Source organism: Tetrao urogallus (assembly GCF_951394365.1).
Source record: "Tetrao urogallus genome assembly, chromosome: 3".
Taxonomy (NCBI): domain Eukaryota; kingdom Metazoa; phylum Chordata; class Aves; order Galliformes; family Phasianidae; genus Tetrao; species Tetrao urogallus.
In genome coordinates, this window is record NC_136815.1 from 3,766,874 (window position 1) to 4,004,861 (window position 237,988).

Consider the following 237,988-nt stretch of genomic DNA (forward strand, 5'->3'; position numbering starts at 1 on the left):
CCCTGAAGAAAAGGACCTGCGGTGAACGCGAGCCACCAGTGCCCTTGTCACAAAGGAGGCTAACAGTATTATTGGTTGCACTGGGCAATACAGAATCACAGGATGATTAAGGTTGGAAAAGACCACAAAGATCGTCTAGTCCAACCTTCAACCACCAAGCCCACTGACCAAGTCCCTCAGTACCACGTCTACTCTTTTCTTGAAAATCTGCAGGGGTGGTAACTCCACACGTTCCCTGGAAAATCTGTTCCAATGCATTACCACTGTTTCACAAAGTAAATTCTTCCTTATATCAAACCTGCAGGTCAAAAGAGCTGATCCTGCTCCTTGGCTCAGCAGTGGTGAGGTTGAAACTGGAGTGCTGTATCCAGTTCTGGCCCCCCAGTACAAGAGAGACCTGGAGATGCTGGAGGAAATCCAACGTAGAGTCACCAAGATGACGAAGGGTCTGGAGAATCTTTGTTATGAGGAAAGGCCAAGAGAGCTGAGACTATTCAGCCTGGAGAAGGAGGGGCTCAGGGAAATCTCATCAATGTACATAAATACCTGAAGGGAGGGCACAAAGGGGATGGAATTGGTGTCTTGTCAGTGCTGGGGCAAGGAGGCAATGGGCACAAAATGAAGCTCAGGAGGTTCCCTCTGAATGTCAGGAAGCATTTCTGTGCTGTGCCAGTGATGGAGCAGGTTACCCAGAGAGGTTGTGGAGTCTCCTCCTTGGAGATCTTAGAATTGGAATCCATGATCTTTATGGGTCCCTTCCAACTTGGGATATTCTATGATTCTGTGATCTTCAAACTCACCCGGACGTGGCCCTGGGCACTCTGCCGTGGGTGTCCCTGCTTGAGAAGGGGTTGGACCAGATGATCCCAGAGGGCCCTTCCATCATCTTTGACTTCATGATCCTGTGAAAAAACAAGCTTTGGTCTATGCTGATGCATACTGATGGCCAGCCTGTGTGAGAACGGACAAGAAATACTGAACCACTGAGCAGAAAAATCATCTTTGCCTACAAGGACAGCATCCCCAGTGCCTCGATTTGATTGTGAGAGGCCCCAAACAGGTGGCAGCCAAGAGGGGCAAGCACAGGGCCACTTCTCTTTTTACAAAGAGGAACATAAAATGCAGTTGCTTAAGCTGGTTGGGGGCCGTCTGGTACTGTTAAATTTTTTAATAACCTTCTCGGCTGGAGCCAGTGCTCCTTTTGATGTGGTGCTGGTTTCATTAGTGCTCATTCAAGGTGAATACCTGATTAGCTATGGGGAGCAGAATGGTTTTTTCTTTCCCTTTTTCTTCTGATTTCTCATAATACTCAATACAAACAAAAGGCACCTGTGTCCTTAACGTGTTAGAAACACAGTGAGCAATGTCAGACCGTAATGAAGTGAGTTTGAGTATGTTTGGCGGTTCAAATGATCTAATTCACACAGCCTCAGCCGAGCTTTTTAAGCTAGCTATTTCCATGCTGCACATTGTGTTGTTTTCAGTCGTTTGCGTCTCTCCTGAACCTCAGGTAGCAGCAGGATGGCTGCTCACAAGAATCTCATCACCCTGCAAAGCAACTGCTCCTCTGCACAACAGCCACGAGGGATGTGTGAGCACACGAGGTCTGGCCACGGGTCTGATTTCTGCACCTGTATAAATACAGCAGAGCTATGCAGATGGATGAGTGTCAGCAAGATTACAAGATTAAGCTCCCCCCACCCCCGTTGGTTTTTTGTTTTTTTTTTCATTTTCTGCTGAAATACACCTATTGACTCACTTGTATTTCATCCTTCTGAAATGCTGGGTATATCCTAAATGTATCTCTTCCTTCCCTGGGAAAGCGCAGTCATGAATAGCATAGGTTATTCAGGATTATACGGGAGATCAATAGCAGGGCTGCAATTTGAGAGGAATAAAAAAGAAAACTTTGCCTGAGAAAGAAAGAAAGAAATTCACCTGTCTGCTTACAAAATTCTTCAGGTTTCTCTTTTTGCCTTCTTCCCTGATTTTGAAGGCAGAAGACATGGTAATAACCAGACAGAAGGCTTCCCAGAGATGCTACGAGTTGCTGACTGAATTTCAGGTCAGTTTAGACATTGTTCCCACTCCTTTCCAGAACCCATCAATGTGTTACTCTGGGATAACTTCAATTATTAGTGCAAAGGGCAAACAGAGCAGATGGAACTTCTAAATCTGTGGGACATTTTTGGTGGGCCTCAACTCAAGTCTTGCTTTCCCTTCCCAACACCAAAAGCTCAGCCCAGTTTCCAATGTTTTCTAAGCACAAGCATGCAAATGTGATGTTGCAGTTCAGCAAGCAAAGTTAAAAGCTCACTACCACACTGCTCTCCATCTACCCTGGCTATTTGGTCATGTTTGACACTGAAACTGTCTCCTCAAAGGTAAATCTTATTTGCCTCAATCAGCTTATTAAGTCATTTACCTCATGCTTTGTGACATTCCCCCTCTTTAGCAGTATGGGATTTTAATCAAAACTGTCCTCTCGCATCATGGTGGAATCAAGGTGCTGATCAGCTCAAGAAATCCTCTCATACAAAGCCAGCTTTCATCCTTTGCTATTCTGCTTCAGCACTGGGAAATTACCCCCTTTGAACACAATATATTCATTACCACACTGAGCCTCCTCTGCCTCCATTAAAACAGGGTCTCAGCCACATGTTCCTAAGATACTGTCATCATCTTCCAATGCACAGACCGATCTGTCAGGATGAAATCTGAAATGTTGTTATCTCATGTTGGATGTAATATCTTCTGTGCTAGAAAATGATCACACATCATTTGAGAAACTTCAAAGAGATTTATTTCTGGTTATATGAGACTCCCAGCATATATCTTTATGATTGAAATCTCCCATTACTTGGTATTTCTTTCCATATATTACAGATAAAAGCTCAAGGAGCAACTCACCTCTTAATGTGAGCCCGTGCTCTTTAATCCCCTTTACAGCTCATACAACTTGCCCCACATTAAACCCCTAGCTTTGTTAGTTAAAGCTCTAATATCATTACATTGAACAACAAAGCAGTTCAAAGGCTTCCTCCGTATTGTCTCACCCATCCATTTCTCTTGGGCACACACTGCTCTTCATACACATCTTGTTGTCAGCAGTTTTAATGTTCCAGTTAATGTTCCAGTCATAGAATCATAGAATCACAGAATCTTTAGAGTTGGAAGAGACCATTAAAGGTCATCTAGTCTAACTCACCTGCAGTGAACAGGGACATCTACACAGAAGTGAGCCTCCAGTTTTAACAACTATACCAAACTTTAGCTAACAAGTTAAATAGGATAAAGGTGGAGAGCTGCAGGGGACTCTACGGCATCCTCAGAAGATGCTCCAAGCCAGCACTGTGCTCTTCCAGCCTGAAAGGCCAATAGTACCCTGGGCTGCATCAAAAGAGGGGTGGCCAGCAGAGAGAGGGAGGGGATTGTCCCACTTTGCTGTGCCTTTGTCAGTTTCCATGTGGAGTACTGCATCCAGGCCTGGGGCCCCCAGTACAGAAAGGATGTGGAGCTGTTGGAGTGGGTCCAGTTTAGGGCCACAAGGAGACTCAGAGATCTGGAACACCTCCCTATGAAGGCAGGCTGAGGAAGTCGGGCTTGTTTAGCTTGGAGAAAAGGCGGCTCCCAGGAGATCTAAGTGCATCCTTCCAATACTTGAAAGGTGCTTACAAGTAGGAGGGGGACCAACTTTTTACATGGTCTGATAGTGATAGGACAAATGGGAATGGCTTTAAACTAAAAGAGACATTTTGCTTAGTGGTTAGGAATTGTACTGAGAGAGTGGTGAGGCACAGGGTACCCAGAGAAACTGCAGATGCCCCATCCCTGGAGGCATTCAAGGATGGGGCCTGGGCAACCCCTCATGGCAGGGGGTTGGAACTGGATGGGCTTTAAGGTCCCGTCCAACCAAAGCCATTCTATGATTTTATGAACTTCACAGCATACTGCTGTGGGAAGGAGATTCAGCTTTGTTTGGACCTGAGCAGGAAGGGATGTTTATAGGTTGTGTCTTTTAAAGTACACCATGACTGAGTCAGAGGGTGTGTTTACATTTGGCCATTGGGTCCTTTTAACATCAGCACAAATCCCAAAGAATAAATCACTGCTGTGAGAAAATAAGGTGAAGTCACATTGTACTGATTTGACATGTTTTAGCAGTGGACAGATAATGAGTAATGATAATGAGGTAAGTCATAAAGCCGAGCACTGGCAGACTCAAGGGATTTAGATGGAGAGACGCGTGTGACAGCACAAAACACCCTCCTGATGGCAGCCTTTTGGTCCAGGCACATGTAATCAGGGCAGAGAGGAGGTGCAGCAGTCATTACTTCAGAAGTAGGAGGCAACCATTCCTGACATTATCAAAACTTGCTCAAAATCTCCAAAAACTGTAAGAAGAAAATGGGATGGATTCAAGCCAACATTGCACAATGTAATGGGAATCCTCTCCCTAATGGAATCATAGAATCATAGCATCATAGAACGGCTTGGGAGCCCAAGGATCATCAAGTTCCAACCCCCCTGCCACAGGCAGCACCACCAGTCAGTGGGTGGGACGAATGGGAACCTTTCCTTCTTGGCACTGCAAAATCTCCCCCTGTTGGCCCAGGAAGATTAAAATCTCCCAGCCAACATTTAGCCCAGACCAAAAGAAAATAAATTATTTCATATCAAGCCATAAAAATCAGCACAATCAGTGCTCTGGGAGGGAAACAGAACTGTCTCCAACCATCACAACGTGGTGTTATTCTAGAGTAGACGGTTCCAGGACATTTTGGACCGTGGTGATCGTTACTGACCAGTTCCACAAAGCGAACCTCGGTGCAAACAGGAAGAATACCTCCATTTTCTCCTAACCAGCTGCTAAGAACCTGAGCCCAACTCTAAATTTGTCTCTGCTCAGCAAAGAGGCTTGCAGATGTGTGACATCCAAATGAATGGGAAGCAAGGGTGGGTAAGAGGATTTGAGCTGAGATGTTTAAACAAGCTGTCTCAATGTTTCCACCAGGAGGGGTTTGTGCCCTGTTTAAAATGATTTTCTTTCATTCTGTTAGCTTCATTCTGTACGTTTTTTTACACCCCTGATATGGTGGAGTCCTGCCAAAACTGGACGTTAAAATGCCAAGAAGAAGGAGAGGCTCTGCTGGAGCCTTTCTGAGTCAATAGGAGCCAGGAAGCAGGGGAAGCCACAGGCACTTCTGTTCAAGCACAAGTTCCAGCCCTGTACTGCAGGCTCCGGAAGCTGGATTTTAGCTAATCATCTGAACTAACCCCTAATGATCTGCTGTGGCTTGCAGGCAGGTGCATTTTTGGGGGGATACTAATTGCCCTGGAGAAAACTCAGAGAGCTCCACAGCCCAGAATCCCCAGAAAGCCTGAATCCTGATGTGAAGCGCTAGCACTCGGTATTAATTCTGCACAGAAGACCTTTTTTTGTTTGGTTTTAACATGAATACCGTCCTTGGCATCCTATAAGACACACCACATTCCTGTGGGGAATAAAAGGAGGCTTGTTGGAGCTGTGACTGGTCTCTTGTCAGGCACACAAGATCCGATTCACTCTGGTATTTCTACTCGTCCCACTCTGGTTGGACATGCACACTCCCACCATCACCCTTCTCCTTTAGCTGTGTGAGAGCTCACATCGTTGTCTCTTGCTTTGGCTGCCATAATGCAGAGAAAGGGGCAGTCTTAGAGACCAGCATGTTGCTCAGCCCCAAGGTGGAGGCAGTGTATCTCAAGGGACTTTTACATTTCATATAATCAGAGAATCATGGAATTGCTCAGGTTGGAGGGGACCTTAAAGCTCATCCAACCCCTCTGCCACTGGCAGAGCTGCCACCCCCCAGATCAGCCTCCATTCAATCTGGCCCTGAACGCCTCCAGGGATGCTTACAGTTTGATATAGTAGGGTTTGCTCACAAGAAGCTTTCTCTCTCTGGGTTGCCACCCCAACGGGTAATAGCCAAATTAATTTCAACTATAGGTGTCTACATCTGGGCTTGTTTCATATTATTTCCTTTAAAGCAGTGGAGAAGAGCAGGTACCTGAAGGATGCAGTTCAGCTCATCTTAATTTTGGTGAAGTGCCCCCAGGATGCCTCTTCGCCCCATAAATGAGAAGAGGAATCTAGATGGTCAGTTCCCATTGAAGGGACTCACTTTAAGGTTACATATAAGGAAAAATAGAGACCTCCTGCCCTCCAATCATCCTTGCTGAGCTGGGAAAGAAACAGTCTCAGACAAAGAGTATAAAACATTTCCCTTCCCACAGCCTTTTTCTCCCTTGCCATTGAGAAGACAACATTTATATTTGTGTAGTGTTTAGCACGAGGGACCCTCACTTTCGTTTTATCCCTGGGCGCCACTGTGGTAACAAAAATAAACAGCAGAACGTGTGGGGGGGGGAAGGGAGGGGGTTGGGAATGATGCCAGCTAACATTCAAAGCACGGCCCGGTTATTTCCTGATGAATAACAGTGTTTACAGAAGGCCTTTCACCCTGAGGTGCTTCACAAATTACGAACATGCAGCCCCACATCACAGCACGGGCAGAACAGCCAACTTCAAAGCTTTTCAAAGTTTTGGCTGAGAAAATCCCACACGCAGACCGTGGCAGGGAGCAACCCACCTTCCAGATATCAGAAGGCAAGGCAGTTCCAGGAATGAAGCCTGCGTCCAGCTTCAAGGTACATCCACACTGCAAAGTAGGCCATATGCCTTGCTCTGCTCTGGAGAAGACTTGAATGCTCTTTTGGTGTCTCCATTTAAATAACTTCATTCCCTCAATGCCAAAGTTGAAACCACTTGTTTTTCATATTGTGTTTCAACTCGTTTACAAGGCCCATGTGATCGTTCACCTTTATTTTAACCCCATTTCACCTCAATTTCCTTCAGCTATCTATCTATGCCAGCCACAACCAACGATCCTGCAGCCCAAAACAGTGCAAACATGAGAAGGAGAAACAAGGAAGATGAAGGCGAACATTTCAGACATTGCACATCTGTAGAAAAATGACAGCTAAGCAATCCCCCAAAATAAATGATTCGGGACTTTTGGCTGAGAGCATTCCAGGGAAGTTCAGCTGCTGCAATTTATTTCTGTAACTTCTGAAAACCTCAAATGGTGGAAGAGCTTGAAACAGAGCATGGACACAAGGAGCAGGCCTTGAAGGCAGGCCTGGAGGGACTTGCAGCTGTATGACTTCTTTCACTCTAAAAGCAAATGTAGGATCAAAGCAGAATCTTGACATACAAAATCAACATCTTGGACATATCCCATCATCACTGACACCTAGGCATCTTTCTTTCTGTCTTCTAGAAACATAGAAGGGTACAAGTTGGAAAAGACATTCAGATTAATCAAGTCTACCCATCAGCCTGACCTACCAAGCCCCAGCATTAAAACATGTGTGTGGGAGCCACATCCACACATCTCTTAAATCTTCAGGAGTCCAGGTACAGAGAGAATCATAGAATCATAGAATCATAGAATATCCCGAGCTGGAAGAGACACACAAAGATCACAAGTCCAACCCCTGGCTCCACAAAGGACCACCCAAATGCAAATGGTCCTTAATTTAATCCTGATTAAATTACACTTTTACAGAGAAATCCCAGGATTTGGTGTGTCCACAAAGTTGATGCTCCAGAAGAACTGAAGAAGTGTAACTGGAATCCTTTAATTCTCTTTCACCAGTACATACTGGGACTTTCTGCTTTTTCCAGTGCTCATCTGTCCCCTTGAAGATGAAGGTCAATGCTGGCGGTGAGTAGGGAGGTTTTGTAACCAAGATTTTTCCACTCGCATAGGCAGTGCAATGCAGATTCATTCATTAATGTTCATTAGTAGGCTGCCCAGGGATGGTGGAGTCATTGTCCACGGTGGTGTCCAAGAAACATGGAGATGTGGCACTGAGGGACATGGCTAGTGGGCATGGTGGGGATGGGCTGGGGTTGGACTAGATGATCTTATTGGTCTTTGCCAGCCTTAATGATTCTATGATGCCAGGATTCTTGAATCAGCAGTTACATGGTACAATAGAAGGACACCATTACAGTAATCTATGAGAGCTGAATGGAGCTGGAAATAATAAATTGGAGTATTCAAATATCACTGTCCAAAGGAAAATGCAGATTGTGCAAAAAGAAAAGCTGTTCAACAGTGTAATTTATTAGACTGCAAAATAATCACACAAGCAAAATATAGGAAACCCCAAATTAGAGACATTTGAGCATCCAGACAGCAGCCAAATACTTTCTTCCTCCTCTCGACTTCCCCAGTTGGCTCTGCAAGGCCAGCTTTGTTTTCAGAGTGATTAACGATTAGCAGCAGCAACAATTTTTTTTGATCCCTTCTGCAGAACAAAAAATGCAGCTGAGACAGAATTTCTGCCTCGCGCTTCCTGCTCACTGTAGGTCTGAACTCTCTGAGCAGCAAAGGCAGCCTACAGGTGGTCACAGCACTAAAATTACCAGGAGAATATCTGCTAATAACTGACCCACCCAGTCATCCTTTCATTACTGATGTTCCTTTTCTTTTATTTATATTAATGAACTCCACCCCAAGCAGCTTGCTCCACGGTAAGGATTCAGACAATCTATTAACAGCCCCTCTTCGGGTGGCTGCCCCCATTGAAATGAGATTTGCATGTCATCAGGCACGCATTCCTGCAATTCAGAGCCTTCCCTAATTGCATTCTCGTGCATATTAACATGAATTAAACCTTGGTTGCAGAGATCTCGCCTTCCTATTTTGTTCTTTTAATGGTTTTTGTTCTGGCTGTTGCTGCTGAATAATCCCCGCTTTGGCAATCAAACCAAACCCAAAAGCATTTTTCAAACAGTAGATAAAGTTTCCAGTGGAACATCATTGCCCTTGTTGAGTTAACCTCCCTGTGCTTCACTGTTTCCTGTTTTTCATTGTCCTTCAAGCTATATACTTATTTATAAGCCTGAAATTGGATTTTATGTACACAGAGAAACATTGAGATTATAAATAACCTTATTCTAATAAGTGTATGGTTATAAATTGATATGAAATACTGAAAAGGTATCATTGGAGTTTATTCTAGAAGATCTCATTATGCATTCTTATGCCAAGAAGTGAGATGGTATCACACCTAGACATTATCTCATTAGCACCCTGTTCATTCCCAAACCTAAATCCGAATTGTTTGATTTTGTCTGCATACATAATTTGTGGGTTGTCTGCCTTTTGTAAAGTCAAGAGATCTGAAGCTATTACAAGTATTTTTATTTCCATTCATCCAAAATTCTAGCATAGTCCACAGGTCCTTCTGTGAGCTCGAGAAGGGTCTTTGAAAAGGCCAGCTCCTTTAGTTGCCCTCTTCACACCCAAAAGAAATGACAACAATGTACTGACCACAAGAAAGTAAGTAAAGCTGTGTGCCATGAGCTCAATCTGCTCCATTCATCACAGGACACATCTGGTAGGAGCATATCATGCAAAGTTCTGCTACAGCTGGAAAAAAATGAGCAAGGCAATCTGACTGCCTCATTCCTTAAACACGTATCACACCGGACACTCTGGGAGAAGAGGATAAACATTAAGGTTTTGTTCCACCCACTTTGCCCTCCAAGCGCTTGAGAAAGCGGAGAGATGCCGTGCTGTGTTGGCTGAGGTTGCCTCCAACACGACGGAAATTCATTTTAAACACCTCCAGCTTACAAAGCCTTTATGGAATTATAAACACGAGAGCCTCTGGTTCCAATGGGGTGGCAGTGGGGAAAACAGACTCTCCTCCAATATGAGAATGTTGGATAACAGCTTTCTGAAGGACTGAAGCACCAGCACTGCTGGCAGCAGGGTTTTACCTTGCTGAGATCACACTCATCCTCCAAAAATGGTACCTTTAACTTATACATATTTATATTATATGATATATATGATATGAATTTATATAATCGTAGTGTTATACCTACCTCCCTAGTGATACCCAAACCAGGAAATTGAATGTTCTTTTGGGTCTCTCCACGCTAGGCTGCAGTTCCTGCTGTGAATATGGGGCAGATATATCCCACAGCTATTTTTTACACCACTGTTTAACACTGATCAGGGAAAGTTTGCTTTAGATTACACACTTGGCTGATGAGGGAATGGATATTAGGCTTCTGTAAGAAATGTGCCTTGTAACAGTACAGCAGGTTGATGGAGTAACTAAAACAATACAAAATCACTGGGAAACACATTAAATGGATTAAGAGTTGGCTAACTTCTGGCCTCAAATACAATTATAAACAGAGAAACTTTCTTTGAGTGGGTGTGTGCTTGGAAAGATCCCGCAGGGATCGGTTCTTGGCTCTACACTAATGCAGTTTATCAGCAGCTAAGGATAAAAAAACACCTTTAAGTCATTACCAACAGATTTTTCAGATGAGCCAAAGGTTGGGAAAATGGCAAAGAGAAGGAGTAGAGGTCAGTGATACAAATGAGTAATTGGTAATCTGGAGGCAAGGAAGTACTGCCAAATCAAGTCACAAGATCAGAGAAAGAAGACAGTATTTTCTTGGTGTGATCGCAGTAGTGGAAAGCCTTGACTAACAAATACTTGCGAGTCAGAGTGAGCAACCAACTGACCACGAACTGATCTGATCTGTAAATGTAGAAGCAGAGGCAATCCAGGGAGAGGAGGAGGATTTTGCTGCCTGAATATCCCTTCTCTCCCCAAACTGCTGCCAACGCATCGTGCCCGGCTTTGGCATCCACAAAACTGCAGGAGGTTGAAAAGCTGGAGGTGATTGGAGAAAGAGACACAAGAATGTACACAAGGAAAAGAAGGATGTCTTCCAGGGAGAAATTAAGAAGTTTACTCTGTTCAGTGAGTCAAAAGAAAGCAAATGGGTGGCTGGATGCTGTTCCAAGTGCCTCTGGGGAGAAATACACTCTCAGAAGTCATCTTGGTACTTTCAAATAGAAATAGAGGGCCATAAAAATGATCCAAGGGATGGAACACCTCTCCTGCAAGGACAGGCAGAGAGAGCTGGGGCTGTTCAGCCTGCAGAAGAGAAGGCTCTGGGGAGGCCTGAGAGCGACCTTTCAGTACCTAAAAGGGGTCTATAAGAAAGAAGGGGACAGACTCTTTAGCAGGGTCTATTGTGATAGAGCAAAAGGAAATGGTTTCAAATTTAAAGAGAGGAGAGTTAAACTGGATAGAAGGAAGAAGCTTTTTACAATAAGGGTAGTGAGGCACTGGCACAGTTGCTCAGAGAGGTGGTGGATGCCCCAACTCTGGAGATATTCAAGGTCAGGCTGGAGGAGGCTCTGAGCACCACGATGTAGCTGTAGGTGTCCCTGTTCATCGCAGGGGGAGTTGGACCAGATGGCCTCTAAGAATCCCTTCCTATTCAAATAATTCCATGATTCTATGAAATATCTCATGCCACCAGACCTGGGACTTCTTAGTTCCCATGCTAGGTGCCTGCTTTGGCCACATCCTACATCCACAGCTGCAAGTTGATCTTTCTCTCACAGAAAAATTCCAGTGCCTGGTGAAAGCAAAAACTGCAGCATACACTGGCATGTCCTTCCCTCTGTTTGAACTGGGGACCAGAGATTGAACACTGCAAAACAACCTGGCTTTGAGCTCAAAAGTGGCCAAAAAATTTAGGTCCAATATCCTCCAGTTCTGTTTTCATTCTGTGGTTTTCATCTTTGTTCTGATCCCAGGCCAAAGACATTTTGCACTGTTTAAGAGATCTGAATCTGGTTGCCCAAACCAGAGACAAGGGTAGCAGGCTCAGGCAAGAAAACTTGCTGTGCCTCTTCCACAAAAACAATGCACTGACCGGTTTGAGCAAGAGAAAATGGAAGGGCTGAGGAGCAGCAGCACTTCAGACTGTAGTGCGTAAGAAAGATGCCCTGTCCCTGGAGGTGTTCAAGGCCAGGCTGGATGGGCAGCCTGGTCTAGCATTAAATGGGGAGGTTGGTGGCCCTGCCTGTGGCGGAGGGTTGGAGATTCATGATCCTTGAGGTCCCTTCCAATCCTAACCATTCTGTGATTCTGTGATTCCATGGAAGATGTTAATAAATAATGGTCTTCTACAGAGCCCATATCTCAGCAGCACTGATTTCCATAGCCCTACCTGCTCCTTTTGGAGACCTTTTATCCTACAGATCCAAGGCCAGTAAGTGAACATGGCAGTTTAAAGAATTATTAAATCATTAAGATTGGAAAAGACCTTTAAGATCATCTAGTTCAACTGCCTACCACCAATACTGCCCACTAAGCCCTGTCCCCAAGTACCACATCTACACGTTTCTTGAACACAAAGGAAGGCCAGCTAGGGGTGGTTAAAATCAGACAGAATCCATCTGGCTGCAGATCCTACTTTCAGTGCAATCCCTCATTTTTCATCTGTTTGTTTTGTGTGTTTGCTTTTTTTTTTTCCTTCAGCTCTTCTGGGAGATGGTTGGAAGTACAAAGAGGGGAAAAATAACCGGTGAATACGTAACAGGAACAACTCGTTCTTGGATTCAGAGCTGTCTGTGGACAATCTGTAAGCCAGTGTTTTAAGTAAAATATGTGACTAATGATCCCTACAAGGAGCATGAAGTAATTAATACCTGGAAGTGATATACAAGGCTGTGGGAAAGTGGGACGAAGGTGTAACAACATGGGAGAACGGCAGTGTTTGAGAAAAGCCTACACCTCTGGAGGTGGCTTCTCATGGGGGAGCAAGCTGTGAAGAAAGTACATGAAGAACACAGACACATTTTAAGTGCCTTTGGCACATCATAAGAATGTGTGAAGGACCATGTTCCCATATTTCATGAGCAGTCACAATGCTAGCTGCTTTTTTTTTTTTTAATTGCAGCAAATTATTGACTTGCTTGAGCTTTTCAAAACTGGTGACACTCATTATACTTAAGAATAATTGCATAAACTAATATTCAAACACACTTGAATAAACATCTATTCTGTGCTAAGTTTTCAACAAACTGTTGCTTTTGCTGGTTGAACCTTGCGTTCACTGTAAAGATGACTTCCCTACGGCACTTCTGAAAGTTAATATGCAAGTGCAACATATAATTTGAGGTCCTTTCAGTTAATTGCCCACACAGCTGAATTCTGCAAAACTGCTCAATTACTAAAAGGCAAAATCGGAGCTGTTTGTTTATTTTCCCTTCAGTGGGAACTCAGCTTTCTGCTAATCAGTGACTGCAACTGAAATGAATTCATCATCACAACGGTAAAACAAGTAGTGCATTCATTTAGCAGCATGTTAAACTGTGCATGCATTTTAGTCCCTTTGCGATGTGGTTGCCATGGCATTTGTGGGTGGTGATGAAGATGACAGGAGATTCTCAACATAAATGCCAAACCACACTGTAATATATGTCGTGCTGACCTGCTATTCATTAGGTGGCTGCTCTTTTATCATAAAGAACGCATTGGTTCAACTTTCCCTTCAGTAAGCGATGTGAAATCTGAACCAGCAGTGGCTACAAGAACATAAACCATATGACCAACTTTAAAGCTTGGGTTTCTGTGTTACTGAGGTTTTCCAAAACTGTACAGGCATTATGGGCAAATGGCAATAAGGTGACAGTCTGCACGGAAAGGTTGGGCTGTGCACCTGACTACAGACTTCATTCTAGCAATTCTGTCTTGTCATAAAGTGTAATGGTTGTTAGGAATGCACATTAATGAAAATATGAAGTTGTAGTTCCCTAAGGGTTCTTAATATGGGGCAGTGAAAGCTGTAGCACAAATGGGTATTCTTTTAGTTCCCATATTCCTTATTTGCAAACAATCTGGAAGCTTGTTTTCCCTAACTTTTTAAAGAATTAAGCGATGAAAAATATCTTTTGGGATCCTTTTCCTTGGGACTATGTCATTTTTGTGCCAAGGGTTGGGGCTTCTTCCACTAAAGGGAAGCCATTCTCCATAGATGTATTCATACATTTTCCATACATGTGTTCTGCACATGTCTTTGCTTGGTCATGGACATATAACTGTTTTGTGAAGCTTCTGCTATTGCTTCAATTAGCTGTGCCTTAAGAAGAACACAGAATCGTAGACTATTTCAAGTTGGAATAAACCCATAAGGATCACTGAGTCCAACTCCTGTCTCCACACAGGACAAACAGAGTTTACTGTTTAGTTGCAGTTGTTCTAACTCTTACACAGCTCTAGGAGAGCCTTGTGAAATAAAACATAATTTTATACAATGAAGAAGGTATGGATTTGTGTTTTCTACTTCAGCAATGCAAGAAACATCCTGGCTGGGACCATCTCACTGGCTGGTGCCCTTTCGCTCTGTGGAAAGATGCCCATCTTCCTGCTGGGCACACATTTCTGTAACTGCTCTGTAATCATACACTCATTAAAGTTGGAAAAGATCTCTAAGATCATATAGTCCAACCATTCACCTATCAGTACTGCCCACTAAACCATGTCCCTGAACTACATCTACCCTTTCCTTCAACACTTCCAGGGACGGTGACACCACCACTTCTCTAGGCAACCTGTTCAAATGTCTCACCATTCTTTCTGAGAATAAATTCTTCCTAATATCCAACCTGAACCTCCCCTGGGGCAACTTGAGGCCATTCCCTCTCATCCTACCACTATCACCTGGGACAAGAGGCCAATCCCCACCTTGCCACAACCTCTCCAGGAGTTGTAGAGAAGCCTCCCCTTCTTCAGATTAAGCAATCCCAGTTCCCTTGGCCACTTCTCATAAGACTTGTCCTTCAGATCCTTCACAGCTTCATTACCCTTCACTGGACACAGTCCAGGGCCTCGATGTCTTTCTTGTACTGAGGGGCCCAAAACTGAACACAGTACTCAGGCTACAGCCTCACCAGGCGACCTGTTGCTGATACAAACCAGGATACCGTTGGCCTTCTTGGCCACCTGGGCACACTGCTGGCTCACATTCACTCGAGCATCGACCAACATCCCCAAATCCTTTTCCTCCACGTAGCTTTCCAGCCATACTGCCCCAAGTCTGTTGTGTTGCCTGGTGTTGTTGTGACCAAAGTGCAGGACCTGGCATTTGGTCTTGTTGAACTTGGAAGTGATTATCAATGGGAATTTAGAGTGTGTTGGCACCAGGCTCTGAAAACTGAGCTTCTGTGATGCTTGTGACAGGCTGTTCTACAGTGAGAAATGTGATGATTAAGATGTTGCCTGCTGATCACATTGGCAAGAAAAATGCTGCCAGGAATAAATTCAGCAGAGGATACAAAGCCAGTTTTTAGGTGCCAAGTGTTGTCTTCTCATCTTCCCTGGACTGATTTTTGCTATACAGGTCCTGACAAAGGTTACACTTGGCTATTTCCGTCAGCCCCCAGCCATATAACGAGCCTGAGCAGGGAATACTGGGGCTATTTACTGGGCACACAAGGGCAGCCAGAGCTTCTCTTGTTCTCTATAGCAATTTCAGCTCATCAGGCATTTTTCATTCAAGAGCATTAACCTACAGTCTAACATTATGCACTATATGCTCTTAAATTTTTATTTAGTTACATGCACTTGAAAGCAAATGGTCTCTTTTTCCCCTGGTATACCCACATAACTCCTCTCAGCTGTAATGGGATTTACATGGGTTTATCAAGTGATAATCAAAGTCTATTCTTCAGCCCTTGCTAACATTTACCATGTAATTTCCTGCTCTCCTAATGCACAGGGAGTATAACTTTGTGCTGCTAAGTGCAATGCAACAGGGAAAAAAAAATTAAGGTCAGAGCTCAGCTTTACCCATGGAAATCTGTTTCTTACACAGCTCTTTTTAAAGTGTTGTGCTAAATCATACAGAATTAAGTGAATCAAAGCTGCAAGTTGATCTTTCTCTCACAGAGAAATTCCAGTGCCTGGTGAAAGCAAAAACTGCAGCATACACTGACACATCTTTCCCTCTGCTTGAAGTGGGGACTGGGTCACTGCAGGGGGGTTGGACCTGATGGTCTTTAAGGGTCCAACTCAAACAATTCTGTGATTCAGTGATTCTATATTGGAGCGGGCAGTAGGCCAGGAGGGACCATGCTGTCTGTTGGAGAGGAATATAAAGAATCAGAGAATCATAGGATGCCCCAAGTTGGAAGAGATCCCCAAAGATCACTGAGTCCAACTCCTGGCTCCACACAGGACCATCCAAAAATCAGACCCTATGTCTGAGAGCACTGTCCAAACGGCTCTCCGGCAAGCTCAGTGCTGTGACCCTTGGGAGGCCCAACCACCCTCTGGTGACAAATCTTTTCCCAGTATCCAATCTGAACCTCCCCTGTTGCTCCTTCATGCCATTCCCTCAGCTCCTATCTCCATTATCAGATAGCAGAACTCAGCGCTGTCGCTCCGTTCGCTACGAGGAGTTGTAGGCCACCGTGAGGCCTCCCTTCAGCCTCTGCTCTGTGCTGAACAAAGCCAGGGACCTCAGCTGCTTCTCACACATCTTGCCTCCCAGACCTTCAGGTGCCTGCAGCCTCCCACCAGGCAGGCATGAAGCAACAAGCCCTTCAAGCACCGCTGTCTCAGCAGTTCAGTGCCCAGAGGAACCCACTGCGAGTGGCTGCGCACGGGGCTCCTCTCAGCACCTGCCTTCAGGGCAGAAAAGTCCACTTCATAACTGATATCACCGAGCCACGGCCAGTTCTGCAGTTTTTCCAAAATAAATCATTTTTTACATCTCTGTTTTGTAATGTTCAGAGGGCCAAATTTTGCACCACATTTTTCTTTGCATGAAACATACACGGAAACACAGAGCCCGAGCACATTTTATACATATTTTCAGTCTCAAATCTCAGTATTGCCCTCCACCACAGCAGAAGAGACTTGTGAAAGAGGAAGCTGAGCAGAAGGAAGTATGGAAAGTCACGCAACTTTACTAACCACTAACACAAAGTCTAGCCACTCGCCCAGCCACCTCCCAGGGAAAATCAGATTAGCTTCCACAGTACCACACAGATTTCAGTTCACTGGAAAAATCGAAAAGGAAAGCCACACGGGGTGGCTGCTTCGGGGTGAATTTGTGCCAGATGATCACCACCAGCTCACAGCAGCTCGAGGGACTGGCGCGTGTTTGCTGGGGTACTGTAACGCAGACAGCTTGCTGGGGAAGCAGTGCGATCTGCTTTTATCCAGCAACTGAAAGAAAGCAGAGGAATGGGTTGGGTTTTTCACATTTGTATTGGAAAACACGCTTGCTCTAAGGGGAATGTCACACAGGCTCAGCTGCAGGCAGATACAGCCGGCGGCATCCCACACACATACCAACACATACACAGGGAGCACACACAGTATGCAAACACCCTGCGAGCCCAAGTAAATACCTCAAAAATCAGTTGTGCTGCAGGGGATAGAAAGTGCCTGCCCACACACAAAATTAAGAAGCTCATTAGTGTTTAAATATTTCCTTGCTGCTTTGGTACTACTGCTGCTTCAGTGAGTAAAAATCTAGCAAGAACTAGGGATGGAATGGGAGAAGAATGGCAATGGTTTTGAGTAGCTAAGATAAACACAAATCATAGAATCGATCCTCATGGAATCAATGAGGTTGGAAAAAAACACGAAGATCAGATAGTCCAACCATCAGCCCATCGTCACCATGCCACTAAACCACCCTCAGTCCCTCAGTGCCACATCTCCACGTTTCTTGATCACCTCCAGGGATGGTGACTCCACCACCTCCCCGGGCAGCCTGTTCCAATACTTCAAGTACTGTGTCCAGTTTTGGGCCCCTCACTGCAAGAAAGATATTGAGGCCCTGGAACGTGTTCAAAGGAGGGCAACAAAGCTGGTGAGGGGCCTGGAACACAGGCCATATGAGGAGAGGCTGAAGGAGCTGGGAATGTTCAGCCTGGAGAAGAGGAGGCTCAGGGGAGACCTCATTGCTCTCTATAACTTCCTGAAGGGAGGTTGTAGTGAGCTGGGGGTCGGCCTCTTCTCTCGTGTCATTAGTGATAGGACCAGAGGGAATGGCTTCAAGCTATGGCAGGGGAGATTCAGGCTGGACATCAGGAAGTATTACTTTTCAGAAAGGGTGGTCAGGCACTGGAATGGACTGCCCAGGGAGGTGGTGGAGTCACCGAGCCTGGGGGTGTTCAAGGAAAGGCTGGATGTTGTGTTGAGGGACATGGTTTAGTGGGAGCTATTGGGAATAGGTGAACAGTTGGACTGGACGATCTTTTAGGTCTTTTCCAACCTTGGTGATTCTATGATTCTATGATTCTATGATTCACAGCTCCTTGTGAGAAGAGTTTTTCCTAATATCCAACCTGAACCTCCCCTGGCACAACTTCAAGCCACTCCCTCTCACCTTATCTCTGTCACCTGATAGAAAAGGCTGACCCTCCACCTCAACACAGCCACCCTTCAGGCACTTACAGAAACTTATAATGTCTCTCTTGAGCTTCTCCTCTCCAGACTAAAAAATCCCACTCCTTCTGCTGATCCCCGTAAGACTTGTGTTCCAGATCCTTCACAGCTTTGTTGCCCTTCTCTGGACACACTCCATGGCCTCATTATCTTTCTTGTAGTGAGAGGCCCAAAACTGAACACAGTATGTGAGGTGCAGCCTCACCGGCGCTGAATACAGAGCAGTGATGACTTTATTCTGACCCAGCAGCAACCTTACTCGGGTCCCTGTACGTGGAAGAGCTACTTGTGGTCTTCAGTAAGAAAGGATAAAGGAAGAGATCAGAGAAAAATAAGGCCATAGGAAAACATGTTTTAACTCTCTGAAGTATGTCATCGGAATTGATGACCTATTTTGATACATCCACCTCAAGGTGCAGTGCGTTTCCTGGGGTTTGTCAGGAACGCTCAGCAATCACCTATAGTTAGAGAAAGATGTGGAGGCTCTATGGAGCTGGCAGTAGCAAGATAAAATGCTGCTCACCTGTTGTCATTTTGCAGTTTACCCATCCCAGACAGAAGTTAAGAGAGGTGACAAAAATTAGGATGTGGAGAAATGGTCTGAACTTGCAGTGAGGGAGGTTTAGATTGGATATCAGGAAGAATTTCTTCATGGAGAGGGTGGGTTGAGCATTGAAATAGGCTGCCCTGAGAAGTGGTGGAGTCCTTGTTCCTAGAGGCCCTCAGGACACGTGGAAATGGCACTAATGCACATGGGTTACTGCTGGAATTTGGTAGGCCATGTTGGTGGTTGGATTTGGTGATTTTTATTTTTTGGTGGTTTTTTCAAATCTGGCTCATCCTATGAATTTATGGTGCTGTGATTCTGTTTTGTTATCTCTTTGAGTGCTACCACTAATACGGTGCCAGGGGAATCAGCAATTCCTGAGATATGTTGCTGCTGTTTTTACTCCTCCCTTGCTGTTACTGTACAACTCAGTGTGATTAGATAGACAGTTGGAACAAGGACAGATTTATACTTATCTCCCCACAGACTGGACTTTTGGATTTGCCTGTTTCTAAAAGTTTCTGAACACAATGGTTTTTATTTTACTTGTAGCCAGAGTTTTGTTGTTGCATCCAATGGCACAGAAGTTTCACTGCAGGTAGCAAAGCCATACATGTCTCTTTCCAGGCCTCCAGGGGTTTAGATAAGAGATGTTTCTGCATCCAGAAACACGTCTAGCATGTCAAAATGGAAAGATCCTTGCATTATACTTTTAAAAAAGGTGGTGGGAGTGCTTCCAGACTGAAATATTCTATTATCAGAATATGCACTCTCCAAGGTAAGAGTCTTGGAAATAGCTTTCCTTAGGACCAAAGCTTTATAAGAACATAGAAGACGGATAGAGAGAAAAAACATCCCCCCTTTAAAGCTTACTAATTGCTGCTTGCATTACAGTTGTGACAGCCTAACATTTTACAGCTCATTTCTCTTAACAGCTGATAAATGGTTTGGTTTTATGTGCTATTCCCTGTCTGGAGAAGTTCACTTGCATCAACAAAATAAGATCAATGTTCCCTGAGCACAGCTGCAGCAAGGCAGCTGGCCGCCATCAGTCCCTATTAAATTCACCTCTACTGCTTTTCTTCTAGCTTTGCCATGGGCTCATTTCGTGATCTTGAGCGTGATGTTTCACCTGTTGAGGTGCCACCTGCCTCACCAGTAGGGGAACAATTCTTACCCTTTGAGCTCTTCACGCAAAGCACACAAGTAAAAGCTGTGCACGAAAAGGCCTTTCTGGAAATTATTCTCATGTTCTTAGCTGTTCTTGCCACATTCTGGACACAAAGGGAAGAACATTTCATATAGACACAGGGAATATTCCTTTAATGGAGTTTATTAGAAATGAACGTGTATTCTTCACTCTGATTAAGAGGAAAAATAAAAACGGGTTTTTTTTCTCCTTTCTGATTTCTCCAATTGATATTTGTGCTTTTGTGTATTTATCCAATAACTTCTAAATGTATTTGAGAGAACTGTACAATGGTTGAGAATCCTGATGGTTTTTTTTAAGCTGCGTGAGCCCCACAGCCCAGTTTCCATTGCATCACCTCAGGCAGCCATATACCAATACAGCTGCAGCAGCACAGAGCTGGACAGAAAAGCAAGGGACAAGAATGCTTTTGACTGCTGTCACTGAAGACTTAGCATCTTAAAACTGAAGTGCAAAGGACTCTATCTTCAGGGAACTGGAAGCCTCGGAAGACTTCAGGATGCTCAGTTGATAGGTCAAAATTTATTATCCCAGGCTCCTTATGCAAGGAATTGCAAAGCAATGATGTGTGTGGTTTATAATTATTATTTTTTTAAATCATAGAATCACTGAGGTTGGAAAAGACCATTAAAATCCTCCAGTCCAACTCATCATCACCATGCCCACTAATCGATGTCCCTAAGGGTGTACAGCCTGTTAGGAGGATGTTGGAGGACTCAGCAGAAGAAAGGGAGATAAATCTACAGAATTCTTTTTACAGTCCTCTATGAGTGTGTTTTTTGGAACAAACAAACCCAAACACTACAACTAGTTTTCATTTCAGAGGGAAGCATCTGAATCCCAAAGACAGCTGGGACTGAACTAATGTTTATGTGCTGTGGGTGCTCAAGGGAGAGGACCCAAAAGCGAACAGGGAACTAAGTAATTTAGGAGGGTGGAGGCACCTTAAAGGGAGAAAGAGGAACTGGCTGCCAAGAAACTACCTTGGGAAAAAAGCAAACACAAACAACTCCATGGACATGGACAAATGTAGGGTGGAGACTGAAAGGTTTCTAATTCATGGCTAGCTCGCTATACACCCTAGGACTGGAAAATTAACTGTTTTGCGGTTGAATTCTACCAGTTCAGGGTCAAGGCATCTCATGGTGGTGCACTGATGACTCACGAGCTTCTTTCAGGCACAGGATCCTCTGGCCATGCTCTTTGCAGGATGGTCCTAATCTATGTGCTGCAATACTTTGCTCAGGATAGGTCATCAGGCCTAAATATTTCCTTTTATAGAAATAATAGTGAATATTAAATGATAGTTAATAATAACAATTAATATTTCTAAGCAAATTTACTAAAAGCATGAGATAAAGGGCTTATTCCCTAATTAGGGTAAATAGGGACAGTTCTGCTTACTTTTGTGGCCACTCTATAACAACGAAGGATTTGATTCAGGTCAAATTATTTGCTGAAAGAGGACTTGATCTTCTTTTGGGCCAGGAGTATCATTAGCTCCCTCCTTAGTCTGTTCTTCCAAAATACTTACTGATGAAAACGAGAGGAAAAAGGATGAATCATTGCAAAGCTGCAAATATTTGGCTGGTTTAGCAGTAGTAAAAGCCACTCTCCTGTAGTAATCCCTTCCTCTGTGGGCTCACTTCAGCTTATTTTAGCTCATGAATGAATGTATCAAGTATGACCCTTGAAATTCAAGAAACAAATACTTTCACTAGAACGAAATGCAAAATAATGAAGGAATTTTGGTCTATGTGCCTAAAAATAAACACGACCAAGCCTGTATTTCAGGGCATCAAATATTCCACAGGTGACTTTCCAGTAATTCTGGCATTTGACACTACAGCTGCAGCATAAGAAACACAACAGAAGCCTAATGAACTCTAAAACAGTCCCTATTTATTGTGGTAAATAGTCTAGTACTTGTACTATTTTGACTGAGAGAACATTGTTTGATATGGTAGCTTAAAATAACACCACTACAGCTATTGAATGTGTTCTTTTCAATTTTGCTTCCTGAGGCTGACTTCTCAGGCAGAGATTGACTGCAGGGATGCAGGGATCACATTTATCTGCACAACAACTGGGGCTGTGAACTTTCTCCTAATTTCTGCTAGATGTGAAGAGAACACCCTCCAACTCTTCAGTAGCTCTAGAGGAAAGAAGCTCTCTCCACTGCAAAGAAATTGCAGATAAAATCAAAATTCTCTTGCCAAAATTTAGGTTTTATGGAGCCTCGTAAGACAGCAGCTCTGTGCGCAAAACACTGAAACTCAGCTTCTTTGTAATAGAAGATATTTAGGGGAAGGTATAGAATTGCTTTGAAGCTTTCCAACTCAGAAAGAGACTACTGATAGTAAGACTGAACAAATATATTTCAGATCAAAACAGCTATAATCTTATAATTACTAACTGATTTTAAAAAGATATTTTTCAAAAGATATTTTGAAGCCTTGTAAAAGAAGAATTTACACCACGATCCAGTAGTGCTTAGAAGTCATGAGCATGTTGTACTGCTTTATGGTTAAAAAAGCTGCAATCTGTCTCCAGCAAAAAACTCCTTTGGAATGAATTTAAAGACTCCACTCGGTTCCAGCTATATAGTCTTGCTAAGTAAAACTCTGCATGGCTTGGCAAACTGAAAATGGAACTGGAAGCTGGATACTCTGAAGGGACCTTCAGTAAGTGATTTTTTTTTCCCCATCTATAAATATTAGATTAGAATAATTTTCTATAGCATAGACAAGCATTTTGCAGAGATTCAGGGTTGGTCTAGAGGCCACCGAAGTCAACAAGAGATTTTCTGCTGATCTCTGGAATTGCCTCCCAGCAGGGAAGCTCCAGGCACTGCACAGTTAGTGCACGGTGAGCCCGTGTTCACCCTGCATCTGCAGCAGCCAATGCCTCACTTTAGCTACCAGCAGCACAGACACAGGGGGTGTGACAACAAACGGACTGCCTTTGTGTCCTTCGTGGTGCCACGTCTTCGGAAGACTCTGCCTATGGATTTTGGAGTGGATCCTAAAACATGGATATTCATCTCTTACTTCAGCTTCTAAAATGTTAGCAGGTACTCTAAGCAGCCAACAGGGTCGGTAAAGATCTCATTGCTAAGCTCAGAGCGTGATCCAGGTGACTACAGATGTATAATTCAGGACAAGATGCTGAGCACTCTCATCTGCTTCAGTGTGACTTGTTTGAATGAAGAAACCTCCGTTATAGATGCTTCGCTCAGATTAGCTCTGGCTCATCTTTTGGCAAGGCATTTTGGAACTGCTGCAGCCTGCAAAGCTCCCAACGAATATGGAGAGAAGGGAAATGTGGAAGGCACAAACCCATGCAAACACTAGCTGTGGTGTCCCTGTTCATTGCAGGGGAGTTAAGCTAAATGGCCCTCAGAGCTCCATTCCAACTCCAGGGATCCTATGACTCTATGAAACACATCCCCAGCATATGCCATGAACGTGTGATGTGGCGCTAATGCTGAAGCTCACAGCCTCCTAAGCCTTCCTCTGAGAAGCTCAGTACCTGGGCTACATAACTGCTTTTTCACATCATCCTACAGCTAATGCAGAAATGTTAGGAATCTATTGATTGTACAACCATACACCCTCAAACCTTCTAAATTCAAGCCTTCTCTAAAACGTAGAATTGTTTTGAGAAATCACATTGTGTTCTGGCAATTGGTGTAATCTGGTCATTAACGAAGACAACTGCTGTTAAAAATACTAGAAGCTTCTGGAATTCTCACATTATCAAGATTAAGTGAGACTGTTGCTCTTCTCTGCAAATACTTTCATTGGTACCTGGCTAGGAGCAATGACCTCCATTTCTATTCTTGACATCAACACCTGCGAGTTTCTGTTGTCAAAGTGCTCAGCTTCTCCCATTACAGCAAAGGGGAACCAATAAGTAACTGTGAAGACAATTTGCTTTTTAAGCATGAAATCGCTCAAATTCCTTTACAGGCTTTGTTTTTACTACATTCTGGTCACATTCTTCTGGTTTAAATCAGAGTAAAAGAGCAGAGGAGTAACCAATAACAGGAACTTGAAAAATCTCTACCCCTGCTTGGTAAATAAACAGAGCAGCTCAGTTTGTAACTAGCTCAACATCAACAAATACAGGAAAAGGCTGATGCAGGAGCTGATCTAGCAACAACAGAACAGTAAGGAAATATTTGCCTCTCCCTTAAGCACAACTCCAAACTTTCCCTTCAACTGTAGAAGTTTTTCCTTAAGCTACAGGTAACAGTTGGGGACATAACAATCGTATGAAGACAAAGAGCCATTGAGCACACTTGGTCTTCAGTGCTCAGACAGCTTCACAACACAACACCCAGTATCTTCCATAGCTCTAGAATTACTATGCATGTTACAGATTAGAACTGTGGGCTTCAGAACACTAAATGACATAAAGCCCCCCAGGATGCTCATAGCAGAAAAAAGGCCTAACTCCACACTGCTTCTTCTAACCTGTAAACTCGCTGAGGGTTAAATATCCTGTATAGTTACAATGCTCGTAAGTGTTACAAAGCTAACAGCAAAGCACAAAATATATGTTTCTAAATAAATACTAAGGAATAATCCCCAGCTGATTTACAAAGCTCCTTTCCTTGCTGCAGCCAACTTCCTAGAGAGGCAGGCATCCACAGCAAAGAAATGTTTGACTCCTTGAGACAGTCATTATTTGGTACATTCACTGCTCCTTTGTCTCTTGCTGTTTCTGAAGCAGCTTTTACTCAGTGCAGTAATTCTGTGACAAAGCCAGATAGTCATACTTGTTAACTGTTTCAATAAAAAGTAAAACTGTTATACTCTTATTTGGAGGGAGAGCAATATTTTCAAGAACAAATTTGTATTTAAAGCTGAATTATTAATATAATATTAATATATATATAAACATCTTAATATAATATTTATCTTAATGTTATATAAATATTAAGACAGGGATCTCCTAGAAGGAGTCTAGCAAAGGGCCAAAAAAAGGAGAGGAGAGGAGAGGAGAGGAGAGGAGAGGAGAGGAGAGGAGAGGAGAGGAGAGGAGAGGAGAGGAGAGGAGAGGAGAGGAGAGGAGAGGAGAGGAGAGGAGAGGAGAGGAGAGGAGAGGAGAGGAGAGGAGAGGAGAGGAGAGGAGAGGAGAGGAGAGGAGAGGAGAGGAGAGGAGAGGAGAGGAGAGGAGAGGAGAGGAGAGGAGAGGAGGATAGTAGTAGGTTTAGTTCAGCTAGAAGGGACCTACATAGCAAGAAGCCACTCCTGTGTGTGCCTTAATCAACCCATTTAGTCCTCCAAAGAAAAGCACGTTGATTTAAGTCCAACCACAAACCTTCTCTCTTCCTTTTTTGGTGCAATACTTTTCCCACAAAGTAAATAAACTTAAGTGTGGTAGTGTGGTTGATAGATACTAAAGAGCAGCTTTGAAAGGGGCAAAGTTGTTGAGCCTGTGCTGAGAAAACTGGTAGGTAGAACTAAGGGCTTAACATGGCAAAAAGGATAATACAAAAAAATCTCTCTTTTTATGCTGTGAAACATGCCAGTGAACATGGTTAACATAGAAGGGACACAGAATGGGATATTCAGGAGTTGCACAACTATAGAATCCTAGAATCCTTAGAGTTGGAAGGGGCTGTTAAAGGTCATCTAGTCCAACTCTCCTGCAATGAACAGAGACACATACAGCTCAGTCAGGTTGCCCAGGGCCTGATCCAACTTTGCCTTGAAAGTCTCCACGGACGGGGCATCCACCACATCTCTGGGAAACCTGTTCCAGTGCCTCACCACCCTCACTGTAAAAGACTTTTTCTTATATCCAACCTAAATCTCCCTCTTTAAGCTTGAAGCCATTTCCCCTTGTTCTGTCACCACAGGCCCTGCTAAGGAGTCTGTCCCTTCTTTCCTGTAGCTCCCCATCATACACTGAAAGGCTGCTATCAGGTCATTTCTGAGCCTTCTCCTCTCCAGGCTGAACAGCCCCAGTTCTTTCAGCCTGTAAAATCCTGCAAAGAAAGTATTTTCCAAAGCACCACTGTCTTCTGACCATATCTGGTAAGATATTTAACCCTATATTTGATACATTCAAAGTCTCATGTCAAAAAATTTGTATGGGAGCACCTACCGTTTCTCTTCAGAATCCTAAGTGATAACAAATAATCAATCTGTAATTAGGCAACTGAAGAGCGTGGATCTGAACTCAAGAAAATTACAGTCTTCTTTTATTCTATTTGTATTCCATCCTTCAGAGAAGTAATGGATGAAGATTTTAGAGGTACGACAGAAACCTTCTACCTAGATATGCTTCTTCAGGCTGACTTAAAGTTATGAGGTCATTCATTCAGTGGTTCCCAAGCAATGACTTCATTTAGACAGCAGGGACTCCCTGTGCAGCCATCATAGAATAAATTCAGGTCGTAAATACAGGTCAGCAATGTCTTGACAGCAACTTAAAGTAACTGTTTTTTAACAGGAGGAAAATGTAATGCAGGAGGATTGTCTCTGAAACAGAATACAGGATTGGAAGAATTTCTCCATCCTAGAACCAAATGCTAGAATGTGTTCCTTTCTGTGTATCCCACTCTGTAACACAGCTATCAAAGTTAAAGACAGTCCAACAGAACAACTTCTGCCTCTATCCACCAGTCTTTGGTGGAAGTGCAGAGAAAGAAAAATTTTCATGGTCACAGCTTATGTGAAGATGGAGAGAACCCTAAAACTCAGGGAAAAGGCATACAGAACAAGTACCAGTCCTGTATTCCACTCCTAAAATCCAAACCAACGTAGCATCAAAGTCTTCATGATGCTGGGACAGATTCCATGATGACTGGCCATACTGTCTCCACTCCATCCACCTAGAACTAGAAGAAGCTGACAGCAAAGTTGTAGAAACCATAACCGAATAAACAGAGGTTGGAAAATAAGCAATTACAAGAATCAATATTCACATTAATTGAAAACAACTTGCTGAAAATGAGACTGGCCAGCAGTGATCACCTATATCCACAGAAAAAAACACTGTGTATTTGCATCTGTTTTGAAATAAACCTACAGAAAATCATTCTCAGATATCTGATACTTCACTTAAGCAGCAGAAAGGATTGTGGCAAGATTTTTTACCATTTCCCAGGGTCACCAACCACGAGACCAGGCTGCCCAGAGCCACATCCAGCCTGGCCTTGAATGCCTCCAGGGATGGGGCGTCAAGTTAAAATCCCTGTTCATTGCAGGGCAGTTGGACTAGAGAAGCTTCAATGGTTCCTTCCAACTCAAACAATTCTATGATTCTATGATAAAATATTCCTCAATAGCTATCTTCCCTGCTAGCTGGACAAATGTCCCATGGGCCCAGTGTCACCCTGGAGAGCAGGAGGATCATATCTATACATTCACATCCGACTGCTATATGTGTGTGGAAATTTGCATTAAGTACAAGAACCTCTTTGATCAAAACACCGCATACATTTTACACATCAAGGGGCTCTACAGGAAAAGTGTAAGCTTACTAAAGCAGCTGAAGGGATTTGGGGAGGGATTTGACAGAGAACAGAGTGACGACAGTGCTGTCACAGTTTCTGTAAAATGCTGACTTGCTCTGAATAACAACAAAGAACCAGAAATACATAATGACTCAATAAGAAAAAAATAAGCTTTTTCGATACCAGTTTGACTAACTGAAAGTGTAAATGTTGCAGGTTGGCTCAGAAATGGAAAGCTGTATCTTCACTGGGAAAGCCACCAAGAACACTCCTAGAAAGTATGATAGCCCAACCCTGGCTAACTAAGCCAATGTTAGTCTTGTTTCGTGGGCTCTTTCCTTTCTTTCCAGAAAGCAAAGCCACCAATGAGGACAAACGTTTTGATTTTCTAGAAAGCTAAACAAACTCACTGATCTCTTACTTCTACCTTGTCACTATGCTGAAAGGCCAGGTGGGGTGGCTCATGTTGCCACCAGAAAACAAAGTGGCTTTTCTCCACAAAGAAAGTATGCTGGGTGGCCTCCCTTGCTGATGTGTCTGCTTTTAGACAGTAATACCAAGAAAATTAAAAAATAAAATGTTTCTGGGTTTTTTTGTTTGTTTGTTTGCTACCCATTGGGAAATCTAGTAGATTATTACTGTGCTTCTAATTAAGACATTAACATTTGCTTTGGAGGTTTTAGTTAATAACAGCAAGTCATCAAATGGGTCCCCCAGCCACTAATTAGTTTTTTCCGTACAAAATTTTCCTGACTCTGCACGGTTTTGCTGATTTCCCGTGGAACTTTCCTTCAGAATTTCTTTGTATCTCTTCTCTCCTCTCCTCTCCTCTCCTCTCCTCTCCTCTCCTCTCCTCTCCTCTCCTCTCCTCTCCTCTCCTCTCCTCTCCTCTCCTCTCCTCTCCTCTCCTCTCCTCTCCTCTCCTCTCCTCTCCTCTCCTCTCCTCTCCTCTCCTCTCCTCTCCTCTCCTCTCCTCTCCTCTCCTCTCCTCTCCTCTCCTCTCCTCTCCTCTCCTCTCCTCTCCTCTCCTCTCCTCTCCTCTCCTCTTCTCTTCTCTTCATAAATCATAAAGATTTCCATTTGGTGCCTTTCCATTTATCCTCTGCTCTAGAGGCTGTACAAAAATGCTAATATAACAGGCTTTTTTTTTTTTAAACTCAGAATATGAAGATGTGCATTTTAACATAATTAATATTTTGTTGCCTTACACTGTAGAGACCTGTATGTTCAAACCATGAGGCTGCACGTACCATTGTGCCCCTAATTCCTGCAATGTTCATCTTTCACCTGTGAGAAATGATTCACTGTTAAGTGTAGGCCCTGACCATAGAATCAATCACAGAATCACAGAATGGCCAGGGTTGGAAGGAGCCTCAAGGAACATGAAGCTTCAACTCTTCCACTGCATGCAGGGCCACCAACCTCCCCATTTAATACCAGACCAGGCTGCCCAGGGCCCCATCCAACCTGGCCTTGAACACCTCCAGAGATGGGGTATTCACAACCTCTCTGTGCAGCCTGTTCCAGCACCTCACCACTCTCAATCTGTAAAGAACTTCCCCCTGACATCCAACCTAAATCTCCCCTCCCTCAACTTAAAACCATTTCCCCCTGTCCTGCATTTACCAACCCTTTCAAAGAGTTGATTCCCCTCCTGTTTGTAGGCTCCCTTTAGGTACTGAAAGGCTGCAATGAGGTCACCCTGCAGCCTTCTTTTCTCCATGCTGAACAAGCCCAGCTCCCTCAGCCTGTCTTTGTAGAGGAGGTACTCAGTCCCCTGATCATCTTTGTGGCTCCTCCCCCTGGATCCTCTTTAACAGCTCTCTGTCTTTCTTGTACTGGGGGCCCCAGACCTGGACACAGTACTGCAGATGGGGCCTCACAAGAACAGAGTAGAGAGGGACAATCACCTCCCTGTCCCTGCTGGCCACCCCTCAACTGATGGAGCCCAGAACCTGATCCCTCGAGCTATTCCATGCTGTTGTCACTATTTTTGAAAATGAAAAATCCCACATGAAGAAAAAAATTGCAGCACTGGATTTGCAGCATATTGTACCTCTAGTAAGATGGGCATTCTTGTATTACCTATAGCTACCTTATAAAATAGGTATCTACTACCTACTTTTCATTCAGCAGAGTACTGTGTAGACTCCCTGTGATGTTGTTGAAGACTTTTTAATGTACACTTGACTCAGATGATTTTAAAAAGCACTTTTTCCTCTTACGATGAAGAATGTTACTGTGTATTTTATGAAATATTTAACGTCTTGCCATTTTCTCCTTTTTTTTTTCTAAGTCCCCCTGCATTTCAATGTCACAGCTTGAAGTAGTCCTGCAGTTCAGAACTACCTGTCTCTTGTATGCCTGATCACTTCAGTTGTTTTAATGAATATTTACCATCCTGCAGAAAAGCCTGACTGCAGCTGTGCTCCCAAAACACCGGAAAGAACTGGGTCTTTTTAAAGCTATTACTCCATCATTCAATAAAAGGAAAGACAATACATGGCAAACTATAATGAAAGCTTCCTACCTTTTTGTTTATACCAATGCAGCACAGGTTTAATAACTGCTGTAAATTGAATGAGATAATGGTGTATGCTAGACAAATAACATTAGTATTCAACAGAATGCCTTACCTCGATATTATTTGTTCAATAATGACTTAAAAAGGGATAGCCTCATTTCCAGCTACCATAACTTCTGTGGAGACAGAGCTAGGAAGAAAACTATTTTACTTTTCTGTAAAAGAAGTCAAGAATTAAACAAGAGTCTTAGAAAACCGGGGTGCCAGTCACATCTCATAAAAGGTTACCTCTGTAAAGATTTCGACTAATTACTCAGGCTTTCCAGTAGTCAATTGAGAAAAATAGATACAGAGAGCAATTTATTGTTTTTTTGGTAGGTACAACTGATGAACTTCTGCAGTGCCTGCCTTTCTCAATGGCAGAGAGTTTGAATGAGAAACTGGAATTAAGAGGGGGAAAAACAGAGCAGAGATCTCAGACTGCTGATACTTTATGGTCCATACAGGAACAGTGACTATCATTGTACTTGTGTTCATGAATCTTTGCCTTAAGTTTTTAGTCTGGACAACTACATAACCTGTCATCAGATACACATTTGAACACAGCTCCCCTCTCCCAGTTGAGAGTTTCAATCATCAGCTTTTATGAAACTTCCTCTACGTTTGACCAACAACTGCATTCTGTAATGTGAACAAGATTTCCCAGCAAGTGTTTTATCAAAGTAAGTGTGCCTGCTGAGGGCTTCTGCTCTCATAAGTTTTTTGCTGGTAAAAAAGGCAACAAGAAACCAGCACAAAAAAAAAAAAAATAATCTCAACAGCACTTGAAACTAAGACTTTTCAGGAAATGGTAGAAAACATCAATTTGATGTATTATTTCAGGCTTGCCTTCATCTTATTTAAACCAATGGGAAAACTCCCAAAGACTTCAGAGAGCATACTTCTTTTCCATGTGAAAAAGTATAACTATCAAAAGATTCAGCAGAAACAGAAGGATTAGGCTCTCTGTTCTAAAATTGCTCTGGCTTTACTCTGTCTCCTCTGTAAATCAGCCACATATCTCTTAGTAGCTTTGTTGTCTGCAAAACTGGGAGAAGTGGTACACTGATGCTTCCCAGAGAATCTGCAGGAGAGAAAGTAAAGTCATCATAAAGCTTTAAGTCAATATTTATCAGAGCAAGTAGATTTAGAAAGTTATCTAAACAAGAGTATTTATTAAATGTGTGTTTATCAAAAGAATAGGACATACTATGTTTCATACAAAGTAGTTACCGGTACTGTCTTACCTAAGGACACAGCTCTGAAGAGGGAGCTGAATGCTTTCAGGCCTGTCCACTCTGTAAATGAGTGAATTGGGCAACTCAAATACTGTCTCAGCTTTCCACAACGTCTTCTTCACATCTTCCTAATTTTGTTCAGAGGCTGGAGCACTTTGACATCTTTGAGAAAGGCTGAGACAAGGAGAAACAATGAGTGTGTGGGTTCAAATGCTTGGAGAAGTCATTTAGCGTAATTCCCTATCACCATATCATAAAAATGCATAAAGCCCCATTTTCTGTTTCCAGTATTACATCTCCCCTCCCTTCCCTTCATATTACACAGAAAACAGTCCTGTTTTTACTCATGTATTTCCTCCCATTTTTCTCTATCCCAGTCCTCAAGAGTATTCTATTTTTGCCTGTGTGTTACTGTGAACATCCTCCTTATTGAAAGCCTCCCAACATTCTGTCATCAGTAATTTTAATTAGCACTTTTCTACCTTTTCTGGCAGGAGCATCAATAGTGATCCTCAGACCAATAATTATAAAATAACTGAAATCGTTCTTCCTTCCTTCCTCTATTTCTGCACAGCGATCCAGCTTCAGTTGGAAGAGTATATTTGCTGTCTGGTCTAGCCTGCAAGTCTGCTGAGGAAGGAGCTCCCTGGAGCCTGACAGAGACCATGTACAAACCTTCTGGGCTAAGGAAGTCAATGAGTCACCCATTTTATTTTTATTTTTAGTTTTTTTAGCAACTATTCTAATAGCCCAGTTCTTTTACATAAGGTAGACAGCAATGCTAAACCCATGATTACACCTGTGATAGAAGTGAGGATCTGGGATCTGCTCAAGCCAGGGCTGCCCAGGACAAAGAGAAATGCAAAAATGGAACTCAAATGCACTAAAGGCAGGAGCGGAGAAATAGGGACTTTTAAAATGACTGCTTCAGACTTCAAATGTTAAATACACTCAGTGACTGATAAGCATGAGAACAAGTAGTCATGTGTAAGTATTTTCTTAAAAGAGAATACACCCAGTCTTGAAATAAGAGAACAGTCAAGACAAGTGCCACCATGGAAAAGAAGTGAGGCCAGGGACCCCAGAGCAAGCTTGTCTGAAGCTACTTTCACATTTCCCTGCAACTGGTATGCTTATTTGCAATCATAAAATCATTTAGATTGGAAAATACTTCAAGATCATCATGTCAACCATTAATTAATTAACACTACCAGGGAGGTTCAGGTTGGATATCAGCAAAAGGTTCTTCACCAAGAGGGTGGTCAGACACTGGAACAGCTCTCCAGGGAAGTGGTCACAGCACTGAGTTTACCTGAGTTGAAGTAGCATATGGACAACACACTCAGACATATGGTCTGATTTTTGGGTGGTCCTGTGCAGATTCAGGAGTTGGACTCAATGATCCATGTGGGTTCTTTCCAACTCAGGTTATTCTGTGATTATGTGATCCTTATGGGTCCTTTCCAAATTGGGATATTCTACGTTTCTAACAGTCCACCACTAAACCATGTCCCTCAGTACCACATCTACATGTTTCTTGGACACCTCCAGGGTTGGTGACTCCACCACTACCTGTTCCAGTGCATTATCACTCTTTCTGAGAATAATTTTTTCCTAATAGCTAACCTGAACCTCCCTTGGGGCAACTTAAGGCCATTGCATATTGTCATTATCTTTTCTCAGGTGGCAAGTGATAGGACATACAGAAACTGTCTCACAAAGCTCCCAGAAAGAGTGGCAATGCATTGGAACAGGTTGTGCTGGACTCACCAACACTGGAGGTGCTTTAGAAACACACAGATGTGGCACAGAGTGCCACGGTTAGTGGGCATGGTGGTGACGGGTCAGTGGCTGGACTAGGTGTCTTCGTGGTCTCTGCCAACCTTACTGACTGTATGATACCCCACTGGCTGCAACCTCCTTTCAGTGTAGAGAGCAATGAGGTCTCCAGTGTAAGCAACCCCAATTCCACCAGCTGCTCCTCGGAGGTATTGTCTCCAGCCCCTGCAAAGCTTCTATTGCTATTCTCTTGCAGCGAGACACAGAGAAAACGAGCTCGAGCGTGGAGAGCTGCCTCTGAGACACAGAGAGGAGGACGAGGCGTTAAGCTTCACGAGCTCGCCCCTCTTTCCCTCGGCCCAAAGGGATCGCGCCTCAGGGAAAGGAGCGAGAACGAATCCTGTGAGGGCGAACGGAACCGCGCCCGCTGACAGCACCGGAGGCGGCGGCCGACGGCTCCGCCACCTGAGGCGCCTGCGCAGGCGGGGCGGGTGCTCCCACCTCCTCGGTGCGAGGGGCGGCAGCCTGACCCCCTCCCTCCTCCCCCGCAGCCATGTTAGTGCGGGGAGCGAGGGAGGGAGAGGGCAGCGCGCATCCCATGGTGCAGCGCGCCGGGAGGGCGGGGGAGCGGCCTGGAGTGGCCGGGGCAGGGAAGCTGGGAGGCAGGCAGGGAGGGAAGCGAGCGAGCGAGCAAGCAAGCAAGCAAGCAGGCAGGCAGCAAGCAAGCAAGCAAGCAGGCAGCAAGCAAGCAAGCAGGCAGGCAGGCAGGCAGGCAAGCAAGCTAGCCAGCTAGCCAGCCAGCCTCCTCACTGCGCACAGCCACCGAGAACGGGGCGAGCAGCGCTGCTGCGGGACCACCTCACGGCTTCACCCATCTCCGGGCCGCCGGGGCGGGACGGGGGCGGCTGCTCGCAGCGCGGTGAGTGCGTGAGGAGGGGGCGCCGAGGAGCGGAGCGAGGCGGCCCGACTTACATAACGGGGAGGGGGCGTCCCTGGGGGAGGTTGGGCTGGGGGAAGGGCGGGGCGGGCAGCGGTTTGCCTTCCGTCCCCCCACCGCCTTGGGGGTACGGCTGTGCGTGGGGAGGCTGTGCGCGCACGGAGCCGCGCTGCGAGCGGAGGACTCCGGCTGAGGGTTGGGGGGGTTATGCGGAGAGCCGTGCTGGGAGGCCGCGGTTGAAAGGGAAAGGGGAGCTGCGGGCGTGCTGCATCCCGCCGGCCTCTCCGCCCTGCCGCCCGGCTCCGCGGCTCGGCCGGCTCGGTCCCACCGGATGTGGAGCGGAGCGGAGCGGGACGGTCCGTCGAGTAAACAAAGGGGAAAGGGTAGGGGAGGGGGGGATCCCCGTCTGGTTCGCCCCTTCCTCCTCCCGGGAGGGCCGGGGGACGTGCGGCTGCGGTGAAGCGCTTGAGGCTTCTTTCTTACGCACAATGCCGGTTTTCGCATCCATTCCCCTTCCAAACTTTCCTCCTTTTAGGAGCAGGGCGGGCAGTCTCTGTGATATATTTTCTTTTTTTTTTTTTTTTCTAGCTGGAGGACTGTAGCTCACTGTAGTGCTTCATTGCGAGCCGGCTGGCGGTCGGGCTGATCGAAATGCTCTGAAGGCAGAGTTTACCCTGCAGGCCCCAGCAGCGCCGTTTGACTCGGCGGTGTCAGCCCGCAGCGCCGTGTTTGATGGCAGTAATAGCGGTGCTGTAGCGAAACGTGTCAAACAACAAAAAGTTCGCTTGAAAGGAGAAGCGCTTGGGGATTGCTGCCGAAGTAAACGGGATTTAAATGTGTTAGCTTACAAGTGGTGTTGCTGTTCCCCCTTAAAGATTCAGGTTCTCTTGGTTTTTCAGTATTTTTTTTTGTATTGGAAAAGCCCCGCATTCTTCCCAGCTAATCTGTCGTTAGCATCTCTGATTTTATTAAACCTGACTTAGGTCAAGAGCATGGCTGGGTGGGGGCCAGAAAATTTAGTTACACAGCTATTCAGAACAGCTTGTTATCTTACTGATGTTGTCCATGTCCGAAATACCCCCGCTTCCTTTCTCCACCCATCTCCTTTCTGATTCCCTCTACAATTGGGCTGTTATCCACCACGTTTCTGTGTCGGAACACCTTTGCTCCTCTGGTGTGGTTTGCAGAGTGAGGGCCACAGTCTTCGGGTTTCCTGATATGAGATTTATAGCAGAAGTAAGTATGTATATTTGATAAGTTTAATGGATATGAAATCCTGGGGTATTACTAAGAAGAACAAAAAAAGAAAAGGGAGAAAGCATTTCTTTAGTTGCTGTGGAACATTTTCTCTCTGAGAAATACACTAATACACTCTTGAGTAGCTTTTTTTTTTTTTTTCAGTAGTCAGAAATGAATCTGTCCTCTATTCTGTTTCCTCTATCTGTCCTGTACTATTACATTTTAAATCCAGCATTTGCGGGTTGATGCTGAGCTGGGATTGATGCTTGCGTTGGTTGACCTTTTGTTTTTATAGAAAGGGTAAAATGTACACGTGCAAGGAAGATGGGATGATACTTATTTGTCAGCAGCTCTAAGCTTTATTCAGCTTTAGGTATTAATAAAAGTGTGAAGAGTGTGCAGTTGACATAGCAATCAACTGGTAGTGCTGGCATTGGAGAGCTTCATCCAGAAACGAATATTCTTAGAATAGCACTCTGCTATCTTGAGGGTGTGATTTGCTGAAAGAGCTCTAAAAAAAAAAAAAGTTGTAATTTCTAAAGATCTGATGTGGTGATGCAACTTTGCTTCAAAGCGATTGCACGTTGTTGAAAGGACTTTGTTAAATATAATGGTTTACCACATTATGACTAATACTTGAAAGGGGGAAACGTTGGTTTTGTAAATTCCACCAAACTAGTGTGTGTTTGGGGGGGGGATTAGGAGAATAGAGAAGCACTGGTTCTTTTTGAAGATGAAGTACTGAACCAAGTAGGTCTGATGGTTTAGCAGATTAATTTCTATTTGTAATTGACTATTCTTATTTTTTTGTTCAGTGTTGATCAGTGTTTTCTCCCACTCATTCACTGCGGTGCGCAGTAATCATAGACTCACCAAGGTTGGAAAAGACCTCCAAGATCATTCAGTCCAGCCATCTCCCTGTCGCCAGTGTTTCCCACTGGTAATAATAACGTCCTCATTCCGGACAGCTGTCAGTGAAAATGCAGTTGTGTGACTCTTTACCTCTGTCAGATGTGGTTCCCAGATGCTGTTTTTCCTCTCGTGCAAGTGTAGTTCTAACATTCCAGGTATCACTGCTGAGTACTTTGGACATAGCGACTTAATTTCCTGAAAAGGTTGTGGTTATAGGGCAGTATTTAAATCTGCAATGAACAAGTTCTCACTGTATCATTGCCCTCTTGTTTGGAGTGGCAGCAGAAGTTATTTCAGTCTCATGATTTGCGTATGGTTGACATTTAGGAAGTTGTGATGTCCCATGTGCTATACCACAGTCTTAATACAGATATTTAGATGGTGGTTGATGGGTGATCAGAAGGACCTGCTGAGGAATGTAGTTAATTAGGATCTGAACCTCTGGTTTTGTACTGTGGATTTAATTTTTTTTTCCCTTTTCCTTGTAAGTTTGTGTTCTTTCTACCATGAAAGTTTCCTAAGTTAGTTTACTCTCTGTTCAGCATTTAGTGTTCCTGACTGGGAAGCGTCTTGCTACCAGGCTGTCTTTTGAGTGATTTGCCTCAAAGACGGTGGTTCTATATTTAAAAAATAAGTCGAGTAGCTTGATTTGACTTTCTTCACATGAATGAAAGCAGGCCTGAGAGAAACAGTTTTAATTACTCTGTGGGTTGTGCTGCAGGGTGTTTGAATTGCTGATGCTTGCAAGGTGTGTTCTGAAAGCTCTGTCATGTGTCGTGTCTCTCCAACCAACAGCACGGGGAACCTTATGTGTGGAAGAAACGTTGTCAGAGCTTTGCCAGAGGTGGGATGAGACTTGAAACCTGGTGCTCTTTGGCTTTGCCAGCACTTGAAATGTACAGGTGCACATCACTGATTTTGAGAGCATTTTGTATATCAGGAAGAAACCGGAGAACAGTTTCTGGAATCTGGCTTGCAAAGTTTAGTAGCAATTTCCATCAAGTAAAAATTGGAATGGAAGAGGTAAATAATGAAAGATGAAGGGCCGCAGGCTTTGTTGGAGAACATTTTTCTCTTAGATCAACCTTTAATGTGAGTCCTTCCAAATTGCAGTCAGATGTGCAGCAGTCCACAGCTGAACTGCTAAAAATTGTCCTGTATTGGATTCCCTTTGTTCCCTATGACTTAAAGGTTTGTTTCCCCTCTGATGCTATTCGTTGTTTTACCTGCTCTTCTGTTCCTTTTTTTGTGTGTGGTACAGAAAGGGCATGTGCCAGAAGCTCAAACAGTGTTATGTAGATTCCTGCTTACTGAAGTATTGCTTCTTTATTTTTGCCGGGAAGGGGAACTGAGTAACTCCAACTCCGTTCTGTTTTGCTGCAGGGTTCCAGCGTCATACGGTCAGTTTAGAGCTTAATCCTTAAGATGAATCTTGGCTCTTTCCCTCATTGGAACTGTAATTCAACTCATTTCAAGACCCTGGTCTAATTTCCTTCCTGCTAATCACAGGCACGTAAGCAAACGGTGTGCATCGGTTGTCCTGGAGACAGTGGTAGGAGATCACAGACTCTTCACTGCTTTCACTCCGGGTGTGCTGATGAAACAGTAAACTTAAAGACATTTGGACAGTGTATACGTGAGCACCTTCAAAGTGAGACCCTTCTCATTGCTGTCACCGATTGCATGGTCTGAGTGATAGAGCCAAAGCTGTTGGATACAGTAAGAAGGAGGTCAGAGGGCTCTACCGACTGCTTGCTGCTTCCTGCTGCCGCTTGGGTTTCTTTTCATTGTTTGCCTTCACATGAAAATGTGCAATTCCTGCTTTTGTTTTAATTTGTTTTGGGGGAGGGGAGAGGGAGCACACCATTCCAAGCTATTAAATGTCTTTGGAAGGCAGATATGGTTTTTCTTTCAGTCCTGTTAAAGTTCCTGGGAAGGATTAGAAACGGCAGATGTTTGTTATTTTTCTTTTCCTTTTCTTTTTTGACTATAGGAAGGAGGAGCTCCTGCTCTTTCCTGTTTCCTCGCTTCTAGGGTAGCAAGTAATTGGATTGCTAGGAAGTAGCAGAAGGCTGATTTAGCAGAAGCTCTAAAATGTGCTAACTTGATATGTTTCTTACATTTGAGTGCACCTCTTTATCCAGGGGCCCAGCATTTTCCCTGACCTTTTCTTAGTGCTGCAAAGTGCTTTCTGATGTAAGCAGTAGGAGTCATCTGCATTTAGTACTTATTTCTTAAAGATGCTTCAGTAAATAGGTTCAGGATCAGTGCTAACAAAAGAAGGAAGCACTGATGGTGCTAATAACAGACTTGTTACACATCCCAGTGATTGAGTTATGCCCAGCAGTGGGGGTTGTTGCCGTCAATGCCAGTTTCAAGCCATGGGTTCTATGATTGGTGTGAATGCTGAGACAAGAGTGTTCACAATGCCCTGTGGCACTGGGAGCCTGAAATTCTGTAAGCAACATTAAAAGGTAACTTCTTACTGGTTTTAAGAGTACTTTGTAAATTACTCTTTTTGTGAAATGCAGAGTTCAAGAATATAATCTGCTGCCACTCGTATTTTTACAAATATATGTTCTTGATGTCATTCTTTTGACTGAGTGGTTGTAATCTTTCTGTCTTTTGTGGTTTTCTTCAGAATACTGCCTACTGTTTCTCTAGCAAAGATTGGTGCATAAAGGAGAAAAATTCAGTTAGTGTTAAGTGAAGTACAGCTCCTTTTCTCTTTCTGTCCAACTAACCAGGCTGTTTCCCACTTTTATTACTTCTATTTCTCAATGCTTTTCTTTAGGCAGAAATTCCTGTTGCTTGGGGCTGAGTGCTCTTGTGATTTGTTCACTGCATTATTTTCCCTTGGATTTTAGCTGTCTCCTTCATCCTGTTTCCTGTTCTTCCTTGGTTTTGTTCTTCCTTGCTCTTCATAGTGGAAGCTGTTTCAAGGTGAGGATATTTCTTCATAACAGATCTGACAACCTGGGCAGTAGCATACAGGAGAAACGTATGCCACAGGTACCTTCAGAGTTGCTTGAACTTACTATTGATAAAGAGTTAACTGTAATACTTTCATTTTGTATGAGTCCTTATCTCCCTTTCTTCACACCTCCCCCAGTGATTCCAGAACTGACTGAGGGATTGTTGTATTTCTGTTGTGAGTTCCAGTACTGCAGCTTTTGCTAACTGCTGGTGCAGAGAGATAGCAAACACTGATACAACCGCAGCGCTGGAAGTCAGGAGGCAAGAATTATACATAAGCCACAGAAAAGGTAGAAATAATTTTTTTCTATCTGATGCTGGTTAAGCTGATTTCATTGCTGTGCTCAGACTTTGCCTGCCAGCGAATAAATGCTTGGTAGTTCTGAAGAGCTCGCTGTAAGAGGAGCGTGAAGGAGCCACGCACAGGGAAGAGCAGAAACCATGATGTTGGGTAAAAGCTGTTCATTTAAGGTGCTGCTTGGAAGGAGCCTTGACATGGCTATCTCAATTAATTCATGTTTGTGAGTGAACCTTACACAGTGGTTGGCTTAGAACTGCACTTGCATTTACTGAGTAAGATGCACTCGCATTTAACTCAGCTAGTAGGAACAAAAGCAGCTTGATAATATGTGTGTGGGGAAAAAAAAGCTGCAGGTCAGAGGGTTTTAATTTCTCATTTCTGTATTTGTAGAGTATGTATTATACGAGACAGTTCTAAAAAGTGATGAAATGAAACAGTAGTTTTCTATCACCATTCTTCATCTGGGAAACTTGCACACTGCTGACATGTGAGTTTCTGTTGCTGGCAGTGAAGTTTTTGCAGATGTTACAAACCAATTTCTTTTCTTCTGTTAACAGCACAGTTACGGGAGTGCTGTTGATAAATGCAGAAGCAACTTTGAATTTTATCAGTTCTCATTTTCTATTTCAGACTGAAGCCCTTTATGCCAGAAGTTTCTAGATCCTGGATGGTTTATTAACTATCTTGTTTTAGTTTCCAAAAATCAGAAAGCTGTTTTTCTGCCATTTTTTGGTGCTTCTCGTCTCTGCAGCCCCTATTCCTGCTCAGTTTAGTGCATTTTCAATGTTGTTTGCTCAAACATGCACTTCAAAGATGCTTTTCAAAGTCTACAAAAGCTGAGTAAGTTTGGATGTGCGTGGTGTTGGTTGCTTATGGCTCAGTGTGTGGTTAACCTTGTGATGTTGCAAAGAAATCTACCTCTTATGTGGTGTATTGTTTGGTGGCCCTGCTAGGCAGGGGGGTTGGAACTACATGATCCTTGAGGTCCCTTCCAACCCGGGTGATTCTGTGATTCTGTGTATTGGGGATAAACACTTGGAAACATTACAGTTGGAAAATACTGCTGAGGCCATCAAGTCCAGCCATCAACCCATCACCACCTTGCTGAGTACTGCTAGGATTCAGCTAGAATGCTGTCCTCATTTGTGGCACCATCCATCCAGAAAAGGTTTTTCTCTCTTGGGATGCTTTCAAGAATGATCAGATACCTGAAGTGTACGATGCGTGAGAACTGAACAAGTTACAGTGCTCATGTTTTATCTACTTATAATCTTATTCGTATGTGTTAGGCTACTTATGAGAAGGGAGAAGATAAGGGCTTGGGAGGGCCAAAATGAGATTGCTTACTTAAGTAGGAGGGCTTGAAGTATTGAGTTACTTCTAATGTGAAGAGTAATTGAGTGTTGAAATAGATTGGGAGTGGTTCTCATCACTGTCAGTCTTTAAGAACCAGTTAGTTATCTGTCAGAAGGGAGATGCTGTCTGTCCTATTTCAGGAGTGCCACATTCCTTGAATGGCCTCGTGAGTTGTATCTACTGAATTTGGGGATGTTAATAGGTAAAGAACGTGGCTTTTCAGCTTTACACTGATAGTGTGGCTCACAGTCACCCCAGCAGCTCTGAGCAAATCCTGGTACTTTGCAGTTCTGGTGTAAATCTGTTGCAGGCAAAGCATCTTGTGTTTGGTTTGTGGCATGTTGCTTCAGTAACATCTAAAAAGCTCAGGAAGATCCTTGCCATAAGTGAAATTATCATGCTCTTTTATGTTTTATATTACCTGTACATGACTGGAAAACCTGAGCTAAAAAGTGCTTACTGATACTGCAACAACTAGTTCCATTGGCATTTGGTTGTACCTTTATAAATTTCACTACAGAATATGTGCCAGGCCACTAAACTGCATGAGCAAGTCAGTAAAATAGCCTTAGACAATGATACTTCTTGGTATAATGAGTGTATTTCATTGCATATTGATAAAATGAGAGTCTTTATTTCAGAAGAGTAGCGTGGAACTTCTGTGAATTTGTGTTGCACTCTTAGTGCCTAGCTTGTGTTTGGATGTTGCCAGTAGGCTTCCTCTTAATTGTAACTTACATGAGTCTGTTTTAAAGCAAGTCAAAGTATTTCTCAGCATTTTGTAACGGAAGGAGTAAGTAACTGTTGAGATTAGGAAACAGAATTAAGAATTAAGTAGTGAAAAGGTGTATGGAGACAAATCGTGGTGTGGTCTGCATGCCTGTGTACTCAGCACAGCCTCTGCTGGAAACTGGTATTATGGCATGTCCTTCCTTTCAGATGTTCCTTCTGAAAATAAACTGATGGATTGAATAGCATTTTTAAACCTTGAGTTAAAAGTTTTGTGCAGAAGTTGCTTGAATTAGATGACTCTTCATCAACATGGTAATTGAATGTTGATTTCAGATTTATGTATTGTAGAATCATGGAATGGCCTGAGTTGAAAAGGACCACAGTGATCATCTGGTTTCAACCCCCTGCAATGTGCAGGGTGGCCAACCACCAGACCAGGCTGCCCAGAGCCACATCCAGCCTGGCCTTGAATGCCTCCAGGGATGGGGCATCCACAACCTCCTTGGGCAACCTGTTCCAGTGCGTCACCACCCTCTGACTGGAAAAACTTCCTCCTGGAGCCTTCTTTTCTCCAAACTAAACAAGCCCAGTTCCCTCCACCTTTCTTCATAATGTAGTCTTTTGTAGTCTACTTCTGCTTAGCGATGTGTTTGTATGTTGTATGGTTTGGAGGAAAAAAGATAATCCCTTCCAAGGAGTTCAGTAGTGCATTTTTTTAGTGCTGACATACATAAATTGTGCTGAATATATGAAATGGACAGTAGTATATCAAGAAAAAACAATTTCCAGAGGCAAATAATATTCCTTCCATCTTGTATATATGTTTTTTGGTGTAGGTTTAGGATTGATGTTGGTAGGAGAAATGGAGGAGGGAGCACATGGCATTGGTTTCTATTGTGGGAACGTTCTGGCTCTTAATGCTTTGTGAATATTCAATTGAGTTAATTGCTCATATTTCTCTTGTTACAGAAGGAAACAAAAATAACGCAGTCAGTGCTGCTGTAAAACTTAGTCCAAGAGTGGTGCAGAATCGAAGCGCCAAATCTACCTACCTCCATCTGCTCCCCAACGTTTGTCAGCATTCATTTTTTATAAGAAACTGAGTGTTGACTTTCTGCATTTTATTGCCTTGTTGCCTGAAGTTCACTGCACACATGGAAGAAATCCACTTGGTTGTTTATTAAGGAGATTAGATGGCTTCAGAAGGAAGAGGTGTACAGCACAGGAGATTAATCCTAATGGGGATTTAAGGGAAAGTTGAATTGTGTCTTAGGCTACCAAGCCTTCCTTAATTCAGCCTTAGTAAGAGGGGGAAGAGTCGGTTTGTGAGTGGAGGTACTGCTTGCCTCATGCTGTTTCAGTGCTTTTAACAGCTATGTCTTTATGCCTTGCTCTGTTTTCAGAGAAAGGGGATAGGTAATTTGTAGGACAGGAGTGTATATCACTGGCTTCATTTTACAACAGAATCAGCTTTTTTTTTTTCTCCCTTAAAGCAAGCAGAATGCTTCAATTGCTTCATAATCTAAGGAAAAATATAGATCACAGGAGCTTCTGTCCCTAGGAAACTATTACTGGAGTTATGTAATGTATTCAGAAATGCTTTTTTGAAGAAAAATGGGAATTGCATTGATGTTCTTCCTTTCAAGTCTTCGTTACTTCTGTTGAAAAAGGCATTGCGTGGCAGTATTTCCAAGGGGGAATGGGAACCTTGGTCATGCCATAGCAAGCAAAAGGTCGCAGAGTGGAAGCATGGGAAGGTAAAGACTGCAGCAAGTTAGGAAAACAAACATGCATGAAGTACATTTGCTTTAATACCTTGCTATTGAAGCTGATAAAAGCAAAATAAGGCAAGACCTTGTGGCTTGCGGAGTTGAGGTCAATTGTGGGAAGTCATGATGAAAGCAGTGAGTTGTGACCAAGCATCTGAAGCACAGGCAGCATGAAAAGGAGGAAGGGAGGGGGAATGCAGAGACCATATGCATATAACATTAGAGCTTAGTGCATGCTTGTCACCTGAAACATGGTACCTTCTTGAATTGAGCCTGCTTTACAGCAGTTCCAAGTGTTGTTATGGTCAGCGTTGAAGTTTGAAGTTGGTAAATTTCTCTTTATAGCTGATTTTAATGAGTGGTAGTTTTTGAGAACAAGAGACAACAGTAAATTTGGACTCTTTCACTTTGTGGTGGTTTTAATGTGATACGGATGTGAGACAGTAGTGAAGTTTGCCCTTCTTCCCCCACTTACTGGTTAGAACAGTCTGGTTTTGTGTTTTTCTGCAGAACTGGTGGTGGTTAAGCTGAGTGGCTGTGTGGTTGTGCCTTGTTTTGATGCACTTAGCATGTGCATTTGGGTTCAGTGTGTCAGTTTCAAACTCTGTTTTAATGATTAGGTTCTTCTGGTGTCTGAGTCCTTGAGCAATGTTAAGGACGAACTAGTGTTCGTATCCCAACTGTTCCAAAACTTCTCAAGATAGTTGCTACTTCAGCCTTGTATCGGTATGTAGAGTTGGTGGGTGTAGAGTTCAGTGCTGCCCTGACTGTTACGGAACATTCCTTAAAGGCTTTGTGTTGTTTATTCATCCAGAATTGCCATGGAATGGCTTGGGTTGGAAGGGACTTCATTAGGTTCACAAAGGCTCACTTTCTGAGCTTGTCGAGGTCTCTCTGCATGGCATCCCTTTCCTTCAAGGTGTCAGCCACACCACTCAGCATCATCATTGGTGTCATCAGCAAACTTGCTAAGGGTGCAGTCAAGGCTGCCATTGATGAATGTGGTGAAGAGCACCAGTCCCAAGACAGACCCCTGGGGGACACCAGTCATCTCCAGCCTCCATGTGGACACAGTGCTGCTCACCACAACCTTCTGTCTGCAGCCGTGCAACCAATTCCTTATCCCCCTCAAATCCATCTCTCACCAGTTTAGAGTTAAGGATGTGGTGGGGGGACCACATCAAAGGCTTTGCACAAGTCCAGGTAGATAACACTGATTGCCTTCCCATTGTCCACCAAAGTCTTTGCTCCATACCAGACTGGTCAGGCATGACCTTTCTTGGTAAAGCTGTGCTGGCTGTCCCAGATCACCCACTCATCCTTCACGTGCTTTAACGTGTCTTGTAGGAGGATCTGTTTCATGATCGTTAGTAGAGTGTGTTGAGGGCTGTGCTATTTTCTCTTTCGGTGCTGCTCCTGAAAGTGCTGCAGGCAGATCCATTGCTCCTATTGCTCAAAGTGGAGGAGCTGTGTCTGTACATCTGTTTGTAGATCAGGTAGAAGAAGTGTCCTGTTGCTGTCCATCCTGTTTACAAGGGTAGATGGTGATAGGACAAGGGGGAATAGTTTTAAGGTAAGACAGGGGAGGTTTAGGTTAGATATTAGGAGGAAGTTTTTCACTCAGAGGGTGGTGAGGCACTGGAACAGGTTGCCCAAGGAGGCTGTGGGTGCCCCATCCCTGGAGGCATTCAAGGCCAGGCTGGCTGTGGCTCTGGGCAGCCTGGTCTGCTGGTTGGTGACCCTGCACATAGCAGGAGGCTTGAAACAGGATGATCGTTGTGGTCCTTTTCAACCCAGGCTGTTCTATGATTCTGTGAAGAGCATCTAAAAACATATGTATACATGTATAACTAGCAAAAATAATAGCATCACAATTGTGATAGCCGTAACTAATGTTAATCTCTGATAAAGAAAATACTGTGTCCAGAAATTGGTGTTCCTGTTCTTTCCCTGCGCCGGCATTGTTCCTGGAATCTTTTCTCTCCTGTTAGTGGGGGTGTCCTATAACTTTCTGTAGTGCTAAGCAGGCATTTCTACACATGTATAAGGATAAAAATATTGCACGATGGCAGAAGTTGCTCTACTTGGCAGATCAAAGGTAGAAGAGAGTGAATGAAGGTGGGGTTGTTGGCTGTAATGGTCCAGCTTTGGCTTTGTAGGGCTTGAGGTGATTAATCTGTTATCTGGAAATGGTGTTGGGGATCCGAGGGAGAGGGGAGTTTGTGAAGAAGAAATGAATGGAGAGATGAGAAAAGAGCAATGAGGGTAAATGTCCTTCAAGAATGTGATCAATGAGCATTTAGGCACTAAAATACAAGGAAGCTGAGAATGTTCTGTGCCTAAAATATATTTAGTGTTTGTTTTCTTGGATACTTGTCATTGGTTTGTCTTGAAAGGTCTCTGTGTTGAAAATCTCTGACTGGAGGGAGAAGCTGGCAGTCAAAAACCAGTTTCAGGCAGTGTACTTGGAGGTTTAGATCTCCAGGTAAGATGCTCTTATCTTTTAATTAAAGAAGTAGGTAGAATTAGGGGTGATTTAAAGAGGAAAATAAGGCAGTCATAGATAAAAGTGAGTTTAAAAAAAAAAAAAAAAAAAGATAACGCCAGAGGAAATGGAACAATCTCAACTAGTTGGGAAAAGTATAAAAAGGAATAATTTCCACCAAGGAAAAAAAAAAGTGTATTAAACTTAACATTTAAATGTTGTCAGTTTATAGAAAATTTTCCCTTTTTGGAGAACGGTAAAGAAATTTCAAAAGCTATGGAAAGTTCTCTCTTCAAAAGCACAGGGAAATAAATCTGCTGTATTTTGATTTAAAGAAACCACGTTGTAAGATATTTCAACTTTTAAGCAAAATGTATAAATGCACACTATTGTGATGAACCCAAAACATTTTGTATATTAAATCTTCTTTGACCAGTTTAGATATTTTCAGTGCTTATCCCAATCGCAGTGAGGCTAATTGGTGTGTTCTTGCGTAGGGTTGCAGCTGGTCAAAGCTGAATTGAGCACAGAAGACTTGTTATCACCTCTTGTGTCCCAAGGTTAACCAGTAAGCAGTAGGAAGATGCACCACGAAGACAGATCGTGGGGGATATGCTTGGGAATTGCTGTCAGTGTAGGAGGGATGAAATAATCCTGTGTTGGGATCATCTCTGCCTGTCTCATGCTCTTCGCAGTGGTAAAGCAAAGGGCTTTTTATCTGTGTTCTAGAGATGCTCTACAACATCAAATCAGTACAGTGTTTGTGTGCTGAATTTTACACACATGGGTAGTTATATAGAAAATCAGTAGGATAACTGGTGGAAAATCTATTCTGCTTGTAGGTGTTTGCGTTATTGATGTCTGAACAATTAACATAATATTTCTCTGGTATTTGTTTGGAGCATTTTTGTTATGCACGAGGAGCTCCCACAGCTGTAACTTGCTATTGTTTTAACAAATGCTTTAAGGGTACCACTGACGTAATTTCCCTGAGTGTTGGAAGGTCATTTCTATCAGCCTTGGAAGCTAAAAGTAGCTTTTGCCATATCAAAGAAAGTGTTTCTTTAAATAAATCAATAACCGCGTGGATTTCTCAATCTGCCAAGCAGTCTCTTGAGGAATTGCCCTTTTCATAAAGGATGTAAAAGCTTGCCATGATGTCATTCCCATTGTGTTAATCGTTGTGTTCTCACACGTTGTCCCAGATAACGACTGATTCCCTGCAGTATTCTGGGGGAAGCTGTCATTTGCTGCTCAGGCTAATAGAGATGATAGGTCAGCTGGCTGCTGGGACCCTCTCAGCAGATCAGGATGGTTTTTAATGTGGCGAAGTTATGCGTTAGAAACAGAGGAAATCTGAGATGTATTTGATGTACTTTGCTCTCCTGCATGTGGGCATTATGCTGTGATACGCATGCACCAATCTGGCCGTACTTCTTATTCCTATAGGGAAGTTACTAAGTTAACTTTTAACATTGCACAACAGCTGTGTAATGTAAGGTTAAAATTCAGCCTGAGTTGTGCACAACAATCTCTGTGTGCTGCTAATGTATGAATGGTGTAAGGAGAAGGCAGTATGTATTGTGTTCCATTGCTTCACTTACATTCAGACATCTACGTTTTTGCGTCTGTTCGTGTAGAATTTGCAAGTGCTTCAGTTTTCTATTTATTGTAGGATCTGGAATGGCCTGGGTTGAAAAGGACCACAATGATCATCCAGTTCCAACCCCCTGCTATGTGCAGGGTCACCAACCAGCAGACCAGGCTGCCCAGAGCCACAGCCAGCCTGGCCTTGAATGCCCCCAGGGATGGGGCACCCACAGCCTCCTTGGGCAACCTGTTCCAGTGCGTCACCACCCTCTGAGTGAAAAACTTCCTCCTAATATCTAACCTAAACCTCCCCTGTCTTAGTTTAAAACCATTCCCCCTTGTTACAGCATAGGTCAGTACTAAAAGAGAGTTCATTCTGGTGGTTTTTATTCTTACCTGAACAAAACTAAGCTGCTTGGCACAGGTCCTTTTGGTATTGCTGTTTTTTGGCATGAGTTTACCTCGTCAAATTCAGTTCTCATGGAAATCTTCTAGTGGCCTTTGTGTGTGGGAGAAGCAGCTAATGTGAATAAAGGCTGAGAAACAGTTCTGTAAAATGTGATTTCTTTCTGCTTAGTTCTGCCTTCATCACCGGACCCTATGTTCAAAAGGCAAAAAAACTGAAGAACAAACAGGTTGTTTTTTTTTTTGCTCTTTTGCTAGTTTACTCAACTCTGTGTCTTTTCAATTTGGCCAGTTCCTTTAAGGGAGAAACAAACAAATGCAAACCTCTTTTTGGACAGTCTTACATGTGCATTCTGAGCTATATCTGTATGCATTTGTTACACTGACTTGAATGTCCTGTGATGCACATACCCTGAGGAAATAAATGCTTTTCACTGGTTCCTGATATACACACTTGTTTTCTGGTGTTTTTTTGTGTTTTTTTCTGTGGGTTTTTTTTTTTTTTTTTTTTTTTTTTTTTTTTTTTTAGGGGAGCACTCTTTTTAATTCTAGGCTTGGCTGCTGCTAATGTTTTTGATCACTCATCAGGATTTTCAGCATTCTTTGAACTGCTCTTGCCATTCAGTGGAAGCTATATTAAAGGTTCATTTCAGAATCCTTTAAGGCTTCCCTGCCCCTCGAAACCATAAAAGAGAAATTTTTAAATTCGTGCTCACAAGACCTGCAAAACTGACAGCAGCTTGCTTTGAAGTGTCTATTTTCAGTTCATATGTAAGCCCCCTGGCTTCTGCTTCTGCTTTTCTGGGGTCTTTTAGCTGATGTCTTGTAAACTGGCATGTGCCTGTTGTCATTCATTCCATTGGAAGATTCTAATCTTCATATAGTGGATATCAGTTGTTCGTATTTTATTTACTTTGGATATCTGACTACTGTAAGAGAATAATCTAATCTGTTCTGAATGTTCATTTCAGATTCCATGTTTCATCTTACATCAAGCACCTACTGCTGAGAGCTGGAAGGTCTATTTAAGGTAGGTAGTGATATTTTCCCTTCCTTACTGGATTCTGTTCTAAGTAGAACAGCCTGTACTGATGATGTATTTATTTTGTGCACAAGAGGAACTTAAAAGGTGTCTTCTCACCTACCAAAATGACAGAGCTGGAAACTTGCTGACCAGACTGCCATCCTGGTTTTCTGTCTTTCGAGATCTTCTTGTACATGCAGTTTGCCTTAGGCAAGGCTTTTGCTGTAGGGGGGCCTGACCTTAAGCTGCGTGCAAGAGTAGAGAAGTTGGGTAATCACAGCATTCTTTGTATTACGGGACTGATTTTGGTTGTTTTGTGATTCCTTGGGACTTTTCTCTCCCAGAGTGAATGGTTTTGTTTGCTGATGCCCACTTATATTCTGTGTATGGATGTTTGGAATGCACTTGAGTGTACCTAGAAGAACTTGAGGGATCCATTTTTATTTTGTTGTTCTGACTTAGCTTGCTTTCCTCCTACATTGTTAGTGGTGGCTGGTTTGTGAGCATGTGTTACGTGATATTCTTCTCTAGGCATTGGCTTTAAGCTGTAACGGAATGAATCTCTTGCCTCTTCAATAGTACTTCTGCATGTAGCTTGCTGGTATGGAGAAACCTGAAAACTTGTGTATCACCTGCGTTAGGTTAATATTCTCCTTGCCTGGATTGTAGTAAGCTTGGTAACAGCAGATGTGGCTGCTTGTGTTGTGCAAGGACTGGATCCCAGTGGGATTTCAGCCTGTTATGTTGTACTTCAGCTTTGGTGCACTGAAATGAAAAGCTTGATGGGATCTGTCCATATTTTCACCTTCAGGAGTCAACAAAGGATCACTTAATGCCCCATGACTGCCTACATTTGTAGGGCCAGGTGTCCTTTTGGTGTAATGTCTTATTCTATGCATGGTCTGGATGTTGGCCTTAAATTTTCAGTTTTATAGTACTTGCTTCTACTTTCTGATTCATTTATTCCCTTTTTCTGGTTTGGGGTGCTTGTTGAACAAGTAGTAGATGGAAATCCTTGGGGAAAATAAAACTTTCACCACTCCAAGGAATGAATTGAATGCCTTAAAAAATGGTTGTATTTGGTTCTGTCAGCTGAACTGGAGAAATCTGAAGTACTTCTGTTCAAACAACAAGCATAATTACTGCTATTTTTATCAGTTAAGGCCAAAATTTGTTGCCTTACGTGTTACATTGAATTCCATTTCAGATGGAATAACAGAGGTGGTATTTTGGCTTTTTTAACAAGGAATATTGCTGTATGGTAACTAGACAAAGCAAAGGGGAGGAGGGATAGAACAGGGCATCCCTTCTGCAGTTCTTTATATAAAGGCCTACAAATGAAACCTGTGGTTTCAGGTTTTTTACATTTCCTCTTTTAGTTTGACCTTTTAAAAGGAGCAGCTACTGCTGGTGATGTCATAGGCAAAAAGCACACTTGTGTGTTTTGTGAGCTGAGTTTGTTTGGTCTTTGGAATACATAGTTTGTAAAAGGCAGAAGTGAGTCATATCCTGGTAGAAGCACTACAGCGGAGTATTGATGGGTTTGTTAGGTAAATAACTTGCAGTGCCTTCCCAGATAAGACAGTATGGAAAAGCAGCCCTGTGAATAACAAGGTTTTGAAATAAAAGGGGCAAAGTAAAAAGAAACAGCAAAATACATTCAGTGCGAATTGCAGAAACTTCCAATTTGTCAGGTTAATGTTGAAATATGGATTATTTTTTGGCTGGGGATTTGTTAGGAGGAAAAGATTAGTGCTGCTTACTCTGATTGATATTACGTATGCAAATACCAGAATGACAGTTCCAGTGGAAATGGAGGGAAGAAAAAAAAAATATGTGCTGAGTCTCTTGCTGTGCTAAGAGACCATTATTGTAAATTATATATTCAAATTGCCAGGATTTAAGCTCTTATGTGTACTGTGATGGTCTTTTCATTACACAATCACGTGTCTTGTTCCACAAAACCAGAACCTCATTGGGTACCGAAAACATTTCTCTATTCACTGCGCTCTTTGAGCCCTTCTGTGGCAGAATGGATTTTTCCTGTTGCGTTTGCAGATAGTGTCTGCTTTGGCCTCTTACCTTACATTAATATTTGTATCTATAGTGGATAAATTGCAGAATTTAGGATCAAATGATTACATTTCAGACCTCTACTCACACGAGCCATTTTCTTGTTGTAGTAGCACTTAAAACATTTGCATTCGAAGCAAATCTCTCACTAATTTGAATAGCACCTGAAAGTACTTGGCAGTTCTGTATTTAACCCCCGGGGTATCAAGGCATGTGTCCATGAAAGAGAAACGCATGGTTGATTGTGCAGAGCTTAACTAAATCGCTCTGTTAACATCATCCAGCAACCCTGAATGCGTAGATGACACTGATTGCTTCAGTTCATAAAGTATTCTTTGTCTTCTCCCTGATGCTGAGTATTTATATATTAACAGATGCAGAATAAGGTGGGACTGTGAGCAACCATTGAGATTTATGACTATAGGTAATGGCATGGGCATATGTTGGTGAGTAAAGAGGGACACCGTGGGCAGTAGGTGGTGCTTGCACTTCCACCATGAAGCTTTACCCAAAAAAACCCCCCTGTTCTCCTAATTATGTCCCTACTGGTGATATTGAATGCTTTGCAACATCCTGGTTTTATTTTTAATTTAAATGGAATTAAACCAGTATCTGACAAGCAGACTCGCTGTATTAAACACGTTACTTATTCAAAAACTGTCAGATCACTGAATTAGAATTCTTATTTCTTAAAGTAAGAAGTGTTTGCTTCAAGCCAATAGCACTGGTGTGCTTATAGCTCCTCCTGGCTTCTGGAAGTGGGATTTTGTTGGATTTGTATCTGGTTTATTCTTCTGGACTTCCAAGGCATTGGACATTTATTTTTCCACCAAGCTTATGGTAACTTTAAACTCTTCCAGGCAGGCTGGGCTCACAAGTGAGTGAGTTCATGGGCAGTTCAGTGCAGAATGTGCTCTTCTCTCTGGCTGGGTTCCTGCTGTGCTGAATCTGTATTGGCAGATGTCACCACAGCATTCATTATGCACGGTTTTAAAAGCAATGAACTTGAGTTAAACAAATGCAGTCCGTGCCATGTGATGCTTAATGCCTTCCTGAGCTCTCTGTTCTGGCCTTTGCTCAGGATAGCTGTTGTTCATGAGGTTGCCCCCAGAGCAATTGTTTTTTTTTTTTACATAGAAGTAAGTGGGCTGGGAGGAAATAAATTTAAGTACTTTCTCCTTAGTTGTCTCAACCCTCAGTGGAGTTTAATGCAGCCTGTCTGGGTTGTCTGGGAATATGTAAAGGAGGCAGAGTGAAGCAGAGGTTTGTACCTTCCATCTGGAGGTGCTAGGAGGTTTCTGTGCACCAAAATAAATCAGTTGTTTTACTGCTAGCCCTTCTGGTAACTGTAAGTAGGGAAGTATAAAGCAGTAAGTAATGCTTGTGAACCTATAGGTTGTATTCCTTTGCAGTACAGTTTGGATGGATCTGTAGAATTGTATTCTAACCATGTAATGCTGCTGTTAAAATTTCCAGACTGCTTTAATTTGAGAATTGCAGATTTCTGACTTGGCTAAACACCCATTTCAGCTCAGAAAGACTGAGACCTACTCATACAGAAAACGATTCTTCATGTCTTGGGGCAACCAATTTTCTCACCATCCCAGCCCTGCAAGTACGTACCTGTTGGAATCAGGGTACTGACCTACTCAAATCAGGAAGAGTATCTCAAGTGCAGCGTGCCTGCACATGTTTTCCAGAGTGATGACTGGTGCTTAGCTGTTACGGTGATAGGCTCTTATTTGTACTTGTAATAACGTGGGTTGCATCCACCTTCGATGTTTTAAAAGGCAAATTACTTCTGGTTCCTTATGGTTGTTCTGCTCCACCCTCCTGCTGTATTTTTCGCTTCTCTAAAAATAGACATACTGCTCTTACGGCTGCAGAGTTATATTTGCAGTCAAGTTTGCTGTGAGAACACTTCACTTACCTGACTAGTAAGGTGTAATTGGCCTTGGTCATGTTTTGCCTAATGCATTAGAAGCTGCAATGCCTGTTACTTGCTGCAGGAAGTGCACAAGGCTCTGTAACACTGGTCAAGGAAAGCTGCTGAAATTCCGATTTCTTCCCTCAGCACAATGTTATACAAAAAAAACCCCAATGACCATGACAGTGGTGTGCTTTACATTCCAGAATATCTGAGTTTTGGGCACGTAGTAGGTCAGAGAATCACAGAATGGCCTGGATTGAAAAGAACCACAATGATCATCCAGTTTCAACCCCCTGCTATGTGCAGGGTCACCAACCAGCAGACCAGGCTGCCCAGAGCCACAGCCAGCCTGGCCTTGAATGCCCCCAGGGATGGGGCATCCACAGCCTCCTTGGGCAACCTGTGCCAGTGCGTCACCACCCTCTGAGTGAAAAACTTCCTCCTAATATCTAACCTAAACCTCTCCTGTCTCAGTTTAAGACCATTCCCCCTTGTCCTATCTCTATCCATCCTCGTAAAAAAGATCAGCTCAGAATCAGCCTTTGAGTGCATGCTGATGTGTGTTAACTGGATTCTTGTAAACCGAATGCTTGAAGGGGATTTCTGCAGAGCATCAAGAAGACCAAAATTCAAACCATACCGTAGTATTTCCAAGGCTTGAAAATTCCTGTTTTTACTTGTAAACCTTCCTGTTCTCTTTTCTAATGACTTTTGTTACTGGTTTTGTATCTTGAGTTGTACTTGAGCGATAATGAGTGCCCTCATGCTGCAGGCTTCGCCTGCTAAATATAAGGAGGAGAAAATCAGTGGACACAAAACCATACTGACAATCACAAAATCCTGGAATTGTCTTGCCAGTGATTGCATTTTGCATGTGTGTGTTTGGCTACTCCTGCCTTGGTGTAAAACTGGTCGAAAATCATATGATAAAGTTGTACTGGTTGTTCTAATGCTTCTTTCCTTCTCATCTGTCTAGAGGACACAATAACAGATAGGAGTGAACAGCATGTTGAAATAGTTTGAAATCAGCCTAACCTTTATGTCCAGATAACTTGATACGTCCAGATAACTATAGATAACTTGTCTTGCTTATTCTCTCTGTTGTTTGGAACTTTGTTTCGTAATTCTTCCCCATGTATCATCATTCTTTAGCTTCTAGCTGTTTTGAACAGTGCTTTGGGTTTGCTTGCTAATCGTGTAGCTGAGCAGCCTATATTTACAAAAAGCTTTCTTCTGCTTGCTGTGTTTGTGCTGTCAACTACTTCCATTTAAAATGTTCCAACTACACAGTGGAGTTTTGGGCCAGTTTGGAGCAGAAGTGTTGTCCACAACGTTATGGAAATGGTGCTGTGTTTTCACATGCTTGAATTAATTTTGTGAAATCTATTTACAGTGGCAGGAATTGCTTTTTATTCTTTTGTGTGCTGATCAAACATACCGCTGGCTCATGTATAGAATAGGTGACTGTCAGAAGTCATGTGGATTCCTTAGTTTCCTTCTCCCTGGAAGCTGTGAAAGAGAACTTGCTTCTATGACAAGATACAGAGTGGGCAACTCAAATTCCCTAGGTAAGATTCTAAATAAATGCAGCTTGGGCATTGTTTCTTTATTAGGGACTATGAGAGGGCACGAGAAGGCAAGTAACAGTCTGTAACTGTACCTTGATTGCATTAAACTAGATACCCCAGTGGGAAAGAGCACTGTAAAGGGGTTCAGCTAACAAAACTTAGGCTCAGTAGGCACCACTAAATTGCTGCTCTTCAGCGTGTGTGAAAGCTGTACTGCAGCAGCTCACAGCTGTATTGTGAAAGGTGCGATCGCTAACTGAGATTCCTATTTAAAATAAAAAGGTCATTTCTTATTTTAGTATAATAGTATTAGGCATGTGGAAAGGAAAAGGGCACTGAAAAAGCCATGGTTGTCAGCAGGACTCCAGGTTTGGTGTTCTAGATTATATTTGTGTTTATTATGAGCAGGTGCTGGTGTCATCATTTCCCTCTTTCAGGATCAGACCGGTCGGTTTAACTTTCAGGATAGGATGATAAAAGCCTGGCAGAGTCTCAGTAGGTGTCAAGGTCCAAAGAAATTAGAATAGCTGTGGCCATGGGGATTTTTCCTTTCAGCTTACTCTCTTATTCTTTGATCTCTGCAAGATAAATGTCTAAAAGCGATGGTGGGCTTTTTCTGGTCATACTAACACTTCATGTATTTTGACTTCAGTTTCTAGTAGTCTCCTGATGTTGTTTTGTCAATAGCAACATTACTGGGAGTCTGAATGGTATTATATCATAGTTATTTTAAGCAGAACAATTCAAGTTGTACCCATCTGCCTTTAATGTATGCTGACTCTTATAAATCATCTTCATATGAATTAGAGTTGGGCTCTTATTATGGTGAAGAGTGTACCCTACAAACCTCTGCATAGTAACTTTTGTCTTTGGAAAGCATACAGGATCTGAATTTGCACCTCCTTTTTGCATGGTGTTAGAGGCTGGGTGTTAATTATTTACTACGTTAAAAACAGAATTTGAGAAAGGAAGTAAATATGTTGATTCATTGGGGTTAAGGTCTTTCTGAGGAATAATTTCTGCTAAAACAAGTCTTGACCTATATGGCTTATGACCTATATGATAAGAAGCAAATCTCTGTCAAGGACTCATCTGTTTCTAATTGCAACCTGATCCTTGGTTGATGAGAGCAGTATAGTAAATCAGTCTTTTTATCCTATCAGCTGAATACCAATCTGTATACGAGAATAAAATTTGACAGAGAAGCTTTTCATTTTGCAGGTTTGCATGCCTGTGGTTCTGCCAGTCAGAGTGGATTTGTGCCCTTTCATGGCCAGAAGCTCGTATGTGCTCTGCTTTGAACCATTCCCAGTTTTATGTTCTGCTTCTCCAGGCAGCTCGTTCCTGAGCACAGGATCTGTTTGTATCCAGCCCGAGTCCTCGTGCTTCTGGCTCTGTGCTAAGTATTAAACAAATGTGACCCTAAAAGATGATGTTTTTAAACAGAGTGACCAGAGTATTTTTGGGGGAGGCTTGCTTTACTAAGAGGCCTGCTTTCTCCCAGAGGCCTTGTATGTGTATAAGTAGTCAGCGAAGATTTGGATGTCTGGGGGCAGTGGAATGGAAGTGATTTCGGCTTCAGTTCGGAGGTTTCCTGTTAATAAGGTTGGAAGAGAGGCCAAACCAAAGATAACTGGAAGAGTTGCTTAAATTATTTGTAATGTGGAAATGTGTGTGTATATGGTGGGAGAGTTTGTACCAGTTACTGTTCTGCTTCTTTAAGGAAGAGGGCTTGATACTGAATCCAGAGTCTCAGAGACAGAAAAATGACAGAATCCTGATCATAGTACAGGGAATTCATATTTTTGACGTCACTTCTGATAACTGGTGCTTTACCTTGGGAACATAAAATAAACATCACTCTCCTTCTGGAAAGATGAAAGAAGGGCATCACAAAACCAGTAAGGTACATTGCTCAATGTGCTGATGGTATCCATATCCATAGTGATTACAGCAGACAAACCTGCATAGAATGCTGCTGCCATAACTGTGTTCCAGCAACATGAGTAATTTGGATCAGAAGATACTGGTTTTGCTTTTCTAAAACTCCCACTTGAAGGTGTTCTCTGGCAAAGAAAATCTGTGATAGCTACATTCAGTGGAGCACAATAGATTGAAGAAGTAGCTGAAACAGCGCAGATACTGAACTGGAGTTATGTTTTGAGAATCTAATGCTTTGCAAATTTTTTGTCCCCTGATTCTTAGGGGCTGGAGCTTGATGATCCTTGAGTTCCCTTCCAACCCAAGCCATTCTATGATTGGACAGTGGGCAAAGTGAAGAACTGTTAAGGAGGGGAGGGAAAGGTTCAGTGAACTGGAATTCTCATCTGTTATGAAGTACACAACTACATCATCCCTTCTAGTTCCTCACCTGTTTTGTTTTTTTTAAAGAAATTATATTTAATACTTAAACTTGCTTCTGAACTTCTAAAATTGTTAGGAGAAAATTTCTATGTTATTTTGGTGAGTTGAGTGCAGTTAACAAATGTGTTACATCCAGGTGAACTTTTCTTCCCCTTCAAAATAACTTTTCAGGAGGAAATTCGTGGGAATTGAAGGACGCTTCAGAAGGAGTTTACAGAATGGGCCCAAATCTTTGCCTCAGCTCTCATGAAAGTTACAGAAGACTCTGGAATCTGAACAAAAGATTGTTACTTTTGTGTGTAGAACTTAAATTTTTTCTCAGTAAAATGACAGCAGTGGAAGACTTTAGCAAATCTCATTTTGAATCATCTTGGTTTTGATCTCTGCAGCATCCATATTTTATTTATTGCTGGTCTGATGAAGTCATATGCAATCTGTTCTTGAAATCATGGTAATTCTTACCATTACTTCTTATTAAGATTGCCTAAAACGTGTTTTGAAGCGAGGACGTGTTCAGATTTGCCTGAGAGCTCTCAGTGTCCAAGTTAATTTTTTACATTCTTAACTCCTACACTGACTGTAAATTAAGTATTGATTTTACATGTTGGTGTTTCTAAATGAAAAGCATTTCTGAATTATGGATAATTAATCTTAAATTCCATACTTTAATATGCAGTGGTGGTTCAGAAAGCCAGACATCTGCATTACTGCTGTGTGTTTTATATATGTGGTTCCCATGTTAAAGCAACTCTACTGATGTGAGACTAGCTTGTTTGCAGTGCACGTTAGTTGTTGAAAGGCTAGGTGTAAATATGAAGAGGAAAAAAAGGAATAAGAAATAGGTTACTGTTAACCAGCTTTCTAATGTGACAGTACTGTTACTTGCATGGGAAAGACATGGAAGCTCCACACTAACCTTTCATTCTGCCCATTTCATGGGGTTCTGCTTTTCAAAAAACTCAAAAGTCAGACCTCAGTTCTCAGTGGTTTTCTATCACAGATTTAAATATTTAGCTCTTAACCAGTCCACTGTAGGAATGTTCCCAATGTAGATTTGTGCTTAGTTTCCCCTCTCCTCCAATACATGTGAATGAGAAAATTGTCATTTGTCATGTATATTTTAATGAGATTCTATCCCTTAAAAGCAATAGGTTTTGGCTGTTGTATGAGACAACGTGAATGACTTTAATCTTGTATTACTTGTATTTTGATACGTGTCCTTGTTTTGTACCTAATCATAGTTATGATTGCTCACCTTTCATTTGAATCACTTGCTTATCTTTGGAGAGTGTTGGGTGGAGGTCCATCAGGTCTTGGTCATAACACAACATTCTGAAGTCCACCAGGAGCTCTGTGGTGGTGGGTGGCTGGTGAGGTCAGCAGTTGAAAAGAGCCACATGTGGCCTGGATGTTTGTCTGTGACTTGGGCTGATGAAGGTCAACATAACACAGCAAGGTTGTCTGAGCTCTTCAGCAGGTAGAATGGGGTTTTCTGGCCTTAGGGCATCAGATGCAGTGCCTCTACCAACCTGACCAGTGATGAGTAAGGAGACAAGGTGTCCATTAATGATGTATGTAGAAGGAACACAAAACATGGAAACCATTTTGTGGCAGAACCTGTTGTACCTACCTACAGCTGCAGAAGCAACACATTTGCATTTTGAATGGATGTAGTTTTAGGCTTTGAGATGAAGGCTGGGGAGGAAAATAGGTAGTGAAGTCCTGCAGAGTATAAATTTTGGAAGCCTAAATGCAACAGAGATAAAGTTATTAGTTTCTTAGTCTGGCTTGGTGTTTTTGTACTTTGGAAAAGAGATAGGAGAGCTGGAATCTTGTTCTTAGTATTGACTTGAAAAGCCAAACAAGATAATGTTCTTTAAACTTTTCAGAAATAATTTCTGGATGCAGGTCAGATAGATAAAAGGTATTCTTGTATTTATCTTAGTGCTTTGAAAAGAGGGCTCTCAATGAATCACAGTAACTCTCTGCTGCATGCATCGCCTCGAAAAGGCACTTGATATTTTTAGAATAGCTTCTAACTATTTTGTAGACTTTGGATTTTAGACTTGTATGTAATTACTGAGGCTGTTGACAGTGCTTATTGTCTATAAGGTAGGTATGAAGATGCATTTGTTAGAAAAGCCTGTTGGAAAAAGCTGAGGGTTGTTCTTAGTACTTTTCTTATTGTTTTGATATTGTGTTTTCTGAATTTAAGCTTGTAGATTGTGAACGTTCATCATTGGGATAAGACTTTTCTTGTGTAAGAGGATGGACCAGGTGACATCCATCTGTATGCAGAAACTCATTAGGACAAATTGAAACTATACAAAATAAAAAGTCAAGATCTGCACCTCCCCTGACATTGCGTTTCTCCTCTGTTCACCATCATGAATTTTTTTTGAGAATCACTGAATCACCATCACCATTATCCCAAGTTGGAAGGGATCCATATGGAGGATGCAGTCCAATTCTGAGCTCCACATGGTTCATTCTGTGTATATAGAATATATATTTGCATATAAAATACACTGTTAAGTAGCCTAAATAATCAGGCTTATACCGTATACTTGCTCTGTGCTACCTTCTTCCATGTAGGTTTTGAGCATTAACTGGTTCTTAGCAAGTTCAGCACCATGGCAGAAGCTCCAAAACACAGCTGAGTAGAGCTGCTGATTTCAGGCTGGTATCTGGCCCTTAAGTATGCAGGTGTGGGTGATGCCAAATGGGTACTTTTGAAACTTGGAACCAGCTGGAAAACTCTGATATTACTTATAGAATCATAGAAGGATTTGGAGTGGGAGGGATCTCAAAGGCCTGGCTTTGAATGCCCCCAGGAATGGAGCATCCACAGCTTCTCTGGACATCTTGTTCCAGTGCCTCACCATCCTGTGAGTGAAGATTTTTTTTTTTTTTTTTTTCCTTATAACTAATCTAAATCTCCCTTCTTCCAGCTTGAAACTGTTCTCCCTCATTCTATTACTGCATCTCCAAAAGATGGAGAGAGGCTTTTTACTTGTACTGAAGACTGCAGTAAGGTCTCACTGAATCCTTCTCTTCTCCAGACTGAAGAAGTTTTATTAAACTATTCAGAACATTTTCTCTTAATTTTCATCACAGTACAGTTATGATTTAATAATTTTTAGTAGGTAAAATTGTGTTGGAAGCTGTTGTGGTATCCTAGCAAGCACCATGCTGTGCCATTCACTGACATCATGCTTTTTACATTTGAAGGGTTTTTTTTTTTTTTTAGATGTTCCTTTTTTTCCACTATTAAAAAAAATAAAAATAATAATAAAAAAATGAATTGTCTTGACAGCTGTTGGATGCAGTGCTATTAAAAAAAAAGGTAATGGAATGGGACTTAATGGAATGGGAATAGCTAGATGTTGGCACTCTCACCTGAGCCACTCCAGACACATCCACGTGATGTGCTCAGTGGGATAGGGGGAGGAATTAATTGATTTCTGGAGCTGCTGCTTTTAGAACCATTTTCAGAGAAATTCTTAGGACTGCAGGCTTCAAGCAGCACCAGCTCCAGGTGTGGGACTGCTGAATGGAGAATTGGTCCTCTGGGGGAGGTGTCATAAGGTAATTCCTGCCTTCTGACTTGTGTCACTGCTCTGTGGCTCAGATACTGGGAGAAAGGAGGTAGATGGACTGTCCTTAACCTGCATTCGTTCGGCAGCAGGGTTAACAGCCCTGCCATTTAGACAGAATAATGCTTTTGTTCTAAGCTGCCTCTGGTTTGTTCTAGCTTTCAATGTCCTATTATTAAAAACTTCTCTTTTTTTCTTATCTGCTTCAGCAGACCAAGTAGAAATTATTTCAGCTAAAGTTCAGTGACACGTTGTTAGTGTTTGCAGCTTGTAATTGCTTTGTACTATCAAAAATGCTTAATTTAAAGAATGATGAAATATTAACTCTACCTGAGCTGACAGTAGAATAAGGGTGCTCTGTAGTTCTTTAGTTATATCTCTTCTGCACATCAGCAGCAGGTGTATGCATCTGAAGTTCCTGAAATACCATTCTCTTCATGCAGTAACTGGGTGGCTCTCTGCCAGAGCAGTTTAGCATATTTTGGCAAATTCATGTTTGCTCAGAAACTGACTAACTTGAAACAGTTTACACTGAAAATGGGTCTTTTTTTAAATATTACTGGGAAATTAATTAAGGTTAATGATTTGCACCTTAAACCATTTTCTTTCTCGTTTATGTCTGAAGCTTGAACTGTGGTGACTTTCTTGAGAATGATTTTTAAGATAACATCTCCACGGATGTCAGAGAAGGAGGGGTGAGGAGCAGTGATCTTGATGTACTCAGTGTTCCTTCAGTATTTCCTGAATTCTAATTTTTAATAAATACTGCATATGTACCCTCCACTTCTTGTGGACAGGAGGTATCTTACAATGTCTTCTATATAAATTCTATTTCTCATATGCAACGATTTGAAAACTAGATGATGATGCAGTAAACCCCCACTTTTTCTTATGTTGTTGCTGAGGGTAAAAGTGTGTGAAATAGCTGTCAGTTCTGTTCTTCCTAATTGCTGTGACCAAGTTTAATTCTTCATTTTTGCCACTGTGAGATTTGTGGCAGCTGACGGATGAATCTGGGTAAGGAGCAGAGAAATCTGGATAGCTTTCTTGCTGTCTTTTCTGTTCATTTACTGGGCATGGAAGAGAGGAAGAGCTGTTTAGGGAATACTCCTGAAGTAGTTTACTCTTGTTTGGGAGGTGTGCACTTCTGTTGTGGTAGATAGGGAAATTGGAGATGATTTTACCTTCAGTTCTCAGGAGAAAGCTTTCTTCTTCTGTACACTTCTTTGTGGTCTTAAGTTGTTGTCTTTGTACAGAAAACATGGTACACTGTGACCAGCATCTACACAGTTAGTCCAAGTCTCCTTACGTAATTAGGATTTTAGATTGAATGTTTTGAGTACTAGATATATTTTATTCCATAAAAACATTTCTTAGTGAAACCATAGATTATGAAATTGTTTGATAGAAAATGATGGTAGACTTAAAATCAACTTAAAATCAACTTTAAACAGATCTGTAATATTCTTCAGTACTTCAGTAGCTCTCACTAGAAGCTAAGTCAGAATTGTTTAAGGAATACAATGATGTTCAGTGAAGGAAGAAATGCACCCTTTGTGAACAATACTCGATCAGGGTTCCTTCTCCCGTTGATGTCCTTTGGGTTGGCGTGTTAATGATTTGTGAGGAGAAGGGCTTTGGCAGTGCTGAAGGCAGAAGTGTTCACTTTTTGCTGCAGGCAGTACTGTCATGCTGCAGCCTCGGTGCTGGGATGAGGGGAGCTACTTTTTGGAGAACCTGCTCAAGCCTCACCAGCAGAGCTGCATGGTAGGCATCTCCTGCGACTTCCAGCTTTGTTATCGTTTTTTGTGGATCTCCATATGTTCTTCTGTGGCAGCTACCATTTTGCCTTTCACTGTTTTTATGGGTAAGCTAATTAGCTGAAATGAAACCTTTTGATGATTTTTTAGGTAGGATTGTAAGTAAACTCAGCTGAGACAAGCACTTGACAGTCAAACTAGATGATCTTAGAGGTCTTTGCCAACCTTGGTGACTGTATGGCTTGGGTCAAGCTCATTCAGTCCTGATGTATGCATTTATCAACCTGTATGGGTTCCAGTCCTAAACAAGGACAGAGAAAGGACATTGGAGTTGTTTGCTGTCCCTACTCTATCTTCATAATGTCTGGAGTCTGTGTTGTGTAAACTATTTCTATGCAGCTTGACATGAAATATTGCTGTATAGGAGGCTTGTGTAGAAGGCCACCTTGAGTTAGCTGCTGAGGTGGTAATTAAAGTGTTAACTAATAAACCCACAGCTTTTGTAGACCAGATACTGAGTCTACAGAATACAGAGCTCATAGCATAACTGATGTTTATCTACCACCCAAGATGGAATGAGTCTCGAATCTTTCTGCAAGTATTTCTGGTGGTCTTAATCTCTTCTGTGCCAGAGGCAGAGAAATAATGCATTCAATTTTGTCAAATTAAGTTTTTAACCATGCATTTAAACTGATTAAATTGAATAAATTTAAATAGATTGATTAAAGCGGCAGATTAAGGGGAGGAATACTATCTTAAATTGCATTTCAGAACTGATAGCATCTTAATGATGCTAAACCAAAGGTTTCTTTTTTTCAGTGGGCTTGTGGATATGAGAATCCATTCATGGTGTGTGCGACTTGGAATGCTGCTATGTTAGAAATAAACTGCCTTGCTCACTTCACTGGTGCAAGTAATGGCCGCACTTGGAAGTCGCTGCAGACGGAATGGGGAAGGTGCCACATGGTGTGTTCCGTCAGGCCCACTAAGGCTCCTGTTTGATCAAGCTCGTGCTGAGAACAGACGTGTTGGGGGTTTTCCTTTGACACAACAACAGCGTCTTTGGCGAGTCGCTCTCCGACGGCTACATGACAGAACCAATTAGGGGAAAAAAGCCTGTCTCATGTTGTGCACTGAAATTCTGCTGTCTGCAGCCTTGTTCTTTCACCACCCTCTTTTTTTCTCCTTAATCTAGCTTTCGTCAGCCATCCATTGGTTTCTTTGTCCTGCTGTATGTGTATTCCAGCGTTTTTCCTGCATGTAGTTCCTCCCTACCTCGCTTGTCGTCTTTTTTGCTGTCTTAATTTGTCCTCCATTTCTTTTCCATCTTGAAGAACTCTTTAGAAGGTGACAAAGAAGATCTGAAGCCAGGGAAAAGAGCTTTCCCAAACATCTGCTTTGTGCAGGGAGAGAGGAACAAACAGATCACAAATGCAGTTATCAATAAGTATAGCAAAAAAATAATGCTTTTGTGTTTTAAATGAATGCATAGAGTATAGCTCAACCTACTCTTTTCCTGATTTGTTGTGTTTCTGTTGCACCTAAATTCCTATTTAAGATGCATAGATAGATCTGTTTCTTTTTTGCTTAATTATGTATGTTTGAGTATCAGTGGGAAAAATGTTTTGTTTATTCTCATTACCACATTAGCTAGCTTCATCTCTGACAAATAATGTATTTATTCATCTGAGATGGTTCCTGAAGCTTGAAGAGGTTCCTTGTGACCCAGGCTTTGGAGAATTTTCATTATTAATAATAATTAAACAAATAAGTACCTATATATAAAAACACATGTATATATGAATCTTAGAAGGAGGCACGCGTTGTTTGGATGCATAACATGGTGCAGTGAAGTAGTCTGAAGCTTTGCAGTCTGTGTTCGTTGTAAGAAATGCTAAGTACCAAAACAGCAGGATTGTGTTAAAGGAGCCTTCCTTATGGCTGTGTTGCTAAGATTATTGGAAATTTGTCTAGCATGCTGAACATGCTGCCCTCTTTTCTGTTATTTCAGACGTTGTTAGGACGTAGGCATTTATGTATTATTGGAAGAGTAATTTCAGGCTCTTCCAACTGCAAATGCCCAAGCCATATGCTTGTGGAAATGCCCATTCATTGTAAAGAAGTGTTCTGTCTTGCTTTGAGAATAAGCTCTAACTGCAGCCAGAACTTTCTCCATCTGTAGTATCACTATGACACTAAATACGCACCAGCATTCTTGTTAAAATCATTTTCATCTTGTGTATTGGAGCAGGCTTCTGTACAGAACAAAACTTCTGTGGCTGCTGTCAAATTAACTTTGAATATCTTGCAGTAATCCCATTGGCATCAGCAAACCATTTTTTTGCTAGGCACGAGGTAAGTGAGTCTGTTAGTCTTCACATGCATGCAGATACTCACAACATAACAGTCCATTTTAGGTAGGTACCGTATGTGAAGTAGTTGCTTTAATTTTTACTTCTCCTTTCCCTCCTGTTGGTTGCATTGTTTCTTCAGCCTTCTTTCATTTGCTTTGGGTGTTCTTAAAGGAAAACTTTTGTAACAATGGAATCCGTGTGTGGGCCATAACCATGGAAACAGCATGATTTTACAAGGGTGGAACATGCAGGGAAATGACTCTCCCAACTTTCTAAGAATTTAAGTCTTGTTTAAAAACAAAACAACTACTTATAAAATGCTGTTTCAGTACAACTCTGTTTTTCTTAACTAGTTAAACTTAGGAAAGCAAGAAAGCAGGTTTCTCTTGTATTCTTTTCTGGGATTTCTAGCTCTGTTGGAATTGCTTGGGAGGATCCTTCCAGTCCTGATTGTTGTCTGTTCTTTGTGTGTCTTTGATGCTCATTTCTGCACCTGTGAAGTGTTTGTTCCTGTTTCGTATTACGAAGCATCTTCATGCTCAGTGTGCTTAGAGTTCCCGTCGTACTTACAGCACAAAACAGCTATCCTGGCACACAGTAGTCATTTGTATTTTAGCACAGGAGCTATAAAATCCTGTCAGCTTTTGAAGATGTGGGTGATGTGTTGGAACACTGCATGTCACTAGTCCATCATGAGAAATGACAGGGGATCTTTAATGGCAGTAAGCAATGTCAAGACAGATATTTTTTTTTGTTGTATTTTTTTAATAAAACATTCCACTAAAGCTACTGCTTTCAAGAGGCACTCTGTAGTACAAATGAGGAGAGCTCGATGTGGACAGAGAATGTGTTTGCTGTTGTCCCTAAGGCTTGCCTGAGGGCCTGAATTGTTGGGTTCATAAAATGTCAGATTATTTCCAGCAGGATTACATGATCACAGGTCACAGTACTGGAGGTGCTCGTGGTACACCTCAGCTATTGCTTGCATACAGTTCTCCCTCCTTAAATATCTTGAGCAGTTTAAGTTTCCTTGGCTTGTTCAGAGCACAACACATTTTCTTTTGCTCTGAACCATTAAAATACTAAGATCATTCTTATAATGTAGCTAACTTACTATTAAAACAGTGCTTCCTGTAGAAGAGAGATCCCTGGAGGTCATTTATAAAGCTTGTGGGTGTCCAACATCAGCACAGAGGTGTGATAGGGACAGGACCATGAGAGACCCTGCTGGGTGACACCAGTGATCCCACAGCCCAGCACTGTGCCCCAGCAGCAACAGAAGGTGCTGTTTAAATACTGTATGTACATCTGGCTCTGCATCCCTCAGCGTCCACTATTGCATCAGAGATACCAGCTGGTGTCTCCCTGCTGAGCCCTTCTCATCTCTCCCTGTTGACCTGCTGGACTCTGTATCCCCTTAAACTTGCTGATGCTACCTGCCTCTGTACCTCTAGTAGCAGGAGCTTCAGGGAGCTCACTCTGCTCTCATCCCGCTGGAGCTGGTCTCCAGTAGTTTCTTCATGTAACTCCTACTACTCTTACTGTGAACAGTGGTGCTGCATTTATTTATTTAGTTTCTTGTATAGTGAAATCTTTAAGCACTATGTTTTCAGTACCCTTCCTAATGATGGGCAACCTTTCATAGCCTTTTTTTTGTTGTTGTTATTGATGGCTACTGCATTTGGTACTGATTATTTCAGAGAAAACAGCAGTGAGTTGGACTTCCTCCTGCAGTCAGAATTGCAGAAAGTGCAAGTGGTGTGATTGAGGTATTGCTCAGAACATTTTTCCCTAGATGTGTAACGTCACATCTATGTTGAAGTGCATCTGCTAGCTCTTGGTAACTTTTTTTGTGAGGTCCTTTTGCAGTTTCTTCCCACTGGCATGCCATTTGATTTGCCTACACACAAGAGCTTTGTAGTACTTATGGGCTTGAAGACTTGTCATCTGTTCTGTGATGCAAGAAAACAACTCCTGAGAAACCATGTTCCTGCCTTTTAATCCATACCTTTCCTACAGGCAAAAGGGTATTCAGATATTGATTCTGTATTCCCTATAGAATCATTTGAGTTGGAAGGGATCTTTTAAGGCCATCTAGTCTGACTCCCCTGCAGTGAACAGGGACACCTACAGTTAGGTCGTGTAGAGCCAAGTTCAGCCTGACCTTGAATGCTTCTGGGGATGGGGCATCCACCACATCTCTAGGCAGTTTGTGCCAGTGCATCACTACCCTTATTGTAAAATACTTTTTTTTCTTATATCCAGTTTGAATTTCTCCTATTTTCGTCTGAAACCATTTCCTCATGTCCTTTTCCTGCGGACTCTGCTAAAGAGTCTTAGGCACTTTCTTATAGCCCCCTCCTTTAGATACTTTCAGGTCTCCCCAGAGCCTTTTCCAGGCTGAATGGCCCCAACTCTCCCTTCCTCACAAGGGAGGTATTCCATCCTTCAGATCACTCTTGTGCCCCTCCTCTGATGCACTCCAACAGGTCCATGCATCTGTGCTGAGGACTCCACATCTGGATGCAGTACTCCAGGTGAGGCCTCACCACTGCAGAGCAGAGGGGCAGGATCACCTCCCTCACCCTGCTGGCCACACTGCTTTTGACGCACCTCAAGATACAGTTGGCCTTCTGGGCTGTGGGGCACATTGTTGGCTCATGTCCAGCTTCCCATCCACCAGTACCTTCAGGTCCTTTTTGACAGGGCTGAGCTCTTTCAATTCTGCATCTTGTATTGATAGAGAGGGCTGCCATCAGTCAGGTGCAAGGCCTTGCACTTGACCTTGTTAAACCTCATGAGGTTCTCCTGGGCCCCTTTCCAGGCCTGTCCGGGTCGCTGTGGATGGAATTCTTTTCCTAGTATCAACTGAACCACTCGGTTTAATGTCACCTGTGAACTTGCTGAGGGTGTGCTTGTTCCCACTGTGTGGATGTTGTGTAAATGAACCTAAAGTTTTCAGGTGTGTACTCTTCTAATTGAGGCAAAGGAAAAATGCAAGTAGGTTACATGGCATCTTAATGAGAATTTGGATTGTTTTCTGAAGTCAGTAACTAGTGTTTAACAGCTATAAGCCAAGTGATTTAGGTGGAGTGTTTCCTTCAGCAGCAGAGGGGAAATTGTTACTGGAAACTCTTGAAAAGGCTTCTGTAGATGCTGTAAACTAAGGAGACCAAACATTGCTTTTGTTTTTGAATCACAGTGGGTGGGAAGCAGAAGGCAGGTATAAACAGAAGGCTGAGGGCAGCGAGATGAGTGCCACAGTTAATTAGGTACTGCTTTGTCAGTTATGGAAATAAATACAAACTGATTGTGTTCCCGAAGCACAGGACGACTTCACTGACACTTGTGCTGCAACAGTAGAATATTTTGCTCCTGCATATTTAAAGATCACTGCAAGATATGATGGTGATCATACTGTAAATGTATTTAGGACCTGTTTTGTCATGCAAACACATAATTAATTTTGTACTGTATTTGGGATTCAGAGACAACAGCTCGCATTGACATTAATAACTAGTAAAACAGATCTTCTCAAAATGGGAGAACAGAGCAAGCACACTTCTTGAGGGTCTGATAGCGACTCATTCTCGGCTGTTTCCTCATTAACCTTTTCAGAAAGTGTAGATGAAAGCGTTAAATCCTTACTATTGATATTCACAGTTGGAAATGAGGATTTAAAAATAATGAATGTCTGCAGTGCAACCTGGATCTCCTATGAAGTTGGGTTGAAAACGAAAAATGTGTGGGTTTGTACAGTGAATTTGGTAAAGTGACAAAGAATGCTGGCAGGTTTGGTGGATGGGGGATCTGTCCTGTAGTCCTCTCTCTTCCCATTTCACCGACAGTACCAGATACAAATTGATTGTTCATGGTGGATATTCACTGCGTCTAAGGCAAATGCAGTAAGTGTGTCAATAGGGGAAAAAATGAAGCAAGTAAGTGGTATTTTTAGTGCTGTCATGGTTAACTTATGAATACTGCATCAGGCACTGGTGTCTGTAAAGCGCAGAAGCTACTAAAATTAAAAAAAAAAAAAAAAAAAAAAAGGAAAAAAAAAAGAAAAAAGAAAAAAGTGAAATTGAGGTGTATAAGGGCGACCAAAAGTTTAGAGAAATGGCTGTCTGTATTTTAGTGATGTTCACCTAAAATTGCCTTAATGGGAAATGATATAATGAGGGGCTGTTAACATTCAGCTCTGCAGAATGCTAAATTAGAAGGTTAGTTGAGGTTAGAAATAAGGTATGCACTTCTAACAAGGAAGTGAAAATATCTCTCTCTCTCGAGATACATATATAGAGAGAGAGAGGGAGGGGGAGAGGGAGAGAGAAATGAACCAGTGGTAACTGTAGATCTTGCATGGAAATTTCATCATATTATAAATGCTATGTAATGGCTTTTCCTTAGAGAGAATGCTGTCAGAATGAATTAATGGGAGCTCCAAGGTCTTTGCTGGATCGATTGTGGAGAAATTCTTGAGCTTCCCAACAAAAGTTAATTTACAAAGAATAATTTACTAAATTTATTTTAAGGGTGAGTTTTCAGCCTAATTGTTTGCTCCTGGGGGGAAAGGAGAGACAGTTCTATCTCAGCTTCATTAAAGAGTAAGGAGCGTCTATCCTCTCATAGCAGGAAGGTAGCCTCTGAGGCAACTTTGTGCAGGCTTATTCCCACGAAAGCTAAAAAGCTTGTATTCCTAAATGAATTGGCTACTGGTAGATAAATAGGAAAATCACGTCTTCTCATCTTCTCAGAGCTTGTGGTCTGAGGCTCCTTGTGCTGCAAGCCTTTATTCTTTGCTGGAATGAGAGATCAGTTCCTGAACTGAATATCTGAACTGATTTCAAGGGGGCTCTGCTAGGTTGGAGTCGGTTGCTGCTGCAGTAAGGCAGGATGAAATTTCGTGTGGTCAGCTCCTTACCAAAGCTCTGGAAGGAGATCAGTGCTGCAACCTGGGTAAGCAGTGAGCCTCTGTCCTCAGCCACGGAGCCGTGCTCTCATCTTACTGTGAGGTAAGAACACAGAGCTCACAAAATATCCCTGCTTTCAGTGGTTAGATGTTACTCTTGGAATGAAGGATGTGAAGTTGTGGCTCCATTTCCAGGAAAACATTTGAGGAGAGCCTGCAATGCATAAATGCACAGTTTCATAAAAATAGTTTCAATTTTAATGGAAGATGAGTGTCTTGGTGTGCTGGATATCATAGAAAAGGCTGTTTGGATTGCATCTGCAAAGCCTGTATGAGGAGTGCAGTGCCCCAAACCATTGAGTTGGAGTCAGTGATCCTTGTGGGGCCATTCCTGCTGTGAACATGCTGTGATCTCAGTGCATATGGAAGTAATCACAGTATTCCTTCTTTCAGTCAATTCCTTTCTCCTTCTCAGTGGCTTCATGTAGGTAACTCATTTGCTTAGCAAGACTTTTGGGTAATGAACTTGTTCTGTTGTACCTCTTACATTGTTACAGCTTCTTTCCTGTTCTATTTTGGTCATCTGTGTATACTGTGAAGGAAACACTGATTGAAAGTGACCTCTTGAGGCCATCTACGTCATCGTCCTGCTGTCTGACTAGGATTAAAATTAGCTTTACTTGGACTATTTTACCTTTCCTGGCAATGTGCAAAGTTTGTTTGCTCATGTTCCCAGCAGGAGGTGTCCCAAAATGCTGACACTCCTGTGAGCTGTACTGCAGCAGAGGGACTGTCCTGGCAGCCTTGGTGTGTGCGGCTGTGTTGTGTTTTGGGAATGCTGCAGAGACGGCCTTGCACTTTTGGAAGTGCTAAATGTGGCTGTGTGAGCTCTGCTACGCTGAGTGAGAAATGGGGGAAAGCTGGGAGACCAGAGACTAAAAAAGGGTATTTAAAACCACATTGCATTGCAAAGTCTGCAAGTGTGTAAAGCAGTGTGAAATTAATAGCTAGCTAAATGCGTGGTCTCAGTCTACTTCTCAGTGAATGATGTATTTAAGATGTTGCCAGAAGCCACTAATCTGCTTTCAGTGTTAGATGTTGAATGAAAAACCGTATTTGGAGAACAAGCTTAAAAAGTTTCAAGTCAGAGAAGATGAAAATGCACTGGAGAGGTAGGATAGACCCAAAGGTAGGAAGGGTCATGAAGCTAACCTCCGAAATGTGGGGCTCTGTGACTAGTAAAAATACCTGACATAACAAATACTCACTTAATGTTGTGTTAAATGTACAAACAGACACAAAAAACCCTATAGAACTGGTACTTTTGTTTGCATTTGTGATAGTATCTGCTTTTCATTTTATGCTACTATGAGTTAATATTTTTGTAGTAATTGGTGTTTTCCAGAGTTAAGATGCATTAGCCTATAGTGGACTTAATGGTAATACTTAATGGAGATACTTGAAAAATATGATGCAAATACCTTGTTAAGTGCATTTATGCAATTTTCAGTTGACTGATGTGGCCTTCAGGTTTTCAGTTTTTCTCCTACTTGTTTTTAACTCGCATGTGTCAACTAATCTTGGAAAACAGCCTCTTGTACTTGGTTGTATTGGAGGAATGTGCATTTGCAGGAGGCATACTCCTCCCAGAGGTGCATCATCTCTCCAGCTAATGGACTTACGGAGTTATTTTGCAGCATAATGTGGAAGTACTAAATCATTACAGTTGTTGACTTAAATATAGTAACAGTGCTGATCTTGTAGGTTCCTTTGGCTTGGTCCCACTGTGGTCCTTGGGATCGAAGGATATGTTAATGCAGCTTTTAGTTTTTCATAGTATATCAAAATTTTGGTTTTTTTTTTTTTTTTTTTTTTTTTTTTTTTTTTTTTTTTTTTAGAGGAATTTAGAGATTGCTCCCATCACTGTAGAAAAATTAAAATGAAATAAGGTTTGAAATCCAAGCAGTGAATGAAATCCGCAGTTTGATTCTGTCTACAAGGGTGTACAGTGATAGGACAAGGGAGAATGGTCTTAAACTGAGACAGGGGAGGTTTAGGTTAGATATTAGGAGGAAGTTTTTCACTCAGAGGGTGGTGACACACTGGAACAGGTTGCCCAAGGAGGCTGTGGATGCCCCATCCCTGGAGGCATTCAAGGCCAGGCTGGCTGTGGCTCTGGGCAGCCTGGTCTGCTGGTTGGTGACCCTGCAGATAGCAGGGGGTTGGAACTGGATGATCATTGTGGTCCTTTTCAACCCAGGCCATTCTGTGATTCTAGTTTTTCACTCTAGCACCCTAGGGTGGTTCATCCTCTGTAGGGACGAGCAGGAATTCAGTCTGATCTCTTGAAATACATGTGGGAAGACGATCAAATCTATGTGTAGAAGGTTGCAAGGTGCAACACATCTGTGGATGAATTTAATGTTGCAATTTAATGGTAGCTTGAACGTGTCTCCTGCCAGAAGAAAGCTCTGCTCAGTGTACACCAACATGCACTCTATGCAGACGCTTTTGCGCGAGGCAACTTGGGACTTCTCCTTCCAGCACACAACAAAGCTCCTTCCTGTCAGGGTTTCTCCTGTCTGAAGGCATTCCTTACCACATAAGCTAGTTTTGTTCATAAGTAGGCGGCACGTTGAGCATCTTTGAAATGCAGCATGCTGTGTTCTGCCAGAATGTAGCATGTGATGTTTCCTCTGCTCTTTTGGGTGTCCTCTTGCTGTTTTTAGTTTGCACTGTAAGTATTTTAACTTTGGTTCTTTATTTTCTCAGAGAATGAAAGTTGAAGTTGAGAGCAGGGTTAGAATTAAGCCTTGTTATTTCCCCAGTAAGTGTCAGAACAGTGACCACCTGCTCTGATAATCTTACCATTCATCCCAGTTCCTGCATCTGTGGATAAAGTTCAGTTTCTGCATGGCTTTTATACCCAATGCAGGGGTTCATTACTCAGTCCTGTTGTCCCCTTTTAAGCAAGGAACTACGTGGACCCTTTTTCTTAGGCTCTGTTCGGTTATATTATTCATTCTACTGCTTTTTTTGCCCCTATTTGTATTAATTTCAGGTTTCATTAACTCTGATGTTAATCCCCAGTCCTTGACCTCATTAACTTCTAACTTCTGTGGTCTCATTCTGTGTGCATTTCAGCTTCCTTTTTGAAGCCTGATTGGCACCTTCCATCCCAGTTAGGTTCCCATGTACTGAGTTGACAGGTGTATGAAAATCAGGCAGAAGGAATAGAATGGACATGATGATCTGTTGTGTTTACACTCATGTTTATTCTTCTTGAGGGTATAAGTTTTCTGATGTGATCTATTTAGACTCTCAGGCAGTGGTCTTTGTAAAGTCAATTGCTGCTGAAGGCATCCTTGTCACTTATTACAGAAATGTTCAGCAGCTATGTTGTGCCTCTCTGTGATAGAGATCCACCTCTTCTAGCATTGCTTCTTGTGTTCCAAACTTGGTCTTCTCTCTCAAGGGTTAAGCATAAAGATAAAAAACAATAACATCTTTGTATGCAGAGGCTGACAACCCTGACACTTAACTCTGGAACTGTAGAGGTGATAGTGAAATCTCTGCGACTTGAATTTGTATGTTTGCACTGCTGTAATTAATAACTGCCCTCATTAGTGCTGTAATCTTTACCCTTCAGCTAGGTGGGCAAAAACTTAATCTTGATAATAAACAGAGTGAAACAAGTTAAACGGTCTTAATTTACACGTGACATACCTATCAGTTAGCAAATTCCTCAGGTAATGTGCTTTATTAAGCAAATGCAGCCTTGTAGAAAAGCGATTAGGCTAACCTGGTTTTAGAGCTGTTTTTCCTTCTAAATGCATTTCTTTATTGTTACAGAAATTTCAAGACGTTCTTTGCCAGCAGGTAAGTCTGCTTCTTTCCTTTATGCCTTGATCTGACAGCATGCAGAACTTGCTTGCAATATAGTAATGTTTTTATATAACCAGAGCCTGGGTTCTTCCTGGCACTGTTGTGATACTTCATCATGTGGGCACCTGGGGTAATGCTGGGGTCAGAACAAAGCCTGTTGATGTACAGACCTTTTTATATTTAAACGATGGATTTTGACAAGAGGAGGAGGAAACCAATACAAATTGATGCTATTGTAAAATATGAATTATATCACTTGCGTGTTTAAAAGAGCAGAGTGTGTGATAAAGCTGTCAGAAGACAAGTAAGCAGAAATACTGGTGATGAATCAGAGGGACAGCCTGCAAGGAGATGGGAGGTTTATGGCTGGGAGAGTGTGGGTTCTTGATTTGTTTGTAATTTCTGCATTAACAAAGCTGCTCTGGAGTCATCATCACGGTTCACTTGGAGTAAAAGCTGAGCAAGTTTTGCATTGGGTATTATCAAACCTGCTGCCTTTGATGCTTACTCTGCCTTTGTGACTTTCCTTATGGATCCTTTCTTCTGTCTTCTTCCTAAAGTATGTTTCACACCTATCCACAAAGGTGGCTTTGGTTGGATAAGTGAATTTGTGAAATGCAGCTCTTTGCAGTCATCCTGAATCTGCTCTGGAAGTAGTTGGTTCCCATTTGAATCCAGAGGCTCTTTCAGTTAAAAGCTTGACAGCTGATGTGTTGTGCAGTCTTTCCATGGGAGCTTTGTCTTTTCTGGGACAGAATTGTGCTTGCTTGAAGCAGTGAAGAGAACTTTAAATGGGGAACAAGTTGTTTATTTTCAACAGTAAAATTATTTTAGAGTGCTGAGGGTAGTTGTCAAATAGGTGATTACTGGTGGGGTATCTTGGAAGAACAACTGTCTGGTGTTTGGTCAGGCTTGTGGGAAGACAGCAGATCTTATTTTTCAGTTTTCATTTGGGACTTGAAGATTTTGTCTGATACTGTGAGTCTGAGTCACAATGAGATAATTCTTTTCAATTTGTGAAGGGGGGGAGAGGGGGGGATGATGTCCTAATTGTACTTAGCATTGAACACTCATAAAGGGCAAATAACTGCCCAAGATTCTGAAACGATAACTTCATTTCTGCCACAAGATAAGGAGGCTTCATGTAGGCTAGAAAGGCTGTATGCCAGAATTTGACTGTAGCAGGGATTTGACTTATTCAAAGATAAGCAAATTAAGGAAAGTTGTTTTAAAACATGCTTAAAGTATGGTCAGAAGAATAGAGTGTATGGAAGGGAATCCCACAAAGGCCTGACTTGTCCTGTGGCGTTACAATGGCTTCATTAATGGCCGTGATGATGGACTTAGTGTGCTTATTCAATCTACAAGTGACAGCAGTATAAAAAAGGGCTGCGAGCACACTGGATGATGGGATTAAAACTCAACAGAAAGGGGCTGGAGAAATAAGAATGAAAGATGCAGTGTGGTTAAATTAAAGATGAGGTTCTGCATTTAGGTGGAAAGCTTTAATTGATGTTCTGTCATCAGAACTCATTCTTGCTTATTTCAAGTTTTGCAGAACTTTGTCCTGGGTGCCACTTTTAACAGTGGACAATAGATGTCACTAGAAATGCTCCACTTCTTCCTCCTATTTTTTTTTTTTTCCGTGCTCAAACTTTGTATCACAATACATTGGAGGGGTTTGCAGTGTTTGAATACTTTCCAGGAGAACACATGAAATACACTTCATTATAGTGTCATGCTTGAGGTTGTGTTGCATATAAACTCATTGTGGTCAGTGGTGTACCAAAGACATCCAGAAAACTTCCTTTTCACTTTGCTTTTATAGCCATCTTCTTGTAGAAATGACTGTGTGCAGTTGAATGCATTAGTTGATGGGCTACTAATCCAATCATTAAATCACTACTAGGGAGTTACCCTGCATTAAGCTGTATCACTACTTTGAAGTCAGTAGGTAACTTGGATGTTTCACTGCCTGTAAATTGGGTCCCTGGATATGATTGTAGAGTTTCTGGCATGTAAACCAGTAGGGCCTTGGAAGGCAATGTGTTAAAATATCATCATTTAACAGCCAGACAGATCCAAGTGCTCCTGTGTGTATGTGAAGCTATCTTTGAATGTGAGCATGCTCACAGCATGCCTGGTGGAATGAAAGGCCAGTTTTCTGTTGGTAAATGCTTTTAATCTATTAGTGCTGTTGGGATTAAAACCAACTGGATGTTCCTGGATGTTGTTCCCTTCTGAATTTAAAACAGGTGTAGATATTGCTGTTTGTTGCAGGGGAGTTGGACTAGATGACCTTTAAAGGTCCCTTCCAACTCATAGGATTCTATGATTCTACTATTAAAGTGATACAGCAGGCAGTTCTTCAGCCCAGCACTTTGTTCCTGATCCCATAGAGCAAATAAGCATTCATTACTAGAATTGAGAAATAGTGACAACCAAAAATTTGTATTAAAGAACTACCAGATAGCTAGAGAATAGTGAGAAAAATATATATTGTGTTTACAGTCAGAAATATGAAATAGGATCTTGAATAGAGATGTTCTGTCCTGGAAGACCGTCTCCTTCAGAGTTAACTCTTGTGAGTTAAGTGTTGTTCTCCTAGCATGAGGTAATAATTAATAGGAGTGAATGTCCTTTGTTTGTGTATTTCAGATATTCAGTATGTTTGAAGTCCATGTGATGCTTTTGTGTTTTTTTTTTTTAATGTGTGGCATATTTTTAATGTGTGGCATAGTTTGGCTGCGTGTATATGATACCTTTGTTACCTTGAAATATAAAATGGTTTTGGAACTAGTTTTAGTTCCATGTGTTTGTTTAGGGCCAGAAAAGAAAAAAATGAGATGATACATCTTCAACGCTGCTTAGATGTTGCTCAGCCTGAAATAAAAATGCTTCTGCATTTCATCTCTTGTTAGTGTGTTCCTTCCTGCAGAAAGCCTGTTAGTTACCCCTTCAGTTAAACCACATTAATCTCCTGGCACCTTCCAGAGAAACACTGCCTTGAAACAACCTGCTGCTGCCTTTCCTCTTAGCTGCCAGATGTGAGGTGGGTGTTTAATGCTGTGCTGTGCAGCTACATCTTCCTTATCCTACATAGACATCAGCTGTGATAAATCTGAACATAGCAACTTGAAATGCAGTGTTGCTTTTCAGACCATAGGAAGGAAAAAAAAAATGCAAGGCTACTTTGTATGTTAAAAGATGGAAAACTAAACACTGTTTGAGGAAAAGCCAGCTGAAGCTTAGTGGCAAGAACTGACTAATTGACAATATGCAGAACTTCTAAAATGTTCGCATTTGTTACAGGGAGTAATAAATTCTGCAGCAATTATTCACACAGCTGAGAATGAGCTCAGTAACATTAGTGGAGAACTGTTGTCAGTGTCTCTGTTAAAAGGGAGAAAATGAATAATTTTCTCTACCAACTGTGTAGTTGTAGCCTTTTGATTTGTGCTGCAGTTTTATATATAAATCTGAACTGCTATGGATAGTAAGCAGTTCCCTTCAGAACTTCAGGGGAAATCGTTTTAAGTTGAGGGAGGGAAAATTTAGGTTGGATGTCAGGGAGAAGTTCTTTACAGATTGAGAGTGGTGAGGTGCTGGAACAGGCTGCCCAGAGGGGCTGTGGATGCTCCATCCCTGGAGGTGTTCAAGGCCAGCTTGAATGGGGCACTGTGCAGCCTGGTCTGGTATTAAATGGGGAGGTTGGTGGGCCTGCATGTGGCAGGGGTTGGAGCTTCATGATCCTTGAGGTCCCTTCCAACCCTGGCCATTCTGTGATTCTGTAACTCCTGACAGAATGCCTGCGTGTGCTGCCTAGGGAGACAGCAAGGAGACCTGCATTACCTGTTTCCTTAGAGGTAGTTTACCTTTAGATAAACTGTGTTTTTTCTTAAGGGATCTTAAAAAAAACTTACCCAAGATTCTGGTTCTTACCCAGGAGTATTGCATTCACTGAATTCAATACAGCGGTTGTAACTTAAAAGTTAGTTTTTCATATCTGCTGTGTCTTTGGTTGTAATTTATGTTTAGAAGAGGTGCTCATACCAATAAAAGAACACAGAATTAGTAATTTTTAGTTGATAAAATGTTAGCGTTGTTAATTCAGAATAGCAGTCTGTGTGCCTCTCAAAGTTCAGAAGGCATGGGAAGGCTTTTTCTTCTTTTGATGTGACTTTATAGCTTTTTTTTTTTTTTTTTTTTCCACCACCCAGTGCTGTATTGCAAGACTCCTATTCCTGATGGATGAGAATTACTGCTCATAAAGCTTAGTAAGGAAGCTTTCCTTGCTATTGTATGCAAAATCTTCCTGTTTTAAAACTTTATAGGGTACCTTTAACAATCATCTGTGCTTGTAAAATACCATTTCCCTCCCTCATATACCCCTGACACTTGCAAAGCAATACATTTGTCCTTGGTCTGTTGCTGTTAGGTATCTGGCATTTTGTATTAAATGCTCTAGGGAGGTGGGAGAAGGCAGCTAAATATTGAAATTTAAGTGATTGCAGGCCTTCCTAGTGAGACTTTGCCTATTTTGGCTGCTCTTTTGACACCGCCCTCATCCACCCTTCCCTTGCCTCCATCCGTATTTTGTAGCTGGTGTCCACACAATTCAAAAGCGCCAGCATATTTTGGATACAGGGATAACTTTCTTATCAGTGAGTCTGACGTGCAACAGAGTTGAGATGCTGAGGTATACTAAACATGACTGAAATCTATGTAACTTAGCATTTCTGTTTTTGGTTTTTTTTTTTCCCTTTAGAAAATGATCTTGTTGATCTTCTGTTTGTTCTGGCTAGCCTCTGCCTAGAGTTGCTGACCACAAGCCATTGAGTCTGACAGTCTGGACAGTTTTCAGTTCATCTTGCTGCCATTTATTTAGTCAATACTTTCATTTCATCCATAAAGATGTCATGGGAGACAGTGTTGAAAGCCTTTCTGAAGTAAAGATTAACCATGTCTTGTCCACCAGGTTCCTCCTTTCATGGTAGAATTCCATCAAGTTGGTCAGGAGTGATTTCTCATTCGCATGTCTGTGCTGAATGCTTTTGATTGTCTTGTTATTTTTGTATGTTTTGGAAATGATCTGTTGCTATTTGGTTCATCTCCTCAGGGAGGAAGGTAAGGCTGAGCAGCCTTTAGTTACCCAGGTGCTCTTTTTGGAATTCCACTTGAGGTGTTCACTCCTCAAAGAGGATCCCAGCCAGAACCACGTTGGCAGTGCCAGTTGTGCAGCCACTTGTTGACCCACAAGATCCATCTATTGTTCCTCAAGCCATTGCTTTTCTTATCAGTATCAGTACGGACAAAAGGATAAATGCCTCCAGTGTCAGCAAGCTAGAGGCACACTTACAAGTAATTATCATAGCTAAGTTCATGGGTTTATTGTTCCATGCTGAAGACATTTCATCAGCATAATGGTGAGTATTAATTTGATAGTGTTTAAAGGCAACTGCGCCATTTAAACCAGCTTGAAATGCTACCACAGTCTGGTTCGTTCATTTTGAAATTGGGTTAGAGCATAACTGGATTTGTTATGACTCAGAAAATACAGAACTACATAAGCTTAATTATTTTGCAGCAGAGAGAACCTCCTTTTCTTGTAACAGTGTGAGGGGTGTAAGGGAAGATATCTACAGTGACCCATCTGTGAATCTGTTTTTAAAAACAAGAGGATGTGCAGTGCTGATGTGGTGTGTTCTGTAAATGTAACTTAGATGCCTCTGAGCACTGCAGAGTTTCACTGAGTGGTAATAAATTCTAGGTGCAGATACACTGAGGTTTTTGAGTGAAATATTATTTAAGTGCTTACAGAAAGTATTCTTAAACTTTGATATCTGTAGTACTAGCAGCATAAATATGCAGTTTAAGTAGCTCTTTCTTCTCTCTTCCACCTGTGCATGGCTGCCAGACTGTGCTTGAAGGTTCTGTTTGGGTCCTGTCTTGCACTGTAAGTGTTATCTATTCTCAGCCTGACATTTGCAGCCTGGTGTGGGAAAAATAATTATTGCAACGTAATTGTGTCCTTTAAATAGATACCTATGGCACTTGAGATAACTGTTTCAGAAATATGCTTAGGGACTTTAAACTAATGAGAAGACCTCTGTGATTCCAGACCTAATAATGAATCGTGTGCGAACTTGACAGTAATAATAAAAAGGAAGAAAGGAAAATGCTTTATCAGGTGTTCTGTGTATCTATTCTAAATACTACTGTAATTATCAAGCTGTAAGGAATCAAGAGAACTTAGACTGAAGAGCAGTCTCTTTCATTGGAAGGCCACAGCTATTCCTTTGCTCCAGTGATATTCTTGTGTCTTACTTTTGATTGCTTAGAACTGCAGAATAGTCTCCAGTTGAGAAATTTGCCCTTTGCTCATTGTGTGTATATGCGTAGGGAGAGACAGAAGAAAAAGATGAGTTAGAAGGTAAAAGATTCCAGCATAGAGAAGAAATTTCAGTATAGAGTATTGAACTTCTGGGATCGAAGTCTGGAGAACTGATAGTTATGTGGCACTCCCAGCAATTGGTTTTGTGTGTTCTTATGCTCGAAAAGTGATGTGATGCATTTATGACTTGATTAATGGCACAATGACATGGCTGCGTGAAAAAGTAGGGGATAGGAGTTGATGACATGAAAATGGGAAGTCCTTCAACTCCTGTGCTGATGTTCCTGTAAACGTTAACAAGATGGCTTAACTGTCTGATCACTTGAAAAACAAACAGCAAAACAAACCAGCAGCAGCTCAGCACATTTCTGTGTTGCTTCCTGTCTAGCTCCCAAGGTTTTGGGGACACACAATTAGGATTGTTCTTGTGTGCTTCTATGGACTCATCTAGAAGTGGAAAAATTCCAGAAGTCAAGGTATGTGATATGCAAAGGCACGCTCATGAGAGCTATTCAAGTGGCATCCTTAATTTGGATCTAAAGTAGAATTTTGTCTGGACTGCACCAAGCTTACAGAAATGTGACATTTTTCACATTGCTACAGGAGAGACTGATTTTTGGCCTTGGGGAGCAGCTGTATAACAAATGCTGCTGCACTTCTCAGAAGGGAAGGTTCCCCCTTTCTTGTGGAAGAGAAATGGAGCTGGTGCACTGACTGCAATGGGGACCTTTGCTAAGCCTGACCAAGTACAGCTGGACTGGCTTTAAGAAATGCCTGCCTGTGCAGCTGCTCTTTTTTAGGGAGCCTTTTAAAGGTATTTGTTAAGGAGATGGGAATTTAAGAGATTTTAGGATCCTGTCTTACAGGAGGAAAAAACTAAGAGCAAAGCAGGACAGTGAGTCAGTCGGGCATTAGGATATCATCAGTGAGAGACTGATGCTTCTTTGCAACTCAAAACCTTTGGTTGCAGTCACTGAAATTATCTTTTTCTGGATTTAAATGCAGTAAGAAAACAAATTCTGAAAGCTAAGAAACAAACAAAAATTAGTAATTGTGGTACATGAGCAGTGTCCTGCTTATTGCCCATGCTGCATGTAGCCCTTTATAAGACTACTCCATAGAAAGTACAGTTTCTGCTGATTTCTGTAGTTCTTTCAATTTGCAGTTCTTTCAACTAGCAGAAATTAAACACTGGACAGACCTTTCTTAAACTGCTCACCGCGTTGTTCTCCTGTCCAGTTACATTCACATCCCAAATTGTAGCATTCTACTGCTGAAGCAAACTAAATGACTGAGCGGTGACTTCATCAGCCTTGGTAAAACTTTCAGGGTGTTACTAAGTGGAACTGAGCACAACTATCAGTGTGTTTCAGTGGCACCTGAGGTCTGCTTGGACGAGAACGTTGAGGATGCTTGATACACTGTTAAGAATGTTAGTGGTAGTAAGGTGATGGTAGCAGCAAATGCAAAGTCAAGGAAGGGTGAGGATGGCAGTATTACTGAAAAAAGGATTCTGGAAATCAAGTTGGAACTTGAGTGTTGAGTTTATATATAAAATATTAGTTGTTAGAGTGTTTTTTATTCTGCAAGACCTGAGTTGGGAGCGGCCTGGGATTGTCTTCCAAAATACACATCAGCTTGTTTGAAGTAGAACATTGTGGGCAGGAGGAAAAGCATTACATGGCTGAACTTCTCTCAAGTTTTGTTATAAGTTAGGACTGCAATGATCACAAATAAGACTATATGATTATTCTTAGTGTAAAGCTGCATTTCTCTGCTTTGTGAAGTTAACTAATAGTTAGTTGTGCAGGTTTGGTACTGTTCTTTTTGGTTTTGCTCAGCACAAGACTGAAGGAAGGCAGTAGTAATAAAAATACTAGATGTTCTGCCTATGATTTCTTCCTTTCCTTTCCTTTCCTTCCCTTTTTTTTTTTTTTTTTTTTTAATTTTTAAAGGATGAAGAATGCAATTAAGAAAATAACCAAACAATTTCACAATAATTGTGATCGTTTCTGCAAGACATTTCCATGCTGGATGGGGTTATATTATGGGGAATGGGATATCAGTACATTTAGAATGAAAAAACTTTAGAAGCTATTTGACATGTTCCTTAGGTTTTCATATGGGAAGCCAAGCTAATAAATGTGTGTTCTTGTAGCAAACACATTTTCCTCAATGCTTTATTCCTAAAAGAAGTTTGTGTTAAATGCTTAGGCTTCCATTGGAGAGGTAGAATTAGGCTTGGGATGGATATGAGACTTCTTAAATTCTCCAGAAATTAACTGTGGCACAAAGTTGTCTTCCAGATTGTCTTAATTCACCTTATACCTTTCAAAAAGAAATAGGAATCTCAAGTTTCTACTTAGTCTCTGTTTAGATTCATTGCTACAGTATTGTTTGATGTATTTTGCTGCTCAGCAGTGAGCAATAACTTATTCAGGAGGACTTAATGTTGAGAAGTATTGGAACTGTCTTTCCAGAATTAATAGCATTTATCTTGGAATACAGATTTACCTGCTTTCTTGAAATAAATATCTAGAGGCTGGATGTGCCAGGATGTAAACATACATTGTGCTTGCATTTCAGCTCATCTTGCAGAAGTGTTAAAAACTTCATTTAAACTTCCAAGTTTTTATTAGCAGGTCAGCTGCTCGTTGAGTCCGTAGAAGTCTGCATTTGAGTTACTGACATCCTTAAATGCAGAACTAATTAAGGAAGGATTTTAAGTGCAAGTTCAGAGGATGATGATTGACGATGTTTAATGATCTGCCTCTTTCAGAGCTGGAGGAGAAAAGGAGGTCTGTCCTTCTGTGCAAAGACAAAAATGACTAAACTGAAGTCATTTAACCTATTAAGAAGGCAGCTGAATGGCTTAGTCTGCAATGTGAAAATTCTCGTTATGCCTTCATCTCAGGATGCTTGAACTTCTCTACCACTCTGGTTTACTACATTTTAATCCCTGTGTCAACAAGGCAACACAAGGCTTAGTTGCCTTCTGTTTATGCATTCAGTTATTTTTGTCTTATTCCTTTGTTCTCATAAAAAAGAAAACCTGAGTACTGTGCCTTGGTTGAAAGGCATCAAATGGGGTTGTGGAGACTAATGCTGGTTTCTTTGGAAGTGGTTCTTGACAGCTCAGTACTACAGAAGAAATGAGTTCTTGGCCTTGTCAGATGCTGTTACGTGCCAATAGTGTTGTTCCTCTGACATTTGGCAATGTAGGTCATTCAAGTTTCTGTCAGGTTTTTTAATGTTCTGTCTACCATTGCGAGAAACTGGATATTAATTTAATAGTATTCACGTCCTTACATTTTGGCTCCCACAACTACACCCGATGTTCAAGGTAAGGCTGCACTGCACAAAAAGAGAAACAATCAGTGCCTTTACATGGAATTGCACTCAGTATTTCAGTGTTGCATCTGGTTAGCTAAAACAAGTTTTGTTGGGTGGTGAGGTCATGGAAGCCTTCTTAAAACTGAGCAGCATGTCCTTGTGTTTTCTGGGAGCTTTCATACCAGGGTACAGGCACTTTGATAGTTAAACCTCTTTGATAGAACAGGCTGACAAGATGCTGGTTTAATTAGACAGACAAATGAGGCTATTTAAGGTGATGGGTTTTGTACTGTCCTCATGTCACTCAAAACCTTTTTTTTTCAACCTTTGATCCCCATAGCAGAGGAGAGAATGACTACCTGAGGAAGTGGTCCTTGAAGGTTTATTGCCATTTTCACGAGGCAGAGACATAAAAGAAAGTTCCTGTAAAGGGAAGGGCACTTCTTGGTATAACACTGCAAAGGGGTTTGGTTGAAGTAAGAAAGAGTAAAATTTTTTTCTCTCTACTGGGGATTGTCTTAAAAAGTTAAATTCAATATGTTGGTGTATCTCATGAACCAATTTTCAACCCAAATTATGCTTACTGAAGATGGAGTGGGGTGTTTGTGTTTCTGATTTCTTGCTTTTTAAATTCAGGTTAGGCACAGAATTTGCTTGTTTGAGCAGCCTTAATATTTGTATTTACAAAACTCTGAACAGACGTGTAAAAAATATTTTTTAACCATATGTTTCCTTAGACTTGCAGCATGTCAGTATAGGCTTGAGCATTCTGTAACACCGAAACCTTAACGTTGATAGCTATTTACCATAACCTTTATGCCACTCTTCCTTCAATAAGAAATACAAAGCTTATTGTTCAACCAGCTTTTTAAAATATAAATTGAATGGTGTTGCATTTTTTGTCAGCTTGTTGGTTTATATTCAGTTTAACTGCATTTAGCGACTTGAATATCTGAGGGAACAGCTAATGTTATATTTGTGCTTTATGTAACACCGCGAGTCTTTGAAAATTACATGCTTTCTTCTGAGGTGCAGTGATACATAAATTAGACACAACTTGTAAACAGCTGTTTAGAACAATTTTTCTTGCTAAGTTGTTGTTCTAGCTCTGTATTTAGCATACGAAGAAGAAGCTGGAAGGACGGGAGAGACAGCATGTCCAGACTGCCATTTCTGGAAAAGTACTGGGCCTTTTGTGACTGCGTAGCTTTCTTCCTATTGTGTAACTGGTTGTGAAGTAGATCAGAGGAAAGGCAGCTCAGATATGAACAGACACTTAAGACACTTCGTAGTGTCACATTTCTCGTACGGCTTTTCTCATTTACCTTCGAGTTTATGAAGATGGGTTCTAAGGAGCATCTGTAAGGTCAGCTGATCCACTTGTGGGTCCCTTCCTCTGAACAAAACAAATCCATGCAGAGTTGGTTTCCTCTAGACGGCATCAAAGGGTTGAGAACCTCCCCTCAAGATGCTTTCTGTTGTGGTTACTGCATAAACAGTGTATTCTCTCTATAAATAGAGGAAATGTTATCAGTCTGGTGGCCAATCTGGATAGCTTTCTCTCACTCCTGTGCCTCCTTTTCATTCAAGAAATGTGAAGAGAAAGAGTGCAAAAGGATAAGCACGAGGAACCTATCACAGGGCAGAAATATCACACTTCATTTTATCACACTTCATTTTGCCTTAAACGAATGAGCAAGGTATGTTGGGTTGGATCTTTGCACCTCTTACTTTAAGTCCCGATGGAACAGACTCTTGCTGTATGGAAGCACTGGGATTGTGAAGGAACGTCTCAAAAGGTGTCTTGAGAACAGTAGCAGGTGTGTATATTGTTTTGGAAGCAGCCTAGGATCTGAAGAGGCAGAAGATTGGAATTAATGTTCTAAGAAAGGAGTAATTTTAAACCATGGTACTGAGTTTATATTTCCTTACGATAAGATTTTGAAAAAGTAAAATGAAGGAAGTGGAAGGAAGCCTCTCTGGGCAGCCTGTTCCAGCACCTCACCACTCTGTGAAGAACTTCCTCCTGACATCCAACGAAAATCTTCCCTCCCTCAACTTAAAGCCGTTTCCCCTTGTCCAGCTATCCTAATGGTCCTTCTAACAGTTAGCTTAACAGCGTGGCGGGGCACAGCATGTTGTCTCTTGTGTTCCTCAACGTCAGAGGATTCTTTGCGAAGGGGGAAGAGTTGGGAGACTCAGCAGTACTTTTCTCCTTTCCTGTCTGAGTGACCAACTCTGTTTGCTTTCCCCACTCCACTACTGTCAGTAGGTTGAGACTGAAAGTAAAGGTGCCAGGTTCTGTCAGTGTCAGCTGTTCCAAGGCTGTGGAGAGCCAGGCCTCCAATCAAAGCCAGGTGCTGCTGGTCAAGAGGTATTCTAGTAATATTGGATAGAAAAATCCGTGGAAACCAAGGAGGATTTGTGTCTCAAAAAAAAAAAAAAAAAAGTCCAAATAGTCCAAATGCTACTGTAAAATGTTCAGAGCATAGTAAAGTCTACATGTGTTACTTTAAAACCATTCTTTTCATGAATCATGGCCTTACATGTATTTTGTTAATAAAGCTTACCCAGTGGTGGAAGATAACAAAACATTCAATCTTGGATTGATTTATTTTTTTTGCCAGAAAAATGTCAGAGGCAGATCAGAAATGTTTTAAAATCTGGAATAAATTTGTTGGTTTACTGGCATCTTCCTCTGGTCAATTAGCATAACAATGTGAGTCCTCCAGCATCTTCTCTTCCAGGCTATCAGCTGCCCCAGGCTGAAGCTGTGAAGTGTGTCCTCTGTGTGGTAATTGTACTTCTGCCAGAACTTCAAAATGAAGACTTCTCCAAATCCAGAATTTCTTGGTTGGCTGAGTTGGAACCAACCAAGTGGATGGGTCTTAATGATAGTTTGTGCTTTTTTTGTTGTTGTTTCTGGATTGGATCTCTAATGGTTATTTCCCAAGTCCTTGTTATGTGTTTCCTGGAGAAGAATGAAGCCTTTAATCTAGAATATGCAGCTTGTTTTTGTCCATATTGAAGAGTCAAGTTCTGTCAGAGAACTCAGGTTTTGATGCTCTGAAATATCATTTCTTTTTCAGTTTTATCAGCCAGAATACTTATAGTTAAATAAGAAATAGCAACTCTGGTACCAGCATAATGATGTCTTAGCATCTCTGTTGTCTTCAGAGTTCCTTTATTGACCTCAATACATGTTCTCTTTTAAGCCTTTGGCAAAGGGGGTTCAGGAGAAGTCCCTGTACTAGAGAAGGCACAAGCAGGGGAGGGGAATAAGGAGCAATGGGTTGCAAGCACAACGATAGTAAACAGGTAGATTTAGAGACCAGCGAAATGAATGCAGTGAAGGGATGTTTGTTTTCTGCCTTCTAAATCACATAGACGGATCTTTTCACACAGAGGGTGTTTGAACTGAGGATGCACTGGAACAGGTTGCCCAAGGAAGTTGTGGATGCCCCATCCCTGGAGGCATTCACGGCCAGGCTGGATGTGGCTCTGGGCAGCCTGGTCTGGTGGTTGGTGACCCTGCAGATAGCAGGAGGTAGAAACCAGATGATCATAGTTGTCCTTTTCAACCCAGGCCATTCTGTGATTCTGAGACTCTCGGGGCAGTAAATCTCACAAGTGCTGTCAGTTTAGTTCTGTCCTTCTTCCCTTCCCAAGACTGCTTAAACTTGCCAGTCGGTTTGATCAGTATTTGATGGATAGAGATACTAACTGATGTGGAAATAAAATTGTTTTGCTCTTCAGTCTTTCATTCTGTGAGGCTTTGTTATTTTTGCAGTTGGCTTCGCTATGAGACGGGATCAGCTCTTCAGCCAGATTAAAACAAAAATAATGAGGAGGAAAAAATAATAAAGCAAATCACAACCCAACAACCTGAAGGTTTGGGGTTTCCAGTATAATTCAGGATCCCAAATCCATGCATCAGGCTTCTGTCGTACTGAAAACTGTCCGTGTTGCTGATAACTTCTGTGGTAACTACTGATAACTGTCTGTGTAGATAACTTCTGCACCAACAAGGAGAAAAGAAGTAAAGAAAAATATATAGGTATCTTAGCATCAAGGAAGCAGTGCGCTTGTTTTGAGCATTTGTATTCTTAGTGTGAAATATTGGTGAATTTATACAAACAGCATACGCAGATTCTCAGGCTCTGCCATATGTGATGTTCACTTTGCAGTGGGATATTACAACAAGAAAGTGTGTCCTTATGAGAACTGCTGACATCAGTAAGGGGAGCTGCAAGCAGCAGACAATGCCTTCACGTTTTTAGCCCCTTTTTTCTCGTTCTCTGTAAGACACTGTTGTTACGGTCTTGAAGAAACGCAGGCTTCTTCACGTTCTGCACCCTCATGCTCAGACCAAACAAACTCGGTGAAAACGGGAAGCGCCTGCAGCTTTCACTTCTGAGCTGGAGCAAAACAAGGCTGATGTGTTCAAGGTCATGAAGGAAGCTGGTGGCTGAGCTGGATATGGGAAATCAGCTTTCCTGCACCATGGGCTGAAGCTGCGGCCGTCCTCAGTGAGCCTTCCGCAGACACCACTGTAATGAGTTGTGTGGCAGATATTGCTGGGACAAACATAACTCACCCTGTGTTCTTGGAAGCATTTGGCTGTCTGTGTAGCACTCTGGGGCTTTGAAAACTTTCCTGGGGGGAGAAAAGGGGGGCATCCAGGCATGTCTTCAGCCCCAGAGAGAGCTTTGTGTCTGAGCGGTGATGCAGAACATCAGATGGCCTGCTTGTGGCCTGGGGTTTTTCTTTTTGTGTGTGACTGTTTTCTCTTTTAAATATAGAAGAAAGCAGTGCTTTTAAAAAGCAGCAGCTGTATTTATTAAGAGTTTTGACACACACCACTATAGCCCTGCCTTGCCAGAGTATTGAGTGAAGACGTGGCAGCACTATGGGTTAAAAAAAAAAAAAGAAACAACAAAAAACAGTAATTAAATATGTGCTAAAGATTAATTTGTGCTGCTTACAAGTAGGCAGGTAGGTTAAGTTGAAGTCTGTTAGCTTGGGATTAATTCCCTTTTGGTTATAGACCAGGATAAGTCTTGTGCCTTATTGCTGAGGGCTGGGAGGGAGGAAAGATTAACACACGCTGTATGGAGAGGCTGAGCTGTGTGAGTCATGTTCCTGTTGGGTTTAACGTGTGTTTCAGCAGAGCCAGTTCACAGAATCATAGAATAGTCCGAGTTGGAAGGATCCGTAGGGATCATTGAGTTTTGCTGAGGGTAAAAGGGGTATTTTCTTTGTTTTCACATCCACCTGCAGCTGAGATGTTTATAAACATATGCTTGTCTAGTATTTACACTCAGTACTTACGCTGTAAGTAGCTTTGAGGTTTTGTGCTGCGGGTTGAGAGAAAACTTAGTGCAGCGTGGCTGTGTACACTCGCACTGACCTTTGCCTTTCGAGCAGAGGTATATAAAGCAACTCTGACAGGGGGAGTGCTGCTGATTCATCAGTGGCATAGGGTTTGAGAGATTTGGGTGGAGGGGGGGGGGGCTGAGATGTTTCACGTTTTTGGGTAGTTCTTTTTAGGTTTTAATAGCTTTTGCTGCATTCTTTCCAACGCACCCGCCTACGGCCAAGCTTCTTTCAGCTCCGTTTTGTCGCGGTTGTGGAGCAGAGCAGGTGACGCTGTCAGGTCCGCTCCTTGCGAAGTCGGTGCGCTGTGAGGCGCTGCCCAGAACGGCTGCCTCAAGGTCTCCGGACCGGGAAGCGCTCGGAGATTCTCGCAGGGACGCGCCGGAGCCGCTCATTGTTCGCCTCCCATTGTTCCTCCCGGGGCAGTTCCTGCAAAGCAAACGCCGGGGGGGCTTCTGCGAGCCTCAGCGGAACAAAAAGCGGTCGGCGAGCGCAGCTCCAGACATGACCCGGGTCAGGCTTGATTTACGGCTTAGTCGATTTGCGAAGCCGCCGTCAGTTCTGTAAACAGGAGGCTGCCGGCTGCATTGAGCAGAAGGGGGAGATTAGCATATTAATGCGGCGCTCGCTAATCGCCTCCCCCTCTCCTCCCCTCCCCGCCGAAGGAAGGAAGGGACTGGCAGGGCACTGCCTGCTCGGGGCTGGCCGAGGATGGAGGCAGCGCCCGTTCTCCCGGCGGCCGCGGGCGGCTGCGGCCCCGCGCCCGAATTGGCGGCTCCCGGGGACCGCCGGCAGCACCGGCACTGAGAGCTGAGCCGCCGGAGCCGGGCTGCAGCCCTGCGCGCTCGGGTGCATGCTGCTGCTGCCGGGGGGGGCAGGCCGGCAGGCCCCGCAGCCAGCAGGTGCTGTCTGTATGGAGAAGAGCGGCTGCAGCCCATTCCCGATGTGCTGGGCTAAAGGTAAGCGTGATCTGCGTTGTTTTATCTTCCTTTCTCTCTTTAATTTAACGTTTTATCATCTGTGAGCACTCCTCTTTCCCTCTTCGACATTCTTCGCCTGTAAGCATCCCTCTTTCCTTCTTGAATGTTTTATTACCTATGAGTATCCCCCTTCCCTCTTCCGTTCGACGTTCACCTGTGCACTTAGAACAGGAAGCAGTCACCTGGATTTTCTTTCATCTGGAAAAATGTAACGTTTTTCTCTATGCTTTCAAAAATCATTGCACTGGGCTCTGCAGGTTTCCCTTTTGAAGACTAAACCACTTTAATGCTTTAAAGCACTGAATGTGATTCTGCTGTCATGTACCTTTTGGAAGAAGTTTTTAAGTGGCTATTCACAATGGAAGGCACACATCTCTTTGCTCGAGGTTTTAGAACTTGCAACCCACACCAACCCTCCCTTCAGCCTCAACAAGAGACGGTAACTAGCCACAAAGTATGCATTTATTACAATGAGAGGGCTTGGCTTGAAATTGGGGCTTAATAATAATGGGATGGAAACATGTAAGTTTTTCACACGATTGTCTTGCGTTGCAGAACACTAATATTGACACTGTTATAATCCAGAGAATAGTTGTGTGTTGGTGTGGCTGAAAATATCCATATGAAGTAGCAGAGCGGGGATTCAACTTAAAATTTTGTTAGTGGCCAAAGAATCAAATATTTCTTACACAGAGAACAACAGTAGAAGGCTAAGTATTGTTGGTTGCAAGCCTGACTTTCCTCATGTCCACTTTAATTTCAGTGTGCTTTCTTTTTTGGAAGAGAAGCAGGCTGTGGAGTGTTGCATCACTGTGCTCTTGGATCACAGGCAGGGACTGACTTCAGAACTTCAGGGCAGAGGTGGCTGGGCCAGGGAGGACGTGGTGCTGTATGGCAGGTGGACATAGCAGCTCATGAGCTGTCTTGGTGAAAGAACACTGAATGTTCTTAATTCTTAGCTGTCTCCTTACTTGCAGCATCCATGCAGGAGTATTTAGCACTGTCTTTGTTCTGTGTGCTTTCTTCAAGTTACTGAAATGCTCAGGCTAAATTAACCACTCTTTACCACATGTCAGTATATCATGGTAGCACATAAAGGAGAAGTAACAGAAAGAAATCAGCAAGCTTGACCACTGTTCTGGTGATGTATAACAAACTGCAGAATCAGTCAGCTCTGTGTGTGTAACGTAGCAAGAGTAGCTGGAGTGGCTTTATAGCTGAACCAAAGCTCCATAGAAACTTGCCTGCCAGGATTTACCCAGAAGGGGTAACAGCAATACCTGCACCTACGCATTGTAAATTGGTAATGGAAGTATCGGATGGAGTTGGGATTCACATCCTTGGGATACGGTGAGAGTCAGAATGAAGTTTCCTTAGGAAGAGTAACTTCCATAATGTACAAATAGTGAATAAAATACTTTAAAAGAGGGGGAGGTGGCGGGGGGGAAGGGTTGTTGCCATCTGTTGTTCAGGAAGGCTGTTCAGTGTCAGGGATATCAGTTTTCTTCCTCCTGCTCCAGCACTGGAGGATCAGGACAGCAGGGCTAGCTGCTGTTTGCAGAAGATGGCCGCATTGGGCCACTATAAAAGGTATTGATTTTCCCCCCACCCACTGCAACAACTGAAAGGAATGTAAACCAATCCCTCCCTCTTCCCTGGTTGCTTTACGGAGGGTTCTCAGGACATAACTTCTGTGGTGATGTCTTAGCCAGCCGCCTCCTCCCTGAAATGGAGAACAACCGTGTAATCGCTTCTTATTCCTCCTGGGGGGGATAAGGGGGACACGAGCAGTTACATAAGGACAAAGGCACTGCATCTCTAAGTCTGCCAGTTGTGGTGATTTTCTAGAAGAGATGTACCATCCTCCAAAGAAATAGGACAGATGAGAAATGGCTGGTGTTGTATTTGTCACTGAATGGTGGCCGTTCCTTAGTTGATGGATACCCCGTGTACTGTTCACCAGCGTAACCTTAGGGAAATGAAACGGATCTGGCCTACTTTGATAAGGGCTGTGAGATATCTACAGTCAAAGAAAGGTAATATATTAATGAGAGAAACGTTTGGTTTGGATAACGTTATTCTAACCCTTGGGCTAATCTCTTAAAGCTGCAGTTTAACTGCACCAAAAATCGATAAAACTTTAACAACTGTTTTGTAGCGTCTCAAAAATGTGATCTTGATGTATTTTTTATATATAAGATGTCACTTAAATGGTTCCTTTTCTCTTTAGATGTGACAGATGAAGCTTCTGGTGCATTCTGTGTGTGATCTCATAGCAAATATTTTATTGTTTGAAAATGCTTTGAAATATTTCAGCAAGTTTGTGTTCATGCATAGTATGCTTACGCTCTTGTAGGATAAACCTAAAATCTTCCCGCTCTGTGATACTGTGGGCTGACCTAATTGCTGTTAATTCTGTGTGCTCCGTCTGTGGGACTGCACCAAGGACTAAGATAGTGCTTGCTTTCTTGGTAAAACATTTGCGTAGCCTGTGCTGCCAGGTTTTGCCTCCTCTTTATGCTAGCGTCAATGCAAAGTAATGTTTGTGAATTTGATAACTTAGCTTGGATCTGCCTATTTCAGACTTGAGAATATTTTCATTGGCAAGTGAAGAGAAAGTGTGGATTTTGTTTACCGGCACATTTCTTCTCAGGAAGTAAGTCTGTATTGCTTTCCTTCAGTAGTGATAGGATTAAGATGGTTTTGGCTGCTTCTTTCCTCCCACCACCCTTCCCTTGCTAAGTAATTTGAAACTCGAAATCTCTCGTCTTGTGAAATAAATAGGTTCAATCTTGGTCAGACCTTCAGTGAGCGCTGCATTGGTGTCTGGGTCATTGCATTTCCTCCAGGCAAGTACAGAAAATCTCTTATAAGGGATGTTTTCTTTCTGACTTGTAGAGTAGATTAAAATTGCCTTCAATTTTAGCAGTACTTTTTTTTGTGTGCACCAGTAGTAATCTCACCAAAGCTTACAGATATTAAAAGTTGTAGATGATGTGATGGTGCTTTTGCTTCTAGCCTTCCTTCCCAAATTTTGCAAAGCATACCGTTTTTAGTGTGCCAAATAAATGCAAATTGAGCAGCTGAGAGTAATTGGATAGCTCTGCTGTGTGTCTGTAAGTTACCCACTCTAAGGAGGAGGAAGTTTCTTTAATATCTTCCAAGTGAAGAGCTGTTAAATAATTTACAAACAATAAATTGTTGTGATGTGAAATGCATCACACATGAGTAGTCAGGGCAAAGTGACTGCAGTTATTGAACGCTGCCTTTAGACTGGGAGAGGTGCTGCTGTCTTCAGATAACTGCAATTCTGTTCCAAACCTTATGTTGATTTTGTTTGAGAGCCAGCAATGTTGTGAAATTCATTAAATCCAGCAGGAAGGAGTTTTACCCCATTTATTGCAATCTGTTAATGTTGCAATCTTCTAGAAGCGATGAGCAACTCCAAGTTAAATGGTTATTTTCTGGTAAACCTTGTGATTTCAGGGAACGTTCAGAGGGGACCTGCTGGTGATGTTGAATATAAGCCAGGTTTTGATGCATAGGAGACAAGTTCAGTGCTTGTTCTCCCTCATTCCCAACCCTACAGTCTCTACTGTTCTACTAACAGAAAAATAAGTGATGATTTTAGTCTTGCAGACCCTTGGTATTTTAGGTGCTTGGTAATGGCTGGAAAGGAACACAGCAGTAGAAATGGTAGAAGAGTTGCTGGTGCTGGGAAAGTAGGCAGTTGTTTAGGGTAATTAGTCTCTAAAACAAAGAGTTCTCTTTTATTTGAAAAGCACTGTCTATATAATGTAGGCAGATAGTAGCTGTGGTGCATTAAGAGAGAAGACAGTTGGGAAAAGAAGAATTCAGTCTGTCATTTGACAGTCACTTGTTAACTTGGTAGCTGACTGCATCAGCTGATGTGACACGTTAGCCATTTATTTCCAAACCATAGATGTGTCTAAACTTGTTATACTGACTGGCCTTCTACAGTGTGAGAGGTATGTGTTTTGCACTCGTTTAGACACAGAAGTGTAGGTATGAGAATGCTGATGTGTTTCTATTAGTGGGATAGAAGATGGACCTTGAGATACTTTTATGAGAAAGGAAGGCTATTGCTTTGAGCTTCTGGAGAGCATTCAGTGTTACCTGTGTAATGCAGATGTGTGATCTTATCAGTGGTAGCACTTAGGAAAGGAACTGGTGTGGAATTGAATTCTGGGCTGTCTTTGAAAAAGTGACGCTTATGTAAAACAGAATGTTTTCACTGTCCTTTTGAAGTTGCTTCAGATGAAGGCTGAAGAGCAAAGTCTGGAAGGTGGTATTTAAGAGGATGGTACATTGAAATATTCCTCCTTTGCTGAAAGTTCAAATAAGAACTTAATTGCTTTCTTATTGTATTTAAATGTGGGTTTTTATCACGAATCAAGTAGGAAAAAAAAGTACATGTATATAAGCATTGATACACACATACATACAGGTACGTTCACCCCGTTGCTTGTTCATCTATTTAGCCTAGCAGTAGTTTGTTGCTATGTTTAGAAATTAGCTTCCATAGCTAGTAATCTAAAACTAAAAACTAAGGCAGGGAAGGTTTAGGTTAGATATTAGGAGGAAGTTTTTCACTCAGAGGGTGGTGGCGCACTGGCACAGGTTGCCCAAGGAGGCTGTGGATGCCCCATCCCTGGGGGCATTCAAGGCCAGGCTGGCTGTGGCTCTGGGCAGCCTGGTCTGCTGGTTGGTGACCCTGCAGATAGCAGGGGGTTGGAACTGGATGATCATTGTGGTCCTTTTCAACCCAGGCCATTCTGTGATTCTATGATAATTCTTCAGGTCCTCTCCTTTTTTTGTGTTTTTAACAAAAGGAATCCTGTGGACAATAGGACAATATAATGTGATGCACAGCTTTTCTTGGAAGGACTGTTGCAGTAAAATTAGCTTTTCAGACTTGCTTTGCATTTGTAAGAACAGCATCAGCTTATTTATTAAATCCTTCCATTTGCCGAAGCGGGCCTTAAACAGAGTAGGGTGCAAATGAATGCTATCCAAAAAGTTCTGTGAGCTAGCAATAAGTATGTAGTTTCTTTGGACTGATAATTTAAAAATATTGCAGCATTCACAGCAAGATCTCTCAGATCTCTCACAGAATAAGTGAGATCAGCACCACTATCTACTGGTGAATCTGTGTTAAAGATACTGGGACCAATTCCTTCTGCTGGGGAAGGATGGGGATTGCTGAGCATGGGGTTAACTGCTGATGCCCAGCATGGGAAGTGACACTTTCTTCACAGGAAGAGGTTGGATTTTCACATTGGACGTTGTTGAGCAAAGATGTCAGGAAGTTTTCCTGGGCAGAATTCAGTTCTGCTGAGTCACCGTGTTGAAAATCATCTGTAGACAAACTCCCTTTTTTTTTTTTTTTCATGTGATAACTAAGTTTTGTTCCGCTGCCAGGAGAGGGATCGCTTCCTTCTCCCCAGCACCACCTCTGCTTTCCATGACTCTGTTTTGCCAGGAAAAGATTTCTGATCCTTAAAAACTGAGCACAATCCTGTGGTTTGCTTCTTTAGTTTAAATTGCACTCATTCTGTGCATGAAGTATACAAACCTCTTTACTGAGGTATTGCTTTATTGAGGCAATTCCTAAGGAAAATAATAGCTTCTCCATGCTATACGTTTCCTCATTTTGAGTAACCAGAGGATGAAAAGTTTGTGACATTTGGTTTTGCTGTTGTTGGTTCCATCCTACGTGCATGGAACCAAACATTTCTGGGGAACGGCTCACAGCGAAGAGCTGTGGAAAGATGTGCCAGCAAGTGAAAAACACGATGACCTGAAGTGTGGCATTTGGAGACTAAAAGCTAAGTGTTGACTTAAACTTCATATTTTGTCAAAGGAAGTTGAATAGTTGTAGCTTCTCATATGCATCCAGCATTTGCTGTTTCACCTTTTAGCCAAATGTGCCCTTGAAAATATGGCAGTTTCCTTTCGGGATCAGAAGAGATACTGGAACAGTAACTTCTCTAGAAAGTGATGGGTGATTTTTGCTTCTCAGACTTCCAGAAGTCACCTTTATCACCATGTTCCTTATAGCCTGTGATACTGTGTTATCAGACTAATGATCATCACGTGCTTTCTTGTAACTATAAGGATTTGGCTGAAGCCATCCGTATTTAAAACTTCTAATGATTATAGCTTCTTAATGATGCTACGCTGCTAATAGTTGGTCATGGGTTTTTACTGCTGTTTTGTTCTTTAATAGGACTTATAAAGATCATTTTGGCAAACAAAGCTGTTCTTAACAAGTAGCTGCTGGGTGGATGATGGTCTGCAGTCAAGGTAGATCTTTATTTCTAGGCAGGAGGATGGGAGGGAGCTAGATGTATTCCTGAAGCTTCACAGCTGGCTTCTGAAGGTAAGGAGCAATAGGGTTTGCATTCTGCTCAGAGGCCTTCTGCTGTATCATGATTGCAGCTCAGCTGCGGCCTGTTGTCCCTGCTGTTATTAGGAGATATCAATAGGAATATCAATACGAATCGTATTTCTGAAATCTTAGTGTATTTCATTCAAAGGAGGTTTTGTCTCGGCTGTGACATGATGGTTGCTTGAGATAAACTGAAGCAGAGTTGTAACAAAGATGCTTTAGACCGGAGCAACCTTTTCCACTTGATCGCAGCGGCTGATTCGCGTACAACAACTTGTGCTGCCAGTCGACTCAGCGGCAGCTTTTTGTCCATTCAGGTGTTCAATTGCAGCAGACTGGAATAATATGGGCAGAATTAAAAGGCTGGCTTCAAAGGACTGATCTATGATTAAGTATAGCTCTACCTTTGAAATAGAAGCAGGCATCTGCTGTAGATATCCATCCTAGCCCTTTACTAGAAGATGAAGGTGCTGCTCAGATAGCAGCAGACTGAGTGTCCTTCAGCCAGCAGCATTGTGAAGCTGTTCGTGTGTGCTGCTTTTATTCTATGGATGGCAAGGAGAGCAGTGACTTGTATCCTGATGTACATCCTTCAAAGAAAAAAAAACAACAAAAAAAAAAACTGTTAGGGAGTCCAGAGGAAAGCTACGAAGATGGAGAAGAGTCTGGAGCACAAGGTGGATGAGGAGTGGCTGGGGTCCCTTGGTTTGTTCAGAGCAGGCTGAGGGGAGGCCTGATGGCAGCTGCAGCTCCTCACAGGGAGCAGAGGGACAGCACTGAGCTCTGCTCTCCGGCGACAGGACCCCAAAGAATGCATGGAGCTGTGTCAGGGCAGGGGCAGCTGGGGGTCAGGGAAAGGTTCTGCACCAGAGGGTGGTGGGCATGGAACAGCCTGCCCAGGGCAGTGGGCACGGCCCCCAGCTGCTGGTGTTTAGGGAGTGTTTGGACCGTGCTCTCAAATTTATGGTTGGAACAGTGTTGTTCTTTTGTGGAGCCAGGAGTTGGATTGCATGATGCTTGTGGTTCCCTTCTAACCTGGGATGTTCCCTCAGTCTGTGATTCATCCTAGCATGTTAGTAGACTGAAGTCTGTTCTGTAAATCAGCTGTAGGTTTTAGCAAACGGTAGGGTTTTTCATATGTGTTCCTAAATGTTTTCTTAACACTAAGACTTTTATTTTTTTTTTGCATTTGTGGTAATTAGAGAATTCAATGCCTGGAGTTACCTTGAGTAAAGAGAAGAAAGTGCTGCAGCCCCATTCCTGGTTTGTCCTTGAAAGGAAGGGTTGGCACTTTTATACTTCTGCTGCTAAGTTTCTTCAGTCACGTTGGTGATATGTGTATGTAAGTGGATACAAGGCATGATCAGTATCTCGGTGGGAAAATGCTCATTATTTGTTTTTCCTTTTAGTCGTTTTGGGAATTCAGTAGGCTCAATATCAGATAAAAACCAGAACAAATTGTTTCTAGTTTTGGCTGCAGTGAACTTCTTAGTAAAACCATGTGGCCTGCATAGGCTGGTAATGCTGGATGTGATATTTGAAGTGCCAAGTTAGTATATCTTAAACAGTTTTAAGTATCATTTTTTAATCAGTCAAAATTCAAGCGGAATATTGCTCTTATCTGTCATACCTTGCTTCTTTTTGAAGCTGATGTTTGTGAAGTTTTAAGTTTGCTGCATGCTTTCATGGAAATGAATGCATTGCAGTAGGAGCAGCAGCACTTGCTGTGAATGTGGCTGCCTGGTAAGCCACAGTTCCATAGTTAAGCACTTCTGCACATCATTTAGGTTACATCTGTCATATATAAGCAGTTTGGTCAGTGCAGATCACAGTCTGTACCTGCTCCTATTTAAACAATACACAGTGATTGGCTTATGATACTTAGGTCACTTTTAGCTTAAATAAATAAATAAGCTCCAAAAACTGAAGAATGGAATTGTTTTTGTGGATATTGTGTATTTTATTAATTGAAGACAAAGTGAAAATAGTGTTTTGATCACTGTCAACCCATTGTGATTCTTTTTTTAAACGTGGTGGCTGCTTATGGAGTTGCTTGAAATGAATTTGAGGAGTTTCCATTAATCTGTGATTCAACTGTGTGATTTTAGAGTGTTTATTCAGCACAGAAAAACAACACTCGTGTTTGCGTAATTTAGGTTTATCTCCATTTGGTTATTTTATCTTGAATATGAAGATCATGGTCAAGACCAAGCAGAATTAACCAGAGTGGGAGCTTAAGAATCTCAGAAAGGAGTGAAATTCTTTCTATGAGGGAGAAAATCCACAGGGTGATTCTGTTGATGGTTCTGGAACTGCAGCTCTTCACAAATGAATAATACATATCTTTGAAGCTGGTTGTAAGACAGGATTGTACTTAGATACAAAGTTAGGAATAGAGAATATACCATTTTGAGGTATTAAGGATGCTGATATTGAGTATCTCAAGTACTGTCCTCATTTGCTGAGTCGCAGTGGTTTGTGCATCTTGAGCAGAGGGCAGAATGAAGGCAGCTCTCAGGCTTGTACTCACAGCTCTTCTTTCTTTATGATGTTATCAACTGAGTGAAGTTCAGCACAAGCTGCTGGTTGGAGATGTAAAAAACAGGCAGACTTGAGGCACAATGCTGAACCTCAACTCAGTAGTTTTACTTGTGTACTTGCCTGTATTGTGTGCTTAGGGGTTTGTGAAAGGTGTTGGTATGCTGTCATTAATTTTAATGCTGTTTTTAAAAGAATTGATCTGTGATGTCTGAAGCAATCGCTGTTCTCTTGTTCAGTGGTAGGCACTTAGTGGGAGGTTGTGTGCACTGCAATTCCTTGGAAATAAGTTGTGCTTGGAAGCATTCATTTTGGTTGTTGTGGATGATGCCTTGACCTAGGACAGGTCAATTGTCAGGAACCTGAATTTGTCTGTCTGTGATGTACTCGATGGTTCATCCCTGGAATGGCCATATAAACAGGAGCTGGATTGCTTTTTGTAACTTACTGCCATAAAAAATTGTGAAGAGAATATTTTTCCTTCTTTTTTTTATACTTTCCTCACTGTTCATATCCAGTCTGCACCCACGTTAATATTGCTCCAGTTCTGATGGAATTGAAAACGCAGACTCATTCTTCTTCTCCAATGGGAAAAATAAATACCACGTAAGCTGTTCCCCTTCTTTTCCTCCCAAGGACAGCCATCCTACAGTAAGGCAATAAACTTGCTCATAAAACGTGTCCTTTGTGACTGACTGTGCAGTTTTTTACACGTTTCTAGAGCTGGGACCAAGCCCTCTCAGGCATTGGAGGCTTCCTCCCTTCTCATCGGTATGTCTGCTCCAGTGCTTACCACCTGACCATAGGAAGCCATTAAACTTGCTGTTCTGCTGGAAGTGCACAAGCATGCCCACTGCTTCGCAAAATAAGGGCTGAGCTGGACAGGAGTGGATCTCAAGTGCCTCAGGTTGCTGATTTCTGTTCGTTATGACATATGTTTGCTTTGACATCAATGGCACAGTGTCATTTGGCATTGAGTTTTTCTGCGTAGTATTATTTCTGGCTTTGATTACTACTACTTTGCATTTTTTCCTTTTTGCTTTTACTCCTTTTAGGCACGGTGATGCTATTTGTACTATCTGTGTGTGCTGTTTTGGTTAGTGTGTAAGAGGAGAATACAAAAATGTTATAATAACTTGATTAATAAGTTCATAGTTTTCTTTCAAAACAGCATCTTATTCTTAGGAATATTTTCAAAGCAATTTGTTATATCTCTATTAATATTAACTTCTCATAAAAGCACAGAAGCAAAGAATTTAAATCTCTCCTGCAAGATGTGTGCTATGAGAACTGACAAACCTTCTCCAAAAATGTCATATCGTATCATGGGATGGCCTGGGTTGAAAAGGACCACAATGATCATCTAGTTTCAACCCCCTGCTATGTGCAGGGTCACCAACCACCAGACCAGGCTGCCCAGAGTCACATCCAGCCTGGCCTTGAATGCCTCCAGGGATGGGGCATCCACAGCCTCCTTGGGCAACCTGTTCCAGTGTGTCATCACCCCCTGTGTGAAAAACTTCCTCCTAATATCTGACCTAAACCTCCCCTGTCTTAATTTAAAACTATTCCCCCTCATCCTATACTGCCACTTCTTACACCTGATGCAGTGACAGAACACAGCAAGGTAATGTGCAGGTTAGAGATAGCATGCTGCTGCACATTGTGCTTCTCTTAATTAAAATCTCACAGAAGAAAGCTCAAAAAGTATGTCTGTCTCCTGGCAAATGAGGAATAAAATATTTGTTTTTTGTGGTGTTTTTTTTTTTATTCTGGACACTTATCTGGTCTGTAAAAGCATCAACTCTGGTTATTCAAATGACTTTTTAATATCGAGTATTTTGTGGGTAGTGGAAGATGAAAAATTGAAAGCAGGCATGCGAGTGAAGTAGCTATTTCAAAATAATATTGGAAGTTCTCTGCTTTCAGATGCTGTTAAAACAGTGTAACCGATACGTGCAAGATGGGTCTGAGATGTGACTCATGAGATTGACTGAGATTGTGACTCCCATTTATAAGAAAGGTCGTAAGGAGGATCCGGGGAACTACAGGCCTGTCAGCCTGACCTCGGTGCCAGGGAAGGTTATGGAGCAGATCGTCTTGAGGGAGATCATGCAGCATGTGCAGGGTGACCGGGGGATCAGGCCTAGCCAGCATGGGTTCATGAAGGGCAGGTCCTGTTTGACCAACCTGATCTCCTTCTATGATCTAGTGACCCATCTGGTGGATGAAGGAAAGGCTGTTGATGTGGTCTACCTAGACTTCAGCAAAGCCTTTGACACTGTCTCCCACAGCATTCTCCTGCAGAAGCTGGCAGTCAGAGGCTTGGATGGGTACACTCTTGGCTGGGTGAGGAGCTGGCTGGAGGGCCGGGCGCAGAGAGTGGTGGTGAATGGAGTCAAATCCAGCTGGCGACCGGTCGTGAGTGGTGTTCCGCAGGGGTCGGTGCTGGGGCCTGTCCTCTTCAATATCTTTATAGATGACCTCGATGAGGGCATCGAGTGCACCCTCAGTAAATTCGCAGATGACACCAAATTGGCTGGAAGCGTGGATCTGCCTGGGGGTAGCGACGCCCTACAGAGGGATCTGGACAGGCTGGAGAGCTGGGCTGGAGCCAATGGGATGAGTTTCAACAAGGCCAAATGCCGGGTCCTGCACTTCGGCCACAACAACCCCAGGCGACGCTACAGGCTTGGGGCGGTGTGGCTGGAGGACTGCGTAGAGGAAATGGACCTGGGGGTATTGATTGATGCTCGGCTGAACATGAGCCGACAGTGTGCCCAGGTGGCCAAGAAGGCCAATGGCATCCTGGCTTGCATCAGAAACAGTGTTGCAAGCAGGAGCAGAGAGGTGATTGTTCCCCTATATTCAGCACTCGTCAGGCCGCACCTCGAGTACTGTGTCCAGTTTTGGGCCCCTCACTGCAAGAAAGATATTGAGGCCCTGGAGCGTGTTCAGAGAAGGGCAACGAAGCTGGTGAGGGGTCTGGAACACAGGCCATATGAGGAGAGGCTGAAGGAGCTGGGAATGTTCAGCCTGGAGAAGAGGAGGCTCAGGGGAGACCTCATTGCTCTCTATAACTTCCTGAAGGGAGGCTGTAGTGAGCTGGGGGTCGGCCTCTTCTCTCGTGTCATTAGTGATAGGACCAGGGGGAATGGTTTCAAGCTACGGCAGGGGAAATTCAGGCTGGACATGAGGAAGTATTACTTTTCAGAAAGGGTGGTCAGGCACTGGAATGGACTGCCCAGGGAAGTGGTGGAATCACCGACCCTGGGGGTGTTCAAGGAAAGGCTGGATGTTGCGTTGAGGGACATGGTTTAGTAAGAGCTATTGGGAATAGGTGAACGGTTGGACTGGGTGATCTTTTAGGTCTTTTCCAACCTTAGTGATTCTATGATTCTATGATTCTATGAGATGGTTTTAACCTTTAACTTGCCACGTAGCAAATGTGAAGTATGGAGAAGCTGAAGCAGCCCTGGCTTTTTGTGTGTAGGTGCAAGTTGTCTGCATCTCTGAAATCTGTGTCTTGAGTTTCATTTGATTAATTTAAAATAAAAATAAAAATCTTCTCTTGTCTGTTTGAAAAAATAGCATAGAGTGGGGGAAGTGTTTGGTGAGGATAATTTTCCCTGGTTTGAGTTGGCGGGAAGAACTCCTTAAGAGCAGCCCGGCAGAGAAGGGCAGGGGGGTCCTGGTAGATGGAGAAGATGACAGAGAGGTCCTGTAGATAAAAAGGATAACGTGAGCTGGCAGTGTGCACTTGCAGCCTGGTCAGTATCCTGGGCTGCATTAATAGAGGGATGGCAGCAGGGAGAGGAAGGGTTTGTCTGCCTTTGTTCCACCCATGTCAGTTCCCATTGGAATACTGTGTCCAGGGCTGGGACCCCCAGATGTGGAGCCATTTGAGCAGGTCCAGAGGAGGGCCACAAAGATGCTCAGTGGTCTGGAGCAGCCCTCCTGTGGAAAAGGTTGAAGGTAGTCGGGATTGTTTAGTTCAGAGAGGAGCAGGCTGCGGGCAGATCTCATTGCAGCCTTCCAGTACTCAGAGGGAGCTGGGCGCTTGTAAACAGGAGGGAAATCAAACATTTTACGTGGTCTCAAAGTGACAGGACAACAGGGGATCGTTTTAAATTAGAAGGGGTAATCTAGATCAGATGTTGGGGGAAGTTTTTCATTGAGAGGGCTGTGAGGTACTGGCACAGGCTGCCCGGAGAGGCTGTGGATGTCCCATTCCTGCAGATGTTCAAGGCCACATTGGATGGGATACCAGGCGGCCCTATCTTGTGATTGGCAACCTTGCCCATGGTGAGGGGCTGGAACTAGGTCATCTTAGAGGTCCCCTCCAACCCAAACCATTCTATGACTTCTTTGGAATAAATCTTAATAACTCTTAATAATGTCTGAAATGTTTTATTTGTGTAGAAGGGACATTGGCTCTACAGCTGCCAGAGGATTTGTTAAAGCATAACACAAGTTCTGCTGCTTGCTCACTTTGCTTCTTTTCACCTCCTTTTGGTGTCCATCACTCTGTGTACAGCGCTGGGACAGAAGAACCTGGCTGCATTTTAATTGAGTTTTTGCTGAATATCTGTAGCTGGTGCCATGGTAGTTAACTCTCAGATGTTTTGTTGATTTGGGTGTAAATTACAGTTGCTTATCTTTGTCTGCCTTCTATCAGATGCAAACAAACCTTATTTGTCCATGCTGTTACTCAGGAATTCCATCCACTTTTGCCCCTGTATCCAAATTCCTGGACTTAAGAATTTCTTCAGTAAGTTTTATCACCTGATACATTCTGATCCTAGTAGAAAAACTGCTGTGCAGTGTTAGCAAACACTCTTAAGTGTTTCTAGGGGAAATTGCCATTGTTCTGAGTGAAACAGGATAGTTAGCCTGTTTTTTTTTTTTTTTTTTTCTTTTCTTTTCAGACTGTGCCCTCAAGGCCTTTAGCTCATGCACTGATGCAAAGCTAGGAGATGCTTCCATTTTTAACAGTGGAAGTTTGTAGAGCTAAGGAGAGCGTGATGCACTTCAGGGAATGTGTTCAGTATTCCACAAGTTGACTTTCTGTACCTTGATGGGTTTCCTTTGCAGACGTTTTGTAACACCATCAAAACTCCACGTTGCGAAAGATTGAGGTTTTAAATGGCAATTGGCTCAGAAGAACACTGCAGGCTGTTGGGTTTACAAGCATTTCAAAACCAGAAAATAGGAGAAAAATTGCTTCTCTTGCTCTTCACTCAGGAAATGAGAGAGTAATCTTACATTAATTGCTTATCATTAATATATCAAAGGTCTTATGCTTAGTCTGTTGTACAGTTGTTTTACATCTGTTCCAGAAACAAAACACTTGACAATTACAGCTTTGCTGAACTTAATAACTCTATTATCTACAGTTAAGATGGAGCATGAAAGTCCTTTGTAATTTCCATTCTCTTCTATTTAAAATGAAGGGTGGGGAGCAGAGGTGTTGCTCTGGTGAGCTAAAGAACCATTCGTCTTTGGTAGGAAGAAGATGTCTGTGGGGACTGCGTAGGTCAGCAAGACCCCTGTGTGAGGAGGTAGCTCAGGCACCAGGAGGTGAGTGTTATTTCGGCCAGAAGGCTGAATGCTGTAAAAGTTTGGTCTGGACTACACTGGTTGTGTGAGTGGTTTCGATCAGCAGCTCCTCCTCCTTCTTTCCACTCTGACATTTACTGAGCATCCAGTACATGACTGTTAAAGGCTCTTGGTCTTATCCACATATGCTGATTTAGTTGATCAAGTGCACCTGGGTACCGGCTGATAGTTGATAAGTGGCTTGAAGGAGTGGGGAAACTAAGGTTGAAGTTGAACATGATACATGACTGTTAACTGTTGCTATTTTAACCAAATTATTTTCACCCTCTTCATTCTTTATAGCAGAAGAGCTCACTTTCCCTATTGGAGCTCTGCCATTTCTCCCCTCCCCCTGGCTTGCCCTTGTGTTGTAAATCAGTAAATGCAATTTAATGGTTTAGTTGTCAGAAGCTCAGAGTTGTCAGATTTCGACTACAAGTGATTTGTGCAGCTTATGGAAGAAAGCAATGTCACCGAAACCCAACTCTCGCTTCTCTGTCTCCTACTTATTTTCCCCACACTCCACCCAGGTGTAGTCCAGGAAGAGCAATGAGCTGATACACCAGCTGATATGTATGGATATATATGATACACCCATATAATATGAGAAGTCTGTTCTCTTACTATTGGCTGTATGCTTCTGCTGCTGCCTTTGTAGTAGCTCCAGAGCTTTTTAGAGCTCTTTTTGAGCCACTTAACCATATTTACATAGCAAAAATAAACAAAAACAAAAATCCACTAACACGAAACCAGAAAAAAAAAAAAAACAAAAAACCTGAAGAGATTTTATTCTGACTTAGTAAGTAAAAGCAGCTCCAAAAATGTGTAGGTAGCAATAGGAAGCTACAGAAGGAAAGCCAGGGTTGCTCAAGTCAGGCAGAGCGGATGAGGAAAGGCTTGGCAGGGAGGAAAGGGGTAGCAGGCTCTGCAGCTTTGACAGCAGCAAGGACAAATTGGGTATGTTAAATTGGTTCAGCAGCCTTTGGTGACAACTTGTTTTCCTTTGAAAAATGATCTTAAACTTCTGTACAAATATGTATGTGCATGTTCTTTGGAAATAATCATGCATCAGTTTTGTTGTCTGCAGCTTCTTGTAGAGGCAGAGCTGAGAAACCAGACTTGAGTTCTTTTAATGATATTTGAATGTTAAACTATACATGGGAATTTGAACTGTTCTTGACTTATTTGACTTAAAAATAACAGCAACAAAACAACAAATAAACCCTCTAAGGATGAGAATATACAGTGTAGATTTCCTGACACATTCATAGGTGTGCTTTTTTCCCTCAGTTTTTGCATTTTTCTAATTGTTCTGTGCAAGAAAACTCAACTTTTTTTGGTACTTCATTTAATTTTCAGACTTAGTCTCTCTCAAGCCTCAAGATAGGTATCTTGAGCTGGCTTTCGGCTGGACTTTGACAGAGAACCATTCTTCAGCTTCAGTGATAGAAGCAAAAGGTGAAGCTGTGGAATTGAAGAATGTGAAAAATGCATCACGTCACTGGCCCATCTAGCATACTATCTGCTTCTTCCCAAGTCTTCCCTATGAAAATTAGGAGATTAGTTTATTCAAATATCAATGCATTCTTTTATCAGGGGACTCGGGGTTCATTTAATCCATCATCTTACAGATACCACAGATGTTAATCAAGCTCTTCCTCTTCTCTGTCTCCTGGTCTCACAATTTGATGGGTTCCAGCATTTTGAGTTCTCCCTAATGGAACTGCTGCTCTGCCACTGAGCATTTTGGTTGCCTTCGGGTGGGGTTTCTAGGTAGAAAAGAAGATTCATTGTCTTGAACTGCACCTTGAGGTTAAAACAGAATAAACTTCGTGCATGGTTCTCTGCTGGCAAGAAGTTGAGTGATGGTAGGCCTTCAACCCCTGCCTTTAGCAAGGTGTCTCAGAACCTCTTCCACGTTATGAATGTCCCCACTTTCGTTCATTAATGTGTTAAGGATCCTTCATTTAGAATACCTACTGCTTTACTCCTTTGTGGGATCTTTCCTAAAGCAAACTACTGTATCAGATTGCATCGGGATTTTAATGGTGCTCCTCCAGCCTGTGAAATACTGCTGCATAAAGAAGATGAATCCGGCATGGAGAGTGTGTTGTCACAGCAAAACAACACTCATTTTGTATGGAAATGCATCTGTTCTCTTTTGTGGAGGCTTTTCCTCCTATTTTCACTCTAGCCACTGCGGAATGCTTTTACAAGATGCTCAAACCATGTTGAGGGACATGGTTTAGTGAGTACTGTTGGCGATAGGTGAATGGTTGGACTGGATGATCTTGAAGGTCTTTTCCAACCTCGGTGGTTCTGTGGTTCTGTGAAACACATTAAGAGCACAGGTTGCAAATGCTTGAGGACTCCTTGCTTCCTGAAGTTCATGTGCAAAGTTCCTTTGATTACTGGTCTCTAATAACAGATTCTATTTTCAGGGCAAATGCTACTCAGCATCTTAAAAACTTTATTTTTTATTTTTATTATTAAAACATTTTTAAGTGGCCTCCAGTATTAATGTTTCTACATGCTCTGACATGGACTCAAGGTAGACTGGGTTGATAGCTCTGTGTAATACAGGCTTATGGAACTGTTGTAACATCAATTTATTGCCACCAGGTGTTTCTATTCTGTGAGTTCAGATTGTTGGATAAGAATTGCATTTTTTTTTCCCCCCCCAGGGAAGAATAGTGAAACAACAGTGCACCATAAAATAAGCTTCATCTTCTGGGTCATCTTAAGATATGCTCAGATCTGCTCTAAAATGGTGTAACATCTTCTGGTGGAGGTAGTGAAACCTGCTTACTTGTGTGTGTTTGTTTGTGTTTTAGTTTATTTTTTAGTGTTTGCCTTCATTTCTTCGTGTGCCTCGTACCATGAAGACCTTACCAAGCCATTGCCATGTCCTTTGACAGCCTGGATGGACAGGCTTTGGATGTAAGAGTACTGATAGAGCTGTGGTTAGGGCAAACTGAAACCGTTTTTTTCATGGAAGGCTGTATCATATTTTCTTTCCTATGTGGGTGCTACAAAACCTCTTATAGTTTTGATCCAGACTGTCCCTCCTGATGGGGGTGGCGGCGAAGGAAGCGGTGCGTTGGGTTCTCAGAAGGTTCACAAATGGTTTCTTCCACTGGGCAGTATGAAGTAATGAGAAGCATACAGCTGAATAGCTACAGAATCAGTCTTTGCTGTAGAGGATTGAGCCGTTTTTTCTTCTGCAGACCAATATTTTTTGAAGTTTTCCCTCTTTGTGAGGAATTGCCAAAGTCAGTCAACTGATTTAGCAGCCGTGGTGCCCTATTGCACTGCTCTTATTCGTGTGTGTGTGTGTGTGTGTGTGTGTGTGTGTGTGTGTGTGTGAGAGATGCGGAGGAATATCATCTCCAAAAGCTGTAATTGGAAGAATTTTTATGGTCGGCCTACATTAAACTACCATTCAGTCGCTTGAATAAGAATCACTTTGTTCTTCGTTTCTCTGTATGTAACAGAGGCTGTAATTACCGGCTCTGGAAAACACTTGAGCCACAATAGGCTTAAGTCAAACTTTTTACAGGTCATTGGTTTTTGTAATGGGGCCATTGCCATGCAATGGGACAACGTGACTATTGTCATGCACTGTTCCTCCCGAGTACTTAAGTGCCTCTTATCTTCTGGCTTTCATAAAAATAGGGATAACATGAGGGCAACTTAAACTGTTGCAAAGTGAATCAGAAATTAAAAGCCTACGCAGCCGAATGTTGTGTAATAAAGGCTGGGATGCTATAATCATTCAGTATCCAAAAGCTAGGAAGGGCAAGTTTAAAGTCAAATAGTAGCAAAAGCCAAATATTTTTATCTCTGATAATGCATAGCCGAAATACCTTACTGCTGCCCTTAGCTGTTCAGACGTGTCTAGCTCCTAATCTCCTCGAAGCATGCTCTCATTATCACTAATTCTAACTTACACGTTGTGTTTGGTATTCTGGAAAGACAATAAACACTCACTGCTTCTATTTACTACTTGTACAGCTGTTCAGAAGAAATTGTGCTATGTAGGGCCTCCAGTGGGCAGTGTTCAGTAAGTAGTACTTGAAATGGTTAAGTTCAATTGCTTGCATCACTGTCCTGTTCTGATGTTCAGAAGTAGGGTTGTTGCCAACCAGTGGTGCATCTTCACAACAGTTAGAATTCTGTTGTAGCCTTTTTGTAGAAATACAGAATTGTTACTACTCAATTCTGTGCTTTTTCACAGAATCACATAACGGCCAGGGTTGGAAGGGACCTCAAGGATCATGAAGCTCCAACCCCCTGCCACATGCAGGGCCACCAACCTCCCCATTTAATACCAGACCAGGCTGCCCAGGGCCCCATCCAACCTGGCCTTGAACACCTCCAGGGACGGGGCATCCACAGCCTCTCTGGGCAGCCTGTTCCAGCACCTCACCACTCTCAATCTGTAAAGAACTTCTCCCTGACATCCAACCTAAATCTTCCCTCCTTCACCTGAAAACCATTTCCCCTTGTCCTGTTGTTATCTACCCTTTCAAACAGTTGAAGTTTTGAGTTTTTGGGAAAGTTATAATACTGTTATAGTCAGTTATAATACTGTACACCTTGCCAAAGAGATTCAGAAGATCAACAATTGAAGCTATAAGAAAGGATTGGGGTGTATGTGGACTTCAGTGGTACCAGTGGATTACAGTGGACATTTGGAATGATGCTGAAAAATGAAGCAAGTATCTGGCTGGACACCTTGTTCTAATTGAAGACATGGATTTTCTTGTATTCCCAACTCAAATGATATTTCCTCATTATCATCTCCTTTAATATTGCAACTAGGAATTGGTGCTGACTCCAAAAGGAGTTGCTGAGTACTGCTGGTTATACAACAGTGTTGCAAGAAAATTGGGTTAAACCCAGCCTTTGAGGTATGTCAGGACATCCCATGGATTTGGGAAAGGGTGCCATATTGAATATTGCAAGACATCTTACTGAAGCTGGATTACTGCTTAACAGTAGACATAGCTCAGCTCCTTGTCAATATTCTTTAAAATTTTTCTCCATCTTTCTATCCTGAGGTACAGTGGCTCCTGAGTAATAGGCAAATACTTCTGGAGCACTTTTGAAAAGTGATTTAAAGATTCTTGAGACAGCCCTCACTAACAGCAGCTGTGCATGACATCAGCCCTTGTTTCAGCTAGTCTAGGATGGGTATACTTATTAATTGATTTTTTTGCTGAGATGTGCTTGCCTCCCGTTCAGGCTGAAGGATGTCATATTGCTTCATTTCGTACAGTTCTCGTAGCTCACATTTTCTGTGAATTATCTCTTCGTGCTTCCCCTGAACATTTAATCTCCTGAAACATTGATACAATTGAAGTACATTTTCTGCACGTTTGCAGCTTGCGATGCTAATCTTGTTTTTACTGTGGTCTCTATTGTATTTTTCATTTTGACCTTTTGGTGTTTTTCTAAAATACGTGATTGTGTGTTAGGAAAAAGACTCTAAATTTTTACCTTGTACTGAACTAAGACCTTGAGTTTAAGTGTTAAAGGCAGCATTCCAAAGGAAAGAAAATGGTCAGCAGTTGTCAGTTTTGGACTATTCTTCCATTTCATATTGATATAGTGAAATTGTTGATGTGTCAGTTTGGACTAAAACAGATAACAAGAAATCATTACTGAAATGGTTTTAATGTGTCTGGCCAGCCTGCTTCGTATTTTTTTGACCTGGGAGGCTTAAGTGCTTCTGACCACAATTAGTGAACTTGAAAATATATTTATTTATGAGATGGGATCATCAGGAAGCATCCAGAGAGGAGATGTCAAGGGATGTGTGTTCCTGGACATGTAGCTATAGAAAGTGTTAACCAGGGGAGTGAATTTGACTGGAAGGAGAAGAGAATTACAGCTTTTTTTCCTCTTTCTTTTGAACATCAGCATTAACTGAAAGAAAAACAAGAAAAATAAGTTCAACAGGAAATAAACAGGGAGGTTCCAATATGACTTATGGAAATGGCTTAAATATATTGACTGTTTCTGAAGGCAAAATGACTGTTATAGGAAGAAATACTTTTTTCTTTCTCTTTTTATACCCAGTTTGAAATCAGAAAGCTAAAAGTTTCCTCACATTTTTCTTTGTTAAATTCATAGGGATGTGGTTATAGGTATCTACTTGTGCTTTTTATTCTATCCAGTCTTTTGGGAACGTGACTGTGCCCTAACTCTGTGTTATGCAGCTGTGTCATGGGACCCTCGGCAAGTAGAATATGTTGACTGTTTCCTTAGGAGAAATGGGGTTTTGTAAGTATCCCAGTGACAGGGAGTCATCCATCTGTCCCAAACCTTTTGATACATAAATACAAAGAAACTCAACAACAACAAATGATATCAGGAGATGATGTATCAAAAGAATCAGCAGTGTGGAAAACTTGGTGCAGACCCCTGAAAATGCAAGTTTTGTACTGGGAGAAGTACTTAAAATTATGTTTTATTTCCTCAGTTTCTGTGGGAGTGAGATAGACAAGTTAATATTTGCAAGGTGAGCTGCAACAGGATTTAATGCAAACTGGGAAAATGTATAGGGCTTTAAATTCACGGTGTGTTTACTGTGTGATGTGAGAGACATTGCTGATGGGCTTTATTGTTCAAAAAGGCTAATGATCTACCCTGATCTACATAGTACGTACAGAGAGCATAACCTGGGTATTCTGGTAAAATTACAGAGGGATTGCAGTCCCTCCCTGACCTATTATGAAGTGTTTTAAGAACTCAGTATATCCTCTGATAAGTATTTTGAGATCCCAGGCTTGCCCTTCCAAAACGCTTTTCCCATTTTGAGCTTGAAGTTGGCTGTTGTTTCACTTTGTGTTTGGACTTGATGATCTTTAAGGTCTTTTCTGACCTGAGCAATTACATGGTTGTAGTGTGGGAGGAATTATTAATTTAGCCCTCACCAATTTGCTGGGTTTTAAAGGGACCTGGGGAGATGGTTGTAATGGAAATCATTGTTCGTCACTTTGTGTCGTCTCACTGAGCACCATGGAGAGGAGCCTCACTTCATCTTCATTATTCCCTCCCTGTCAGGTATTTATACACATGGATGAGGTCCCCTGGAGCTCTCTTCTAGAAATTGTCATAGATTTGGGTGTCTTCAAGCCTGAGATGGGTTCACCTCAGCAACATTATAAAAACTTCTCTGTAGTTGTAAAGGTTATGATGAAGTCATAGTGTCAGTAACTATAGCTCAGTTCCTTGTCAGACAAACTTGTTGGCATCATGTTGGTGGCCATGTGCCAAGTCTTGTGTTGAGTAACTTATTTTCCATATATTATCCATTTGCTAATAGTGCAGACATTTTTGACGTTGAAAAGGTTGACTCTATCAGACTACTTAACACTTTATTAATGGATTTAAATATTTGTTATGACTTCTTTTGACTGTCTCGTTAGTGGAAGGGATTTCATTTCTCAGTACTCAGAGCTGGTGGTGAAGTATGACTTTGAGCTTTGATTGTTTGTACTGCCAGAAGTCATAATATTGACTTTGTTTCCATTGCAGTCATCAAATGTGGGCAATATGCAGTGGTGGTAAGTTGTCGGCAGGAATTAAGTTGAGCAGTGAGTGAGTTGTGAACAGATTTTTAGAAGTCATTCAGTTAGTGAACGCATAACTTTGTGTTTTTGAGAAAATAAAAACAACTTTATTGTAATTTATTCCGATATCTGTAGTGAAAATTGCTGCCATTTAAAATCGAATTGTAAAAAAAAAAAAAGCACAAGCAAGGTCAGCGGTGCTTCCTTGCTGTGCAGTGTGGTTTTGTTTGTTTTTCAATAATAATAATAATAATAAAGGCTCTTCTGACCTCACTTCAGTGTCTTCCATTTACATTCCTAAATCTCAGCTATTCTGCCAGATGATAGCAGGTTATCAAAATGATAACGCACATTGTGATTTGGGAACAGCTTACAGCATCTTGGCAGAATCACCTAATATCAGCAGGCCAGGATGGCTTTGCTCCACTCTCCTGAAGCATGGAATAAGTTGTTGTAGTACTGGGAAATAATGTTGGTTTTGTTGTGTTGTGTTTTTTTTTTTATTATTGTATGGTGTGTGAACTGGGAGATTGATAGCTTCTCATCTTGGAAGCCCAGAGGGAGAGATAACACTCAGCTCTGCATACAAACAGGTTGACCATTGGGCTTGATGTGCCTCTGCTCCTTTATCATCACAGTACCCAATAAAACTAAGCAGAATAAAGTCAGAACAAAGTAGCTCATTTCTGCTGTATAATAGCCTCCTGCCTGTCTGGTTAATACCAAGAGGACTAAAGCTGATCTGTCTGTTTTGTGATATTACAAACCTGGCTGGAATGTAGAAAAGCTCAAGTAAGCATCCTTGTTTGGTCACCTTAGCTCTCTTTGCATCTTATAATAACCAAGCAGATCTTGTAAAACAGTCGTCAAACTGTCCTTAAGAGAAGTGCAGTTATGTTTTACAAAATTTTGGCCAAGGGCAAAGCTTTACAGTCACATCATAAACTCAAAACCAGGGGCTGGTTTTAATGTTTAAGTTAATAGATCCATAACCAGAGCTATGGCATGTGTTTCTGTAACTTAAGAGCTATCCGAATTTACTGCCTTTTTGTTACCTTGTAAAGAAAGCACTGGGATTTTTAAAAGTTGAAAGTTGTAAAGAACCCAAAGATGATGAAATTTTTAAGGAAAAGTGCTTGTCTGACTTGTAGTACGAAGTTGTTTTACCTTTAAATGCTTCTGTCCTGTGAAATGCTGTGAGTACTGACCATACCCTGTACCTAGGATGGTCCTCAATGCTGGATTCTGGATTTTCTCCTCAAGATGATGCATATTTAGAAATTCCCTCTGTCATAAGTGTTTTTTTTATCCACTGAAATTATGGTAAGAGCACTTCTGTGTATGAAACTGATGTCTTTCATCACTTCTCTGTTTGCAGCTCTCAAGGGATATGGACTGTCCGTAATAAATCTGTGGTTAGACACTCAAAATACTTTTCTGCTTCTCCTTGTAGCTTTTCTCCCTTTTTCTGCCAAAGAAAATCTGTTAAATTTGTCTGTTAACTTGATGACATGCTACACATAAACATTAAAGCAGGTGTTCTTCTTGTTCCCCGTGGCCAAAAAAAAAAAAAGAAATCCTCATGTTGCTTTGGTTTGCAGTGATTTTCTTCTACTGTTTGTTGTGGGTAAGCTTGACATACAACACTCAGTGTTTTTACTAGTGACTTTGGGGTAGTGTAGTAGGTTTTAAAGGAAGCAGAACTTAATAGCAAAAACTTAAAAGTGGCCCAAGTTGAGCAGAAAACTGCTATTTAATTCTTAGTCATTACACTGTTGAGAGCAGTTAGGACTTTGGCCAAGGGAGTTGCCTTTAGGCTGCTCCCCAGTCTCCTCTGTTGGACTTTTACAGCCCAATTTCACATTACAGGAGAGGAGCTTTGCAGAAGGTCATGATGTGTTGGTCTCCGTCTGCCAAGAGGAGGATTGTTAGACCTGCTTCAGCTTTTTTTATGAAAGGCTTTTATGAAAACAGCTTGCCAGCTCCTTCTGTGAGGATAGAGTGACAGAGTGATCATGAAATGATAGACTTCGTGATTCACGGTGGAGCCTGGAGGGGGAATAGTAATACTGCTACCTTGGACTTCAGGAGGGCGGACTTTGAATTGTTCAGGGGACTAATAGGGGGAGTCCCCTGGCATTCAGTCCTAGCAAGCAAAGGGGTCCAAGAGAGCTGGTTGCTCTTCAAAAAGGAAGTCTTAAGGGCGCAGGAGCAGGCAGTCCCCCTGAGCTGCAAAATGAGCCGGCGGGGAAGAAGACCGGCGTGGATGAATAGGGAGCTATTCCTGAGGCTCCGGGAGAAAAAGAGAATCTACCGCCTGTGGAAAGAGGGACAGGCCACTCAAAATGAATACAGGGAAGTTGTTAGGATGTGTAGAGGTGAAATCAGAAAGGCAAAAGCCCAGCTTGAATTTAACCTAGCTGCTGGTGTGAAAAGGAATAAGAAACTCTTTTATAAATACATTAACAGTAAGAGGAGGACAAAGGAGAATATCCACTCTTTGCTGGATGAGGCTGGGAATGTGACCACTGAGGATAAGGAAAAGGCGGAGGTTCTGAATGCCTTCTTTACGTCTGTCTTTAAAAGTCAGACCAGTTATCCTCAGGATACCCCTCTCTCTGACCTGGTAATCTCGGCCGGGGAGCACACTAACCCCCCTGTGATTCTGAAAGAAGCAGTCAGAGACCTACTGCTCCAGCTGGACTGTCACAAGTCGATGGGGCCAGATGAGATACACCCAAGAGTGCTGAGGGAACTGGCGGAGGTGATAGCCGAGCCGCTTTCCATCATCTGTCAGCGCTCCTTGTTGACTGGTGAGGTCCCAGATGACTGGAGGCTTGCCAATGTGACTCCCATTTATAAGAAAGGTCGTAAGGAGGATCCGGGGAACTACAGGCCTGTCAGCCTGACCTCGGTGCCAGGGAAGGTTATGGAGCAGATCGTCTTGAGGGAGATCATGCGGCATGTGCAGGGTGACCGGGGGATCAGGCCTAGCCAGCATGGGTTCATGAAGGGCAGGTCCTGTTTGACCAACCTGATCTCCTTCTATGATCTAGTGACCCATCTGGTGGATGAAGGAAAGGCTGTTGATGTGGTCTACCTAGACTTCAGCAAAGCCTTTGACACTGTCTCCCACAGCATTCTCCTGCAGAAGCTGGCAGTCAGAGGCTTGGATGGGTACACTCTTGGCTGGGTGAGGAGCTGGCTGGAGGGCCGGGCGCAGAGAGTGGTGGTGAATGGAGTCAAATCCAGCTGGCGACCGGTCGTGAGTGGTGTTCCGCAGGGGTCGGTGCTGGGGCCTGTCCTCTTCAATATCTTTATAGATGACCTCGATGAGGGCATCGAGTGCACCCTCAGTAAATTCGCAGATGACACCAAATTGGCTGGAAGCGTGGATCTGCCTGGGGGTAGCGACGCCCTACAGAGGGATCTGGACAGGCTGGAGAGCTGGGCTGGAGCCAATGGGATGAGTTTCAACAAGGCCAAATGCCGGGTCCTGCACTTCGGCCACAACAACCCCAGGCGACGCTACAGGCTTGGGGCGGTGTGGCTGGAGGACTGCGTAGAGGAAATGGACCTGGGGGTATTGATTGATGCTCGGCTGAACATGAGCCGACAGTGTGCCCAGGTGGCCAAGAAGGCCAATGGCATCCTGGCTTGCATCAGAAACAGTGTTGCAAGCAGGAGCAGAGAGGTGATTGTTCCCCTATATTCAGCACTCGTCAGGCCGCACCTCGAGTACTGTGTCCAGTTTTGGGCCCCTCACTGCAAGAAAGATATTGAGGCCCTGGAACGTGTTCAAAGAAGGGCAACGAAGCTGGTGAGGGGTCTGGAACACAGGCCATATGAGGAGAGGCTGAAGGAGCTGGGAATGTTCAGCCTGGAGAAGAGGAGGCTCAGGGGAGACCTTATTGCTCTCTATAACTTCCTGAAGGGAGGTTGTAGTGAGCTAGGGGTCGGCCTCTTCTCTCGTGTCATTAGTGATAGGACCAGGGGGAATGGTTTCAAGCTACGGCAGGGGAAATTCAGGCTGGACATGAGGAAGTATTACTTTTCAGAAAGGGTGGTCAGGCACTGGAATGGACTGCCCAGGGAGGTGGTGGAATCACCGACCCTGGGGGTGTTCAAGGAAAGGCTGGATGTTGCGTTGAGGGACATGGTTTAGTAAGAGCTATTGGGAATAGGTGAACGGTTGGACTGGGTGATCTTTTAGGTCTTTTCCAACCTTAGTGATTCTATGATTCTATGATTCTATGATAAAACAAAAGGTTTTGCTTTCTGATCTGTATTTGTTGGTGTAGAGTGGACAGAAGGAAGGATTTATAAATAAGTATAGGATTAGTTGAGAGCACTTCAGTTTCATCAGTCTGTCCCCAGAGCCAGCAATGAGCAGGTATAGGAATTCCCTCAAGTATCAGGCATGGGAAGTATTTGGGAGAAGTGTCTTCCACTTGTTGGCCTATGCTTACCTTCCCTAAGGGCTTGCATCTGAGGCCTTTGTCTGACCCAGTATTGCCAACTTGAACTTTGTACAGCTCTGGGTGGATGTGATTCCCTCTGATTTACTGAAAAAGTCCTACTGTCATACTGTGCAGGTAGTCTGTTGGTTTCCTCTCACCTTGTGCTGTAGCTCCTTGCCTTGGAGGTGCTCAGGGCCAGGTAGGATGGGGCCCTGGATAGCTTGGTCTGGTATTAGGATATACTCAACAGTGGTAGAGTCTAAAGCAATTTCACTCTCTTCTCCTTCTGACTCTTTCCCAAGCCAACTTTACTACTCGGAGGCATTCACTGTACCATGCCCAAAAGATCAAGCTTGTTGTTCTTTAGCATTTCCACGTTTGATCGACTGCCTCCCTGCTGTGTTCACTGTGCAAGGAAGAGGCGCTGAAATTCTTGGTGCACTTGTGCAGCCCTGACAGCTCAGCTCATTGATCTTTGTTGTTTGCAGCCAGCAGACTGAGATGATTCCTAAGGCTGTATCAAGCAAAGGAAAATGTATTGTTTTCTCTTTTTGTCTCTTGTTCGGTATTGATTTCTCAGATACCATCTGCTCATTGTGGACAAATTCGCAGCAGTAGCCAGGATGCAATTTTTTGCTTCTTTGAGATACAGGTTCATACTGTTGGCTGTGTCTTTTGCCGCTAGATACGAAAATCACTTGGAAACAAAACAAAAAGTCAGTGGCATAGCAGTATGTAGAATAGTAGAATGACTTGGGTTGGAAGGGATCTTAAACCCCACCCAGTTCCAATGCCCTGCCACGGGCAGGGTTGCCACCCACCAGATCAGACTGCCATCAAACCTGGCCTTGAAAGCCTCCAGCGATGGGGCATCTTCAGCTTCTGTGGGCAGCCTGTGCCACATTGTTCTACCACAGTTGCTGGGAGGGCGTTCAGTGGTGATCTTCATGGTGCCTCGTTGAAGGATGAATTTCACTCTGGATGGTCTGAGTTCCACTGCGTCCCAGAATAGCTGAAAATCTGATCTGATTTATAGAAGACTGATCTTCTATGGTCTTAGCATTAAATTGAAGAGGCTGGTGTTGGTGTGCGTTGCCATCATATAGATTCGGATTTGTGTCTTGGGTGTCAGGGTTTCCCAGTGCCAGTCTTTGGGCTTCTGTAAGGCCAACTTTGAGTGAGCGGTCCTGGCAGTGGGAGCTCCTGGTAAAACTGGAAGTCAGCATTTGCTCTTCAAAGGAGGATGACTGGATCAAGATACAGAAAGTGAAGGAAGAAGTCTTGTATAAGATACCGCTTCTGTTATGTGTGCTGTACACATTAGATTGATGTACTCTGTGAGGTTCACCATTTTTTTTGATACTACTCTGAATAGATTTTGTTTTAGTAAACTGTTCTAGTAGGGAGCTCCGAATAAGCAATTAAATGAGCCTTAAAAATTAGTCTTGCAGAATTTGCGGTAAACGTTTTGTCTGAATCAGTCTAAGAATTTGGGCATAATGAAAATTAATTAATTTTCTGTTTCCCTTTTCCAGAATATGACAGATACCTAGCATCTAGCAAAACCATGGCAGCAGCTTACCTTGATCCAAACTTGAATCATACACCAAGTTCAAGTGCAAAGACGCACCTCGGTACTGGGATGGAGCGTTCCCCGGGGGCCATGGAGCGAGTCCTAAAGGTTTTTCACTACTTTGAAACCAGCAGTGAGCCAACGACGTGGGCCAGTATTATCCGGCATGGAGATGCTACTGATGTTCGAGTAAGTCTGGTTTTAGTGTTCTCCTGCCCTCCTTAGGTTAAATGCAAACTTTACCCTCAAAAGGTGAAATCTGGAAACCAGGAAACACAGAAGATTCACTGTTTATTTTGAAAGAATCTTTACCTGTTGTACGCTTTGAGTAATTTTTGGAAAAGGCTTTAAGTGGTACCAACTTTCCTTCGGGGAGAGAGGGGAAGAGCTGTGGAAATTGGTGTATGATAGTTTACTGCCTTCAAGAAACAGAAGAAGTCTTTCCCTTTTGCAGAACAGAAACTTGAAATTTATAGAACTGGTTGTCAGTTTAAATACTACTACTGACTTACGTCATTCAACATTTACCAATTTGTATACCCCAAAATTCTGTGTGGTGATGGGAGGAAATGTAGGAGAGGAGAGGTATCAAATGGCTTTCTCCTTGTTCTTTATTAAAAGAAGTAGGGAGGTCAACTGTTTGAAAGGGTAGATAATAGCAGGACAAGGGGAAATGGTTTTAAGTTGAAGGAGGGAAGATTTAGGTTGGATGTCAGGGGGAAGTTCTTTACTATGAGAGTGGTGAGGTGCTGGAACAGGCTGCCTACAGAGGCTGTGGATGCCCCGTCCCTGGAGGTGTTCAAGGCCAGGTTGGATGGGGCCCTGGGCAGCCTGGTCTAGTATTAAATGGAGAGGTTGGCTGCCCTTCATGCATTGGAGGGTTTGGAACTTGATGATCCTTGAGGTCCTTTCCATCCCAGGCCATTCTGTGATTCTGTGAAAGTAAAAAAAGGTAAACAATTGTTTAATGTATGTAAGGATATGTTGTTTTTTTCTTTTAATTCTTGTTTAAAAAGCATTTCCTTCCACAGTGGGGGAATAAAACATTTTACAGCAAAGCCGTTTCTTCCCACCTGTCTTCCCCTCCTCACCCCAGTAGTCATCTGGTTTTATTTGTACAGTGCAGTCCTTCAGCTAACTTGAACAAAAAAAAAAAGACGACTAAGGATTGTTTCAGTAATTCAGGTATATGTTATCTTAGATACGTGTGTAAGTATACATATGCATGAAAATATTGTGTTTATTTCGGAGAGGGTTAAACAGGTCTGTGTAGAATGTGTGGAATAGTAATCTGACTATGAGACCCTTAGCATTTGCTGCACTCATTCACATTCTGAGGTCTTGTATGAAATGAACTCTGTTCAGCATTTCAAGTACTGTTAAAGCTTAGTTGTTTGCTTGTTTTCAGCTATTGTCCAAGACCAGTCTTGCCTTGTGGTAGGTGGTTTACAGGGTTGGCTTTGTTCTACAGGGTTCTTGCTGTGCAAGCGGGTTGCCACCTGCCCATTCCTTCCAGCATCTGTATTCTCTGTACAGTAATTTAAATCCCAGTAACGAATTTTGAATGCTTTCTCTTCCTTTTCTATTATACTTTCTAGCATCTCTTTGTATAAGAAAGACCTCAGAGCATTCTTAGGTGGAGTAAGTTTTGCTGCAGTGATCACAGACTTGTGAAATTGAGGGATTTTCCTTGGTGATCATCAGAAAATCTGTCTCTTGTCAATTTAATCAGTTCATATCTCTGTATAGGGATAACTTGGTGGCTAGACAAATTAGAGGTACACTGGTAGGAATCACTGTCATCAGTAACATACACTTATTTTACATGAAACAGGGTTTTTTGAGTGCTGCATCATGTCTTAATTGCCTGACTTAAGTATGTTGATTTGATGTGTCCAGTGTGATTGATTTATTTCATGAAGTCTATTGTGGTGTGCCAGAGAGGAAAATTGTATCAATTTTTAACCTTGCAAGTTTCGGCTGTGGATTTGAAAATACCGTATTTGAAATCCAGGTTATCTTTCCAAAGCAATATGTAGAAATAAAAACAGATCACATCTCTGGTTTCTTTGATTAAAAAAATTCCAGCGGTTCTGGGCTTTTAGAATGCAAAATTTATACTCCATGTAAAAAAATCCAGTGTTGAGTTGCATTTGGAAAGCCATATGCTCTTATTTTAAGCAAGAAAGCGTAGTGTTTTTTTTTTTTATTTAAAGAATTAAAAGATAGGTAGCAGTTACCAGAGGCTTGCCTTCATTTTTGATTTTCATGTATGTACATTTCTTTGTATGTTTGTTTCTAAAGTAATTAATATCTTTGTATTGTTCTCCTTTCCCAAGAACAAGAACACTGGGCAAGCGATGACTCACTGTTACTTCCACTCATGTAACAAAGCAGCTGCCTTTTTATTTTGGCAGAGTGAGAAGTCAGTGTGGATATGAGCAGGTACTCATAGCAGTGGCGTAGCACTGATGGATTGCCATGTCCTGACGTTTGTTTTAGAAACAGTGAATGGTTGTTGGAGTACAAGCCTCCATTCCATTGAAATGACTGCTGTTTGACCAAGTTAAGTAATTTAAGGTGAAAGCAGCCTTGATAGGTTTTTTATGCCTTTGTTTTTTCCTTCACCTCTTACAATGGAGATTGACTGCAGTAGAGCTTCCATTTCTTCTGTGGGTTACAAACTGGAAGGAGGCTGATGCTGGGTTTGTCTCTTGGCTCATTTCTATGAACTCTTGGAAGTATTCAGCAGTGAATGCCTTTGAGAAAACTGTGCAACTAAAAGGGAAAGAAAAGGTTTTTTTCAAGATTTCTCCCTGATTGGTGTGGCTGCTGGAATGATGGCCAAGGAACCCTTCCAGCCTTGAAAGGAAGGCAGATTTGGACTGGAATCTCCAGAGCAGCCAATTTCAAGGTATTTCTGCTGATAAAGCAGAGGACTTTGTGTTATGTGCTAACACTGAAGGAAAGTCAGGAAAGAAACTTCCACACTTATTTTTAGTGCTTCCCTAACATAATATCTTCTGTTTCAAGTTAAACTGTATTTGCCTTTGTCAGTGGAAAGGATGTGTTTGGTTAAAGAAGTGAGGAAAAACCCTCTTTCAAAAAACGAACAAACAACGGAGATATTTTACGATTTGTCAAGAGCAGGGTAGAAAACATCTTTGATCACTAAAGGGGAAAACCTTTATAATGAAAAGACTCTCGTTGTTAAGCTCAGATGAACATAATTTAGCTTTCTATAAGAGTCTCAATGTGCCCAGATTAAAGGTACAACTTCCTTGCTATTTTTCTTGAAATATCTTTTAACAGGACAGCAGTATTTACGTGTGGGCTTTGCTCTAAGGAGAACTTGATGACTATAACTGTTGTTTCTGGATGGATTTAGACCCTCAAAGTTAGCTGTTTCCTCTGAAGGATGAGCCCATATTCTCCAATGGATTGAAGAGCAACTTTTCAATTCTTAGAAATGCTTTTTTGGATTTCAGAGAACTGACACGCTCTCTTTCATGTTCTTTTTCCCTTGGTGTTAAACTGAAGACATGCTTCATTTCCAAAAGAAAAGAAGTTCTTTATGGCTGTTCAAACATTGGCCACCTACAGCAAGTGCTTGGCTATATTTGCTGTGCAGAAAAGGAAAGGTTGTTGAACTTGTTATTTCTGTTAATATGTGTTTTCTGTGTGCACATTCACAAAATTGGATTTCCAGGGCATGCTCTGCCCTGTTCACAGCCCCAGCACCGGAATGCAGTGGGGTGGGTGCTGCTGAGACTGGATTTCTTTGGTCTCCAGTGCACCTGGAATGTAAACAATGCCACTGAATTTTGAGCTGCAATTACAGGTAAATTGCCTTTCTGTTTCCAGAAGACGTGGCCGAAGCAGGAAATAAATGCGTTGTTGACATTTAGCAGATTGAGGGATGAGAGGAGTGGATTTTTATTAAGCAAGCCTTTGAAAATCTTGTGCGAACTGGTCTGGACAGAAGGCTTTTTGCTCAACTGCAGTTCTGCTTCATGCTCTGCATTTACACTCAGAGGCATCTGGCTTGCTTCTGGTGTATCTTTTCAACTTCTAGTCCTCCAGTGCTATCCTAGAAAGCATGGGTGCGTGATCGGAAGAGCTATGTGATCCCAGCCAGGTCCCTCACCGGAGATTTTTAGGAGGGCTAAAGCACATTCTCTCAGTACTTCACTAAAGCAGTTAAGTAAGCTGCATTACTGTGCTATTCAGCGTTCCTTACTTTTTTTTTCCTGTTTACCTCTCCCGTTCAATCCATACCCACCATTTTTACCATCCAAAACTATTTGCAGTTTCCATGTCTAAGTCTGTCCTATAGTGACTGTGTTTAATTCATTTTGGCTAGCTGTTCTTGCAGCATTTCTCTTCCTATCAGGTTTGTCTGAAGCCCTTGAAGTTTTGCTGGTGTTTCTGCACTGTGGCTTCTTACTGCTGGTCTTCAGGGTGGCTGCTTTACTTTTGCATGATACTCTAGATATCCTTGGATGAAAGAGATGCACTAAACAATGCTTTAAAAGCTATATAAATATCCCTTTGATATTTTACTGAAAAAATCTGGATCTAGAGGTGGCCTTGAAGTCTACAACAGCTCTTGTTCTAGAATTGAGCTATACAGAGTTGGGTCTGAAGAGACACCAGGAATTTGCAAGTAATCTGAGAGTAAGGAGTATTGAGTTCTGGATGCTAAGCTTCCGGAAAACTAAACATTTAAAGCACTTCAAAAGCACTAAAGTTTATTTACAAAACTGTACCAGCATGCAGTAGGATCGGAAAAGGGCTAATTCAGTCGAGGGGACTAGAAAGCAAGGCTCTACCAGTTCTGTTTTGTGTGATCTTTGTATGGCTTAAGTGTGAGAGATGCTGAAGTGCTTAGATTGCTCTGTTTTCTGAACTGATGATGTCTGTGGACTTGCAGAAAATGCTAGGAACCTGAATAATGTGATTTTGGGCTATTGTTTCAGTACCTACTTGTTCAGTGACAGAATTCCCTTTCACCTGACTTAGTCAGACTCAACTTTGTCATGTGGTGTACACACATCTACTGGATCAGTACTGGAGAGAGTGAGAGGGAGAAAAAAACATTAACATGATTATGAGAGAAAAGGGCTATGGCATTTGGGGTTCAAATGTCAGGCATACATCATCAGAGGACACTCAAACCTGAGTGTTGTGAAGGCATTCTGCACTTCCATAGAACTTCTAAATCTAATTTGCCCTAAACCTTTGCAGTTGACTTCTGTTTGGATCTTGAATCTGTTTGGATCTGTTTGCATATACATATTTATACGTATTTATACATATTCATACACATAAATATACATATTTAAAGTACTTCACTAACATTAACGCTGTGTCCACGTGTAGAAGGTGCTGCTTGAAGACTAGAAGTCTTTTCTAGTGCAGAAGTCTTCCTTCCTTCTAAATAGGGAAATTAGGTTTGTAGTCACAGTGGGAGTGTGTTATTCCAGCTTCAATTTATTCATAGTAGCACTACAGCGTTGTTAATTTACAAGCAAGCAATTCATTTTCACTCATTTGCAGAATCACAGCATAGTATTGATGAACTCTGAGAGAGCCTAGGGCATCATGGAGTGCTGGCATTGGTGGACAGAGGGAATGCAACAGATGTTGTCTGCCTGAATTTGTGCAAGGCCTTTGACATAGTTCCGCACCACGTCCTTATCTCTGAACTGGGGAGATATGAATTTAAAGGCTGTACTGTTAGGTGCAGATAAATAACTGGTTGGATAGTTGAAGCCAAATTGTTGTCAGTGGCTCTGCAATCAGGTGGAGGCTGATCATGAGTGGTGTCCCTTAGCAGTCCATCTTGGAACTCTGCAACAGCTCTATCAGCAGTGAATGCAGCGGCAGTGAGTGCACCCTCAGCAAGTTGCTGATGACACCACACTGAGTGGTCTTAACAGAAGGTTAAGAATGCTATCCAGAGGGACTTTGACACGCTTAAAAAGTGGTCACATGAGAATCTAATGAGGCTTAATGAGGCCATAATGTGAGGTGTTGCTCTTGGGTCAGGGCAACCCAGTTACAAGTACAGACTGTGAGAAGAACTCAGTGAGAGCAGCCCTGTGGGGAATGACTTGGGGGTCCTGATGAATGAGAAGCTGAACATTGAGCCAGCAGTGTGCTCTTTCAGCCCAGAAGGCCAATAGTATGCTGGGCTGCATCAACAGAAGGATGGCCAGCAGGGAACGGGGAGGGGATTGTCTCCCTCTGCTCTGCCCTTGCGAGGCCCCATCTGCAGCACTGTGTCCAGGCCTGGGGTCCTCAGTCCAGAAAGGATGTGGAGCTGTTGGAGCAGGTCCAGAGAAGGGCCAATAAGATGATGAGAAGGCTGGACACCTCTCCTGTGAGGAAAGGTTGAGGGAACTGGGCTTGTTTATCTTAGAGAAGACTCCGGGGAGACCTCACTGTGGCCTTCTAGAGTGGCCTTACAGGGAGGAGGACTGACTTTTTACATGGTCTTATAGTGATAGAAAAAGGGAGAATGGCTTTAAACTAAAAGAGAGGAGATTTAGGTTAGATGTTAGGAATTATTTGTTTTTTCTTGAAAGGTGATGAGGCAGAGTTTGCCCCATCTCTGAAGATATTCAGGGCCAGGTTGGGTGGGATACTGGGCAGATCTAGTGCTTGGCAGCCCTGCCAGTGGCAGGCTGTTGGAATTAGGCGATATTTAAAGTGCCATTCTGCGATTTTGTGTCTTTCAGCCTTTCTCTGGCTAGTCTTGATTTTCAGCAGATTCCTAACTGTACTTTACTTTAAATTCTATTCTTGGATGCTTTTAACTTCTAATTGAGGACAAATATTAATCTATTTTGCAAATTACCTGTTGAGTAACTGAGTTATTTGAACGAATAAGTGAAAATCAGTGCTATCCAGCTTTGTGGTTCTTTATGAGAAGAATATTATATTCTTATATTTATATTCTTTATTTTTAATTTTGTTTTTGCCTCCACTCTTGAGCTAAAGGGAGGGAACAGATGACCTATCACCTGTTACTGATAGAAGATTTCTCTAAGGGCTTCCCATTCTCTTTTGCTCAGCTGTACTGGCCTACTCTGTGTTTGGGATGTAAATGTCGGCTCTGCAAACCTAATTAAAGACAATGTGATTACAGTAAACAGCACCCAGCTTACATATGGTTGTGTGACTTCACTGCAGCTCTGTGTTTGGATGAGTGTGACAACAGATGGGTGAAAACTGGTAGAAATTGATATTCACATGGACACCCAGTTTACACCCGAAGAAAAATGTTATTCTGGTGTAGATGTCCACTGGAGTCCAGCTCTCCTGCCAGGATTTCCAGCTGGGATGGGTTTGAAGCTCTAAGTTTGTCACCAAAGTTGGCAGTGTCATCAAGATGTTCCTTAACTCTTTGGTTTTCACTGAAGAATGCCTCTGAAGAGCTTCCTGAGCTAAGAGGTGGTTGCAGTCTAGTCTGAAGAGGTTTCAGTTTTCTTCGGTGGTGCTGAAGGTTGTTAGGTGTAAAGGAGTTGGACTTAATAATCCTTATGGGTCCCTTTCAACTTGGAGTTTTCAGCAGGGTGTTTTACTGTCTGTGTGCAGTGGTTAAACAGTTAAATGTTTTCTTTAGAAACTTCTGATTAAGCATTCGGCTCTGCTCCTGGGGAAAACACCAAGCGTGCTCGTGGCAAGGCTTCTCGCACTGTGACTGTGCAAGACAGAGGATCTGACACTGGTCCCAAAGTGCAATGGTGGTGTCTGTGTTTGGTACTGTGAGCATCTCCACGTGGCTTGCAAGGCTGTCAGAAGCCCTGGAGGCTGGATGCCTTGTTTGTTACCCCATGGGAGTTAAAGACACTGGCCCAATTATGGCCGTGATGCCAAAGCAACTCTTAGAGATTATTTTTGTACAGTTTTGAAACAGCAGCCAGAGAAAAAAAAGTTGTCATGCTGTTCAGGATCTTACTACACTGTTTGCATGCTGTGGTGTTGCATTGTGAATTTCTGTTGCTGAATGAACAGTGCTGTTGTAGTGGTGGGTTATACTTGTTGCAGCTGTGACTCTGAATGTTCAAAATCCAGATTGCCTGATGTATAAATAATCATAGAATCACAGAACGGCCTGGATTGAAAAGAACCACAATGATCATCCAGTTTCAACCCCCTGCTATGTGCTGGGTCACCAAACAACAACCCGGCTGCCCAGAGCCACATCCAGCCTGGCCTTGAATGCCCCCAGGGATGGGGCATCCGCAGCCTCCTTTGGCAACCTGTTCCAGTGCCTCACCACCTTCTGTGTGAAAAACTTCCTCCTAATATCTGACCTAAACCTCCCCTGTCTCAGTTTAAAACCGTTTCCCCTTGTCCTATCACTATCCACTCTCTTAAACAGTCATTCCCCCTCCTGTTTATATGCTCCCTTCAAGTACTGGAGGACTTGCAGCATTTGGATCTTCTTTTTTCTAAAAGAAGCAACTCAATGTTTGTTTCATGCAAAGCATTGCTCTTTCTTTTCTGGATATACAAAGCAGTTTTTAGATGGTATTTTCAAACACTTCTCCATCTTTGCACTAATACAACTATCTCTTTTTCTTGAGTTGCAATATAGACTTCTGCTAATTTGTTTGCTTGCTGTGATACTAATTGCTGGATCAGAGGGATCATTCTGCCCTCTTGAAATAGATTGTTGGTTGCATTATGTTTGCACTGATTCTGCAGTTGGTCTAGAACTGGTTAATGATGTGAAAGGCATAGAAGCTTGAAAATCTGTCTTGCTTTTGCTGGGAATTAAAGTATGTGGCTGCTGAAGTTCTTTTGAAATCTCAACCTGAAAACTAGAAAGGTTCTTAAATATCCAGCTTGATTCTTTCCTGTGTAGATACTAATCATCTCAGCTGCCCTATGCATTAGCGTTCTTGGTTGTTCATGATCATCAAAAAACACGTATTTTTAATTCCAGAGTCATTTCTTCCCACAGCAGGCGTAACTGTTTTTGTACTGCCATTTTCACTATCGACTTACAGCAAAGAAACATGGGAAGGAATGGATTTCCATTAACAAATGCCTGCATTTTATGTACTCTGTTCTTGCAGTGATCAGTAAGCAGTGAAAATGAATGAATCCCTGTTTTATGTGTGTGTATAGAAAAGCAGGCAATGTGCCCTTCATCTGAGAGCATCCCTGCCAATAGTATGGTTCACAAACTGAGCAGAGCTTGTCCTTTGGGTGAATAATAGGTTAAATTTTCCCCTGTCACTTCTGAGAGCTCTTGGTTTTGTCGTGTGTTTCTCTGGATACAGGCAACTGCTCTGCCTCATTTGCTAACTAACACAAGGAGCTATACATTGAGGCAACAAACCAACTTAGTCAATTTTTGTATCCTGTCATTGATAACTTTAATTGAGCTCTAAAACCACTGCCTGTTCTGGTAAGAGACCTTTACAACTTGCTAGTGAAGGCTACAAGAAACTCACTTGCACAGTATCTCCTAAATTCTTCCTCCTTGATGATACAGTCCTCTGCGAGCCTGTGTCCATCTTCCTGCAAGCATAGGTCCTGTAGAGGCAAGGATTTGGCAGGACATCTGGTTGTGGAAGGAGCTGAAGAGAAGGACACTGCTAAGGATGCTTTTGCTGATGCTTTCAGGGTGTGGTGCTGGGCTTCATGGTCCCGCTTCTAACTCAGATTCTTAACTTACTAAACACAGCTTGTGTCTCCTTCTTATAGGCTTTTTTTTTTTTTTTTTTTTTAACATTCCAGTGTGCCCTCTATTGCTTCTGGGACATTTTTTCAGAAATTGCAGTTTGATATGTGCAAACTCACCAAAAGCATGCTTCCAGTCCTACGTGTACCACCTCCCCCCTCTCTTCAGATTGAGTGCTTCATTAGTTTTCTTTGCAGTCTTTTGCATACTTAATTTGCAGAATCCGAGTCTTAAATTATGTCTTTGGGATATAAACTCATCAATTTGGGGAAGCAGTGTCAAACCACATCTGGCAACATCTGGCTCCTTTAACCTGTGCGTTGATGTTCTCTGAAACGTTGTGCAAGAAGCAACATTTTGTGTATGTGGCTATGAATATATCTATGGATAATGAGCATTTTCAGTAGGATGCATCCAGCTCAGAAGGGAAAGAATGATTTTCTGAGAGAAGCATCTGGCAGCAGTGATAGCTGTGCTCCTGCTGGGCATGGGGCTCAGCCCTGGCAGGACTCTGCTGCCCTGCAGCTTACTCTCTAGCAGGCTGTGAGGCAGCAACTTTGGTCCCCTGCTGACTTTTTAATCTGGGTAAGAGCAGAACAGCCCAGCACAGGGCACTAGAGAGATTGCTAATCCATCATCTACTAACACGTTGTAATTTAATAGTCCCAAATAATTGTCTCTTGCCTCATTTTATATGGGATTTGTTGGAGCTCAAGAAAAAAGGAGTGGGGGACGTCAAGAGGCTGTGATGTGACCTGCTAAATCCTGGCAATTCAGGCACTAAACAGGATGAGCATCTAAGACGTTTTTCCAGCTGTACATTGGGTGATTATTTTTTTTTTAAAGACCTGGTGCTGCTTTTTCATATTTTGCTTTCATCCACAAATCTGTTTTTTTATATTTTGCTTTTTACATTATGTTACTTTACATGAAAGGAATAGTGGCTTAATTGTGGTAAGATTCACAGAAGCCTACATATGTGATGATTTCTGCCAATAAAGCTTCAGAAATTGTAGATGTTTGTCCAAAACAGTAGTTTAAATTGTTTAGTATTCTTAAGTAAGGTGCTGTCTGTTCATTGCTTAGTATAGTTTTGTATAGAGTTTGACATGGTCACATTTTGAAGTCTTACTGCAGAATTAATTTATTTACAAATACATATTGCATTTTATGGCTTTTAAGGAGTGTGTTTCTCTGTTTTAGGGCATAATACAGAAGATCGTGGACTGTCACAAAGTGAAAAATGTGGCCTGCTATGGGTTGCGACTCAGTCATCTGCAGTCTGAGGAGGTTCACTGGCTGCACCTGGACATGGGAGTATCCAATGTGAGAGAGAAATTTGAACTAGCACATCCTCCAGAAGAATGGAAGTAAGACCATAAATCTGTTCGGTGTCAAAATCATGTCATATGAGTCTGTTTGCGTTGTCATGAAAGTTGACTGTAATTTCCTTTATTAAGCAAGATCTTGTAATATAGAAACAAAACAAGACTTGTTGCATCAGAGAGCTGGAAGTGGTGAAGTATGCTTTTTGTTGTTGGAAGGGATTTCCTACAAACTGAGAAAAGCACATACATGTAACCTGGGATTTAGAGGAGGCATAAAGTAGGAGCAGAAATCTGGCACATGTCCTGAAGATCTTCAAAACTTGGGCTATGTTTATTGAACCCTGTCTCAGGTTTTGTCGTCCCTAAGGTTTTAGTACAAGAATCTTGGTGTTATGTCCACCTCCATGGACTGCCCAGGGAGGTGGTGGAGTCACTGACCCTGGGGGTGTTCAAGGAAAGGCTGTATGTTGTGTTGAGGGGCATGGTTTAGTGGGAGCTATTGGGAATAGGTGAACGGTTGGACTGGATGATCTTTTAGGTCTTTTCCAACCTTGGTGATTCTATGATTCTATCTCTGGTGTATGTACACCTCTAAAAATTTTAAAAGATCCTATTGCTTAACTGAAAACAAGAAGATATTGTTACACATTCACTGTATTTATGCAGACTAAACAGGAAAGTTGGAATTTAGAAGGGATGAAATACAGGAAGTAGGTTGGTTTATCCATCTGCAGTTCTGAAATGTTTTAGTTATAAAACTAAGGAATTGAGGCCTGGAGCAATCCGTTATACTAGGATCAATGAAGAATGGAAGCATAACCACATATGTCTGTTTTTTGTACTTTTGTAGCCTAGGTGCATTTGCTGACCTATTTGCATGATACTAGTTAGGTGATACCACTTCTTTCAGCCAACTGTATTCTGTTCAAGGTTGAGTTTTCTTCACCTTATCAGAGCAAGCTGAAAAGAGACAAAGAGCAAAGTGAGGGTGCATGCTCAGGAGAGGATGTAGACTGGAGAGGAAGACAGAAAAGATTCTCCACTTTGCTGGCAGAAAAATGAGAGGAAGTGTTTGCAGAAGGATGCAGTAGTTTACTAGAGAAGAGAGGGAGTTCTGAAATGCCGAGTGTAATGTTGAACTTGTGACAATTCCAAAATGTTGATGAAGTGCTACTATGGATTCAGTGCAGGTGGGTTGTGCCTATTTTTCTCTGTAATGTATTCATAACCACAATTTGTGCTAGTTTGCTCTATTCCTTGAAGGCTATAAGTATTGTCTGCTGCAGAATTATTGTAAATAGTCTATACTTAATTCTTTGCAAATTGAGTTTGCATCATATGCTAGCAGATGTCACAGTTTATAAATTCTCTTTAGTGTCCTGACTTTATAATATCAAATAAATTAGAATTGTTGAAAACATGCATGCCAGAAACGTTAGGAAGTTCTCTTCTACACGTGTTGAGTTTTATTGTTTCTGGGGTGTGCGTCAACCTTTGTCCTTCCTTACAAGAAATTTTGCATTGATAATACTGCAAAATACAGATTTGGAAGTAAGCAATTCCTGAATGAGTTCCATGATAATTGTGCTGTGTATAAGATGTGAATTATTTATGCGGTGGAAATGTGTCACATAGTGCACAAGTGCCAATACCATTTCTTATTACGTGGCACAGCTCACACTGTGCACATCGCAGAACAAAGTTAATCGGTTTGAAAAGCAAAGTTAGATGAATTGTTTTGAAGTTCCTGAATAGGAATTGTATAAAATACTCATGAAAGAGCTGTGATAAGATGTAAATTATTCAGTACCTTTCCAAGGTGTCGTTTTCTGTGTTATCGGATCCATGCAGCTGACATACCTTTTAAACCCGTGGAGATTTGCTGTGTGTATCAAAACATTGCTGTCATATTTGTAATACCATAAAAGAGTGTTTAAGATCAAATGACTGTACTTGTAAAAATATTTAGATGAGTAAAGGGAGAGGCGTCTTGGAATGATTCTTAGATGGAAAGCTTCCTATAGTATTAATAATCCAATAAATGTGTCTTGTGGATTTTTTAATCATCTAAATTAAAAGGGCTTTGTAGTTGATGTTCAGAAATAAGATCTGAAGTGTTCTTTTGGACTTATCCAGATGCTGGAAGCTACACTGATTGTCAGCGGGATGTACGCAGGTTACCAGGGTAAAATGTGTCTCCAGTGTGTGCAGCTTTTGTCTGGTGCTGTCCTGTTTATAGTCCTTTTGGAGGATGGCCTAGTGGCATGGCACAAGGATGCAACTGCCCTGGATGACACAGCTGTAGTTAGAGTCTAGGAGGAGTAAATATTAGTGGACATCAGGGCAACAAAGTCACCCAGATTTCTGTTATTTCAAATTCTTTTTCTCTGGCAAGCAGTTCGCTTGCAGGAGCACACACAGCTTGAGATTTGCCAAAGTACCAATGGATAAAACCATTTATGTGGCAAAAGACAAACAGGAAATCATTGCTTACTGGAAGTCTTTTCCGACCTTCATGTTTACTTTTATGTATAGTATTAACCTCTTTCTTGCTTAAAAAAAAAAAGACAGTTTTGCACAAGGTAGGAACAGTTGAGTCCTGAAAGTAAGTGGTAGGAAGGAGGGAGTCCTGAGTAATGCTATTTTATCTCAAAGAGATGTCCAAGGTTTAGCACTTCAACAATATTGCATAATTTAAGCACAATTTCATGTATTTGCTTTAGAATAACTCTGGTCATCCAAATACAGTTGGAGAGTTTGCTGAATTCCAGTGACACTGCTGCTGTCAGGTTTATCTTACTGCAGCATAAATTAATTCTTTGTTAAGCATTACGTTTTATGAAGTCCTATAGACCCGTGTGTGCAAGATGTTCCAAGATGACAATTGAAATACGAATGAAACCCCAGTGATGTTTTATGTGAAGGTAATAAAGACCGGAGTGCCTTTGATTTATTTGCTTCAGGTTTCCTCTTAGTGTTTATGTCAGCAAGGCATGCATCAGACTCATCTTTTAATGAAGAAATTCCTCTTCACTTGCAGTATTATATTAATGGTTGGATGTTTCGAAGGGCATAAGAGTGAAACAGGAATTAATCTTCCTCTCTGACGTGTATTCTTTATTCCTGTATGGCAGGTTGAACTTGGAACGTCAGGATCTGTGAGTCTTAAATCATTACATCAGCCCTGATTATTTTTGATAAGGCTATGCCTTTACCAACAGTCGCAGCAGCTATCCTGTCCTTTAAAAATGGTATATGCCAAAGCACCATTCCAGTTACTGCCCTTTTTTGGCCCCATATGGGGAAAATTGAGAGATTCATGTAACAAATTTTATTGCTTGGAACAACTGTGTTCTGTATAGGGTAGAGATCTTCCTGTTCTGTGGTTAAGGTGCATAGGTGGAGCTGGTCCTTGTAACTGCATGCCATTCGTACTTTGGCTATAACAGGTGAAAGACACTCTTAAGGAAGCCCCATTGCTTAGCTGTAGTGTGCTACAAATTCTTGTATCAGCACAAGTGCCTCTGCACTGGCACAAAGACCAGAAGACTCGTGGTGTGATTTAATGAGGCAACAAATAACCTCACAGATCTCTTCTCCCCTTTCATGCTTCCAGTTATCCAACCCTCTGCCTTTTCTTCTATGAGCCCTAATGCTTGCTTAATCCTTCAGCAGCCTGATGCAGTTCATTAATCTCACACAAGGCTATTTTCTCCCAACTGTGTCCACCCTATTTGTTCCCATCTTCTCTTTTCTGTTTCCTTTTCTGCTGATGCAAACTGAATCAGATCCTGCTGGAACTAAATTACGTGGTTGGGTTATTTCTTCTGCTGTCCCTGAGGTATGAAGACTTGGATCATCCGTTCTTCTTCAGCTTCTGCCCAGGTAGTGCTTGTTTTTCCAAGAGAAGCTCCTGGAACTACTCAGCAGTGTGTGCTGTGCTTACTTAAAGCGTACAGCTTTTTCACTGTGATGCCCATTGTTCTGAAGGTTGGAGTGGAAGACTGTGTGCATGGAAACTCCTGTACCCCAACACAGATACATAGCAACAACTAGAATTGTAGTCTTCTGAATAGTGTTCTTATCAGACTGAAGGGAGGTAGACATCAATGGCTTGCTCAGCCAGCAGATCCATTTTGTAGGAAGGGACTTCTCTCTTGAGTTGGCCGCATTTCAAAAAGTATGTTTAGAGGATATGGAAAATCAAGCCCAACCTTGAATTGGCCTGTGGAAATTGTCTTCTTCATTCCCATAAGTGTAATCAGAGATTACTTTATAAATAGGTAATGAAGGTCACTGTAGCTGTCCCAGCCAAGCTTCTTACCTTGCCTTATTTTTCTCACAAGATCCTGTTGCAAAAAGCAGTGCTTCTGATGCCTCCTTAGTGAAGCAGACCAAGTTCTGTACAGGAAATACTACTTTTCCCATATTTTCTCATCTCTTTATCAAGATGACAAAGTCAGCATGTGTTTCTTTGAAGATTTGAGATAAGTTCTGTATGCATTTCATGGGGCCTGAACAATCTCTGGTTTTTCCTTGCAAGACAACGGAAAGATAGAAGAGATGGTACAGAGTGACTTAACAGTGTTGACTCAGTTTGTTCTTTATACTTTGGATGATCAAATACAGAGTTCTTATTCATATTTGTGATAATTCAACCCTATCTTCAGACTTCATCATTAGATAAGCTGTCCAAAACATGTGTTCCATCATAATGTTCCCCTTCCAGGCAGTTGGAGGTTCCCTTGATCAAGCACTTGTGGTAGGTGATGCTGGCTTCTTCCAGACATCCAACCAGCCACTCTCTAAACAGGATGGGAAGAAAAGTACCTGTGCCTGTGAGCTTTATCATCTTAAAGACAGTGCCACTGAATGGGTACAGTTTGGATTAAAGTTAAAAGTTGAGGTGAATAAGGAAATACCCCCTATCCGTCGTTGTAAAAGACCAAGGTGACAATCGTGAAATGGAAACACAGACCAGCAATAAAGGGTGATCTTGTGCACCTTCTCAAGACAGATCTCAAAACATGACTCTCATTAAATGTGCTTTTGACTTATTTTTTCATTTATTCCTGGCTTCATCCTCCATGTCTTTTATAACCTGCAGCCTGAAGATTGTTTTACAAATGTTGTTTTCTGTGCCCCTGTTTTGCAGGATCTGTAGGATGTGGCTCCCTGCTGACGCTTCCCCTCGGAGCAGTGAGCTCTGTACAGGGATGTCATGCCAAGGAAGAGGCAGGGAGTCACACCTATGGCTATGGCAGCTCATGTGCTGCTGTCACCTCACAGAGGGCACCCTTCTCATGGGTCTGCACCTAATGGCTTATCTGCTCTGGGTCCTGACGCTTCAGTCCTCAGTGAAGCTTTGGGAAGCATGAGGGTTTTATGTTTGTTTTTATGTGCAGGTCATTTGAAAACGTGTTTATGAAATGTCAGGCCCTCTGTGGTATGGTGCTCTCTGATTTAGTGTTCCGAGTGGTCAAATGCTAGAATTTTTACTTAGTTTTCAGTGTTTGTATTGATTTTATCTGTATTTTGTACATTTGAAGACTGTCTGTGGTTGCAATGAAGTCTGATATTATTTGTCTTACCAGTTTAATTCTCTTCCTTGTTTTTCAGATACGAACTGAGAATTCGATACCTGCCCAAAGGATTTCTAAACCAGTTCACTGAGGACAAACCAACTTTAAATTTTTTCTATCAGCAGGTATATTCAGTTACCAGTTACTTTCTGTTTTACTGCCATCTGTTTGGAAGATCCTTGCTTTGTTTATGTGCATGATGTAGTGTTGCAGAAACAAAAACTTGGTAAAACTTAAAGTTCGCTTGTAAAGTAAAAAAAGGGGAACCCACAGTGGTGCCTTTCTCCCTGAGCAGCGATGGGGGATCTTTTCTGGTAGCTCTGCAGATGTTGTCTCATCTCCGATGAAATTTATCGCTGTCTTTGTGACTTTTTGTGTTTACTGCTTTATTAAAATGCTGAGTTTCTTTATTTCTTTTGCAAGTATAAATAAGCAGGTGATTTTACTGCAACCATGGAATGTTTTTACCAGACATATTTAGCTTAACAGCTTTCTGAGTAAATTTTCTCTTTGAAGTTATGGAAGGAGGAAAACATGATAATCCCAGAGAGATCTGGGGCTCTTCAGCCTGCAGAAGGCTCATGGGGGACCTTACAGCCTTCCAGTACCTGAAGGGGGCCTACAGGAAAGCTGGGGAGGGACTTACTATAAGGGCAGGTCATGACAGGACAAGGAGAAATGGTTTTAAACCGTAAGAGGGTGAATTTAGACTAGATACTGGGGAGAAATTCTTTACTGTGAGTGTGGTGAGACGCTGGAACAGGTTGCCCAGCGAGGTTGTGGATCCTCCCTCCCTGGAAGCATTGAAGGCCAGGCTGAATGGGGCTGTGAGCAACCTTGTCTAGTGGGAGGTGTCCCTGCCTACAGCAGGGAGGAAAAGTTCAGGAGAGCTTCTTGGGTTGCTCCCCTTCTATATCAAGAAACTGTCAGCATAGTTTGACGAAGCTCACCCAGCAGTCACAGCTCAAATCTGAGTGAGAACACATGGTTACATTCTTCTTCTTCTTTTTTTTTTTTTAATTCCTATGGTATTCAAGATTCTAGAAAGGGAAGCAGGTAGGTCTTTTCAGCCCCTTGAGATATACTTTTTTTTCCCCCTTATTTCCTTGTATTTTCCTTTTTTTCGTATATATAAAGATTTGTTTTATTTGCAAACAGTGGCACTACAATCCTGAAGCTTCTTCTCTTGTGTGCCTCACTGTTTCTTTCAGCAAGGAATTGAAAATGCCAGAGCAGTACTTACAGCACTTCTTGACAAAGATGCTCTTATTAAACTTGGAGGTATAAGGTACAAATGTGTGAAGGTAGCAAGAAGGCTTATGAAGGAACTGATATGAAAGAAGACAGCTGATTGTTTCTGATGATGCCCCAAATCCCAGTTTTATTGTACAGTGAATATCAGAGGTTCTGATCTCTTTTCTCTGCATACCTTACAAGTACTTTCTCTTCCCCTCTCTTTTTCACATTATCATGAAGCATTTCTAAATGCAGTTCTTAAAAAGTCACTGCTCTTCTTTATTGGGTCCTGTGAGGTATTTGGGTCTCTGTTGTCATGGAAATCACATGCATAAGTTTCAGAGCTGGTACACTGTCCCTGGCTCTGTTTTGCTCTGTAATTCTCACTTGGCTTCTTGAGTAAATTAGGACAATTACATCTATCTTGTAATATAACCTGACTGGCTTATAAAAAGAAAGCAGGAAAAGATATTTATTTTGAGAAATAATGCTGCAGTGTAAAACAAACCTAGAACAGGGAGGGATATGGAAATAATCTTCCACTTTCTTTGTCTTGTTGTCATTGTGCATTTTAGCCTTTTTTTGCTAACCACAGCTCATCCTTCGCAGTCAGTGTGCAGTCAGGCACAGCATGTTGTGTATAGGCAAGAACAATGAAATGCACTTGTAAATAATATTATAATATAATAAAATTATATGTTAATTTATTAAATTATATTAAAATTAAATTAATAATAAATATGTATGTGCACAGATACTATGAGGTTTCTGCACAGAAATAACTATGTTAGAGATGATGAACATAGGACTCAGTTAAAGAATTTACAACAAGCAAACAAAAGCAGTAACAACTATAGATTCAAATTGGCTTTTTTTGGATGTAAAAGCCAACTACGTTCTCGTGTATTGTTGCACATGAGAAAAAAGGATTTTGAGGGCCGGATGCTGCCCATGACTGAATCTTTGTTTTCGAGATATGTCTGAGGACCAGTTACTGTCCTAATGACATCTAAACACATGTTGTCTGGCTGATTAAAAATGTACATTGTCAAATTAAGGACGTCTTGGGGCAGGAAAAGGGGTGTGATTTGGTCACCTGTGAAATGTCCGTGAATTTCGGAAATGGTGAAACGATTTTCCCGAGTTTTAATTGCAGAGCAGCAGTGTAGTTGGTGAGCTGAAAGTTTAGGTAAGGTTGAATCCCCAAGTGACCTGTCATCTTTCACAGATTTTCAGAAGCACAGAACGTCGGTAAAAAGACTGAAATATTACCTTAGTCACTGTCAGCAGGCATGTTTTATTCATGCAGTTAAACCCAGCCACAGTTACCAGGCTGTTGAACTGAAAATTGGGAAAACTGGCACACATTTATAACTCCACATGCATGACTACTCCCATTTACTTCAGTATGTGCATTGCCCTGTATGAATCTATGCAAACATGTAAATCTCCTTGTTTTTATTATTGTCGTATTTGTACGTATGCTTTTTTTTTCTTATTTGTACTTGTGCTTTTTTTTTTCTTGGTTTTGACCATATGAAGGATGCTGTGACCTTTCTTTGTCTTATTCTTTGTTGGACCAGTCAGGAACCTGAGACCGGAGCAGACTGTAGTTTGCAATCAGTGGCAGTCATTCAGCCAGCTGCAGTGGGCGTAATCACTTCTAATTGGGAGTATAAAAGCAGGGCACTTAATGAGACCTTTTGCAGGAGTGCCTGTGGTCTGCAAGCTGTACAGCAAATGGTTCAAATCAATATGTGGGGGGGAAGCCTTGCAAATTGTTCATAACATCAGAATTACAAAACATGCTAATCCCACGCGGTCATACTAACAGTGATAGCATACAGTTTATCAGTGCATCTGTTTTTCAGGCAGTTCAGCTTTGAGACAGGAAATAGAGAAGAGTGATGCTATGGTCATCTTCTTATTTCCTACCTGAGAGTCCTGTTCAAAAGAGTCGTGCTAGAATTTAACCTTTTTTTGCTGGTCTGTTCAGAAGGTGGCAAAGGTTGTGAAGGTCTGTGGTGGTCTGTTATCTCTTTTTCATGAAGTAGAAGAACGTTTAGTTGGTGATATTGCATTGACTCTATTGTTCCCTTGGGTACTGCTTGCAGTTTCACCTGAATTAGGCAAATGGGGTTGCGCCTAGTGGTGGTTGCACAGCCTGCATACACTTACTGTGTTGCCTTCATATGAAAGTCTTCACTGCAACTTGTGTCCTGTTGTATTAGATACTCCAGTGTGAAACAACTTTAACCTCACCCGACAACCTTTAAACAGTGTGTGCATGAGATGATGAGGAAAGCTATTGTAAATGAATTTTCATCAGTACATAATTTCCTTATTTCATAGAATCACAGAAAGGCCTGGGTTGAAAAGGACCACAATGATCATCCAGTTTCAACCCCCTGCTATGTGCAAGGTCAGCAACCACCAGACCAGGCTGGCCAGAGCCACATCCAGGGATGGGGCATCCACAACCTCCTTGGGCAACCTGTTCCAGTGTGTCCAGTGAAAAACTTCCTCCTAATATCTGACCTAAACCTCCCCTGTCTTCGTTTAAAGCCATTCCCCCTTGTGCTATCACTATCCACCCTTGTAAATAGGTGATCCCCCTCTTGTTCATACACTCCCTTGATATATTGGAAGGCTGCAGTGAGGTCTCCCCGGAGCCTTCTCTTCTCCAAGCCAAACAAGCCCAGTTTGTTCAACCTTCCTTCATAGGAGAGATGCTCCAGCCCTCTCCCCAAAAGAATAAAGATAGCTATATAATTTTTTAAAAACTGATACTCAAGAAGGCTTCAGAATAAACAAAGTATAAAAGGAGAATTAAAAATTGGAATTTTTGTCAGGTAAGGGAAACTGTCATGTTTTTCTTGTACTTCTTGGAGCGTTTTTGGTTTGCTTTAAAAAAAAAAGTGTTGGTGGAATTCACTGCAGGTGTCTTTCTCTCTGTCCCAGTGTGAATGCTGTTGGGAGGTGGAAGTGAAGGGTACAGGCTGAATAGCAGAGTGAGGAATGAAGGCTGGATCTCACATCAAGACAGAGTACAGATTTTTAAAACATTCGTGTAATTAGAATCAGATGTAAGCTACTTGAATTGCCTGCATTTTAGTGTGGGACAAGAGCCTGCACACATTTATCCTTGAATAACACGTTAGCTTATAGTAATTGGAGATGGTTTATTCCTTGATGAAAAGGCAGTAAGCATCTGCATGTGAGTGGGGGGTAAGCAACTTTTGGGCCTCAGCTGTTCTGCTGTTGCTACCCTGTGCCTTGAACAGGATATTTCGGAAGTAACTTTTGGGTTTTTTAGATCACAGAGAAGGAGGAAAGGTCATTTTTATCAATGTAGAATTTTTCTCTGTGCTGCCTCTTTTAACTTTTATACTTCCAGCTCCGGTCCACTTATCTATTAAAGGAGACTTTTGGCTGTGTTTTGATTTTGCCATTTAAATGAGGCAAGGTTTATGTAACACAGGAGGAGGAATTGCAAGCAGAGAGAGAATGAGCTTGAAGTTAGGGCAGATAAATGATGTTCTGGAAGAACTGAGCTGAATTGTCTGTGGAAATCCCGTATTTCCTCACACCAGTTCAGTGCAGGTGTATTTTCATTAGAAATTGTCTCCTTTAAAAAAAAAAAAAAAAAAAAAAAAAAGAAAAAAGTTTTGTGTGCTAAAATGAGACAAAGTTTCTGGTAGGCAGTGAGACTTATTTGTTCTGTTTCTGTGAAGATAACAAATGCATTTCCATACATACAAAAATCACTCCTGTTTTGTGCTAGAGAAATACATCATGCAAATGGAATACCTTTTTTATAATACTGTCCCTGAACATGTAGAAAGTTCTAAGTCAAGGCAAGTACTATAATAATGATTTAAGTTTTATAAGGCTTCGGTGCTTGAGATATAATTTGAAGTACAGGCTGGGAATTAGACTCTTTAACCTAATTAAATAACAGCGTCTCTTAATGCTGTAATAAAAATAGGAGACCTGAAGCAAATGACTTTGGTAGTTAAAGCTTTGAAGAAAATCGAGGACATAGGAGGAAAAGCATGTGTTCTTCCTGGTATTTGCAGCAGCCTGTGAGAAGTAAAATAAAATCCTTCAAGAAGAGTTAATGGTTGACACACAACCCTTAAGCGAAATGGTGCCCTAAAGCAAAATGGTAATAAATGTAAGAATTGCAACTGCTTAAAAAGTGAAAAAATACATCAAACTGAGCATCACCTGTCTGCATTTTACAGCTTCTGAAAGTAATTTAAAGTGAGGTACCCTTTGTAGGGGTCATTTCTTGAAAGGGCTGAGATTCACAGTTCCTTGCAAAGTACTGTTTTTAACTATAAATGTTGATTTACAGCCTCAGAACTGTGCTGATATTCTTGGAGATCTTGCAGCTTGTACAGTTGTGGCACTGCTGCTGCATCTTCCAAACGTTCTGTGTCACACAGTGCTTCCTGCGAGCAGTGCTCTGTGCCAGGAATGTAAAGCACACTGGTGTTCCCAAATACTTCTTCCACAGTCAAACCTGGTCCAAAGGAGAGCAGCTGCTCTGATTTTTAAATTCCCACCTGTCAGCAGAAGTGGTGAAAATAGTGCTTGTGGGCTTTCTTTCAGTCATGTGTGAGTGACTGTTATTTTGCACTTGTGGTCTTGAGCTACTCAGCACAGGTTTTCATGTATTGATGCCTGTGTTGTTCTGATGCATGTGTAACACACGTCAGAGGAGCAAAATGCAAATCACATTGATCTTTGGACTCATTTGATCTGGAAAAGTAAAACCCTGTGTCAGAAGGAGGAGTATAAAATTAGCTGCTAGCGAGGCACGCTTAGTAGGTTGAGCACTATATGGTTCCCAAGTGTATAGTCCTACTTTGTGGAGAATGTAAGAAGCAGCAGTGTACATTGCAGTGACATCTGGAGATCAGCCCACACTGACAGAAGGGATCATTTTTAGCCATTCTGTCCCAAACAATGCCTTGCCAGAAGTTGATTTTTTTCTCCCCATCTCTAATGCCCTTATTATTAACATAGGAGCTTCCAAAATTAGAGATGTCAAAGATCACCTCCAGATAATGTAGAGAATGTGACCTTGGAAGTTGGAGAGGAGGAGCAGCTGAGGGCAGATGGCAAATTAATGTTATCCCAGTACTGAATCTGTGCTTTTAACTCCACAAGAAAAAGCTGAAGCCTTAATTTTCTCCAATGCAGATTCAGTTCCTATAATATATCTAACATTATCAGATGGGTAAATAGGGGCAGAGAGCTACCACATGTTTTCCTCCTGTGCATGTTTTAAATACTACCATTTTGGTCATTAAGGTGGCTCCTAAAAATGCTGACATTATAAGCATGCTTTGAGCTTTTGTGCATACAAAATACTTCGTTCAAAGCAGGAGAGTAATGGATCTTGTAGGATAAATTTTGCGTAAGATTTCTGAAGCGATAGTCTTGTGGGTTGGGACCTTCATGTTGGAAGGCTACAGCTTTTTGGCAGTCTGTTCAACTCTGCAAAACAGGTTGCAGCATTTAGCATAGAATATTTGAGAGGATTATGTCTGGCAGAAAGAGCTGTAAGGTGGATCATGGTGGATTTGCATACAGTACCTGCAGTAAGTAGAAAGCAAAATGCAGTCTGAACATGTGCACAGAGTAATTTTAAATGCGAGGTTGCAGGGAAAACAAATGTGCTTAGGTCGTTGTCTTGGTCACTTAACTACTTGCTTTTCAGAGTGAGGCACTGGGATACCTTGGAATTTCTTTAGGGTTGTGGTGGTGGTGGTGACAGAAGGTGGTGACACGCTGGCACAGGTTGCCCAAGGAGGCTGTGGATGCCCCATCCCTGGAGGCATTCGAGGCCAGGCTGGATGTGGCTCTGGGCAGCCTGGTCTGCTCGTTGCTGACCTTGCACGTAGCAGGGGGTTGAAACCAGATGATCATTGTGGTCCTTTTCAACCCACGCCATTCTGTGATTCTATGACACCTGGACTTTACCTGGTGTAGGGAACCTGCTTTGGCAGGGGGGTTGGACTCGATGATCTATGGAGGTCCCTTCCAACCCCTACAATTCTGTGATTCTGTGATTCTGTGATTCTGTGACTTGAACACCTTCAGATAGGAGAAACGTATCAGGTGCTAGAATACACCTGAGCTGTTTAAATGGAGAACAAATGAGTATTGTAAACAGAGGGGGTGAAGAAGGAAGTTGTATTTGTTAATATAAATGTGACAAACTAACCACAGGCACAGCATTTTTGAATATAAAAGATAAAAACCACCATCTGAAAATCTGTGGATGGAGCACACGGCGTAAGGAGAAAGTGCTGAAGTGTAAACCTTTGTCTTCCATGCCCTGTTGAGCTACTCGAATGGTGATTCTTCTGCAGCTTAGTAAAGGGGGGTACAGAAGGCATTGTCATTTGCTTGTCTAAATTGCTGTGTTGTGGCAGGGTTTCCTTTTGATTTTGTTTTTAACTCTTTGGAGAGTCCTTCACCACTGAAGTGCTGTTTAAATGCAATTCCAAAGCAATTATCGTAAGGAAAAAATAAAAATCAGACCTGTAAGTTGTGTAAGTGGGTCACAGATAGTGAAAGTAAAGCAAGAGAAATAGATTGCTTATTTTTAAAACGTCCTTCTGAAAAATTGGTTGTAATCCTGTGGGAAATTCCTTGGTAACATGAAATGAGATGGGAGAGCCAGCACAGGGGCTAATATTGGTACTGAGACACCATTTGATAGAATTGTTGCTGAAGAATTTCCACAGTGTTTATGTCTGAAAACAAAACTTAATAGAAAGTTTGGTAATTGTGTTTAATATGTACATTTTGGGGTATAAATTTAAACTAAAATATGTTTTTAAGGCAGAATAAGAAGGCTTTTTAAAATCCCTGAACTCATGGAAAGAATTTGGTACTCAGTTCAAAATTGTTTTGCTCTTCTTCTTAATAAAGAAATTTGAATCCCACGTTGTGTTTTTGAGAACTGCAGTGGCAAGATGGCTCATCAGCCCAAGTGAGTGCTTTTCTGAAGTACTGCAGCTGCATTAAAAAAACTTGTGTGCCGAAAAATGAAGCAGATGGCTTCTGAAAGTAGCAGCTGGTATACAAAATACGAAGCCCATGATAGATTTCTTCTTAGATCATGTGTTCTAGCATAGGGCTGTTCTCTGATTTCTTCATCTTCACAAACGTGGGCTTTCCCCTGTCTCCAATTTTTATTTTAAATTGTACCAGCTGGAACCATTCATAGCTAGCCATTGATACAGCTGTCAGAGTGCTTGCTGTTTTTTAGTGAATTTTGAGAAGTTACAAGTTAGGCAATCTGCAATTTGTCCTTTTAAGTAAAAGAAGAAATATTTTAAAGTCTGACATCAGAAGGGAAACTGGTCCAGTGCAACTGGGTTTTGTTTGCGTGCATGTCTTCCTTGTGGAAAAAAACTTACTATTTCATGGTTCACCTCCTTTTCTTATGATTTAACAGTATCTCTGATCTTTTATTGTTTGAAAGACTTGAAACATTACAGATATTTTTGTTCTGGCCGAGCAGTGATGAAAAACATGCGTTGGTGAGAATAAAAGGTAAATACTGGTCAAGAAAGGGTATTAATATGTCAACGTAATATATCGTGGCTTAGATTTTTTTTGGACTGTGACATTCTTTCAACCCAAACTGTTCTATGATTCTTGTATTTAAATGTTAGTTTCCTTTCTAACCTTGTGTTTTCTGAACAAGCAGCATGTGTTCTGTTCCACATGTTGTAAGGCATATGAAAGGCATATGAAAGACACTTTTCCTGTATCTGAAAAGCGCGTTTCTGCTTGGCATTCATAGTTTTCATATACTGCATTGCTTAGTTGCAGTAGTCTGTAGTTGGCATGACAGAGAGATTGATGGCAATGTGAAGCTTAGGCTGCACTTCAGTTCTTACTCATCAGCCCAAGTGGGCAAATACAAGTACAGTTACTTCAGTACTAATATAGAATCATAGAATGGCTTGGGTTGGAAGGGACCTCAAGGATCATGAAGTTCCAACCCCCTGCTGTATGCAGGGCCACCAACCCTCCCCATTTAATACTAGACCAGGCTGCCCAGGGCCCCATCCAACCTGGCCTTGAACATCGGGCCATCCACAGCCTCTCTGGGCAGCCTGTTCCAGCACCTCACCTCTCTCAATCTGTAAAGAACTTCCCCTGACATCCAACCTGAATCTTCCCTCTTTCACCTGAAAACCATTTCCCCTTGTCCTGTTATCTACCCTTTCAAAGAGTTGGTTCCCTGCCTGTTTATAGGCTTCTTTAATATAGTAGTAGTAGTAAGATAGTAGTAGTACTCATAGGTTCCTTATTTATGTGGTGGGTTCCTTTTGTATGGTAGTACTCATCTAGAAGTTTGAGGTGTATTGATGCCAGAGCATCTTGTTTGAGGTAGGTCGTGTAGTTACTATAACTGCAGATAACGAGTGAAAAAAAAGCTGTGTTGCTTTTTCTTGTTTGGCCAGTTGTTTTTTGTTTGCTTGTTTTGTTTTATTTTTAATGGGTTTTTGAATACTAGATTTGACATACATTTATATAAACTGATGCTACGTGACGTTTTTCTGATTTAGCCTTTAGGGGATCTTGTTTTAAACACTGGTCTGGGCTCATCCTCCTCTTCACATACTTTTGAGTCAGTTATAAACAAGAAGAACTTGTCAAGCTCTTCAGATGTGTTGACAGTTAAAGTTTTGTGTCTGCTTATTTATATATTCAGGATTTAGCTCTTCAGAATAAGCCCTTTTTTCTCTTAAACAGATGAAAAAATTTCTCAATTTTCATTATCTGTATTAATAGCAAGAATAATAGTCATAATTGAGCAAACACAGAAGGAAAACCATTCAGTTGTCTTATGACAGCACACTTAATTGCTGTTGCATTATCTCTTACGTCTCTTCCATTTGATATTTGCTCAGGCTTTTTCCTCGATGTTATGCAAGTTATGCTGAAACTTGCAAAATTCATACCTTGATGTGACCTTGATTGGTTCATGCGTTGCTCTAACATAGTAGGCAAAGGAAAGTAAGAAAAGTTCTTATTGGTAATGTGGGAGCAGAAATCGAATCTGCTTTTTTTCTTAAACCTACTGAAATTTAGAGAAGAATGTGTTCAGGCAAGTGTTGAGAAAAAAAAAAAAAGCAATATAAAATTAATTACATCCACTTATTACATTTTCTGTTCATAATAGAACATTGTTCCGTCTAATTAGATCACCAGGTTACGACCACAGGCTTCCTGAAGCTTGTACTGTCTTTGTATACCTGCCAAAGTTGAAAAATAAAACGATCAGGTGGGTGTGCACTACTTTATGTTAATGAAGTGCAGCAATTCATTTTTGTGAGGGGTTGTCGTGACTGATTTTTTTTCTTCCAAACTGTTGTGATCAGGAGGGCTTTCAAATTATTTTAGTCCAGTCGTGGTGCCTGTAGTTGCAAATTTGAACTGGGAAAACATGAGTGGAGTTTTTGAAAGCTCATAAGCCAGATGGCAAGGGGAAGGAAAACTGGAAATATTTGCTTATTTGTTTATGGAATAGTCGTTTCTTGAGCCTAGCAGCATTTTCAAATTTGTTTGTGTGATTCTGAGGATGTTCTTAAGCTCTTCAGTTTAGCAAATGAATTATTTCAGTACTGGAAGCCACTAGGCAGTGAACTGTGAAGATAAAAATTTGATCATGATATACCAGCAGCCTCGAATGAGTGTAGTGTCTGCAAGGGGAAATTTTACATATCAGAACTGAGAAAATGCTTTGCTGCAGGCAGGTACTTTATAAATACCTCAAGGAAAGAGTAGATAACAGCACTGTGAAATTTTCTGGTGTTGCAGAATTATTAAAATGGTTCCAAAGTGGGTGTGTGTTTTATTTAAAAAAAAAATTAAGTGAACTAACCAGTAGGTATTTGGTTTGGACTCATGAAAGGTGGATTAGGTAAGGGGTTTCATGAGCAGGTATTTTAGCTTCTTCAGGGAAGTGATTTGGGCTTTCCATAGAGATTAATGCCTAGACAGGGTGGGAGCAGAAAATGAAAGCTTATATTGGGAGTACAATTCAGGTGCATTAAAACTCTGTATGGATGACATAAAAAGTAATTTGATTGTAGTTCATTTTAACTTCCTTTGTTTCTGGAATGTAAGCATCCATATAGGAACTGAATTCACTCCAAGTCCACATTTTCAGTTTTTCTCCTGGTTTTCATACGTTCCCATACAGACCTGCAAATAGACAGTAACCAGTCTGCTGTGTGCCATCTGAATGGGTACTGCAGAGTTCGAAATGATGCAGTAACACAGGAGCCTGAAAATTGTATTCTTGATTTATCTGTCCTGAGCTCGAGTCTGTCAGTTTTAGTGCAGAGCAAAATTCATATCACTGCAGACGAAGCTCATATGTATCCTTTGGTTTAAATTATTACATTCTGCCATTTACAAGGTGTCTGGATGATACTTCTGACTCGAGGAACAAAACCTTGATAATGGAAGAGAAATACTATCCCATTGCAAACAGGCGCAGTTGTGCAGTATGATGAGAATGAACGTAAATAGATACTACTTAATGATATCCTGGAACATCCTGAGTTGGAAAGGACCAACAGGGATCAACCAGTCCAACTCCTGGCTCCTCACAGGAACAACCCTGTCCCAACCATAAATCTGAGTGCACTGTCCGAACACTCCTTGAACTCAGCAGCTCAGGGCTTCCCCCTGCCCTGTGCAGACTGTTCCATGCCCACACCCTCTGGTGCAGACCCTTTCCCTAACCCCCAGCTGCCCCTGCCCTGACACAGCTCCATGCCGTTCCCTTTGGCCTGGTCGCTGTCACAGAGAGCAGAACTCAGTGCTGCCCCACTGCTCCCTCTAGATCCTCCACCATCTTCATAGCCCTCATGCTTTTAAATGCAAACAGAATCAAAACGTCATAACTTCCTAAAAGGTGCATCTCTCCCTGCTTGTAATTGCAAGATACAGAAAAGAAAAAAAAAAGATACAGATGCAGAAAAGCTCAAATAGGAATCATATGCGTGAGGATGAGATTTTTTTGCTATTTTTTCTTGTGCTTTTTGTTTTTTCTTTTAATGGTAAGCATTATGATGAAAAAAAGTGTCATTAATTCTACATATCTTCTGTATCACTCCTGTGGGAGTACAAAACAACAATTTCATTTCCATATATATGTTAGTATTGCAAACTACGTGATGCTGAAGGATGCTTAGTTAAGTCTTTGACTTCTAATTAATATATTTTGGAGTTGAGTTGGATTAAAAACTTAGTGTTTTGTCAGCATGCTGAGTTGCTGAATGAGTCCCCCATATGAAGGAAGCTTTTTCTGATGGTGCAACTATTGTAATAAGTTGCACTGCTACACAGTTGGTCTCATTTCTTCTTCTGTGTCTTTCCGTAACAAAAATTTTCCTGCACTTCATAACCTGGAAGGACTCATGCATTTATTGCTTTGCTTTGTAGGGTTTGATCCATTTGTTATTTTGCCTGCTAATGCTTTACTGACTGGATGCTGACTGGAGAGGGCTTCCAGCTGCTGAATCTGCTGCTGTGTTTCTGTCTTTTAGTGTAGGAGTTTCATAGCTAAATGAGTTTGAAATGGCTTTTCTTACAGCTTGGAATCACTCAAAAAGCATTTTATAAAGTGTATTTATCTCTTAATTTATAATCTGCTCTTTGTTCTGCAGTTTCTCTGTTGTGTTTTTTTTTTAATGATATTTTAGGACTTTCTTTAGTGAGGCTTTAGCATCTCAATAGTAAGCTTATGCTCTCATAGCATGGTATAAGCTATTATAAAAGTTGTACTGTGGCGGAGTGTTGCTGATGGGAAAAAAGGCTGTTGTGTGAAAGAATTTGCGGAGTTAAGTTCTTCAGCACTGGTTTTGTCCTTTTCTTGTTAATAACTAATGATACCTGTTTTTTTTTTTTGCTGTAGGTGAAAAATGACTATATGTTAGAAATAGCAGATCAAGTGGACCAGGAAATTGCTTTGAAACTAGGTTGCCTTGAAATCAGGTAAGCTGACTGTTATTTATTTATTATTCACCATATTTCTGACAGAATACATACATTAATTTTGTAACTCGTTATAGTTCATGGATTTCTACTCAGTATACCTCAATATCATATTTTTTGCTATAAAGTAGTTTGAACAAAAAATGGGTAGGCTGCATTCTACTCAATTTCTACTGATATTTAAAATCAACTTGCTTTTGTTGGATGTATTCTTCATTTAAATAATCCAAAGATTTGTGGGGTACAATGAAGGGCATTAAAAGAACGATTCATCTGTGGTGTTATTTAGCAAACAGTCCTGGAATTGTGCCTATAAATCTTGCATCTAAAGAATGCTCAAGATAAGTACTGCTACCTTTTCTGTCTGCATTCACTCAATATGCTGGTTTCAAATAATTAAATCTTTGTGATTCTTTTGGGGATTTTTGCTGTTCTCGTCAACTGTACACACGGCTGGAAAATAAAGATAAGTTTATCAGATTAATAGATCCTTGAGAGAGTTCCCATTTCTGCTTCTGAAGTGCACGATTGTTTTTTTGTTGTTGTTTTTTCTTTTGCTAATTTATGGAGAATTTCCTGCCTGATACATTTGCTTTTCGTATGCTGTTGTCTTGCCCAGAGAGATTAGCAATGTAGTAAACTTGATAAGAAATTAATGGGAAATGTGAACTTGTTAGCACAGAATAAAAATGTTCTTTAAACAGTAATTTTCCAAAATAAAATAGAACTTAGGCCTGTGCAATTGTGTGGGCACTGTAGGAAAACCTGATATCCTTGCTGTAAGTTTCGCTGGTAGGCGCAGAGAAAACAAAAGTGCTTGTTGTGACTGCAGATAGCAATGCTGGCAAAAACCAGTGCTTTATTTCAAAACATACCATGAAGATCATAATCCACAGTTATTTTGTCAGTCAAACTTTGCTTTCCAAGGCTCTCAGGGTGGCATGTCATGGTTCTTCAGCACATTTTTGCCTTGCTAAAGTATTGTGAGTAGGTGACTACTAAGACTTCACACTGCAAGTGTTAGTGGCCCACTTTGTCAGTAAAAACAGTGCTCTCAGCCTTCTACTCCTTCTTGATATTTCATATTTTTGAACAACTGTTGTGAATATCTGGCTTGAAACTGTTGGTTCTCACCATTCGCAACTGGGTCAGGCTCTCCTTACTACATGCATAAACGTGAGTGCTATTACAGAGGAGAGCAGGAGAGAGCTACCTACTGAAATAGGTAGCTGTGAGATAGCTGCTGATCAAGAGTTTAGATCACTTCTTTCACTAGCAACTCAATTAAAGTGGGTTGAAGTTCTTCTAATACTGGTATAGTCCCATGCATTTTCCAGTGCATGAAATTATTTTGAGAAATAGAGATCTGTTCGAGGTAGGTTAATAGCACAAGAATATTTATACTTGAATTCGTTCCATAAATGGTTCCTAATGTTGGTCTCCGAAAGATTTGACTGGTTTTAGGCCGGGTCATCCAATAATTGTTCCTTTCAAATATTTTTCATGACTTCAGGAGATCCTACGGAGAGATGAGAGGCAATGCATTAGAAAAGAAATCCAACTATGAAGTGCTAGAGTAAGTATGGTGTTCAAGCGTGTCATTGGAGTTGTTTCTTATTCAGGAATTTTTGATTTCAGGTCCTTAAAAGAAAGTTTCTGTTGTCATTTTTTATTTTGTGGAGATTGTTGAGCTTTTCAAGTGCATTAAATAAGGATGATTAAGCCAACTAAAATATACAAGTAGGAAGAACACTTCCAACTCTGCTGCAGGGAAGTAGAGTCGAAGTTGTTTAAACTTGATCGTGAAGCTGATGATTTTTTCAACTTTGCTAATGTTTATGGGATCATCGAATCTATTTGTAAGGTGTTATTGTTTCTAAATGTTTTTTCTGTACACAGTTGGCATTCTTCAGTTGTGACTAATCTATGGTACAGTTTGAATTAAACTGCTTGTGGTGTCATTCTTTGTTTGCTAAGTATGTGGATTTGAGTTGTGACCTTGCAGTTAAAAGTTCATTTTTTTAATACAGTACAAATTTCTGGACAGCTGAGAAATGTCTGTATATTGAAACCATTTTTGTTAATTGTGTTCTATGGTAGATTGGATTAAGTAAAAATAAATAAAATCCAAATTCCTTAAGAAATGTCAGGCTGTGTAAACTGTTGTTGGAATCTGTGGATTAATCTTTAGAATTCAGCTCTTCCAGATGGAGTATGATAGGGACAGTGTTCCAGTTTAAAAGCCCAACTTTCAACCTTCTGAATGAAGGGTAAAGCTAATTTATTCATTCACAAAAATAACTGAATGTTGTACGCTGTTCCTCTATCTGTGCAGAACTGAGAAGTTCTGCTTTTGTTTGGGTTATTGTTATTTTTCGAAGGATTTCAGTTTTATGCCATAGCTACCAGCAGAAATGTCCTGGGTGAAGAGACCTGTAACAGAATGAGAAGGGCCAAGAAATGAACAAGGTGAACAGTTAGTAAAGGCCAAAAGGTTGTATACAAAGATAGGAAAGCACTGTGACCTGAACAAGTCCTGAGCATGTTGTCCTCCTGGGAGAAAGAGTTTGTGACTTGCTGTGGTTACAGTTTGTATGTATTTCAGTAAGAACTTGGGGGAGGTATATTTAAGTTAATTGGCAGCTCTTGAACCATAGACACTAGTAATGAGATTAAGAACTTCAGAGGCTGTGAGACAAAAGAAACAAAGTTTATAACAGATGATATACAGTATTAATTAAGGATTATAACAATTAAGAGCTCCTGTAGGGCTCAGCGGTGTGGGGCCACTTTCAGGTTAACAATGACTTGTCTCTTGCAATGCACGTGTTTTCAAATAGTAACTCTCCTTCCAGATTTAAACTTAATTATTGCAGTGAAAGACGGAGACAAAAGCATGATGTGTAAAATGTCACAGCTTGATGTCGTGCTGGAGAAAAAGTAAAGGTTGTGTTGTGCACTGCCAGACTTCGTTACTTTTTTGTCTAACAGTTTTGGAAGCAAAATGTGTTTTGTATGGGATTCATACAAATCTCTGTGAGATGAAGCATAAAAGAACCTTAAAGTGTCTGTAGATAATAATTTTAAGCTTGTAAGAGTCTGTGCAAAGTGCCGAAAGTACTTGTTTGGACGTATCACCTTAATTATCCATAAAGATTTTCTTACACTAGTAATATTTATTTCTCAAGTGAGGCTTTTTGTTTCTCTCCCTTTTTTGTTGGTTGTAGCACTGATGAGGCACTTAACCAGCTGAGTGCAATTCTTGCATAGCACTTTTTCACATTTGATCTGATTGCTCCTTGCCTGTCTTTGTCAGATGTCTATTTGATGTATATTCATCTTTGATCTTTTCATGCAAGACCGTGGGGATGGGATGGGAAATGGGAGATAGAATCAAACTAGTCTTTAACAGTTGGGCCTTCATGTGATAAAAGAAGAATTTTTTTCATGATAAACATGAAGCCTGTTAGCATAGAACAGAAATAATTACCAGTACGCAAATGGGAGCTATAGGAAGAAACAGCTGCATCCACAGTTTTGTGAAGAGCATGTTCAAGTCTATTCTGTTAATCTAATATTTTTTTATTCAACTTGGGGGTGAAAAATAGAAATTAAGATATGTCTTGCCTAGATCTGCTTATTGTTATATAGCAAGGAGTATCATCTATCTGTAGTTAGTCTTTTATTAATCCTATTGAAGTTTATGCATGAAGAAAAATAAGTACGTCATGTCCTCAAGTAGAATGGCCAAATACAAAACTGAAAAAACTGTATGGAACAGGATCTCACTACTAATCACCTCTTAATGGCATTTAGAAAACAGATTTGGTCTGGTTTATCCCCATGCGGTGCAGCTGAGGAGGTGAGAGAAAGTTTGTAGGGTTGTGTGTTTAGAAAACAGTTTGTATGTTTGAATTTGTAGTGCTTGTTCTCCTGTTTGTAGACTTGGCATGGAATTTATATGGTTCTTATGTTAAATTCTCCTACAGTAAATAAATTTTCAGCCTAACCTAAATGCTTTATTACAAGTTTTATTATTGTGTTTCATTATGCTCTGCATAAGAAATTCCTCCAAGTTTATTACATACAAATGTGTACAAAAACTACTTTCCTATTCCCTTCACCCACAACAGCAGCAGAATGGCAGCCGTGTGCTGCAGCACCGTCGAGATAAGTAATACCAGAGTGATGGAGGGTGCCTCATTTTGAAAACACCATCTCTCTCTAAAATGCTTAATGTTAAACTAATATATTCCTTGTCAAAATGTCTTTGCATGTTATTTAGATGGTAATAGTGTGTTAGACTTATTTAACTGTGGGATGATAAACGGCAGGTAATTTGCATTTGAGAAGAAATGCATCAAAGGAATTAACATTTATGAAAGTTTTATCGTCTTTCAGCTTACTGTCATGGCACAGACGCCAGCGTTCACTGCTGCACACGAACATTCTGCTCCTCTTGGTTGAGGATGTTTTTAGTATATTTTGTACAATTGAATACTGTTTGTTTTGAGAGAGCTTTAAAAATAACCCTGTTTCATTATTTTGAGCAAGTTCTTTATGTTAACTTTAATTTTGGCTTTCCTCTTGCATGGCTAGGTAGCAGCAGATACACGCTGTATTTCTCAAGCTGGCTAACAGCTTTTCTTGCTTTGCCAGGCATAAAAATTCTCTTTCTGCAAAGTGTTCTATCACGGAAAGCATTCTTACTCATTTGAGAAGCAGCAAAGGGTCTTTGTTTAAAGATATTGTTAGCTCATGATCAAATTTATTCCTTTCTTTTTTTGGGGAAAAAGTTGCCATTTATACCTTTGAGAGACAAAGATGTACATCTTTTCTTTCAGTTTTTCCTTTTCCTCATGCAGATATTCTGCCAATGTCCATACAACCAGTCCTTGCTCATTGCAGCACTCAATACACCTGTCTGCATAATGGTCTCTTTTGGCAGTAATTCCCCAGGCAACTTCCCTGGCTGGTACTGAGACAAATACATGTTAGACATAAGGTAGATGCTGCACACCTAAGCCACGAAAATCCCTCTTTGTAAGTCTGAAGAATTGAGCTTGATGCAGTTTAGTTTATAGAAGCCTAGCTTGCAAAAAGAGCTAGGATCCTGACTTGTGAATGCAAGAAATGAGATCATTTGCAATGAAAAGCTGAGAAATCTAATGCCAGATGTTCGATATGAGGAAAAAGTGACATAGAAATTTAAAAATTTAATTACAGTGCCACATTGGGTAAAACTACTAAGCTAATATCATGAGAGGTCCTCTCCTTTGCATTGTTTCTCCTACTAAATTCACATAGATGTTTATTAGAGTTTTCCATTTTTGTGTCATTCCCTTCTCAGCTGACCAACCTGTAAGAATGCAGTAGGAAAATATTTTCAATATAATTTAAATTATTCAAATGTACAGTCAATGGTTGCTATTCTCAAAGCTTCACTGTGCCAGAGCCAGCATTCTACACCAGGATGTGACATCTGACATCCTTTTGAGTCCAAACTAGAAATTCTGCTCTTTGCTATAGAGTGGCTATGGTTAGCAGATTAATGGTGCTGCACTTGGTACTCTGAGACTGTCAAAGCCTTTACATGAAAGTAATTTACTATATTGCATATGTTAGTTAAAAACGCAAGATACCCTCAAAAACAGTATTCTAATATCTGGCAATTTTTAAAAATTATTATTAAAAATGTGTGCTTTTTTTTTTTTCTTTCAGAAAAGATGTCGGTTTAAGACGATTTTTTCCGAAGAGTTTGCTAGATTCAGTGAAGGTAATTATAGTTCCAATCAACTACATGAAAAGCAAACAAACAGATTCTTAAGAAATTTGAAAATTGCATGATCAGTTTCAATATAGAGCTGTAAGTGCAGTTGTAGTCTTGCTGAAAAAAATGTCAAAGCTGCCTGTCAAATTGGTGGGACATAAATCTCTGTAGTTCAAGTGGAAGCGTGCAACTGGAAGAACCAAGCCAGTGATTACGTGTCCTTGCTGAGCTGATGTGGTTGAAGTGCCCCTCTAACCTTGAAGACAAAAAGCTTAAAACAAGTCTTCAGATCTGCTACCAAATAACTTATTTTTCTTTCTTAAAAGAGAAATGAGGCTTCTGGAGAAGGAGGATGGGGGCATACAAGAAAAAAAGCGTACTTTTAGCATCAGCTTGATGAACCGAATTCTGCCTTTCATGCTCAAGACTGTAGCCAGCTCATTCAAGGAAGATTTCCAGCCATTTCCATTTATGTTAATCCTAGTTGGGACTATAAGCGTTAGTCAGATCTCACTCTCATTGAAGTCCATATGTTCCCAGAGTAAAAAATGCAAATTTTTCCTGGCGTACCCTGAAACAGGGAGGGTTAAGCAGTCTCCAAGTGGTGTTACAGCTGTAGTAGTCTAGATATGGATATCGCAGTAAAATACATCTGCAGTTCATATATGCAAATACAAATCATAAATTGTTGTTTTAGAGCTCGTTTTGGTAAGTAGTGATGGTTTTATAGAGGAGTTACAAATAGAATTTAGCTTCAGATTTATGAAGATTATTCATTGTTATTTAAATGGTAGGATAAACAGCAAAGGTCTGTCATGAATGGATTTTGTTTCAAAAGAATTCTGAAAACCAGAAACTAATGAAGTCAAGTGGATTTAAGTAATCCGTCTGCATTTTAATTTAAGCAATTATCTGGAACCGCTAAAGGGAGAAATTGTGGTGAAAGGCTCCAGACATAAATGACTGAATAAATGCTTCAGAAAATAATATTAGGGAGCCAGAAAACTGACAAAGAAAATTGCTCTTCAGAAATTAAGAAATGAATGGTTGGAAGAAGTAGCAGGAATTGCCATAAGGTGAAGCTGTGCAGAAACTTGTGTAGATGTGAAGAAACGCTGGGTATCTGAAGAGAAAAGCGAGGGATGGAAAAATGAGTCTTGATTTTTAATGAAAATGATATCCCTATTAAAGATAAGTTAGAATTAGTTCAAATAATTAAATGTGTCCTTTAGTTTGTGCAGAAAAGAGGAGTGGTTTTGAACTGGCCGACAAGGGAGGGCTCCTGATGGCCATTAAATATAAAAACAAGTGCTTTTCACTAATAGCGAGGTACAACTTGCAGTGTCTTGCAGTGTTAATGAAATTGGTTGATCTACACATTTAGAAGACGACAGCTGTACAGAGAGTTTCACCCTATGTAGATGAGGACCAAAAAGCTGTGATAATGAGATTTAAAATACTTAACAGTGCAAAGTATTAGAAGACAAACGTGAGTTTAAAAAGGAGGCATTTGATACACTGATATATTGCCTGAGCAGAGTGTAATGATGTTGTGAAAGAAAGCAAGTGCTGACCCCGAGGTGCCAAGGGAGTTCTCTCCACAATGAAAGAGGGAGCTCAGAGCCCTGTATCGCATATATCCTGCTAATAGCACTGGTTATTCATGCTCAAGAAAGAATAAGTCAATCTAAATCAAGCACACAGGAAGTTACTGAGTCAACTGGCCTTCCATTTTCATTGCTTCACTGGAGAGGAATAATAAACTTTCCTTTGTTTACTGTAGTAAATAGTGCCTCTGGGAAGTTCTGACTTCTATGCCGTACTAGCTGCATCTGTGTGGATATATCCTCTGTATGGAGGAAAATACCTACTTACTTTAAACCATCAGTGGGCAGGGGGAATGGATATTAACCAGGTTCTTTTTAGTTTGCAAATTATTTTCCTGTTTCTCTACACTGTGCCTTGAAAAATAGCAGAGAAAAAAAATTGTTCATACGAAATATTTTAATACATTTTAGATGTATTTCTCTTGAAGTCATTTGCAGTTACTTCTCATAAAAATCTCTAATGGAATAAGGTAGATAACATCCACTTTTGGGAATGGTTTTAAGCTCAAGGAGGGAAGGTCTAGATTAGATGTCAGGAGGAAGTTCTTTGCTACGAGAGTGGTGAGGTGCTGGAACAGGCTGCCCAGAGAGGTTGTGGATGCTCCATCCCTGGAGGTGTTCAAGGCCAGGTTGGATGGGGCTCTGGGGATGGCAGCCTGGTCTGGTATTAAATGGGGAGGGAGGTTGGTGGCCCTGCCTGTGGTGGGGGAGTTGGAACTTGAAGATCCTTGAGGTCCCTTCCAACCCAAGCCATTCTATGATTCTGTGATTCCACTACATTGGAAAGGATATTGAGACACATAAGGGTTTATTATGCTGGAGTGCTGACAACTGTGGCTGCAGTGCGTCACAGTCAGACGTCCTGACTGGTAGAAGGTTCTGCTCAACTGACAGATTAATTCAAAGCTGCAACAAAACAGCAGATTTCTTTGTTCATTTTATAACATACAGCTTATGTGTTGAGCTGAGAGTTTTCTCAGCCCGCATAAGTGTCATTCCAAAACTGATCATTGTTTTGTATGGGACTATGCAGGTTTGATTGTTGCTATTACACTCTTTTCTTAGTGCTAGTTTTGAAAAAAAATGGGCTATTTAGAGTTCTGAATGTTCTTTCGTAGTGTTGTAAAACTGAATGCCTAATCTGACTGGAAGTGCTAACACCAAAAGGAAGTTTTTATTTGTGTAGTGCCTGGAGCCATTTTAGGCACCGAAAGAATGAAGAGCTTTAATGCTGTTACAATAGGACAGTCAGATATGTTTTGGTAGAGGAACAACGGTAATTCCTGTCTTAACCTTGACATATTGCACAAATAAACATGGCTTTACCTTTCATTATTCTTATAAGTTGTAAGATGAATTAGAATTATGTATTGTCAGAGGTAATGTTCTTAAAACATCCCATTTAATCACTTTTGACACAGTCCAAGCTTTGGCCAGGAAAAAAAAAAGAAAGCAAAAAAAACCCAAAACCAATAGTTGCGTTTGTTTTTGACATATTGGCACTATGTGATGTGAGCAGTGATGAAATGGAGTAACTTTGCTCTACACTACTTAACCAGCATTCTTATGCTGTTGTGATTAGAACAGATTACTTTTGTTGGCAGTGTCAGGGTGAATTCTGGTGCCTAGAGTCAGGATGTTTTTATTTGGGATTTTTCGCTGTTTGGGGCACGTTAAAGAGATTGCATTTCAGATTCTGCGTTTATTGTGAAGTCAGTAGCAGCTTTCCTCAGGCAAATATTTGGCTTTTCATAAGTCTTAGTTTTGATTTTTACATTTCATTTAAAATATTTAATTTAACTTTTACATAAATTTTCAATTTGCTTTCTTGTAAATCTTAAACTTATGGTGCGTGCAGGCTGGATGTGGCTCTGTGCAGCTTGGTCTGGTGGTTGGTTACCCTGCACGTAGTTGAAACTAGATGATCATTGTGGTCCTTTTCAACCCAAGCCATTCTCTAATTCTACGATCTTACCATACGTTAAGAATCAGTATGTTATGGGTAGTCTGAGATGCTTGTATGCAGAGTTGAAGATAAAGCTACAACTCAGTTATGAGTGGTCGGATGGGGCCCTGGACAGCCTGATTTAGTGCCTTATTTAGTGGTTGCCAACCCCAAGAGGTGTTGGAACTAAATGATCCATGAGGTCCCTTCCAACCCAAGCCATTCTGTGATTGCAAAACAGGAGAATCGGCATAGAAATTTAAGACATAGTAGGAAGATGCAGTCCTGATGGCAGTGTTTTTCTAATGGTAGACAGTTAAGTTGTTGGGAGAAGTACAGAAGATAGAAAAAAATAGTTCCTGCAGAGGTTAGTGTGTTGTCTTATAAGTTTAGTCAAAACTGAAACTCTTTAAATGCACTGCCACTGATCAAGTGTAACAGTTGACTTTTAAACATTTTCATATGCAGGCCAAAACACTACGAAAATTAATCCAACAAACATTTCGACAGTTTGCCAACCTCAACAGAGAAGAAAGTATTTTGAAATTCTTTGAGATCCTCTCTCCAGTGTACAGATTTGACAAGGAATGCTTCAAGTGTGCTCTTGGTGTAAGTAAAGGAACGCTGCAGTCACCAGGATACTGTGGTAGTTCAAAGTTACATCGGTTTTCTTAGTTCTACAGTTAATTGCTTGTTTAGTTCGCCAGATGATGTAGAGAATAGAGTAGATAAATATTAAAAATCTAAATATATGACATATTTATTGATTCTGTGATTTTCTCAGTTCACTGTTAAAAAGCAGCATTTATTAGTCTGATAAAAAATTGTTGGTTTTTCATTTGTGATAGAAAACTGAACAATTATTTACCTCGTTTCCTGAGGAGGTGAGACTTCTTAGCCTCTTCTGCTTGTAAATTTTTCTCTATTGCCTATCCATCTCTACCACTTTCAAGTAAAGTTTGAAAAAGGCCTTTAAGTTTCCAACTTTTGTGAAAGTAGATATTTAGATAGAAAGAGATACTTAAATAGAAATTAGAACGTGAACATCAGTGACCATGGGGAAAGAAGAGGAAATAAAAGAAGTATATAGCTTTCAAACAGACATAAAATAGAACACATGGGAACTTATACTGATTGAAACAGATCCCCAGGAAGCCTGTCAACAGAAGTTTTGCTACTTGAAGAACTACTTCATTTTAGTATCTTGCAATGTTTGAGGAGTGTAGAAGTTTTTAGAGATGAATTACTGAAAACTACATTGATAACACTGGGGGATAGTGTTCCTTTAAACATGCTGAAATTTGCCTTATCTTTCTCCATCAATTTGAAGTCAAGCTGGATTATTTCAGTGGAGCTGGCAATTGGCCCAGAGGAAGGAATCAGCTACCTTACAGACAAGGGTGCAAATGTAAGTCTATTTCTGTTCTCTTCTCTCTCTTACTGACTTAACAGCTGTGACCTGTTGTGAGTTGAACATCACACAAAGAGGAATGACAAATCTGATGTTCAAGTCAAACTCAGAAGAGCTGGGAAATTCAACGCATAATGCTGTTCTTCAGCTACTAACTCATGATTTGGGGTGGAGAAAACACTATTGAGTTAAGTAGAGAGATGGGGTCAGCCTTAGCCACTCCATTTTTTTATCCTTTGTACCTACTGAAGTGGTCTCTTAGAATTTGAAGTGTTAGTGGTGACTTTTTAACAAGAAAAGTGCGGATTATTTTAAATTATCCCCCCCTTTCCTAGAGAGAATGTGTAAATAAAAAACTTGGTTAGTTGGTATGTAGTGTTTGTGCTGACATTGTTGGTTTGTTTTAATTTGTGCTCTTAACAGCTTTTTTATTGCATGATGTTGACCATTTTACAGTATTTATGGTGTAAGTTGCCTCAGGAAAGTGTTTGGGACCTTGACAGTCATGATGCAAGTTGAGTGTATGTCCAACTTCTGTTAAGAGAAGTGTTCAAAGGTAGTGGAACTATTTAGAGAGCTGAATTATGTAACCAGCTAAAAATGTGTCTTTTATAGCAGTCTGATGATATGTATCCATGCTCTGAGTGCAGATACCGTGTGGGTATCTTAAATTTTTGATTTTGACCTCCAAGAATTTGTTTCTGATGTTCTTCAGCGTTTGCATAGAGTTACTCAACAGTGACCTCTGTAGGCAGCTTTGGTACTTGGTTTCATATGTGAGTTTGTAAATGCAAAATAACAAAATTGAAAAGCCCAGTGATTGTAGAAAGAAAAACAGACTTCCAAAAGTGTAATTCAGAAATAAAAAAACAAACAAACAAATATGTGCTTCAGGAGTAAATCCAAACTATTTTGTTTTGATTTTGACATTTTTTCTGTTGTCTTCCTGCAGCCAACTCACCTGGCAGATTTTAATCAAGTACAAACTATTCAGTATTCAAACAGTGAAGACAAGGACAGAAAAGGGATGTTGCAACTGAAGATAGCTGGTGCACCTGAGGTACGATAGTTGGCAACTATAATAAACTAGATTTCTTTTACATTCCTTAAGTAAAAAAGAGGAATTTTTATTCTCCTAATTTACAGTACTCTCTTGGTATGTTGTCCTCGCTCATGTTCTGGCTTTAATATTCTGAATTTTTCTTCTGTCGGCCTAATTGACAAATATATTGTCCCAATAGTATGCTTCATGTTTTCATATGCAAGTTTAAGCTGAGGACAGCTGAACTACACGTGCATACAAAGATTTCATCTGCTGTTGAAGTTTCCATCCACTGTTTGCAAATCTGTGCAAAGGATGAATATTTGCTTTTTGGAAGGACATGTAGTGACAAAAAAGGTTTTAAACTGGAAGAGGATAGATTTGGACTAGGTAACAGGAAGAAATTCTTTACTGTGAGAGCAGTGAGACACTGGAACAGTGAGGTTGTGAAAGCCCCCTCTGTGGAAGCAGTCGAGGCCAAGCTGAATGGGGCTTTGAGCAACTTGGTCTAGAAGGAGGTGTCTTATAGCAGGGGGATTGGAACTGGTTGATCTTAAAGGTCTGTTGCAACCCAAACCATTCTATGATTCCAATATCAGTGTTATTAAAGTTGGTAGTTTGCCTGTATGCAAAACCTCTTCCACTCCTTTTCTGTCCCTTCTTAATTTCAGTTTATTTTGAAGTTGGGGTTACTTTTTAAAGTAAAGAACAAATTGTTGCAAAAGGATAGGAAAGAAGATAACACCTTAGGCATGGGTGTCCAACCTTTTGACTTGCCAGGCCACTTTGAGTGAAGAGGAATTGTTTTGGGCCACATATGGGTAGGTTGCTCGGAAAGTAACGCCACCTATTTGTTTGCATAGGAACTACAACTGATGCAAAGAGTACAGTGACACTATTTGTATCCCTGGCTGCTCAGGGAAGTTTGGAGTCACTGACCCTGGAGGTGTTTAAGAAGAGTTTGGATGTTGTGTTGAGGGATATGGTTTAGTGAGAACTGTTGATGATAGGTGGATGGTTGGACTGGATGATCTTGTAGGTCTTTTCCAACCTTGGTGATCCTGTGATTCTGTGATTTGTTGCAGCAGATTCTCAGCAGCAAAATACTACTTTTCCTTACAGTCACAACTGTTAGCTGTGCATCTTCACCAGCAGTGAACGGGAGCATGCTGTGCTCATAAAAATGTGCACCAGTGGAGATGTACCGAAGTCTGTCACCACTGCTGCAACACAGCACCCAGTGCCTCACTGTACTCACAGCCACTGTTTGGTCAACATAAACGTTCATGAGCATCAATGAAAGTCAGTGGGTGCCATTTTTTCTGTGTGGAGGAATTCAGTGGCACACCTTTGCTTCATACACAGTTCCATGTCAGATGCTATTTAGTCCGACTGCCCCTTTGCTGCCATCTGTCACATGGCAGCAAAATGTAACGGAATACTGGTGGGAAGATTGCAGCTCTGCTGCACTATCCAACATCTGCATATGACATCATTGCCCAACATCATAAAACAAGAGGCATTACTTTCAGAGCAGCCCTTGTAAAATACGCAATATAGTTAATATGTAAGTAGCAAAACACTTTGAATTTTAATATTGTTCTTTAAATGTTTAGAAAAAAAGATAAAAAACAAAACCAGTGGGATATTTGGCCTTGTTTTTGTGAAATTATACATCAGTCTGATTATTCAGTCAGGTTGATGGAAGTGGTTGCAGTTCTGAGTGAGGTCTCAAGGGGCTCATCAGAGATTTTTGATGATATTTAATCTTGCTATACTTTATCCTTGACAGTTGTTCAGAATTTGTGAACACTGCCAAAAAGTGATGACTTTTAGTCCACCACATAAGATGTGGTTGCGAATGAAAGGATATTTTTCTCTAGTGAGGTAGAGCCTAGGAAAGTCTGATAAAGGGACATGATCACTTCTGTGTTGGGTACCTGATACGCTGCATTTGAAAATTTGCAGGTCATATATTTATATTGACTACAAATGGAGTCACAGACATAAATTGATGATTTTTTGGGCAATCTTGAAACCTGTTCTCAAGTTTCTTTATCAAAATGAAAGGCAAGACTGTATGTTTTTCAATGTTCACAGGACTGTGTTTAGCCAACATACAAAATGCATACAACTATGACCGAACATATGTTATTCTACAGAATAAACAGGTTCTACTTAGTTGTTATGATTAGAGCCTTAAAGTAGTGGTAGTGTATCCAGTAGTGGTAGTGTATCCAGTAGTGGCCTTAATGGTAGTGATCAGTGATTGACTGAAAGTTTGCCCAGCAAGCTACTGACTCGACCCATATCAATCTTACATTTGGATGGAAGGTTTTTCAGCTGTGCTATGTATTAAGTAAAGCAAGAATCTGATAGTTCTTTGCTTATTCACATTTTTCTGTTTACTGTTCGCCAAGTGTATGTAAAGTTCTGATGCAATGACACAGCTGTTCTACTCAGTGTTTGCAGCTACAATAATACCTCTTTGTTTGGTGCCTTGTTTTTTTCTTTCTTCAGCCTCTGACAGTGACAGCACCATCCTTAACCATTGCAGAGAATATGGCTGACTTGATAGATGGATATTGCCGACTGGTGAATGGAGCCACGCAATCTTTTATCATCAGGCCACAGAAAGGTAAGGAGGTGTTCCATTCTGGTACTGGCTGTGCTCTGTTCTACTGATAGATTATCTTGCACTTGAACAGAAGACACAAGGTAGCTTCAAAATCATCAGGAGAATGTTTTCTTGCTAGAAGGAAACTTGAGGTATTTTTGCCTAGGAAAGCACTGACTGTCAGTATCTCTCCACTGCAAATTAAAGTCACTCTTAACAAGGATCTGTTATCTTGAAATGATACACCAGTATCCAAGCAGAAATTCAGGAGATGTTAGTTAGAATGCATCATTCAGGTAGAATTGTGATTTTTGAAGATCAATTTTCTATTCCCAGGTATCAAAATCTCTCTTTTATTATTTAAACTTTGAGAGAAGTTTTGTGAGCTTATCTCATGAAACAGAGCTAAAGCAACGTATGGATTTTATACGTTGATGGGTAGTTATTTTTATAGCAAACTACAAGATGGAAGCACTGGGATAAGGATGCAGCTACAGCTAGATGTAAAGAGATAATTAAATTAAATTTCAGAAGATTTTTTTCTAGTTTCAAGTAGTTTTAATTTTTGAAATCTATTCAGTCAGAGCCCCTTAAAATAGAAACTTCTGTCCTTTTGTACTTGCCCTTGATTACAGAAATTCATCCGGCATTTCTGATTTCTAAAACAATAAACTATTTCCTCCTTCCCTATTTCTCTTACAAGAATATACACAAAGCCATTCCAGAAGCTCTACAATCTGAACATAAGTTTTTTTTTGATAGCCACATTTTTGCTTTCTTGTACCACTGGTATTTTATTCTCTGTAGTTCAGATGGGGTAGCGTTACTGACATAGCTCATGTCTTTCGTAGTTCTTTGTTTAGCGTCCTGCCTGTGTATGGCTCTGAACTTCTGTGTAATCATCTGCTGTCAAAACAAAGCAAAAAGCAAAGAAAAAAGAAAACAGCAAAAAACCCTGCAAAAACTTGATAGTTCAGCAATGAAGAAACGTGATTTTAGGGTGTTGGACATTTTGATAACACTTCAAGATTGTTCAACTTATTCTTAAATTCGGGTATTTGTTTCTTTTCATTCTTAAAGTGTGCAAATGAGTGGTAGCTCCCACGCACAGCTTTGTTGGAATTTGCATTAGTCGTGCAACTTCGTCCCCATACAAAGGAAGATGCTCCTTTCAGCACAGATTCCAGTCTTCTAGCCAACACTGCACGCAATTCAGTGACGATGAACCATTGGCACCAAAACTGAACACCAAAAGGATAAGCTAGCATCAGTAATAATGTTAGTTTATATTTCATCCAACAGTAAAGTTGGCGTTGCTTCTCTTGTTTATTTTATACCTCTGAAAAATAATCTTTTATGCCTGTTTTTATCTGAAAAATATTCACAATTTCTTACCTTTTCTGAAAAAATTGTGATTTGGGATTTCTTACAATCTTCATTATTCGCTCCCCAAAACTTTCCTTTCAGTACCACCAATGGACTGCTGGTTTGTCAGCATTGTCCAGTAGACAATGTCCATTCTTGCCATTTCAGCATTGGTAATATTTCAGAAGTTTGCTCCATTTAATTTCTGCTGTCAGTGCAGTTATCAACTTGTTTCTTCAGAAGCAGAAGCAACTGGAGTGGCTTCCATTTCTTATCTACACGTAAATGCTCTTAATTCAAAAGCATACTGCTGCCTGCTGACTTCCACAGGCAGTTCAGGTCTTTGTGAAGTCTTAGCTCCATTTATCCAATTCACGATCTTCCATTGCTGTTCATTGTGGCACTGATTGTGCCCCAGTCATGTCTCTTGCCATTTCTCTGCCAAACCCTACCCTACTTGGCTCTATGCCATTCTTACACTATCAAGGGGAAAGCTCCCAACCAAAATCTCTGCAAGATTTACCGTGTCCTTGGTAACATAACCTGTTCCATGGTGCATACAGCTCCATGTAAGACAAACAGGGCTAATGGGTCCTTCCTTACTGTTGCTTCAAGTCTCGGTGAAAACTGATGTGCTTTATTTTCACCTCTTTCTAATTCCTTAATCCCTCTGATCTGACTTGCTTATCATCAGTTGTTATGTCTTCTAGACTCCCTGAGCACTTTCCAAGGCAAGATCTCTGATATTTTTTCTGTCATACTGTTCTGGGTTCATCTGTGCTGTGCACTGTGGTTTGCCTGTGAGCACTACTGCAGAATAAATCCATGCATGTAATGGAGCAGGTTTACTTGTTTGTATGGTATCTGTATTAGGGTATATATTAACAGAAAGCAAACAATAATTCATTTAAAAGAACGTTATATAGCACTTTGGAACATTCCTCCTTATGCAGATGTTAACAGAATCCTTCCAGTTAAAAAACTATTTTTTTTTTTCTGAGGTTTTTTCTTGTCAAATACCATAACAGTACTCAACTCACTAAATAAATGTTGTAGGAGAGCCGTCCCCACCACGTTGCGTTCCCAAATCCTTTCCACAGTAAGCTTTGAAACATATCAGAAACAAATAATATAACAACCCTGGATCCTACAGATGTGTTTTTTCCCCTCCATGAGCTTTCCCATTCTATCTTTATTCTAAATAGGTATGTTCATGGCAAGTTTCTTCATAAATTACCTTCCTTGCTTGCTATAAGAAACCTGTGTTTTTGTGATGTAATCAGTCCTGCTATCAGCTAGTAATCCAATTTCTCTTAATCTGGCGAGATCACTTAGTAATGTTTAAGCATGGAAATGGCACGAGGAGGCCTTACTTCAAAGATCCTGTTCAGTTTGGGCCCCTCACTACCAGAAGGTCATTGAGGTGAGGAGGTGCTTGACAGTGAAGCTGGTGAAGGGGCTGGAGAACAAGACATATGAGGAGCTGCTGGGGGAAGTGGGGCTGTTTAGTCTGGAGAAGGGGAGGCTGAAGGGAGAGCCCATCATGCTCTGTAACTACTGAATGGAGGTTATGGTGAGGAGATTCTGCTCTTTTCTCAAATGGTAAGCAGTGAGACACAAGGAAGCTGCCCGAAGTTGCACCAGTAAGATTTAGTTTGGACATCAGTAAAAATTTCTTCATGAGTGGTTAGGCAGTGGAACAGGCTTCCCGGGGAAGTAGTGGAATCTCCATCCTTGAGGGTATGTAAGAGATGTGTGGATGATCTTGATCTTGAAGGTCTTTTCCAACCGAAATGATTCTATGATATGCTTATTTTTCCCGTTCTCCCTGTCATTGTCTGACTGTCTACTTGGGGCTCATCTCTGGCAGCCACAGGGGTGTTGTCCATTGTGGCTGGTCAGTGTTACGTCCTGCATATACCAGTTGTTGCTCTTGAGCAGCTCTACATTCTCCTTCCTTCTCCCCAGGGCTTTCATGTTGTCTACCTCTGCTCCTATATCAATCAAAAGGGTAAAGGGCCAGATCTATTCAGAGCATTGCTCTATTGCTAATGAGAATAAAATGAGTCATGCTTTCTGCAGCCCCGGAAAAATGATCAGAAATAGTGGGGGCTTAGTTACATAGAAGCCATGCATGCAGCCTCTTTTTTTTTAACCAATCTGGAAATGAGCATTCATTTAACTTGTCCTACAGTCTCTACTTTCCTCTCTCCATCCTTATCATTTTCTTGCACCATCTCATAGCTATCTACAGTTGCTTACACCTTTATTGCACTGGACAAATCTTTTTTCACTCTCATAGAATTAGATAATGCTTTGGATTGGAAGGGATGTTACAGATCGTCTAGTTCCATCCCCCTGCCATGGGCCCAGACACCTCTCACTAGTTCCTTTTGGCCAAGTATCCATCCAACCTGATCTTCAACTCTTCTGTGGATCCACAGCTTCTCAGAGCAACCTGTTCCAATTCCCCACCATTCTCACAGAAAATAACTTCTTCTTTATATCTTGTTTAAATCTTCCTTCTTTTACTTCAAAGCTGTTACCTCTGTTCTTATCACTACACTCTGAGAAAGAGTCCCTCTTCACCTTTCCTGTAGACTCAGTTTAGATACTGGAGGACCACTATAAAGTCTTCTTGGAGCCTCCTCTTTGCCAGTCTGAGCAACCCCAACTCACTCAGCCTGTCTCCATAGGAAATGTGCTCCATCTCTCTGATCATCCTCATGGCCATCCGCTCGATCTGTCTGTCCAGCAAGTCAGTGTCACATTGGGGGCTTCAGAGCTGAATGTGGTGCTGCACCAGGTGGCATTTCATGCACACTGCCTTTCTCCAGTTCCATCACAGTTCTTCATTCCAGCATCATCAGAATTAGACTTTTGTGTTCAGAGCAGTTAGTCTGCCGTTTATGTCTTGCCCATTTTAGAGCTGTTGATTCTTACGGTCGTCTGCTACGCTCTGCTTTTTAATGTCCCTGCTTTCTGTGGCTGAAGTTGAAAATAGAACAGCTTTCTTAAAGCAAACAATCATGAAAACATAAATGTACTAACAGAATGCTAATCAGATCACAAACTCCAAAGTCTTATGAAATGCTTGTTTAATCTCAGATCACTCCGTATCCCTCCATGTTATTACTTGTTAGCTATGTAATTCCACCTCTCCTTCTCTTCACATTCTCCTTATCTCATAAAATCCGTAAATGGGTTTCTTGACAAGTAGAATCAGGATTCTGTTGAGAGATGTTACGATATGATCCTTGCTTTATTTTTTGCACACCAGTGAGATGGTGTTCAGTAAGTGAAGTTGGGAGTTGCAGAAGCAGAGTGGGAGATAAGTTTAAGGAAACTTAATATTGCCCTGGGAAGTTAGATTTTGTATTTATTTCTCTTTAGATCTTTTTTGATATGTAGCAAGTGACTTTACCTTACACTGCCAGTTGCCACCTGTATTGTGTTTCTCTCTTTTTAGAGGGTTTGGAGTCTGTTTGCAGGAGAGAGAAACAAGCTTATCTGCAGTTGAAATCTTTGAACAAAGCACTCAGGTCCTGCTGTGTTACAGAATTGTTTCTCAAGTCCTGAAATATGATACTTACATGTTCCACACACACACAAAAGAGGAAATTAAAAATTCCATATTTAGAAGACAATTTTGAATATTGTAATTAATATGCAATTGAATTGCCTTTTCAGTATCAAGGTTAGTTAGTTTGAATAGCAGTTCATTAATTGTACTCCAGTTATCTTGAGTTAAAATGGAGTTCTGTATGTTTGTGTCATTTCCTAAACCTTTAAAAGCAATGTACTGCACGTCTGTTACATCAGTAACACCTGATTCACCATTACATTCCTTGCCAAATGTGGGAGAGGTGTTGGAGTAATCAGCAGCATCATAACTGTCAAGTTTATGGAGACTGCAATACAGGACACTTTCACAGACTGACAGCTGATGGAAGCATCAGGAGATACCAGATGGACTTAAGCTTCTGAGTCTTATTCCCAATCCTAGGGAGGACTGCACGGTGCTGGGCAGGACCAGTTTCTATGCCTGTTTCTCCAAGCTTGATGTCTTTTGTCTTATTTTCATCCAGTGTGAGTCCCTCTTGTGCCCATTCTGTTCTCTGTTTTTTGGATAACCCTTTGTCTCCAATCCTTTTGATGCCATCCAGGCTTCCGTTCTTGTACTTGTCACTCCACAGTACCTTTCTGGATCTTTGTCTTTTCTTTCTTTGCAACTGGAAGTTATTTCCTCTAACTTTTTACAATACCTTTATGTCCGGTTCTGCCTCATGCTTCTTGGATAACTGGCTGTCTTTCTTCCACCCTCCACTTCTAAGGTGCTTGCTCATATGCTTTGGAAAGCTACTGTGCCATCTCCAAAAATCACAGCTCTTTGTTTCCCTTCTTTCCTGTATCTTTCTTTGCAGCATCCTCATCTGACCCTGAGGTGCAGCTCTCTTCCTTTCTGCACTTTCAATTAAAATTGAGCCTGTCTCTTTTTGCTCCAGTCTCCAAACTCAGTAGCTTTGTAGCTGGATCTGGAGGATCTGCACTTGTTTTATAGGGAGGGAGGAGGGTGTGCAGCCCAAGTCCACACTCTTCCATTTCTTTCAGGGCACTTTATCTGTACTACAGTGATTTGGAGGAAGATGCTTTAATTTGTTTTAATGTTTTAATTGCCCTCTTTCTCTCCTTCCCTGCATACTTCAATCTACTTCAAATTGTTGGTGTTTTACGGAAGGGTTGGTAATTTCCCCATCCTCCTTTTCCACGTGCGTAATGAGCTCCTCATCAAAGAGATATGAGACAAAATACTTTCTATCCAAGCATTTATACACAGGGCCATTAGCAAAGAAAGATTGGCAGGGAATTTGAAGATAGTTTGTAAGGAGACATCCTCATCTCTGGCTTCTAGGCATTACTGGTGTATGATTTCAACCCAATGTGAAGTTAATATTATATGCTGTATGCATTGATGATTTATATCAGTATTCTTGTTTGGAAGTCTGCATTGATTTCAGAATTTCAGTTTATGTGTGTGTATATTAATACATAGGTATTTATATACTGTATTTACCTGTGTACTGTAATATATGGTTAGCATGTCTTGGAAATGAGAGAAGTATTTCTCAGTAGAGAGATGAGATTTCTGCCATACCTTTTGCAGGTGATTTATCAGAGTTATTTATTGTGAATAAAAAAAGTCTCATATTCCGTATACATTATTATTCTGAGATAAGACTTTGCCAGAATGTATGCACTGCTAGTTGGAATGAGCTGTGTTGGTGTGCTGCTGTTGATATAAGTATTGAATGGTCTTATGAGTCAATGCAATTTCCCTGGAAGGTTGTGATGATTACTATTTCAGCCTTGTATATATTGGACATTGAGAGAGGTCATTGGGAAACTAAAATACAATTTTAATTCTGTTTTCTTGTTCTTTACACAGAAGGTGAAAGAGCTTTACCATCAATACCAAAGTGAGTTTAATACTTTCCTTTTACATATATGTAGTTCAAAAAATGCTTTCAAAAATGGTTTTGTTTAAGTGACACTTGACACTTTTTGTACATGCTTAATTTTTATTGTTGCCTTTGGATTCTAGGACAAATAGCAGGCAGGCACTTGGAACCATGGGGCATAAGTGACTGACAGCAGCATTATAGATACCACAAATGAAATTTGAGGGAAGAAAACTCATAGTGCATCAGTGATACTTGACAGTAACAAAAGTAGGATCTTCTGGAAAAAGCTAGACTGGGATTCAGGCTATTTATTTTGAGTCCATGAGTAAACTTAATTGCAGGAATGATGCCTAACAGTCTGTGTATTGTCACTTCAGCCTCTCTGTAGATCAGTCTGCAGTGTTGGTTTTGCTATTTGCTTTACTGCGTATGCAAAAATACAGAAATTTTCTTCCTGTAATAAATCTTTTATGTCTTTTTTTTTTTTTCAAATTATATTTCCATCATGGGATCAGTCTGAGTTGGAATCTCCAGGTTCAAGTGTGATAAAGAGTAGCGTTCATAGAGCAAACAGTTTTTGATCTGTTTTATTTTTAAATGTACTAATGTATCAAAATATATATACAGTAATAATTATAAATGTGTTGAAAATCTTAATCTATATCTGGCAAAGAGATCTGATTTCTTTTTCTCTGAGTGATTTAATGGTGGCACTTTACCCAAGGTATTTGCATCTAATAATTCTTTGTTTTCCTTGAGCCTTATCAAGCAGTATCCAGCAGCTAGAGATAATGATTGAAAGACTGTAAGAAGTGTAGCAGTTTACTGTGTCTTCTTTCTTTTTCCTTCGGAGATCAGGAACTGTACTACTCTGAGCCAGCCACCTCATTCTGTTTCTTCCTTAACTCCTAGAGTGAGCCTGCCATTTTTGTTACTACTTCTTAATCTACTGAATGCAGTGTGGAACATGATTTATTCCTGATTGAGCAAGAAAAAAGCCACTTGGATACTCTTCCTTCACAGGTCCTGCTGCAGTCCTCAGTAGCCAGGTGGTAGATTGCTCACAGTGCAGAAAGAGATAAAAAAAAACAGGGAGGAAAAGCAAATGGAAGTCCATGCAGGAAGCAGGAAGATTGGTAAACAGTGTGCACTCATATAGGAGATGAAAACTTTTATTTGAACGAACTGAGAAAAACTAATTACAGAGTTTTCACTTTAGTGCTTTTTTTTTTTTTTTTCCTGTCTCTAGGGATTTCTAGGATAAAGTAAGGTTTGAAGTAGAAACTTCTTCCCGTTTTTGGGACAGTTTACCAATACTGGCATTGTAATGTTGAGTCTGTTTAAACAAGAGCACCACATACATTCTTCAGCTGGCAGCAGGGGAATGGTCTTTTGTCAAGTGTAAAAGTACTAGCCAGCACCATCTGGAGAGATTTGCCTTTACAGATTTCTCAAAGCATAAACTGCTGTATTCCTCTCATAACATTATAACTATGGCTATATATGCACGTGTATGTGAAATAAGTTACTGGAAGAATTCATTGAAATTTGTTAGTAATCAATTTCTATAGCTAAAACTGTCTAATTGTAATTGTTTTTCTTCATTTATTTGATAGGCAAATCAACTTAAAATTGCTCTGTAAAATAAATCAGCTTACAGACAAGAGCTCGATTCATAATTTCTGTTTCCAGTATTGAATACAGAAAGTTGGAAGACCATCAGACTGTCTACAGTGGCAATATTTAGACATGCACTGCTTAACTTTAAAACCTTTAAACAGTTTTGTTTCTCTTGCTTTTCTTAAAGTTTGTTCTGTTGTTGCCAAGTTGCTCTCTAATTAAAAGGTAACACGTTCTCTCCACTCTCACTCCCCCAGCTGGGTTTGAAGTGGTAGATTCCTTTCTGACTTTTCTCCCCCTCAAAATGTGTCACTGTGGAAAATGGATTGGCCCTGCTAATTACAGTAGGTGCCCTGTTAGGATGAATTCACAGTGTATGTGACTGTGAAGAATGTACAGCATTCAGCGATTCAAACCTCTGTTTTACAGGCTGGCCAACAATGAGAAGCAAGGAGTAAGGTCGCACACAGTCTCTGTATCAGGTAAGGCTCTGAAAAAAAATGCAGGTTTATTTTTACAGCTAGCAGATGTTTAGACAGATTTTTCCTCACAGTTAGCTCACTTGTTGCCCCATGGCTGTTGATTTTCCCATGACCATAGCTGTGCTGACTTTGCAGTAGAATTCATAAAGAGGAACTTTTTCAGCTGTCCTTCTGTGCAGTGAGAACAGCCACATCCGTGTGGGGAAGCAGGGGTAAAATACTTGAAGGCAAGGCTGACTGTCAGTGTTTCCACTTAGGCCACTCATCACCAAAACTATCCATCTTAAATTACCTGAGGATGTGTTAAATTATGAAGGAGTAGCTTTGAAAAGTGAAAATAAGCCATTAAATATCTATCATCACTTCTGAAAGAAGAAACTCAATAGCAGATTTGTTGTAGCTGCTGCTTAGATCAAATCACTTAAATTTTTTGCTGTTGAAAACCGCAAGATAATTGAAGGATGATGAGCATGTAATGTAGTAGGTGTTGTTTCTGTAGCTTACAGGCTTTTAAATTTCTATTAGCAGCTATGTTTTTTGTTTGTTTGTTTGTTTGTTTGTTTTTTAAGTTTTCATCCTCCAGAGAACATTTTTATTTTAAAGGCTCTCAACAAATCCTTTTGAGGGATTGATTCAATGTCTCAGTATGAAAGCATTGTTAAGTACTTATACATGCTATCTATAAAGGAGATTTGCAGTGTGGAAGTGTTATTAAGATTGTGGTATGTCCATATAGATTTATAGCGTTTGGCCACAGACCTCAAGAAGCATTACTGTGACCCTGTGGAATGTCCATCCTTGACTTACAGGGAGGCTACAGCTTCACTGGAACGTTTTTGTGACCATTTAGTGGCACATACTCAGGAAATGGAGAAGGAGGAATGGTGCATAGATGTTTGATTCATTTCCTACTTTTCAGATTCCCATCCCCATGCTTAGGTTTTTTTTAAAGGTGTTTAAGATTCACCGCTGGCATAAGAAGTCCATATTTAGACCTTGTGCAAGAGCCTTGGTGAGAGGATCTGGAATTAAAATGTCGATCAAGCTGCAGAGGTATGAAAGATCTTCATCAGTTAACGTTGCCTCTCAGAGTCAAACAGCAGCTGACCAAGCAAGGTTTAGGGCACTGAGGGAGATGAGCAGGAGGCATGATAAGCGTGTTCTGTCTTTTTGTTCTTCTCTACTCTTCTGAAGTAGTGGTTTGATGTTAATATAGGGAAGGTAGCTGTGATACCACTTACCTCTGCTGTGTAGGGCATCCCATACAGGTGATCGATAGCCAAATGGGAGCTTTGCTGCAGAGCCAGGGCTAGAGGGTTAGCATCTAGCAAAATGCAGGAGGTGTACAGTCAAAGAAGCTGTAAAGTACAAAGCTGGCTCATAATGACAGAAGCAAAACAGTCAGTTAAAACCAGCATATGCCCTTGTCTGTCTTTCTAGTAACAAAATCAAAACCAATAATGTGTTCTTCTTTTGTAGTGAGGTTTTATAGCTTTCCACAGAGAAATCATTGTTCTTGTGTCCTGTACCACGTTTCAAACCATTGGAAACACTGACATAATGCTGGAATGATTAAAACTACTGCATTTATTATTCAGTCTCAAGGGTTTGTTCTTAAGAAAGGCACAAAGAATACTGAAATTCTCTTTTTATTGTTTTTGTTTTGGTTCAGTTTTGCCCCCACATTACTTTGAAGTGTGCTGTGAATGTCAGGATACTGAATTGAAGTCATAAAGTTGAGTGATAGCGATTTCTCCTTGGGAGTTTTGGCTTACCCTAAGGAATCAACTTGTTATAAATGAGGCAGTGCTTCATGTAGATGTGAAAAAGTCCCCTCCTGTCGTCACGTGTAACTGATCCATCATATGGAACAACAGAGGCAACAGATGTACATTATGTTCAGCTAACCCGAGAGTTACAGGTCAGCGGAGTCCGACAGCTGACAGCATCCAGTGCAGAGCCAGCTGTGGATGATGCTATCTTGGTTTGGAGAATAAGAGCTTTTCTCTGGTGACATTTAAATGCCTCAGAGCTAAGGACTTCAAATAAGACGATCTTTTGTAACTTTCTGACAGCTGTAATATCATCCGTGCCTTTGACAGTTTAAATCATAAATTAACTCAGCTCTTCGTTGCAGTGAGATTGCTGTTCTTTATTTAGATCTCTCCCAGTGCTAACACTAAATAGTAAAAAATCATAAACAAGTTATTCTCAGGAAAATCTAGCAGTCAGACGTATTTATAGCATTTATCCCCTTACTACTGAAGGAAAATTTCAAAGTGAGCTCCCTACCACAACTTGGAACCAAGCAATAGCTGAATGCTGATGTGGAACATGATTGGTGGTCTAGGAGTACAGGTATTTGTCTGAAGTTTTATAGGGTTGAAAATGAGCTTATGATGAAAGATGTCTTGTCTTGCTGTTTGAATTATGTATTAATCCACCTTGAGATGTTTCTGGTCTAGTGAAATGAAAACTTGTTCTTTCCAAGTCCTTCAGTATTCCAAGGCATACAGAAAATGAAAGTTTCTAAATTTTTTTATTTTTTTTAACTCTAGTTTTAAATAAAGACCTTTTCAAACTAGTGAAGGGTGAAGTTGGCTCCAGGAATCTCAAGCAGCAAATTGCTGAACTGGGAGCCAAGAAATGTTCCCTAAAGGCCGTGTGTCACGGAACCAGGTTGCACTGTGGCTTTCTCTGTTCTGGCATTCTTTGTCTTAGCTCTTTGTATTTAATACTTCTTACAACAGTGATCTTTTATTATGTGCAAGTAAGAAATTTTTTAAACATAATGGGAATTTTGCACCTCAAATTTTACATTAATCTGTGTGTTTATATATAAATTAGAAGCCCAGTTAAATATGACAGTTAAATATTGCATTTTGGATTTCTTTGGCATATATGGTGTTTTTGTTAAAATTACTGAGTCATCAGAAGTGAGTAGTATTCTAGTTCATAGTTGGATGGCTCCACCTTGTATCTCCCTCTCCATCTACTTGTGTTTTTTGCATTAGGAAAGCATTCTTACTGCTTGGCCAAGAGGGCACAGTCAGGAGACAGTAAGGCTGAATTATTGGCTGTGTGCAAATAGTACATCTAATCTGTAGGAAAAAATGTAGCACTTAAATGTGATTTTATTGACTGCTCTAGTCTACAGAAACTTATTTTGGCCAGCAGTTAGTTTTGAAATAGCAACCATTAGCCTTAGTAAGGTGATGTGCATATTTCCTGATCTACATATTTCCAAAAATAACAATTTACCCCGTCAATTACATATTATAATAAGTATATATATATAATTATATAATAAGAAAGCTACACAGTTGTTCACTCACTCCCAGCCTTCCCAGCGGGATGGGGCATAGAATACAAAAAAAAACAAAGTAGAACTCATGGGTTCAGATGAAACTGTTTACTGAGATAGAGAAAAGGATAATAATTATGACAAATATATGTATTTAACAAGTGATGCACAAGCAGTTGCTCACCACCCCCCGGCCAATGTCCAGCTAGCCTTCCAAGCAGCAGAGGAGAGCAAGAGATGAACCCCCAGCCCCTTAAAAACTCCTTCCCCATGATGTCAGATAGTATGGAATACCCCTTTGGCCATTTAAGTCAGCTGTCTTAATTCTGTTCCCTCCCAGCTCCTTGGGTCCTTCTTTGGGAATGGCCTTAGCTCTGTGCAATACTGCTTAGCAGCAACTTCAAACATTGGTGTGTTATCAACATTATTTTTCTTGTAGAACCAAAACATAGCATCATAACAGACACTCTGTAAAAAACAGTTCCATCCCACCTGACTTAAGCCATCTAAGCAACAGATTCTGTGCCAGATCCTTTATTGGGGAAGTAGGTAACTGAAAGAGAAATTTGTTGTGTCCTGTTCCATAGTTGACATGGCTGTTCTTAGCACAAAGAGCATATTAAAACTGAAGCTGGAAGGAGAAGCTGTAGGTTATACCATGACTTAGGTCTTAATAGTTGCACTGCTTATGCCCTGTGTAGGAGAAACTGAGTCTTCTAGAGGGAGCTTTATAGTAGAAATGTTAGGACTTTAGCCTCCTGAAACAGATGTTTCTTTGCCAGTTTCCTGTTTCTATCTTAAAATCAGACTCCTGGTATAATGTCATTCCACTTAAATCACTTACCATGGTTAATTCCTGATTATGGCAGTGTCAGTGAAATGGCATAGAGAAGATAGCTCTCAGGGGCAGTTTATGAGATACTGAGTTTGAAGTAGCTGTCACCTTAGTCATTTCATTTGGCTGAGATTTAAATTTGAATTAAATATACTTTTTTGAAGGAAATAGGCACAGATGCAGGGTATGGTGCAGCTCATTCAGGAGGCAGACTTCAGTTGGTTACCAAGAGCGATATGAAACATAGCTAGAGCCAACTGTCAAAGCACAACAAGCAGCAGACAAAAAGAAACACCAAGTATATTCACTTGATTCCAGTATTACAGCAATTATGAATGTTCTTAATAAAGACAGTGTCAGTGTAGCAGGTGACCAGAAAGTCTGTTAACGATGAGGGCTAGTCACAAGCAATGCTGTGAGCAAGGATGGAAAGACAAATGGGATTTTGTTGAATCACTTCTACTTGCAAAGCACCGTGCGTGCTCTGTCTCATAATTCTGTACTAAAAATGAAAGTCTGCACTGTGTTCATTTCTGAAAGAGTTTCTTGTTTAGGACTTACCATTTCTCATTCCTTTTCGATAAGTTGGTAGAGTAAAAAGGTGTTTTTGCCCAAGGTTGTAGAGCAGGTATTTTTGGAAGCATGCTCAATTTATCAAGTCACTACAAAAAGACAGTGTTGAAAATTGTATGCAATTTATTATGATAAAAAACAGTTATCTTGACTGCTTACGACTTCTGTCTGTTCGCCCAATTATGTCACGTTTGACAGCTCATTTTTCTGAAGACTGGCACTGTTAGCATAAATTGTGTAGTTACACATTCTGATTATCAAGTAATTAGAGGAATATAAAGTCTGTACAGCTGTAGCTCAGCTGCGTGGTCAAAGAACTGGGAAGCATTTGAGTCAGATTTGTTTGTTTTTTTTGGCAGACTACCCTTACAAACCTTTAGCAAGTCATTTGTCTCCAAAGAGAAGATACTTGCATAACTCACCCAGCTATTTTGATTGTTAATAAGATAATATGCTTTAAAATACCCTTAATGATGATAAATTACGGTGTTAGGCTTCTCATCACAGTCAGCTAGGCAGGTGTTATCTCTTTGCATTTTAAACTCACTAAAATGCTGCTTTTCATGCACAGTGAGACCAGAATGAAGTGTGATGACTGGGAGCTCTCTGTCAGTGCCTGGGAATGTCCTGCCTTGATTTCATCAATCTCCATCATAGTTTAAAGCTCTTCCCCCTCTTTCACTCCTCCTTTGCCATCCATTTTTTTTAATATAAGCAGACACTTCGGTAGTTTGACTGAACAGATGTTCCATGCATTTTCACATTTGTTTGTTGTTTATGTATGTTTGCTCTGACAAATACATGAAAACAACTACTTTTATTCCTTCCACGGATTTTTTTCCCATGTTTTTTTCCCCAAGCTGGTTCAGGAATATATACTACAGTAGAAAGGGATGTTACCTTTTCCAGCTTTCCATTCTCTGCTCACACACTGTCCAGATAAGGAGCTCCAGGAGTAACTGCCCTCTACATCATAATGTCCCTTGTAAAATAGGAAGTGGAATGGACTTTTGGTATGCAGTAACATCGAGTGCTTAGTACTTGGGAGCGGCACTAAACAAAATAAAAGCAATCCTGTGAGTTTGGTTTTCAGCAGCATTTTTGAGCTTTGTGGGCATTTAGGGAGAAGCCAGCATATCAGTGGCTGGAAGTCAGTGTGGAATGGTGTAAATCAAAGTAGAATCCATTTCAAGCAGGTGTTTTCTAGGCTCCTGACAAAGAATTGCACGTTCTTTTTTGAACTTAGAATTGACTCTATCAAGAGGAACAACTTCTGTAGCTAACCTGAAGATGTGATAGTTTTAAGGCAGAGTGTTCCTCGTTTTATGTAGCAGAACGGTGGCACAAACTATAAACAAGGGGTCACAAATAACATTTGAAGTGCAGAGGACAAGTTGGTCTGAGTATCATCAGTCGTCAGGCTGTGCTGAACTAAAAGGCCGTTTGATTTTGATGGTTGCTTCTTAAGGAAGAAGGTGGGTCAGGTTTCAACCTGCTTCTGCTTCCCATGTGTCCAGACAAGAGTAGCAGCACTGCAGTATTTCAGGCTTGAATTAGAGTGGGCAGGTCAAGAGTTGAAGCGTCTCTTCCCTTTCAGATAGCTTGCATTGCTTCCAGTCACTTTATACCTGTTCTTCTGTTTCACTGCAGTGTATTGTATGCCTTTATTCTTATTTCAATACTTTTCCGGATGTCTAAAAATAGCTGTAGGACTTCTTTCTGTTTGCACTGTGTTGAAGGCTTTGTTATGAATGTTACCTCAGCCTTGTGTTAGAACGTAGTGCCATGTGATATGAGGAAAATAGATCCCTGTGATTCCATTAATGTGTTAATTCACATAAATACTATAAACTAACTTGTAAGTTTGCCCTCTTTGCATCTCCTTCGATGTTTAACATTGATTGATGTTCTGTCACTTTCAGTGGCACATAAGTTTTCACAATTGATGAATCACACTGGCAGTTTTTAAAGTGATGTTTTGGTACAATAATAAATCATACCCATGTGTTTTACCTTTACTGTCTTAGCTAAGTGGGAATTCTACATGGTAGGAAGTTATCCATTAGATTCGCATGCATAAAATTCAGCGTGCTCCCTCCAGACTTAACACATTTAATGCAGCTCTCATCATCCCTCAAACTCTGGTCAGAAGAAAAAACGAAGAGTAGAAGACAGTGCTTTTGTGTAAATATAGCTCCTTTAGTACTTCATAGGTTTCCAGACTCCTCCATCCTGCTGCTGGGGTGTTGGGCTAGCATGCTGCTCCTGCACGGCTTGGGCTCTCAATTCTTCCTGCAGCCCCTATTGGTCAAGGCAGCTGGGCTTCACTCCTCAATTTTGAAAGGGAGTATCAGCAGCTGGGTGGGAGTCTTTGGTTGACGCACATTTTGCATCATCTCTCTCATTTCCTGAGATAGAGGGGAGAGGGAAGAGAAAGCAGAGAGGAGTGAACAGATGATGAGAAACAAGAGGAGCAGCTATGCTCAGGTTCCTTGTATCATCCTGTTTCCTTCTTTCTCACCTTGTAAAGTTGGTCTTGGCTTTCTTGTGTTCTCTCCCGCTTAGAAATCTCTCTCTTCCTGCTAAGCACTTTGCTAATCAAATGCAGTGTTGTATTTCAGTGGATAGAGAAGCAGTACTTTTTTCTTGTTCTGTGTAATTGTAGTATGTGAAATAGTTGTTTCATATTAAGTTCTTTTCTCAGGGTCCAGAAAGTCAGTGTTACATGTTTAAGTCTTCACTTAAGCGTTTTAGCATAGCACATTCTAGTCAAGCTTAGGTGGGCATCTTAAAAAAGTGGGTTATGCTTCTGGGATGGACAGTACCTCTGCATTGTGAGTGGGTGGTGTAGGTAGTTGGCCAAGGCCAGCTTCTTAACATAATCTAGTCTCACTTTTTGAAAGTGAAATGGGAATAATTTACTGCTGTAGAAAAGAAGTAAGTGTGCTTTAGAGTTTCAAATACGTTCGTGTATCCATTTTGCATATATAGAACTGTAATGTAAACCTTTAGTTTTATGTTCATTCGCTGTAAATGTTCTCCCCAGCCTCTTTTATTTCTAAATAATTTGTTTTTCTCTTTCCTTTTCTTGCCTCTTTGTAAAGGAGTCAATCACTGTCAGCATAAAGTAAAGAAAGCTAGACGCTTTCTCCCTTTCGTCTTCTGTTCCCATGAGCCGCCACCTAAGGGTACTGCACTGCTCTTTGTATAGGCTGCCTTGTTAACACAAAAGCTGAAATACTAACTCAGTTACTGGTTGGTTGTTTTTCTTTTAATACTTCAGGCTCAGGTAAACAGAGTTCCAAGAATAATCTCATTAAATTTCTGCTACCCCTTCACTCTGTTGAATTGGATATTCGTGCAGTGTCATAAACTTGCTGGTCCATGTTTTAATGAGAGGCTTTGTTTTAAGCATTATATGCTGCAATTAATTACAAGCATTAGTATTTTCATTTGTATATCTATTTTGGCTATACTCTTGGGGTTTTTTTTTTGTTAACAGATTTTGACTTCATTCTTGGACCCCTGATACAGCATGCTCATGAATGAAGTAGAATAGCAACAATAAGCATCAGCTGGGATCACTTTTAATTACATATTGAATACAGTGATGCTTGTGGCTTATACTGGTTCAGCACTTGGTCTGGACCGTTTTGGCTTTGTTAGGTGTAAGAAGAATTGAATTAACAGGTCCATTACTTCTACAATATTAATGTGCATTTTTAAAATCAGTAATATCTAAAATGCATCAGCTTGTGCTGTAGTTTTTGGCGTGGAATGGGGCTGTTACAGTAATGCAGGCTGTGGTGCTCATTGAACAGCTTTCCTGTAGAGTTGCTCAATATAACTAGTATGCTGTGTATTATTATTGCTTAGATTGTTCCATTTCTTACTCTTGCTTTTGTGATAGCACAGGAGTGTGTTTCCTTCCAAAATAGTCAGCCCCAACTCTAGTTACCAAAAGTCACATTTGTACGTGCAAAGCCAAATTGGAACGACCCATAGCTGTAGGAGATCCATTCAGTAGCAAAAGATTAAAGAACAACAGGATTTCATATTTCCTTGTGCATTAAAAGAACTAGTTCCGCTTCCGAATTTAATTTTTTTTGTAATGCTGTGTTTAAAAAGTCATTAACTCTGTTTCATCATGCAAGCTTCTCAGAACATATCTTTGTCCCTTGGGTTTTAGGTGAGAAGTCTTAAATTCCACTACTTTTCTGGTTTCTCTTGAGTCAGGTATATAAGATAACTGCAATCTGAATACTTTTGGATTACTCATGAATTTAATAGTGTATTTTCCCCTCCCTTTCTCTGTCCCTTCTCTCTCCCCCTGTTTTTCTCTCTCCTTGCATGCCACCTGGATCTGCAGATGAAATTAGTGGGGACGGTAATATGTTTTCTAGTCTGTGTGTTACTAACGTGCAATATGCAATTCTTACATCCATGTAGCAGTTAACGCATATTTCAGCAATCAATTTTATACACATTTTAGTTCAAAAAGCAGTCTGTCTTGGGCATTAGCCATTAAATATTGTACTTTACAGGCTGTGCAACCAGCGCTTTCTGCTAAACTGTAATTGAAAAAGGGAAATCTGTTTCAAACTTGCAGGGATGTGGTATTGCATGTGTTTGCAATGGGAGTTCTGGCATGATGCAGAGAAAGTTCATAGGTTTTTCAAGAGTGTCCATTCAGTTTGATTTAAATGATTGTTACATGCTTGGTTTGGCCAGTGAGTGTGTTCAATGGCTGCTATACAGCATGGGAAATGAGTCTGCTGAGGAGATGCTTTGAAGTCATCAGTAGTCCACTACTGCTACTGCTGCTTACAGAATTCCGTCTGATATTGGGAAAAAAAGTCAATCTGATACTGCTGGTTGTGTGTCTGTGTCTTGATTCTTACAAGTAGGAGGTATTGCTTTTTACGTTCTGTAATTTGTAAAGGAAAACGATAACAAGGAATAATATTTTGTGGCCTTCCTCTGAATAAATTGGGAGATGGATATAAATTCACACCTCCTTTCTCTCAGATAAAAATGAAGATAATACTATCTCTATTTCCTTCAATTTCTTAACAGCTTGAAGGGCATTTTTGCAATCATAAATTCAGAAATTGATTTTCAGATACCTACAGACAGGTTTCGATTGATGTTTATCTTCTAAAAATTTGGGCTCTGGTAAATGGAAAAAAAGTCATGAGGAAGGACATTTCAAAGAGCATTTTAAAATAAGGGATGAGCTATTATGGAGGTAATGCACTGAAATTTCATAAACATGTTCAGATTTAGTGAAGTTCAAATCGGTTTACTCATCTAGACATACCAGGGGCCTTGAAAACAGAGTAGCTCCTGGAATCCCTGCTTTACTGAGCGTTTTGCACTGGGGAATGCTACAGCACATCCTTCTCCATAAAGAAGCCTGCAGACGTTGCCCAAGTGGGCCTTGCTTCAGGCTCTGCATGGATTCTGGAATATCTCTGAGCAGACGTAGTCTCAGTCTTAGCTGACTTGAGTATAGTCTCTTAAAATGTGGCTCTGATCATGGGTTATAGAGGTTGGTTGTCTCTTGTAGAAAGCACTCTGAGTCACTGTTAATGCCTTGATTGATTTATTTTTTTTTTCCTCTTAATTCCTGGAAATGATGTATAGGAATTACTTTCTGAATTCTCATTATATGTTCCTCTCCAGAGTGTTAAAAGTGTAACAGGAAATACTTGTGTAGTTCATTGCAAACATTTTATTCATTTAGATTGGCTATGAGGACCCTTTTAGTTTCAGGGTAGGTTTGAGCAATGTCTTAAAACCATGCAGTGCTCTACAGCGTTATGAGTGAACTTCAGTAAATTAAAGTGGGGAGATGTACAAGCCAAGTCATTTGTCACATTCGTAAGCACAGTTCCACAAACTAGTGTGACAAATGATTTAGTTGTTTAAAGAATAGTGTGACGCCACTTTTCTATCTGGACTCCTTAAATTCTTCTTGTAGTTGTTTATAGTATCTTTCATTCAGTCCATTTTTTAACCAGATGGGAAGAACTCTTCGGTATCATCCTCAAATAACAACTTGTAACACTGGCTGTTGTATATTTCACCTAACAAAAGTTTAAAAATATCTTCAGAAATATTATAAAGAAGCAGAGCGATTACCCTGATAACAGTCATGTAACACTGATGTTTTCTTTGAGATGTTTGCTTACTTTTCAGGTGAACCTCGAGTTTACCTTTCTGTTAAAATTTCAGTTTGTATAACTAGGAGAAAAAACATACCAAGAGATTAGAGATGCAGAGGGTGGTGACACACAGGAACAGGTTGCCCAAGGAGGTTGTGGATTGGATGCCCCATCCCTGGGGGCATTCAAGGCCAGGCTGGATGTGGCTCTGGGCAGCCTGGTCTGCTGGTTGGCGACCCTGCACATTGCAGGGAGTTGAAACCAGATGATCACTGTGGTCCTTTTCAACCCAGGCCATTCTGTGATTCTGTGATTAGTGCCCCTGAGTGTGCTAGCTGTTCACACTTGTGCACTGTCTTCATAATTCATTGGATTTTGGTTTGGCGATTCTGTTTTGCTGTATGCTAAGCAGAAATTGCCTAACACAAATTTAAATAGTGTAGAATTTGCTGTTTTTATGAGACAGGAAATTCCTATAGGGGTTTGGAAGAAAAAAAAACTTCAATTTTGTGTTAGTACTATGAAGTTAGGATCATAAATCTATATTTGATTGCTAAAGTGTGTTGAACTTCAAACACACTTCATTCAAACTGTACAAACACAGTGTTCAAACTGTAGGTTACCTCAAGTTTTCTAGTTGCTGGCTATTGAGTTTGTTTGAAAATCTGTTCTTGTTTATTCACCTGTATAATATTTAGGAGCCTTGCTCTGCTGTCAGAGTTGGCTTTTTTTGGATTGAGGGCTGCCACCAGAAGGGATCATCCCAACCTTTGCTTTGTCCCATTCACCATTCAGAAACCATGGCTGTAGAAATGATGCAGAAGAGCTGTAGGATTGTACATATGCTCCAGGGCAGAAGAAGTGAATTGTGCCTTTCAGAGGCAGCCCAATATGTAATCACCTGAAAACAGCTGTTAAAACCTCATACTGGACTTGAAATTACTCAATTTTGAGAACCTCTGTGCAATTAAAGTTGGTGAATAGAATTTAACAGCCTGGCAGTGACTGATTATCGCACTGCTGTGGATGGGTTTGTAAACCCTGGGAGAATTTCTGACCATTAGGAAATGACTTACGTGACCTGGAAGCTCTTCAGAGGAACAGAAGGAGCCGCTGGTAGGACAGGACGTGCCACCAGTTACACTGTCATGAGAACTGATGATGCAAAATAAGAATTAAACAGAGGAAGAAATACGCTGTTGTTTTTCTGATAACTTTGAGAGCTGGATGTTTTCTAAAGATGCTGATTTGAGACAGCAAATCTGGTTGCAAATTTCTACTAAAAAAAATTGAGAGTAGTACAGGAAAAAAGATCTGTTTTCTTTAGGAAATAGTACAGAAAATTGCTCACCTTGCTGCACTGACAGTAAGTAGATGCTGCCCTGGAACATCTTTACCATCTGTTTTGCTTGTTTGACATAAATATTACCAAACTATTGTTCACACTTTGTTGTAGATAAAGCAATTTAATCCATTAATAATGTGTTGGTTTTTGTTGTTGTTTTTTTGTTGTTTGTTTTTTTTTCCTGTGGTCGAATTTGCTCTTAAAAGGATTTTCTTTTGAAGTCAACAGTTTAGATTGGATTCAGTTAGAGAACTTACACTTTTCTGAATACCAATGAAACTTTCTTTTATTCCTTGTTGAATGCATCTATGTGACGTAGCATAATTGGCACTTGAGGTCATTATCATGCCATAAATTATGCATGAGCAAGTTTTATTCACGCTATTGTAAATGTGTCCCAGCACTGTTGAAGTGGGGAATTGTGACTTATCAGCTTTGATACATTGGAGATACTGTTTTGGAGAAGTGTTTTCATCTGCTTTTCCCGAAACTCTTTAATTCCTCCCTTTACAGAAACAGATGACTATGCAGAGATTATAGATGAAGAAGATACTTATACAATGCCATCAAGTAAGTATGTTAATTGGAACTTTTCTTCCCAGCAGCTTCTTTGGGACTGAATCTTACATATCAGCCTTAGGAATATTTTCTTTGCACACATATTGCTCGATGATGTCTGCAAGCTTCCTAGCTTCAGTGTCCTTTTAAATTCAGGTTATGAAACGAAGTAAGGTTCTGTCATAGCTTTTGCTGTTATCAGTGACTTCACTGTGAGCTCCCTTTTATGACTCAAAATGTCATAAAATGGAGGTTTATTTTGTACTGCTATGCTGAACACAATGCCTAAAGAATGAGTAAGATTTCTGTCAGAAAGGCGAGGGATTTGGAATGCTTTTGGATACTGCTCTATAGCTGTATCCCATCCTTGGTCCTTGCTCTGTGTCACGCATGCTGTTCTCTAGAGAAAGTCATCTGTACTACATGCAGTATTTTTCAAGATAAAAGACTTCAGGAACAGAAACAAAGACGCAAAGTTCTTCTGAGTCTTCATCTTTGAAATAGAAAAAAGGTGATGCATTGACCACCGCCAGGATTTGCTCATGGAGTATTTGAATTAGGATATCATCTTGAACTGTCAGAGTCAGCTAATTTCACACAGAAGTCCATATGCTGATTTTAAGTTACATCTGCAACCTACAGAAATATTTTGGCAGCCTGGGATTTCTCTAGCATTAAACAGTTGGTTCTGTCTGCTTCTGAAGAACGCCTACAGAAATGCCAGGTTGGTTTGGTGTGTCAGGGGAGGATGGTGCTGAGCTGATAGCGTGTTCTGCTGGAAAATAATGACTGTGTGTAGGGATTTCTTCAGGCTTTCATGAGACAGAAATGTTTCATAATCACTTCAGTGTTTATTGTATAATATGCTACTGTGGAAAATATTTGGAAAGCAAGAATATATGTTTTCTAGAAATAAACAATGTGCTTTGAATGTCTTGCAGTAAGTTATTACGTAATTCCATCAAAATAACTGCAGGGTCAAAAAATAACCTAAGTCCTTATTTATTTATTTTTTTAAACATATTGACCCTATGATTTTTTCATTATTATTTTGTAACCTTTTCTTTTAAATCTCCATTGAACAAATTACTTGTGGTCCAGCACTGGATGACTCCTGAACACTTCAGTTTATGCCTTCAGTTCCAAGCCTGTAGGATGGGCTGTTGACACGAGCATTAAGTGCTGTGCCGCACTGAAGTGGGTTCGAGTGTTCAGCAGTCCCAGGGCATGGGCAGTTCAGGTCACAAGAACAGACCTGTGACTTCTGCCAATGTAAAGTTAAAATTGCATCTGTAATAGCTCTTCTTTTTTTTTAAATGTTAAAAAAATGTTTGTCCTTGATTTGATTTTAAGAAGCTCTGAGTAAGCATTTGATCTTTCTCTTAATTGCACTGCAGAAAGCTATGGAATAGATGAAGGTAACAGGAGATCCTTTACCCATCCTTGTATGCTTGCAGTTTGGAATGATGTGGAACTTTTCTTATTCACTTTCATTTAATAAACATTATTTATCTATAGTTAAACCAGCTAGCTTTGGGATTTTAAAGAGGAAAATGCAGTACTTAACGCACGAAATGAAAAGGGCATTTATCACAGTGTTATCTATCTCTAGACAATGTTATTTCTATAGTGTTAATGAAGTGCAAAAAATCAGTCCTTAAGTCCTAAGCTGGTAGCTTATTTTTTTGCTCTGAATAATAGTAGAGGTGAAAACATATACTGTACATGCTTTACTGCTGTTCCAGAAATATTTTTCCATGTCTGCTAGAAATTAAATTGCAAATGAAGTAATTCACTTGCAATTGCTTAAATTTTTTTTGCCAAAGCACTGAGGCATTTTCATCAGAAAGCCTCTCAGTCTTAGCAGTGAAGTTATTAAAATTGCTAAGTTGCAATGCATTCTATCAATTTTACTTCAGTTACAGACTGATGGAGGTGTACTGCACTCAAAATTTTGCTCTTTCATTCTGTCTTTATTTGCCATGCTCTTCGTTTCTGTATTTTTTTTCTTGCAGTTACCTCTTTAAAAATTCTCCTGGCTGATTTGATGGTTCCAAGATCTAAAATACCACATAGTGGACTTCTCTTAAACTCATAAAAGCATGTGGGCAAGGGCTGTATTTATAATCATCTCTATTGTCCTAGGCTATTTATGTTTTGTCTTTTACTAGCAATAACCGTTTAATTATCTCAATTGCATTGAAATAAATAATGCATAATAGTTAATTTAAGAAATTATAGTTCACATTTTGTTTTTCATTGCTTTGATTCAAACTTTTGTTTAAGAGGTTTCCACTGTGTATACAGCATTTGTATAGGTTGGTGTGCAGCGTATGTTAATCTTAGTTGTTCATTTGTGAGACACTGGAGTGACTGAGTTTGGTATCTTGTGGATTGTTCCTCTGCCTTTCCTCAGAGATCTGATATTTTAAGTGCATTATATTCTTATAGCCAGAGATTATGAAATTCAAAGGGAGAGAATTGAACTGGGGCGCTGCATTGGTGAAGGACAATTTGGAGATGTGCACCAAGGAATTTACATGAGTCCGGTAAGCTTCACTTCTGAAACAAAAGAATAAGCCAAAAAACAAAAGCTTTCAAGTTAAAATAAAGAAATGTGTGCCTCATATGCCTTCCAGAACAAGCAAACGTTGATTCTGTGATTTATTTATTGGAATAATCCCCACCTACAGCATATTTTTCATTTTTCAGACATCTAAAATAGTAGCTCTAGAGTGATCCCTCTGTTTTACAGATAAGAAAGTGAATGAGAAATGCCAGGTAAACTGTTCACACCCCTACCAAAACCACTGGCAGCACTAGCATTAGAACTCACTGCTTTTAAACCTAGCTGCACACATTCTTCTTCATTTTGAGTTTGTCCAAGCATGATATGCACATATACCTCTGGCCATACTCCACTAGTGAGTATTTGGTGCTGTAGAACCTTCTCTGAAGTTTGAAATAGCATCTGGAGATGTTAAACCTGGATTGGATTTCAATTCAGCATTCAGTGCAGAAGCTGCCATTTGGGTCAGGATCAAGTGATCTAACTTCTCTGCTGAAATATAGGGGAGAAGTTTTAGTCTTTTATGCTGGAAAGGCAGTAGCTACAACAGAGAGCAATAATTTTTAAAAACATCTGTTTCTGCAGTAAGCACCTTTCTCTCTTGCTCTATGACTTGTGTGTTAGCATAAGTTATTACTATTTCTTCCGAGAAAAGATACAAAATAGATGCAGATCCAGCCAGACCTTGATGTTCGGTAGTCACCTCATTGAAACCAGTGAAGGCAGTGGCACTCAGGAATTAAACTGGGGACTGGAGGGGTGGGGTAGAATAGAGACAAAGCTGTAAAATTATTTAACTTTAGCCAGCTATAATGAGGAACTAAGTCTGCAACTGTCAGATGAAAATTTATTTCTCAACTCCAGAAATTTGGTGTCTGGAATTTCTGTAAGTGAAGTTATAATTCATATGTACAACAGCTGAGTTCTGGCTTCAGAAGCATTATGTCCCAGAACCAACTGGTCAGTATCCCAAGCATGTGTGGGATTAAATAAATACATATTTAATGCAATACTTTAAAATAGGGATAAGTGTTCAAATACATCATACAGATGTTAGATATTTCATTATACCTCTGTTCAGAAAAACACTTCTGCTATACCTCGTGTTAGAATCAGTCTTTATTTTTATTTAACCCTGGGCAACTTAACAGGAGTGCTCGAGGAAGAATGTTGCAGTGAACTTGGAGCAAAGTGGATAAATGTAGTGCTCTGTAGAACCAATGGTAGACCTCTTTTCTTGGAGCTGTTCTGTAAATACTGTCCATCTCTTTTTCTTGAATAGGAAATTAGATTCTGTTAAGTCATCATGTACCTCGTCAGCTTTATATAAATGTTAACCTACTAATTACTTTTATTAATAAAATTATTGCTGCATCTAAGACACTCAAATATGCAAAGTGAAAGTAGTAAGGTATCATTAAATTTTGATGTAATAATCATAGACTGTAGCTTAAATGTCTGGAAGAAATGATAGAGCAGGTAAAAAAACTAAGTTACAATAACATGATTGCTTTTCCATCTTTGTGTGTATTCAGTTCACATGTGAAAACGTGGAGGAGATGCCTGGTATCTTCTTCTGCTAGCTCAAATTCCAATTTGAAAATCTCATTTATCCCTGTTCGTTGTACTTGGGAGATTCTTACTCAGTTGGTTGAATAGCAACCACATCTTCTACAAGGCTACTTGCTACGAAATATTTCTGAAATACCACAAACCAGCATGTATATAGAATACTGTATGAAAAGTTAGGCATGCATATAGGATCTTAATGTTTACGTGCAAGCAATTCTAATAAAACTGTCTTTGAAGCCTTATTTACTAGGGAATTAAGCTAAAAGAGTCATTTAAAATAGTGTTTACTGTTTGCTATACAAGTGTTACCAGTCTGTTTTTGGATCCTCATTGTTCTGTCTTCTTACGCAAAAAAAAAAAAAAAAAAGTTTCAACCCAGTTCCAACACCTCTGCCATGGGCAGGGTTACCAGCCAGCAGATCTCTGTGCCCAGGGCCCACGGAATCACAGAATGGCCAGGGTTGGAAGAGACCTCAAGGATCATGAAGCTCCAACCCCCTGCCTCATGCAGGGCCACCAGTCTCCCCATTTAATACCAGACCAGGCTGCTCAGGGCCCCATCCAACCTGGCCTTGAACACCTCCAGGGACGGGGCATCCACAGCCTCTCTGGGCAGCCTGTTCCAGCACCTTATTGTTCTCATAGTGAAGAACTTCCCCCTGACATCCAACCTAAATCTCCCCTCCCTCAACTTAAAACCATTTCCCGTTGTCCTGCCATTATCTACCCTTGTGAAGAGCTGTCTCCTCTCCTGTTCATAGGCTCCCTTTAGGTACTGAAAGGCTGCAATGAGGTCACCCCGCAGCCTTCTTTTCTCCATGCTGAACAAGCCCAGCTCCCTCAGCCTGTCCTCTTAGGGGAGGTGCTCCAGTGCCCTGATCATCTTCATGGCTCTCTCTGGACCCTCTCTGACAGCTCTCTGTCTTTTTTGTACTGTGGGCTCCACACCTGGACACAGTACTCCAGATGGGGCCTCTCAGGAACAGAGTAGAGAAGAACAATCACTTCCCTGTCCCTGCTGGCCACCCCTTTCCTGATGGAGTCCAGGATACCATTTGCTTTCTGAGCTGCAAGAGCACACTGCTGGAGCACAGTGCACATGTCTCCATGTCTTGGAGACTCCAGACCTGGATGCAGTACTCCAAATGTGGCCTCACAAGGGCAAAGCAAAGGGGGACAACCTCCTCCTTACAAGTGCTGCCACCTCTCTTTTGGTACAGCTCAGGATACTGTTGACCTTCCAGGCTGGTTTATGTCTGGCTTTTCATCCACCAGAGAGCACCAAGTACTTCTCCTCAGAGCTGCAATTTTTGGGAACTCATTAATCCTTTGTCAGGTCCCGATCAGAATTAATTTTAAAACACTTCACCTGCTTTTCCAGTTCATTAACAATCGTCAAAGTGACACTTGAGCCTGGGATGCAGCAGTGGGGATGTGCTGTGCTGGAGCAGATGGAGCTCCTCGTGGATGGAGCAGCTTCTGTTGCAACTTAATGCAGTTGTTCTTGTGAGAGCCAGCAGTACGTAAGCTTTCCAGCTCATTATGCAAATAGAGATTTAAACTTAAAAAAAAAAAAAAAAAAATCATTTTCCAAGTAAATTGTGGTGTTTTGAATCCTTGTGAAGACAGAATGCCTAGAGCTCCTCTAGGAAAGAAACGCTCTTACAACTCCTCAATGCTGTCTGTGACTTAGAAAGGAGTGTTTGTAGGATGCACCAAAGGAAGATAAGATGAAAGCCTCCTCCTGAGCCAGGAGGCCTCCTTTGGGCTGTCTGAGAGCTTCTCATTTTTCTGTACTAGGAGGATAAGCAATCAGATGCTCAAATCTGTTTCTGCTTTGGAATACATGTGTTCTGTTAAACTCAGTTTTAAGCTCTTGGTGTAACTGGCTGTGAAGCTAATGTATAAAATCTTCTCTTTGTAGTTTGAATTCAGTTGAAAAGCTGACTTAGTATGTATCCTGTTAGCAGTCTGCTTTGTATAAAGGATTTGAGTCAGTCAAAAATTATAGCTGTTCTTTGCACTGCAAAAAGCCACAAAAAGCCCTTTATTTGGCTTTCCAAGTTGCTTGCAGAAGCCAAGTGTGTTTTTCAGGCATGTATCTACTTGTTCCCTTTGCTTTTGCTAACTGTGCTTCCTTTCTAATCTTCTGTAGTGCTGGAACATTTATAGTACTGCACACTTAATCATCTTCTGTCAGAATTTCTGTATGGATTAATGTAATTTAAAACAGCTAAAATTTTAATTAGATGTAAATGCACACTAAATGTCTCGGTTATAATAACATTTCTAACATTGATGCTTTCAAATTTAATTTCTTAACTAAAGGTATTCTAGTTAATATTCACTTTCTCTAAATCAGTTTTGTTGGAGGTTTAGACCTAATTTTATGTGGTCTGTGTTTTAGTTATTTCTAAATCTCTTTCAGGAAAATCCAGCTATGGCTGTAGCAATCAAAACATGCAAAAACTGCACCTCAGACAGCGTTAGAGAAAAGTTCCTACAAGAAGCCTGTGAGTATTACATTATTAGCTTCTGTACATGGTCCTTGGACTTTGCAGCCATCTGTGCCAGAGATTTCTGATAAGAATTTGTTTTATTAATGTATAGTATGGGCTTTGTTCTCTCCTGCAATGTATGTATGTATATACGTATATATAAAGCAGGAAAACTGCTTTATATCTTGGCATTGCCCTTGTATATGATTATATGTGGATTATTTGGCTTTCCAAATTTCAACAGTGATATCTGACTCCTCGAAGGCTTCAGAACTGGTTTTGGAGTGTCAAAAATCTGATCTCCTATTTCCCTCTTAATGATTTTTTTAATGTAGTAGCATTTGTGTCCATGTACTACACTACCTTTTAGGTTAAGGTGTTGGCCTCGTGAAGTTGCTAAGACGTTGCATCAAATACGTATCTGTTTTGAAATGTCAGATCTTAATGAAATAAACCAGTTTTTTAAACATTTGCCTGTAAATAATGCAACCTCAAACAGCATCTGTGATATGTGAGGAAAACTTTTTTTAAGGAAAATACTAGCAGAAAACTTCCGTAGAAGTGTAGTTGTTGAGTTCTGTAACGTTTGGCTCTATAAGAAAATGCTGCCTGTTACCCTCCACAGTTGTGTCTCTGTGTCTTGTGAAGTGTCTTATGGTATATCATTATGGTATATCATTAAAGTAATTAGTTACAGCCAGTTGTTATAATGTGCTCTCCACTTAATGTTCGTTTTGTTCATTTTTTTCCAAATTGTGTAGAAAATGTGTTCATAGTTTATGCCTCATTAGTTTGGAATGTCATATTTTTCTTAAATTGCTGTAATTCTTTCAATTACTTGTCTAGCTTTGGAAAAGTAAGTACATGGAGGAATTAAGTTATTTTAGGAATAACTTAAAAGTCAAAGTTAGACAGCTGTCTGTTAATGTAGAAAGTAATTACAATGTAGAGAGTAGTTTAATGCCACTTTATTAGACTCTTGTGCTCGACAGATCAGAAAACACCAGTCTTGTAGGCAGATAAATAGTGCTTTACAAGTTTGATTTAATCATTTTTCTGTTTTTCTTCTTTTTTAAAAGTAATTCCAATCCATTACATTTCTCCCTTGCAAACTCTGAGATGTTGCCTCGTTGTTAGGGCATTCTCTGAAGGGCCCATATCCAGCATCCTGCCAGAGCTGGCCATTTTGCTAGAAAGCTTCAGATATTTTTTTTCCTTAGTACTGCATACATAAACAAAAGCTTTGCAAATTCAGGATGTGGAAGTATGATGGAAAGATCATACTGATGTAGTAGTTTGGGCATTTGAGTTTTTGTGGTGAATTTTCCAGTGCTGAAAAGACTTAGGATTGATTCTTGCAAGGAGGAACACCTGTACAAGGAGAAGCTCAGGTTGGATATTAGGAAACATTTCTTCTCAGGAAGAGAACAGACTGCCCAGAGGAGTGGTGAAGTCAGTGTCTGTGATAAGGGTGGCACTTGGGGACATGGTTTGGTAGGCATGATGGTAATGGGTTGACAGTTGGACTAGGTAGGATAATCTTTTCCAACGTTAGTGATTCTGTAATTCCATGTGGAAAAAGACATTTCCGTGAATAACATTTGTTTCTTCAGTCCTGTTTGCTCTTGCATAGTAGCGTGTTACCATTGAGGCATTTGTATGTGCTGCCGTACAAACTGCATGGGATTTGTAGATTTTTATTCATCTTCCACTTTTTTTTTGTAAATTACTCCTTTTTACAAGTTATTCATTCCTTTTGGAAACTAGATCTTCCTCATACCTTTTGAAGCTGGATGGCAAAATGAATTTTTGAGTTTGTCAGGTAACACTGATAAAATTAGTCTCTGGAGGATACTTTCCAGCAATGAAATACGTTTAAAACTGGTAAGGCCATATGAAGTATCAAAATACTTGTGCTAATTCCTTCTCCATTGATTTAGTAATCATAACTGTATTCCTGCTTCATTTTACATCAGTGAAGAAATGTATATTTCATTGAGTTAGATCAGTATAAGAGAACTCTAAAGATAAGTAATGGGTGTTTTGTTTTTAATATACACTATATTTACCAGGATTTTACAAGTGCAATCATAGAATCATTAGTGTTGGACAAGACCTCTAAGGTCGTCTAGTCCAGCTGTCAACCCACCCCACCAAGCACTGAGCCATGGCCCTCAGTGCCACATCTGCCTGTTTCTTGAACACCTCCAGTGACGACGGCTCCACCACTTCCCTGAGTAGGCTGTGCCAATATGTTACCACTGTTTCTGAGAAGAAATTTTAATAGTGTGCCATTACTTCTCATCCAGGTTCAGGAAAACTGGTTTAGCAATGTATACTTTTTCATAATGTATGCACTCTGAAATGCCCTTTACTTTCAAAGGGATGAGGGGAAGTCACAGACAGAATCACAGAATGGCCAGGGTTGGAAGGGACCTCAAGGATCATGAAGCTCCAACCCCCCTGCCACATGCAGGGCCACCAACCTCCATGTTTAATGCTAAACCAGGCTGCCCAGAGCCCCATCCAACCTGGCCTTGAACACCTCCAGGGACGGGGCATCCACAGCCTCTCTGGGCAGCCTGTTCCAGCACCTCACCACTCTCTCTGTAAAGAACTTCCCCCTAACATCCAACCTAAATCTCCCCTCCCTCAACTTAAAACCATTTCCCCGTGTCCTGCAGTTATCAACTCTTGCAAAGAGTTGATTCCCCTCCTGTTTGTAGGCTCCCTTTAGGTACTGAAAGGCTGCAGTGAGGTCACCCCGCAGCCTTCTTTTCTCCATGCTGAACAAGCCCAGCTCCCTCAGCCTGTCTTTGTAGAGGAGGCGCTCCAGTCTCCTGATCATCTTTGTGGCTCTCCCCTGGACCCTCTTTAACAGCTCCCTGTCTTTCTTGTACTGGTGGCCCCAGACCTGGACACAGTACTCCAGATGGGGTCTCACAAGAGCAGAGTAGAGGGGGACAATCACCTCCCTGTCCCTGCTGGCCACCCCTCTCCTGATGGAGCCCAGGATACCATTTGCTTTCTGAGCTGCAAGATCACACTGCTGGCTCATATTAAGTTTTTCATCTACCAAGACCCCCAGGTCCTTCTCCACAGGGCTGCTCTCAAGGACCGCTCCTTCCAGCCTGTACAGATGTCTGGAAAGTGAAGTTAAGTCACTGATTTAGGAGTCGAGTTCAATTCTATGTAGTGTTTTACCAGTTTTTCTTGCCCAGTTCATGTGTCACCATTCATTCTTCTTTCCTTTTCATTAATGTTTTGAGCTACATATTGATAGGGTTGTTTGTTTTATTGATTTCCTGTAGTTTTCATAACACATGAATATTTTAAAGAGTATGTTCTTAAGTTGTCCCATTTAAGTTTCTGTGCAGTAAAATATGCTAGTGGACTATTACAAGATTAAGTCATACAAGTAGCATTATCCAAGAATTTCTCTTGGGATGCTTAGCGTTGCAGGGTGTATTGGTTATACAACTGCTGTGAACTAGAGTGCAGAAGTAGAATTCAGGGCTCTGTAGAATAGAAAAGGTGCCTACTGTTCTAGTCTACGATTCATAAAAAGCCACATTATGGAGGGAAGGGGATTATTCTTCTAAAGTCATATGTGAACTAAAGCAGACTTGCCAGTTCAGTAATTGTTGTGTATTTCTGTTGACACTATACATTGTAAATACAAAAGAGAGAGTACTGTAAAATCAAATTAATAATGCTCATCATATGCATGTTGGGAGATGAAAACACAATCAGAGGACTGATATTTCTTTTAACCTAACAAACATACCTTCCCGGAACGTTAATAAGCATTTCTATGTCTTAGTGCATGAAATCTACTGACTGCATTGCTGAGACTGAAAAGTTAATTAAGCCCATAGAAAATAAGGTCAGACGTGAGCATAGTCGTTACGTGAGGTTGTGTGTCTGTGTCAGAAACTGACATACATTTTTTCAGCCATTGAATTACTCAGTTTTATCCTTCCTCCTCTTCTTCCAGTAGAAAAACACGGGTTAAGAGGTCATGCACTGAATTGATAGGTCAACATGCCCTTGTTATGCTCAGTCAGGGTAGAACTTCTTTATTGCTTACAAACCCTAAATTTTCTGTAGCATACAGTCTTGTTTTTTCTCCTTTTAGTAACAATGCGCCAGTTTGATCATCCTCACATTGTGAAGCTCATTGGAGTTATTACAGAAAACCCAGTGTGGATAATCATGGAGCTCTGTACGCTTGGAGAGGTACGAAAAATTCTCATGTGTCTTTGGACTCTTGTCTGGCTTTGCAAACACTGAAAAAATCACTTATCTGCACTAAGGCAAAGGCAGACTCGACAGACATGATATCATACTTGTCTTAGAATTATGGACTCAGACACAGGAATGGCAAAATTTGACCTAACTCCTCCACTAAGGGATCTGCATCAGCTCATACCGAAGTGATTTAGTCATAGTTTTTAGAAGAACTTTGGTTGTTTTTGCAGGGTGAGAGCATGACCTGTGTCAAGTCAGATGATGATAGTGAGATACCATTTAAACAGCATTTGCAAACTTGTGTTCTGGAAGGGAAATTATTACGTGATGCCTCCTTCGTTCCTTTAAGGTGGCAAAAGAGGCTTGTGTTGTGAAGGCAGCAATTGAAGGAGACAATACAGAGAGAGTCTGTAGGAAAGGTACAAGTGGGAGCATAAAGCCATCCAAATTACTTGCCCAGTCTTGAAGAGTTGCTCCTGGAAGGCTGACCTTGGCACATGAAAATGGATGGGTTTGCTGTTCATAGACTAACGTGGCTCATGAAATCTTACTGACAGTAGTTACAAACTATTATTTTTTACTTTTTGGAAGCTTTCCTGAGTAAAAAAACTGTTCTTTGTCCCTTGGAACAGTGAATTTATGATGTTTCTTCTCCTGTACAGAGACCCTGATTAAGGTGGCTTTCCTCATTCTCGTGTCATTTGGGTGAATGGTTTATACCAAACTAGATCTCAGATTTTAAAATCGATTTATTTCCTTTGTGCATATCTGAAAATGTGAACTGAAGTAATATTTCATATATTTCATGCTGTAAGACTGTCATTTTGATTGCCATCCTGCAATTCATTGTTAAAAAACAAAACAAACAAACAAAAACCAAACAAAAAAAAAACAGGCAAAACAGGAGAGACAGGAAAAACCCATACAGGAGTCATTTTCTGTCACGAGATCATAAATCTATTTTCTGTTGTCCAAATTACTTTTCAAATCTTTGTTTTAATTTATACACAGCATTTAGTGCCATTTTCTGTTAGATCCTAATTGCATTTAACTGGATTTATAAAATTTCTACATTGATAGCAGGTGCTCTGAGGGAAGTGCATATATGTTAGCAAATTTAAAGTAAGAAAACGCATTCTTCTCAAACAATACAGCTGTTATCTGTATTCTGATTTGCTGTGCACTGCTGTCCTCTGAAGTCACTTAAGAAAAAAATAAGCACACTTAGTGGGTGAGCTCATAGGACCAGGTGTCTCTAGAACAGCAGTCGCACATGCACTCAGCCTCCAGAAGGAGCCTGAATGCAATGGAAAAAAGCTTACTTGGTTTAGGTAACATTTTTCATGCAGAAAAAGTTGCTTGGTTTTTGTGCAGAATTCTGGTTTTTCATGGCCAATGGTTTTCTGTTCTCATGCTGTCTGAAACATAGGCAGACCTGTTGACACTTCTGTAAACTTGGCAGTTTGAGATGCAGCCTGTTTGAATCTGTTGTCTTTCATCCTGACCACTTCCATTTTTTTCTTCTTTATGCAAAAAGTTGAGATCGTTTTTGCAAGTAAGAAAATTCAGCTTGGACCTGGCCTCCCTGATCCTCTATGCTTACCAGCTTAGCACAGCACTTGCTTACTTAGAGAGCAAAAGATTTGTACATAGGTAAGACTTCATGTATATGTGTGTGTGGCTGGTTGAAACATCAGGGAATGAATGTGCAAGATCACCAGACCGCTGGTTGGGAGTATTCTGGGTGCTGGATGTGTTTGCTTGAGTGAAGATGTATGCTTAAGATATGTATAGTTTTATATTTTAAGCTTAACTTTCCTGTTTATTTTTGTTGGCTTATGATGAATAGCAGCACTACGTTCATGTTTTGTGTCCATCTTCATGTTAGTACAGCTTTTTTGAGACTGATAGCAAAATAACCCCCTTTTCAAGAGTGACACCTGCTGGCTCACTCCTAGATTGACTTGGAGATAGTGCCTCATTTTAATCAGAGGAATAAATTCCATCTGAGTTGTTGCATTGTGGTTACAACATTTTCTCAAACTGCTTGTCAGCTGTCATCTTCCAAACACAGAGAAGTAAAACAAGGGGCAGCTGGCTTCTTAAGCAAAGAACAGGGAGAATAAAATGTTTATAACATAAAACTGCTTGCTTAGCTAAAAAGTGAACCTATATTTCTATGTTCGTGTGTTTCAAATCTTTATTACCTTTGAATTCCTCCCTAGGGAGAAAAGATGAATTTATCCCTGTATTGTATGCAATTAACAGTTGACAAGATTATCATGAAGCATTTGGAACTTGAACATTTTGCCTGTGTTTAAATATTTAAGTGCAAACGATATGTAGCATACATTGAACATGTATATGTGTGTATGCAGATTGGATATTTGTGTATGCTTACATGAATGTAGCAGCACTGTAAATAACAGACCCTTACAGTTGTCACAGATATTTGAATTTTGGCCAAGTCGCTGCTCATTTTAACTCTAGCAGTAAAATTCTGAAAGACAGCTTAATTGCATTGTACTGAAATGGGAAGAAGTAGATCACTTCAGGTTGCTGCTCAAATTTAAGTCTGTCAGCCTGCCAGAATCCAGAATCAACAAATAAATAAGGCTGCTTCTCTCACCTAGGATGCTGCAGGAAAAGAATATGCATGTCTTATTGGAAGCACTGTAGTACCACTAAAACTGGGCTCCTCGAGAAGCTTCTTACAGGACAGAGATGTTAAAGCATTTCCACACCTTTCCAGTGGCAGATGGAAGATTTTCTTCTTTCCATTAATTTGAACTGCCAAAACTTTTTTGCCTTTAACTCTTAAAACAGGTGAAAAACTAAAACTTTTTCCTCTGACACTGACAGTTACACCACTGACAGTTACACCTTAGAATGACAGTTTCTGCTTGAAAGGATGAAATATACCAGAGTATTTCTGCAAGCTTTTCAGGATCAGTAGGCAAACACGTGATAGTCCTCTTTTTATTCTGTGTATGAGCACCCGAACTGTGACTGGAAGAGTGATTTGGTCCTTTCAAAGGAGACTGATATTTCTGGGCTTTAATAATATTTTTCAAATGGTATTTTATCAGCATGAGTTTCTAAACAACTATAAATAGCATCTCCTCTATTTGGCAGAGATATTGCTGCTAGAAACGTGCTGGTATCTGCCACTGACTGTGTGAAATTGGGTGACTTTGGCTTATCCCGATACATGGAAGACAGTACTTACTATAAAGGTAAGTTGGCACTCTAGGTTCATCTTTCAAGGCACTGCTTTTCACTGTGCTGAGTTAATTATCGAAAGGAATTGACCAGGTTTTCTTGGTCTAGCAGTTGTTTGGGTTTTTTTTTCTGGTAAAATGATAAAGTGTTCAAGAATTGAAAAGATGGCAGTAAATTCCTACACCTGGGCATCAAAACAAAAAAAAAGGAATCACAGAGTCTAATTTAACTTGCAAAATTAGAAATACATTTCTGGGTAAAATTTTGTTATTTTATATTTTTTTTCATGGTTTTTAGAAGATTGTCCACATTTGAGGCCTGTCTGAGGTAATAGTAATGTATTAACCTAAGTATGCTGCAGTGATTTCAACACTGCCAACAGGTGCTGGAATTTGCATTGTCATTTTATGCTGCATACACCCAAATGCCACTCAACTGGCAAAATTCAGTACAGAAGAATGCACGTAACTACATTTTTTCCCATTTTGCATGGAAGATTGAGCTTAAGCAGCTCCAGCAGCTGTGAGATGTACATCAGTGCCTGATAGATGGAGGTAAAGAACAGAGATGGTGTGTATGGTGGCAAGCAGTCATGTTTTACATCTGCTTCATAATATGTAACTCTTCACAAGTTGAATCTTTAATAAATGTGTAAATAACAGTCATATATTTTAAAACATCCTTTATCTGTCCCCTTATGCTTCAGCATGTTTCTGCATTTCGTTTGTCTTATATCACTGTGAGCTACTTAGAGTTTTCAATGCTGAGAGAAGATGAAGAACATTTTTGTCATGATATTTTTGAAAGGCTTTGGCGACTGTTTTATTTTGTTCTGTTCTTGGGAGGTTTTTTTGTTTTTGTTTTGTAAGGCCAAACAAGCTACCCTTTTTTTCAGTTAACCATTTAAAGATACCTGCTGTGTAACTGAGATTTTCATGTCAGTTTCAAATTGAGTAGTGGTACATTCTGAACTGCAGTAGTTACATAGAATCATAGAACCATTAAGTTTGGCAAAGACCACTAAGATCACCAGCCATCAACCCATCACCACCATGACCATTGTAGCGTGTCCCTCAGTGCCATGTACCTTCTTCTTGAACACCTCAAGGAATGGTGTCCTCCAATACCTCCCTGGGCAGCCTGTTGCAATGCCTCACCACTTTTTGAGATGAAATTTGTCCAAATATCTGACCTGAACCTCCCCTTCTGCAATTTAAGTCTATTAGGTCTTGTTCTATCACTGTTACTCAGGAGAAGAGGCCAACCCCCACCCCGCCACAACCTCCTTTCGGGGAGTAGAGAGCAGTAAGGTGTCCCCTGAGCCTCCTTGTCTCCAGTCTAAACAATCCCAATTCCTTTGGTCACTTCTTATAAGACTTGTGCTCCAGATCCCTCCCAGTTTCATTGCCCTTCTTTGGACACGCTCCGGAGCCTCAGTGTCTCTTACAGTGAGGGGCCCAAAACTAAACACAGTATTGAGGTATGGCATCACCAGTGCTGAGTATAGTGGGATGATCACCTCCCTGCTCCTGCTGGCTGCACTGTTTCTGATACAAGCCAGGACACCATTGACCTTCTTGGCCACCTGGGCACGCTACTGGCTCATGTTCAGCTGGCTGTCAACTAACACCCTCAGATCCCTTTCTTCCATACAGCTTTCCAGCCACTCAGCCCCAAGCCTGTAGTGATGTGTGGGGTTGTTGTGACCAGCACTTAATTTTGTTAAAACTCATACAGTTGGTCTCAACCTATCAATCCAGCCTGTCCAGATCCGTCTGTAGGGCCTTTCTCAGGCAAATGAACACTTCCTCCCAGCTTGATGTCATCTGCATCTGTAAATAAGAATTGACTTAAAATTAGAAGGATCTTAATCAGTCCGTATATTTATGTCAAGTGCTGCTCTTTTGCCCTCTTTCTAGATGATGACCTGCAGAACTGGTCAGATGGCGCAGAAATCTCATGTACAAAATCTGATAGTTATTGAGTGGAGATGAGTTTGGCCTTTAAATGATTTCCCTGAGAACAAAGTCTGTGTCTGAGCACAGCAGTAGGAATAATGGCCTGCCTTCTTGTCTTCTTGTAGCTTCCAAAGGAAAGTTACCTATCAAATGGATGGCTCCAGAGTCAATCAACTTCCGACGCTTTACCTCAGCAAGTGATGTGTGGATGTTTGGTAGGTGAATACCAAAGGGTGGGGCTCTTAGTGTGCTGTGGAAATGTTTGATGCTTCATTTTTATTGCTATGAGATTAATAATTTCCAGATACTCCTCTGTATTTTTACAGTTCTTTCTAAAATTCCAGTTTCTTCCAGCATCTTTTCTGTCTCTGTGTTTTTCTTTTTCTCAGTAAGCCTGAAGTTGCGAGTGCTTTTTCATCTCTAGTAAGAAACTGACAGAAATGAAGGTCATAATGGAGACCCTTTTTTTTTTACTTTTGTTTTTTCCTCTTATTTCTTTTCGTAATACCATGGTTATTTTCAGTTTGTTTTATATTTTCACCTCCTATTTTCTTGATTTATTTTTTTTCTGCGGTTTTCATAAGCTCTAGATCAGCCTATGTCTTGTCCTATTTCCAGCTCTTTAATGCTAAATTCCCACTTAGTTTATCTTTGATAGCTCCTCGTAGCTTGCAATCATAGAATCACAGGGTTGGAAGGGGCCAACAAGATCATCCAGTCCAACTGTCCTCCCATCACAATTACTGCCCACTAAGCTACTAAGCCATATCTCGTGGCACTCAGAAAATATGACCGGAAGCTGAAAGAAAAATACGGGTCAATGGAAATATCCTGAAACCTTGATCTTTCTTTATTAAATTTGAAAGCTTTTATATGAATATGATCACCTGTGCTCAAGCTAGAGCTTACTGACTGCTTGTGTGGACAGACAAAACAAACATAGGCTGTGCGGAGGAACAAAGATGATGAGACATTAAATAAGAGCAGAACAGATGAGTAAGGGTTCACTCACTTTGCGAATTGAAACATGAGTGCTTGTAAGCAGAGGGTATGTGATTTTTATAGTAATATGAAGAAAGCTCTAGCACAGTCCCAGTTAGAAGAATTAAGCCTTTGAAACATACTGGCTGATAGTAAACCAACAGATGGTTTTTCTCTTTGTGCTTTTAACGTAGTTTCAACAGAAGCCGTTTTATTACATGGTTTCAGCACAAAACAAAACAAAAAAATTGGATCAATGCCAGGGCTGAATCACCCTCAAAGTGAAAATGCTCCTACGAGTCTGAACAAGCCGGGTGCAGCGAGTCAGAGGAAGAGCAAATACGGCTCATTCTACATCGTTAACAAAAAAAAAATAGAGTAGATTTGAATATGAGCAACCATTCTGATTTACAATAGGTAGAATGTATCTAAATGTGAAACCAGGCTGCTGTGAGCCAGCTGAGTGTTGTGCTTCTTCACCAGCAGTTCTGGCTGGTAGTGCATATGTAATCTTACTGCACATCTCTCCCTTCTGCTCTCAGCTGGTAAGTAGGGGTCGATTCCGTGGCTCTGTTTTTTTGAAGAAATCACGTTGTTTGGCTGTGCAAATCCAGCCAGCTGCTGTGGGAACTGATACATTTCTATAGTATAGCTGAACATAACAGCTCTGAAAGAAGGCTTTTGTCCTTTATTTAAGTCACCGTTCTTATTAAATCTGCACTCTTAAAATGAAGACTTTGTGTGCTGGGGGTGGGGGAAGGGATTGCTTTCTTTTATTTTAACAGGTTTTCTTTGCTCACACAGGCAAAATGAATTGTGTTGTGCATTTTGTAGGTGTGTGTATGTGGGAGATCCTGATGCATGGGGTGAAGCCCTTCCAGGGAGTGAAAAATAATGATGTTATTGGTCGGATTGAGAACGGTGAGCGGCTGCCCATGCCTCCAAACTGCCCTCCCACCCTCTACAGCCTTATGACCAAGTGCTGGGCATACGACCCTAGTAGACGACCAAGGTTTACTGAACTGAAAGCACAACTGAGGTAGGGTTATTCTTCTCAACAGTCATTTCCTTGCTCAGAAATACTTGTTTTTGCTTTGTCTTCCGTTACAGTACTTTCTTTCTATTAAAAATGAGTATGTTAAGTTTTAACATCAGAAAGCCAGGTTGTTTGTACTTTTTCTGGAAATACAGACCTTATCTCTTGGAGTAAATTAAATTAGGGAGTGAATTCATATGGTTGGAAACATCAGTCGTGTTTCTCTGCCAGAAAGAACTCCATGTTTGTTTATAGTTTTAGCTACAATTTTCCAGCACAATGGTAGAAGGGATTTAGAGTTGTTTTTACCTAGGCAAACGTGCAGTGAACAAATGCAATTCTTTCATAAGTAAACCAGTCGTCCAGTTTCAGAGTAGATGCCTTGAATTAGGTGTCTGAGCGTTTTCAGTAGAACAAACAAGATTTGGAAGAGGTGTTGCTGAAAGTCACTTTGTAACACAGGTAGCACACAACAAGCATCTTTTTGCACAGTTGTGCAGTTGCAAGAAATGCATTGTAATTAGCTAGAAGTTATTTTGCGGGGGATGGACTGCCTTACAATTTATCTTGCAGTGAGTCTGAGTACATGATTTTGACACCAGTCTGAATTCACGCTCTTAGTTTATTCACAATGATTTATTTCAGTGCCTGTATATTCATTTCTCCAGACAAGGTGTAGGGGTGATATTTAAACTTTGAAGCATTACTGAGATATTGTACAGACATATTTAATATTTATGACCACTTTTGTGGTATTCTAAGTGTTATTTGTTTTACTGAGACAACATAAGCCTCAAACAATATGTGGGTACTGTGCAGCTGTAAATCCACTCTTGAATTTGTGGTGATTCATTGCCAGGTTCTTAAGTTTTATCTTACATCTTGTTTCACTTGTGTTCATAACATCTTGCATGCTCTCACTGGATGTTTGTGTTTGAAGAAAATTCACAAGTTGTTACAATGAGAGGCAATTTTACTGTGATTACAGTGTTGTTTCAGAGTGCCTGTATGGATAAGCTGCCCTAAGCTGAAGCTGCATTTTCAGTTTTTTTCCTCTTTCTTAAGTTTCTGTGTGTAACTGGGAGCTCATCTGTAGCCAAATAATTTACATAGCTAGAGAAGGACGTAGCCCTTCTCAGAAGGAACTGACTGTGTAGAGTTGACTATACAGGAAGGAGTGATAGGCCCGGGTAGGGACTACAGGGAGAAGATAGGATACAATAGTATGGTTTGGGTACTCAGTCACAGTTCATTTATTCTTTTTTTTTTTTTTTTTACTCTTTTTAGTTTGCAGTCAGATTGTAGTGATAACTGTTGGCTGGCACAGAGGAGAAGGAAGTCCTAAAAAATGTAGATAGGAAGATAGTGTGTAAACTCAGGGAAGGGAATTCCTCTTCCAGGAAGGGAAGAGGAACATTCTTGGTTGCTGCTGAAAATTTAGACTACTCATAGAGTCGTGAGTCACAAGGGGAAGAGGAGGAGAAAAAAATGAGTGGAAAGGTATCACCAGATATACAGGATGGACAAGAACCCAAGAATCTGGCTTTCCTCACAAATACACAGCCAAAGGGTGAGGAACAACAGTCACAATTTCCAGAAAGGCAAGATGTGATCATTTATCGAGAAAGACGTTTCCCAGGGTGTGTGGTTACACACTGAGGCAGGTCATCCAGAGACTGTGAAATTTCCATGCTGAGGGGCTTACAGACCTTGACTGAGGAAGGCTCTGAGGAACCTGACCTCACTGTGTATCAAGCCCAACTTTAGAAGAAGATGGGACCAGCCACCTCTGGGAATCCCTGCCAACTTACTTGATTCTCCAAGTCTAGATGAAAAATGCACCACACGGGAATTTTTTTTTTTCTTCTTTCTGTCATGTTAGGATGTTGAGAACCATAGAGTCATTATGGTTGGAAAAGGCCACTAAGATCATCTAGTCCGACCGTCAACCCATCCCCACCATGCCCACTAACCATGTCTCTCAGTGCCACATCTACCCTTTTATTGAACATCTCCAGGGATGGTGACTCCACCACCTCCCTGGGCAGCCTGTTCCAGTGCTTGGCCACTTTTTCTCAGAAGAATTTTTTCCTCACGTCCAAGCTGAGAAGCTGTTTGAAGTTAAGGTTAGAGAAGAGGTTTTCTCCTGGAGCAACAGCAGTGCTGAAATCCAGTTTTTGCTCTCTTCTCACCAAAGCAGAAAGTTTTCTTCTACTCCAAAATGTTGACATTTATCTCCTAGAAGTTAGGCAGCCCAATTGTCCTTAGGAATTCTTTGTGCTGCTCAGATTCAGCCTCTCATCAGAAAGGTTGCCAGTTCCCTTTTATGAGGCAATGTCAGGCAACTAGGAAAGATTGTGTTTCAAATCTCAAATTCCCATGAACTTGCAAAAACAAGCCATTTCCCTGGTGGCTTTTTCTGTGTGGTGTTGCTGCTGCTCATTCTGGATGTTTTCCAGGGTAGCTTTTTCAAGCTGAGAGCAGACTGATTGTTTGCCTGAAGCCAGCGGTGCAACACTGCAGCATTCTTCTCTTTTTAATAACAAAGGCCATGGCTTTGGGGGGGGTGGGGGGGGGGAGCCGAAAACTTCTGCATCTGAAATAGCACTGATGGGAGCATAAATGTTTTGTGTGTTCTCAGTTTGTTTGATGTGTTTCATAGTAACATCTGCTTTGCACAAACTTTATTTGCAGTTGCTTGTGCCACGTGGGATGCTGATTACTGTAGAATTTATGTTATGTTATTGGGGTAGTAACAGAGCCTGGCATTTTGTGGTTTTGGGTCTGTCCAGAGTGACTAAGGATGAAGTAGTCTTCAGAGCAAGCACAGAAACAGAAACTAAAGCATTTCCAGCTTTAGTTCCTCCTCACTTCCTACATTTCCCATTTTCAATTTGGGGAAAAACAAACAGAAAGGTGAGATGAAGTCAGAAAGCAGAGATGCTGCCTTGCTATGCTGTCCCTTAGTGGCCAGAGTGAAAGTCCAGAGCGTTTCGATCAGGAAATATGTGTTTCCTTGATGTATAGAAGATATTTTTAATTTTGCACTATGTGTTAAATAATATGATAGACCTAAAGCATTTAATGAACCCAAATAATGCAATATTACTTCTACAGCCTTGCCATTCAGAATTACTTACATAAGCTTAATTCTACTGTAGCTATATGCTTGCTATGGCTGTATATGCCGTCTCCTCCACATGTAGAACCATAGAGTCATCAAGGTTGGAAAAGAGCACTAAGATCATCTAGTCCACCCATCAGCCCATCACCACCGTGCCCACTAACTCCATCCCTCAGTACCACATCCGCCCTTTCCTTGTTCATCTCTGGGAACATTAAATTTATTATTAAATTTAGTTCATTCTTTGCTGTGTTCAGTATGCTACAGGTTTGTATGGCTAAAGTTACACCAGTGTATTGAAGAGCTTTCTTAGAGGTCAGCTCCCAGGCTCGTGCTTGTGAGTCATGGTGTCCTGTCTGTCTCAGGCTGGTAATTCTGTTAAAACTGCTTTTTATATGCATTGTTTAAGCTAAATTTTGATTCTGAGCTTTTCCATTCATGCCATGGAAAGCCATATTCAATGATGCCATGACATTTTCACTGCATCATTGAATAAATTTTATATCTAGTACCTATCACTAATTATTCCTCTCCTCCAAAAATTGCAAAAGCAGTTTTATCAGTGCTGTGCTAGGATCATCAATTAGGCCTCTGTTGGTCACTGATGAAGAAGCACAGGTATTAGCAGAGGTGATGACCCCAAAAGCATCCGTGGGCTGCAGGTCATGTATTAAATACAGATATAACCCTAAAAAAAGTATAAAAAATAAAATCAAAGTAAAATAATGACTTTAGTCATCCCCTGAAAGCTTGTTTCTGTGACTGCAGTGAGATGGTTAACTTGTTGGACTTGAGCCTCGTGAAGGCATTTGCTGTAGTTCCTGAAATGTTGCTTATAATAACAAGAAACAAAACTGATAAGAATGGGAGCAGCTTAGGTTCTGCTATTTTGTGACATCTAGCAAAAAATAATTTTAGCGCATATTTGATGCATATGATGGAGGTTTCAAAATTCTTCATGAGCCTTTTGGTATTTGACAGTGACCATAAGCAATAATATCCATATGAAAGTGTTTTTAAATTAGAGCTGTGTGGGAAAATGTGCTCATGTACATACAGCCTTGTATTTCTGAAGGCCAGAGACCGCAGAGAGGAAGAAAGAAGCTGCTGGTTCCAAGGGTCAGCATTTACTGTAGGTTCCCACACCACCATATGAGAAAACACTGACGTTGCTTTGCCTTTGGAAATTAAGGCTGCATTTCAGTATTTCAGATACTTCTACAGTGATCTCCTGGTAAATATTTCCTTTTCCATCTCCCTGACAAATTTCAGTAGAGAGATTCTTGGAAAATGGATGAAGTTTATCAATTCCACAAACTTCTAATAGCTGAGATCTTTCATCAGATTTCTCAGCCTAGACAAGATGCCCTGGATCCAGATTTGCTCAGGAAGCCATATGAATAGAAAGGCTTCTTCTCTTCATACTTTTCTTTGCTGCCAAGAATACAAGTAGTTTGGGAAAATATGCCTAGATGTGACTTTCCTGACCTTCTGTGAATACTAACAAACTGTTTGGAGTACTTAAGCAGCTGTACTGAGGAAGGGTCAAAAATATCTCTTGGCACACTTCAACTCCATCTATGGATTGGTCTTCCCTTTGTGAAAACAAAGGCATTTCTGTGAGTCATTTATATTCCTTGTGGTTTGGTGTAGTATTTTTTTTTTTGTTTTTTGAGTGATGCTTCTCTGAGGCATTTCTATTTTATATTCTCTTCTTGTCAGCAATAGTCAAGGGCATCCAAGTACAAACTGCTGCAACTGATCTGCCTCACGTTTCCTCACTGTGTGAGGAGAGGACCTGTGGTTGTACAGGCCGAGGAGTAGCATGGTGTGTGAATGAGAGCTGGAAGGCAAAAAGCTGAGCCTATGCTAAAACAAGTCACTGTGGTAGAAAATTGTCATTGCCAGTGATACAGTGGAAGCAGATGGTATTCCATTAAATGATGGCATACCATAAGTAAAACATGAAGGCAAATTGTGGCCTCCCAGTACTTGGAAGGGAGCATATAAACAGGAGGGGGAACGGCTGTTTAAGAGAATGGATAGTGATAGCACAAGGGGGAATGGTTTTCAACTGAGACAGGGGAGGTTTAGGTTAGATATTAGGAGGAAGTTTTTCACTCAGAGGGTGGTGAGGCACTGGAACAGGTTGCCCAAGGAGGCTGTGGGTGCCCCATCCCTGGAGGCATTCAAGGCCAGGCTGGATGTGGCTCTGGGCAGCCTGGTCTGCTGGTTGGCGACCCTGCAGATAGCAGGGGTTTGAAACCAGATAATCACTGTGGTCCTTTTCAACCCAGGCCATTCTATGAAATAGGCACCAGTGTTTCATTCCTTTTTGTGGAAAATCAGGGCTGTGCTGTGACAAACCGTACCCGTGGCCCCAAGTTGTCAATAAGCCATCTCTAAATTTAGTCAGCTGCTTTTAGCTGGCTTTTGTTCCATTCCCGTAGCTTGGAGTAGAGCAACTGCTGTACCAAGAGCTTTGTTAAAAAATGTATATATATTTATATATATACACACACACACACATATACGTATAGGTGAGTTTTTGTTTTGTTGGGGTTTTTTTGGTTGAGTTCTGAGGTATTTTTGAAAGATCTTAATCACGGTTTATGACTACAGCCACATCTTGAGTGATTTCTCACGGTACATAAAAATGCACGCTGAATATTTGAAGCATGAACTACCTTAAGGCAGTGGGATTTGGCTCATTCTTTGTGAGTTCAAGTGAGAAATATTTTGTTCCTTACTCTGAAGGAAAAAAAAAGGTGGTAAAGTAGAAAGGTTTTCCTTTTAGTCGCCTCTGTCGGGCTGTAGCTGTTTTTCTGTGGCAGTTCTATCAGGATGACTTCTGCAAATAACTTGTCTGATTTTGTTTTTGTTCCACATTCTTGTGTTACTTCAGCAATGATGGATTGGAATTGCAGCATACTTAGAGACGCGGGTTAGCTGCAGCGAGACAAGATGACTTCGCTGCTTTTAAAAAGGGGCATGGATTCTTTTGGCTGGGGAAGGAAAAGTGGAGTTCTAGTCTGCAACCAAGCAGGAATTTACTCTTGAAATAAGCAATGAAGTTCCAAGATTAGAATAGATTGCTGCAGTTGATCTCATCCCTTGTATGAGTAATTCTGGGTGGTTATTTAGTAGGCTGCACAGATTATAAACTCAGTGCTGAGCTTTGTTTCTCAAAAGGCTGGAGTGATAAAGAAGCTGCAATGGCTGCTTTACGGGATTGTCCTCACTCTGGGGAGATGGATATGTAAATATTCTGCCCTCCCCAGATCTCCATGCTGTCCATGTAGTGTGCAGCTCCAGTGAATTGGCAGCTCCCTCCTCCAGAGCTTCATTCTGAGTATTTTTTAAATGGCAAATATCCAACATTAATAATCCACATAGCAGAGCTGGGAGGAGGCTGCTGTGGGGGCAGCGGGATCACGTTGAACTTCAAACAGTCTTTTTAATAGTCAGAACTGTGGTAAGTAGCAAACGAGTTTTACTACTGTCTTGTGCTTTGTTGGAAATGCAGCCTTCTGACCTGAGTGTTCAAATGCTGCGTGAATGATCTCAGATATTTCTGTTTTGCTGAATTTCTTTGCTGTGTGTGTTCCTGCTTAGGCTGAAATATAAGGGGAAAGCATGGTATTTAAAGTGTTTTTGACTGCTTTGCTCAACAGAGAAAAAAATGGCAATGCGTTGAAGCTCTGTTGAGTTTCCGCAAATACGTATTTTGTTTGTTTTGATCCTTTAGAGCAATTCAGTAGAATATTTTCTTGTGAAAAATAAGTTTTCATGCAAGTAAGTGCTTGATTTATTGTCTCTGAGGATTTCTGTGTGTAATTGCACATCAAAAGAAATGTTAGCATGCAAAGAAATTTTTATACAAGATCAACCACTGCTTTCTAAAAACCTGATACTGCTTCTGATGTTAAAGGCACAGTGATAATCCTACAGATGTATTCCCTCAGGCTTTCAGAAACATACCCAGTGTACATAAGAGAGCTCTGACTTTCAGTTCTCACTCTGTCGAATAATATTGATTAGTTTGGGAGATGTGGGAGCCCTGGGGAGGGGTTTGTGAGTGATCAAACAGGAGTTTTACTGAGATACTGTATGTTTTTCTTAGTACAATACTGGAGGAGGAGAAGCTGCAGCAAGAAGAACGGATGAGAATGGAATCCAGGCGACAAGTCACAGTATCCTGGGACTCAGGAGGATCAGATGAAGCTCCTCCCAAGGTAGCTATCAGAACACGAAGCATCAATGTTTCTAAAAATAATGATAATGCTCCTTTTAATTCCATTTATTTTTTCCAAGCCTTGTTTGAGGGGTTGGTTAAGACAACGGCGTTCAGCCCAATTCCGTCATCATCAGCTAATGCTTGCCTGAAATGACCCAGCTCTCTTTAGACTGTTATTAGGGCTGATCTCTGCTATAATTTGCACTGACAATTTTCTGATTCTTGTTTATTCAACTTGCAGGAGACTGCCGTAGCTGCCACAAAAATGTTTCCAGGCTTTTTCTTTCTTCTCTCTCTTCTAGCGCTTCTGTGAAATGTTAGCTGGTGCGATTTCAGACCCCTGTAAAGCTTTTTTTATAACAGATCAGAATTGAAATTAATTAATTGTATTTTCTTTCATTTTCCTTGCTCTGAACAAAAAGTAACAGTTTTATGTCCAAGGAACTTAAGTGTTCTAGACTACTCTTATCTTTGTTCCATTGCACATCTGTCCTGTGGATGTCACTGAGGTGCTCTGCAGTCTAACTTCACCAGCTGCCAAGCACTGACTTCTCTCAATAACTTGTGTGCTTTCTGTTCTTCGAAGGAGCCCATATTTCAGATAATTTAATTTTGTGCCCTCACCGCTGTGGTGAGGAGTAGTTTCCGCATCCTGATCGGTTTGGGATGAGTTCCTGTAGCCCTCTGTGCAAGCTCTGGTACTCAGAGGGATTGTAGTCAGAGTGTAGAATCCTGGAATCATTAAAACTGGAAGTCACTAAGGTCAGCTAGTCCAACCACCAGCCCATCCCCACGATGCCCACTGAACCACGTCCCTCTGTGCCACATCTACCCGTCTCTTGGAAAGTAATAGTGGGGCAACCTCTGCTGCACATGTCTCCTAGCATTCATCAAAAGGAAACGTATTTTTGTTTGGTTTCCTATCTCTGGCTTGTTGCTTGACAGATTTCCTAGTTTGGTTCTCCATTTTGATAGCTTTATGGCAGGAATTGCAGACCCTGTAACTGTTTTTACTTCAGAGTTAAGAATGGCGAGCAATCCATCACACTGATCAGGCTTCTGAGATAAACTGCCAGGACTTGATGCATATATAACCAGATAATGTACTGAGCTACAGAAGGAGATGAACTGCATGAATTAGAGCAATACCCTACTTAATAACAATTCAAATTTATTATTATATTGACAGTAAACTACTTAGTAATACTTAGTTATTACAACATTGTTTAAGAATGTATTCAGTCTTGAGGCTTTAGGGCTAATTCAAATGAATACTTCTAACTAACGTAGTAGATGAGCAGCACTGAATTAGAACTGATCATCATCAGACCTTTAGGTGCAACATCCAAACCAAAACTTGAAAGAAGTTAAGTTACGATTGAAATTAATTCTCCTATAACTGCATGCTTTTTTAGTGTTTCAACTCTTTAAGATATTTTCACTGTGTATGTAGTGGAATTGTTGCTTGGGTTTTCTATACAGTGCTTTTGTGTAAGATAGATATGTGTACTAATGACACTGCTACAAGTTGAATTTTTTTACATAGGGTATCTCAAGCATCCCTTAAATTACTATCTGATTTTTTTTTAATAGTGACAATTGATTTTTCTTTCATTAATTTGTTGTAACAGTTCTTCATGTGCTTAAACTCTCATTTATAGCCTTCAATTCCTCACCTTCTCAGATAACTCACAACTCTCACAGTTTGTGCTCTGAAATTACTTTTACCAGTAATTAGTTAGAAACCTTAGATAGAAAAGATCCCACTACAGAGTGACAACAGTTTCCATGTAGGGATGATAAAATTCTGCAGTTCCAAAGTAATGTGATAGTGGCTTTTAACTGAAAGAGAATGTTGAGGTTTGGGTTTTGTATTGGGGATGTTTGCCTCTTTGGTTGTTTTTTTTCTTCCCTCTGAAATACACAGCAGTACTCTCCCTCATCAAAAAGGCAAAGGTACCTTTAGCACAGGAACAGGTTGCCCAAGGAGGCTGTGGATGCCCCATCCCTGGAGGCATTCAAGGCCAGGTTGGATGTGGCTCTGGGCAGCCTGGTCTGCTGGTTGGCGACCCTGCACATAGCAGGGGGTTGAAACCAGATGATCACTGTGGTCCTTTTCAGCCATTCTATGATTCTGTGATAGAGGTTAACATCAAGTATAAATAACTGGACACTTCTACTTTGAAGATAAAAATAAGTTGTTCTGAGCATCATTTTCCATCACTGCTTCTTTCAGCAGTGTGAAATTTCTTTACTTACTCTGGCAAAAGGATGGCCAGCCTGTTCATTGTGTGCAGACAAAAAAAGCTTCTCTTTTGTTGGGCTTTCCTAATTTCTTCTGATTTTTCTCATGTATTCCTGTAATTACACATCAGCTTTGTTTACATACAAAGTGTTCTGTTTCTGCTGAAAGTGACAAGAATGATGCTTGGGGAAATAATCTGGTAGCTTTTCTTTAGCTGTCCTTCCTAATAGAAGCAATTTTTTACGACTAGGTATGGGTTGCAGAACAGAGCATGTTCAGAATATGGCCAGAAGCACCTTCCGTTTTAAGGCAGTGAATTATATGGGGGTTAATGGTCAGAACTGACTTTGGTCCTCAGAATAATGCGTGTAAATATTTGTGCTGAACAAAGTTAGATTTGTATTCAGATTGAAGCACAGTAATTTGCTTTTGGGTACAGTTACAGAGCAACAAATGGCAAAACTTTACATAATGCAAATTATGAACTTAGAAACAATGGTATTTCAACTTGAAAGCCTGATTTAAGACTTCTGGAGCGTTCTCTTTGGATTTAAGAACAGCACAGAGAAGGCCCCATCATGCAAGCAATCAAATAAGCCCCAGAAATAGACAGAGTGAATGCTACTTATTGAAATATCCAGCAAACAATTCAGCCTCTGTTGTTTCCAGATGAAGATGGAGGAAAACGTATTTTTATGTTGTTTTTGTTCTAACTGGTAAATAATGTAGAATGTTTATTTCAGGGATTTATTTCTTTATTTATTTTAGCTTCTGTGTGTAATGTAAATGTTTGTTTCATCAGAGAATAATTTTGTGGGCTTAGATCCTGTTTGACTCTTAAAATGTCTTTGTATTTGCAGCCCAGCAGGCCTGGTTACCCCAGCCCAAGGTCCAGTGAAGGGTTTTATCCGAGTCCTCAGCATATGGTACAGCCAAATCACTATCAGGTATTGTATTTTGAACTCGGCAACAGCCATATACAACAGACTTAGATGAGATTTTTTTTTTTTTTTTCCAGGGGGGTGGGGAGGTTTTAATTTTTTTAATCAGAATATTTCAGACTTACTAAAGCTAGTTTGATTTTTCTGTGGATAATTTTTCAAGCCGTGCAGCTAAGCACAGTAATTACATGCAGTCACTCAGATCTTAAGCTTGTAATATACAGTGGGGGGTACATTATTTATGCCTTGTAGGGTGATGTGTGCATAGCTCCTATTAACTTGAATGTGAGCTGTGTGTATGTAAGTATTCCAAAAGTATCAGTAGGGTTGGTTTTGTTCGTCAGAGTACTTCGATCTTCTTGACTACAGAGGTTGAAACATACTTTCTAACATTGCTGTTTGGTTAGGCATCCTCAGATAGCATATGAGTTAGAGAAAGGTTTTGTGTCACATCTTGGCTTGGCTTCCTTCTTTCGTCGCTTCCTTTCTTCCCTCACAATGACTGCTTGAATTGAGTCACTCATATTTACTCCCTTGAAAAAAAAAAAAAAAAAGATTATTAAGTCCTGTTAAGTAACATTCTTTTTCTTCATCCCTAAAGGTATCTGGCTACTCTGGTTCTCATGGGATACCAGCCATGGCAGGCAGCATTTATCCTGGGCAAGCTTCTCTCTTGGATCAAACAGATTCCTGGAACCATCGACCTCAGGAAGCATCCGTGTGGCAGCCAAACATGGAGGTATGGTGAACTGATACAGCTGTTGTTGCACTTTGTAAATACACTTCTTTAAAATTCCTTAGGTATATCTGGAGAGTACTATAGGAAAAACAAGTTGTTTCAGTAGTGTTTTTTAAATTGCCTTCCTGCAGTGGGATGGGAGTCATGACTGAATTCAGTGCTTTAACCAGATCCTGCGTATAGCCACAAGGGACGTGGAATTATTTCCCCCTTCTAACTTCGCAGCATTTTTTTTTGTTCTCCTCCAATATTTTCCTTTTTTTTTCATTCCATTTTTATTGTTCCACAAAGATTCTGTCTAAATCCATTTGCTCTCTAAGCAGAGAGCAGATAGGTGTCCACATCTTCAGTTTGCCTCAAGCTACTCTTGATTGATTTGGTCATATATGCTGCCTTTACTGCTTGCAGCCATGCAGTTTTTCACGCTCTGTGTAGTTTAGTTAAGCACTGTCATTCCAGGTAGTTCAGCATTCCTGTTTATTCTAGAGGGGCAATTGAAACAACTTAATTTAATTATGTCGTGCTTGAATAAAGTATTGGCAGAAGCACGTGACCACTTTGCACGTGTTCAAATTGTTTCAATGTTCACAAATTGCCAGTTGCTGTAAGACTGCATAAATTGTTTTGTAGGATTCAGGCACTTTGGACGTACGAGGAATGGGGCAGGTTCTACCCACACATCTCATGGAGGAGAGATTAATAAGACAGCAACAAGAGATGGAAGAAGATCAACGCTGGCTTGAAAAAGAGGAACGATTCCTGGTAATGCTTTGTTTTGTGGTTACTGTTTGTTCGCTCATTCATTCTTTCTGATTTTTCTTTAACTGTTCAGCTAGTTAGTGTGTCCTGCGCTACAGGTACAGATACCACAGGAGCAGGAATAGCTGAAATTGACAGGGACCTCTGGATCCATGTGGTCCAATCCCTGCTCAAGTAGGGACACCTACAGGGTGTCCAAGGCCACGTCCAGGTGACTGTTGAAGATCTCCAAGGAGCAGACTCCATAACCTCGCTTTGCCAGTGCTCAGTTCTCTACACAATGTGGGAATGGTTCCTGATGTTTAGGCAGAACCTCTTGGGTTCCATTTTGTCTGCACTGTTTCTTGTCTTGGCACTGGGCACCACTGAAAAGAACCAAACTCAAACAGCTGATATTTTTCCTGTATAGGTTCATGCTGAGGAGTCTTTGAGTCCATGAGCCTCACTGGATAGGTGAATGGCAGTGGTGTGGTTTGGGTTGTGACATGCATCAACACGTTTGGTTTCAAGTGTATTTCAAGGAATATTTTGATTTGAAAGCTTTTCCTGTTGTATGTAGTCAGAAGGCAAGTTTCTGTCAATGCAAGTGGGTAAGTTTGTTGTGAGAGCTAAGTTTGAGTAATTGCTCAGGTGACTTATTTTTATTTTGGAGACCAATATTTGCTGGCTATGCTTGTCTCACTAATTTTAAAGCCATATTTTAGGGATGTTGAAGCCAGTACCTTGAGTCCCTTGGAAGTAAGAATCTATGCTTTATTGTACAGGATGCAAATGGGAAGGAACAGAGAGCAGATCTTAAATGTAAACGGTGTTACTGAGACCTAATTCTTTTGCAATTGATTTACCTAAGTCTCTTAGGGTGTTCATTGGATATGCTCATCTGAACACTTGATGAGCAACCAAGGGTAAGATAAATCTCCACTAGCAGATGGGAGCTGCTGGTAGATGCCTCCATGCCCATTGCATGTTCTAGCTAAGATCTGTGACAGAGGTGGTATTTCACTTTAGATTAAAAGGCAATGAAGCTTGCTTTTGGCTTCTTTCTCTCTGTCAACACTCTTGGAAATTTGTTGTTTACCATTTGATGATACAGAAACCACTGTACCCAGATTGCTTTGTCAAATGTGTTACAAGGGAGAGGAAAGGAAAAACTTCTTGCCTAATTGAGGCATTAGCTTTTCCAGTCCTGAATGACTTTCACAAATGTGGATTAAAATGTATAAGATCATCAAGAATTTTGTGAGGGATTAATGTATTGCCCCAAGAGTTCTTCCTTAATAAAACACCTTTTGAGACATGGTAACTTCAGGTGGTGGCAGTAGGTTGTGCAGCAGATTTCACCTTTTCTGCAGAATAGGTGATAATTATTTGTAGCACTCAGTGTCAGTGTTCTGCTTTGCTTCAGCCCCAGGACCATCAAGATGTTTAACATCTCCCGGATTGCTGCTTGTTGCTTTTTCTTTTGCCCTGTAATAGTGTGCTGCTGGAGAGACACCATCACTGCGACCACCTCCAGTTTAAAGGAAATAGAAGGCGCTCGTGAGCTCTACAACTCTGTAGCTTTTTCGGAGCTGGTTTTGGTTGTAAACCCAATGTAAATGTTAAGCAGTTGGAAAGGGAAAAAGAGCAAGTTTGAAGGGGAGTAAGCGTGAAGTTAAGTGGCCAAAATGGGGAATTAGAATTCACTGGAGACTTAAATTCTTGGTCTTTCCACACTAACATTTTCAGTATAGAGGCATGGGGGTTATAATTCAGTGCATTACAGACTGTGTGACACTGTGTCAGAAGTTGAACAAGCTGTAGTGATAGTCACAAGCTATATTTGAACCCACAGCATGGTACATTGCCTGGGAAACTTTGGCTTAAACATGGCTGTTTCTTGAAAAAGGAGCATGGTTTTCTAGGTTTTGTGCTGAAGAAATCAAGACAGTAGAAGAGGCGTTGTGAGGAAGCAGTCCTGTAGGCCTTGCCCTTCTCCTGAAGAACATCCAGAGATTATACGTGAGATTCCAAACATGAGAGTCCAGTGTAGAAGCATTGTATATGTTGTACATGTTCACATTGCTTACCCCATGGTCTCTAATAAAGAACTGACATTTCTTCTGTCCGGAGAAGGTCTTCACTAAAACCTCTTGAAGTTTGAAGGAAGAGAGACAACTTATGTTACCAGGGAGTGTTCTGTCTCTCGTGCTTTGAGAGCGTTCTGCGGGAAGACTATCCTTAAGGTTTTGATGACGTTGTTTGGCTGTTGTGGCTCTCCTGTCCCTGCTTTAGGTTTCAGAAGAACATTTTTCCTTTTAGGAATAGAGAACAATAGAGAGAGAAGAGCCAGATTTAAATTTTTGACTTACGTAACCCTAGAGCCTAGTGTTCTTCGTTTAAAGCTGGCTGCTTTCAAAAGCAACTCTATTCACACAGTCTTCAGACTCCTACAGTTTATCTTAAATCTCATTTCTATTATTGAGGACTCACAGAGCAGTGACTGCAAATCAGTTAATGTGAAATGTTGTGTAATGAGAAGGAAAATCCTTACTGGGATTCCTTTTGGCACAATTTTTGCTAGTGATTGCTCATGATTCAAAATTTATCGCTGTATTTGCAAAGAATAACTACAACTCATAACATTTAGGACAAAGATGAACAGCACTGATGCTGTATTTGCTAGAAGACACCCGAGATGAAGAATGAAATGGCAGTGGCATTGAAATGGAAATGCAGAGTCTTCAGAGAGGATGATGTCTGTGTGGTTTGTCTGAAAGCAGTCCTTTGAGAACATGTAAATAGTATGTGAAAGGAGATGGAGATGTTGTTTGCAAGCTGCAGCTAAATAGAATCCACAACTCTAAAATTCTGCTGTATAAAGGGAAAATAAACATTTCTCTTTTCATAGGGAGCTCATGAGTGAAAATAAATTCGTTGTGTAAAAACTGAAAAGAAGGTTTTAAATTTAAAATTGAATCAAATTTATCTGCTAGGAAGTGAGAAGAGAGTAGGGGAGTTGGAGGATTTGTTTCAGGGGGGAATTATTTCAGAATTAACTCCCATCCCCTGATACAGAGGGGCCACTGACATGAGTCGGGTAGCTTCATGGGCAGTGGTTAAAGCTGCAGCCTTTCATGCCGTCTTGGTAAAATTGCTTTGGATATCAGTGCCTCCTGGAAACAGGGTGGAAAATCTCTGAATTATTTTTGGTGTAGCTGAAGTGAAGATAAAGCATCGCTGCACTTCCCACTTCATGCAGGTGACCTTAGAAGTTGCTGTGTCTCTGAGGTGTATATAGGTGGAGAGGTGAAACTACTGCGGTGAAGTAGTATCCTAAAAGAGGAAAAGCACTCTGCAAAATATCCAGAGACAGCTACAGTGCAAAAAGCTGCAGCAACAAAATGATCAACTTCTCTGCACTGCTGAACTGAGGAGGTCGTCCTGGACATTTTCTGCCCCACAACCCCTGATAAGCGATTCATAGAATCGTAGAATAGCCTGGGTTGGAAGGAACCTGAAGGGTCATCAAGTTCCAACCCCCTTGCCACAGGCAGGACACCAGCCTCCAGATCTGGTACCAGACCAGGCTGCCCAGGGCCCCATCCAACCTGGCCTTGGACACCTCCAGGGACGGGGCATCCACAGACTCTCCAGGCAGCCTGTTCCAGCACTCACCACTCTGTCTGTGAAGAACTTCCCTCTGACATCCAACCTAAATCTTCCCTCCTTGAGCTTAAAATCATTCCCCCTTGTCCTATCACTATCTGCCTGAGTAAACAGTTGATTCCCCTCCTGCTTGTAATCCCCTTCTAAATACTGAAAGGCTGCAATGAGGTCACCCCACAGCCTTCTTTTCTCCAAGCTGAACAAGCCCAGCTCCCCCAGCCTGTCGTCATAAGGGAGGTGCTCCAGCCGTCCAGTCATCTTAGTAGCCCTCCTCTGGACCCTCTCCAACAGCTCTCTCCAATAAGATACTTGTGTAAGGTATTTTTTTAATTGCTGCTGCAATTCTCCAGGTGCTGCAATCCACAAGATTTTCATCATCTTTTATATCCGATGGTGTTTGGTTGATTACCTCATTCATACAAGAAGCACACAGAGCTCTCATTCTGCACTTTCTCTTGAGTCATTTTGCAATCACAATGGGTATTTCCACTCCAAGAAGTAAAACTGACAAAGTTTGATTGAAGCTTTACACTCAGGGCAAAGCATGTAGAAGCCAAATGAGCAACCTCCATCCCCAAATGTAGTGCCCTACAATTGCAAACGGACTCTTCACTGCTGGCCTTCGCAGCTCACTGGAACTGAAATATTTGGCCTATTACTGCACAGTCTGGCATGCATCCTGTAGTGCTTGTGCTTAATGTAAAGCATACGCTATGTGTGCACACAGCAAATCAGGACTGAAACATTGAATTACTCTGCTAGGGCATGGTGTGTACGTGGTAATCTGCATGATTTCTCACATGTAGAAGCAATTTAAAAGCAAATCAGTGCATTCATTAAGCTAAAATAATTTCTAAAAAGCCCTTTCAGAATGCTTTGATTTTTAAGCTTTAACAGAACTGGCAGAAGCTGGTTCTTTTATTTTTATTTGCCTCTAGAAAAGTATATCTTCTTTATTTTAATATGGAATTTGACCCAAGAGGAGAATCGTCCCTAACCACAGCTAGGAAAGCGGAGGTGGTGATGGTGCACAAGAGCCTGTGTAACTGATGGCTGTTAGTTTGCTTATCAGGGGTTGTGGGGCAGAAAATGTCCAGCATGACCTCCTCAGTTCAGCAGTGCAGTGAAGTTGATGATTTTGTTGCTGTAGCTTTTTGCACTGTAGCTGTCTCCGGATATTTTGCAGAGTGCTTTTCCTCTTTTAGGATGCCTTGATGAACTGCTTCTCCATTTGAATTTAGTTTTCAACTCAAACCTTTCTGTTGTGGTTGTGCTGATGGTATCTGGCATTGCTTCCCATTGTATACAACAAAGATGTATGTGCTCATGCCTTTGAGTAACTCCTCAGCAGATAGAGCAGTGTTATGCTTGGGAATTTATTGCTCTTCCTGGGACGCTCAGAAGAAATAACTTACATAGTTTCCTTATCGTGTTTGGTTTTGTTTTTTTTCTGAAATTCCCACATAGCTGTGGTTTAGTATTTGTCTTGTTTTGACACTGAGAACTGCAGCTCAAATATAATTGATGTGAACTGTTGCTAAAATAAGATTTTAATTTTTAGCCTGAGAAATTCCCATCGAGAGATTACAGTTTGGCACGTCCTCAGAATGCCAAGACATACATGTTCTTTTATTAGTGAGTGACCAGGAATACTGGAAATCTTGATTGTGTTCCAGTTTGTGAATGTATGCATCCCGTCTGAAAAGTACCCTTGATGCTTCCAAAGATTTCAGATAGCAGAGTACTTATTAGGAAAAAAACAAAAAATAGAAGAGTCCATTTACTTTTCCAGGGCTTTGATTTTCTGCAAGAATTTAATGAAATACGGTTCTTCCCTGAAATGTGGCATTGAACTGAGGAGGCTCGGTACTAAGAATTCACCCACACATTGCAGTGTAGTGCCAGCATCAGGAGCTGACATTAAATTAATAACTCCTGTCCTGACTGTGAAAGGTATATTACTCATTTAAGAATCTATCCACTGAGAAGAGGAAGAGTTGCTATTAAGTTGTAACCAGATGGTGCTTAAGGTCCCTTCCTACCCAGGCCATTCTGTGATGTTTAAAAATACAAAGAGTGTTTGATCTGAGATACCTCCTTTAGTGTAAAATAGTTTAGCAAATGAATAAATTGGAATATCGTTAACTAATTAATGTTAGACATTTGGGCCTCTTGTTAGTCATTGGTCACAGACGTGTTGAGTATTTCTCTTCTTCTTTGTGTTGGGTTTTGATGGACAGAGAGAGAAGCGTTAGGAGAAGTTGGGAGTGGTAGCACTAAGGATTCTGTCTTTACTCCTGCAGTGTGGATGTGCAGATAGCTGGGATGCAGGTGGGTTGTGGAGCTGTACAGACTGCTCCTGCATCCAAGGCCACTGGGTTTCTTCATCGTCAAATCACGTTTTTGGAAATACCTGGACAACATCAGTGCTCTCCATGGCTTCGTTTGTATAAGGGCAGTCCAATAGACTTTTGTTGGGCTAATCTGGTTTAGGGTGTATTTTTGGAGGAGTTAATTGCTCGAAGTGCAAGCATGACCCCTAGGGTGAATTAATCTTCAGCTAATTCCAAAGACTTTGGGCAATTCCTGGCTAGAAATTGAAGTGAAATAAAGACAAATTGTGAACATCAGTATAATAGAAATTAAGTAAGAATAGCTATTTACTTCAGCTAAGACCTACTCTGAGTGTCACAATTCACTTGACATCTGTGGAACTGTCTGACATATCCATGTCAAATGAGACTTCAGGAAGAAAAAAAATTATCATGATAATAAAGAAAATAAACTAGAGAATTTGTCCAGGTAGGCTTCACTATAGAATTTGTAACAAATTCTCGGAGAAGCATTGAGCAAATTGTTTGCTTTTGTCTGCGTCAGTTCTTGCTGCTTAAGGAGGGCTTAAATGTTGCCTTGTCTACTTTGGTTTGTCTGTTTTTAATCTGCAAGTTCTTTCAGGCAGTGAGTCTGACTGTGCCTTGCTCTGTCTGCAGAAGACTGAATGAAAATGCACAGAATAAGCCCTTCATACAGACTGCTAGAGCGATCTGAGTGTTTGTAAAGGCATCAGTGTCAGTGTTATTGATCTGCCTACCCTGCTGTTTCTTTAGGATCACTTAGCAGGGTACATGAATTGGAATTATTCTGTAGTGTTCTTAGAAAGAAGGAAGGAAGGGGATCTTGAGTTGCTTTCAATGAGAAACAAATACAGTTGTCCCCTAAAACTGACCCTGAGAGCACATAGTTGTGCAGCGAGCTTAGTTACAGTCAGTATTTGTCTGCATTTCTCTAAACGTCTTGTTCTCTGTGTGTGCGTACATTTGATGCGTGTATACATTCAGATATATGTCAGAGGCTGTATTTACACCGATACAGAAGTGTGTGCTATCTGTTGCCTGAATCACACAATCATTCAGGTTGAAAAAGACCACTAGGATCATCCAGTCAACCATCAACCCACCCCAACCCACTTCCCATGGCCCTCAGTGCCACATCTCCACGTTTTTTCAACTCCTTGAGTGATGGTAACTCCACACCTCCCTGCCCAGCCTGTGCCAATGCATTGCCACTCTCCTGCAAAGACATTTTTCTTAACATTCAACCTGAAGAACATGAACTCCTTGTGCAATTCCGTAGGGACGGTACATTAAGTTTGCTTTTCTGTGCTGGTTTTCGTTTTGTCCGGCTTGTGTCTTCAGGCCAGCATGAACCTTTATTTCACATCAGCTCTTCCTTTTTCTTCCTACATAAGAATAAAAGCAATACACCTGGTATTGGTGGGAGGTGAAAGAAATGGCCGGTTTCTCCAAGAAAAAGTTGGGGTGGTCTTAGTTTTCCATTTTAAAATAAGCTCCAAATTTCTCTCTGTCACTTAAAGCAGACGGAACACAAACTCATTTATTTGTCACTTCTGTCAGGATAGTTGTGCATCTGGGCATCTACATTAGCTTTCCCTATCCATGCAGCGTGTGCAGAGCTCTGTCACTGGGCCCCATTTGCGGCCTTCCAGAGGGAGCCAAGTACAGAGAAGCCTTCCGAGCAGGAAGCGGGAATTAACTCACAGCATTTCTCATCCTGTGGTTGAAATTTTGCTGCTGGGAGGAGAACAGTTGTTTAAAAAAACAACTTATGTTGCCTTTCAGAAAATAGAAAATGCCAAGTTTTCCAGTGTTGTGTTAGGGAAATGGTACTGACAATATTTATAAATAGCATTTTTCACTCGTGTGCTGAGAATGGATGGCCGCGCAGTCTGGGAGTCTGCTGGGAGCCTTGGGGAGCTGTTGTTCCAAAAACACAACGGATGCAGCGACATTTGTGCTTGGCAGTGTTCATCTTTCAATAGCCTTGTCTTTGAGATGTTTTGTGCCTAGGTTGCGTGAATCTGTAAGCAGAGAACGGGGTGAAATTGTGCCCAGAGAAGCTGTGGGTGCCCTATCCCTGGAGGTATTGAAGGCCAGGTTGGATGGGGTGCTGGCTAACCTGACCTGGTGGGTGGCAACTAGCTTACAGCATGGGCTTGGAGCTCAGTGATCCCTAACATCCCCTCCAACCCAAGCCATTCTAAGATCCTATGATTTGTGTTTCAGAAACCTGATGTGCGGCTCTCCAGAGGCAGCATCGAGCGGGAGGATGGAGGTCTCCAGGGCCCAGTGAGTATCTGTTGGATCCTTTCATCTCCTGGCCCCTTTTCCAGCATCATGGTAGAACGTGCTGTCTTTTATTACAGGAGATGGTTTAAAGTTTTTGCTGAATGTTTCCACTGTCAGTACATGGCTCTGCAACTTTCCAAGAAGCTCAGCTTCTGTGGGAACAGGAGAACAGTGGCAGACTTTGGTCATGCAGCACTTGGATGGATTTGGGATTTGTTTTTTGTTTCTTTCACCCTTGAAACAATACTGCAGTGTTTCTGCAAATATGTTGCAATTATTTTTGAACGTGCCTGTGATGTATGGTTCGGCCTTTTATTTAAAAGTGCTTTTTGAAACTTCTGTCAACAGGAAGCGGGGTTAAAATAACTTCTGCAGTTGCTTAAATATCTGAAGGGTTCTCTACAAGGAATGTAAATGTTACTGTTGTGTTACTCAGAACTCTGTTTAGGGTAAATGATCCGCAGTGAAACAAATGGAATAACCCCCACAGCCATTCCTTTGTTGTCAGACAACAGCTGCGGCGCTCATTCTTGCTGCCATAACTGCTGCCTGTTTGAATAAAAACATCTCTCCAATTGTTTAATTGCCATTGGAAACTCTGAATCATACCAATAGAAAAGGGGGTCAGGCTGGGGACCGTTAAGGGCAGAAAATCAGTGCTTCATCCAGTGATGGTCTCCAGGGATCACCCTCAAAGCTTCTCTTGGAAGTTGATGTCTTAATTTTACTTTCCTTGTTCATCTGGGCTGTAACTCTGTTTGACTTCAGTATTTCTTCAATACAGGAGAGTTTAGGGACTCTTCTTGCATTTGCAAATCACACACTGCGATACAGTCTCTGGGAGTTGGTTACTCATGCTTGGAAGCTGCTAAGATTTTTTGCACGAATCTGGAGCAGACTGTCAGTTATCGTTAGGTCTTTACTGCTGTTGCATCTTACTGTAAGAATGAGTGAAGTGTTACTGCTTTTTGTGCTGCAAGAATAACTTGAGGTGATGTCAGAGGTTTGATGTAAGAGGCAGCGAGCTCCAAGTTTTCTTTGCCTGGGACTAGAGTAAAAACCTGCATCCCAAACTGCTTGTAAGGGGATGTCCTGTATTGCCAGATGAGATAGGACTCGCCCCTCTTGAATGAGAAGACTGTTGACAGAATGAGTTGCAGGAGAGACTCTTAATTCAGTTACAGAATTTGTGTTTGCATTTGTTTAATTCTTAATGCATTTGAAATGTAACTGTTGAGTTCATCTGGTGTTGGAAATGCCATTGCTTAGAATATCCTGAGTTGGAAGGGATTTACAAGGATCAAGTCCAACTCATGACTCCACATGGGGCAGCCTAAGAGGTAAGCCTGTGAGTCAATCTCAGTTCTGCATTGAGAGATGCGAAATAAGAAGCAGTGTATAACTTTGCTCGCATTCTTTCAACATTCTTTCATTCTGGAAGTAAACATCATGATTTTTTTTTCAGTGGAACAAAGTCTCCTTCCTCTCGCCCCATCTCTTCTCCCCAGGGTTCTCAGGTTTAGAATAGCTAGGTTAGCAACACGAGCAAGGTTGATGGTGGTAGGGCAGTGTGTGAGATGGTGGCCAGAGAGACGTGAGAACAGCAGAGGAGTGTCAGGACTTGGAGCTTTGAGTATCCTGCTACCAAACTTGTAAGAATTCCTTAGTGTCTTTCTCCAGAACTCTCCCTGTGCAATACGTTCTTCTGTGAGCCCACATGCTGGAAGCTTTGCCTCTTGCTGCAGTTTTCTATATAGATAGAACTGAGCTTGACGTGGAGTTAGAGTTGGGACTTGCAGTTCACCCAGTTAAAAATTGATAAAGTTTTGAGCAGCTGAAAACAGCTTCATAAAGTGCTAGGTAAACCTAATCACAGCAGCCTTGTCAAATCTTCTGTAGTTTTGAAACAGGAACATTAACTTCTAAAAAAGTCCAGCTGAGACTTTGAATAAAAGCTGAACTACGATTGTGAATGTCCTTTGGGTTTGTTACTGAAGAGGTGAGCCAGGGATAGAGAATGTCCTACTGATGTTGCAGTTTGAGTAACTGAAAACAGAATAAGGTTCAAAAAGACGTGCTTAAAAGGTCAGAAAGTGAAGTTAATTAGTTAACGCTCTCAGACAGCACTCTCCAGAGCTGAAGTCAAGCTGAAACAGTTGCTGTGTTCTCATACTGTTAACAGTGAGCTCTTAAGTTTTTGGAAAATTATCATTAATGTGTTGAAGAAGCTGCTTCTTTAGATCCTGGTGGAAGGAAGTACTCTGATTTGCAGAAAATTGTATTTATTTAAAAATTGCCTTTTTGAGACGTCTTGCCATGAGAAACATGAAATTCTATCTGCCTTCAGAGCTTTGTTTTGTAATGGAAACTCCATTATACAGATACACATGCATGATGAAATGTGACTTGTAACGTTGTTTTGTGACATGACAAATTTTGCATAAGGTATTCATTTGGTTGTGACTAGATTTTCATTTTTCTTGGCATGAAGGTGGGATAAATGTAATTAGCAAAGAAAGTCATTTGAATCTAGCATTAAGCATTTCCAAATGAATAAGCAAATTGACCTTGACTAAGAGCTTCACAGCTCAGAAGCTTGTTACCGTTATTGATGCTATTCAGCCGTGCAGAAATACCTTAGGCTTCTAATTGCTGCTCTCCAATTCCTTCATCAGCACTGTGACTTCTGCAGTTTGATCTCTGAATAAAGAAGAAAAACTGCTATGAATGTGCCAGCATGTTTGAGTAACAGTGAAGGATAAAGTGTTGTGTGCAGGCTTAGGCTGTCCTGAGCAATACAAAAGAAGTGAAAATATTTTCCTTACTGTATAATTGTATATAACTGCAGTTAGGATTCATAGGTAGTGATGGTGCATAGGGAAGTATTTTTAACTGTTGGGAAACGTGCTGAGATCTGCCATTTTTCAGTGGGTAAGAATTTGCTAGCGAAATTGTGAGCACTGTAGTAACTGCTATAAATATATATTTTATCTTACAGGCTGGTAACCAGCACATATATCAGCCTGTGGGTAAACCAGGTAAGCAAGCACGAAGTTCATATAATGTTATCCGGAATCCTTGGTTACACGTCTTTGAGCACTAATAGTGAGCAAATGCCAAGATTTCCAAACAAGGGAGTAGTTTCGGTTATGGAGAACTGCACAAAGGTGTTCTGGTCTGAAATTCCCCACGCGGTCCCCAGAGATTAGTCAGCAAATCCAAGGAAGTGTTTCAGCAGTCAGGAACTGTCTAGACGAGGCTGAATCACATTGTAGGGCTCCACCGTGCATGGAGTTCTGACATGCAAAACACAGATTGAGACTGAAACTTCAGGTGTCTAAGTGAGTCACAGCTGGGATTTCAGCCAGGAAGCATCATAGGATATCCCAAGGTGGAAGGGACCGATAAAGCTCATCAAATCCAACTCCTGGCACCACACAGGACCACCCAAAAATCAGATCATGTGTCTGAGAGCATTGTCCAAACACTCCTTGAACTCCGGTAGCATGTGGGGCATTCATTGTGGTGCGGAGTAGTACAAAGCTCCTCTAGGTGTAGGCTGGGCGTACTGAGTTAGTAGGACTGAGCAGTAATCTCACGAGGAGAGATTACTTATCGAAGTACCTTGCTAAAACTCATTGATGGATGAGTTCCACATAACACTTTTTTGTCTCTGCTTTTCCTGAGTAGAAACAACGCATAACTCGTACAAACAATGGGTCTTCTGTGCAACACACCTCCTCTACCATTACAGTAAAGCAGGCATAGCCTTTGTAATGTTGACAGACTGCAGTGATTTGTGTACATGTGATATGTTGGTGCTCTGACATGCCACTTGTTTTGCTAACCAGATCATGCAGCTCCACCAAAGAAGCCCCCTCGCCCTGGAGCCCCCCACTTGGGCAGCCTCGCGAGCCTGAACAGCCCTGTGGACAGCTACAATGAAGGCGTGAAGGTACGGTGCTCAGTGACACAAAACACATTTCAGGAAATAAAACATTACCCTGTAGGCATAGTTCAGCTCAAATAGAGACCACAGAAAGCAGAAGTGACTGAACTTCCCAAGTAAACATTGTGGTACGAACATGCGGTGGGAATTGGGAAATTAACTGCTCTGCCCGTGTCCTCTGTGAGTGATTCAGCGTGTTCCTCACCCAGAACTTTCTCAGGCAAGCTTATTGTAGTTTGAGGAGCATATGATGTCTCTCACATAGTTCTGCTCAGAGGAAGGAGCACAGAGCACACTCAAGATCCCCATACTAAGAAAGCTGCTGTTGCAGCACCTAGACTCCTAAAGCCCTGCTGGCTGTAGGGAGTAAGAACAGAGGAAAAACACTTTCTGACCCTAACCGGCTTTCTGATTTGTTGTCTCATCTCCAGTAAATAGGCAATAAATCCAGAAATTAATTTTCAAGGAGTTCTCTAGCAGAGAGGCTGCAGGGTGCTGTGAAGCTGTGTCTGCTGTTACAGCTGGTGTCAATGGGACTCGTCCTTAGTGTGCCAGTCACTTTTAAAGTGATGCACCCAGGTTTTGTTCCCTGCCTTTGGGATTCCTTTACTGTTCTAATTTTAAGGAGATAGAAATATGAGTGACTTCAGGGCCTCCTGAGTGGAACCATGGAAGCTGTTTCTGTCATTAGCTGTTTTTAGCAGGTAGTGGTTGGGGCTTCTGTGCCAGTAGCACTCTTAACAAAAATGCAGCTGATAAATACTCATAGAAGTTCTGTTGCCTGTAACAAAGAACTGGATTCCACATCATGGTAGGAACAGATACAGTGGTAGGTGACACTTAGTTTAGGTGATTTAAGAAAATACAGACAGTGTCCAGGTCCTCGGGCCATGAAGTTCACAACTTGCATCACAGCAGTGTGTTCAGCACAGATCAGTCCTTCAGCCACTGCCTGTCTCACTCGTGCTCTCTTTTTTTGGAGATCATCTGAGTAGTTAAGAATCAGCACTGGCAAGTCCAAGCAGGATTATTTATTGCAAACCAGTGCATTTCAAGCTGCCAAGCCTCAGATAATATGAAAAAGCAGCAACAGATGTGTTACTGAACATGGCTACTCTAAAATTTCCTTTCTAACTACTGGTATTAGGACATGAAGATGTTTTCTGAAATACATCCTTTTGACAACAAACAAACCTGAGCAACCAAAGTCATCAGTGTGAGCAAGATTTATGTACTAAATAACTTCTTGGGAAGTGGAGAAGAAGTTCTGATTTTGTCCTGCTTTTCTGTCAAGAATTTTCTGAAATTGGATGGTCTTACACCCTGTCAAGAAAACAGCTCATTAATTCTTAATAGGTTGTAGTTTTGTTAGTGTCTGCAGACTAACTGAAGATGCTTCTGGGGTTCATTTCAGACTCTATTCTCTCTTTTCTGGGAGAAAAATGAAAATCAGAGGTTTTGACCTGGCTACCCTCAGGGATCTGTAGGGCACCAAGAAGAAGGTAGTGCAGTGTTACCTGCTGAGGCCAAGGCAGCCAGCCCACACAAAGAAAACCCTGAAATGAAAGCTTGCAGTAATGTTGATGTTAGCTGTAAGAACAGGACGTTGATGTCTATACTCTGAAATTTTGGGGTCTGGCCATAGGAATTTATTAGGTTGAATAGAATGCATCTAGGGTGGGTTCTTAATAGCTCTTAACCATGAGTGTGGCTGGTCATCAGTTGCAAGGGCTGCACAGTTACATGACTTCATATTTCCAATTGTGACAGATCCCTAATGTAGTATAGGGAGCAGAGTTTCACAGGACACCTTTCCCACTGTTGCAGAGGCCCGTTGCTCCACTCACCCCTTTACTCCTTGCCAGACTGGCTTGCTCCTGTCAAGCTTTGCATGATCTCTTCCCCATGTGTTCAGTAAAACGTTAGCATGGGTGCATGGCAAACACTTCCACTTCTACGCGGGTGCACAGCAGTTGTCAGCACATGGTGCTTCTGTTACAAACGGACCATGAGCTAACCCAAACGACTGCGGATACTGTTGAGGATGCGTTTTTGTTGCAGGCTTTTTAACTGGTCTCTTATTGCTACACATGTTTTGGTTTGTTGTTTTGTGGGTGTTTTTTTTTCCTGCTGAGTTTTATTAATATTGTTTTTCTTTTTTCCCTCCTTTTGGTAAATTTCTTTAACCTTCCCCCACATTCTGCTCAACAATAGCCATGGAGGGTAAGCAGTGCGTGAGCGTGTGTGCGCGCCCCATTCCAAAATGTCTTTGCATGCGACTTTGCGAGATGACTCTCCTAACTTCTTGATTGCTGAAACCAATTAGAATCACGGCCCTTCCCTGCTGATTGCAGCAATTGCAATGTTCCTTCTCCTAAGGTATTTTCCAATCAATGTGACAGATTGAATCTCTGTAACAGTTGTCAGTAACCAATCGGTGAAATGCAAAAAGTGGGAAACTCTGCACCAAATCCTGCACTCTTTCCTTAGACAGAGTCTCATCCAAGTACTTTGTGCTTTCAACTGTGTAGAGTCTCGACTGCTTCCAGTGAAGCGTCTCTGCAGCAGGGACCAGTTATGGGAACCCATGGTTATTGCATCTGTGGGGCTGTGATGCTGTGAGCCCAGCCCAGATCTTTAGGGCCACTGTGTGACCAATAAGGCAATGGGCAATTTCTTTCCTCTCCCCCAAGTGATTGCTTGGGCATGGCATGCAGTGGTAGTGGAGAAAGCAACTTCCTGGAACAAGGGACATGACACCCTGTTGTTTTGCAATGGAATTTGTCCATCAGTAGTGAACCATTTTGATACAACAAGTATTCCATACTCCTTTTTCAACTTTTCTTTGCTGTGGGAGTTGCACTGGGAGCTCTTCAGAGAATTTTCGGTAGACTCTTCAGAGTCAGAGATCAGGCTGTCAGGAAGCCTGAAGGAAACTTCCTTCAGGCCCATGAGCAAATGTGCTCAGCGGGCTTGGGGTGGCAGTTTCTGGTGATCTCTGCAGGCTGGGAGGTTGCTGAGCCCCATCTGCTGGGCACAGGAGGCTCAACAATCTGTCTCTGCTTCCAGATCAAGCCGCAGGAAATCAGCCCTCCTCCTACAGCCAACCTGGACCGCTCCAATGACAAAGTCTATGAGAATGTAACCGGGCTGGTGAAAGCTGTCATAGAGATGTCCAGTAAAATACAGCCAGCTCCGCCGGAGGAGTACGTGCCCATGGTAAAGGTAGGGATGCCATTTTGAACATGGTTTCATCTTTCTCATGAATGACAAAGTTCTTGTTAACAGGAAGTTGTGCAACATTGCTGCATTTTGCTTATAAAAGGAACTTTTATAATCCACCCTTTGGCGTTCTGTTTTGATGCTGTGAAACAGGGAATTGTGGGTGGGGTCCCTCACTACATGAAGGACATTGAGGCCCTGGAGTGTGTGCAGAGAATGGCAGCGAAGCTGTGAGGGATCTGGAGCACAAGTCTCACAGGGAGCGGCCGAGGGAACTGGGATTGTTTAGTCTGGAGAAGAGGAGATTTGAAGGCATCATTGCTCTCTGCAGCTGCCTGAAAGGAGGCTGTGGTGAGGTGAGGATCAGCCTCTTCTAGATCACGGGGATAGGACAAGAAGTAACAGTTAAGTTGCGCCAGGAGAGGTTTGGGTTGAGTGTTAGGAAAAATGCCTTCTCAGAAAGAGTGGTAGTACATTGGAACAGGATGCCCAAGGAGGTGGTGGAGTCACCATCCCTAGTTTATTAGTTCAGAATGCTTACATATTCTGATGTATGTCGTCAGTGTATGTGAGAGGGGCGACTGAATCAAGGCCGAGATGTCCTGTTGGGTTGTCCTGTGTCTGTTATTTCCTTACTTACTCATTTTTCTCCTTAGGAGGTTGGCTTGGCGCTGAGAACCTTGCTAGCAACAGTGGATGAGTCGCTGCCAGTGCTTCCTGCAAGCACCCACAGAGAGGTGGGTAGAGCCCCACTCATCTCTGCAGTTTGAGCTGGCCTCAGCCAGGTGGATGCGTTCGGGGTCTCTCTTCTTTGCACACACGTATATTTGTGTTCAGTAAACACTGTGAACTCTTAATTATAATTTTTGATTAATTTAATGTCATTAGAATCTCATTGCTGTGTGGATGTAGGTTTTTGTTGCCTCGAGTCAGAATGCTCAGACTGGATGAGGGAGCATACAACGTGTATATACCAGAATTTTAAATAAAAATTGTCAGTAGTACTTACATGAACCCAGTGTTGTAATGCAGGGAGACCATCTGGGTGTTAGTACAACTCCAGTTTTCCATGAAATACATCTTGCACACAAAGTCATTAAATGTGTGGATAATTGAACATGTTGTGGTGCAGCTGAATGAGAAAATACCCTGTAGTAACCTCATTTGGAATAAGAAATGACTGGGATCTTTCAGTGTAGTTGACAAGAGTTGGGAATAAACCTGTTTTCCTCCAAAGCCTTGAATGACTGTAGTAATGAGAAGGCCAGAGAATTATGAAGCGCTGTCTTAGAGAATCATACCACCTTCAGCTGCATTGCTCTATTAATAACCTGTACCTGCTTTAATTCTAATAATAGCAATGGCAGTAAAGGTGATGGTAATAGGAACCTGGAAACCCAGCACAACATGTTAACAGTTAAACTTGAGTTAAAACTTGGTGATGTGGTCTGGTTGGCGATAGGTGGCTCTGTAGCTACCGAGGCAGCTTTTGGTGTCTTGAGTACAAAGTGTCACCAGCCCACATGCTGACTCCAGCTTGAAGGGAACCTTTCAGGCTGGTCAGGTTTCACGGAGGTGATGTTCTTCCTTGGGGCGGGAAACAGTGCTACCAACCTGTGTGGCTGACCCACTCTTGTTGTTCCAGATTGAGATGGCCCAGAAACTGCTGAACTCTGACCTGGCTGAGCTCATTAACAAGATGAAGCTGGCTCAGCAGTATGTCATGACCAGCCTGCAGCAGGAGTACAAGAAGCAAATGCTGACAGCCGCTCACGCTCTGGCAGTGGATGCCAAGAACTTGCTGGATGTCATCGATCAAGCCAGGCTGAAAATGATCAGCCAGTCGAGGCCGCACTAAGCACCAAGGGAAGAGTTTCATCTGTCTGTTGTAGAATTCTGCTTGCGAAAGGATTAGTTCACCTTCCACCAGCAGTGAGGATTAACCCAGTGTGGTCCTGGCATTCCAGCACCTCTTGCTTCAGCAGCCCTGACTGACAGCTGTTGGTTCTCTCCCATTACAAAAGGTTAACCACGTTATTTTTCTCACAAAGCCAAGCTGGCCTGGGATTCAGAAAGCGGGTGTATCACCGGATGAAGTTTGTACAGACGTCCTTGGGAAATGATGGCTTTGGAGCAGCGCGGTTCGTTCCATCGCATGGGCCGTGTTCAGCCCACAGCTGGGGTGGAGTTTTGGAGCCGGAACTGTTGGAGCAGCAGAGCGGAGCGAGATATTGTGAAGAATTCTGGGAAACCTCAGGGCTGAGAATTCTTGCCCACAGTATATGAACTATCCAGACTGGAATTTTTTTTATTAGAACACTTACGTCGCAATATGCTAATCACAATTTACAGAGAAAGAAAATAAAAAGCTATATTTTCAAGACGTCAGTCATTTCGAGACAAACTAAAGCCCTCTTCATCTTCCTGCCTTTTACTTTTATGTGAATGTGTGACGCCTTTGGTTGGAACTAGCTGTAGGACACAACGGAAAACTCTTCTTTTTCACCAGAATAACGTGCCAGTTCTTTTGTAGCAATGTTGTTTTCCTTGGAAGCGAAAATGCTGCTTTGTACCAGAGCAACTCAGAGCTGCACTTAAGAGGAGTCCTGTAACCATTCATGTCCCCCGTTTTTATATAATTTATAAAGACAGATTAAAGCCATGTTGAATATTTTAAACCCCCTGTAGTTAACTAACCCATCCTTTTGTCTGTCTTGCCTGGGAGGAGTTACAGTAGAGCAGTGTAATTAGATTTTCCTTGGTTTTCCAATTATGCCATCTGTTCTGTTAAAATAAAAACCACACTCCCTTTTTGCTGTTGAGGGATATAAATTATTCTCAGGAAGAATATAATGAACTGTACAGTTACTTTGACCTATTAAAAAGGTGTTACCAGTGAAATTCTGACTGTATTTTTGTGTACACACACACTGCAGAAGCAATGGTGAGTTCTGCTTTATCTGTTACTGTCAAGAATTTACTTGAGGAACAGCCGTGAGCATCCAAGAAATCCAAGATAAGTCATCTTCAGAAGGCAATTTCCTCTTAATTATAGAGCACAGGAACAAGGCAGGTGCTGTTACCAGCTGCACAAGTCATTGGATATCTCTGCTAGTTTTTACAACTCTGAAATTATTTTAGAGTTTGCTTGGATGGTGGCAGCCACGTGGTTTGTAGGGGTTATGGAAGCTCTCAGCAGCAGTGGAGGTGTACAAACTGCTGCCACTGAGGTGCCTTCCAACACCCAATGGGCTTCAGCTCTGCACAGAGGCAGGGCAGTGCAGAGCATTTCTACCACTACTTCAAACATGGACCAAAACTCCCTCTTCTACTCCTTTCAGTACTTTACTGGAATATTAAATGAAAATTGTGCAGTTTCTTATATGCACTTGAATACAACCCTTACATTGGCTCAGATGCTCTGTTCAGGAGTAAAGTCATGTTTTAAGTATTACTACCTTATGTAACTTGCACCATTTTCCACACCCGTGCTTCAAAGCAGCATGTTTTCAGCAATGTTCCTTGATTTTTTTCCTGGAAAAGCAAGGACTGCACACCCCATGAGCTTCAATTTAGGGAAGGTTTAGGTTGGATGTCAGGGGAAGTTCTTTGCAGAGAGAGTGTTGAAGTGTTGGAACAGGCTGCCCAGAAAGGTTGCAGATGCCCTGGAGGAGTTCAAGGCCAGGTTGGACGGGGCCCTGGGTAGCCTGGTCTGGTATTAAATGGGGAGATTGGTGCTCTGTGATCCTTGCAGTCCATTCAACCCTGACCATTCTATGATTCTGTGTAACATCCAAGGTTGGGTTGGCTGCAAGTCAAAAGCCCAGAGCACTTTAAGACTTTCCCTCTGCTTTTTAAATTACAGCTACTCCATCCCAGCCCAACAAGGGCATTCAGCAAAAGATTTCTGCCTTTCCCCAAGCCCAGAGCTCAATTGCTGTCCTCTGAAACATAACCCTGCTGCTCCCACCAGGTTAAGCAAGCACATTCTGTGAGTTGCCTGATGGAAGCCATGCTGCTGCAGAGCACAGACTGAGGCTGTTCCAGTTTCACCAAGATGTTACAGCCTCATTGCAGTATAACAAAGCAGCAGCACTTTCGCTAAACCCAACCATGTCCCTTCCCACTGTGGTAACATCTTCACCTTTGTCCACAATCTGAAAGTAGGAGCTATGTTACTCACACCTGCCAGTGCTGAGGATGGCGACAAGCTGTAAAACCCCACATGACTATACACTGACAGCCGGTCTTGTCACTAGAGGTAATGCAGCTATTCTTCAGAAGCGTTAATTTAAGAGACAAAAATACAGTTAAATGTTCTTTATTACAGGCAGTTACAAAACTACTTAGTCAAAAAGACCAAAGCCCATGTCATCATCAGATTCCTCTGATTCTTCTTTCTTTTCTTCTTCTTTCTTCTCCTCGGCTGGAAAATAAAAAGGTGGTCAGAAACTTCCCATTTCCATCAATTCATGGAGTCACACTATCAAAGACTTCACATTCAGAGACTGTAACATCAAGGAGCACAACCTGAGCAACCCTACCAAGTCCCATCTCACGGCCCAGTGAAAGCAGTGCTACCAGGGAAATGGCACTGCACCTTCACCAGTCTATGAAACCCGACAAGTTCTACAGGGCAGGCTCACTTTGTCAGCATCAGTGACATCCTCACACCTGAGACAGCAGCAGTGCCGTCCACTGATTCAGAGTGCGACCAATGCACAGAGAAAGAGGATCTGGGGGTGCCAGCGGCTAGCTGGCTGACCACGAGCCAGCAGCGTGCCAGGTGGCCAAGAAGGCCAACGGCATCCTTGGCTCGTCTCACAAACGGCACAGCCAGCAGGAGGCGACCGTCCCTCCGTTCTCAGCTCCGGTGCTCAGCGCACTTACCGGGAGCAGCACCACCGCCCGCCGGTGCGGCACCACCCGCAGGAGCAGCCGCAGCCGGAGCTCCGCCACCGGCTCCTACGTTGCAGATGAGGCTTCCGATGTCGATGTTGGCCAAAGCCTGGGGAGGACGAGCACCGGCGATACCTCGTTAGCGCGGGGCGCGCCCGCCCGCAGCACCGAAGCAGCCGCAACTTTCTCCCCTCGTTGCCACCTACCTTAGCGAAGAGGCCCGGCCAGAACGGCTCCACGTTCACTCCCGCCGCCTTGATGAGGGCGTTAATCTTATCCTCCTGCCACACAGAGAGCGGCGCTGAGGGCCGGCCATGCCTCCCCCGCACCGCCGGCCATGCCGCGGCCCCGCCGCCATCTTGTGGCGAAGGCCCCCGGGCCGCGCACTCACCGTGACGGTGACTTCGTCGTCGTGGAGGATGAGGGCGGAGTAGATGCACGCGAGCTCGGAGACGGAGGCCATGGTGGGGGCGCGGTGCCAGTCGCCGGGGGAGAACGGCCTTAGCTTCAGCTGAAGGACGCAGCACCTTGTCACGCCGGGGACGAAAGGGAACACACGCCACCGGGGGGGGGCTTTATAAGGGCGCCATCAGCCAGTCGCGATCCGCGAGCCGGGGCGCTGTCCAACCCGCGAGCACCGGGGGCGGGCCCGAAAGGAGAGCTCCGCCAATCGCAGCTCGGCGGGGAGTGATGGGAGATGACGGCGGCATTACCTCAGCGGCGCTCCCTGGGCGGCTGTGCGCGGCGCTGTGGGGCTCTCACCTGTCTCGTCTTTTCTGACTTTTTTTTTCTTTCTATTCCTTCCTAGACAGATCCCGCACTGATCGTATCGACGTATGCGAAGGAAAGAATTGAGGAATGACTCCCCTGTGCAAAAGGAAGCACGGAGAGCTAGAGCTTGGTAATGCAGCAGGATCACATTCAGCCTTAATTGGAGCTGAATACCTCACAAGGGTTTTACTCCATCTGAAGATACTACTAGCTTCAGAATAGCAAAACAATGCACATGCACTGCTCAAAATAAAATATTAAGACCTGACATCTGAGCAAGCTTAGGCTTTGATTGGTAAAGATGTTAATTAAGGAGATGTGTTGTCAGCCTTGCTTCACGGCTGTCAGGCTGCATCTACTGAGTGATGCTGATGAGACTTACCTGCAGGGGTTCAGAATTAAGTTATAGTGAAAGCAAACCACTATAGATATGTGCACACATGTATATCTACATACCTACATCTGTACGTGTATCCATTTAAAGGATTGGAGACTGCTGTGACTGCAGTATTAACACTGATAAATCATGCCAGTTTTAAAATGTAAAACACAACTTTGCCACTGAAAGTCGTTAAGAAAACACCCCATGCTAATGAGTCATTCTCACAGCTGTTGTCCCTGCAGATTATTTTCACACTTTTTTGGTCATTATCACAATATATGCAAAGCAGCCAGCACTCACCACTTGATCCCAAGCTGGCTTTGTGTACACAGCCCTGCTGAGCTGATGCTGTGTGGTCAGAGCATGATTGTGGTTTGTGGATAATCATCACGGTAGACAAACTCAAGAGGTCTTCAGCAAGGAAGCCATTTTCTTTCTTTCCCTTCTCTTGCTTAACTAGTTGCTTTGTATTGTTTGTAACCTTCCTGAGCTGATTCTTCCTTTATAAAAACAGTCTTTTCCCAGCTTTCAAGGTGTACTTTTTCAGTAATGAATAGCTGATTGTGAGTTATTGATGGTTTGAGGTCCCTGTTTTCCAGGCCTTTGCCATTATCGTGCAATAAAACACACTGCAGAAGCCCGGTGTACAGTTCCAGGTCACAGAGCCAGCTCTCACAGATGTTACACAGTTCTGACAAACTAGGACTGGTGCCTCTGGCCTGTTCATAGCAAGACAACAGCATTTTTACCGGGCATATGGTAAGAATTTTCTAAGGAGTTATGTTGCAGTGGCATTATTGTGTTTGGTTCAAAGAAAGCCAGCATTAAAATCAGTGTAGTGATTGTTCTGGGGTTCTAGAAAACTGCATTATGTCATTGCTCAGCACTGAGGAAGAATAAGTAAGACGGATGAAGTGGTAAAGTTTTCTACCTGTGACTTGAAGGCAGAGTTTCCAAACACAAAACAACACATGGGCTAGGCACTCAGCCAGGTGTAGGAGCTGCAGGTGTGGAAGTCACTTGCAAGATGGAGAAAAGATATGACGTTGACTGAAAAAAGCAAACAACAACAAAACATGATTCCATGTTTTTTTTTTACATGGTTTTGTATTGCCTGGAATCAAGGTCTTTCCAACTCTTGAGAGAGGGAAGGTGCTGGCAGATGATCAGGGTGCCTTGTATTAGTCTTAGTCACTGTGTAGGTGCTGTTCATCAGGGCATTTATCCCCTCCTGCATCTGTTTTCCAGTTGTGGTACTCGTTTCTTTCTCTGTATGATATGCTTTTGCAGGGTTGTTTTGTTGCTGTTGTTGTGGTTGTATTTTATTTTATTTTGACAGCGTGACTGTTCACCATAAAGTTGTGTTCTTCCAATTTGTTCACATTCATTCTCAGATACGGTATTTGATTCTCTTATCTTTTTGTTTTCTGGAAACACCTTTTTCCTTAGCTTACTTTTTTTTATTATTATTATTATTTTTTTCCTGTGTTTTACACTTCCTCATAAGTGTGATGGGATGCCCCTTCCCTGGAAGTGTTCAAGGCCAGGTTGGATGGGGCCCTGGGCAGCCTGGTCTGGTATTAATCGGAGAGGTTGGTGGCCCTGCTTGTGGCAGGGGGTTTGGAGATTCATGATCCTTGAGGTCGCTTCCAACCCTGGCCATTCTGTGATTCTGTGTTCAGACCCCCAGAATATGTTCATGCCTGAGCTGATGACTGCATTAGGAAGTCCCACAGAAACCCGCATGGAAAAAAACCCCGAAACTCTACGACTCGAAACAGTAATACTCGACTCGCACCATATCCCCAATAGGTGGTGCTGCACCTTTGTCAGAGTTTTCATTTGTTGCTGTGTTGTTGGCTCTGATCACTAGAAAAGTCAGTTCTTGAGTAAACTGAAGTCAGGGCCTCAAAGACTTTATAACCAGGTGAACACATCAGGTCAGGTCATAGTTGTGGTCTTTCTCACTTTTGTTCTGATAGAACCATAGAATTGCTCAGGTTGGAAAAGACCTTAAAGATCAACGAGTCCAACCACAGCCTAACCACACTACCCTAACTCTAACAACCCTCTGCTAAATCACATCCCTGAGCACCACATCCAAATGGTTTTTAAACACATCCAGGGATGGTGACTCAACCACCTCCCTGGGGAGCCTATTCCAGTGCTTAACAACCCTTACTGTAAAGAAGTGTTTCCTGATATCCAACCTAAACTTACCCTGGTGCGACTTGAGGCCATTTCCCCTCGTCCTGTCACCTGTCACCAGTGAGAACAGACCAGCCCCGCTCTCGCTGTAAGCACCTTTCAGATATTGGCAGAGAGCAACAAGGTCTCCCCTCAGCCTCCTTTTTCCCAGACTGAACAGCCCCAGTTCCTTCAGTCTCTCCTCATAGGCCATATTCTCCAAGCCCCTCACAAGCCTTGCTGCCCTCCTTTGGACCTGCTCCAGCACCTCCATGTCCTTTCTGTACTGAGGTGCCCAAAACTGAACACAGTGCTCGAGGTGAGGCCTCACCAATGCCGACTACAGGAGCAGGATTACCTCCCTGCTCACCACACCATTCCTGATACAAGCCAGGATGCCATTGGCTTTCTTAGCCACCTGGGCGCACTGCTGGCTCATATTCAGCCCAGCGTCCATCAATACACCAAGGTCCCTTTCCATCAGGCAGCTTTCTAGCCACTCCTGCCCAAGCCTGTAGGGTTGCCTGGGGTTGTTGTGACCAAAATGCAGTACCCAACACTCGGCCCTATTTAAAATGACACAGAATATGTGA

The 237,988-nt window shown here is 41.4% G+C and overlaps 2 protein-coding genes across 31 annotated transcripts; one reads left to right on the forward strand and one right to left on the reverse strand.

The window, feature by feature from the left end:
- Nucleotides 1-89,274: 89,274 nt before the first annotated feature.
- Nucleotides 89,275-231,014, forward strand: PTK2 (protein tyrosine kinase 2; the record flags this gene model as incomplete). 30 transcript variants are annotated; one of them, XM_079533518.1, is made up of 36 exons in its annotated part: nt 89,275-89,380; nt 103,860-103,931; nt 117,525-117,751; nt 128,469-128,635; nt 134,213-134,300; nt 147,377-147,456; nt 148,970-149,032; nt 153,178-153,232; nt 157,247-157,387; nt 158,109-158,186; nt 159,142-159,249; nt 161,752-161,869; nt 168,660-168,690; nt 170,725-170,777; nt 178,594-178,677; nt 179,859-179,876; nt 183,515-183,571; nt 184,957-184,977; nt 186,011-186,108; nt 190,129-190,213; nt 194,337-194,437; nt 195,987-196,102; nt 197,585-197,685; nt 199,755-199,844; nt 201,445-201,649; nt 208,894-209,005; nt 212,113-212,199; nt 212,795-212,932; nt 213,563-213,694; nt 221,923-221,985; nt 224,984-225,023; nt 225,837-225,940; nt 228,149-228,157; nt 229,004-229,159; nt 229,813-229,893; nt 230,802-231,014. In XM_079533518.1, the coding sequence occupies 36 exons, from the start codon at nt 89,275-89,277 to the stop codon at nt 231,012-231,014; spliced, it is 3,498 nt and encodes a 1,165-aa protein (XP_079389644.1). The 30 variants fall into 30 exon arrangements, with proteins under 30 accessions (XP_079389644.1, XP_079389655.1, XP_079389659.1 ...); XM_079533533.1 differs by lacking the exons at nt 103,860-103,931; nt 228,149-228,157 and having other exon boundaries at nt 89,299-89,380; XM_079533535.1 differs by lacking the exons at nt 103,860-103,931; nt 178,594-178,677 and having other exon boundaries at nt 89,323-89,380.
- A 2,447-nt stretch (nt 231,015-233,461) lies between these two features.
- Nucleotides 233,462-234,588, reverse strand: RPLP1 (ribosomal protein lateral stalk subunit P1). The gene is made up of 4 exons (XM_079533753.1): nt 234,447-234,588; nt 234,262-234,336; nt 234,047-234,164; nt 233,462-233,582 (listed from the first exon to the last, which is right to left on the reverse strand). The coding sequence occupies exons 1-4, from the start codon at nt 234,516-234,518 to the stop codon at nt 233,503-233,505; spliced, it is 345 nt and encodes a 114-aa protein (XP_079389879.1). The 5' UTR covers nt 234,519-234,588; the 3' UTR covers nt 233,462-233,502.
- Between the last annotated feature and the right edge of the window lie 3,400 nt (nt 234,589-237,988).

What these genes read in the sequence shown, in the direction of transcription:
- RPLP1 (XM_079533753.1), bottom strand. Translation starts at nt 234,518, where the DNA reads ATGGCCTCCGTCTCCGAGCTCGCGTGCATCTACTCCGCCCTCATCCTC. An exon ending in ACGACGAAGTCACCGTCACG is followed by an intron (nt 234,337 to 234,446) that starts GTGAGTGCGCGG and finishes TCTGTGTGGCAG; the next exon opens with GAGGATAAGATTAACGCCCT. An exon ending in GGGCGGTGGTGCTGCTCCCG is followed by an intron (nt 233,583 to 234,046) that starts GTAAGTGCGCTG and finishes TTTATTTTCCAG; the next exon opens with CCGAGGAGAAGAAAGAAGAA.